The sequence below is a fragment of the Pinus tabuliformis genome, chromosome 1_1, assembly GCF_031772625.1.
Source record: "Pinus tabuliformis cultivar Carrire ecotype Pingquan chromosome 1_1, CPIR1, whole genome shotgun sequence".
Lineage (NCBI taxonomy): Eukaryota > Viridiplantae > Streptophyta > Pinopsida > Pinales > Pinaceae > Pinus > Pinus tabuliformis.
In genome coordinates, this window is record NC_142297.1 from 548,423,351 (window position 1) to 548,711,708 (window position 288,358).

Consider the following 288,358-nt stretch of genomic DNA (forward strand, 5'->3'; position numbering starts at 1 on the left):
CCAACCTTATGTGCCATCATATAGGCTACCCAGCCTAAGGTACACCAATACTATGTACCAACATACAGGCTACCTAGCTTAAGGTACAACCAACTAGTCACCATTATCTTGTATACAGACTAGTATAGGTTTGCCATCACCAAGGTCAAACCTCAAGGAAAACTGTGTTCCAACTACATAGGGTTGGCCAAACCTTATTCAATTCCTCACACCACAGGGTCAAACCCTAAAGGATCCTTTTCATCACCGGATTGCAAAAATATTTGTCAAGCCCCAACATCACAGGCCTCACTCAACAAGTAATCAAGCCTCACAAAGGCACCCACTCTAATAGAGTGACTAGGCCAACACAAAAAATGCACCTACTCTTTTGAGTTACTGGGCCTCAAGGACCATTCTTCCTTGACACTGGGAGAGTGACTGTTCTCTAGCGGCCATTCTCTAGGGTAGAATGATTGTCCCATTCTGGACTACTAGCCCCAAGGTAAAATATCTGTCCATGCTACTATTGAACCATATTCCCTAATCGGTTCAAACATCACACATAGGGAATATGTCTATCCTCTTCCTAAGAAAACCTATCTTAACAAGTCCAAGCTTGCCCATGAAGTGCAAGTACTTCATCTAGGACAGGTTTGACAAAGGCCTATAACAGCTTTGGCTATAAAATATAATTCTTAAAGAATACCTCAAAACTTGAGAATTAAATTCAAGGTTCTTTTTTATCAAAAGCTCCCTCTAAATCCACAGCCCTTTCAAGATTCAAAGCTCCTTTTTAATCCCGAGGCCAGTCTCAAACTTTGTCCTTGTTTTGATATTATGGCTTCTTCTAGCGCACACAGTCGTCAGTATTTACTTGCAATCCTCACCAGAGAGCATAAAAAAATAGTTATAAATTATAATCAAGCAATGAAAATAAACCAAGATACTGATTTACTGAATAATTCAATAATAGTAAAAGAAGAAAGATAGAACACTTATCTTTTATGAACAGCGACAGCTCCCTTTTAAGCCTGAGCTACATGATATTTTTTTTAATATTTTTATTTGCCATTCCCAAGATCTAGGACTTCTTTCAAACAACAATGAAGGTTCCCTGAATCATACTTTGCAAGGGTCAATATCCAAATCCCCAGAACCTGCCAAACTAATTGCGAGTTCTACAAGAACGCATTTGTTGTTATAAGTTCCAGAATTGCTAACCATATGCTTTCTATGGAGCTTCACTAATGATTTAGCTCACAAGAGAGGATACTCTATCTATTCAATATATCCTTTTAGACCCTCATGTTTCAACAGCTCTTCAGCGATATAATCAAGAGCATTTCAACTTAGGAAGGAAACCTTAACAAATATTCATGCCTTGATCTTGAACAACAAAAAACAAGATACATACCTTGTCAATTTTCCCTGCTCATACCTTCAACAGATGAATGTTATCTTCCTGTAACAGAGATGCCTCAGACTTCTAGTTATTGGGCCACAGAAAATTCTTTCAAGCTGCTAGCAATGTTCATCTTGGTTCACATGGATTGCATGTTCACAGTCATGGCAAGGTGATTCTCCATTAGCCCACAGGGTGGTCCTCCACTGTAAAGGAGTCAACTTCAGGGCATTAAGCTGTCTACAGGTCCTCAAAAAAAGAGTCTCAGAATTACACAAAACCTTTCCCAAGTGGAATCTAGAACTTTTTCACGGAGGCATGCTTCAGGAAGACATAATTCTCCGGGATTTTGTCCCTAAAAATACGGAATTTTCTTTTAGGGATCTCAACCTTATACACCCAACAAGAGGTTGCTTAGCAAGTCACTAGGTATTGGCCTAATGTGCAAGATCATCAATTCAGACCTCTGTCTTCAGGTAAAGTTCGAATCTCAGTCTTCAAACTTTTGTCAATAGTATGCTTACAACAGAGTTTATACACAAGGTTTCTGCCTGAAGATGATTCGGTCTCTTTACCAGACTATATACCACGTGGTGATTCTCCAAAGAGTCAAAGTAAAGTGTCCTGAGGCCATCTTCAGATTACAATAAACTTCTACTCTGTCCTCATATATCACAGAGTAATGTCCTTCGGATCCTCACATGTAACTAGAAGATCCAACTTAACTCAGAAGCATATATTTTTAAACTAGAAGATGACATACATGAATGTCATGCACAACCTTTCATTGGATATGTTGTGATTTGGATCAAGGATCATTAGTACAACTCCAAACTACAACTTCATTCAAACTTCGAACTTGATTCTAATCATGATATAGGAAGATTCAGACCTGTAGATGACTTATGGATAATTCAATGGATATATATTCAAACCACAGGGGAATCCTTTGACAAATTTCATACTGCTCCTTGGATGCACGATATTTCACAGGGACTCTTGTTCTTGAAATTCGGACCCGTGGCTGTGGATTTTCTTTACACAGATATTCTTGAAACTAGAAATATATCTTTGGAGATGATCTACTCACAGTTTCGGATATAATCACAAAATTTTCATTACAGTAATAGATAATCCGGACTGCCTTTTGAGAGTCTACATACTTCGCACTTCCCTCAGATTAGATCTTGAATAGCTAAGGTGAATGGAAAGGCAGATTCAAGATCACATCTTGTTGGCTTATCTGAAGATATATCTCTCTCTAGAAAAGAATACTAAAAAGGAGCAGAGGCATCTAGAGACAATAGTCGAGGATTGAGACAACCAAAAATTCTCTCTATGGTATGCATCCGAGTTCAGTGAAGCCTTAACCAAAGTCTGTAGCATGATTCAAAATCTGAGCACTTGTTCAAGGAGATCCGAAACTTATATTCTATGATCCAAATTACTATCATTGTATTTTTGTTTAAAATCTGAGCTCAGGAAAAGGTGTGTTCAGTCTTATTTCTTATGGTATGATAAGAATATCTGTTTTGTAAGAACCATGTAGAAGAGAACTTATTGAAGCACATCGACAACACATTTTCTCTAAGGCAATACTGGTCTGTAGCAGCATTTCTTCTGTGGCATCTTAGTTATGACAACATGTTTTCTCTACGGACAAGTTTTATGATATTACTCTGTGACCCGTGGTAGCTTTTGGGAACATTCTGATTCTGTTGTGATACTTAAACAAAATTCAAAACTTGTGACGCAATCCAAAAATTCGATGGTAGCTTGATACAAAATCAGTGACATATCTCTGTGAACATTGGTGTATAAAGTGTGAATTATGGTAGAAGTAATACAAAGTGTGCAGTAGGTCCAAGACCAAACATCAATATAAAGTGTGTAACCTCATTGGCAGGTTCGAAACATCGACCATCAAACATCGTCGATGTGATTTATCCGAAAGCAAGATTCAAACGTGATTGGAAGTTGATATAATTTCTTTGAAGAATATAAAAGCAGTGCCTTGTTACAAAAAAATAAGGTGTGAGGGCTTGAGCAATCGACTACGAAGAAGTTTGGCTCCATAAGATGTTTGACGAACTACTTGATGACATGGTAGAGCTATGTGAAGATTGCTAAAGATCCAGGCAGATTGAAGCTCAATATGATGTGATGTAAGCGCTACAAGCTACAACTAGATCTCCACGAAATAACAAGTAGTTGATGAATGAGACAAGCCAAGGCTTGTGGTTATGTCTCCCTAGTTGAGAGGGAGTAAGGATTTCCTCCTTGGTTGGATGGACTTCGTATTCTCCATGTGTCATGCATTAGGCCAAGACTAATAGCCATAATTCTAGTGAAGGCATTGGTAGGGCGAATGGAGGATTGGATAAGCATCTGAGACCAATACTCCTTGAGGAATGATATCCAAGATAAATGTAGTCATAATGACTGATACTCTTTTAGGATAGGGTATGGCATCCAAGATAAGAGTAGTCATGAGGTGGAACAATATTATTTGAGGATCGAGAATCCAAAAGAAGAATAGTCTTGTAAGGACATACCCGATGAACATTCAAATGGGTATGTGCCTAGAGAGGTGATCGTGGTGCCCCAATGTATGCCTCCCAACATTGTGCTCTAATCTAGTGGAGAGTTAGAGCTTGTCAATTCAAGGCCTTGTATTTTGTAATTGACAACGCTGGTTATGATGATGATGTTTGGTGATGCTTATCAATTTGAACTCTTCTTGTGAGAATATTTCAATTTGAGAGTATCTATGTATCTTGTTGTGTAATTATGAATACCTCCCTAGTTAAGGAGTGCTAACAATTTAACTAGGTTCGGTCTTCATAATTGTCTTGGTACTTGTATCAATATGTATTTCATGTAAAAGCAAAAAAAAGGTAAAAAATGAATTTATTATTATTATTATTTTCTAGTCAAAGCATGTTCCTCTTCATACTTTTAGGGTTTATTGAGTAAAAAAGAAAATGTCACATGTCAAAGTCCCATTTGTAAGAAAAAGTTTTTTTTTTTAATAAGTCAAAAAGAGTTATTTTGTCACCATAAGACCAAGTCGGCCCTCTAGATGGACAAGTTGGCAAGCCCATAATGTGTGTCTCTTCATATGGTCTAACAACTATATATTTTCCACTATGCTCCACATTTTGGCAACCGATTACTCGATTTCTATGCAAGATAAAGAAGAAAAATCAGCGTAGTATAAGGAGAAAGAAGGAAAAAAGAGACAAAAACAAGTTTATTTCCACCTTAATTATTGTTCACACAAGAAAGCTTCTTCTGCAATTTTCTGAGGATGTTAAAGGGTCGAAATTTCAGGGAGGCCTAAATTTCAAGGATGGACTAGAGTTCAAAGATTTGACCAACATTGACTTTGTTTTTATGAGAAACTTGGACGAGAGTTGACTTGGGTTCTTTGTGAATGTCTTGGTTTTGGTCTTAGGTCCTGGATATCTCACGTTGATCTGATTCTATAAGAAGTGGATTTTTCTGGGTTTTTCCCCTTGTGGGATTTTTGCCCTGGCTTGGAGCTTATATCTTTGTGATCTTCACGTTTTTGTACTTTTTGGTAATTGCTTTATGAAAGAAGAGAACATAAAAATTTAATAAAGAAAACAACACACAAGTAATTATCAAGTAAGAGAAATCAACCGAAATCTACAAGCCTATTGATTTCTCAACATTTATTTCTTCATAGGTCTATCCATAGGTTTGTCCATAGATTCCTTCACATAACATCACAAAGATATATCATAGGAGCTGAGATACTAATCACAAAAAGGCTCCACAATGGCTCACATACTATTACAAAAAAGTCTCCACAATAGCTCACATATTGTCATAGACTCTACAACATTTCATATGCTATCACAGAAATGGCTCACTATTAGGGTTGATTTCTCTTGATAATTGCTTGTGAATATATGTTGGCTTCTTATTACTTTTATTATGTTCTCTTCATCAAACTATTACCAAAACATAAACATGAAGATTACAAAAAGAAAATGACACAAGATACAGGTTTTAAGCCAAGGCAAAACCCCACAAGGGAGAAAACCCAACCAACTTCTCTTCTTATAGAATCAGATCAAAGTTAAACACACATGGACATCAAGAGAGATATGAAAGATAAACATGCAATACATTTTTTATTAACAGGAGATATACATTTATAGTACAATATGTGATTCTTGGGTTTCAGATCCCAAGGTCTCTTGGACTGCTTTGGTCTATTCGGCTTCCACACTAACCCATTTAGGATTAGGTGTCCAACATTCCCCCCCTTAATCCGAAGGGTTATGTATGAGTCCAAGAAGAGAGCTGTAATGCAAAATGTGCAAAAAATGCATGGCAGCACTAGGCTGAATGTGCTCTATGAAATGTTGGTATAAAGGGCAGTGGTTTAAGGATGACCATCAACACTGGAACGCTTAGTGCAGTTCTCGGAACTCTTCCAAAACTGGCAAGAAACTGAAGTTTTCTGCTAGAGGAAGTGATCCTATTGTTTTAAAGAGGGAAACCTTCAACCATAAAAGGGAAGTCTCACCCCGCATAAAAGGTAAAACTTCAACCTGAAAAGGGAAGTCTCAACCTGTGATGGTTTAAGGATAACCAACAACTCTGGAATGCTTAATGCAATTCTTGGAACTCTTCCAAAACTGGTAAGAAGATGGAGTCTTCTGCTAGAGGAAGTGTTTTCAATTTTGTTACTGGAATTCTTCCAAAGCTGGCTAGAAGCTGAAGTCTTCTGCTAGAGGAAGTGTCCCAGATTGCCAACTGAAGGCATGTTCACGGGCATCTTTGTCTGTGGCTACAACTCTGAAACTGGTGTGGCAGGTTGTGGCTCAGGCTCGCTTGATGTGGCTTTGAAGCTTGTAGATGACCATCATTTCCCCCCCTGTCAGATACAAGGTGAGATGATGGAGAAAACTCAACTGCAAGATTGTTCAATATTTTGGAACAAGTTCTAACATGAGTTTGGAATATCTTCTTGGCTGTTGATGCCCATTGCCAAGAAGCGATCCATCCAAGATGAATCTTTGTTCTTGCAGGACGTTTGTTTCTAAAGCATCTGTGTGAAGAATGGTTGGTTTTATGACAGTGCTCACATGGATAAAGATCAAAACAGTGATCTTTCAGATGGCTAACTCGGTCACAGTGTTGCCATTTTACAATCTGTGGTTGTTGTTGTTGCGGTGGAAGAGGAGTAGAATCTGGAACAGCTGAAGCTGAACTGTCATGAGGAGTAGGTTCATTGTCATGAGGAGCAGGTGAACTGTCATGAATGAATCCAACACTCTGAAACTGAATGGGCTTGGCATAGTCTGGAATATGAAAGGACAAGTCCTTGTCATATCCAAGACCAGTTCTGTGCTTGTTGTGGGCAAGCTGTTCCCAAGGTCTGATGATGGGCTTAGGAAGTGCAGACTGAGTTTCTGCATCTGCATATACAACTGCTGCTTTATTTGAATGAGCAGTAACATTATTGACTTGCTGTTTATGGGAGTCTATTTCAATCTTTTGAACAGAAACAGGTTCAGAATGATGACTCCACTTGTGTAATTCTTCCTGCTGTGGCTTTGTCTCAAGCTGCAAAAACTCTATCTTTTCTTGTGAATTTTGTATACATTTTTGAATGTCAGCAATAATGTCTTTATTGATTATGATTGCGCTGTCAACAGTGGATACGATTAGAGTTCTCAATAACTCTAATATTCTTTCAATTTTAGCCATTTTTCTACACCTTAAAAAACCTCCAAAATCCCACAGAAAAAATGTCAGCTGCTAAATATCTTCAAGTTACACAAGAAAGCCCTGTAGCTTAACGGGAAAAAAAAACCAACCAGAGATATCTTGAAACTATGAAAATTATACAAATATCACCGAGTCCTTCTATATTTAGCCAACAGTTACCCAAATCCTCTAATATTTTGAAGAAATCCCTAGACTGCTGCAAACTATCAGCTGCTAAATATCTTCAAGCTACACAAAGAAAATCCTGCAGATTAAAGAAAAACGCAGGGCAAGCGCTGGTGGCTTAATGAGCAGACTATTGCAACTGTGACACTTTTCATTGCATCCACAACAAATATTTTAGTTCCAAAATATGGCAACAAGATTATTGATATTGTCAGCAGAGATTTGAGAACGGAAGAAGAGAAAGCAGATGCTTTTAATACCATCAAAAACACTCTTGTGGAAATTCTTCTTATAATCTTAATTGGTTCATTTGCTACTGCACTACGTGGATGGTGGTTTGCATCATCAAGTGAGTGTGTTGTTGCTCGACTGAGAAAAGATTTATTTCGACATCTTATTAACCAATAGATCGCATTCTTTGATGTCACACGAACATGGGAACTTCTTAGTCATCTTTCAGAAGATACAAATTATTAAAAATGCAGCAACGACGAATCTCTCAAAGGCTCTCCGCAATCTTAGAACTCCATTAAACTGCTGCAACAACGATATACTATGATTGTGCCATATCATAGAGCAAGTAACTTGTCAAAAAACAAGTGTCGTAAAACTGACTATCAAACCAAGAGTAATGAGGGCTATCATGAAGCAATATTCTCCTGGCTTGACCAGATTCAAGGCTTTCGGAATAATTAAAGCAAATTTTAAGCTCCAGCCCCGGGATTATTGAACATGATTAACCAAATATTAAAAGCCTTGTAAATGCCCGCATCAACATTTGAGGATAGCCAACAGTGATGATGCACATTGATCGCGGATTGGAGGCCTCTCTAGGTACCGAAATCGCATTTGAAGACCAATCACAATTACAGTCTAAATTCTTAACAATTTCATGGACCTTTACAGTACCAAAATCAGACCCTAAGGGCTTGAATCACAACTACAGCAAGAAGATCATTATGACCTGCAATATATTTAGTTATGGAATGCAATACAATATCTGCGCCGAGTGCTAACGCTTTCTGGTTAACAGGCGTTGCAAAAGTACAATCTATACAAACCAATACACCCTTTTTATGACAAATCTTGGAGACCAGCTCAATATCAATACATCGAAGATAAGGGGTTGCCAACTATTACTATCTAAAGCCGCTACCAGGGGCAGTGAGGTTACCATGGAGGAAGCAGAACCCATAATTCGATAGTTATCATTGTTGATTTTTCAAGCTAAGGAGCTTCACTATGACAGTGCTACTATGATCATGAAATTGAAGGCTCAGATACAAGCGCTGGAAGATCGTGCAAATGCTGCAACTATACAAAGTACAACATTTGGACAATTGGCTGCAGAAGCTGTGCCCAAGGGTCTTTACTGTTTTGGCACAATGCTATCTAAGGAATGGTCCAAAAATCATAAACTACAAAAATACATGGATCAGCAGAATCATTCACCTAAACTCGCAGATAATAAATTATATCACTTTTGTGTGTTTTCCGATAATGTGCTTGCTACATTTGTAGTTGTGAACTCCATAGTTCAGAATGCCGCTTATCTGTGAGGAGTGGGGGGAATTTTCAGCAGAATTTCTCTCCCCCTGGTAAGAAGAAGATCATGATGATTCCACAGCAATGGACGTCGCCCTGCGGGAACAGCTCCACGCATAAATACGCCGCTCTTACTCAAATTCCATGTGTAGAAGATTGGAATGAAATCTGCTACAAGGATCCTGTTATAAAGGACCATCCATGGAGTGCTTATATTGATCGTTCTCCAGGGCAGGATGATAACTCTGCGGAATGTTACAATGCATGCATCACAGGCTGTGCTTATAAGTTAAATATTCCCATGGAAGAATTGAATGCTCTCCACCGAAACAGATCACCAAAGCCTGAGAATGTGAAGAAGACGCTTCATCAAACAACGAACACGAGAAGCAGATTTATCAAATAGCTTCAGCATTGCAGATAACACCTTCCTTTAAAATGTAGCTGCTCATCTTCAGTGCATTTTTCGATTTGAAAATGCTGGCTGGAAAAGTGGAGACCCATAATTTCCCATAGGAAAATATCCTCCCATAGGCGGACCATATGACCACATATTTGCTTGCACAGGTCTAGAGGGAGTTACATTAAACAGAGGTCCATTATTGTTATTGTTCCTGCGCGGGGCGGCCTTGCAAGTAAGCGTGGCCCCATCAAACGTCTTTGTGGGTTCCTCGAGCGTATTCTTGGCGGATTTCTCCGACTTCTAAATAAAAAAAAAGGAAAAACCCTTGGATTTTCTCGTCACCTTGTCGAACCCTAACGGCCCTTCTTCAATCTCCCCGTTTGGCAGGTTCCTCGGTGTTTGTCAGAATTAAGATTCTTGGCGTTACACAAGAACTGCGTGTTAATCGAATTGAATTGTAACCTAACACCAACACCAACACAAAATCCTTGGTCGATGGCTCGGAGAAGCTATCATTCCTCATTATATCCGCTCTGCATTAATGACATTGTGTGGGTGATCTTTTGACAGAATTCACTGTTGTGTTTAACCGCGGTAAACGAGAATAATTCGAGCACCATACATGGTGCAAGAAGGATTTCAAAGCATCTGCAACGACGTTAGATGCTCCACCTCTTCAATAGGTGGTGGTTTTCACAGAGACAGTCGAACACACACCGAAAAATTGTGCGTGGAGTTACAGTGAGCCTTGGGAGGCGAAGGAATCAACAGAGGCGTTATAGCACAGTAGCGCAACAGCATTGAAACGCTTCTGACACAGATCGGAAATTTCAGAACTAATTATTTATGACATAATGCATGCCGGCCCAAACAAAGGAATACAATCCTTCAAGTTTCAGTCTTTAATGCACAGGAAACATGCACTGTATACGGTTCCACTCTCAACACAATGCGTGACTTAATGATTTTTATATACCATAAAAATTTCCAAACATATATGAGTTCAACGACTTCCAACTAATTTGCAGAGATGGACCATAAAAAAACCCATTAAGACATAGAAGCGTTGGTTTACACAGGCCACAAAAACAAGTGGCTTACACAATATTGAGAAGGTTACGAACTTACCAGCTCCGATACCATGTTAAACACACATGGACAACAAGAGAGATATGAAAGATAAAACATGCAATACATTTTTTATTAACATGAGATATACATTTATAGTACAATATGTGACTCTTGGGTTTTAGATCCCAAGGTCTCTTGGACTGCTTTGGTCTATTCGGCTTCCACACTAACCCATTTAGGATTAGGTGTCCAACAAAAGTAAAAAATTCAAGACCAAGACCTCCCACAAGGTCCAAGTCATCCCTCCTTCAAACCCTCCTCAACCAAGTCAATCATAGTCAAACCTCTTCAATTCTGGTCAAACTATTTTTTTCGACCCATGTATAGATTTTCGCCCCCTTGCAATAGGTCTACACATTTTTGCCCTTGCAATTCCCTAAAATTTCATATGTGTGACAAAAAATAGGGCACAAAACTTCACACATGTGGCATATTTCTCTCTCTTTTTACCTTTTCTCTCTCTTTTTACCTTTTCTCTCTCTCCTTTGACTTTAGCTCTTCTTCCTTAGGATTTTCGCTTGTCTTCTTGCTTTTACTTGCACAAAAATTGAAATTACCAAGTGGTGACCAAATGAGGTTGAACTTCTCTCCATTTATACACATCCATGAGGTTGAATGGGTCCCTTCTAGGGCTAACTTATCCAGATAGGGATGACTTGGACTTGTCGGGAAAATTGACTATTTTGACTCAAATAAAATTATTTTTCCACTTTCTTTCAAAAGTCCAAATGGGACTTGACTCTTGTACAATAGATTGACTCAATAAATCTTAGAAGCATGAAGAACATGCTTGACTAATTAAATAATAATAATAATAATAAATTCTTTTTCTTCTTTTGCTTTTACATGGAAAATACAATGATACACGTACAATGATAATTATGAAGACCAAACCTAGTTACAATTTCCAACACTCCCTCTTAACTAGGGAGGTATTCATAATTACACAACAAGATACAAAGATACTCTCAAATTGAAATATTCTCATAAGAAGAGTTCGGATTGATAAGCCATCATTAAGCATCAACATCATAACCAACATTGTCAAATTGCAATATAGCAAGGCCTTGACTAACAAGCTCTAACTCTCCACTAGATTAGAGCACAATGCTAGGAGGAATACATTTGGAAACCACCACCATTGCCTCTCAAGGCACATACTCCATCCAAATATTCACTAGGCATGTCCTTACAAGACTATTCTTATCTTGGATTCCCAATCCTTAAAGAATATTGGTGCTCTTCGACTACTCTTATCTTGGATACCCTATCCTATCCTTAAAGAGTATCAGTGCACGAGACTACTTCCTATCTTGGATTCCAAATCCTGAAGGATTATCAGTCCCTGATGCTTATCCAACTCTCCATTCTCCCTACTAGTGCCTTCACTAGAATTATGATTGTTAGTCATGGCCTAGTGCATGACACATGGAGAATACGGTGTCCCTCATCACTCCCTCACAACCAAGGAGGTAATTCTCACTCCCTCTCAAACAAAGAGGAGATCCTTACTCCTTCTTAACTAGGGAGACATAACCACAAGCCATGGCTTGTCTCAATCATCAGCTACTTGTTCTATTGTGGAGATCTAATTGTAGTTGTAGTTGCAGGGATCCTATTTCGCATCACCACGAGCTCATCCAGTATCAAAGGAAACCATGAGGGCCCATAGGAGAGTTGGTCTGGAGCCATAGATCCCATGGAGAGGCGTATTGAAGCTATTATCAATGAATGAACCAGAGTTTAGATGAATTAAATTTAGATTTTTTCATTGATGGGTTTCAAGAACTAGAGAAATATTGTGACATGGAAGTAATTCAAGAAGTTGATCCATGAAGGTTAATTGAGGAAATTGATCCATGAAGGGTTAAAATTGCAGCTTCAAAAATGAAGTTTTATGTTGCTCTATAATGGGAAGGAACCTTGAAAAATACAAGGGAAAGAGTAAGATTATGTGACCAAAGATGCTAAGCATTTGGAGATTAAATTTTTTCCCTCAATTTATCAGCGAAAACGTTTTAGGGAAATGCCATGTAAATTTAGATGCTAATATCTTCTCCAAGATTGGTCTTATGAGTGGGTACCATTAGATTCAAATTTGTGAAGGTAATGAGTAGAAAAATGCTTTCAAAACAAAGGATGGCTTATTTGAGTGGATAGTGATGCCATTTGGCTTGTCCAATGTTTTAACAACCATCATGCAAACAATAAATAAATTAGGCATTTAGATCACACATTGGAAAATTTATCATATTCCCTTTTGATGATATCCTTATTTTAACTAAAAATAAGGAAAACAAGTAGAACATATGAAAAAGGTACTTGACTAACTTCAATTGGAAGAGTCGATTATCAACTTTGAAAATAGTTAGTCTTACATTCGTATTCTTGGGTAATGTCATTTTAGTAGGTGGATTGAACATGGATCCATAAATAATGAAGACAATTCTTGAGCAACCTACTCATCGAACTATCATCAAGGTGAAGAACTATTGTTATGCTGTTAAAAGGTTCGTTAGGTTAAAGTTTTGAACTCAAAAGGTGTTATGGAAGCACCTATTTCTTTTTTAAAACGGTTAGATGAGACTACACACAGGGTTTTAATTGGTGAGCTTAACACTAAGGACTTGCTTAATAGTACCACCAATCATAATCTATTTAAAGCCCCGTGAACATGTAAGCACCCATTTTTACTATATCAAACTTTGTAAACTTTTATATGGTTTAATGTGTTGCTTTAAAAGTTGCAATGGGAAGAGTATTAAGCCAAGAAGGTAAACATGTTGCTTTTTTGGTAAGAAACTAAATATATTTAAATAGAAATTAATACTACCTAAAATAAAGAATTCTATACAACGGTACAAGCATTTAAATATTGGAGGTGTTATCCTTTGCATAAAGAATTCATTTTGATGATTGATAATCAAGTGTTGAAATACATAAATTCCCAATGTAAACCATCCCACAAACATGCGAAACATGATTCATTTTTGTAGGCTTATTCATTGTAGTGCAACATAGGAGTGGTAAAACCAATGTAGTGGACGATTCCTTAAGTAGAAGACGTCATATGTTGGTGGTAATGAGTAACGGACTGGCCAACTTTGAAGATATGATAAATAAGTATGCTAGTGATCTGTGCTTTGGCAGCGTTATTGCAAATTAAGTGTATAAGACCCTATTGGATGGAATTTTGTTTAAGGGTTTTTAATATTTCATTCCTCTTGGATCAAGGCGAAAAACACTAGTGGGAGAGATGCCCTTCAATGGGTTGGGAGGAAGGACATTGGAAGTGATGACCTTTGATTTTTTTATTTTTTATTTTAATAGAGAAGAGATGTGGTCAGGGTTGTTTATGTTTGTAAGGTACCCAAATGGGTCATCTTTATGTTCTTGTAGTAGAGTACCGCTTTTTCAAAATGGCCCATTCCATACATTGTAGATAGAAAAATGATGTGAGCCATGTGGTGTTTTTGTTCTTCAGGGAAATTGTATATTTACATGGTATTTCCAAAACTATAACCAATGAAAAGAACATCAAATTCTTTGGGTACTTTCAGAGACTTTGTGGAAAAGATTGGATATTGGGCTGAAATTCAGTTCAATCAAACATAGATGGTGAATAGGAGTTTGGGAAATTTATTAAGGTGTCCATTGAGTGACAATCCTTGACAATGGGATTTAGTAATAGCCCAAGATGAATTTACTCTTAATTTATACAATGCCAATCTTAAACAACTTGTGGAGGATATCTGTAGCATACATCAAGTGGAGCACAAATTGCGTTAATGACTAACCAATATAAGATGCATCCTAATCTACAAGTGAGATAAAAGGTCTTTTAGGAGGGATAAATGGTTGTTATACATTTGTGCAAGGAAAGGTACCCCAAAGATGCTTATGACAAGAAATTCACCCCTTGTTAAGTCATGAAAAGGATAAATGAAAATGTTAGGACAAATGATGACCAGAGGGTTGAAAATCAGAATGAGAAGGAGAACAAATAGACCAAACAATGGCCAAAGAAGAAAAGAGGTAGACAACAACATGCTCCAAATCATATATGCTATATTTTGTTAAGTGGGAAGGTTTTCCAACTTCCTACAACACTTGGATCATAGAAGTTGACCTACTTAAATATGATTGAGTAGCTACATCAAGTAATCTTGAACCAAAACATTTAGAATTCCTAAAAGGAGGGGAGCACCCTACTAATGGATTTCTCCCATGTCCAGTAATCAGTACTTCCATGTTTCTCAGTTCCTGTAAGTCTACTTGTCTCCTTAATAAGAAGTCTTGCCGCTCTTTTAGTATGGAATGAGAAGTAGCCTTTGAATTTTCTTGTTCTTTGGGGGATATAGAATGATAGTGGCTTTGTGGATAGAGGACTGCTGGAAAACCATTGTTGGGCTTGGTGTTGATATAGTTAATTTGGTAATCTGGAGCAACAATGTATTTTGTGTGAGAAATAATAAGATCCATTGGAGTTTGTCCACCCTATGATGAGTAACTTATCCTCTGTTTTGGTGATCTATTTCCTCTGTGTATATTGATTATGTCTACGGTTTCATTGGTGCCTTAGGAACATAGTACCTATGCAACTTCCATTAAATCCTTTTCTATTGCACTAATAAGTGCTTGTAGGTTTTCAAAGCTAAAGGTTTGCTTCAAATTTGTCTTGTAGCGATTTTGTGAATGCCTAGTAGGTTTTGGGTGCCAAAAGTCACAAAAACTTGAAATGATAAGTGTGAGGCAAATAGGAGCTCAAGGCTACTTTTATAAGTTTAGGAGGCCAAAAATTGGAGGGAAATTGTTCATGGTTTTCTTAGAAACCATCTAAAACCACAATTGGTGGCTCCGATCCTCACCATGTGTGCACAGAATAACTCGGGCTAGTTTATAGTGTAACTAACTGGTGTGGACCAGTTGGTAGTGGTTTGGTACTTGATTGGTACCAAATGGTCCCCAAACTTGGTTTATTGGCTGGTTTTATGTGCCAACTTTGCTGACTAGTTGCTTTGATTGGTTACTGATTTAGAACAACTTGGTTTTAAAACTATGCATCAAATTTTCCATGTACTAGTATTGTCTAACAAATTTTGGGTGCTAAAGGGTCTGCTTCAAATTTATTGATGAAACTACACCCATCTTATTAGTGAGTTGGACGTACTATTTTTAATGGTTTATCTTATGATCTATCCTTATATGCATCTCTAATGTATATTATCTTTATTTTTTAAAAGTGTTGAGTTAAAAGTAAGAAAAATTATTTGCGCTATCAAACATTACAAATTGTATGATTTGGGATTATATGTGATATTCACGTTGGTTTTTATTAAATCCTGATCACTACTCGACAATATGTTGTTGTGTGGTAGATTGTTCCTTATCATTGTGCCATAATGTGGTGTTGTGTCGCTGTTTGTTCCATATGACCATGGGACATTGTGGTCTTTTGTCGTAGTTCATTGGGTATATTGCTATCGAACATTGTAAATTGTATGATTTGAGATTATATTGGATATCCATGTTAGTTTTTATTGAATCATTATCATTGTTCAACAATGTGGTGGTGTTGTATGGTTGTTTGTCTTTTATCATTGGGGGATAAACGGTGGTGTTGTGCGACAGTTTGTTCCTTATCAAGATGGGACGTGTAATAGTTTGTTATGCATGTTTGTAATTTATTTGGAGTGGCTAATCCTCTAATTTTTATGAATATGAATTGTATTTATATTGAAAAATTTTGATGTCTATAAATCTACTAGGTAAGTATAATGATTTTTTTTGTTTAGTTTAATTAATAGATGAAATGGTTTTTTTATGAGCATTTTTTTGTCAATTTTGTTCAAAATTTGCTGCAAATTTTGAAAAATCACAATATATATGTTAGGAGTATAGCAGGTTAATGATGACATCATTATGAAATATTGGATTCTTGCAAGATTAGTTGGGTGAAGATTTCTAATGAATAAGATTTAAAATATTATTAAAATGAAAAACATAGGCATAGAAAAAGAAGGAACACACTTGTAATACTAAATTTGATCCAAATCTCAAATTAGAGTCTACACCCTTGATGAAGAACCTCTTCTCCTACATCCATTAAGGGAGTCATTTAGAACATTTGAATGAACTTTTTCAATTATGCTTTCAATTGAATTTATGGTTAAGGAATTTTGGTAGATATGTCACCTAAACCTTCTATGAAAATGACTAACACCATATACTCTATGTATTTATGAGATAATATTCATCTAACTTTTCTACTTATCCTTTAATATTGGTGCCACTATCTATTGATAATTTATGGAATAAGTGTAGTAGACCCTTCTCCCTATATCAATACCATCATTTATGTAATGTGTTTTTTGATTGAGGAAGAAGAGGAGATTGAACATTCTCATATAATAAATAGGTATGGCATGCAAAGTAATAATGAGAAATGGTATCCCTGCGTGGAAGACCTTAAAATTTCAAGTGAGAGGTAATCTCTTCATTTTAAAACCAAATAAAAACTAAGAAACCAATTTAAGTGTGGTTAGCACCCTACAATTAAAAGCTCAATGGGTTAGCTTGAGTGGTTGAGAGATGTGCAAATAGTAAGTAGGATGTCTTGGGGTTAGGTCCTTGGGCTAAGTGCCTTTGTTTGTGTGGGCTTCGGTTGATGTCCCTATTGGGATAGTGTAAAATATTCTACAAGACCCTATTTATATTGTATACCATCTTCAATATGAGGGGAAGTGCTTGAGGGTTTTCTAAGGATGCATTTTTCAAGGGAAAAAAATCTCACAATTGAAACTCATCCATTGACCTGATGATTGAATTCTACACTCTCTCCTTAGTAGACATGCTAAGAAGGATGTGTTTTAAGTTTATGACACAAAAAAACAAGAAAAAATTTAAGACTTAAAATGTATATTATGTTAGTCCCAGGGGGGGAGGAGCAGCTCAATTGGTGATTGAAGTAATGTAAAATTTGTGTAAACTGAGAGATCCAAGGTTCAAATCCCCCTATATGCGACCTGATTTACAGAGAGGAGGGCATGTCATAGACCCCCAAAGGTTTACCAGTAGTTACATGTCAAGTGGACTGCTAGGTTCTTATGGGTTAGAAAAAAATAAAAATAAAAATAAAAATGAATAAATAAATAAAATATATGTATATGATGCTCTGTGTTAGTCCTGTATCTATGTAACCTTCTTGAACCTCTTGAAATACAAACATACTCCCTATAATATGTACTTGGAATTTTCCTCCTATAGCATGGATACATTGTTATGTACTGTGCTAAATCCTTTACTAACATTGTTGGAAATTATTTAAACTACAATCAAGAGCTCTATGTGGGAATTCATTTTGCCAAGGAGTGGGAATTTGTTTTGCCAAGGAGTGATAACACTATACTCTTAGTAAGGTAACTGTCATACAAATTTACCATAAGCCTTTATAGTTTGTGTAGACACATAGCAAGTTGTACAACACATGCTCATTAAAATAGATTATCAAGACATAGTAATTGAATAAGCATAACCATTATGAAGCTAACTATGTAAACGATTGTTTGATTTAGCCACCAATGCACACATCATTAACTACTATGAACACCTACAAATATGAAACTAAATGATGTTTACAAACAATCCCTAAGGATAATACTGAGAAACTTTGTATATGCATGACAAATTGATATTCCACTTTGAAAAATTGTGCTTTTCTTGGACATGAACACAACAAGCTTATCAATGAGGCACAATAATCCAATTAAGTGGGTTGTTTAACATCCATAAGACATTGGAAGTACTACAAAAGTATTTATGCAAATCACACATCCTTGTCATTGTAGATAAATATATCAAACAATATATTGTTTGTGCAATTTTCAAATCAATAATTAGGAAGCGAGAATTATCACACCTTTTCCTAATATTCTTTCATGATAATGGGAATTTATCTCATTAGATTCTATGATAGGTCTTTGAACCACATGCCATGACCACGATGTGATTTCTTCATGGTTAATAGGTTTTTGAAGATAACAATATTCATCGACCTTGTATGAAGAGTCCTTATGAAAGAATCACAATTTTAACAGAATTAGTTCATCATATATGAGTAGCTAAAAATATATCTTGCCCAAAATTATATCATCTGTCTTTTTAAAACATTATCATTGATATGAAAGACATTTTTTTCTCATAAAAAACATGTTAGATAATTTGTAAATAGTCCACAAGTTAAACAAATTTAGATCTTTTAATTTTATATGATGAACTATTTATTTGGAAGGTGTACGAAGATATTCAATGGCATGGCCTTCTACTTTCTCCCCTATGAGCAAAGATCTTGCTTCCAATTTTATTCCATCTTTTGAGAGTCCATCAATGTCCTAGTTCCTCTCTCTATACACATGATGGAAGAATAAAGAATTAAAATTTGTGCAAGAAAGTTGTCTCTCCTCCAAAATAGGTTGAACATTATATTTTTTGAATGAATTTGTTCCATTCAACTAGTTTTACTAAATTTTGTGAGTTGCTAAATATTTAATATTTTATGCACCATTTTCCACTGCCAAATTTGGTAGTAGTTTTGAAATCATTAGCTTCACCATGTTGTTAGCCCCCTTACCTAATGATGCCTTGTAGGTGATTACATGACAATCATTAATATGAATCACACTTCCAACAACAAATAATGGTGGTTCTCCTTGACAGGCTCCATTGAAGTAGGCTCATGCGATGATTTTCTCTATTTGTTCCTTAACTAGTCTAAATATTTTGGTTTTTGACTCCCATGTGCAACCATCAAGTTGAGTACACTCTCAACATTATTTTTATCGGAAGAAACATTTTACCTTCAAAAATTTGTAAGTTGCGAGCTATTTATATGTCCCGAGTTGTAATAAAAGTAAAATCTTTGAATCTTTTATAGTAGACTTTGTACACCACTTCTATAACCCTTCAATTTTCCTCCTCCCCATACTTCCTTTAACAAAGGACAAACTTTAAATCTTTTAGAATAAAATTTTGTACACCACTTGTGTAGCCCTTTTCAATTTTCCTCCTCCCCGTACTTCCCTGAACTGTGAAAATGTATCAAAATATTTTTAGACCAACTCTATATATGGGCATTTCATTATTAAATAACCAATATCTTCATTGCATTCTTTACATAAAATACACCAACCTGGGCCTTGCATAACTCTATTCTAAAGCTTCTTCCAAATACGAACTTTCTTATTCAATGCTAACCACATAAAATTCCACGCTTTTAAAGGGCATTTGAGTTTCCATCAGATCTTATCCACTCTTTATTTCGTTGTATAAATGATCTAGTAACCTATTTTAGAATTGTAAACCCCATTTGTATTGTTTACCCCTGTTAAGCTCATCTTCATCTTCTTTGATTCTTAGATGATTATATCTAAAGGCATGTATATATATTCCCCATCTTGAATAATAATTGTTTATTTATTATTATATTGCCCATTCTTCAACATCTTTCCTTGCCAAACTTAAACGCTCAACTTGTTTCCAATTTTGTCTCCAAATTGGTGGTTAATTATGTATGAGCCACCTAATGTAGAAATAATAATTCATGTATATGTAGAGCCTTAATTAATGCCTTATATAATTTATAGCTTTCTCCACATCCAATCCATTATTCATGCCAATCCTCAATCTCACTCCATTTCTTATACTTCATAAAAATCATTTACCTACTAATGAAGTTGTAATATTCATTGCCTTCTATATTATTTATGAGTTATGTCATCTCTTATTTGGTGACCCAATCTACTCTTCTTCTTCTTCTTTTTACAATGGTGACTCAATAACTCGTTGGAGTTACATAGACGAGGTTCGAGATCAAACTTAGCAACTACTACTATAACACCATGAGTATATCCAACAACCCATAAGCCAGATATACCAGGAATTTATGACTTAGCAAGTCTGGGATTCCACGAGGGTGGGGGAGCCTACTCTTTGACCCTTATCACAATAGGCCAAAGACGTCCACTGTGGGATTTGAAACCAAGTGGAGGGGACAACATCCCATTGTGTCAACCACTCGATTGTCCCATGAGGAGACCACCCAATCTACTATTCTAGTGAGTCTAGAGAAATATACTTTTGATTTAAAACTGGATACCATAGGCCTTTTCCTCCAATCAATTGTCATAGATTTCACTGCAAATGTTTTACTAAAATATAAAATATTCTTCAATCCCTACCCTCCTATATCCTTTGGTAGTGTGAAACAACTTTCCATTTTACTAAAGCAAATAATTTTTTCTCTCTTGAACCAAAACATAATAATCTGCAACTTAATTATTTGACCTTTGTTAGAATCCCTTTAGGGATATGCACAAGTGACGCACAATGGACATGTGTGGCCTCTAGCATAGACTTGACTAGTATGAGTTTACCTACTTGTGATAGCCATTGATTGTACTAGAGATGTCATATCTTCTCAACCTTAGCAATAAACCATTGCTAGTGATCTTTACCATAGTCATTTGGCTTGAGGTAAAAGTCTAAAATTTTCACTGCGTCTTGAAAAGCCATTTTCTAATACAAGAATAGCTAAAAATAAACCTCAATCCCTCTTCATTTATTCTAGAAAAAGAAATAATTGACGACTTTAGCATACCTGGTGCAATATAGAGATTAAATCTATTTAAGCTTCACAACATCTCTCATGAATCCATCATCAAATAATAAAACGTCATTGATAAACAGAAAGTAAATCTATTTAACCTTCACAACATCTCTCATGAATCCATCATCAAATAATAAAACGTCATTGATAAACAAAAAGTGTGATAGGTAAATTTCATACTGAATGTTAATGCATTTGAGACTCCATATTGTTTTTCGTCTTTGAAATACTTAAACTAATATTTTCTTATTAAAAGAATTTTGCAAAATTCTATAAAAAAAAATCACTAAAAAATACAATTCCATCTATTTTATAGAAATTTCAACCACAAAACTTTATCTACAATAATTTTTATCCATTTTAAAATAATTTAAAATTTTATAAAAAAATATAATTATAATAATAAAAATATACCCAACTCCTATATACCGCTTTAGATTTTACCAAAAATCAACCCAATGAATGACTAATGTTGAAAAAATAATGGTAATAAAAAACAAAACTTGTTGTTTCCCCAAATTCCAATAAAAAAATAAAAAACATCATCATAAATTTCTCACTTGTTTTAATGAAGTGACTATGTTTATTAACGACTCTTTCACTAAAGAACATTTTGTAGGGTTATTTGGGTTGTCTAATTATCAGATTTTTTTTGGAGTTTTTAATTGGAATGTGGTGAAAAAAAAATTAGTTAGATTTTGAGTGATTGGAGATTTCCATAGTTTGTCATATTGTTAGGGATTTCTGGAATAATACTGTGTAACATGTGTGATTTGTCCAACATTTCAGATGGTGACTCCATCCATCATTAGGGACAAGAGAGAGCCTTATGGATAAACGAGTACATCTTAGCCCATCCCTCATCCCGTCTTACTCCTCTTTATCCCTCCCTTCATGTTAAAGTTTTTTGCTGGTCATCTGTTAGAATCTTTATCTATAATAACACTCTTCATCTTATTTTATATCAACCCTTACCTTTCTTTCTTCTCTCTTTATTTCTTAACCTTTAACCCTTTTTATCCGCTTTAATCATTTTCTCCTTAACCTTCTTTTATTATTTTATTTTATATTCTATATTCCTCCTTTAATCCTTAGCCTCTCTCCTAGTCATTAGGAATGTTTCTCGTTGATCACCCTTTTACCATTTCATTTTAACCTATGATCTAATAATAGATTTAGATGGACCCGTTTCTCTTTAATTGCTCATGTATTGAATTTCATATATATATATATATATTTTAATTCTTAATTTGCTATTAAAATATAAAAATAAAAATATTATGTCAAAATTTTTACTATTTTAAATTTCCAAAAATCACCAAATCATAATTATTATTGGCCAAATATGGTCATTTATTTAATTCAAAAAAACTTGGTCTCAAAATTTGGTCAAATATTAATTATGTATTTTTTGGACAATTATTGTTTCTTATAAAAAGGCTATCCAACACGCCTTTATCCATAAGGCTTTCTTGATCCTTGCTGATGGATAGAGTCACAATAGGAATATTGGACACAGATCACACATATTATGCCATATTATTCCGAAAATCACTAACAAAAATTAGTGATTTTTTTATTATTTATTTTTATAAATTAAAATTTTGAATATATATATATATGACATTGAAACACTTTAAATTTTAAAATTATTTAGATCGGCTAACTATCATAATTTTTTTTTGGAGTTTTTAATTGAAATTTGGTGAAAAGAAATTGAGACATTTAAATTTGAGATAATTTACCACTTAAACTTATAATTTCAACCCATTCCTACTAAATTTTGACCCATTTTAATTAGAAAAATTACCATAAAGAAAATCATTATACAGCCTACCACCACTCGTATTACCCCCATATGAGAAAGGTAGTTTTCTTGTTAAATCAAAGTTGCATTTTTTTCGGGGAAATCCAATTTCACCATGAGGGTGTCACAATCTTCCACCTTTTTCGTGGAACTCCAACGTCAACTTTAGACATAGTTCTCTTTTGTGGGGGTGTCACGAATACACTTTCTGGCACGTCATGCCCAAGTTTTCAATTTGCCAAACTCGTGGTTCATGGCGAGCGGTTGCCTTTGACTTGGCAACCTCGTCTTCTAGAGATATCTCACATTAGCCGAATGACACGTGTTGTGTTGCAATTAGTTGGTTATGGAATGGGAGTAGGTTGGGTGCATATAAATACTCATGTCTCCACCTCTTCTCTTCATAGTGATTTCAATCGAACGTTGGGAAATTTTCCGTAAGAGCCCGGGGATTCGTTTTCGCAACAAGTTTATTTCAGGTATCTTGTCGTTCACAGCTGCGAAATCCTAATCGATTGGCCTGTTTTTGTTGTATGATTTTAGTTTGTTGCATTTGTTCTCGAAATTCATTGTTCGAGGGTTTGAGATCTGAGCATTTCTTACATGTAATTTTTGTACTAACTGCGTAAAACGTGTAATCCAATCGACTTTTGGTTATTCGATGATATCTTTGTGCAGTTTTGAGGCGGTTCCCTTGATCTATTATTTATTTCAGGATTTCGTGTTGTTTCTCTGTTTTATCCCGTGTTTATGTGTTATGAGTAACTTTAAGGCTTCATTATATATTATGTGAGGGTTTGGGGTTATGCGGAGACTCTAATTGTGCGCTTCCTCTGTGCAGGTGTTTTGTTTGCAAATTTTAGATTTCAAAATGCAGATATTTGTGAAGACATTGACCGGGAAAACCATAACTCTCGAGGTCGAGAGCTCAGACACTATTGACAATGTAAAGGCGAAGATCCAGGACAAGGAGGGAATTCCTCCTGATCAGCAGAGGCTCATTTTTGCTGGAAAACAGCTTGAGGATGGCCGAACACTCGCAGATTATAACATTCAGAAGGAATCCACTCTTCACCTCGTCCTCCGTCTCAGAGGAGGAATGCAGATCTTTGTCAAAACCCTCACTGGCAAGACCATCACCTTGGAAGTCGAAAGCTCTGACACAATTGACAATGTGAAGTCTAAAATTCAAGACAAGGAAGGGATTCCACCCGATCAGCAGAGGCTGATCTTTGCTGGAAAACAGCTCGAGGATGGACGCACTCTTGCCGATTACAACATCCAGAAGGAATCGACTCTTCACCTTGTTCTCCGTCTCAGAGGAGGGATGCAGATCTTTGTCAAAACTCTGACCGGAAAAACAATCACGCTTGAAGTTGAGAGCTCAGACACTATTGATAACGTTAAGGCTAAAATTCAAGACAAGGAAGGGATTCCACCCGACCAGCAGAGGCTGATCTTTGCTGGAAAACAGCTGGAGGACGGACGTACTCTCGCAGATTACAACATCCAGAAGGAATCGACTCTTCACCTTGTTCTCCGTCTAAGAGGGGGAATGCAGATCTTTGTCAAGACACTCACTGGGAAGACTATCACTCTGGAAGTTGAAAGCTCTGATACAATTGACAATGTCAAGGCCAAAATTCAAGACAAGGAAGGGATTCCACCCGATCAGCAGAGGCTGATTTTTGCTGGAAAACAGCTCGAGGACGGACGCACTCTCGCCGATTACAACATCCAGAAGGAATCGACTCTTCACCTTGTTCTCCGTCTCAGAGGAGGGATGCAGATCTTTGTCAAAACCCTGACCGGAAAAACAATCACGCTTGAAGTTGAGAGCTCAGACACTATTGACAACGTCAAGGCCAAAATTCAAGATAAGGAGGGGATTCCTCCGGATCAGCAGAGATTGATCTTTGCAGGGAAGCAACTTGAAGATGGGAGGACTCTAGCCGATTACAACATTCAGAAGGAATCTACGCTGCATCTTGTCCTTCGCCTCCGTGGTGGTATGCAGATATTTGTGAAGACGTTAACAGGCAAGACCATCACACTGGAGGTTGAGAGCTCTGATACGATTGACAACGTGAAGGCTAAGATTCAAGACAAGGAAGGTATTCCTCCTGATCAGCAGAGGCTCATTTTTGCCGGGAAGCAGCTGGAGGATGGCCGAACACTCGCCGATTACAACATTCAAAAGGAATCCACCCTCCACCTTGTCTTGCGTCTGCGCGGTGGCCTTTGAGATTGTGGGGAATGAATTTCACTCGACGATAAGCCTTCCTGTGTAAAGGCTTCGTGTTTTTATCAGTTTTAGATGTTGGCTTCGTATTCTCTGTTGTTAGACATTCCATTACAAAGATTAGGGGCTGTATCGGTTGGCAATGTTATGCGAATTATGCACTTTTACTTTTGTTATTGAAATAAAACCGTATGTTCAAATTATTCGATGCTTTTATATATGTTGGAATTTAATTAATATTGTTTGGTGTTTGTACATGAGCTAACTTCTATATCTCGGCTACCTGTCTTGATGGATGTTTGAGTTTCAATGGCATGTCCAATTTGAGAAGTTTTATCATTTGTATGTGTAAAGCATGTTCAATGCCTACTGCTTTAGTACTTTCGTGCACTAGCTGTGGACTCAATGTTATGTGAATTATGCACTTGTACTTTTGTGATTGGAATAAAACTGCATGTTCAAATTATTCGATGATTTAATATATGTTGGAATTTAATTGATGTTGTTTGGTGTTTGTACATGGGCTAACTTCTATTTCTATTCTACCTGTCTTGATGGGTGTATAAGTTTCAATGGCATGCCCAATTTGAGAAGTTTTATCATTTGTATGTGTAAAGCATCCATCTTCGATGTCTACTGCTTTCTTGCTTTCGTGCACTAGCTGTCGACTCAATGATTATGGAGCTAATTATTTTAACTCCTTTGCTCTTCATCGAAGCTATAATATCGTGTCATATGGGCACATAATTCCCATGCATCGCTGTTGTTTATTGCTTTGCATAATGTGAATATAAGGACAATCCAAACGTGTGTAGGACCCAAGCAAGTTTGCATCTAGGTTTGATTTGTCCCCATTACAAAGTGGATTTGTTAGGAAATATTTGTTGTTTATCTTCCCTTCTACAAGATGATAGAGGATTTCGACGGTAGTAAATGAATTTTTCATGCTTAAAGTGGAGTTGTAGTGTTTCAGGAATTGCAAAAGATTGCAAAGCATATATCATAGTTTAAGTGTTCCATGTATTGCAAAAAAATGGTTAACATATTAAGGTAATACGATGATCTTAGTTGTCAAGGGATGTGTGTATTTTCATCCCCTGTATTATTTTACAGTTTTTCTTTCCTGCGAATTTGAATGCTTTTTGCAAAATTTAAACCCAACAAACTTCTTGGTCTCTTCCTTTAAAAGCTCAACGATGACGACTTTCCACACTGACCTCAAGGAAAGGAATTGCAAGTACATTGTTTTTTTAGCTTGAATGAATCGGGCAACCAGGTGTATTTTAAATTTTACTCTATAGTCATTGACATCTTAAATTCCTCTAAAATTGCAGATTTTTCACTGTATTGTTCAGTCCTATTATTTCCCAAATAATGCTCTCGTACAGTATGCCCCAATGGTGAAATGCAGAAAAGCAGCATTGATTGGTAAGTACGTAAGAGGCACTTTGTGAAAAACCATATGGTGCAAAACAATCTTTACATGATAGATTTGGAGTTAGATCAATCAAGGTCGCAATGATAAGAGCTCTTTTTCCAAAGCCAAGGTACCAACCCCATAGACATGCTTCTTCAGGACTCTAGGTTGTTGCCAAGATACCAATCCAAAAGACATGTTGATTTAGGGATCTAGGTACCATCTTGGCTGTTGCCAAGGCATTAAATTAACATATACTGTTCCTAGGATCTGGATACCATCTGGGCTACTGCCAATGTATCTGCCCTATGTAGCATCATATAGGCTACCCAACCTAAGGTACACCAATACTATGTACCATCATACAGGCTACCTAGCCTGAGGTACAACAACTAGTCACCATTATCTCGTTGGGGCGCCTTAACCTCATGGTATACATACTAGTAGCCTCACTCTAGGCTTCAATCAACAAGTAATCAAGCCTCACAAAGGCACCCACTCTAATAAAGTGACTAGGCCAACACAAAAAAGACACCTACTAAATGACCATTCTTCCTTGACACGGGAAGAATGACTGTCATCTACCGGATCATTCTCTAGGGTAGAATGATTGTCCCATACTGGACCACTATCCCTAGGTAAAATGTCTGTCCATGATGCTATTGAATCATATTCCCTAATTTGGTCAAACATGACACAGGGAATATGTCTATCCTCTTACTGAGAAAACCTATCTTAACAAGTCTAAGCTTGTCCTTGAAGTGCAAGTACTTCATCTAGGACAGAGGCTTGTCAAAGGCCTATCACAACTTTGGCTTTAAAATATAATTCTTAAAGACATGCCTCAAAACTTGAGAATTAAACTGCTCCCTTCGAGTCCAAAGCTTATTTTAAATTCAAGGTTCTTTTTGGATTCAAAGCTCCCTCTGAATCCACAGCCCTATCAAGGGCCGATATCCAAATCCCCAGAACCTGCCAATCTAATTGCAATTTCTACAAGAATGCATATGTTAGTTACAAATTCTAGAATTGCTAACCATGTGTCTTCTATGGAGCTTCACTAATGATTTAGTTCACAAGAGAGAATATTCCTACCTATTCAATATATGATATATCCTTTTAGACCCTCATGTTTCAACAGCTCTTCAGCAATATGATCAAGAGCATTTCAACTTAGGAAGGAAACCTCAACAAATATTCAGGCCTAGATCTTGAAGAATGAAAAACAAGATACATACCTTGTCAATTTTCCCTGTTCATACCTTCAACAGATGAATGTCATCCCCCAGTAACAGAGATGCCTCAGACTTCTAGTTGTTGGACCACAGAGAATTCTTTCAAGCTGCTAGCAATGTTCCTCTCGGTTCAAATGGATTGCATGTGCACAGTCATAGCAAGGTGATTCTCCATTAGCTGACAGGGTGGTCCTCCACTGTAAAGGAGTCAACTTCAGGGGATCAAACTGTCTACAGGTCTTCACACATAAAGAGTCTCAGAATTACATAAAACCTTGCCCAAGTGGAATCTAGAACTTTTTCATGGAGGTATGCTTGAGGAAGACATAACCCTCAGGGATCTTGTCCCTAAAAACACAGAATTTTCCTTCAGGGATCTCGACCTTATACACCCAACAAAAGAGGTTGCTTAGCAAGTCACTAGGTATTGGCCTAGTATACAAGATCATCAATTCGGACCTGTCTTAACTTGGACAAGAACAACTTCAGGTAAAGTTCGAATATCAGTGTTCTTCGAACGTTTGTCAATAGTATGCTTACAACAGAGTTTATACACAAGGTTTCTGCTTGAAGATGATTCAGTCTCTTTATCAAACTATATACCACATGGTGATTCTCCAAAGAGAAGTGTCCCGAGGCCATCTTCAGATTATAATAAATTTCTACTCTGTCCTTCTCATATATCACAGAGTAATGTCCTACGGATCCTCAGAGTTTCAGATATTATCACGAAATTTTCATTAATTCAGAAAGTTGTCACAGTAAGAGAATTCGGACTGCCTTTTGAGAGTGTACATACTTCGTGCTTCCTTCAGATTGGATCTTGAATAGCTCTTGAATAGCTAAGGTGAAGGGAAAGGCAGATTGAAGATCACATCTTGTTGGCTTATCTGAAGATATATATCTCTCTAGAAAAGAATACTAAAAAGGAGCAGAGGCATCTAAAGGCAATAGTCAAGGACTGAGACATCCAAAAATTCTTTCTATGGTATACATCCCGAGTTCACTGAAGCCTTAACCAAAATCTGTAGCATGATTCAAAATCTGAGCACTTGTTCAAGGAGGTCCAAAACTTATATTCTGTCATCCAAATTACTATCATTATACTTTTGTTTAAAATCTGAGCTCAGCAAAAGGTGTGTTCAGTCTTATTTCTTATGGTATGATAAGAATATCTGTTTTGTAAGAAACATGGAGAAGAGAACTTATTGAACCACATAAACAACACATTTTCTCCAAGGCAATACAGGTCTGTAGCCGCATTTCTTCTGTGGCATCTGAGTTATGCCCACATGTTTTCTCTATGGACAAGTTTTATGATATTACTCTGTGACCCGTGGTAGCTTTTGGGAACTATTCTGATTCTGTTGTGATACTTAAACAAATTTCAAAACTTGTGAAGCATTCCAAAAATTCGATGGTAGCTTGATTCAAAGTCAGTGACATATCTCTGTGAACATTGGTGTATAAAGTGTGAATTATGGTAGAAGTAATCCAAGGCGTGCAGTAGGTACTAGGTCCAAGACCAACGTGATACGTGGTAGCTTTTGGGAACATTCTGATTCTGTTGTGATACTTCAACAAAATTCAAAACTTGTGAAGCAATCCAAAAATTCGATGGTAGCTTGATTCAAAGTCAGTGACATATTTCTGTGAACATTGGTGTGTAAAGTGTGAATTATGGTAGAAGTAATCCAATGCGTGCAGTAGGTCCAAGACCAACCATTATTATAAAGTGTGTAACTACAACGAAAGGAATTATTACAACCACTGATCAAATTTTTGACTAGAAGAAGCTCATTCCTGTGGAAGAGACCGAAGCTATGTAAATCATCTTTGGGAGCTCAGTGGAAGAATTATATGTAAATTATCTATGACAAATTCTGAGGCACAATTCTCTGTAAGTAATACGAAATCTGAAGCATAAGAAAAATGTGAATGTTATGAAGCTCTATTTCAGTGAAGTAAGCGTGAAGTTCTGAAGTGAAATAATGCAAAGTTTTGAAGCTTTGAGACATGAAATTATGTGACCTATGCGAAGTTCTAGGGCTGAGGTAGAGGCCAAAAACTCTTCATATCGTCAAACATAGTTTGACCATATGAAGAGACACACCTTATGGGCTTGCCAACTTGTCCATGGTCACTTAAGCCCAAGAACCTATGCAAAGAATCTGAAGCATCGTTGTGACTATACCATCTAGATGTTTGCTTGAAAGGAGGATGACTTACACCATGAAGCCGACTTATATCCTAAAAGAAAAACCGTATGAGACCCGGTTGCAGAAGTGTCTGGACAGAATTGAATGAGAAGTCCAAATATAACATAAGCATGTCTTTTTTAAGCAGTCTCTACTAGTTACAATATAGTACCATACTGAAGGCAGTGGAAAACAGGTAAAGTTAAAAGAGGTGCATATAGTCCTTGTTCATTTGTGATTAATAGCCTATGTCAATTATAGGCATGCTAAGATGATAATCTAATGCTCTTGAAGGATATAGTGGATATGTGTAGATATGTTGCAAAGAGCATTGACTTGTTAACATTTGAAGCCTTTTTGTGCATAGAAGACTAGGTTTCTAAAAACAAGAATTGAAATGAACTACATCTCTCGCATAGAAAGATTGCATTTCCGGGGTTTGCTTTGCATAATTTGCAATTTCTAACATGACAGTTCTTGAAGACCTTGAATAATATAGGGCTTTGTAACTAACTCTCTAGTGTGGATGTAGAATTTTGCAATATTTTAAGTGACAGGTCTTGGAGACTATGGCATCTAGGGTTTGTAAACCCTAGCAAAGTTTGCAATAAGAAGAAAAACCTTAGGAATAGAAACCCTAACTAATTGTTTCCGCTGTAGAAAGAACAACTTAGTTTGACAGGAATGATGTCATGGTGATATGGAGGCAAGGTTGGTGAACAAGTCTAAGATTAAAAGGGAGCTAGCCCTCTTCATAAAGATAAGTACCCTACATTTCCTTGATTACTACTATTACTATTTTATCTTTGTACTTTGCCTTTTTGTTCTTTTGTAATTTTCTAATAAAAGGTGTAGGTCAAGTCAAGATCTATCTATAAGCTTGATCAGCGGAAGGAAGAATTGAGAGAACATGGCAAAGCATGAAGACTAGAAGAAAGAAGGAAAAGTCGATTATGACCTACCTCGGTTGAAAAGAGGGACATCTGATTGGTTTGATTAACAAGTACTAATGCTGCTAAAGATACTACTTATGTTTGGGAGCTAACATGATGAGAAGCTAACAATAAGAAGGAAGTAATATCAAATTAAAAAGGATCTAGAGGTAGAAATTGGCTTGAAGAATCTTTGATGGATATAATATTTGACATGACTGATAAGGGCAATATCCTTTAGCAAGTAGTTAAAGGGTTCTCATATCGTTGTATCTACAACTGGTTGGTTTGATCCAGGAGCACGTTGATTGGCAACACTGATGTTGATGATGATTGGAAGTTGATATAATTTATTTAAAGAGCATAAAAGAATTTTCTTGTTACAAAGAAAGGTGTGAAGGCTTGAGCAATCGGTTATGAAGAAGTTTGGTTCCATAAGATGTTTAACGAACTACTTGATGACATGGTAAAGCTATGTGAAGATTGATAAAGATCAATGAAGATCAAAGCTCGGTATGATTTGATGTAAGCCCTACAAGCTACAACTAGATCTCCATGAAAGAACAAGTAGTTGATGAATGAGACAAGCCAAGGCTTGTGGTTATGTTCCCTGGTTGAGAGGAAATAAGGATTTCCCCCCTGGTTGAGAGGAAGTGAGGATGGACACCATATTCTCCATGTGTCATGCACTAGCCCAAGACTCACAACCATAAGTCTAGTGAAGGCATTGGTAGGGAGAATGGAGTATTGGATAAGCTCCTTGAGGAATGGTATTCAAGATAGGAGTAGTCCTGAGGACCGATACTTTTTGAGGATGGGGTAGGGCATCCAAGATAAGAGTAGTCTTGAAGAGGATAGATATTCTTTGAAGGTTGGGAATCCAAGATAAGAATAGTCCTGTAAGGACATACTTGATGACCTTGAGAGGCAATGTGGTGCCCAAATATATGCCTCCCAACATTTTGCTCTAATATAGTGAAAAGTTAGAGAAATCAAGGCCTCGCTATTTTGTAATTGACAATGCTGCTTACAGTGATGATGCTTGGTGATGATTATCAATTCAAATTCGTCTTATGAGAATATTTCAATTTGAGAGTATCCTTGTATCTTGTGTAATTATGAATACCTCCCTAGTTAAGAGGGAGTGTCGCAAATTTAACTAGGTTCGATCTTCATAATTATCTTTGTACTTGTATCAATATGTATTTCATGCAAAAGCAAAAAGAAGAAAAAAAAGAAATTTATTATTATTATTATTTTCTAGTCAAAACATGTTCTTCTTCATGCTTTTAGGGTTTATTGAATCAAAAAGAAGAATTGTCATATGTCAAAGTACCATTTGGACTATTTGTTAGAAAAAGAAAAAAACTTTTTTGAGTCGAAAAGAGTTATTTTTTCACCACAAGATCAAGTCGGCCCTCCAAATGGACAAGTTGGCAAAGCCCATAAGGTGTGTCTCTTGATATGGTCAAACAATTATATTTTGGAAACTGTGCTCCACATGTTCGATTACTCGATTTTTGTGCAAGATAAAGAAGAAAAATTGGCGAAGTATAAGAAAGAAGAAAAAAGGAGAGAAACAAATTTATTTCTGCCCTAATTTCTGTTCACACATGCAAGCTTCTTTTGTGATTTTTTGAGGATGTTATAGGGCCAAAATTTTAGGGTCCGAGATTTTAGGGAGGTCGAATTTTCAGGGATGGACCAAAATTCAGAGATTTGACCAACATTGACTTTGGTGACTTTGTTTTGATGAAAGAGACTTGGACGAGGGATGACTTAGGTTCTTTGTGACTGTCTTGGTCTTGGTCTTGGGTCTTGGATATCTAACTTTGATATGATTCTATAAGAAGTGGGTTTTTCTGGGTTTTCCCCCTTGTGGGATTTTTGCCCTCGCTTGGAGCCTATATCTTTGTGTTCTTGTCTCTTGTGATCTTCATGTTTTTGTACTTTTGGCAATTTCTTGATGAAAGAAGAGAACATAAAAATTTAATAAAGAAGCCAACATATATTCACAAGTAATTATCAAGTAGGAGAAATCATCCCTAATCTACAAGCCTATTGATTTCTCAACATTGATTTCCTCATAGGTTTGTACATAGATTCCTTCACAGAGCATCATAGAGATATATCACAGGAGCTCACATACTAGTCATAGAAAGGCTCCACGGTGGTTCACATACTATTATAGAAAAGTCTCCACAGTAGCTCACATACTGTCATAGGACTCTACAACAATTCATGTACTATCACAGAAAGGGCTCACTAGGGCAACAAGGTAGGGTTGATTTCTCTTACTTGATAATTGCTTGTGAATACATGTTGGCTTCTTATTACTTTTATTGTGTTCTCTCATTAAGCAATTACCAAAACATAAACATGAAGATCACAAAAAGACAATGAACACAAGATATAGGCTCCAAGCCAGGGCAAACCCCACAAGGGGGAAAACCCAACCAACTTCTCTTCTTATAGAATTAAATCAAAGTGAGAAATCCAAAACCAAGACCTCCCACAAAACCCAAGTCATCCCTCCTTCAAACCTTCCTCAACCAAGTCAACGATAGTCAAATCTCTCAAATTTGGTCAAATTCTATTTTTCAGCCCTTGTAACCAAATTTCGCCCCCTGCAACAGGTTTGCAATTTTTGGCCTTTGTGATTCCCTAAAATTTCACATGTGTGACAGAAACTAGGGTAGAAAACTTCACATGTGGCAAATTTCTCTCTCCTTTGACTTTAGCTCTTCTTCCTTAGGATTTTCACTTGTCTTCTTGCTTGCTCTTGCATAGAAATTGAAGTTTCCAAGTGATGACAAAATGAGGTTGAACTTCTCTCTATATATACACATCAAGGAGGTCGAATGGGTCCCTTCTAGGGCCGACTTGGACTTGTGGGGACAAAATTTACTATTTTGACTTAAATAAAATTATTTTTCCACTTTCTTTCAAAGGTCCAAATGGGACTTGACTCTTGTACAATAGTTGACTCATGACAAATATTTTTTTGACTCCATAAACCCTAGAAGCATGAAGAACATGCTTGACTAATAATAATAATAAAAAAATATTTTTCTTCTTTTGTTTTTTCATGGAAAATAAAATGATACAAGTACAATGATAATTACGAAGACCAAACCTAGTTATAATTTCCAACACTTTCTCTTAACAAGGGAGGTATTCATAATTACAGACCAGGATACAAGGATACTCTCAAATTGAAATATTCTCATAAGAAGAGTTCGGATTGATAAGCCACCATCAAGCATCAACATCATAACCAACATTGTCAAATTGCAATATAGCAAGGCCTTGACTAGCAAACTCTAACTCTCCACTAGATTAGAGCAAAATGCTGGGAGGCATACATTTGGACAAAACCACCACCTCCTCTCAAGGCACAAACCCCATCCAGATGTTCACCATGTATGTCCTTATAGGATTATTCTTATCTAGGATTCCCAATCCTCAAAGAATATTGGTCATCTTTGACTACTATTAGATTGGATACATTGACCTATTCTCAAAGAGTATCGGTCCACAGGACTACTTCCTATCTTGGATTCCAAATCCTAAAGGAGTATCAGTCCCGGATGCCTATCCAATCCTCCATTCTCCCTACCAATGCCTTCACTAGACTTATAAATGTTAGTCTTGGCCTAGTGCATGATACATGGAGAATACGGTGTCCCTCATCACTCCCTCACAACCAGGGAGGTAATTCTCACTCCATCTCAAACAGGGAGGAGATCCTTACTCCTTCTCAACTAAGGAGACATAAACACAAGCCTTAGCTTGTCTTAATCAACAACTACCTGTTCTATTGTGGAGATATAGTTGTAGTTGCAGGGATCCTATCTCACATCACCACAAGCTCATCCAATATCAGAGGAAACCACGAAGGCCCAAAGGAGAGTTGGGTTGGAGCCATAGATCCCATGGGGAAGCCTATTCAAGAAGTTGATCCATGAAGGGTTAAAATTGACGCTGCAAAAATGAAGTTTTATGTTGCTCTATTGTGGGAAGTAACTTTAAGAAATACAAGGGAAAGAGTAAGATTATGTGACCAAAGATGCTAAGCATTTGGAGATTAAATTTTTGCCCTCAGTTTATCAGTGAAAACTTTTTAGGGGAATGCCATGTAAATTTTGGTGCCAAGATATTTTCCTAGATTGATCTTATGAGTACCATTAGATTTGAATTTTTGAAGGCAACGGTAGAAAATTGCTTTCAAAACCAAGGATGGCTTATTTGAGTGGATTGTGATGCCATTTGGCTTGTCGAATGTTTTAACAACCGTCATGCAAATAATAAATAAAGTAGGTATTAGGATCAATCATTGGAAAATGTATCTTATTCTCTTTTGATGATATCCTTATTTTATTAAAAATATGGAAAACATGTAGAACATATAAGAAGGTACTTGACTAACTTCAAGTGGAAGAGTCGTTTATCAACTTTGAAAAATAGTTAGTCTTGTGTTGGTATTCTTGGGTAATGTCATTTCAGTAGGTGGACTAAGCATGGATCCAAAAATAATGAAGACAATTCTTGAGAGGCCTACTCGCTGAACTATCATCAAGGTGAAGAACTATTGGTATGATGTTAAAAGGTTCATTAGGTTATAAGTTTTGAACTCAAAAGGTATCATGGAAGCACCTATTTCTTTAAAAAAAAGGCTAGATGGGACTACCCACAGGGTTTTAATTGGTGAGATTAACATTAACGAGTTGTTTAACAATACCACCAATCACAATCTATTTAAAGCTTCGTGAACACGTAAGCTTGAAATTGGAAGAGCATTAAGCCAAGAAGGTAAACCTGTGGATATTTTGGTAAGAAACTAAATATATTTAAATAGACATATACAACTTAAAATAAAGAATTCTATACAGTTGTACAAGCATTTAAATATTGGAGGTATTATCCTTTGCATAAAGGATTCATTTTGATGATTGATAATCAAGCCTTGAAATACATAAATTCCCAATGTAAATTGTCCTGGAAACATGCTAAACAGGTTTCATTTTTGTAGGCTTATTCATTATAGTGCAACACAGGAGTGGTAAAACCAATGTAGTCGATGATTCCTCAAGTAGAAGGCTTCATATGTGTGGTAATGAGTAACGGGTTGGTCAACTTTGAAGAAATGATAAATAAGTATGCTAGTGATCTGTGCTTTGGCAACGTTATTCCAAATTAAGTGTATAAGACCCTATTGGATGGCTTTTTGTTTAAGGGTTTTCAGTATTTCATTTCCCTTGGATCAAGGCAAGAAACAATGGTGGGAGAGATGCCCTTCAATGGGTTGGGAGGAAGGACATTGGAAGGGATGACCTTTCAAATAGTGAGTGATTTTTTTATTTTATTTTTTATTTTTGTCTAGTAGAGGAGATGTGGACTAGATTGTTTATGTTTGTAAGGTACCCAAATGGTCCATGATTATGTTCTTGTATTAGAGTACCACTTTTTCAAAATGGCCCATTCCATACATTATAGAGAGACAAATGATGTGAGTCATGTTGTGTTTTTGTTCTTCAGGGAAATTGTATATTTACATGGTATTTCCAAAACTATAACCAATGACAAGGACACCAAATTATTTGGGTACTTTTAGAGACTTGTAGAAAAGATTGGATACCGAACTAAAATTCAGTTCAATCAAACATGGATGTTGAATAGGAGTTTGGGAAATTTATTAAGGTGTCTATTGAGTGAGAATCCTTGGCAATGGGATTTAGTAATAGCCCAAGCTGAATTTGCTCTTAATTTGTGCAGTGCCAATCTTAAAGGACTCATGGAGAATATTTGTAGCATACATCAAGTGGAGCGCAAATTGTGTTAATGACTAACCAATATAAGATGCATCCTAATCTACAAATGAGACAAACCGTCTTTTAGGAGGGAGAAATGGTCGTGATACATTTGTGCAAGGAAAGTTACCAAAAAGATGCTTATAACAAGAAATTCAGCCCTTGTTAAGTCATGAAAAGGATAAGTGAAAATGTTAGGACAAATGATGACCAGAAGATTGAAAATTAGCATGAGGAGGAGAATAAATAGACCAAAAATTGGCCAAAGAAGAAAAGAGCTAGACAACAACATGATCCAAGTCATATAAGCTATATTTTGTTAAGTGGGAAGGTTTTCCAAGTTCCTACAACACTTGGATCATAGAAGTTGACCTACTTAACTATGATTTAGTAGCTACATCAAGTAACCTTGAACCAAAACATTTATAATTTCTAAAAGGAGGGGAGCAGGATGCAGAGAATATGACTAGTGGATTTCTCACACGTCCAGTAATCGATACTTCCATGTTTCTCAGTTCCTATCAGTCTACTTGTCTCCTTAATAAGAAACCTTACCGTTTTTTAATAGGGGAGAGAAGTAGTTTGAGACTTTCTTGTTCTTTGGGAATATAGAATGATAGTGGCTTTGTGGATAGAGGATTGCTGGAAAACCATTGTTGAGCTTGGTGTTGATATAGTTAATTTGGTAATTTGGAGCAACTGTGTATTTTGTGTGAGAAATAATGAGATCCATTGGAGTTTGTCCAATCTATGGTTTCATTGGTGATGCAGAGCCGAGAGGAACAAATTGATTAACAAAACAAACATACACTTTATTAATTTAATTTCTCTTCAAACTTGGTTTTACAAATGAATTACATGGCTATTTATTCTAGAGGAGGAAAACTCTCAAATACCTCAAAACCATGCTTAGTGTTGCTTCATGTGATGTGGGCTGCTTCATGTAGTAAGTACCCTTGGTTATATCATGATGGACACACTGATTGAAGGTAGCTTCACTATTACATTTGAAGTAAGGAATGACATCTATACAATGTGATTTCAATGTTTACTTGTTGAAAATAGAGTTTTCAAGAAAATCATCCTACTTTGATTTGCTTTGAATTTGACATCATTTTATACACTTTTTTATATGAGCAAGATGAATTAATCATATTTATTTAGAGTGTTAAATGAGGCATTCCATTATTACAAGTTTTATGATTTATGTAGATCACTTTATAAGTGCAAGGTGAATATCATACTTAGATGTGGGATGTGCTTTAGGTCATTCATTGTGTGTATGTTGTGGTAATAAAAAAATGGCAATTGCAACAAATGAAGAACTTTAAAAGTGATAGCTAAACGAAAGGAAGGATTTATTTATTTATCTACCAAGTTCTTCATATTTTAGGTAATTAGCTTGACCCATAACCTAGTTAGGTCAACTGATAATTTATTGAAAAAAATAATACACCTATAAAGCTTTACAACAAAGATAGACCTTGAAGGAAATAAAGTTTAAGGTAAGCACATGAGGGATAGATCAAATAGTCACATGATTTAAAATATCTCATGGCTTATATATTAGAGATGTGTGTGTATCACATGTGTTTGAAAAAAAAAACCTACACACCAATGTGGGTTTCAAGAAAAGAATAATGCAAAATCATGAAAAAATTATTGTTATTATTATTATTATTATTTTAATTGGGGATCTTTAAGCTAAGTGTTGACATCAATACATTAGACAATAAGAATGACACCGAAACCTAAGTTATGTTCTCATTCAAATACTTGCCATCACAAAAAGTGAGATTTAATTGTATCTAATTTTCCTACCTTCAATGTCACCTGCCAATCACCATGCATAACATAACAACTAGGAAACAAATGATAAGAATCAACCAATCATATTTCTAAAGTTGAGATATTAAAGCTCAAATATTAATTTTCTTTGGTTTTGTTAATGGAATTTGCCCATGAAGAGTTCCCATTTAAGAAATATTCACCATATTCTACTTAATTATGTTGGAAATATTTCATTGTTAGCAATACCAATAGTTTTGTGAGGGCTTAATAAAAAATAATGGTTATCAATTACCAAAGCCATGACCCAAAGGAATTTTATTTTTAATTCCACCAAAATAGAAATTTACATTCCTGCAGAGGGTGGTTGTGCTAAGGTTAACAACATTTACATTTATCACACTTCATGGATTGCACTAAAGCTATACATATTTCTAAATTATCTACTATATACATTAATGCCTTTACCAAACAGTAGTGAATGTTGTCCTATGCTTCCCACCCGTATGTGAGGGGAACTTTGATAATCACTCTCCATTGAGTCTCAATTTTTATGGACATATTCATCCTTGAAAAACCATGGTATACTCGTAGAGAGTTCCGAGTGTCGAGGATGTGAGAAAGGGAATCCATTCATTGAAAGAGAACTAAAGATCAAAGTATGTTGTACTTGGCCTTTAGAAAGATTGTATTCTATTTCTACATAAGAATTTTCATGATGTTATTTTTTTATGAATGGCACTAGCTTGCTTGAGCATTGTGAGTTTCGAGGAAATCATTATTAAGGAACTATTGTTGGCCTATTTTATTTCGGTATGCCTAATGAGAACCTTGTGAACTTCATTTAGATCAAAGTTATACATAGTCACTCTCTTTATACATTCACCCCAAGGTGATCAAGACTAAAACTAAATAGACACTTCAAATTCTTAGACCATACAAATCCCAAACAAAGCAAATTGCTGTCAATTTGAAAATGAAAAACCATAGGGGAATAGTTCGAATTGTTTTGAGCTAATAGACTATAAGCATTAGATAAAATGAAAACTAAAGTGAAAGACCAACAAGCAAAGGATTTCCTAGAAAAAGCAATGAATATTACCCCCATGGAAAACATGGCTTAACTTAGATATGCCTTACTTATTAGTGAGCAAGGTCATGTATAGAAATATGGAGAAGGAAAATAGGTTGACAAACAAATATCTATTCACTCTGAAATTTCATGTACCTAGGCTTCAAACAACTTCTAGTGAGTTATATAGCTTCTCTTAGTCATATGCATCCTTATTTATTTCTAACAAGAGAATGTTAATCAATTAACAAGAGTCCCTTAGTATTCTTTTGTTAACAAGGGAATAGGAATTTTGACTCCATCCTTATTTGTTGTTAACAAGAGAATGCTAATTATGACAACCTACTAACTATCTAGTGGAACTTCTTTAACAAGGCCATATTACATTTATTAAATACTAACCACAACAATAAGCATTATTTATAATTAAAACCATAGTGGACCTAAACTTACATTGAATAACCTCCACTATTATTATTATAATGCACCCTTCAACCTGCCATTACATCCCTAGGGGTGATCCTAACACTCAAACCCATTAAAAGAGCATTTCCCTTAATGATTATCGAGAAAAGGTCCTATATGAAAGTACTAAGAACAATACTAAAGTAATCCAAGGAACTCATCCATAAACTTGCGCCCCATGTCCAAGTGCTCATGTTAACTCCCCATTGAAGATGCCTGAGGTCAATACTTGACAAAGAATAGTGCTCCAAATGCCCAACATGGTCATGTGGATCAAAATATATAGATATAACCATCTCCAAAAAATCATCTACATGACTAGAAAAGGTTAGATGTGGATTTGGACGGCACACTACTACTAGAGATTACGGAAAAAAAAAATATGTTGGTGAAGATAATACCTCGATGGGTTGTTACAATGTCTATGGTATACTTTTAACAATGTCAAACAACTTTGGAAGTAGACCTTCAAGAAAACATTTAGAATTTTAGTGCACCACTTTTTACAAAAGGCCCAAATACATAAAGAACAAATTCAAGGTATTTTAGATTCGTCAAAATTGTCTTAACACCACCAATGATTTTTAAAACAATGTGGAAGCAATTGTGTCCTTTAGAGAACCATTTAGAATATGGTGCAATCAGAAAATTATGAATTATTTTATGTGCTAGCCAATAGCTGCAATAAAAACATATCAAAATATTTCAAAATGGCATATTTGTGTCAAACCATGATTTTGGCAATAATGGAGGATGAGATTATATTTAATGCACTATATTTTTTGAAGTCAAAGTCAAGGAACATGCCTAACAAACATATGGATACATGTTTAAAATTATATGTAACAAAGTAAGACATTAACATTTTTCCATATAAAAGAGCACTAGCTCTTTGGCGATCAAATTGTGATTGAAGGGGAGAAAACAATATAACAAATCTATCTAATTGATTTGATATGGAACATAATGTTTTGGAGGCTCACAATAATAGTCCATAATACATGAAGGGACTCTTAACTTGGTATAGGTGTTCCATTAGTATTGCAAGAATTAGAAAATAGAATAACACCAATATTTTCTAATATATTTTCTTATAGGTATTGGCTAGCACCTAAAATAGTCCATAACCTTGTTACTTCCCCATACTCTAAAGGATTCTCCAAAACAAAAAATTGCATCCACATCATTTTAGCAAAGGATTGGGATTGTTGAAACAATTTTAATGAATCTAAAATACCTTGAATTTTTATATCCATTTATCTAGGCCTTTTGGGAAAAGTGGCTTGAAATTGTTAATCATTCCAAGATTTTGGGCATACAACAGAGGTTGTAACAACCCATCAACTAGTTATCAATATTTCTTACCTAGGATCCTCCATCAAGGTTCTTTCTCACTCCTTTTCACATGTCATGATTTGGACCTCCTATAAAGTAGGCACTTTCTTCTTTGGGCCTTCTTTCAACCAAATCACATAAGTTTTGGAACCACAATCTCAAACAATTTTATAATTACTAGGATATTAAAACTAAATAGCTCATCCATTGTTACTATTTAATATCATAAATTCTTGCCCAAACTAACATATCATTTTCTCAAAAGAGAATATCAATATATCATTCCCATTATCTTCCCTTTCATTCTCAGCCAATATGAAGCCATGCTAAACAATGCATCACAAAAACCAAGCACGTAATTCTTTTCAAGCATTGAGATATGATATCACCACCAATGCATTTTAGAGATAGTGAATGGATCAAATCACGGCTCAAGATTTTCATAACCATTTTAATAGTCAACTTGTAGGTTCTCATTATGATATTTTCAAGGATAACACAATGAAACTACATGCATAATCAAGGCACATGAAATTCAACAAGAATTCAACCATGCATCTACAACGAAAACAAACTATCCAAATACAAGCAGTAAGAATTCAATACTCAACATTGTGAAATATGGTAAGTTGTGCAAAAGCACCAAGGGTTAGACCAAGACATCATGACGTAGAAATGAGATCTCTCCCCTGAAGTTAGGGAGGTGCCCATTTCTACTACCAATAAATCTTCCACTTGAAATCAAAAGTCCAGAGATTGAGTACAAGACTAAAGATAACTCAAGTGGGTTGTCAATGTCACCTTATGGACCCTCATCTCACTTAATATCGGCTCAATTCTCATATGGTGGGAGGAGGAAGGGATTTGTTGTCCTTAGGGTTAATATTACTGAATCTTAGACATAGAAGGTTCAAAGGCGATTAAAGAGTTGCTTTGGTAAAACAAATCCTATTTGGTTTATAAATTGATCTTAAAGGTGGTTGATGGGACAAAACTAGTACCTAATAATTCCATAATACTTCAAAAGACATATGGATTCGTAAAGTGAGAAAGTGGGTTGAATATGGAGGGTAGATAGAAGTATTCATTCATATTGTAAAAGTAGAAAAATTCTAATGATTTCAAATTTAATTAGATGAAAATAAAAGATAACTAGGCCCTTCCAAAGGTGCTCATACATGAACATTAAAAAACAATATGGTGTGATCCCTCTTTAAGTTGAAAATTTCCTAAGATTTTTGTCTATGAAATGACATGCCATTCATTTTTTCAACCATAAAGCAAAAATAACAAAGGCTTCAATAGAGTGTGCATCTTCAAAGCCTCTCCCAAGTGATAAAACTACCAATATAACTTGAAGCATTATTGTAGCAGCTTCAAGTATACTTTCCAACACTTAAACTGGCAAAATAATAGAAAATGAAGCACCCCTCATTAACGAAAAACTTCATTCATTGTATTTTCAATCCATAAAATATTCATTATAAGACAAAACCAAAGAACAGGTGTTTTTTCAAATCATCAACAACTATTATAATAGTAGGTGCTCATATTATATAGTTCTAGAGCTCAAAACTATTTCCAAGAAAATAATACCATCTAATTCTATAGCCTATATCTCTTGTAATGAGAAATATATAAATAATATCCATCAAATACTCATGACAATTTAAAAACCCTAGAGCAATGAAATCCTAAACAAATGGACTAAATAGTAGCGTGCCATTCTTCCACCTCTCATGTAAAATGCACTCAGTCTTGGGCATTCGACCATGTGAAACACTCTATGAAATCATAAAATAATGACCTTTAAGGGTGTTTCCTCCAAGGAAACTCTAAAGTATAGTAAAATAGTCCACCAAATAGGAGCGCTCCAAACGAAAAATGATAAATTTAATGTAATCATATCCAAAAACAAATAAGGTTTTAGGATTAAGTGTTAATGTAACAACCCATGCCTTCATAGAGGCCAAACTAATAAAACAAAGGAGTTAAATGAGGGGCCAGACCTTAAATGCACCAATAAAACCTCGAAATAGTGTGAATGAGCCCAATTGCCATCTCTCCAAAGAATCAATGTGACATACAATTTAATTGTTTAAATGATTGTACATTAAATTATCGATCAGAAGATCATAAACTGATGATGTACTTGCAAAGCATATGAAAAAATATGCTTAATTGGTTAACACTCGATCAAATGTAACAACATTCTATTATTGATCTATCGGTTATAGAATGTGGATTCATTACTCACATGTCATGCAAACATAATTAAGTATTTAAGTTCAAAGTTTATTCTATTAATCAACATCATAAAGATGTCCAATCAACCTAGTAATTGATGCAGCTAGCTCATAAATGTTGAAAACCACACCATGTTGGACATAACAAAAACCAATGAAATGGTGAATACCATTTTGAGTCCTAGAGTCACGTACACAAATTTTGTGGGATCCTTGAGTCATTATTCCTCCACACAGGGCCCTCACTCCATCCAAACAATTAAGTTCACCAAAATATGAACATTATAAGAAATAACGCGAGTCTTAAAACATTACATAAAAGAATTGAATTCAAAAATTTAACATACATTATTGTAAATGGACTTATGTTATTCACACATTAATATAACTATGAAATTGCAAGTGCTTCCCAACTCAGGGGACCTTGACTGACTGGGAGCACTACAATCAGGAGTAAACTGTACACAATAGTGAAAAACAACAACAATGTTTATATATTAAATCATTCAAAAAGTTTATAAATTCTAGAACGGTGAATTGGTTGCAACAGTGTTTCAAAACTAATATCACGACTAACCTTGTTTGGTAGATTACAAATGTATATATAATCTAAAAGAGATCAAGCTTAGATCGAGAAACATGAATACCACATACTACAGAAATACACAAATGTACAACTAACAATACATATATGAAAATGATCTCAAATAAGAAGATCATCTGGTACTCAAAAGATATCTTAAACAACAAAAATCAAGATTGTCTTGGTTGGACTGATCATGGGTGTGAATATCTAAGTTGGATTCTAACTGTTAGGTCGTTATTGTTTCCAGTAACTTCTCTGATGGCCTCTTCTGATAACTCGAGCTTGATGCACTAGGCCATCACGTTCCGGTAACTAGTGAAGGCTTATGTGATTCATAATGTTTATAAAGGAATTCTTCAGGTAAAGCACATTGAAATTCTTAAGGTCGACTTATAAATAGTGATCATACTTTCTGTAACTTGGGCAAAAGAGATGCAATGTCCCAAAGTAATTAGGTAGATGAATGCACCAAAATACAGACTAGATTAGTGAATAAATGCATAACAATAATGCATAATCACCTTAGTCCTCGATATTTTTTAAAAGCGTGATATTGATAGGAAAAATAACAATGTGTAAGGAAAAGAAAGATGAAATGGGGGTAAACAAGTCACTTAAGGTGTTTGGGAGTGTTGTAGGGAAAAGTATCCGACTCGGATGACCCTATCCCACTCTAAGGGTGATAGTACCTCAGCAACAACTGTAAAGAAAACTACTTAAGGTTTACTTCTTTATGAAAGCAAGAGAGAATGAAGAAATGCACTAATCGTTGCCTTGCGCTTAATGTCGAATCCAAACTCTTCTCTTTGCTGCTTGTTCCTAGCTCCTTGCTCTTTTGCTGGCCCAGTTACAATGAGATCCTGCAAAATAACAAAGAAGGAAACTACAAGCAGCATGCAATCATAACTGATTTAAGGATTAGCATAAACCAAATATACAATTATCACAATACATCATTGAAACAAGTGCATATAGAAGAACCTCAATAGCTTTTATTAATGGAAGAAGTAAAGTTCTGAGAATGTTACAACCATTGAAGGCCCCAATCCAGCAACACCTCCCAGCAGAAAGAATTTCTCCTCTTCACTGTTAGGATATTCCGACACATAGGATATAGTTAAGTTCAACTTGGTCTAGTATAGAGTTAGGTTAGAGTTAGGTAAAGTGTGTTTCTTTACCGTTGTACATTTTGTAACTTACAATCCGACGGTCACGATATGTAGTGATCCGACGGTTCACTCTCACCTCGGTATTACCGACACTTGATCCGTGGCTTGACACCCGATTGGTCCATGAGTTCTATTTAAAGCGCATGGAGGGTCATTGTTCGGGTAATCCGTGCATGAGAGAAGCTTATGTAAATTTTCATTCTTTGATTAATAAATTGTCTGTACCCACGTTGGGACAGGCCGTGGACTGTTTCCCTCCTTGCACTCTGAGGGTTTTAACCACGTCAAAAATACTGGTGTATTGATTTGAGATCTGGTTGTGAGCGGTGTCCTTTTGGTATTCTTCTGTGGAACTTACCCTGTAAATTCCTACATGGTATCAGAGCTATTTGAGGGCCGCGTCCGTTGGTGATCCAAATCTGAAGCCGGTAGAACTGCATGCGGCTGTCGTTTCCTAGATCTGCTGTTTCTGACTGCTTTCGGGCCGAGAGGACTGCTCTGTTGCATTCGGAGCATCTGTTTCAGTGAGGAACCCCTTTCGTTTCACGCGAAAAGGTTTCCGGTAGCCCTAGCTGCGTCATTTTTCAGATCGGGAGGTATACAGTGTTTTTTTTTGCAGTTTACTGTCATTTTCTCTCTGCTTATTTCGGTTTCGGTTTATTTAACCTTTTTTTTTTCCCGGATCTATACCTTTCATTTCTGCGTATGCTCTTTGCCCTGCGACTCTGTGCGATCTGGGCAAATCAGAAACAGAAAGAAAGGATTTTTCTCATGCGTATGCTCTTTTCCCTGCACCTTAGTGTGATCTCGGAAAATCAGAAACATTGAGGAAAATATTTAGTTTTTCGGCTAAAAGCTAACTTTGAGATTTTTTTTAAATTTCTAGTTTTTTGGCTAAAGCTAACTTCGAGCCGTAAGGTTCGTTTTTCTTTGGATATTCGTGTTGGGTTTTGTGTTTTGTGTTTTGTAGGGGAAAAGAGTCTTCCCAAGGCAAGCACGCAAATCGAGGCCCCCCCCCCCCTCTCTCTCTCTCTCTCTCTCTCTCTCTCTCTCTCAAATATTTTGTATAGATCAATTGGTTCAAAGACCTTTTAAGAGAGTAGAGGTCTTGGGTTCAAGTCTCCATTTTGTGGGGGCGGATTTTTTCATTCCCGCACATTCGCGCACTTTGCCGGCAACGTCAACAATTTTTTTTTTCAAAAAGCCATAACTTCTTCATCCGGAAGCCTTTTTCAGAGCCGTTTTTTTTAAAACCGCCTATTTTTTCGAGATCTATCCATTGGACCACTTACTTTCAGCATCTTCAGCTTCAGTTGTTTTTCAAAAATGGAAAGTCCATGCCAAGTCATTCTTGACAGCACTAACTACTTCCAATGGGTAGCCTACATGGGAGATTTACTTAGAAGTAAAGGTCTCTTCAGAATAGCCACAGACCAAGAGAAGAAACCCAAAGATGAAGACAAGGCCGAAAAATGGGAAAATCGACAAGATCAAGCACGTGGCTTGATAGGAATGTCTGTTTCTCCTGATCTTAGATTCCACATTGCAGAAATTGAAACTCCTCATGAAGCATTAGAAAAACTTGCTAAAGTTTTTGGGATTAAAAATGAAATTAGATCCCATCAACTTGAAAATGAGCTGCTTACTTTGGATCCTAATAATTTTTCTTGCATAGAAGATTTCTTGTCAAAATTCAAGAACCTTAGATATCTCTTGGAAGGTGTTAAAGTTAAGAAAGATGATGGTAACCTTATTTATTCCATCCTCACTAAGTTAGGACCAGCCTACTCTGTGTTTGTTTCCACTTTCCATTCTACCAGGGAAGCTTTCATTTGTCAAGGCAAAGACTACAAGCCCCCTTCCTTTGACTCCTTTTGTGATTCCTTAATAAGAGAACAAGAAAAACTCTTACACCTTGGTCTTCTTAATCTTGGAAACTCTTCCACAAAAGCGTTAGCCGCCCAGCAGTATCCAAATTCAAAGAATCCTAAGAAGTCTTATCCTCAAAGGAATGGTCCTAAACCAACTCAGCCTCAAGATGAAAGATCATTTCAGCAATATGATAAGCCCAATAAAAACAAATGGAAGAAGACTGATAGACATTGTAACTTTTGTAATCGAGATGGCCACTTAGAATCTAAATGCTTTAAGAAGATGGAAGCCTTGGAAGCCGCAATGAAGAAACATAACATCCATCTGGAGCCTACTTCAACTTCAACTTCCGGAACGGCATTTTCTGCATGTCATCGTCAATCATCTCAGTCTGGTTATGCATTAAATGTATCTTCTTCTTCTTCTCATTCTCATGAGTGGCTCATTGATTCTGGAGCCTCTTGTCACATGGCCAAAAACGAAGCCATGTTTTCTTCTTTAAATGATTGTAACACCAAAAATATATATGTTGGTGATGATAGATCTCTTAATGTTGTAGGGACTGGAACTGTTCATCTAGACAATGGTCAGTTCAATGATGTATTATGTGTTCCAAACTTATCCTGCAACCTTCTATCTGTCTATCAGATAACTCATTCAGGTGAAGGTAAAATCGTTGAATTTTCACCTCATGATGTTGTAATCAAGGATCTAAAAGATCCTAAACAGATTCTAGCTACTGGTCTTGCTGATGATTCCAAAAGGTTGTATAAGTTTCACAACTTTGGGTCATCCCATCTTCCCTCAGTATTTGTTGCTCATAATGATGAAGTGAGCAAACTTTGGCATGAGCGGTATGGTCACTTAAACTATCGCTCCCTTCAGCATCTATGTAAAGAAAACATGGTGACAGGTCTTCCTATGGTATCTTGCAAAGATGGTGTTTGTTCCGGATGTGTACTCGGAAAACATCATCGGGACAGTTTTGACAAACGTGCCTCTTGGCACGCCTCAGCCCCTTTACAGCTTGTGCACAGTGATTTATGTGGTCCTCTTCCTGTTGCTTCATTCTCTGGCTGCAAGTACTTCTTAACTTTCATTGATGATTTCTCTAGACGCACTTGGGTATACTTCTTAAAACTCAAGAGCGAAGTATTTACCACCTTTTTGGCCTTCAAAGCATTCGTTGAAAAACAATCTGGACATCAAATTCTTAAGCTAAGAACTGATAATGGTGGAGAATATGTTAAAAATGCATTCATCACCTTTTGCACCGAAAATGGAATTCAAATGCAACATACTGTTCCATACACTCCACAACAAAATGGTGTAGCTGAAAGGAAAAATCGCACTTTAAAGGAAATGGCTAATTGTATGCTGCAATCTAAAGGACTCAGTCTTAGTTTTTGGGCCGAAGCAATTAATTGTGCAAATTATATAATCAATCGCACTCCTACTAAGGTTCTAGAGAATATCACTCCAGAAGAAGCTTGGAGTTCCATTAAACCAGATGTAAGTCACTTTCGTGTGTTTGGAAGTGAAGCATGGGCCCATATTCCAGATGAAAAGCATAAAGCCTTAGAACCTAAGAGTGAGAAATGTACTTTTGTTGGATATTCTGAAGATGTAAAAGGCTATAGACTTATTCCATTTAAGTCCAAAAATGTTATCATTAGAAGAGATGTAAAATTTGATGAAAATAAATCGGCCTGCGAGCCTAGTCCAGCGGATGTGCCACCTCTTCCCATCTCTTCTATCTTTGAGAACATTTCTTCTTCTGATGATGAAAGCGAGGATGATAATCCTTCCCCACCTTCTCAGGATCCTCAACTTCCAAGATGGGTCCGTGCTACTCGGGATGCAGCAGGTGATCTTGCCGGTGATCCTACAGATCAGCGACGTACACGTTCTCAGTTTGAAAGAGCCTCTTCTTTACTGGCTCAAGCTCCAGTGAATCATGATCCTGACACTTTTGCAGAAGCTTCAGGCCATCCACAGTGGGAAACAGCTATGAATGAAGAATATCATTCATTGATGACAAATGATACATGGGATCTTGTTCCTCTACCAAAGGGACGCAAACTTGTTAGATGCAAATGGGTTTACAGAACCAAGTATGGACCAGATGGGAAAGTTGACAAACATAAAGCTCGTCTAGTTGCTAAGGGCTTTTCACAGGTTGAAGGCATTGACTACACTGAAACCTTCTCTCCAGTTGCCAAAATGAACTCTATCCGCCTTGTTCTTTCCCTTGCTGCCTCTTTAAAATGGGAAGTACATCAAATGGATGTTAAATCTGCCTTCTTGCATGGGGACTTGCAGGAAGAAATCTATATGGAACAACCCATTGGCTTCATACAAACAGACTCCAGCCTAGTTTGTCGCCTTAAGAAATCCCTTTATGGCCTCAAGCAAGCTCCTCGAGCTTGGTATGCCAAAATGGATAGCTTTCTTTTAGAATCTGGCTTTTCTAGGTGTCATTCTGACAATACTGTCTACACCAAGAAAGTGGGCAACTCTCTCATCATCCTTGTTCTTTATGTTGATGATCTTATTCTTACTGGTAGTGATCCCAACCTTATAAACCATGTGAAGTCCAACCTTAAAAAGAAATTTGAAATGACAGACTTAGGACACTTACACTATTTTCTCGGTCTTCAAGTCTTGCAATCCCAAGAGGGTATTTTCCTTTCCCAGTCCAAGTATGCTTGTGATATTCTTCGTCATTTTCACATGGAAGACTGTAAGCCAGCCCCTTCTCCCTTTCAGTCTGGAGTCAAACTTTCAGTCTCTTGTACTTCTCCTGAAGTTGATGCTACCTTATACCGTCAACTTGTCGGAAAACTCTTGTATTTAACCCATACTCGTCCTGATCTTTCCTTTGTTGTTGGCCTTGTTGCTCGTTTTATGCAAAACCCCCGTGAAAGTCATTGGAAAGCAGCTAAAAGAATACTTCGTTATGTTCGAGGTACAATACAGTTTGGGATTCATTACAGTGCCAAAGCAGCTCCTCTGTTAGTTGGTTTCACTGATTCTGATTGGGCTGGTGACCTTGATGATCGGAAGTCTACTGCCGGTTATGTCTTCACTCTTGGTTCAGGACCTATTACATGGGCTTGTAAGAAACAGGCTGCCATTTCTCTTTCGTCAGCAGAAGCAGAGTATCGTGGTGCCGTGGAAGCTAGTAAGGAAGCCTTGTGGCTTCGTCAGATCCTATCAGAGTTTGGCTTTGAGCAGCAGCATCCAACCACACTTTGGTGTGATAATCAAAGTGCCATTCAGCTATGCAAAGATCCAGTCCAGCATCAGCGCAGCAAACACATTGAACTACACATGCACTTCATCAGAAAGCTCATTCTTGACCATGTTCTTGAAGTGCAATATTGTCCAACGGATGATCAGGTTGCAGACATCTTCACAAAGGCTCTCACAGAGGCGAAGTTCACTAAACTTCGATATATGCTTGGAGTTCAGGAAGTTGTCACTAAGGGGGGATAGGCTCTAGTGCCTCCTTCCTTCTCCTATTGTGTCATATTTGTAAATCCTTCAATCCTATCCCAAGTTGTTCTTAAGGGGGGATGTTAGGATATTCCGACACATAGGATATAGTTAAGTTCAACTTGGTCTAGTATAGAGTTAGGTTAGAGTTAGGTAAAGTGTGTTTCTTTACCGTTGTACATTTTGTAACTTACAATCCGACGGTCACGATATGTAGTGATCCGACGGTTCACTCTCACCTCGGTATTACCGACACTTGATCCGTGGCTTGACACCCGATTGGTCCATGAGTTCTATTTAAAGCGCATGGAGGGTCATTGTTCGGGTAATCCGTGCATGAGAGAAGCTTATGTAAATTTTCATTCTTTGATTAATAAATTGTCTGTACCCACGTTGGGACAGGCCGTGGACTGTTTCCCTCCTTGCACTCTGAGGGTTTTAACCACGTCAAAAATACTGGTGTATTGATTTGAGATCTGGTTGTGAGCGGTGTCCTTTTGGTATTCTTCTGTGGAACTTACCCTGTAAATTCCTACATTCACCTCCTTCAAGCAATCACCCAATAGTTCTATAATGAAACCAACAACATATCATTACTTTGAACAAAATTCCAGCCTCCTGAGCTCATAGGAGAGAGCTCAATATATAGATGAATTGAGAAAGGATGAGTCATCTTGCAACTGATGTGTAGCTTCCTTGTTTCCTCTCTCTCTTCAGTTGATCTTCAGTTCTTGAGTCCACTTGGAGAACCTTGCTTCCACATGGAGAAACAGAGCCTCTGACTCATCACAAGGCGAAATCCCTGATCCAAGTGTCATTTTTGGAAGATTCCAGAGCAATGACTCAGTGTGCCACTTGTCCCATCTCGCTCAACGCAGGTGGCCTTTGTTCTACCTGCTTTGCAACGCAGGTACACCATGGAGGAGTTGAGTTTCAGCGCAGAAGCCTAGTGGAGCACCTGCTTTGATTTCATGATTGCTTGTTTTTGAGTGTTTTCAGGTGGAGAACTGATCTGAGAGCTGTTGGTTTGCTGACCTTGTTCCTCTAGGGGTAGGAACATCATGTTTAGGGACTTTGGATCCCTTGGATTATTGACAATTCATGCCTGATGCTGTAAGGCACAAAATTGTCTATAACAGATGCCCCCTAAAGTATGAGGTCGTTTATCGGGTGAAATGCTTTATTAGGAGGATCCGAAGTTCATTCAATCTGCTGAGAAGTGTCCTGTAATAAGATACAATACAATACATTATTTTTCATTCTTTTTCATGATCTAGCTGAGGCGGGCATTCCCATGCTCAGCTTTATAAATTCATTTTGGTACATAGCACAGACGATCGTTTGATGATAGACTGATAATTCTCTGCTGAAATTATCATCCTTTGAGAAGGATGATCATCTGCTGCAATGATGTACATATCAAATGTCTTTATATCCTGAATATATATCGCAGCCCGGATGGATGAAACTAGATCCGGGGTCTTCAATCTCTTCCGATCTTCACTCGCTGTACAAGTCGGTCCATGTGAGAATTTCTTGAAGTCGAACATGGAAAGACATCGCTTGATTACCGGTCAATGATGTAAACCGTTAACAAGCGCGAGAGGAATCACTGATAAGGATGATGACCCTCAAGGTACGGCAGTACAATTCACATGGTGGGAATAAAAGACTTGGCATCGACCACCATGCAAAATCTTCTGGTCGAAGGTCATTGATGTATACCTGTCGCCGGAAGTGAGAAACTTGCCATTGAGGCATGCAAGCTTCAAAGTACTGAAGGGGTTGTTCCTAGATCAACTCCTTGGATAATGAGCTGATGTCGACAAGGAGCGATCCGTTAAAGGAGGGCCTTAATGAATCCCACATCAGTGACACGGAACGGAGCTAGTGATTGTGATGAGGTGAAAACAAATTGTGATGTATGATTCAGGGTGGCGGTCATGAAATGGATGAAGGACAATGTATGGCAGTGGATGGGACACGGTTGACTCTTTGCAAAACAACATCTCTTGAACATATAACGACACTGATATGATGGATTGGTAGCATTACCCTAAATGTGGATGGTGTGGCGAGGACCATGGTGATGAGACCGGTGAATGAAACAACCCAACCCGATGTGATACGGAGGACAAAGTGTCATGTTCAAGAGCGACTTGCTACCATTAAAGCTGTGAGGTTCTCCCAATTTTTCCCCAATCATTGCTGACCAGTACCTCTTTATTTTTATCAAGCTTGAGGAGGATAACATATGCTTGTTCTATAACCTGCCCTTCGGGCAAGCCCATCGCTATGTTTTAACGAGCCTAGCGATAGGGAAACTCTTTCTCGTCTAAAGACAAGTTTGTCGCTATTTAATGATTTTAACGAGTCTAACGACAAGGATAACTCGGTCCTTTTCATTTTTAGAGAGTCTGAAAAGGTACATAAAGTCAACTCCAAAGTTCCTTTTTCGTCATCTAATCCCTTAAGTCCGAAAAAGTATAAAACAATACAGAAGGGATGAATTTTCGATTGCTTTAACGAGCCGAACAAAACAAGCGCTCGATCTTTTTGTGCAATAATCCCTCAGGTCCAAAAAGATTAAAATCTAGAGGAGGGATAGCTCTTCCGGTTGTTTAACGAGCTGGAAGGCCAAAACTCGGCAAACTTTTCATATTTTACGAGTCAGGAGAAAAGAGCTCAAAGAAGACTCGTCTTTTGAGGAACGAGTGATAAACAGGGATAGCAGTAGATTCCAGGTACAGGTTGGAATTTTCCAATCATGGCAGTGTCACAAGGATGGCTAAGTGAAATCACTCTTCACAGCTGTTCCTCAAAATGGGTAAACAAACATATGGAGATGAACGATTGGCCAAATGAACGGATGGAGGTGAGACTGCAAGAACACGACCAAGGGCTTTAATATGGCCGTCAAAGGTTATATTTACCAAGGTTATTTACCGGTTCATTTTTTCTGGGTGAGCTTGAACTCTAGGGGAAGATTTCTCACAACTTATGTTTATTTTTTAACGAGCATGAACTATGTGCTAAAACTGCTCGGTTCTTGCATTTATTTTTTAACGAGCATGAACTGTGTGCTAAAACTGCTCGATGATGGATGCCCCCAGCATAATAATGCCGGCGAGGCATATGTCCCCTAATCCTTAAGGGAACATTTCATTTTTTAATGAGGTTGACATCGTAAAGAACTATCCTCTTGACTCCTTATTTCATTTTTTAACGAGGTTGACATGATATAAGAACTATCCTCGTAGCTTTAGACCCATTAAAAATAGAAGGCTTCATATTCCATTGCGCCCATTTCCACCAGATTACTTGGCGGTGGTGGGGAAACAGTGCCCATTAAAGAAGGGCCTTTTAGGAAAATTACTCCAATAATTTGGAGAGGATGATTGCCTCCATGGATCGTTGGAATGCTTCTTGTATTGGATGGCGGCACAACTTCTGTCGAAGTTGTTGTCGAACTGCCTGATCGACCTTTTCTCTCGTCATTCAACAACTGTGAATTTCCATAGCTTTTGTTTAATGTTGAAATTAAAGCATCATCTTGGTGCTTAAAACTTGACAACATCATAACTTGTGATGGGCAAGCATTTCCACTATCAACCAGATTCTGACTTGGATCGGGAAACGGATCAGTTAATACAGCTGGGGTTTGTGAATTCTTTATGAATCTTTTAAACTCAGCTTTGAACGGACAATCTGTTGTCCAGTGATCCTCTTCACATATTCGACACCCAAAAGATGGTTTCCCTTTTCCAGGAGAAGTTCTTCGAGGAGATGTCTCTCCTTGTTTTTTCTTCTTCCTTTGATTTTTCTTCTTCTTGCTTCCTGGTTGATTGGTTTCTTTGCCTTTATCTGTCGATACGGCATTTACTTCCGAAGCAAGAATTTCCTCATGCGCATTTTGATTCGAATCCTTACGGGCCTTCTTTTGATTGGTCCTTTTCGAATTCGTGTTTTCCGTGCCAATCACGCCATCGCCGGCATGAGAGTCACTATTTGATTTAGGAGGAGGAGGGATTGAAAACTATGGTCTAGGGGCGTCTGGTATTTTGTCATAGAGCGTGCCAGACTGAGTATATACTAAGTCCAAATATTGTGCACGAGCGATAACCTGCTCTTCTGTTACGACTCCCCCCTTTGCCACATCTTCCGTTATGGCCGGAAGTAACGACTTTATAAACCATTAAGCTAAAAGCTGATCAGGAACGTATGTTTTAACCATTCTTCGTCGACGTCGCCACTCATGTATATGATCTGATATATGAGTTGCGGTTGTCTGTTTGAAGTTAGTCAATATTTCTGTTCCCGTTTCATACCTTATTGGTAATTGAAAGTGGGTTAAGAATGTCGTGGCAAGGGAGCTAAAATTGTTGAACGAAGCTCTTGGCAATTCTATATACCATTTCGCCGCTGGACCTGTCAATGTCCTCTGAAAGAGGCGAAGCCTTATCGAATCATCATTTAAAGTGCTCGACGAACACCATAGATGAAATGTCATCACATGATTCGACGGGTCTTCACCTGGATTTCCATTGAACTTGAATTTAGGAATGTCGGATGGAAGTTTGTGCGGGATCACTGGCCACCATGGGGCGTAAGAAATTGGATCATTGGTTAACCGATGTAAATCAGGCAACTCTAAAGTCGCCACGAATGGTAACTGTTGATTCAAGTTAGGGGAAGCGTAACCAGGGTACGATGGAATTGCCTGAACAGTTGGTCTTTGCATACCAGCATAATGGAGTTGATGTTGGTATGATTGATATGGTTGATGGACTTGACCACTATAAAGTGGTTGATTTTGGCCATTTTGGATATATGGTTGTCCAGTATTCGCAAAGATTTGATGTTCAGAACCTTGGTACACTTGTTGGAATTGTGGCTGTTGGTATTGCACTATCCACGGTTGCGATACCATGGGTTGTTGCGCTACACTAACCATTGGACCAAGATGTGGGGTAATTGTACCCGATTGTACTTGTGTCGCCCCACCACTAGGCGATTGTGGTTGGGTCGCAGGGTCAAGGGGCTGTTGCATGAGAATCTAAGGCTGACATACAACAGGCATCGTTTGAACTTGCGACACGGTTACGATAGCCGGTGTAGTCGGGATGTTCGTCACAGGTACACACTGTTGCATAGAATATACAACTCTTGGTGGCTGGGATAGCATAGGCACCCAACTACTCGTTGCAATTCCACCATAACTTGAATAAGGTTGAGAACTCCCGCATGGGTACCCTCCCGGAGGGGGTAATGAAAGGGCGTACTGCCCCCCATACGGTGATAATCCAGAACTCAAGGCAATTGATTGTCCTGGAGGACTGGATGGCCTAAATTGATTCCCAAAAGGGTCAATTTGTTGAGTCTCACCATAAGAGTTACCAGACATTACTCCTGAACAAACAGGAACAGACCATACTGCCGAGATAGTCCCTTGGTGGACTCCTTCTAGCAATTGAGAGATAGTTAAGACAGATGGTATGCCAACAAACATTGTTGGATTTGCAGCAGGTAATTCTGCCGTCGCCGTGTCATTTGACACAGTCCTAGATGTCGACGGTTGTTCAGACATTTTGAGTCTATCCAATTGATTGCCTAGTGATTCTACAGGGACTTCCACTGGTGATGGACAAACTTCTGTTGTAGCAGGAAATAGAGTGACCCCTACTCCAAAATGAGTTGGAGTGGATACTTGCGGTTCCTCTATAATTTCCTCTATCGCAATCAGACTAGGTGGAAGAGGAAGACCGTCAGGTCCGTAAAAGATTTCCGGTGCCGAAGAAGGGGTTGTATCGACAGCGACATATGTTTGAGGAACAAAACTCTCTGGACCGGTTACAGATGGAACTGGTTCAGTTATACAAGTATTTGCCCCCAGAATAGGATCAATATTACTGTCCTTCTGTGGCGGTTGAACTTCTTCTATAGAGGCAGGGTTTCCGGAAATGTTTGGAGTAACCAGAATCTCAGATGTGGTTGGAACACTTGTTCTAACTTTTAAAGGAGATTTTGAACTAGTTCGACGAGCTCGCTTTTTCCGGACTGTTTTCGATTCCGGAGACAAAGACGGTTGACTCGCAAGCCTCCGAGAACGACGGATATTCAATTGACTTTCTTCCACGATTGCGGATTACTCGATCAACTAAAATATAAAGGGGAAAATTTGTGTTTCCGATTTGAATGAATTTTATTAGACGCTTTTAAACATAACTTTTCTTTTTCATGTTTTAAGAGTCGAGAAAAAACTAAAGATGACTCTAGTCTCCTTCGATGTATTAACGAGCCCGAAGTGACAAATTCTCGGTTGGACCTTTTCAGTTATAGAGTTTGAAAAGGGCCAAAAGAAACTGCTCTGGAGATCTAGGCAGAGGGTGTGCCAAACCTTTCGCGAAACCATAGAATACGTTTTACGGTACGGGTGGTCGATCTTCGTGAATGCTGTGTTCACTGCATCGCGATCAGTAGGGCGGCCGACACAGCTTCCTAAGGATAAAGGATAAATGCATATAGGGGTCTCCCAATATATACGCGACGGTGCATGGGAGCACAAGTCCGTATTAGTGCTATCGTCCCTCAGGAGGAATCACCCACCTTCGTAGAGATCGACAGTCACTACGTTTAACGACGTCGGAACACGTCTCTAGCTTAGACCTCTATGTGTTTGCGTTATGTTTCAATGCATTGTTAGGTTCATTCAGTATATTTTAAGTTGATCTTTTTAAAGTTTGCCTTTCAAGGTTCACCACGAGATGTATATGAAAAATTCCTAAATGCAGCCTAAGATGAGAAGCAAGCTTTTTCAAATCTTTTTGACTGATGAAAATCTTAACTACTGAGGGAGAAGAAAGGCATATATTTTCACACAGTTCATACAGCACAAACTAATGCACTTTCTCCTAAATCATCATGCAAAATTTTTCAAATGCAAAATGCACAATGCATGTATTTTCTTTTCCCTTTCTTAATGTTGATGTATTACAAAAAGAAAGTTGTTATTTAACTTTGATTTCGATTTAAAGCGAACACAAACAAGTTTGTCCAAAATCAAAAGACACCTTAAGATTTACTTGTTTAATCACTGGAAATACATGAAATCAAACCATAATGACGAAAGCAAAAAGACTAATCAGCTATGGACAGCAAACAAGCTAACTCTTTAGACCAGCAAAATGCCCAACACAGGTTCAGATCTAAGAGGCCAAGGCAAGACTAGTTTACTCTTCGTTATGGGAAATTGTAAATGAGGTAAGAAATACAAAAGAACAAGTACAATTTCGTTATATAACAGAGGCGGAATGATGGCAAGTAAGGTTGGTTTCAGAACAGGTACAAGACTGGTAACTGGCTGCAAAATCTATAGTGAAAACAGGCAAGAAAAAGGGAGGAAACCCCAAATGCACAAGGCAAAATTGGGCCAACGCAGGTGCTGCACAGCCAGTCTGGCTCTCAGCGCAGGTAGCCCCTTCGGGACCTGCGTTGCAAAGCAAGTAGCCTGTGTACTACCTGCTTTGGAAAACGAAAGTTACGTTTTCTCAGTTTCTGGGTCACAATTTTCTCAAAAATTCACAGTTTTTGCTCAAATCAGAAGCTATCAGTCAAGTAAACACTAAGGGATGACAAGGAAGATGAAAATATATCACTAAGAGCTTACAAGGATCCTTGTAGATCAGCTCTTCAAATCATGAACATGCTCAGAAATGAGCTAGAGTAGCTGCCCTCTACTTCACTTTTGATATAGTCAAAAGCTTTTCGATTTGGTACTCTTTTGTTCAGGAAATGAATAGAAAAATACTACAAACAATCAAACAAATACGATCCCCAGCGGAGTCGCCAGTTTGTTGTAGGGAAAAGTATCCGACTCGGATGACCCTATCCCACTCTAAGGGTGATAGTACCTCAGCAACAACTGTAAAGAAAACTACTTAAGGTTTACTTCTTTATGAAAGCAAGAGAGAATGAAGAAATGCACTAATCGTTGCCTTGCGCTTAATGTCGAATCCAAACTCTTCTCTTTGCTGCTTTTTCCTAGCTCCTTGCTCTTTTGTTGGCCCAGCTACAATGAGATCCTGCAAAATAACAAAGAAGGAAACTACAAGCAGCATGCAATCATAACTGATTTAAGGATTAGCATAAACCAAATATACAATTATCACAATACATCATTGAAACAAGTGCATATAGAAGAACCTCAATAGCTTTTATTAATGGAAGAAGTAAAGTTATGAGAATGTTATAACCGTTGAAGGCCCCAATCCAGCAACACCTCCCAGCAGAAAGAATTTCTCCTCTTCACCTCCTTCAAGCAATCACCCAATAGTTCTATAATGAAACCAACATCATATCATTACTTTGCACAAAATCCCAGCCTCCTGAGCTCATAGGAGAGAGCTCAATATATAGATGAATTGAGAAAGGATGAGTCAGCTTGCAACTGATGTGTAGCTGCCTTGTGTCCTCTCTCTCTTCAGTTGATCTTCAGTTCTTGAGTCCACTTGGAGAACCTTGCTTCCACATGGAGAAACAGAGTCTCTGACTCATCACAAGGCGAAATCCCTGATCCAAGTGTCATTTTTGGAAGATTCCAGAGCAATGACTCAGTGTGCCACTTGTCCCATCTTGCTCAGCGCAGGTGGCCTTTGTTCTACCTTCTTTGCAACGCAGGTACACCATGGAGGAGTTGAGTTTCAGCGCAGAAGCCTAGTGGAGCACCTGCTTTGATTTCAGGATTGCTTGTTTTTGAGTGTTTTCAGGTGGAGAACTGATCTGAGAGCTGTTGGTTTGCTGACCTTGTTCCTCTAGGGGTAGGAACATCATGTTTAGGGACTTTGGATCCCTTGGATTATTGACAATTCATGCCTGATGCTGTAAGGCACAAAATTGTCTATAACAGGGAGGTACTCTGGGTAGGTTGAAGTTGAGACTCATCACCTCCCCCATGCCCATATTGTTGCACATTCTCGTGCTCAACTCCCTTTGCAGCTTGAACCAAGAGGTTAAGATTTTCTCCCTTTCTACTTTTCCTGTGAATACTTAAGTTTCATCTTCTTATATCACTGCACCATATGATCCAACTTAGCATACCATAACTTTCCTTTCCTAACCAAGAGTTGGTTCTAAGTAGCCATCCGGTCTCAAGACTTCCTCAAGCATTCATTGTTCTTTGTTAACATCTCATTTTCCGATTTCAATTGTTTACATTTCCATTTAAATTTCTTGACCCTGCTTTGAAGCTTCTTTGTCTTCGACTATTTACTATAACAAGGTTTATCTATTACTGTTGTTGAAAATTTGAAGCTTAGGGATGAATTTATAAAAATAGAAATTTTCTAGTATGACTTCCCAAAATTAGTAAATCACTTTGAATCAATTGGTAATCAGGTATTGTCGATGGAAAATCCCTTTTGATCATAAATTAATCCTAATAGTTCAATTTCGACTTAATCATCAATGTTATAATTATAATAATAATAATTATTATTATCATTATTGAAAAGAAATTCAGGTCTCTCAATCATGAGACTCAATCATGTCATATGTAACTCCCCTCAATCAATGCATATGTTACTCTCTCTCTTAATGGATTCATTCCTCTCTCACTTTAATGCTCTTACTCACCCCTTATACTCTCTTACACACTTGAATGACTTGTCATGAAAGATTCCTCTTACACCTTTTTAATGCATAAGTTACACTTCTCTCATGAATGCATAAATTGCAGTCCTCTCCTTCATGGCATAAGTTACAATCTTATTTCATCATATGTAACTCCTCCTCAAGGCATGTGTATTGCTCCTCCTTTATGTCAATAATTCACTGTCCCTCCTATATATTTGTGTCTCATATCATCTCACCTCACTTGTGCATTTTGAATTCGAACTTGAGAGAGAATTGGAGAGACTTGAAGGAGATTGCGAGAGAGACTTGGAGAGTAGGAGCAGATCTTGGAGATCCAAAGTGATTCGGTGTTTGCATCAGCTACTGCTATCAGAGGTATTCTTCAGACTTGGGTGAAATTTTTCATTCTCTCATTGTACTTTGTATCTCTATTGAATAGTTGTTTTTTAATAGAGGAAGATTTTGGTTGGGTTTTCCCCTTGTGAGTTTTGCCTTGTTCATTGACCTAACTTCTCTGTGTCTCATTGAGTTCTTGGTTGTCTTTCATTATGCATATGGTTTATATGGTTTATGTTGTATCTACAAGTACTTAACTTATTTTGCAGCGTAAAGAAGTTTTGGATTAAGTGATTGTAACATCATAGAACATCAAAATTTCAACATGGTATCAGAGATTTGGTCAAGATAAGATCCATTTCCAACTCTCCTTTTGTTGGAATATCTCTTGTTGTCTGCTCCATTTCCAACTCTCTTTCTACTGTAATATCTCTTATTGTCCGCTCTAGTTCCAACTCTCTGTCTCTTGAAATATCTCTTATTGTCCGCTCCATTTCCAGCTCTCTTTCTATTAGAATATTTCTTGTTGTCCACTCCATTTCCAGTTTTCTTTTGGTTGAAATATATCTTGTTGTCCGCTCCATTTGCAGCTCTCTTTCTGCTGAAATATCTTCTGCTATCTGCTCCATTGGCAACTATTTTTATGCTGAAATATCTCCTCTTTTATCAATGAAATTTACAGCTGAAATTTTATTGCTGAATTTTATAGTTGAAATTCTACTGCTGAAATTTTATTGCTGAAATTTATTATTGAAATTTTACTGTTGAACTTTTACAGTTGAAATTTTATTGTTGAAATTTTGTTGGTGAAATTTTACTGCTACTGTTCTTCTAAGATTTTAAGGAACCCAAGATATGATATTAATTTTGCAAATAATAATTAAGGTGTTGCATGTGTTTAATAGTTGTGGTTTTTATACTTGTTAGTGCATGCAAAAATAAATAGTAGTTTTATTTTTGTTTGTGCATGTGCAAGAAACTATTGTCTTGAAAAGAAGTATAATTCATAAAAGGTTATGAAAGAATAACGGATAGAAATTAAATGTTGAAGATAGGGGGGGTTTTGACTCTCTCATATTATATGAGAATGGTCATAATCTTATGGGTTTTGGTAATTTTGATATTAAATTTTACTAACAATAGTGGTTGTAGGTAAGAATCATGACTTTTGCAAAATATGGAATGATAGTTTTTTAAATTAACCTCTTTTGCAAAAATCAAAGATGTATTATAACTAATATCATTGCAGACAATGAGTTCAATATGTATAATTATTATTACATGTCTTCACTTTGGGATCAAGATTTGAAGATATGTATAAAATCAATGGAAGACTTGTCCATCCATTGATTCATGATAAGTAATTATCAATATAAACTGTGGCACCAAAAGTTCACTCATGTTCATTATAAAGCACTACCTCATGTGAGAAATATGGTTTCCAAATACATGAAATTAGAGTGGATCATGATGGAGTTTTCCAAGTGGTTGATCTAGGTGGATATTGGTGGCCACCCGCCTATTCCACTTAGACCCCCACCATTGTTTCTTTCAGTTTTTCGGGTCCTGAACTTCCAGAGTCGTTTTGAGGCCCTAAACAATGTTCTTTGGGAAAACAGGGGCCAACATGGATTATTCACTGATTTTGGACACTTGAAAGTTGTTGTCATCATATAGATCTTTCTAACGAGGTATTGTACGCTTCAAAAAAAAATCGTATGCCAAAGTTACAACCCCGGGAAGTTGATGTACCAATTTACCCAAACCGGGCCCGTAGTTTGACGCTTCATCTCCTAGGGTTAGGTTTTTGGATGTTTAGGGTTTTCCATTGTTTCTCAATAATAAATAGGCCTTTGAGCCTCATTGCAACACAATTTAGAGGCATGTAGCCGCCACATCTCTTCTTAGAGATAAGCTACCATTGCCCTAGCTACTCTTATTTCCATTCTGATTGTAAGCATACTTCAGTATTTGATTAATGAAATGAAGTGGTATTTTTGATGCATCTCTGTATTTATGGTTATATCTGTAATTTGTTGTGATCCTGTTTAAATTTGGATTAGTGGTATCTGAGCGGTCTTCTCTTTCTCTTTTTTTCTTTGCATATCCCCAATTAGGTCAAGATATAAGGAGTTAGGGCTTGAACTGGTCGAACCTTTGCAAGACTAGCCTCACAAATCCTGAAGGCCTCACATGGGGGAGGAAAATAAAGACGAGGGAGCAGAAGATCCTATCAAAATATTGCTCGAGGAGGCCCTTGAGAAAAAAAGGAATGTGATGATGGATAACTTTGCCCAGACCCTTCAATGGTTGCCCATCGGTGGCACATCCACATCTAGCAGCCACTCTGGAGGCACCACTCCTCTTAAGGTACAAGTCAACTTTGACATTCCCATATTTGAGGGCCAAATAAATGCAGACGTTGTAGAAAAATGGTTAAATTTGCTAGAAGGATATTTTCCTGTTCATGATTTTTCCAGCTGGGAAAAGATTACTTTTCCTCTTCTCAAAGCCTCCCCCCATGTCAAAGACCAGTGGGAAACCTACTATGAGCAGAAGAATGAAAGTACATCGTCACTATTTTGAGCCACACCCACTTAGGATTCATTCCAGGACGCCATCAAGGAGCAATACTACCTTGTCGAGAGATATGAGGATAAATACATAAAGTGGACCACACTGCGGAAGGGAAGAGAACAAGATGTGCCAAAATTTACCAATGTTTTTCATATCTTTCGCACGAAGTTGAGTATCAAGAATTTTGAGAAACATTTGGTACTCAAGTACTGCAGATGCCTACATAGGTACATCCAAGATGAGATGGATTTCCTGGACATCTCCTCGCTTGGCACGATGTACAGATACGCTGTGAAAATCGAGCAGAAGATTAAACAAAAGAAGCGAGACTTTGGATCTGTGAATCCAAAGCAAGGCAAAGGTTCCCCCAAATCGTAGAAGAAAGGAAAAATCCAAGGGGGGGCCGCCCAGGACAACCCGCCAAATACGCAAGCAAAGAATAACACCGCGAAGCCAAAGAAGGTAACAGGAGAGTGGTGTGAGTTCCATAAGAGCTCCACCCACAACACAAGTGAGTGTCAGGCCAAGAAGTCAATGATGGCCGAGTTGAAGGATTTTGAATCAGATGCATGTTCTAACTTTGAGTCAGAACCTGACAAGGTGAATGACAAAGGGAATCAGATTATGGATTCTGAGCCCACCGCTACTGTTTCCACCACGAAGATCCAAAAGGAGGAACCCGAAGATCCAGAGGAGGAGGAGCGCCTCTTCCACTCCCAAATGTGGGTAAAGGGTTCCCTACTACAATTCGTTGTTGATAATGGGAGCCAAAAGAACTTCATTTCAGCATAGGTCATGAAGTGGCTGGGCTTACCGACCACAATACACCCACAACCGTATACTATCGGGTGGCTTCACCAAGGACGAGATCTTCCCGTCAGCCAACAATGTCACCTTCCATGGATGAGGTATTATGTGACGTTGTTCCCCTTGATGTTTGTGATGTATTATTGGGTCAAACATACTTGTGGAAGCGACATGTTGTATATGAGTCAAGGTCTCGCGTTGTTCTTGTTACCTTGGCAAATAAGTTGTACAGGATACCGGAGGTAGCACCGCCTACCACCATCTCTTTGGTTACTACAAAAAAATGTAGTAAGCTCATTTCCAAAACTAGGAAATTTATTTTCCTGATGATACACCCTTGGGGAAAGAAGAAGACGGTGGCCACGACCTCCAGACAGGCCCCTCTGCATGACAACAACATATGGACAAGGTTGTGGATGAGTATGGGGACATCTTCACCTCTCCCATAGGGGTGCCTCTACAATGTTAGGTCAAGCACCCCATCGATCTGACCCCAGGTGCGTTGTTTCCCAATGGACCAATCTATCAATGCTCTGTTCTGGAGAACGATGAAATCAAGAGGCAGATTCAGGAGCTGCTGCAGAAAGGTCACATCCGGTCGAGTTCATCGCCCTATTGGAGCTCGATCGTGTTGGTACAAAAGAAGGATGGGACTTAGAGACTCTGTATTGACAATCAGGTGTTGAACAAGATTGTTGTCCAGAATAGGTACCTGATCCCACAGATTGATGACCTTCTGGACCAACTCAAGGGGGGAAAATATTTCAGCAAGATCGACTTGAAGTTCGGATATCACCAAGTACCAATCGAACCCTCCGATGTATGGAAGACTGCCTTTAAAGCCAAGTAAGGCCTTTTCAAATGGTTGGTTATGCCTTTTGGGTTGACGAATGCTCCTGCACCCTTCATGAGGCTCATGGACGACATTTTTCACCATTCACCAACTCATTTGTAGTGGTATACTTGGATGACATCTTGATCTTCAGCCAAAGTTGGGAAGAGCACCTCCACCACATCTGACATCTTCTTCAAACACTGCGACAACACAAGCTGTGTGCCAATTTGCAGAAATGCAATTTTGACATGACCCAGGTTCAATATCTGGGAGACATTATTGATGAACGGGGGGTGCATGTGGATCCAGCCAAGATCCAAGTCATTTGAGATTGGCCAACCCAAACCACTCTGACAGAGCTCCGCAACTTTATGGGTCTTGCCAATTTCTACCGCAGGTTCATGTTGGGGTTCTCTCATGTCACTGGGCCCTTAAGTCAAGTCACCAAGGGAGGAGAAAAAGAAGAATTCTTTTTGTATGGATCTCAACAGAAGGAATTTGCAGAGTTGAAACATCGCCTCTACTCTGCACCAATGCTCACATTACCATACTTGCAACAACCATTTGAGATCGAGACATATACCTCTGACTGTGCTATTGGGGCAGTCCTTACTCAACAGGAGAATCTAGTGGCATATCATAGTGAGACTCTTTCAGACACAGTCCGAAAGTATCCCACTTATGACAAAGAGATGTATTTCATTATGTAGGCATGACGATAATGGAAACGTTACATTTTCAGGAAGGAAACGGTCATCCACACAGACCACCATCCCCTGCAGTTCATACAAACATAAGGGAAGTTGCAGAATGATCGCCATCAGAAGTGGTCCACACACCTGCAATAGTTCCATTTGAATATTAAGTACAAGAAGGGTAGCAACAATAATGTTGCACACTACCTCAACCGATCACTGATCAAGGCATTAACCACCGTGCTCAACTCTTGTGGGCACAAGACTTTTGATTGGCCACTTCTCTACAAAAGTGACCCAGAATTCAGCCACACATACCAGACGCTCTTAGAGGGTCAGTAAGTTCCAGATTTTCACCTCAAGGATGCATTGTTATGCCACCTGGGACACCTTTGTGTTCCTTCAAGTGAGCTTGCCAAGATGATTCTGGAAGTGCACTACTTTCGGGTCGCATGGAATTTCGAGGTCGAGAAAACAATGGTTGTACTGTGAAAGTATTTCTATTGGCCGAATCTTCGATAGGATGTCAGGAAGTACATTAGATCCTGCACTACCTACGTCATTTCCAAATCGACCATCAAGAAGTAAGGCATCTATACTCTGCTACCTACCCCTAGTCAACCTTGGGAATCCATCTCCATGGATTAGATGTCAGGCATTCCTTCTCTAAGCATGGCAACGACTGTGTTTTTGTGGTCGTCGACAGATTCTCGAAGATGGAAATTATGGTGGCCTGCAAGAAGAATATCACAAAAGAAGCCACTACTAAACTTTTCTTTGAACGAGTGTGGGTATACTTTGGGATCCCTCGATCTGTTATCTCAGATCGAGACAAAAAGTTTCTCAGTACATTTTTTTCCAGTCTCTGGTTGATGTTGGACACCAAGCTCAGTAAGTTCAAATCTTTCCATCCCCAAACTGATGGGCAGACAGAGGTCGTTAATAGGATGATTGTAAACATTATGCACATGTACAACTCAAAGCATCCACGCACTTGGGATGAGAGCCTCCCCTATGTCAAGCACAGCTATAACTGGGCTCTCCACATCTTGACTGGCCACATCCCTTTTCAAGTGGGCTATGTCCCACTGATGTGGCCATACTATTTGTAGCTACTCAAGTAGATTCATCTCATGTCTAGTCCGAAGCTTACAAGGGAAACAACTTCATTGAGCACATCTAACACATCCTCCAATAGGTCCATGACATTCTGGAGAAATAAAATTCCAAGTACAAGCATCGACATGATCAACATCGGGTCCCACACAAGTTTCAAGTGGGTGACAAAGTTTGGTTGCATTTTCAAAATGAACGCCTTACCAAAAATAAAAAACTCAGACCACTCCTATATGGTACTTACACCATTACCAAGGTCGTGGGAGACAATGCATTTGAGCTCAACATTCCCCCATTCCTTGGCCTGCACCCAATCTTCAATGTGGACCGTTTTTTACCATACTTCCCACCATTGCTGGACACATCAGACATTACAGAACAACTCACACCTACAGAGTTAAATCCAAACCGCATGGACCAAGCCATAATTGAGCAAATCATGGACACGCAGATCAATAACACCCGACATCAAAGGATCCAACTATCTCGAGTTGTCAAAGTAGGCCAACTCCTTCACCAAGCAAGTGGCTCACCAGGGACCAACTTCAGCAGAAGTTTCATCATCTCATGGAGGAACTCAACACAATGGGGACCATTGCTTCCTAAGGGGTGAGGAATGATCCAGATGGATATTGGCGTCCACCCACCTATTCCACTTACACCCCCACCATTATTTGTATCAAATTTTCAGTTTCCTTATTTGTAGAACAATTTACTATCTTTCGCAGTTTTTTGGGTCCTGAACTTCCGGAGTCGTTTTGAGGCCCTAAACAGAGTTTTTTGGGAAAAAGGCGGCCAACATGGGTCAATAACTAATTTTGGCCACTTTAAAGTTGTAGTACTCGGATAGATATTTCTAACGAAGTATTGTATGCGTCAAATGGAGATCGTATTCCAAAGTTACGACCCTAGGAAGTTGATGTACCAATTTAACCAAACGAGGCCCATATTTTGGCTCTTCACCTCCTAGGGTTAGATTTTTGGATGTTTAGGGTTTTCCATTGTTTCTCAATAACAAATAAGCCTTTGAGCCTCATTATAATACAATTTAGAGGCATGTAGTCACCACATCTCTTCTGAGAGATAAGTTACCATCGCACGAGCTAGTCTTATTTCTATTCTATTTGTAAGCATACTTCAGTTTTTGATATTAATGAAATGAAGTGTTATTTTTGCTGCATCTTTGTATTTATGGTTATATTTGTAATTTTTTGCTTTCTTGTTTAAATTCGGATCAATGGTATCAGATCGGTCTGCTCTTTCTCTGTTTTTCTTTGCATGTACCCAACAAGGTTGGGATATAAGGAGTCAAGGCTTGAACTAGTCGAACCTTTGCAAGACCAGACTCGTAAATCTCAACGGCATCCAATGGGGGAAGAAAAGAAAGACGAGGGAGCGTGAGATCCTATCAAAATATTTCTCGAGGAGTCCCTCAAAAAATAAAGCAACACGATGATGGATAACTTTTCCTAGATCCTTCAACGATTTCTCACTGGCGGCACATCCACATCCATCAACAACTCTAGAGGTGCCACTCCTTTTAAGGTACAAGTAAACTTTGAAATTCCCATATTTGAGGCCAAATAGATGCGGACGCCGTAGATAAATGGTTAAATATGCTAGAAGGATATTTTTCTATTCATGATTTTTCCAGCTGGGAAAAGATTACTTTTGCTCTTCTCAAAGCCTCCCCCCACGTTAAGGACTGCTGGGAAACCTACTGTGAGAAAAAGAATGAAAGTACTGCCTCACTGTTTTTATCCGCACCCACTTGGAATTCATTTTGGGATGCCATCAAGGAGTAATACCGCCCTATCAGGAGCTATGAGGATAAATACATAAAGTGGACCAAGATGTGCCAGAGTTTACCAATGTTTTTCATACCCTTCGAACGAAGTTGACTATCAAGGATTCTGAGAAACATTTGGTACTCAAGTACTGCATCTTCCTACACAGGTCCATCCAGGATGAGATGGATTTCCTGGACATCTCCTCGCTTGTCACAGCGTACCGATATGTTGTCAAGATCGAGAAAAAGATTAAACAGAAGAAGCGAGACTTTGGATCTGTGAATCCAAAGCTAGGGAAATGTGCCCACAAATCGCAGAACAAAGGATAAAGCCAAGGCGGGGCAGCCCAAGCCAATCTGCCAAAGCCGCAAGAAAAGCACAACACCACAAGCCAAAGAAGGACACTGGAAAGTGGTGTGAGACCCATAAGAGCTCCACTTACAACAAAGTGAGTGTCGGGCCAAGCAGTCATTGGTGGCTGAGCCGAAGGCTTCTGAATCAGATGCATGTTCTAACTCTGATTTAGAACCCGACAAGGGGAATGATAAAGGGAAGCATATTATCTTTGCAGAGCCCAATTCCACAATTGCCACCATGAATATCTAGAAGGAGGAACCCGAAGATCCAGAGGAGGAGGAGCACCTCTTCCACTCCCAGATGTGGGTAAAGGTTTCCCCGCTACAGTTCATTGTCAACAGCAAGAGCCAAAAGAACCTCAGTTCAGCAAAGGTCATGAAGCGGCTGGGCTTACTGACCACAACACACCCACAACTATACACCATTAGGTGGTTGTTGACACGACAAATTTTCGTGGTGTCGACAAAGGGAACCAACCCGATCGCAGACCCCAATTAGATTCGGTTTCGTTTGGAGTGGCTAGTTCCAACGGGTTTTCAAGGATCCCGTAAACTATTATAGGTGTTGAAATATTGATTCTTGGAGGAAGACTTCAATTAAATCAACAAAAGAAACAGTTAACCTGAATGTATCAAGTCCTATCTACATTGATTCTACCTACTTATGCTAGTTCTAACTATTCTAATCTATCCTGCAGGAGCATAATAAAAGAGATTAAACATCATATATAGATTCCAAGTCCAAGTAAAGCAATTACTAAGTTCACCGATGAACAAGGCTGTATTTAAGATTAATTGCAATCTAATTATTCATACAGGAATACACATTTCTGTTTCTACAAATAAAAATTGCAACTAATGTTTAATATAGCTTCGAATCGGAGGCCGCTCTTGAGTTAACCATGATAACGAATTATATTCAAATAACCAAGACTAGTCATAAGCTATATTTTATCACTGTGCACAAAAAAAAACATATATATCCTCATGCCAGTCACAACATGCTGATTCCAAACATAAAAAAAAGGAAATGAAGCTGAAAAAAGGAGGTTTCTTCTTGACCGAAATTGTCTTCTTTATTAGCACAATAAAATCGACCCCTCTTCTGCCAAAAAAAAGTCCTTCACCCATATCTAGAGGTAATACTTATGCAGCAAGACAACTAACCCTCGGTCTTCCATGACTTTCCACCTTCCTGTTCTTTCCAATATACAAATTAAAATATACAAACATAGAACGGTCAATGAAACCGCTGACACGTCGAGGCCACATTTCTGGAGTGTTTTATTTCCTGGAGGAAATGAATGGATGCCGTTGGAAAGAAGAATGACTGCAAGCCATCTCTTCACACCTGTATCGACTGAACATTATTCCCTATTATTCCCTGACGGCAAATGAAGACACTCTTCTCATCATTGAACATCTGGCATGATTTAAGGTGTATTTGGAGGTAACAACAGCTTGATGGATCTGCACTGTCAGGAGAACCTCCACTTAACATAGAGTGTGCCTCCATTATGCATTGTGGCAGTTCCATATCCCTTTCTTGTGGAGTATGTCTTTGCAATATCGACATTGGTGGTGTAGAAGTGTCATGTGGACTAGGCATGTTGTTCCTACGATGATCATTCAAAGGTTACGTTACTTTATCAAATTACCACCTCACGATCCCTTTGCATCTTTCATTGCAGCCCTTCATGATGCTTATGCATCATCTCACCGACCTTTCTTTTCTTCTTTTGGTCCTTTCTTGCATGAATGATTAGAATTAGCTATGATTATGAGAGATATGACAGAAATGCCTAAAACAAACCTTACCTTCATAAAAACTTTCATAAAGAAGCAGATTCTGCAACTGGGGGTTATATGAGTCCTTCCAGCTCTAAATCTCAAGGGGGCACAATGATCTTTATTTGGTCACGACACAATGATGTCTCTAAACTTGCTAGGTGATGGGGAGTTGATGATTAAAGCAAAACAGATAGCCATGCAATGAAATGGTTAAATTCCTTCATCGTGGTGCGGATGCATCTCTTTCAAATTTTGTTTTCACTTATCCATGCTCAGTACTGTGAACTGAGAGCCCTCAAGGAATTTCCCCGAAATCTAGAGTTCAGGCATCAGGGGAGGCGATCACATGATGATCTCGGACTTCTACTATCTTAGGTGAGGTTTCAACATTGGACATGATTCAACCTTCAGGAACCTTTAGGTTGATTCCACGAATTATAGTATCAAGCATTTCGTGACACTCTTCAGGCATGCACAATCACAGTTTCCATTTTAATCTCAAAACACATTGCAACCATAATTATTAAACCATTGAAGCATTCAGCTTTGAAGACATAATTCCATCTGACAGCTCCAATTATCATTAGGAGAAACGAAAGATTAAACTTCTTAGGGGACCCATTAAAACTTTCCCCCCAGAGCAAGTTTTAATAGGGTGGTGGTTGTGGCCACAACAAACTCTAAAAGTGTTGTTCCCTGGATGGAACAACAACTGTTCCCTTTAGCGAACAACAAAAAAACACTCCAAAAAGGTGATGACAGCTATTCCCTGGAGGGAATAGCAAAAACACACAAAAGTGGTTGTGGCCACAACAGTGGCTTCACCAAGGACGGGACCTTCGCGTTAGCCAGCAGTGTTGACTTCCATACAACATCAAGCCCTTCATGTATGAGGTATTATGTGACATTGCTCCCCTTTATGTTTTTGATGTATTATTAGGCCAACCATACTTGTGGAAGTGATATGTTGTATATGAGTCAAGGCCTCGTGCTGTTATTGTTACCTTGGGAAATAAGTTGTACAAGGTACCAGAAGTAGCACCGCCTACCACCATCTCTTTGGTTATTGCAAAAGAATGTAGTAAGATCATTTCCAAAACCAAGAAATTTTTTTTCCAGATGATACACCCTTAGGGAAAGAATAAGACAATGGCCACGACCTCCATACAGGTCCCCTCCGCACGACAACCACAGATGGACAAGGTCATGGAGGAGTACAAGGATATCTTCACCTCCCCTGCAGGGGTGCCTTTGTAGTGTTAGGTCAAGCACTCCATCGATCTGACCCCAGGTGCGTCGTTTCCCAATGGACCAATCTATCGGTGCTCTGTTCTGGAGAACGACAAAATCAAGAGGCAGATTCATGAGTTGTTATAGAAAGGTCACATCTAGCCAAGTTGTTCGCCCTGTGAGAGCTAGATCATGTTGGTACATAAGAAGGATGGGACTTGGAGACTTTGTATTGACTATTGGGTGCTAAACAAGATCACTGTCCTGAATAGGTACCTGATCCCATGGATTGATGACCTTCTAGACCAACTCAGAGGGGGGTGAATATTTCAACATGATCGACTCGAAGTTTGGATATCAGTAAGTACCAATCAAACCCTCCGATGTGTGGAAGATTGCCTTCAAAGCCAAGGAGGGCCTTTTCAAATGGCTGGTTATGCCTTTCTGGTTGATGAATGCTCATACAACCTTCATGATGCTGATGGATGACATATTGCGACCATTCACCAACTCATTTGTAGTGGTATACTTGGATGGCATCCTGATCTTCAACCATAGTTGGGAAGAGCACCTCCACCACATCCGTCAGGTTCTCTAAACATTGCGGCAACACAAGTTGTGTGCCAATTTGGAGAAATGCACTTTTCGAATGACCCAGGTTCAGTATTTGGGATACATTATTGGGGGGTGCATGTGGATCCATCCAAGATCCAAGTCATTTGGGATTGACCAACCCCAACCACTCTAACAGAGCTCTGCAACTTTCTGGGCCTTGCCAATTTCTACCGCAGGTTCGTGTTGGGGTTCTCTCATATCACTTGGCCCTTGAGTCAAGTCACCAAGGGAGGACCAAAAGTAAAATTATTTTGGTCCGAATCTCAACAAAAGGCATTCACAGAGTTTAAACATTTCCTCTACTCTGCACCAGTGCTCACATTACCAAACTTGCAACAACCATTTGAGATCGAGACAAACGCTTCTAACTATGCTATTGGGGCAATCCTTACTCAACAAGGGCATGTAGTGACATATCATAGTGAGACACTTTCAGACACAGTCTGAAAGTATCCAACTTATGACAAAGGGATGTATTCCATTGTGCAGGCCTGCCGACAATGGAAGCATTACATTTTGGGGAAGGAAACGATCATCCACACAAACCAACAACCCATGTAGTTCATACAGATGTAAGAGAAGTTGAAAAATGATCGCCATCATAAGTGGTCAAAATACTTACAAAAGTTCCATTTGAATATCAAGTACAGGAAGGGAAACACCAATAATGTTGCAGACTGCCTCAGCCAGTCGTTGATCATGGCGTTAACCACCATGCTCAACTCTTGTGGGCACAAGAATTCTGATTGGCCACTTCTCTACAAAAGTGACCCAAACTTCGACCACACATACCAGACGCTCTTGGAGGGTTAGTAAGTTCTATATTTTCACCTCCATGATGCACTGTTATGCCAATTGAGACACCTTTGTGTTCCTTCAAGTGAGCATGACAAGGTGATTTGGGAAGTGCACTACAATTGGGATGTTGGGCATTTTTAGGTTGAGAAAACGGTGGCAGTACTGCAGAAGTATTTCTATTGGCTGAATATTCGACTGGATGTCGAGAAGTACATCAGATCCTACACTTCCTGTGCCATTACCAAACTAACCATCAAGAAGCAAGGCCTCTATACTCTACTTCCTAACCTTATTCGACCTTGGGAATCCATCTCCATTGATTACATGTCCAGCATTCCTTCTACTAAGCATGGCAACGACTGTGTTTTTGTGGTCGTCGATAGATTCTCGAAGATGTCCATTATGGCGGCCTACAAGAAGAATATCACAGTAGAAGCCACTGCTAAACTTTTCTTTGAATGTGTGGGTACACTTTGGGATCCCACAGTCTATCATATTAGATTGGACAATAGTTTCCTCAGTACATTTTGGTCCAATCTCTGGTCGATGTTGGACACCAAGCTCACTAATTCCACATCTTTCCATCCCCAAACTGATGGTCAGACAGAGGTCGTCATCAGGATGATCTTACACATTCTGCACATGTACAACTCAAAGCATCCATGCACATGGGATGAGAGCCTCCCCTATGTCCAACACAACTATAACGGTTCTCTCCATAGCTCGACTGGCCATAACCCTTTTTAGGTGTGCTTGGGATTCCAACCACTATGTCCCATTGATGTGGCTATACCATTTGCAGCTACTCAGGTAGATTCATCTCATGTCCAGTTTGAAGCCGACAAGGCAAACAACTTCATTGATCACATCTAACACATCCACCAACAGGTCCATGACATTCTAGAGAAATCAAATACCAAGTATAAGCACGACATGATCAACATCGAGTGCCACACAAGTTTCATGTGGGCGACAAAGTCTGGTTGCATTTGCAGAAGGAACGCCTTGCCAGAGCCTATCAGCAACTTAGACCAATCTGATATGGTCCTTACACCATTACCAAGGTTGTGGGAGATAATGAATTTTAGATCAACATTCCCCCATTCCTTGTCCTACACTAGTGTTCAATGTCGGTCGCCTTCAACCATACTTCCCACCCTTGTTGGACACATCAGACATTGCAGAACAACTCACACCTACAGAGTTAAATCCAGCCTACATGGAACAAGCCACAATAGATCAGATCATGGAAACACAGATAAAGAAAAATTGACAACAAAGGATCCAACTATATCGAGTTGTCAAAGCAGGCCAACTCCTTCACCAGGGAAAGCGGCTCACTAGGGACCAAGTTCAGCGGAAGCTTCCTCATCTCATGGAGGAACTCAACACAATGGGGACCATTGCTTCCTAAGGGGGGAGGAATGATCTAGGTGGATATCGATGGAAACTAGCCTATTCCACTTGCACCCCCACCATTGTTTCTTTCAGTTTTTCAGTTTCCTTATTTGTAGCACAATTTACTATTTTTGGCAGTTTTTCGCGTCCTGAACTTCCAGAGCTATTTTGTTAAGTTATGGTATGTTCTATGCTTATAACAGTTTACTTCTTTTTCTTATTATATCCCATATATTAGCAATCACATGTACATAAAGTAAAGTGCAGATAGAACATTAAACGATCGACAGAAAACAAGCCAAGACAAGAGACACAAGATGTGGCGGCTAGCCAGGGACAAACCCCACAATGTGTGGGGAAACACTTTGATCAAATATTCTTTTATCTTCAATAATTCAACAGAGATAAATAATACAATAAATCTGATTCATATCAGCAGTAGAAAACCCTAGATCAACAACATCAGTATTAGTGGCTTCATTATCAAACTAGGGCAAACAATATCTCACAAACCGACCGTCGGATTCACTTCCTTCCACCACCAAAAGTTGCGGCTTCTAGAGGAGGTTCAAATGAACCTATAACATAGTTTAGATGAGGATATATTCTAGGCCACATAGGTCGATCTTTACTTCTGTAGTTGCAGCTTAAGGTTTAACAGCTTCCGGCTTCACATGTGTGAGAGAGAGACCCATTTCTGCGCAATAGAGAAGAGACTCATTTCTGCGCAGTAGAGAGAGAGAGAGATGTGATGAGAAGAGTGAGTGAAAATGAGGAAAATTCGTCTTATATTTATACACAACGTTGGTGTTTGAATAGATGCGACTGTTGGGCTTCTGAGCCTACATGAGTTGTAGGTCGGCTTGATAATAATTCCATAATCAAAATAAATTCATATCTCCATGAATACGTATCGGAATCAAATGATATTTATATCAATCCTACACCTCTCGACGAGAGGAATCTAATAAAAATATTATCAGCCATGAATAAGATGACCCACATGAAGTTTTGCCCTGGTTTCCAATTTTAACACTCCCTCTCAACCAGGGAGAACTTCATCTGCAATCTGTCTATCGGTCGTTACTATTCATCCATCAAATGCACTTCCCTGTACAACCTGACCCTTGCCCTGCTTTGCTCTATTCTACCTGTTCTGCTTCGTCTTGTTCTGCCCTGTATTGATCGGTATTGTTTTGCTATGTTCTGCTCTGCTCTTGCATTGTTATGTTCTGCTCTGCTCTTGCATTCTTCTGTTTTGCTCTGCTTTTGTTCGAATTATGAAGAAGAAGAAATGATCGAGGATGTATCATACTGACTCAAATTCAGTCTCAGAGTATGTACCATTGGTCCCAGACTAATCTCAACCAACCCGAAGTCAGCGTCATAGTGAGTACAACTCCACTGGTCCTAGACCAGTATCATCCTCCACTGACTCAAAGTCAGTCTCAGAGTGTGTACCATTGGTCCCAGACCAATCTCAGCCGACCCGAAGTAAACTTCATAGTAAGTTCCACTCCTACCACTAGTCCCAAACCAGTATCGCAGTCTCAGAGAGTGTACCACTGGTCCCAGACCAGTCTCAACGACCCGAAGTCGGCGTCATAGTATGTACCACTCTCACTGGTCCCAGACCAGTACTGCACTGACACGAAGTCAGTCTCGGAGTATGTACCACTGGTCCCAAACCAGTCTCAACTGACATGAAGTCAGTGTCATAGTATGGTACAACTCCTACCACTGGTCCCAGACCAGTATCATTGATCCCAGATCAATGGAGGTCATCCTAGCATAGGGAGTACGGTAGATACAATGATGCGTCCATCGGTACTACTATGGTCCCTAACTTCATTTCCCTGCTCATTGATCAGATGAGAGGTACTTCCCATGAGTCCTAGACTACATGGTTAGGATGCCTCGAGAGGAGAACTAATCAATCCTATCCTCACAGGAGAACACATCAATCCTGCTACAATCGCCATGGAGAACACATAAATCCAGGATGCCATGGAGAACACATCAATCCAGGCCTCACAGGAGAGCACATCAATCTTGCTACAATCGCCATGGAGAACACATCAATCCAGGCCTCACAGGAGAACACATCAATCCTGCTACACAGGAGAGCGAATCATCCTGTTCCACAAGAGAGTGAATCATCTTGTCCCACAAGAGAGCAAGTCATCTTGTTCCAGTGCACATCAGTAGGGGACGGTGAGTCACCCTGTGGTTGTATATTGCTCCAGTAAGAACCGCAAGCCCTTAGAGCCCTCAAAGCTCAATGTATGCAACATGCAGGACCCTTGTACAAGGGTTTCTTGACGACTCCAAGTCGTTTGGGAAAATCACAGATTAGATCTTTCCTCGAGGCTTTGACAAGGTGTATCGACCTGTACATCATCTTAATACAATGGAGCCTCCTTTCTCATCGTCTTACCATGTCCCAGATGATGTCTATCTGCTGGAGCAATCAACGAATATGGGATTCCTCAATAATTGAATCCCACCTCTGGTTGTTATAGAGAATCACAATGGTATGTGTTCAAACAACTCACTGAAGAGCTTCCCCAACCAGGCAGCTTCATACAAGATCATACTCGTAGATATGTATCCGGTCTCGGTGATGCTTATGGTGACTAACTTCTACTTCTTGCTCATCCATTATATCAAAGCAGAATCCAAAGAGAAACAACACTAAAAAGTGCTCTAGTGATCCTCCACACTACCTGCCTAATCAACATTCGAATAATCACGCAGTTTCATATTTCCAGTAGTGTGTCTCAATCCATTAGTAATTGTGCCATGAAGATATCTTAGAAGATTCTTGGCATCAATGTAGTGAGGCTCAACCAAATATGAGCTCACAATGCTAACTGCAAAACATATGTTCGGACGAAGGTTCACCAAGAACATCAACGCGAATGAGTTTTTGAAACTCAGAGGCATTTCCCAAATCTGGTCCGACATCACTACCATGTAACTTCTAAAAGTTAATATCCTCGAGGTAGTCATACGCTTGCAGTCCATCATTCCAAATCTTTCCAATATCTTTACCACATATTTTCCTTGAGATAGGAAAATTTCCCTTGGCTTCTGCCATACTTCAAGTCCGTGGTCCTTCATTTCAAATTCAGAAGCCAACTCCCTCTTACATTTGTGAATGAGAGGGTCTGCACCTGTTAGAAAGAGGTCATCCACATACAACACCAGTATGAGAGGCTTGTCATCTTCAACCTTAAATTAAAGGTTAGGATCAGCTTCATTCCTAGTGAATCCTAGCTTCATCAAGTAGTTGTCGATCCTCTCATACCATGCTCGGGGTGCTTGCTTCAGCCCATAGAGAGCCTTCTTCAACTTGCATACATGAGATTTTCGACCATAAATTTCAAATCCTTCGGATTGCTCCACATAGACCTATTCTTTGATCGAGCCGTGTAAGAACGCAGTCTTGACATTCCTTTGATGTAGGTTCCATCTTTGTGAAGCGACAAGGGCTATGATCGAGCGGATGGTTGTATATCTGGCAACACGTGAAAATATCACATCATAGTCTATACCTTCCTTCTGGGAGAAACCATGAGAAACAAAACGAGCCTTATACTTTTCCGTACTTTCCTCTGCTGCATGATTTATCTTGTAAAGCCATTTGGAAGTAACAACTGTCTTGTCCTGGGGTCTAGGAACTACTTCCCAGACATCATTATTCATGATAGACTCATATTATTCAGTCATAGCATCCTTCCATACTTGATGCTTGACGACGTCTGAGAATGATGAAGGCTTACTTTGTATGATCGTGCTCATGATGGTCATGTATCCCTAATACGTATTAGGTTTCTTACTTTCACGAAAGGTTCCTCGAGGTGCAACATGTCCTTTAGCATCATCAAGTAGCCCCCTAAGCCATGAAGGCCTCTTCCTAGAAGAGGAAGGCTCATGTGGAGGAGGATCAATCGGATCCATGGGTTCTTTTACATCAGGGATTGATTCATCATCCTTTTCTTTCGGTTCCCTGGTGTTGGCTTCTTGAGAGCTCCTCAAAGTCAGAAGATTGTTCACCTTACTGAGAGCCATATCTTCGTCAAAGGTGACATCACGACTAATTACAACTTCCCTTTGACCGACTACATAGATTCTATAGCCTTTAGTATTTTCACCATAGCCCACAAAAATTTCCTTCTTTCCAGATGCACCCAATTTAGTTCTTTTCTCTTTCAACACATGAAAATATACAGAGCTTCCAAAAATTCTAAAATGAGAATCATCAGGTTTCTTACCGGTGAACTTTTCTTCAGGAGTCTTGGAACCCAATGCTTGATGAGGGCATCGATTTTGTACATATACGGTAGTGTTTGTAGTTTCATCCCATAGAAACTTCGGAAGTCTTTGATCATGTAGCATGGCCTGGACAACTTCCACAATCGTGCGGTTCTTCCTTCCTGCCACAACATTCTGCTCGGGAGTACGTGGTGTAGTAGTCTTCCTCCTAATGCCAGCCTTAGATATGCCTGAGTGAACCAACTGTAATATATCAGAGGTCTTGCTTTGGCTTGAGGGGAATGGTCCCCTTTTGATATTTCCTTCGGCACATCCCGGGCATACACCTTCTTTCTCTACTTGGAATTCGGGCATCCCTGTTACCATCTGTCTAACATCAGGTAGAGCTTTTTAATGAAGGTGGGCAAAACTCCGATGCCAAAGTTCGAACTGAAGAGTTGTGTCACAAGACATGACACCTAGAGGACTTCTATCGACCTGATATAATGAATCAACACTAAACCCAAGAGTAAAGGCATATTTAACATTATTTTTCCATATAGATACCTTGCCATTGCTGAGGGTTACCTTGTAGCCTTTGTCTTCCATTGCCGAGATGGACACTAGGTTCTTTTTGAGGTCAAGTGCATTTAATACATCCTGGAATTTCTATCCTTCTTGAATGGTTGTCCTCTTCCTTGATCCCCAGCTCTCCTCTTATCTTTGCTGTTGAATTTTTCATTCCTTTGATTTGCCATCAGAGGGATTTTGATCATCGTCCCAGTGTGAGTCATTTCTATCAAGGCACTCCCTTACTTGGTGACCTGCTTTATCTCAGATGTAACATCGTCCTTTTCTTCCACCATTAGGTCCAACCTTTTCCTTTGATTTAGTTCTGGAATTATTTCTTTTCTTAGCATGAGAAGAAAAGGCAGCAGGAGGACCTTTAGGCATGGGCATTTCTTTCTCTTCTTCCTTCGTTTCTTCTTAAATGCATCTAGCCATTAATTCCTCGAAACCAGGAATTACATTATAGTTCAGAAGAGTAGTCCTGAACACGTACCATTCGGATGGTAATCCTCCAAGAGTCGTGAGTTCCATTTCCCAGTCTATTGTAGATTTCCTTGGAGGTATCCAGTTCAGAGATGTAGGCCACCAAGTGCTTGTCGATAGAGTCCCAGATGATCTTCTATTTTGACTTCTTCGGTTTTCCATTTGTTCCATGCAGCAGCAGATGCATTTGATGGAGGCTCAACAATATTGCCTCTTACATGGTCCAGCACTCCTGGATCTTCTAGGGTTAGATCGATAGACATCTTCCATGCGTGATAGTCATATTTCTCATGGAGCTTGTCTTCGACATGAAAGAGTGTTGAGGACCCCATAGTTCTCTTAGGATAGCCTTGCCAATCTTCTCTTCGGTGATTTCTCTTGCTCTTGCTTGGGCTTTGTCTTCACCTCAGCTCTGATTCCATGTTAAGTTATGGTATGTTCTATGCTTATAACAGTTTACTTCTTTTTCTTATTATATCCCATAGATTAGCAATCACATGTACATAAAGTAAATTGCAGATAGAACATTAAACGATGGACAGAAAACAAGCCAAGACAAGAGACACAAGATGTGGTGGCTAGACAGGGACAAACCCCACAATGTGTGGGGAAACCCTTTGATCAAATCTTCTTTTATCTTCAATAATTCAACAGAGAGAAATAATACAATAAATCTGATTCATATCAGCAGTATCAAACCCTAGATCAGCAGCATCAGTATTAGCGACTTCATTATCAAACTAGGGCAGACAATATCTCAAAAATCAACCCTCGGATTGACTTCATTCCACCACCAAAAGTTGTGGCTTCTAGAGGAGGTTCAGATGAGCCTACAACATAGTTCAGATGAGGAGATATTCTAGGCCACATAGGTCAATATTTACTTCTACAGTTGCAGCTTCAGGTTTAACAGCTTCCGGCTTCACATGTGTGAGAGGGAGACCCATTTCTGCGCAATAGAGAAGAGACTCATTTCTGCACAGTAGAGAGAGAGAGAGATGTGATGAGAAGAGTGAGTGCAAATGAGGAAAAGTCCTCTTATATTTATACACAACGTTGGTGTTTGAATATATGCGACTGTTGGGCTTCTGAGCCTACATGAGTTGTAGGTCAGCTTGATAATAATTCCATAATCAAAATAAATTCATATCTCCACGAATACTTATCGGATTCAGATGATCTTTATATCAATCCTACACCTATCGATGAGAGGAATCTAATAAAAATATTATCAGCCATGAATAAGATGACCCACATGAAGTTTTGCCCTGGTCTCTAATTTTAACATATTTTGAGGCCCTCAACAGTTTTTTTGGGAAAACAGGATCCAACATGGAGAATGGAACTGATGTTGGCCACTTGAAAGCTGTATTCCTCAGATAGATATTTGTAATGAGGTATTGTACACATCAAATGAAGATCGTATTCTAAAGTTACGACCCCGGGAACGTGATGTACCAATTTACCCAAACGGGGCCCATAGTTTGGCGCTTCATCTCCTAGGGTTAGGTTTTTGGTTTTTAGGGTTTTCCACTGTTTCTCAATAATAAATAGGAATTTGAGCCTCATTGTAACACAATTTAGAGGTATGTCGCTACCACATTTCTTCTAAGAGATAAGCTACCATCACCCGAGCTAGTCTTATTTCCATTCTGTTTGTAAGCATACTTCAGTATTTGATATTAATTAAATGAAGTGTAATTTCTACTGAATCTTTGTATTTATGGTTATATCTATAATTTGTTGCATTCCTGTTTAAATTCAGATCAACGATATCAGAGCGGTCTACTCTTTCTTTATTTTTCTTTGCATGTCCCCAATGAGGTCGAGATATAAGGAGTTAGGCCTTGAACTAGTCGAACCTTTGCAAGACCAGCCCCGCAAATCCTGATGGCCTCCAATGGGGGAAGAAAAGAAAGACGAGGGAGCAGGAGATCCTATCAAAATATTTCTCGAGGAGGCCCTCGACAAATAAAGAAACACGATGATGGATACCGTTTCCCAAATACTTCTATGGTTTTCCACCGATAGCACATCCACATTCAGCAGCTGTAGGTTTTAAACCCGTACAGAAATTACCTGCATACCAATTCTAAAACATAGAAAATAAACAATGCGAGAGCATAACACATAAAACACATATACACAGAGATTTTCCCCTGGATCCCAAAACCTGAACTACCAGCGTGATTTTTCATTATGTTCCTTTCAATGCTACAATACATATTTATACATGTGGAAGCATCCAATACCATGGACCGAAAACCATCACATCCAATACCATGGACCGAAAACCATCACATCTAAAACCATGGACAAAAAACCATCGCATCCAAAACCATGTGCGAAAATCATGCACAAAACCATAGGTAGGTTTTCCCAACCTAATATAGGGTCCGAAAAAAAAATTTCCCGGGGTGCTGCCCCGGACCTTGTAGAGGGGGGTTTCCAACCCCCTTGTGACCCCCCTGCTGCGTAATCGGCACAACGAAGGGAAAGAATAACACAGCCAAAAAACAGCCACTCTGGAGGCACCACTCCTTTTAAGCCCTTCACGATTGAGGTATTATGTGACATTGATCCTTTTTATGTTTTTGATGTATTATTAGGTCAACCATACTTGTGGAAGTGACATTGTGTATATGAGTCAAGGCCTCGTGTTGTTATTGTTACCTTGGGAAATAAGTTGTGTAGAATACCAGAGGTAGCACCGCCTACCACCATCTCTTTAGTTACTACAAAAGAATGTAGTAGCTCATTTCCTAAACCAAGAAATTTGTTTGTTGATGATACACCCTCAGGGAAAGAATAAGAAAGTGGCCATGACCTCCAGACAGGGTCCCTCCACATGACAACCACAGATGGACAAGGTCGTGGAGGAGTACGGGGATATCTTTACCTCCCCCACAGGGGTGCCTTTGCACTGTTAGGTCAAGCACTCCATCAATCTGACCCCAGGTGCATCGTTTCCCAATGGACCAATCTATCAGTGCTTTGTTCTGGAGAATGATGAAATCAAGGATCAGATTCAGGAGCTGCTATAGAAAGGTCACATTTGGCCAAGTTATTTGCCTTGCGAGAGCTCGATCGTGTTGGTATAGAAGGATGGGACTTTGAGACTTTGTATTGACTATCGTGCGCTGAACAAGATCACTGTTCGAAATAGGTACCCGATCCCACAGATTGATGACCTTCTAGACCAACTCAAGGGGGGGAATATTTCAGCATGATCGACATGAAGTTTGGATATCACCAGGTATTAATCAAACCCTCCGATGTGTGGAAGACTGCCTTCAAAGCTAAGGAGGGCATTTTCGAATGGCTGGTTATGCCTTTTAGGTTTATGAATGATCATGCAACCTTCATGATACTGATGGATGACATATTGCAGCCATTCACCAACTCATTTGTAGTGGTATACTTGGATGGCATACCGATCTTCAGCCAGAGTTGGGAAGAGCACCTCCACCACATCCGACAAGTTCTCTAAACACTACAGAAACACAAGTTGTGTGCCAATTTGGAGAAATGCACTTTTTGCATGACCTAGGTTTAGTATTTGGGATACGTTATTGATGAACAGATGGTGCATGTGGATCCATCCATGATCCAAGTCATTCAGGATTGACCAACCCCAACCACTCTAACATAGCTCCACAACTTTCTAGGTCTTGCCAATTTCTATCGTGGTTTCATGTTGGAGTTCTCTCATATCACTCGGCGCTTGAGTCAAGTCACCAAGGGAGGAGCGAAAGAAAAATTATTTTGGTTTGAATCTTAACAGAAGGCATTCGTAGAGTTGAAACATCACCTCTTCTCTGCACCAATTCTCACATTACCATACTTGCAACAACCATTTGAGATCGATACATATGCCTTTGACTATGCTATTGGGGTAGTCCTTACTCAACAGGGGCATCTAGTGGCATATCATAGTGAGACACTTCCTGACACAATCTGAAAGTATCCCTCTTATGATAAAGATATGTATTCTATTGTGCAGGCCTACTGAAAATGGAAGCATTACATTTTGGGGAAGGAAACAACCATCCACATAGACCATTGGCCCTTGCAATTCATACAAACACAAGGGAAGTTGCAGAATGATCACCATCAGAAGTGGTCCACATACCTGCAACATTTCCATTTGAACATCAAGTACAAGAAGGGCAGAACCAATAATGTTGCACATTGCCTCAATCGACCACTGATCATGGCATTAACCACCGTGCTCAACTCTTGTGGGCACGAGACTTTTGATTGGCCACTTCTCTACAAAATCGACCTACGATTCACCCACACATACCAGACGCTCTTGGAGGGTCAACAAGTTCTAGATTTTCACCTCTAGGATGCATTGTTATGCCACCTGGGACACCTTTGTGTTCCTTCAAGTGAGCATTCCAAGATGATTTGGGAAGCGCTCTATAGTCAGATTGCTAGGCATGTCAGGGTCGATAAAATATGGAAGTACTGCAAAAGTATTTCTATTGGCTAAATCTTCGACAGGATGTCAGGAAGTACTTCAGATCCTTCACTTCCTGTGCCATTGCCAAATCGACCATCAAGAAGCAAGGCCTCTCTACTATGTTTCCTACCCCTAGTCGACCTTGGGAATCCATCTCCATGGATTACATGTCAGCCATTCCTTCTACTAAGCATGGAAATGACTGTGATTTTGTGGTCATTGATAGATTCTCAAAGATGGCCATTATGGCGGCCTACAAGAAGAATATCACAACATAAGCCACTACTAAAATTTTCTTTGAACAAGTGTGGGTACACTTTGGGATCCCACAGTCTATCATCTCAGATCAGGACAACAGGTTCCTCAGTACATTTTGGTCCAGTCTCTGGTCGATGTTGGATACCAAGCTCACTAAGTCCACATCTAACCATCCCCAAACTGATGGCCTAATAGAGGTCATCAACAGGATGATCGTACACATTTTTCATATGTACAACTCAGAGAATCCATGCACATCGGATGAGAGCCTTCCCTATGTCCAACACAACTATAATCGAGCTCTCCACATCTTGACTGGCCACAACCCTTTTCAGGTGGTCTTGGGATTCCAGCCACTATGTCCCATTGATGTGGCCATACCATTTGCAGCTACTCAAGCAAATTCGGCTCATGTCTAGTTTGAAGCCAACAAGGCAAACAACTTCATTGAGCACATCTAACACATCTGCCAGCAGGTCCACAAAATTCTGTATAAATCAAATGCCAAGTACAAGAAGTGACATGATAAACATTAGGTGCCACACAAGTTTCAGGTGGGCGACAAAGTCTCGTTTCATTTGCAAAAGGAACACCTTACCGAAGCCTATTAGAAACTCAGACCACTCTGATATGGTCCTTACACCATTACCAAGGGTGTGGGAGACAATGAATTTGAGATCATCATTCCCCCATTCCTTGGCCTGCACCCAATGTTCAATGTGGACCACCTTCGACCATACTTCCCACCATTATTAGACACATCAGACATTGCATAATAGCTCACACCTACAGAGTTAAATCTAGAGTGCATGGAACAAGCCACAACTGATCGGATCATGGACATGCATATCAAGAACACCTGAAAACAAATTATCTAACTATATCAAGTTGTCAAAGAAGACCAAATCCTCCAGGGAAAGTGGCTCACCAGGGACCAAGTTCAGCAGAAGTTTCATCATCTCATGGAGGAACTCGATGCAATGGGGACCATTATTTCCTAAGGGGAGAGGAATGGTCCACATGGATATTGTTGGCCACCCACCTATTCCACTTGGACCCCCACCATTGTTTCTTTCAATTTTTTAGTTTCCTTATTTGTAGCACAATTTACTATTTTTGGCAGTTTTTTGGGTCCTAAACTTCCGAAGCCGTTTTGAGGCCCTAAACGACGTTTTTTTTTTGGGAAAATGGGGGCCATCTTGTTTGAAAGGGTGATTTTGTCCACTTGAAAGTTGTATTCCTCGAATAGATCTTTTTAATGAGGTATTGTACACATCAAATAGAGATTGTATGCTAAATTTATGACCTCAGGAAGTTGATGTACCAATTTACCCAAACGGTGACCATTGTTTGGTGCTTCATCCCCTAGGGTTATATTTTTGGATGTTTAGGGTTTTCCATTGTTTCTTAATAATAGATTGGCCTTTTAGCCTCATTATAACATAGTTCAGAGGCATGTAGCTTCCACATCTCTTCTCATAGATAAGCTACCATTGCCCAAGCCATTCTCATTCCCATTATGTTTGTAAGCATACTTTAGTATTTGATATTAGTGAAAAGAAGTGTTATTTCTACTACATCTCTGTATTTATGGTTATATCTATAATTTGTTGCGTTCCTGTTTAAATTTGGATTAGTGGTGATCAAGAATATGCATTTCATTAGTCAAGGACATATGACTTATGGACAGTGGTAACTTATAGAGGTCGGATCAAGAGGGAGCAAAGAAATTCCTTCAATCCCAAAGTATTTTCAAGTCTTATGTTGTTTCTTTGTGTCATTGTTCTTGTTTATATTTATCTTTATAGATCAGTGATTATTTTCCTACATGATTATTTGAATGATTCTTTCACAAACTTGATGAGAATGCGATCAAGAAAAACAGATCTTGAAGATCATTAGGGTGCAGAATAGTGAAGGAAGAGTAAACTCCAAGAGGAAGATGGTGAAATGATAATGAAAGAGTCACTCTCACATCTTGAAATGAAAGAAATAATTGCTTCATCATCATGCATACTTTCATTATGTTTATTTACTTTTCTATTTTTGTTGTTTCTCTTGTTCTAGGATCAACGGGTATATTTTATGAATGTGAGAACCAAGTCCTTTGTATCAAGATTGAGGAAGTTGTTGAGCCATCCCATGAATTGAGTGGACATGAAGTGGAAAAGAGCTGAGTACTTCTGCAAAGAAGTTGGAATCAGGAAAGATGCCACCGTACTATATAACCCAGAACAAAATGGGCACTTAAGGATGTTTTTCCCTGTCTACTTTCATGTGCTAAAGGAAAAGAGTACCAAGCTGGAAGCTTCAGGTAAGAAAGGTATGAATGTTGGTTATTGTGAAAATTATAAAGCTTATAGAATATATGTACCTGGACAAATAAATATAGAGTTTAGAAAAGTTATAGCATTTGATGAAGATACAACTCTTTGAAAAACCATAGACACTCCTCCTCCTGATAATGTTAAAAGACAGGATGATGCCTTGGATGCATAAGAAGCTCCCAAGCCCGAGATTGATCTTGTTGTTGAACGCATGGATCCCATGGACTCATTGGATCCTTTTCCGTGTGCTAGAAAAATATGAATATGGTTTCGAGACACTTTACAAGATGTTGATAGACATTATACTCCTAGGGAAACCTTCAGAGAAAGCAAGAAAAAATGCCGATTCCAGGGATATGTTGTAGCCAGGAGAAACATTATTCAAGTTGAACCATGCACTTTTGAAGAAGTTGTGAAGACTCAAGTGTGGAAATATGCAATGGTTGAAGAATATGAGTCCATCAGTCATAATGATGTATGGGAAGTGGTTCCAAGACCCCAAGGTAAATTTGTTGTGTCTTCTAAAGGGTTGCATAAAATTAAACATGGTGTTGATGGTAGTATTGAAAAATATAAAGCTAGATTTGTGGCTTGAGGGTTCTCTCAGAAAGAGGGAATAGACAATGATGAAATCTTTTCACCCTTCCATTATATAACCATCTGATCTATTGTGGCTCTAGTTGCTAGCCAAGGATGGTCCCTTCAACAAATGAATGAGAACATTGCTTTTCTGCATGGCTTCCTCAAGGAAGAAGTATTTGTGGAGAAACCATAAGGCTTTGAAATACATGACCAAAAAACTCATGTGTTCAAACTGAAGAAATCCCTCTATGGTTTGAAGCAAGCTCCAAGAGCTTGGTATGACCGCATTGGTAGCTTCTTAATGAAGCTTGGTTTTACAAGAAGTAAGGTATGTCTTTCGCTTTTGGTTTCTTTCTGACCAGTGGTGAACCTCTTATCCTCCAGTGCAAGAGGGAGATAGCTTCTTAATTTGAAATGAAATATATTCATTTGATGCACTACTTTCTGGGCCTTGAAGTATGGCAGAGACCTAGTGAGATTTTCCTTTCTCAAGGAAAACATGTTGTCAAGCTACTAGAATGATTTGGTATAACATAATGCAAGTCCATGAATTCTATAATGGAAATGAATTTCAAGAAGTTATGTGGTGAAGTTGTAGGTCCTAATTTGGAAAATCCTTCTGAGTATCGTCAACTGATTGGGGCATTGATGTTCTTAGTGAACACTAGACCAAACATATGTTTTGTGGTCAATACTTTGAGCCAATATACGATTAAGTGATCACATGCACATTGTATTACTACAAAGCTTGTGTTGATATACCTACATGGGACCATCGATATTGGATTGAGATATACTTCTAAAAATGTAACACTTCATTAATATATTGATGTTGATTGGGATGGTGAATGTGTTGATAGGAAGAGAACTTCCAGGTGTTGATTTAGCTTGGGATATTCCAAGATCTGTTGGATGAGAAGAAAGAAAAAGTCTGTTGCAATGAGTATAGCTAAATTTGAGTACATTATTTTTAGCATGGCTAGCTGGATGAGAAAGCTCTTTGGAGAGCTATTTGAGCAAGTCCCAGACAAAAAAATTATATATTGTGACTATAAGAGTGGGATTTGTCTTATGTTCTATGACAAGTCCAAGAACATTGAGATCAAATATCACTATATCTGGGGTATCATGTAGGAGAAATGAGGCTCCATCATATTGTGATTGAATATTAGATAGTTGACATTCTTACCAAGCCTTTACTGAAAGGAAAGTTCTTGGTTTTTAGAAAGAAGCTTGGACTTATGGACGTGACCCTTCCATGAAGCGATCATAGCTGATCGAGAACACTCAGCTGCCTTTCCCCCTTGTCAGAGCTCATAGGATTAGGGAATGATTCCGGAAAGTTCCTGAGGATGAGGTAACTCTTGTGTAGTGTGTGCCACAAGAGTAGGCCTCAGTATGCATTCGACCTATAGTATGGGATGCGGGAAGAGCCACCTATTTGACCAATAGGTGTAGTGAGACTTGTTTGTGTGACTTGTCTAGGCTGCAGGTGCTCCACCACTTGACATTTAATGAGACTTGGATGTGTGAGATCCTTGTCATGTGTTGAAAAGTGGATCCCCCCAAGAAGTTATGAGCCCTAGATGTGTGAGATCCTTGTCATGTGTTGAAAATTGGATCCCCCAAAGCAAATATGACCCTTGGATGTGTGAGATCCTTATCATGTGTTGAAAAGTGGATCGCCACAAGAAATGATGAGGCTTGGATGTGCAAGATCCTTGTCTTGTGTTGAAAACTAGATCCCCCCGACCAATGATGAGCCTTGTATGTGCGAGATCCTTTTCATATGCTGACAAGTGGATCCCCCCAAACAGTTATGGGCCTTGGATGTGCAAGATCCTTGTCATGTGTTGACAAGTGGATCTCCCCAAGAAGAGATGAGTCTTGGATGTGTGAGATCCTTGTCATGTATTTCCAAGTTGTTAAAATTGGAAACCAGGGAAAAAATTCATGTGGGTCATCTTATTCATGGCTGATAATATTTTTATTAGATTCCTCTCGTCGAGAGGTGTAGGATTGATATACAGATCATCCAATTCCGATAAGTATTCATGGAGATATGAATTTATTTTGATTATGGAATTATTATCAAGCCAACCTACAACTCATGTAGGCTCAGAAGCCCAACAGTCGCATCTATTCACCCACCAAAGTTGTGTATAAATATAATAGGAATTTTCCTCATTTGGACTCACTCATCTCATCACATCTCTCTCTCTCTACTGCGCAGATATGAGTCTCTTCTCTACTGCGCTGAAATGGGTCTCTCTCTCTCACACATGTGAAGCCGGAAGCTGTTGAATTTGAAGCTGCAACTGCAAAAGTAAAGATTGACCTGCGTGGCCTAGAAGATATACTCTTTGGAACTGCAATGTAGGTTCATCTGAACCTCCTTTGAAAGCTGCAACTTTTGGTGGTGGAATGAAGTCAATCCGACGAACGGTTTGCATGATATCGTCTGCCCTAGTTTGATAATGAAGACGCTAATGTTGATGTTGTTGACCTAGGGTTTGCTACTGCTGATATGAGTCAGATTTATTGTACTATTTCTCTCTGCTGAATTATTGAAGATAAAAGAAGATTTGATCAAAGGGTTTCCCCACACATTGTGGGGTTTGTCCCTGGCTAGACGCCACATCTTGTGTCTCTTGTCTTGGCTTGTTTTTTATCGATTGTTTAATGTTCTATCTGCACTTTACTTTATGTACATGTGATTGCTAATCAGTGGAATATAATAAGAAAAAGAAGTAAACTGTTATAAGTATAGAACATACCATAACTTAACATGATATCAAAGTTGAGGTGAAGACAAAGCCCGAGCAAGAGCAAGAGCAATCATTGAAGAGAAGATTGGCAAGGCTATCCTAAAAGAACTATGGGGTCCTCAACACTCTTTCCTGCCGAAGACAAGCTCCGTGAGAAAGCTGACTATCACATATGGAAGATGTCTATCGATCTAACCCTTGAAGATCAAGGAGTGATGGACCATGTAAGAGGCAATATTGTTGAGCCTTCATCAAATGCATCTGCTGCTGCCTGGAACAAATGGAAAAATGGAAAAGTCAAAACAAAGAAGATCATCCGAGACTCTATCGACAAGTGCTTGGTGGCCTACATCTCTGATCTAGACACCTCCAAGGAAATCTACGACATACTGGTGAGTTTATTTAAAGTTAATGATGCAAATCAAGTTTTGTTTCTTAGAAATAAGTTGAGGGAAATCAAGAAGGGTAAAGATGAAAGTATGCAAGCATACTTCTTAAGAACCACCGAGATCAAGAACAATCTCCTATCTATTGGGGAAACCATTACTGAAAGAGAAATGGCACTCACAACTCTCGGAGGATTACCATCTGAATGGTATGTGTTCATGACTACTCTTCTGAACAATAATGTAATTCCTAGTTTCGAGGAATTAATGGCTAGATGCATTCAAGAAAAAACAAGGGTAGAAGAGCAGGAAATGCCCTTGCCTAAAGGTCCTCCTGCTGCTTGTTCTTCTCTGACATGCTAAGAAAAGAAATAATTCTGGGTCTAAATCAAAAGGAAAGGCTGGACCTAAGGGTGGAAGAAAAGGATGATGTTACAAAAGCAGGTCACTATGCAAGGGAGTGCCCTGATAGAAAGGACTCACACCGGGACAATGATCAAAATCCCTCTGATGGCAAATCAAAGGAATGACAAATTCAACAGCAAAGGTAAGAGGAGAGTTGGGGATCGAGGAAGAGGACAACCATTCAAGAAGGCTAGAAATTCCAGGTATGAATTTAACATTGTTGACGATAAGCAAGCTGAATATTATCTACCAGCTGCTCTATCTACCTCCGCTCCTTCGGACTCAATGGGAATTTGGCTCATTGATAGTGGTGCCTCAAGACACTTCACTGGTTACAAAGAAGTACTCTATAATCTAGTAGAGAAAGAAACTAACCTGGAAATTGTCCTTGGAGATGACATGAAATACCCAGTGAAAGGTGTAGGCAATGTTTCTCTTAAACTAAATCAAGGTAATACGATTCACTTAAAAGATGTATTATATGTACGTGATCTCAAAAAGAACCTGGTATCCATCTCGGCAATGGAAGAAAAAGGCTATAAGGTAACCTTCAGCGATGGTAAGGTACGCATATGGAAAAATAATGTTAAATATGCTTTCACTCTTGGGTTTCGAGTTGATTCTTTATATCAAGTCGATGGAAGTCCACTAGGTGTCATGTCTTGTGACACAACGCTTCAGTCCGAACCCTGACATCGGAGGTTTGCCCACCTTCATTACAAAGCTCTACCAGATGTAAGACAGATGGTAACAGGGATGCCTGAATTCCAAGTAGAGAAAGAAGGTGTATGTCCGGGATGTGCCGAAGGAAAGCTCAAAAGGGGACCATTCCCCTCAAGCCAAAGCAAGACCTCTTATATATTACAATTGGTTTACTCAGGCATACCTGAGGTTGGCATTAAGAGGGAGACTACTACACCACATACTCCTGAGCAGAATAGTGTGGTGGGAAGGAAGAACCACACGATGATGGAAGTTGTCTGGGCCATGCTACATGATCAAAGACTTCCAAATTTTCTATGGGTTGAAACTACAATCACCGTCGTATATGTACAAAATTGATGCCCTCATCAAGCATTGGGTTCCTAAACTCCTGAAGAAATGTTCACCACCAGTCAAAGGGAAGTCGTGATTAGTCATGATGTCACCTTTGACAAAGATATGGCTCTCAGCAAGGTGGACAATCTGCTGACTTTGAGTAGCTCTTAAGAAGCTGACACCAGGGAACCGAAAGAAAAGGATGATGAATCAATGCCTGATGTAGAAGAACCCATGGATCCGATTGATCCTCATTCACATGAGCCTTCTTCTTCTAGGAAGAGGCCTTCATGTCTTAGGGGGATACTTGATGATGCTGAAGGACATGTTGCACCCTGAGGAACCTTCCATCAAAGTAAGAAACTTAACAGGTATCAGCGATACCTGACCATCATGAGCACGATCATACAAAATGAACCTTCATCATTCTCAAATGTCATCAAGCATTAACTATGGAAGGATGCTATGACCATAGAATATGAGTCTATTATGGAGAATGATGTCTGGGAAGTAGTTCCCAGACCCTGGACAAGATAATTGTTACTTCAAAATGGCTTTACAAGATAAAGCATGCAGCAAATAGAAGTATGGAAAAGTATAAGGTTCATTTTGTTGCTCATGGTTTATCCCAGAAGGGAGGTATAGACTATGATATTTGCACCTGTTTCCAGATATACGACCATGCGCTTGATCTTAGCCCATGTGGCTTCACGAGGATGGAACCTACATCAGATGGATGTTAAGACTGAGTTCTTGCATGGTTCTATTAAAGAAGAGGTCTATGTGGAGAAACCTGAAGGATTTGAGATTTATGATTGAAAATCTCATGTATGCAGGTTGAAGAAGGCTCTCTATGGGCTGAAGCAAGCACCCCGAGCATGGTATGAGAGGATCGATAACTACTTGATGAAGCTGGGATTCACTAGGAGTGAAGCTGATCCTAACCTTTACTTTAAGGTTGAAGATGACAAGCCTCTCATACTAGTGTTGTATGTGGATGACCTATTTCTAACAGGTGCAAACCCTCTCATTCACAAATGTTAGAGGGAGATGGCTTTTGAATTTGAAATGAAGGACCAAGGACTTGAAGTGTGGCAGAAGCCAAGGGAAATTTTCCTATCTCAAGGAAAATATGTGGTAAATATATTGGAAAGATTCGGTATGATGGACTGCAAGCCTGTGACTACCTTGAGGATCTTAACTTTTAGAAGTTATATGGTAGTGATGTCGGACTAGACTTGGGAAATGCCTCTAAGTTTCAAAAACTCATTCGCATTGATGTTCTTGGTGAAACCTCCGTCCGAACATATGTTTTGCAGTTAGCATTGTGAGCTCATATTTGGTTGAGCCTCACTGGATTGATGCCAAGAATCTTCTGAGATGTCTTCAGGACACAATCTCTCATGGATTAAGATACATTGCCGGAGATGTGAGACTACTTGGATATACTGATGTTGATTGGGCAGGCAGTGTGGTGGACCGTAAGAGCACTTCTGGGTACTGTTTCACCTTGGGATATTCTTCGATATCCTAGATGAGCAGGAAGCAGAAGTCGATAGCTTTGAGCACCGCCGAAGCAGGATATATTGTTGCTAGCATAACCTCATGTGAGGCGGTCTGGTTGCGAAAGCTCTTCAGTGAGCCGTTTGGATTTACATTGGATACCACTGTGATTCTCTGTAACAACCAGAGGTGGGATTCGATTATTGAGGAATCCCGTATTCGTCAATTTCTCTAGAAGATAGACATCATCTGGGATATGGTAAGTTGATGAGCAATGAAGCTCCATCAAATTAAGATGATGTACAGGTTTATACACCTTGTCAAATCCCCGAGGAAAGATCTAATCTGTGATTTTCCAAAACGACTTGGAGTCGAAAAGAAACCTTTGTACAAGGGTCCTGCATGTTGCATACATTGAGCTCTGGGAGCTCTAAGGGCTTGCGGTTCCTACTGGAGCAAGATATGACCACAGGGTGACTCACCCTCCCCTGGTGGTGCACACTGGAAAAAGATGATTCGCTCTCTTGTGGGACAGGATGATTCGCCCTCCTGTGTAGCAGGATGATTAGTTCTCTTGTGAGGCCTGGATTGATGTGTTCTCCATGGCATCCTGGATTGATGTGTTCTCCACAGCGATTGTAGCAGGATTGATGTGTTCTCGTGTGAGGCCTGGATTGATGTGTTCTCCTGTGAGGCCTGGATTGATGTGTTCTCCATGGCAATTGTAGCAGGATTGATGTGTTCTCCTGTGAGGATAGGATTGATTAGTTCTCCTGTCGAGGCATCCTACCCATGCAGTCTGGGACTCATGGGAAGTACCTCTCATCTGATCAATGAGCAGGGAAATGAAGTTAGGGACCATAGTAGTACCGATGGATGCATCGTTGTAACTACCGTACTCCCTATGCTAGGATGACCTCCATTGATCTGGGATCAATGATACTGGTCTGGGACCAGTGGTAGGAGTTGTACCATACTATGATGCTGACTTCGGGTCGGTTGAGACTGGTCTGGGATCAGTGGTACATACTCTGAGACTGACTTTGAGTCAGTGGAGGATGATATTGTTATGGGACCATTGAAGTTGTACTCACTATGACGCTGACTTTGGGTTAGTTGAGACTGGTCTGGGACCAGTGGTACATACTCTGAGACTGACTTTGATTCAGTATGATACATCCTCGATCATTTCTTCTTCTTCATAATTCAGACAAAAGTAGAGCAGAACAGAACAATGCAAGAGCAGAGCAGAACAGAGCAAAATAGTACAAATCAATGCAGGCAGAACAAGAAAAAGCAGAACATGCAGAATAGAGCAAAGCAGGGCAAGGGTCAGGCTGTACAGGGCAGTGCATTTGATGGATGAATAGTAACGGCCGATAGACAGATTGCAGATGAAGTTCTCCATGGTTGAGAGGGAGTGTTAAAATTTGCAACCAGGGCAAAAAATTCATGTGGGTTATCTTATTCATGGCTGATAATATTTTTATTAGATTCCTCTCGTCGAGAGGTGTAGGATTGATATAAAGATCATCCAATTCCGATAAGTTTTCATGGAGATATGAATTTATTTTGATTATGGAATTATTATCAAGCCGACCTACAACTCATGTAGGCTCAGAAGCCCAACAATCGCATCTATTCACCCACCAACGTTGTGTATAAATATAATAGGAATTTTCCTCATTTGGACTCACTCATCTCATCACATCTCTCTCTCTCTACTGCGCAGATATGAGTCTCTTCTCTACTGCGCTGAAATGGGTCTCTCTCTCTCTCACACATGTGAAGCCGGAAGCTGTTGAATTTGAAGCTGCAACTGCAAAAGTAAAGATTGACCTGCGTGGCCTAGAATATCTCCTCTTTGGAACTGCAATGTAGGTTCATCTGAACCTCCTCTGAAAGCCGCAACTTTTGGTGGTGGAATGAAGTCAATCCGACGAACGGTTTGCAAGATATCGTCTGCCCTAGTTTGATAATGAAGCCACTAATGTTGATGCTGTTGACCTAGGGTTTGCTACTGCTGATATGAATCAGATTTATTGTACTATTTCTCTCTGCTGAATTATTGAAGATAAAAGAAGATTGATCAAAGGGTTTCCCCACACATTTTGGGGTTTGTCCCTGGCTAGCCACCACATCTTGTGTCTCTTGTCTTGGCTTGTTTATTGTCGATCGTTTAATGTTCTATCTGCACTTTACTTTATGTACATGTGATTGCTAATCGGTGGAATATAATAAGAAAAAGAAGTAAACTGTTATAATCATAGAAAATACCATAACTTAACACAAGTGAATACCCCAAATCAGTGATGAGACTTGGATGTGCGATATCCTTGTCATGTGTTAACAAGTGAACCCCCCCATGCAGTGATGAGCCTTGGATGTGCAAGATCCTTTTCATGTGTTAACAAATGGATCCCCCCAAGCAGAGATGAGCCTTGGATGTGTGAGATCCTTGTCATGTATTGAAAAGTGGATCCCCCCAAGCAAAGATGAGACTTGGTTGTGTGAGATCCCTGTCATATTTTGGCAAGTGGAATTTCCCCCAAGTGAATATAGGGTGACGAATGAATCTTCCCTATGATGATTTCTTCATTAGAGTGAGACATCATTATATAGAGAAGAGATGAACATAGATGAGCAGAGAAAGCAGAGATCTTTATTGCAGAAATAAATTACTCCCTAGCTTAGAGGGAGTGTTGAAAATTGGCAGCTCAAGGATGAATTTATAAAAATAGAAAGTCTAAAAATAGAATTTCTAAAAATAGAGTGTCTAAAAATAGAAAGTCTCAAGTATGACTTTCCAAAATTAGTAAATCACCTTGCATCAATTGGTAATCAAGCATTGTTGATGGAAAATCCCTTTTGATCATCAATTAATCCTAATACTTAATCATCAATATCATCATCATCATCATCATTATTATTATTAAAACAAAATTCAAGTCTATCAATCATGTCATATGTAACTCCCCTCAATCAATGCATATGTTACTCTCACTCTCTTAATGGATTCATTCATCTCTCTCTTTAATGCTCTTACGCACCTTTTACACTCTCTTACACACTTTAATGACTCATCATAAAATATTCCTCTTACACCTCTTTAATGCATAAGCTACACTTCTCTCTTAAATGCATAAGTTACAATCCTCTTCCTTATGACATAAGTTACAATCCTATTTTGGCATATGTAACTCCTCCTCAAGGCATGTGTATTGCTCCTCTTTTATGTCAATAATTCATTTCCAACTCATGTCTATTATGCATTTGATGAAGGCTCAACAATATTTGTCATCGGATCTTGCAGGTGACTCAACTCCTCTTTTAATGTCTTTTATGTCAGTATATCACTTTAAATCTAGTTCTAATGGATAATAGTCAAAACTATAAGAATCTAAATTACACATAAAAGAATTAAGTTTCTTTTCTTCATAACATTCCTAGAAATTCTTTACTTGATCTACCATGCACATTGGCTAGACCATTTCCTCATCGCTCCCCAAATCATCAAACTAGGGGACATCCTCTAATTCCGTGAGAGACTTTGCAGGAGGGTATAACATGATTTGTTTTACAAATCCTCCATGAGTGATAAACATGCTACTAGATCTACATCCTATAAATGCATATGTGGTAACAAGCCATGGCCTCCTTAAATTATAGGATGTCCAATAGATACTCCCACAAATTGAGGGATACAATTACGTCGTCCAAGAATCCTTTTGGCTTGATTCTAGATCTATCTACTAATTCAAGGACAATTGGGGTAGGATGAAGATCATTCAATTCGAGTAGTTTCATGGTATGTGTAGTCATAATTTTAATGGCCACTGCAAGGTCAATTAAGGTATTAGGAATACATACTCCATTAATATGCACGAAAACAATAGGATTTCTAGTATCGGTATATTTCTTTGCTAAACTATTTTCAGTGATTGCGTCAACACACTCCATAACAAGATATATAGTAGGTGGGTCTTTTCACATCCTCCTTGGTTTGTTAAGACACATATCCCTCATTGTTTTTAGCGTAAATAGGTATATCTCGGATAGCTAGTAGTAAGGGAATCCTAATAGAAATATTAAGAAATATTCATCAATTCATCAATCACATCATACTTAGGGGGTTTTACTGGTTCACTTTTGTTCAGCCTCTATGGATCATTGGGTGTGTGTTATATTCTTTCCACGCATTATGGTTTTTACGCATGGTTTTTTGGGCATGATGGTTTTTTCCCATGGTATTTGTAGATCTGGTCAAGGGAACTACAATTATGTTCTAATCTAGGGTTAGTGGGTTGGGGTTTATGAATGCTTCAACATGTATATATTGTATTGTAAAATTGAAAGGAATATAATGAAAAATCAATCTGGTATTTTTTTTTTGGGATCCAGGGGAAAATCTTTGTGTATATTTGTTTTATGATCTCATCATTGTATACTTTTTTGTTTTAAGAATTAGTTTGCAGGTAATTTCTATACATGATTAAAACCTTCGTTTGGTATCAGAGTTATTTTGGCTTCAAGGGGATGCCTTTACTACTGAGGGGTTTTTCTCGAGCCCGTGTTAGACCGGGTTATAGTGGGAGACCTGCAGGATCAATTCTTGTGGTGAAAGAAGATGGTGAACAATGGAAAGAGAGATCGATAAATTCAATAGACGGAGTTTTGAGACATGGAAACTCAAGATAGAGGATTTTTTGGTGGATAGATATCAGTGGATCATTGTAGATCTAGGTACGAAACCAACAGGAATTTTTGTAGAAGACTAGGAAAAGTTAGAGCAGAAGGTGAAGAGCACAATACGATTGTGTCTCTCAGATTCAATATTGTTGAATGTATCAATGGAAGCTACGGTGAAGGCTTTGTGGGACAAGGTAGGGATTTTGTATCAATCTAAGTATTTGGTGAACAAATTGTTCATGTTGAAAAAGTTGTATAACTTGAGGATGAAGGATAGGACTTGGTGATAGATCATCTAAATTCCTTCAATACTATGGTAAGTCAGTTTTTATTTGTAGATATCAAAAATTTCAGACGAAGATAAGTGCATCAACCTATTGTGTTCTATACTAAATTCATGGGATAGCCTGGTTGTTGTTATAGATAGCAATACAACTACCTTGAAGTTTTATGAAATAGTCGCATCCTTGTTGTCAGAGGAGATGAGACAGAAAAATATGAAGAGTCAGAATGGAGATGCCTTGTTTGTATGAGGATGGTACCAGAAAAAAAATAGAAATAAGTCCTCAAGTGGGAGATCTAAATCTCTAGGAAAACCTGTAAATGTATGATGAAAATGTGGAAAAGAAGGGCACTATAAAAACGATTGTAAATCGAAAACTGCTGATAAAGTTAAAGGGATCTGATGATGCTCCTTCTGTAGAGGCGAAAATCACCTCAGATGAAGGTGTGGATGTGTACTTGGATTCTTCTTCAAGTACACATGCAGATCATAAGGCATCGTTGATTGACTCATGATAAATATGATGACAGTGATGTATTCGTAGGGGATTGGAGGAAGGCCAAAATCATGGGAAGCAAAAAATTCAAGTTGAAGTTGCAAGATGGAAGGATTAGAACACTTCCTGGTGTTATTCATATTACCGCATTTGACAAAAAATTGATCACTATAAGCAAGATGCATGATGCAGGTGTAAAAATAATGTTCAAGAAATATACCCACAAGATGGTTCGAGGAGGACTGGTATTGATGCAGGGAGTTCGGATTGGAACTTTGACAAGCTTCTGGCTATAATTGTTATTGATGGGTGCAACAGTTTTGTGGTTCCTGACGGTGGAGCAAAAAATTTAGTGGTCTCTGGAGAAAAGGCTATGTTATGGCATCAAATATTGTGACACATTAGAGATAAGGGTCTTTCAAAACTGCATGGTAATGGTATGGTAGAAGGTATGTTTAATTTCTCTCTGGATTTCAGTTTTTGTGAACATCATGTATATGGGAAGCAGAACCAGGTGAGCTTACACTATGGTGCTAAGAGGGCAAAAGGGATATTAGAGCTTGTGAATAGTGATGTGTTTGGATATGAGTTGGTTCCATCACTGGGTAAGTCCATGTACTATGTATCATTTATAGATGACTTCTCAAGGAATACATGGATATATTTCCTTGGGAAGAAATCTGAAGTCTTTGACAAGTTTAAAGAATTTAAGGCTCTGATGGAAAATCAGACAGAGAAGAAGATCAAGTTGTTGTGGAAAAATAATGGTGGAGAGTTATGCAAGAAGGATTTTGAAGAGTTCTGTAATAAGTGTGGTATAGCACGACAACAGACTACTCTATACACACCTCAAAAAAATGGAGTTGCAAAAAGAATGAACAATACATTAATGGAAAAGGCATGAAGCATGCTCAGTGGCACGTGATTAGTGTAGGAATTATGGGTAGATGCATGCTACCTATTTAATAGATCACCTTCATGAATGTTGGAGGATAAGACCGAACATGAGGTATGGACTGGTAATAAACCCTCTCTTTCACATCTAAGGGTATTTGGTTGTGATGCATATGTACATGTTCCAAAGGAGAAAAGAACCAATTTGGATAGTAAATTTGAAAGGTTATAAGATCTGCAACCCAAAAACAAGGAAGGTTGTGTATAGTCGAGATGTGGTGTTTATAGAGATGAAATATGTTATTAAACATGAAGTCCTACCAAAGGAACCTAAGAAGATAGAGTTTGAAATGAAGGAGGAAGAATCATAATCTCGAGCAGAACAAGAATCAAAAGAGGAAGAGCCACACACTCTGGTTTTTAGAAGATCTATTCGAGAGAGAAGGCAACCAAAGAGGAATAGTCCATCTTCTTTCTGTTTAATTTTTTCTTTATCTATTACTGATGATGATCTCAGAACTTTTAGGGAGGTAGTGGATTCATAGGATGGAAAATTTATATGGAAGGAGGCCATGATTGAAGAAATGACATCCTTGGAAAAAAATGAGGTTGGGATCTGGTGGATTTTTTGGCTAGAAGAAAACCCATTGGCAACAAATGGGTGTTTAATAAAAATATGAATGCAGAAGGAAAGGTGGAGAAATAAAAAATATTGGTTGGGAGTAAAAGTTTATTCCCAGATGTCAGGAATTGACTTTTGTGATATTTTTTCTCTTGTTTCCAAGTTAACTTCTATTAGATTACTTTTAGCCATTTTTGTTGCTTTTGATTTTAAGGTAGAACAAATGGATGTGAAGACAACATTTCTTCATGGGGATTTGGAAGAAGAGATCTACATGAAGCAACCAGAAGGATTTGTAGTGAAGGGTAAGAAAGAAATGGTATGCAGGTTAAAAAAGTCTTTGTATGTGTTAAAGCAGTCACCAAGGATGTTTTTATAAAAAATTTGATACATATATAAAAGGACTTGGATTCACAAGGAGAAAAGTAGATCATTGTGTGTATTTTTAATTAGTTTGTGACCATGTTATTTGGTCTTGGTTGTGGATGACATATTGACGATTGGATTTGATAAAGAAATTATCCAAGATTGGAAGACCCAATTTTCCTCCAAATTTGACATGAAGGATCTTAGTGCTCCGAACTATATTTTGGGCATGGAAATTAAACGAGATGAGGAAAAGAGGAATCTCTAGTTAAACCAGAGAAAGTATGTCGAGACAATATTGCAGAGGTTTAATATGTATGATAGTAAACCATTTAAGGTTCTTATTTCTATAGGTGTAAAGTTATATGCTAAAAAGTGTCCCAAGACATAGGAAGAGGAACAGGACATGTCCCGTGTTCCATATGTGATTGTAGTTGGTAGCCTGATGTATGCAATGGTCTATACTAGACCAAACATTACACATGCAGTGGGATTATTGAGTAGGTTTATGTCAAAACTAGGGAAGGAGCATTGGACAACAATGAAGTGGATTTTCAGGTATTTGTGTGGCACTAGTGATTATAGTCTGTGCTACCAAGGAAGACCAATATTGGATAGATATTTTGACATACATGGCCGCTTTGTTAACGCAGACAAGGATAGAGATTTGGATCAGAGAATATCTACAAGTGGGTATGTGTTTAAACTACTTGGAGGAGCAGCCAATTGGATGAGAAAGAGTCAGTCTGTAGTGGCACTTTCAATTATAGAGGCTAAATACATGGTAGGCAACTAAATGCAAGAAAGGAAGCATTTCAGTTGCAGAGATTGCATTCAAGTATGGGGTTGGTACAATGAGCTATAAGGATATATTATGACATACAAAGTGAAATTTTATCGACAGAGGACCTCACTTATCATTCAAAGACAAAGCACATTGATGTTCAATTTCACTTTGTGAGGGATATGGTTGAAGATAAAAATGTGTTGCTGGTAAACGTGGACACTCTGAAGAATGTTGCAGATGAATTGACAAATTCTGTGAGCATTGAGAAGTTTTCTTGGTGTAGACAGATAATGGGCATTATAGCCTTGGACTAATGACTAATCTTTGTTGTGAACCCTGATGTGGAAAGAAAACAACAAGTGGGAGAATGTTGGGTGTGTGTTATATTCTTTCCATGTGTCATGGGGTCTGGGAAAATGCCCAGGAAAAAAATTATTTTATGTGGACCCAATAATAGTTGGTAGAACCCAAGGATGGAGGTAGACACAAAGATGGTGGGTGGACCTACCCATGGTTTTCCACATGGTTTTTACGCACGGTTATTTGGGCAAAGTGGGTTTTTCCCATGGTATTTGTAGATCCGATCAAGGTAACTACGATTATGTTTCAATCCAGGGTTAGTGGAAATGCTTCAACATGTATATATATGTATTGTAATATTGAAAGGAATATAATGAAAAATAAATCTAGTATTTTTTGGTTTTGGGGTTTGGGGGAAAATCTTTGTGTATATTTGTTTTATGTTCTCGTCGTTGTAAGTTTTTCTACTTTAAGAATTCCTTTGAAGATAATGTCTATATAGGGTTAAAACCTTCATGGATAGGGTGGGTTTACTGAATTTAAAGGTTATTTCAAGGATCTCTTATCTTGTTGAGGTGTTATAGCATTATTGGTTTTCTTTGTCGAAGTAGAGGCTTCTTCCTCTCTTTCTCCTTCCACAATAATGGGGCTAGAATCTGGCAAACCTTCACAGATCATAAATGGATATCCTGCACTTCTACGGGTGTAATAACATAGGTCGGGAAAGGTTGAAAATCAACTTGAAAGACAAGATGAGTTGCTTTATTATTCGGGTTAGTGACAGGTTGAATTAGAAATTGTTTCAACCTAGGAGGCTGAGTAGAGGGTAATTACAGTTGTGTATTCATAGGTTGTTGTTGGGCATATGTTGACAAATGGAATTTTTGCAAATACGGTTGATATTATGGAGGATATTGAGGCTATAATAGATAAGGATATAGATATACAAGTCCATAACCTGATCCCCACAAACCTTACTTCCAAGATTGGCTATGAGGTTATTGTTGCAGCCACATCTGCCATAGTAGTGTGACACCAAGGTGTATATTGTGGATCGTAAAAATCTAAAATTTTTACAGTAGCAGAATTGAAAGGCGTACCTTGAGGTTTGGGTTGCCATGGTTTCTTTGTCGTTAATGAGTAAAGTTGGTTTATTGTTTTCCCATCCCCTTAATGGACATAACCAGTGTCTTAAAGACAGGTTAATGACCAAGAAGTCGTCCATTTCTTGAAACAAAACATTATAAACATTTTTGGCATTCCAACTTCTCTTGTCCTTGATAATGCAAATTATTTCTCTTCACTGAAACTTTATGAATTTGTATTAGAAAATGGTATTGTATTAAAGCATGCATCTAACTATTACCCACAAGGAAATGGTTTAGTTGAATAAATGAACAAAAATCTCATTTGCATAATCAAGAAAATCATTGTATCTGAGCAAAGGAATTGGCACAATGCTTTGAAAAGTGCTTTATGGGCTGACCGTGTAACTCCTAATCCTTTCCTCAAAACCTCACAATACTTTCTGGTTTATGGTAAAGAAGTTATCTTGCCTCTGAACCTGTATCTCCCAGCCTTGCAACTCTCCCAAGAGTCTCGCTTACCTTCTGGTTCAATGTAGGATAGATACTTTGCCTAAACTTGAGGAAGAAATGTTCAAAGCCAAAGAGATGTTTTACATCCATCAAAACCGTATTAAGCATTGGTTCGACAAAATTCTTCATGGACAAAGAGTTTCAATATGGGTGACTTAGTGTTGAAGTGGGACAAATCCCACTAAGAGAAAGGAAAACGCAAAAAGTTCTGACCTCTATGGATTGGCCCCTTTACCATCGAAGAAAACCTTGGTCATAATACTTTTAAGATTAAATCCTTAGATGAGACGACTAATCCTCTTCTTGTAAATGGCTGAGATTTGAAATTTTATTTCCAATAACAACTCTAAGTTGTGTTTCTTGTAGATTCCTTCTTTTCTTTTCTTTATTGTATATGCCAATCTTATTTGTGTCGTGTCAAGTTGTGTCCTATATTGTTTTGTGCTTTGAACATTGATGAGCCCCAATTTTGGTACAATTTGGGCTCATTTTGGCCTATTCTTCTTGCTAAAACCATTCATTCTTTATTGCTTATGCATGCATTTCTTAGTTTATTCATGTTGTTTGTAGGAAGAAGGGTAGGCACTCTCTCTACGTGACTGATGCATTTTGATTCCAGGTTTTGGCATTAAAAGGGAGCAAAAGACAACGAAAAAGGAGTTAAGGAGACAACGAGGTGGCACTGCGGGTTTTGGGAGAGGATGTCCACGGTTCTAGGGACATCCCTCGTGATTCCCATCAAGAACTCCGAGCTCTAATCCATCTCCCCTCCGAGCTTAAAAAACGGCCAGCTGTTCTACAGGAACAGCAGTTATAAACTGCTCTACAGGAACAACAATTATGACCATCCTACAGGATCAACAGTTAGACTCTAGTTGGACAGCCGAGCTCCTAAAATGTAGGACACTTGTTGGATCATCATTTTTGTATAAGTATGAAGGATTTAGCCTTAGATAGGTTGTTGAAACTCTCGTATTGCTATTGTAATTTTGGAGCACAGTTCAGTTTTCGTTCCTTTTTGTAAGCCAATTTGGCATGATATCAGTTATGAATAAAGAAGGCAGTTTGTGATCTAGTTCTGGGTTTTTCTTAAGGAGACTATAGCTCTCAGGTTAGGGCCCAACCTGAGAGCCATAGATCCCCTCTGCTGTAGTGTTGTTTCCATTTCATTTCAGCACTGTGAGCTTTCCATTTACGCATGCAATTTGAATTACAGGTTGTTGAGTTGGTCTTCTTCATGAGTTAGATAGGAGATTGCTTATAGTGAATTTGTTTCCATTTGCTTAGTGTAGCAGAGGATAGATATAATTGATTGGATATCCAACAAAAAGGTTGTTAAGGCTCACTGCCGTCTCATCTGGGATTGGAGTGAAGTCCATGATTAACCACCAAAAATACGCATTTCTTGATTCCATGATTGCTGCCAACACAGACACGTTAAGTTAGATGCTTCTACATGATTCACACCTGCACCACACTTCCTTACCACAGCTTCAAGCACGTTCTCTTTCGCATTTAGATCACTGCTCATCGAATTTACAAGCACAAGTAGTTTAGGTTGATGCATTTTTGGTTAAGTAACAGTCATAATCATTTGTTTCACTTACACTGCACTCTCTCTCTCGTTCCATCACTTTTTCCTCCATCTTCATCACGCATGCAGACATCTCTTTGACCCTTGCTCCGCTCTGTTACCTCACCAAGTCTTTCATTCCTCACGTGTTTCCATTCTCTAGCCTTTCGTTGACATAGCCCTTCACCTTCCATCCTCCTTCCTACACTCACTTCCCATCCTAATCTTTCACTTCTAAAGACATCACCAGCCTCATCCCTACCTTACACATCTCCCTCTACCATTTCATCATCCCTCCATCACTCCAAACACTCACGGTAGGACATCCTGTAGCCATTTATAGACATCCTGTAGAAAACAGAGTATCATGTAGGATTCTCCGCAGCCATCCTGTAGGAGGCCACTCTCTCGGTTTTCTGAGCATCTGAATGTGAGGAACCTCTGTGGATGGGTGCTAAGGATCCCTAGGGACCTCTCCTAGCCTCCCCAACCTATCCCACGCTTTCCTTCCTTCTCCATCCCATCTGCACAACCAAACCCTAGTTAGCTCAAGATCAACATCATCCCACACACACTTAAAAGAAAATACAAAAACATAACTTTCATGATGCAAGCAGTTTAGAATGATGCATTTTCATTTATCAGAGGTAGTGACAGCATTGGTAGAAGTTGCATTCACATTCCATGCATTGTAGAGGTCAGACTAGTTAAATTAGGGTTTCCTAGGTTTACATGCTTCGATTTTCTTTCAGTTCATTTTTGTCAAGTAGAATGGCTTTCCTTTGAGATTAGCTTTTGTCCATCAATTAGCAAGCTTCTTCTGAGAGCCTATAGAAGTTGGCTTGAGCCCTAGCGGACTTGTGCCAGCTGACCAAGTGACAGCTGCGACAAGAGCTAGTACTTGTGCATATAGCACCGTCGCTTCCAAGTTTGTACGAACTACCGGGTTGATAAAATGAGAGACAGGAAGCCCCAGGAGTTGTAGCATTATTGCTACAATACTGGAGCTCACCATCTTTTTGGCGCCGTTGCCGGGGAAGCGTCAGAGTATTAGTAATTGTTGCTTTTCTTCTACTTCCATACTCTTACTTCTGCTCAGTAGTCTACTTCATTTCCTTTTTGCAAAAGTAGCTTAGCATTTCTTGCTTTCCTAGATTAGCATTTCAATTTTGCAATTTCATTTGAGAAATATAGTTAGTTGTAGATTACTTGCTTTCCTAGATTAGCATTTCCTGCTTTCCTAGATTAATATTTCCTGCTTTCCTAGATTAGCTTTCCAATTTTGCAATTTCATTTGAGCAATATAGTTAGTTGTAGATCACTTGTTTCAGTTTTGCAGGTACCAAAGAAAAAGAAAAAGCACTCAAACCAAAAGAAAGAAAAGTCCTTTCCATTTCATGCCTCGTAGGAACCGTGATAGATCAGGCAAATTCCTACCAAACACCCCCACCACATCACTGAGTCACCCTTCACTCTTCTTTGGTGACCGTGACCTAGAGGAACCTATAGGTGAACATCCGAAGATACATCAAGACCCTATAGAAGAAGAAGAGTTAGAGACCACTCCATCTGTAGCCATGGCTGATAATAGGAGAGAAGATGAGAGAATAGAAGGAGCTTTCCCCATCCGAGAGACCAATGGAGAGATGAGAATGAAAAACATTAGCCCCTCTGCTTTGCCTCACTTCCATGGACTGACCACTGAGGATCTTGATACCTTCTTATTTGAGTTTGCTGTCCTTTGTAGAACCTATGACTATACTGAAGATGAGCAAAAGCTGAAGCTTTTCCCTTCCACCCTTAAGGATGCAGCCCTACGCTGGTTCATGGGATTACCTGGGAATAGCATAGCTACTTGGGCTCAGATGCAGCAAGCCTTCAATACCAAGTATAGGGATTATTGTAGGTCCAAGGAAACTAAGGGAGAGATCTTTCGAATGACCATGGGGAATGATGAGTCTTTAGAGGATTATGAGGAGAGGTTCCAACTTAGCTATAAACGGGCCAGGTGCACACTTGACCCTGAATCCCTCAAGTTGGTTCTACTCCGAGGAGTCCCTGAAGATCTCTTAGACACCCTTCACATGTTAGCTGGGGGGGACATTTACCAACTGCCTTATGAGGACATCAAGACTGTGTTCTGAAATCATTCTAGGGCAGCTAGGAAAAGAGGTAGAGGAAATCTCCTCTCCACTGGTGTCCCTTTCTCCAAACATGAGTTTACAAACCAATTAGAAGATCTTAAGAGTGAGGTGAGACAGACCATTGCCATGCAGCTGGACACATTCAGGATCCAACAGAAGAAAGAAGAAGCTAAGAGAGCCTTGGCTATCTTCTGTCCTAGGTGCACCAGAAGACACCCTAAGAACGAATGCCCATTGCATTCGGTTGAAGTGTGTTTTGTTTGTGAGGAGGACCATCCTACCAATCAGTGTCCCACCTTACCTGGGTTTAAAGCCATGTACCAAGGGACTGAAGCCCCCACTGAACCTCTCTACTTCATCAATCAAAGGAGGCCTCAAGGATCTAGACCTTATCAGCAGGGGATGCAAGGGGCATCTCAAGCTTATTAAAACCCCAACCAATTGACTCCTATGCCTTCCTGGGGTCCCCCTGCTCATCCTTCTTGGTCCATGCCTCCTCCATGGTCTTATCCACCTCAGTATCCTACTCAACCTCCCACTCATCCATATCCCTCACATACCCAGTTGCAGCCTCAATGGAGTGCTCCTCAGTCGGGGTGGAGGCCCCAATACAACACCCCTCCTGCCATTTTGCCTCCACCACCAGTCCAACCTCAGCCTTTACCTCCTGCTCCTCCTAGGCAACCTCAGATGCCTGCTCAACCGAACCCGAACCCCAACAATAGACAGGCTCAGCAGGTATATACTGGGGAGACCTCATCCCCTAACTATGCTGTGGAGATCCAGGAGATCAATCTTAGATCTGGAAAGACTCTTCCAGATCGCCAACCTCCTCCCCCAAAGGATGAGGAGAACCATCAGGAGAGTGAACCAAAGCCTATTCCACCCTTTCCTGAGAGACTAACAGCCACCACACAACCTAACCCAGAAGAAGATGAGATTTTGGGTGAGCTCAAGCAGTTGTGTGTAAAAATCCCACTTCTCCAAGCCATCAAGGATGTGCCTATATATAACAAGCTGGTTAAGGAGAAGTGTTTCAAGCACCCAGGCAGACGGAAGAAAGGTGCCTCAACTATCAATGTCATAGGACAACTGTCTGACCTTATGCTAGGACAAGTCATCTGGCCAAAGTACCTAGATCCTGGAAGCCCTGTAGTAGATGTTCACATCAATGGCACCATTATCCCCCACACCTTGATTGATCTGGGGGCAGCCATCAATGTGATGACCAGAGATACCATGCTTAAACTCAATCTTCAGGGTTCCTTGAGGAAGACCTCGACAGTACTGCAATTAGCAGATCGCTCCACCGTGACTCCCGAAGGGATTGTGGAGGATGTCTTGGTCTCTATTGATTCTTGGGAATACCCTGCAGACTTCCTGGTTCTGCAACCAAAGGCCAAGCTTACTGGATATCCTCTCATCTTGGGAAGGCCTTGGTTAGCTACTGCAGATGCTTACATAAGTTGTCGGGCAGGAAACATGACCATCAAGAATGGTCCCATGTCCAAGCAACTTGTCCTATACCCTCCTGCCCAACCTTCTTTAGAGCATGATTTACCACTTTGGTTGGAAGAAGGAGAAGAAGACGAGGTGTATTCAGCACCTCTGTGTACCATAGAAGCCAATAGAAGAGACCCTCCTACCGAGGATGATCTGATTGAGACCCTGATCCAGAATCCTCCTTCCAGTGCACTATCTTTAGAGAAGTTGGTGGAGGATGCCCAAGCTAGCACCTCAGTGGACCTCTGTACAACCGAACCTGTCACTCCCAGAATCAAGAGTGTGGAGTTTGGCCCTAAGAGAGCATTAAAGATCAACTCCTCCCTATCTCCTTCTCAGGAAAAGGAGTTGTATAACCTATTGGCCAGCCACTTAGATGCCTTTGCTTGGAGCTATAAGGAGATGAAAGGAGTCCATCCCTCGGTCTGTACCCATCATATATACATCAAAGAGGATTGTAAACCAGTTAGGCAACCCCAGAGGAGGATGAATCCAACCCTCAAGGACATTGTCAAGGAAGAATTGCAAAAACTGTTGGATGCCGGATTCATCTACCCCATATCAGATAGTGAATGGGTGTCCCCTCTAGTGTTGGTTCCCAAGAAGAATGGGAAGTGGAGGATCTGTGTAGATTACCGTGAGCTGAACAAAGCTACCAAGAAAGACCATTTCCCCCTACCCTTCATAGATCAAATGTTGGATGGACTGGCAGGAAAGAAGTTCTTCTCTTTCCTGGATGGGTTTAGCGGGTACAATCAAATCAAAATCAACCCGGAAGACCAAGATAAGACCACCTTCACCTGTCCTTGGGGTACCTTTGCCTACAGAGTCCTTCCCTTTGGGCTATGCAATGCTCCTGCTACTTTTCAGAGAGCTGTCTTAAGCATCTTCTCGGAGTTGGTCCATGATGCAGTGGAAATATACATGGATGACTTTACCCCTTATGGGGCCAACTTCCAGGAAGCATTGTCCAACTTGGGAAAGGTCCTCACCAAGTGCACTGAGATGAACTTGTCCCTTAGTCCTGAAAAATGTGAATTCCTAATGACTGAGGGGACCGTGCTAGGCCATACTATTTCTTCCCAAGGATTGCAGGTGGATCCCAACAAAATTGCCCTCATCAAGAGGGTTCCACCTCCTCAAAAAGTAAGGGATGTCCGGAGTTTCTTGGGGTTAGCAGGATACTACCGGAGATTCATTAAGGACTTCAGCAAGTTAGCCTCACCATTGTTTGGTCTGTTGGCAAAAGATGTGGAGTTTAAGTGGACTGACGATTGTCAGAAGAGTTTGAATGAGATAAAGGACAAGTTGGTGTCTGCACCAATCTTGAGAGGTCCAAACTGGGCCCTACCTTTCCACATCCACACTGATGCCTCAAACAAAGCCATAGGTGTAGCCTTAGGACAAGTTGAGGAAAAACTTCCATATGCCATTTACTTCGTTAGCAAAAACTTGTGCAAAGCCGAGCTGAACTACACTGTAACCGAGAAGGAATTCTTAGCTGTGGTCCATGCACTGAACAAGTTCCGTCATTATATTACCGGTTACCAGACTTTTGTACACACTGACCATGCTGATATTAGATACTTGATGAATAAACCAGATGTGAATGCTCGTATTATTAGATGGTTACTTTTATTGCAGCAGTTTGATCTAAACATTGTTGATAAACCAGGGAGAGAAAATGTTGTTGCTGACTTCTTGTCTAGATTGGATTTGTCTGCAGATGAAGATGGGACGGTGGATGATCAGATGCCTGATGAGCATCTGTTTGCTATATCAGTACTCTCTCCATGGTTTGCTAATATAGAAAACTACCTTGTTTCAGCTCAGTTCCCTCCGCACCTCTCTTCAAAAGAGAAGAGCAAAATCATCAGAAAGAGTGCCTCATTTACATGGATTGGGGGCAACCTGTTCAAGCTTGGCCCCGATCAGATCTTAAGGCGTTGTGTAAGGGAAGAGGAAGTCTTTGACATCCTCCTCACATGTCATGATGGGCCTTGTGGAGGACACTTTGCAGCAAAGAGAACTGCCTTCAAGATTCTGCAGGCAGGCTACTATTGGCCCACCCTGCATCAAGATGTCAGAAGATATGTCAGCCAGTGCGACCAATACCAAAGAATGGGAAAACCGACCCAAAGGGATGAGATGCCTCTCCAACCTCAAGTGACTCTTGAGCCATTTGAGAAGTGGGGCATGGACTTTGTGGGTCCAATCAATCCCTCTTCGAGGCAAAGATCCTACATCATTGTGTGCACTGACTACCTGACGAAGTGGGCAAAGATCAAAGCCATCAAAGCAGCAACAGAAGAAAAAGTGGCCGAGTTCCTGAGAGAGAACATCTTCTATAAGTTTGGCTATCCAAGAGAGCTGGTCACCGATCAAGGGAGCCAGTTCACCTCCCACTTGGTTGAAGATCTCCTAGCTCATCACAAGATCAAGCATAGAACCTCCACTCCCTATCATCCTCAAGCAAATGGGCAGGTGGAGGTCACCAATAGAGCATTAGAGGGGATCTTGACCAAAGTGGTGAGCAACAACAGAAAGGACTGGGTAGATCGCCTGGTTGAAGCCACCTGGGCTTACAACACCACTTGGAAGACCACCATCGGCTTCACACCTTATGAGCTGGTCTATGGGAAGAAAGCTTTGTTGTCCATTGAGTTTGAGTATAACACTTTGAGGATGGCAGCTCAGCTGGACCTAGATCTCAGCCATGCACAACAAGAAAGGTTGTTGCAGCTGAATGGACTGGATGAGCACCGCATGCAGGCCCTCCTTCACTCAGAAGTGGTTCAACTTCAGAGGAAGGTGTGGCATGACCAACATCTCCATGACAAGCAATTTCAGCCGGGAGATTGGGCTTTGTTGTATAACTCCAGATTCAAAGATTTCAAGGGGAAGTTGAGAACCAGATGGCTAGGGCCATATGTAGTGGAGCAGTGCCATGACAATGGATCTGTCCTCATTCGAACCATTGATGAGGAAGCCATTCCCATGCTTGTCAATGGGCACCGATTGAAGATCTACAGGAAGCCTCCCTCAAGACAAGAGTTTATCAGCACTATGGAGAAATCTGTTTTGGTCATAGAGAAGGGTTTTGCCTCCATTTTGGGCATGCCCTGAAGGAAGAAAAAAGAAAAAAGAAAAAAGAAAAAAAAAAAAAGAAAAAAAGAGAAAAAAGAAAAAAAAGAAAAAAATTAATAAAGATCCTTGGGTGAAAACCTCTCTGAGGCGCCCAAGGCAGGCAGTAGGGGTGAAAACCTCATTGAGGCGCTCCTATTGTCTTTCAAAAAAAAAAAGAGAACGTTTAAGAAAAAAAAGATCCTTGAGTGAAAACCTCCCTGAGGCGCTCAGGGCAGGTAGCAAGGGTGAAAACCTCTCTGGGGCGCCCCTGCTATCTTTTCAAAAAAAAAGAGAAAAAAAAAGGAAAAAACAATAAGCACAATAAAAGTTTTGCATGCAGATGTTCTATGGAGGAGAAGAAGCCTCTCCACTCCAAGCTAGGGGCCTTCATCATGCTATCAAAGGATGTCATCAACACCTCCTCCAAGAAAAACAATGTTTTTCAAGGTATGTGCAATTTTCATCATGATTTGGATCTTCTACAGGAAGATACAGTTTTCTACAGGAACAGACAGTCTTCCTACAGGAAGACGCAGATCTTCTACAGGGAAGTGCAAAATTTCTACAGGAAGCTCTGTGTTCTACAGGAAACTTCCTGTAGAAGGTTGCGACGACCGAAATGTGTTTTAAATGAAGATCTAGCGACTGAGGAATGGATTGAATGCATGCATGCCACTGATGGCACCCCTGAACATTGCTATTATCTTGCTCGACCATCCTCGTCGCCATGCAAACAAGATCCCTGCAGCAGCACAACAAAGCAATGATTTCTCGTGAAAAAAAACATCTGTCAAAGAAAAACCAAGCACCGAGAGCCATACCACATCCACGTTGTGCATCAGAAGCGCTGGGGTCGTGATCGAGAAGCCAGAACCGCCAGCATGCAGCATGCACCCCAGGAGGTGAGACTGTTGCAAGGCTCCCGCGGGAATCCTGTAGCAGTCAAACCTGCAGGAGTGGATGCCATTCATCGCCCAGCCATCTGCAAGAAAAACGCGGGCGCATGCGACCAGAACGTCCACCACAGCGCCAGCATCCCGTGACCTCGAGCCTACGGACTGTGTAAGCTACATGTAGCAGGTAGATCCGTCGTCCAAAAACTTGAAAATCATATGCAGACGCGCACAGGTAAGTGTTCTAATCCTTCTCTCCATCAAATCACATGGATATTGCTTTGATTTGTTTTGCATGGCATAAAGGTGAATGGTTGAGTGGCCGTAAGGCCAGTTGACTGGCCACATCGGCTAGTAAAGGGATAGTAGGATGATGAGGTGGCAGCCACAAAAAAGGACACATGCAGCACACACGAGAAGATCAGTCCCGTCAACCGTGAAACGAGTTTAACCGAAAAGGGCGGCGGCAGATCTGTGGGAATGAAAGCGGCAGCAAGCGAATGTGCAGGCGGATGAGGGGTGACGTCACCCAATGGTCCGGCGAGGACAACTCACCCCCCGCGCCACGAGCTGCCCCGATTCAAAATCTAATCGGCTCAATTAAACGTGTATATCCATCAACCTCACTTCAAGACTCGAGTAGCTCCTCTGATTACCTCTGCATGTTGATACGCCAAGCTCTCAGCTACCTGAACACTGGTAAGGCACCTCTCGACCGCTGTCCAACTATAGCTCCCTCCGAAGTCTGCGCACTGCGTCTACAGGAACAGTTTCTACAGGAAGCAGTATCTACAGGAAAGCAGTATCTACAGGAAGGTGAAGTCTTCACGTAAAAAAGGTGGCGGAAAAGAGGTAACCCTGAAACTCCTTCCGCAATTGGTTTTCAAAGGTGGCAAGGTCATTATTCACAGTCTGGTCATAAAAGATATTGGATTACCGTGCCTATACTATCGCTTCTACAGGATAGCAGTATAATTAGACTGTGGTTTTGTGAATTCATTGCATGCTCTGTCTATAAGACCGAATTTCCTTTGTATCTACCGCCTTTTGTCAAAACCATTGTGTTCGTCATGCCTGGTGGGTTTATCAGGCGAGAACCCACAGATTCCGCCAAATTAAGGAGAAACCCAGCAGTGGTTGAGCTCTTCACTAGGGCACAATGGATGCCTTTTTGTGATAAGCTACGAGGCTATGATGATGAAGTAGCCGAGGAATTCTTGCAGGCCTTGAAGCCTAAATCCCTGACACTGGCCACGGTAAGCTTCCGAGGCCTCAGCCTCCAACTCACCCCAGAGCACATAAGTCGAGTCACGGAACTGCCCATGGGTCTGCTGTGGGATAAAGAAGAGCGGAAGTGGAGCCAACAAGCAAAGAAGGAGTTCTTCCCGCCTGAAGAATCATTCACAGAGGACAAAAATGGGGTGAAAAGGACAAGCCTGTTGCCACCGTGGAACGAAGTCAGTTTGCAAATTATGAAATATATCACCTGTGAGGGTCGTTACAGCATCATATATGCGTATCACTTCAGGCTGCTCAATGAACTAAGACACCAGATTGACCTCCCTGCAGCACAGAGGTTGAGCATTCCTTACTTTTTACTGCAGTCCTTGATAGAATGCTCTACAAAGCTCAAGGACGGAATCCCTGATCAGATAGCCCATCATGGGCTGATAAAATTGCTTGTGGAGGACGCTCTCCACTCATATAAAGTCCCCCTCGCATGGGAATCATTTAGGAACTTAACAAGAGGAGGGGACATAAAAATGTTGCTTGGAGAGATGGGATCCTCTAGCGGCGAAGAAGAAGAGCCTATAGCCAAGAGTAAGAAAGGGAAAAGCAAAAAGGCCCCGACTCCATCACAGAAGAAAGAACGAAAAGAGAAGGAGGAGGGAAAGGATGACAAAGCAAAAGAAGACACCCCCATCCTGTCAGCAAGGGAACAGAGGTTGAAAAGCAGGGCAGTCAAAACTGAGGTGGTCCCTGCCAGCCCGAGCACCTCGTCAGCTCCTGCAGGCAAAGCCAAAAGCAAAATCCATGCAGCCAAGAAAGAAAAGGTGGCGTAAGTTGCATCTACAGGAACGCGAGCACAGGCTTCTACAGGAAGCCCGAAAACACAAAAACAGGCTCCTATAGGAAGCCCGAAAACAAAGACAAAGGCTTCTACAGGAAGCCCAAAGCTCAGTAAGGAGCAGGCTTCTACAGGAAGCCCAAGAGCAACAACCAAGGCTTCTACAAGAAGCCCAAAAATCATTGAAGGACAGGCTTCTACAGGAGGCCCAAAAACGGAGACAGAGGCTTCTACAGGAAGCCCGAAAGTGCAACCACAGGCTTCTACAGGAAGCCCGAAGACAGAGACAGGGGCTTCTACAAGAAGCCCAAGATTGGAAAGAGGGGCTTCTACAAGAGGCCCGAAGGTCATTGAGAAACAGCCTCCTACAGGGAGTCCGAAGACAAAGAAAGAGTCTTCTACAGGAAGCCTGGAAGTGGGCAAAGCAGGGTCTTCCACAGGAAGCCCGAAGTCTAAAAAGGAAAGGCCCCCCACAAGGAGCTCCGAGAGAGAAAATCGCAAGAAAGGGAAGGCTGGCATTCTTGAGAAAGAGGCAGTAGTGGCACTGGCTGCCCTCAGCACACCTCCAAAACCGAAAGAGAAAAGGGAGAGGGAGACCCCTCTACCACTTGAAGTCAGGAGAAGCAAGAGGATGACCACGGGCAAGCCACAGCCTCCACCCAGCAACCAAACCACTTCAGGGGATGTCCCTACTTCACCCAGTCCAAGGACCCCCTCTAAAACATCAGCCACCCCAGAAAAGGGGAGCCCAAAAATAACCTCCTGGACTCGGAAGATAGGCTAGTCGCCTTCCGAAGCCCGACTCAAGGAAATGGAAAAGGGGAAGGAAACATCACCGTCATCACCACCAGGGGCAGAGAAGGCAGGGCCATCAAAAACAGTAAAGAAAGCGCCTGTTCCGATCCCAAGTCCTCAGCCAAGGACGAGAAGCAGGAGCAAGGTTGCTCAAGGATGAGCAAATGGTTCAGCTGGGGGGTGATGATGAGCCCCAATTTTGGTACAATTTGGGCTCATTTTGGCCTATTCTTCTTGCTCAAACCATTCATTCTTTATTGCTTATGCATGCATTTCTTAGTTTATTCATGTTGTTTGTAGGAAGAAGGGTAGGAACTCTCTCTACGTGACTGATGCATTTTGATTCCAGGTTTTGGCATTAAAAGGGAGCAAAAGACAACGAAAAAGGAGTTAAGGAGACAACGAGGTGGCACTGCGGGTTTTGGGAGAGGATGTCCATGGTTCTAGGGACATCCCTCATGATTCCCATCAAGAACTCCGAGCTCTAATCCATCTCCCCTCCGAGCTTAAAAAATGGCCAGCTGTTCTACAGGAACAACAGTTATAAACTGCTCTACAGGAACAACAATTATGACCATCCTATAGGATCAGCAGTTAGACTCTAGTTGGACAAACGAGCTCCTAAAATGTAGGACACTTGTTGGATCATCGTTTTTGTATAAGTATGAAGGCTTTAGCCTTAGATAGGTTGTTGAAACTCTCGTATTGCTATTGTAATTTTGGAGCACAGTTCAGTTTTCGTTCCTTTTTGTAAGCCAATTTGGCATGATATCAGTTATGAATAAAGAAGGCAGTTTGTGATCTAGTTCTGGGTTTTTCTTAAGGAGACTATAGCTCTCAGGTTAGGGCCCAACCTGAGAGCCATAGATCCCCTCTGCTGTAGTGTTGTTTCCATTTCATTTCAGCACTGTGAGCTTTCCATTTACGCATGCAATTCGAATTACAAGTTGTTGAGTTGGTCTTCTTCATGAGTTAGATAGGAGATTGCTTATAGTGAATTTGTTTCCATTTGCTTAGTGTAGCAGAGGATAGATATAATCGATTGGAGCTCCAAAAAAAAGGTTGTTAAGGCTCACTGCCGTCTCATCTGGGATTGGAGTGAAGTCCATGATTAACCACCAAAAATATGCATTTCTTGATTCCATGATTGCTGCCAACACAGACACGTTAAGTTAGATGCTTCTACATGATTCACACCTGCACCACACTTCCTTACCACAGCTTCATGCACGTTCTCTTTCGCATTTAGATCACTGCTCATCGAATTTACAAGCACAAGTAGTTTAGGTTGATGCATTTTTGGTTAAGTAACAGTCATAATCATTTGTTTCACTTACACTGCTCTCTCTCTCTCGTTCCATCACTTTGTCCTCCATCTTGATCACGCATGCAGACATCTCTTTGACCCCTGCTCCGCTCTGTTACCTCACCAAGTCTTTCATTCCTCGCGTGTTTCCATTCTCTAGCCTTTCGTTGACATAGCCCTTCACCTTCCATCCTCCTTCCTACACTCACTTCCCATCCTAAACTTTCACTTCTAAAGCCATCACCAGCCTCATCCCTACCTTACACATCTCCCTCTACCATTTCATCATCCCTCCATCACTCCAAACACTCACGGTAGGACATCCTGTAGCCATTTATAGACATCATGTAGAAAACAGAGTATCCTGTAGGATTCTCCACAACCATCCTGTAGGAGGCCACTCTCTCGGTTGCTGAGCATCTGAATGCGAGGAACCTCTGTGGATGGGTGCTAAGGATCCCTAGGGACCTCTCCTAGCCTCCCCAACCTATCCCATGCTTTCCTTCCTTCTCCATCCCATCTGCACAACCAAACCCTAGTTAGCTCAAGATCACCATCATCCCACACACACTTAAAAGAAAATACAAAAACATAAATTTCATGATGCAAGCAGTTTAGAATGATGCATTCTCATTTATCAGAGGTAGTGACAACATTGGTAGAAGTTGCATTCACATTCCATGCATTGTAGAGGTCAGACTAGTTAAATTAGGGTTTCCTAGGTTTACATGCTTCGATTCGCTTTCAGTTCATTTTTGTCAAGTAGAATAACTTTCCCTTGAGATTAGCTTTCGTCCATCAATTAGCAAGCTTCTTCTGAGAGCCTATATAAGTTGGCTTGAGCCCTAGCGGACTTGTGCCAGCTGACCAAGTGACAGCTGCGACAAGAGCTAGTACTTGTGCATATAGCACCGTCGCTTCCAAGTTTGTACGAACTACCAGGTTGATAAAATGAGAGACAGGAAGCCCCAGGAGTTGTAGCATTATTGCTACAATACTGGAGCTCACCAAACATTGTACATAAATAAGGCCTTGCGTGAAAGTGTTTGACCGAAAGGACTTTGTGGTGGAATAAAAGAGAAAATGTGTCAACCACAATGCTTACTTATCTGTTTATTTTCCTTCTTTGTTTGGGAAAATTCCATAGGTTGAGCTAGGTCTGGATTGAAAATATGATACATCCAAAAGGAAAACCTTAAGGGAACCTATTAGATCTGCACCTATTCTAGTATCCAAACTCCTCAACTTGGTGTATATAGACTTTTTGTGTTACATGCTTATCCAATCTAGTAGAGAAAGGATAAGCGGAAAATCTAAAGCAAGCAAACTAATATAAGAGGTTATATAAATAATTATATGAAGGGGAAACCTCCTCTTCCCTCAATAAGTTAGGATCCCTTTTCCGCCTATTGAAAATAATAAGTACCAAAGCACAATCCTATTAAATAATAAATAAAGGGTGAAAGAAGAGAAAGGATTCATTTGCAAGGAGGTGTAGCAAGTGACTTCGCCAGGGTACTGTCCAATCCTGTTGGCAGCGAAGCAACTTTTATGCTCCTGTAGTAACTCTACCGAGGTATTGTCTAGGCCTGCTAGTAGTGAAGCAACACCATAGATGAAACTCATAATCTGAATATCTAAAAACTCGTTGCGCATATTACCATTTCCTAGTTTAAAATAATTGTGATATGGCATATCTTTTTGTGTTTGAACCAAGTAAATGGAAGTGAGGTACTATGTATATAACCAGGTTGAAAGGGGGAATTCAAGGAAATCTAATTTTTGAATCAATATTACCTATAGGGCTGACCCTATAACTGAAATGTTATTCCTAAACAGAAAATTTGAAGTTTTCACAGTGTGTCGTCAAGTGTTGTTGTTGCTACGACACCCTCCAAAATTTCACTACATTCATATTTTGGAGCCTACCTCGTTGTCACATCAAGTGTCACCTTGGTTGTCAAGTGTCATTTCAAGTCATTCTATGTTTCAAGTGTTCTTGAGAAGTCTTAAGTGTCATCACATTGATTAGAACATCTCTAGTGCATTTCATGGTCATAACACCTTTGTTTATTGTAAAAGACACTTTCTAGTTGCAGTCGCACACACTTTGTTTGTTGTACTTTGAGAGTGTATGTAAATTGGTGTTTTAATATCTATTTATCATTGTTCAAACCTATCTAAGTTTTATTGGTGAGTTGTTATGTGTCGCATATGATTTCATGTCTAAACTCATTGTGATCGCCCCTTGTTCTATCCTTCATACTTAGACAAATTTTAGTTGCGTAAGTGAACCCATTAAGGCAAGGAGAAAAAGTGCACTCTTAAGCCTTGAATGGGAATCCTTTGTTGTTTTGAATTTCACCCTGTTCCCTCCAAGAGCACATAGCACACTCCTAAGCATCATTCTCCTTTCTTGTTCCAAACTGTGCCCTGAAGAATCAAGTCTTCCTTTGAGCACACTCCTTTGACTCGAATAATTGCGCTCTTCATGAGCATATGAGTGCACTATGAAGCCATGAAGTTTGACCCTTTTAGCCTTTAGAAATGCACATTTCATCCTTCTTGTCTCTCTTGAGTGCATGATCACACCCAAAAGCCCTGAAGCCTCATCCTTCGTCCCTCTACATTGCGACATGTGCTCTCCTTGTCTCCCTTGGGTGCACAATGCACTTGGGAAGCCCAAATGTCCTCCCTTCACCCTTCGGACCTACACCCTCCTTTGAGTTTCTCTCTCTCCTCTCAAGTGCATCCCTAAGACCTGAAGCTTCATCTCTTCAGCCTTTTGAAGTGTGACCTTGCACCTAGAATTTCTCCTTTCTCCTCCCAAGTGCATTGTTAAGTCATGATTTTTTTTTTTACATGAAACATGTTAGAATAGGAGATTTTTTCAGGCTAATGTTTGCTTTCCATGAGTGATTTTAGTTACATGTATTCCAAGAAAATCTTGGAAAGAATGCATGAAGCAGATCAGGCCAAGAGGGCAGTCAAAGGAACCATTTGAGAACAAAGAACACATTGAAATATTGATGATCGAAGCATCCCTAAAGACTCTATAAGATCAAAGACCCTTTGGAGGGTTACGAGATAAATGATTGGAAGCTTCATGCAAGAGCAAAGACACAAGTGGCAACCATGTCACCCATTAAATAAATTCCATGTCATTAGCCACTACAAGTCCAAGACGTCAATGATAGTGACTTGCCATGTCCCCACCACATGATGATGGGGAAGTTATGATGTAATCATGTAATTATTGTAAAGACAAAAAGTGGAAGTATAAGATTCATCTATGGACAAAAGAGCCATGTATATTAGTCCAAAAGACATGTAATTCTAAGATTCATATGTAATTCCAAAATTCATTTGGAAGTCTAAGGGTTCTAGAAGTCCAAAGGTCATTAGAAGTTGGAAATTAAGAGTCATGAGGATATGAAAGGTCATGCCTAAAGTTATAAAAGGTTCCTCATTACTCAAGAAAAGAACTTTTAACCTTGACTTCTCCCATGAGGCATTAGAGAGATAGAGATAGTACTTTTGGGGAGAAAGTAGTGGATCTAATGCTCCATTATTGGAGCTAGTGCTATTCATTGCACTTATGTATCTTGGAACTTTTGCCTAATTCTTGAAGCCATTTGGCCAACACATTTTCATGCATGGATTGTGGATGTTTTAAGACTGCTCATCTAATGTTTTTGATTCATGTTGACTTTCACATGACCTGAAGTAATTGAACTATTTTGGTGACTTTGGTGCTAAACTTGTTGGAAATGTGTTGATTTTAATGATCGTTGCATCTATGTGAACTATTTTGCTTGATGCTTAACAAGTCTTTCTTACATATGTTTGTGTGTCTCCATTAGATTAGTAGTATTGCTTTTCTTTTAGAGGCTCACTTTGTCTCCCTTGCAGTGAAAGCACCTTGATACATCTACAAATGAACATTCACAAGGCACGTTCTCTTGCTCATTCAAAATCACATGTGCACTTCTCTCTCATGCTAATTGCTTAAGCCAAGGAAAATCTTTAAGTAAACGACAGTTAAGCCATATTTTCAGATGGGACTCCTACACCAAATGGTGTGAGGTCCAATTGGGACCTCATACTAGGGGCATCCCTTGTATGTTGGTGATATCCAACACCATCAACAGAACCTCAGATCTACTCCTCTTTCTTGCTAGAACAAAATAAAATTTGCTTAAGTGGTAGTAAGAAATGGTCCCTCTCACATCTATTTATAGTGTATTTAGGGTCTAGGGTATTGTCGATTTTTCCACTAATTAGGTAGACTTGTTCACTAGCTAGGTTGGCTTGTGCAATTGGAAAAAAGTTTAATGAATATTCAAGAAATCATTTATGCTCAGCCGTGGGGAGTTAGAAGGTGTGCTACATTAGGGGAATTTTTAGGTATAAAATGGGCCTCCTAAGGATATTATAAACTAATAGTGGAAATAATAAAATAAGATGATAAAATTTTTATTACTATTAATAATTATTATAAATATAAATATAAATAAAAATAAAAATTATTAGCCGACCTTCAATCAAAATGTTTTCTTTAACTATTTATCCTATCACAAAGCTCTTCTTCTATCATCATTTATATTGGTCCTAATGATGGATCCCTGTTGGGATTTGAAACGTTGAAAAATGTGGTTTCTACTGTGGATACTTCGAGACTAAACTCAAAAGAAATGAACCACAGATGCCTAAAATCCATTAGATTACATCATCAAATTTTAGAGGGAAAAAAGGAAAAAGTATTTTTTCAACTTATCTCCCTATGAGTTTACTCAAATTTTGAGCAATAACACTCATTGGAAGAAGAATTTGATTCCTCATCCAAGGATTACCTATGTTGCATACTTTCGATGGACACTGTTACACGAAAAACGTTATTGCAATAATGTTGTTTCATGTATTTCTCATTTTTCATGTAGAGGTGTCCATCAAAAGTATGCAACATGGGTACTCCGTGGATGAGGAATTAAATTTTGCATCCAATGAGTACTCCCACTTGAAATTTTAGTAAAACCTTTGGGAAATAAGTTAAAAATACGAGTTGGAAAAGTGGTTTTATTATTTTATTAATTTTTAATCTTTTTACTATTTACTCCAAAAATGGTGAATCATCCCCCATGGTTGACATCATAATCTAAAACCTATTGGTTCTTATAAAGTTTATTTTGGTTGTACATTTTTCTTAGGAGGCCCATTCTAAACCTCAAAATTCCCGTAATTTATATATCATTGGAAAGGTATCAAAAGAAATTATTTGATTACATAAATTTCTCTTTCATTAAGATAGCCTTTGACATCAATAACAACCATTTACAACAAAATTGTAGCAATATTATTTTGTTTACCATACTAATCCCAGAACCATTTAGGATTTAGCTCTGGATGTTGTTTCTAACATTTATCCTCATCATGTCCTTCCTTATTGCAATAGAGACACAAATGCTTCTCTGCTTCCTTCTTTACTGAGGTTTTCAATCTTCATTTCTCCATTCGTTTATTCTTTTCTTCCTTTGGTTGAATGGATTCTATGGAGAAACCACCATTACCATTCTTTCCTTTGGATTCAATATGTGTAGCTTGAGCACATTTATCTAAATTAGTTGGATATTTAAGCATAAGGAGGGTATGTTGAATAAAACTATGCAAACAACTAATTCACTTAAGAAGAGTTTCTTGCATATAAAAAGGAATACCTAAAATTAAAGCTTTCTTCCTAAACTCTTGAGTGCAACTTTAAACACTTTGTCTTTTGCCTTGTCTTAAGTTTTTCCAATCCATTATGGTTTGTTACATGTATCCCATTGGATATAAATTTTTTATAATAAATTTATGAACTCATAACAAGAAGAAATTATTTTACCATTTGAAGCAGTGATTCTTGAGTTCTACTCTCCCACCAGATCAAGGTTGTGCCACCTAGTTGAAGAGAGGAAAGTTGGATCTTTACATTTCCATCCATAATTTTATAAATCCTGTAATAGACTTGAAGTTTTCTAGCCTAGTTATCCAACTTCTCTACATTAAGTTCACCATCATACATTGGAAAACCAAACTTAACATCCAATTTTAACAAAGGCATATTGGACGTGGTTTTCTTAGAGTGTTTCTTTGAAAATGAATATTCACTCGAACTAGAAGAAGAAGAAGACAGGCATGAAGTACTCTTAAGAGGATCACCAGCGCCTTCACCTTCAAATTTTACAAATTGACCAATTTCCCCAAAATTCTTTCATTCCCAATACAACTCTTCCACCATAGCTTTCATTTCCATGAATGCTTCACGGAAATCCTCCTCGGAAACGAAAGGATTCCCTCCTCTTGGTGACGATATTTCTCATCTTTGAGTTGCATGCCTCGAGCCAATTTCAAGGTTGAGTTCTTTAAGTGATCCTTCTCCATGGTTCAACTTCAATTTGGTAAGGATCCAACACTTGTAAATCCTGTCAAACTTGCTCTGATACCAAAATTGACTTTATTGATTGAATTGCATTAATCATGACTGTGAATTATCTTAATGAATAAAATAAAAGGATAACTAAGGAAATAAATAATAGAAAAAAAAGGAAAACATGAGTTTATAATGGATTTCACCCAACTTGGGTCACATCTCTGGGCCAATTTCCAATGAGTGATCGCTTTATTATGTGATGCAGAAGTGATGTTTCTATTCACTAGATCTTCAACCTACAAAAATACTCGTCCTATGGCCTAATACAAATAATTTGGTATCCCAAAACCATTTTCATGATTTTGGAAAACCTAAAACAGGGATCCAAAACCTCCTTTCTCCAAAATACACAAGGGTATCAACAACATAAAAGCACTTTGGTTAGCTAACCTTCCAAAACTACTCCCTGTGGCACGTTGACAAAGGGGCTTGGATTATAGGGTGGAGGTATCAGGTTTAAACCCACACATTGTTGTGGTATTATAGAGCTCACTTGAAACAATATACAAAATTCAAATAGAATATTGTTTGTTTGGCCATACAAGGCATATTGTTGGCGTAGTGGTTTGTGGAGGTCACAAGGTCAAGCTCGTAGACCATTCATTTTTGGCATTCGGTAACAAATACACTTTAAATACATGTATTTTTGGGTGAATACCAATGGTCTTGTGGTGGCACAATGGTAATTGACTCGAGTGGTTATGCGGATGTCATAAGATCAAGCTCACAAACCTCCCATTTTCATCAATTGTTACAAAAAAAAAAAAAAAAACTTTAAATACAAATTTTCCTTCCTAGCCAATTGGAGGCTACCACATGGTGGATTTTGATTCACCCACGTCACTGCACAATAGATTTTGATTCACCCACGTCACTGCACAATAACCCTTCCAGGTCAACATGCCACATTAATGCTTAGTCATCCTGCCCTGTCAACAACATAGCAACCTCATACCACATTAGCAGTGTCATTTGTCGCGTTTTGGTGTTGCCACCTGTTGGCCATGTTAGCATGCATTTCCATGTGTCACACTCTGATTGGTTGACCTGTCATGCCAAATAAGTATTCACACATTCTAGTCAACATGCCACATTAAGAAAATATCAACCTCCTACCACGTCAGCAATGCCACATGTCACATTCTAGTGTTGCCACTCTTCGGCCTGCATGCTAGTATGCCTTGCCATGTGCCACAATCTAATTGGTCCGCCAATCATGCCATGTTAGCATCCATACAATCTAGTCAGCATGCTACATCAATATCTATATTGCCATGTCATCACTATCAGTATTTCCATGTCATCACTACTCATACTTCCACATTAACATATGTACTTTCATGTCAAAAATTGTGTCAATGTTCGTACATCCAGATGTTATCTCATGGTGATGCTATGTGTCCCACCTGGTCATCCTTTTGCTTGTTTGGCCAAGACTTCAAAACGCCCTAACTTTCTCATACGACGTCCATTTGATTTCATTCCAGCATCATTGGAATTCTCTCGATGAGCTCTACATCATGGATAGTTTTTATCATCATTAGATAACATCATTTTTTATCAATCATGAAGATCCACGTAGATCATTTGCATATATAGTGCAGAGAATCATGAATAAGCTTTACACATTTGAATTGATAATTAATGTGGCTTATGGGATCAATATTGGTCTTGATTGATTTTATAACCCATCACATGGCTCTTAATCTCCTAGAGCTTTTCATCACCTTATAAATACTAAAGAGAAGGATCCCAATCTCCTCCTTCCTAGCCATTCTCATTATGATTGCCCCATCATCAACCATGTGTTTATTAAATGAAACAAACAAACATGATGAAATTAAATATATGTATCATCATAACTAATATATGTAACATCATCATAACTTCATTAAAACTATGTTTGTGAAAGACTATAATTTTAAAATTGAACAAAAAAATGTACTACTAATAGTCCAACTTTTTATTTAGAGTATATTCTAAGGTATTTGATGCATGAATATGGGTTTTTAGGGATAAAGTTCTCTTTTTGAGGTCACAATTATCATCAATTTGATGGTTATTGTTGGACACCCAATCCTCTAAGGGTTGGTGTGGAAGCTGAACATCCAAAAGGATTCTAAGGGACCACTTGGAATATGAAACCAAGGGTCATTCCCATGTATTATAAATATATATCATTGTCAATAATAGACATACTCTCATGTTTATCATTCATATTCTGTGTTTTCCATGTATGTGTTTAACATGGTATCAGAGTCTGTAGCTTCCTAACCTATTCAATCTTGTGTAAGCCACTAGTTTTGTGGCATTAGTGTGCATTTCAGCTCTGCCATCTATTATTTTGCTGCCATTCTCAGCCTGGCATGAAAAATACTCCTCCTCGTTGTGAACCTACTCTTATGCTCTGAATTCTACCTGAAAAACTTGGCACCCCTCAGAACTGTATTTTTTAGTATGTTATTCCTATGCATGCATTGTTGCGTCCTGTCAAATAACAATTCCCGCCTTTGAAACAGTCTATCGTCCAACCCATGATCGACATATACAAATGAAGGATATTGACAAAAAGTTTGTTTAGAGGAGTTCATTGGTTTTGAGATGGATATAATGTCACCCACATGCGTTTTAGTCTGGTTTGTGGTAGCCAATATTCATATTTGATATTCCTTCCCTCTGCTCTGCCATTCTCACAGTAGGTCAATCCCGCACACCTTGGTTTGACATTCCTGTATGGTCATTTTTTGTATGTGTAACAGTAGTTTCTCTTTAGTCTACCATCCATCTTGGCTCACATTGAAAGGATAAAAGACAAGGTCAAATGTTTCTTGCATTGTGGTGGATACTTGGATTTCCCTCCTGTTCAAAGTGAAATGCAATGTTGAGGAGTCCTGCAACAACTCCTCACATGCGGTCCGGTCCATGATGCACTTTCTCTGCTTGGTGTGTTGGATATCAAATTTGTTCATTGGTATATGTGATAAACGTTGAATGTATGTTAGTTTATATGTGTTAATTGGTTCATATGCGTTGGTTGAATGCTATGCATATGCTGGTCAACGTATTCAAGTGGACTGATTAAGCATTTCTTCCTGCGTCGGGTCGACATATGCACATAACTAGTGCAATGAAAGAGGCGTCATAAAAGTCGCATTTGTTGTGGTATTCAACCTAGACAACAATGTTGCAGTTGAGAGGTTTTCAAGTCTCTGATCTTGCAAGTGCCCATGCTGGAATAGTTGAATTTGGAGGCAGATTCCTACCCGAAATCTATGTTGTCTTGCTTTTGTCGTATCCCTACATGAATTATTTCAATGTATTGTGCTGATATATATTAATTCATTGTTGTTTTCTATCTACATTGAAACCAGCTTTACTATTTACATTCAATGCACTTTGAGCATTATTCAAAAGAAAGAATGCTTACCCTTTTGGAGGAAGAGGATTTTCATGTAGGAATTTACAGGGTAAGTTCCTCAGAAAGAATACCAAGAGGACACCGCTCACAACCAGATCTCAAATCAATACACCAGTATTTTTGACGTGGTTAAAACCCTCAGAGTGCAAGGAGGGAAACAGTCCACGGCCTGTCCCAACGTGGGTACAGACAATTTATTAATCAAAGAATGAAAATTTACATAAGCTTCTCTCATGCACGGATTACCCGAACAATGACCCTCCATGCGCTTTAAATAGAACTCATGGACCAATCGGGTGTCAAGCCACGGATCAAGTGTCGGTAATACCGAGGTGAGAGTGAACCGTCGGATCACTACATATCGTGACCGTCGGATTGTAAGTTACAAAATGTACAACGGTAAAGAAACACACTTTACCTAACTCTAACCTAACTCTATACTAGACCAAGTTGAACTTAACTATATCCTATGTGTCGGAATATCCTAACATCCCCCCTTAAGAACAACTTGGGATAGGATTGAAGGATTTACAAATATGACACAATAGGAGAAGGAAGGAGGCACTAGAGCCTATCCCCCCTTAGTGACAACTTCCTGAACTCCAAGCATATATCGAAGTTTAGTGAACTTCGCCTCTGTGAGAGCCTTTGTGAAGATGTCTGCAACCTGATCATCCGTTGGACAATATTGCACTTCAAGAACATGGTCAAGAATGAGCTTTCTGATAAAGTGCATGTGTAGTTCAATGTGTTTGCTGCGCTGATGCTGGACTGGATCTTTGCATAGCTGAATGGCACTTTGATTATCACACCAAAGTGTGGTTGGATGCTGCTGCTCAAAGCCAAACTCTGATAGGATCTGACGAAGCCACAAGGCTTCCTTACTAGCTTCCACGACACCACGATACTCTGCTTCTGCTGACGAAAGAGAAATGGCAGCCTGTTTCTTACAAGCCCATGTAATAGGTCCTGAACCAAGAGTGAAGACATAACCGGCAGTAGACTTCCGATCATCAAGGTCACCAGCCCAATCAGAATCAGTGAAACCAACTAACAGAGGAGCTGCTTTGGCACTGTAATGAATCCCAAACTGTATTGTACCTCGAACATAACGAAGTATTCTTTTAGCTGCTTTCCAATGACTTTCACGGGGGTTTTGCATAAAACGAGCAACAAGGCCAACAACAAAGGAAAGATCAGGACGAGTATGGGTTAAATACAAGAGTTTTCCGACAAGTTGACGGTATAAGGTAGCATCAACTTCAGGAGAAGTACAAGAGACTGAAAGTTTGACTCCAGACTGAAAGGGAGAAGGGGCTGGCTTACAGTCTTCCATGTGAAAATGACGAAGAATATCACAAGCATACTTGGACTGGGAAAGGAAAATACCCTCTTGGGATTGCAAGACTTGAAGACCGAGAAAATAGTGTAAGTGTCCTAAGTCTGTCATTTCAAATTTCTTTTTAAGGCTGGACTTCACATGGTTTATAAGGTTGGGATCACTACCAGTAAGAATAAGATCATCAACATAAAGAACAAGGATGATGAGAGAGTTGCCCACTTTCTTGGTGTAGACAGTATTGTCAGAATGACACCTAGAAAAGCCAGATTCTAAAAGAAAGCCATCCATTTTGGCATACCAAGCTCGAGGAGCTTGCTTGAGGCCATAAAGGGATTTCTTAAGGCGACAAACGAGGCTGGAGTCTGTTTGTATGAAGCCAATGGGTTGTTCCATATAGATTTCTTCCTGCAAGTCCCCATGCAAGAAGGCAGATTTAACATCCATTTGATGTACTTCCCATTTTAAAGAGGCAGCAAGGGAAAGAACAAGGCGGATAGAGTTCATTTTGGCAACTGGAGAGAAGGTTTCAGTGTAGTCAATGCCTTCAACCTGTGAAAAGCCCTTAGCAACTAGACGAGCTTTATGTTTGTCAACTTTCCCATCTGGTCCATACTTGGTTCTGTAAACCCATTTGCATCTAACAAGTTTGTGTCCCTTTGGTAGAGGAACAAGATCCCATGTATCATTTGTCATCAATGAATGATATTCTTCATTCATAGCTGTTTCCCAATGTGGATGGCCTGAAGCTTCTGCAAAAGTGTCAGGATCATGATTCACTGGAGCTTGAGCCAGTAAAGAAGAGGCTCTTTCAAACTGAGAACGTGTACGTCGCTGATCTGTAGGATCACCGGTAAGATCACCTGCTGCATCCCGAGTAGCACGGACCCATCTTGGAAGTTGAGGATCCTGAGAAGGTGGGGAAGGATTATCATCCTCGCTTTCATCATCAGAAGAAGAAATGTTCTCAAAGATAGAAGAGATGGGAAGAGGTGGCACATCCGCCGGACTAGGCTCGCAGGCCGATTTATTTTCATCAAATTTTACATCTCTTCTAATGATAACATTTTTGGACTTAAATGGAATAAGTCTATAGCCTTTTACATCTTCAGAATATCCAACAAAAGTACATTTCTCACTCTTAGGTTCTAAGGCTTTATGCTTTTCATCTGGAATATGGGCCCATGCTTCACTTCCAAACACACGAAAGTGACTTACATCTGGTTTAATGGAACTCCAAGCTTCTTCTGGAGTGATATTCTCTAGAACCTTAGTAGGAGTGCGATTGATTATATAATTTGCACAATTAATTGCTTCGGCCCAAAAACTAAGACTGAGTCCTTTAGATTGCAGCATACAATTAGCCATTTCCTTTAAAGTGCGATTTTTCCTTTCAGCTACACCATTTTGTTGTGGAGTGTATGGAACAGTATGTTGCATTTGAATTCCATTTTCGGTGCAAAAGGTGATGAATGCATTTTTAACATATTCTCCACCATTATCAGTTCTTAGCTTAAGAATTTGATGTCCAGATTGTTTTTCAACGAATGCTTTGAAGGCCAAAAAGGTGGTAAATACTTCGCTCTTGAGTTTTAAGAAGTATACCCAAGTGCGTCTAGAGAAATCATCAATGAAAGTTAAGAAGTACTTGCAGCCAGAGAATGAAGCAACAGGAAGAGGACCACATAAATCACTGTGCACAAGCTGTAAAGGGGCTGAGGCGTGCCAAGAGGCACGTTTGTCAAAACTGTCCCGATGATGTTTTCCGAGTACACATCCAGAACAAACACCATCTTTGCAAGATACCATAGGAAGACCTGTCACCATGTTTTCTTTACATAGATGCTGAAGGGAGCGATAGTTTAAGTGACCATACCGCTCATGCCAAAGTTTGCTCACTTCATCATTATGAGCAACAAATACTGAGGGAAGATGGGATGACCCAAAGTTGTGAAACTTATACAACCTTTTGGAATCATCAGCAAGACCAGTAGCTAGAATCTGTTTAGGATCTTTTAGATCCTTGATTACAACATCATGAGGTGAAAATTCAACGATTTTACCTTCACCTGAATGAGTTATCTGATAGACAGATAGAAGGTTGCAGGATAAGTTTGGAACACATAATACATCATTGAACTGACCATTGTCTAGATGAACAGTTCCAGTCCCTACAACATTAAGAGATCTATCATCACCAACATATATATTTTTGGTGTTACAATCATTTAAAGAAGAAAACATGGCTTGGTTTTTGGCCATGTGACAAGAGGCTCCAGAATCAATGAGCCACTCATGAGAATGAGAAGAAGAAGAAGATACATTTAATGCATAACCAGACTGAGATGATTGACGATGACATGCAGAAAATGCCGTTCCGGAAGTTGAAGTTGAAGTAGGCTCCAGATGGATGTTATGTTTCTTCATTGCGGCTTCCAAGGCTTCCATCTTCTTAAAGCATTTAGATTCTAAGTGGCCATCTCGATTACAAAAGTTACAATGTCTATCAGTCTTCTTCCATTTGTTTTTATTGGGCTTATCATATTGCTGAAATGATCTTTCATCTTGAGGCTGAGTTGGTTTAGGACCATTCCTTTGAGGATAAGACTTCTTAGGATTCTTTGAATTTGGATACTGCTGGGCGGCTAACGCTTTTGTGGAAGAGTTTCCAAGATTAAGAAGACCAAGGTGTAAGAGTTTTTCTTGTTCTCTTATTAAGGAATCACAAAAGGAGTCAAAGGAAGGGGGCTTGTAGTCTTTGCCTTGACAAATGAAAGCTTCCCTGGTAGAATGGAAAGTGGAAACAAATACAGAGTAGGCTGGTCCTAACTTAGTGAGGATGGAATAAATAAGGTTACCATCATCTTTCTTAACTTTAACACCTTCCAAGAGATATCTAAGGGTCTTGAATTTTGACAAGAAATCTTCAATGCAAGAAAAATTATTAGGATCCAAAGTAAGCAGCTCATTTTCAAGTTGATGGGATCTAATTTCATTTTTAATCCCAAAAACTTTAGCAAGTTTTTCTAATGCTTCATGAGGAGTTTCAATTTCTGCAATGTGGAATCTAAGATCAGGAGAAACAGACATTCCTATCAAGCCACGTGCTTGATCTTGTCGATTTTCCCATTTTTCGGCCTTGTCTTCATCTTTGGGTTTCTTCTCTTGGTCTGTGGCTATTCTGAAGAGACCTTTACTTCGAAGTAAATCTCCCATGTAGGCTACCCATTGGAAGTAGTTAGTGCTGTCAAGAATGACTTGGCATGGACTTTCCATTTTTGAAAAACAACTGAAGCTGAAGATGCTGAAAGTAAGTGGTCCGATGGATAGATCTCGAAAAAATAGGCGGTTTTAAAAAAAACGGCTCTGAAAAAGGCTTCCGGATGAAGAAGTTATGGCTTTTTGAAAAAAAATTGTTGACGTTGCCGGCAAAGTGCGCGAATGTGCGGGAATGAAAAAATCCGCCCCCACAAAATGGAGACTTGAACCCAAGACCTCTACTCTCTTAAAAGGTCTTTGAACCAATTGATCTATACAAAATATTTGAGAGAGAGAGAGAGAGAGAGAGAGAGAGAGAGAGAGAGAGGGGGGGGGGGCCTCGATTTGCGTGCTTGCCTTGGGAAGACTCTTTTCCCCTACAAAACACAAAACACAAAACCCAACACGAATATCCAAAGAAAAACGAACCTTACGGCTCGAAGTTAGCTTTAGCCAAAAAACTAGAAATTTTAAAAAAAAATCTCAAAGTTAGCTTTTAGCCGAAAAACTAAATATTTTCCTCAATGTTTCTGATTTTCCGAGATCACACTAAGGTGCAGGGAAAAGAGCATACGCATGAGAAAAATCCTTTCTTTCTGTTTCTGATTTGCCCAGATCGCACAGAGTCGCAGGGCAAAGAGCATACGCAGAAATGAAAGGTATAGATCCGGGAAAAAAAAAGGCTAAATAAACCGAAACCGAAATAAGCAGAGAGAAAATGACAGTAAACTGCAAAAAAAACACTGTATACCTCCCGATCTGAAAAATGACGCAGCTAGGGCTACCGGAAACCTTTTCGCGTGAAACGAAAGGGGTTCCTCACTGAAACAGATGCTCCGAATGCAACAGAGCAGTCCTCTCGGCCCGAAAGCAGTCAAAAACAGCAGATCTAGGAAACGACAGCCGCATGCAGTTCTACCGGCTTCAGATTTGGATCACCAACGGACGCGGCCCTCAAATAGCTCTGATACCATGTAGGAATTTACAGGGTAAGTTCCTCAGAAAGAATACCAAGAGGACACCGCTCACAACCAGATCTCAAATCAATACACCAGTATTTTTGACGTGGTTAAAACCCTCAGAGTGCAAGGAGGGAAACAGTCCACGGCCTGTCCCAACGTGGGTACAGACAATTTATTAATCAAAGAATGAAAATTTACATAAGCTTCTCTCATGCACGGATTACCCGAACAATGACCCTCCATGCGCTTTAAATAGAACTCATGGACCAATCGGGTGTCAAGCCACAGATCAAGTGTCGGTAATACCGAGGTGAGAGTGAACCGTCGGATCACTACATATCGTGACCGTCGGATTGTAAGTTACAAAATGTACAACGGTAAAGAAACACACTTTACCTAACTCTAACCTAACTCTATACTAGACCAAGTTGAACTTAACTATATCCTATGTGTCGGAATATCCTAACATTTCAGGACCACGAAATATAATTCCAAAGTTCATTGTATGATACTTAGAGGTAAAGAAGTCTGTATAGTCCCCTATTACAACAGGAAGCATCAAGTGAACCTGACTCTGTTGACCAAAAGTGTAAACATTTCATCAGATGTATCACACATCCTAAAGAAAATTTCAAATCAACTTTGAAAAAAAAAGGCGTGACTAGATATTGTAAGTGGGTGTTGCTCCTTCCTCTTTGATCCACAGGTGTCATCATTTTTTTAAGGTGCAAGTTTGACATTGGAGAAAATGACTAAAATTACTGATTTATTAGAGGTGTTAAATACTTTAATAAATTGCATTGTTCATGATAGAATCGAAATTGGAAAATGCACCCTATCTCACATTCAAACATGCTTGCAAAATGAACAAGACAAGATTGAATTTTTGCATCTTGAATCTCATCTACAACAAGAAGAATTACAGTAGTGGAGGCATCATTCTAAACTTGTTTCTATTCAGAAAATTGAAACATATTCCCATAAGCAACAAGTTGATAATGTTGCATTTGATCTATTTCCCAATGAAGCATCAGAGTTACATGCAGATGCAGAAGTTTAGTTTGCACTTCCCAATCCAATCATCAGACCTTGGGAAGATATTGTCCATAAAAAACACAAAACTGGTCTTGGATATGAAAAGGACGTGTCCTTTCATATTCCATATTACTCAAAGCCCATCAAATTTTAGAGTGTTGGATTCCTTCATGACAGTTCACCTTCAGTTGTTCTAGATTCTGCTCCTCTTCCACAACAACAACAACAGATTGTGAAATGCCAACACTATGACTGAGTTGGCCATATGAAATATCACTATTTTTATCTTCACCCATGTAAGCATTGTCATAAAACCAATAATTCTTCAAACATATGCTTCAAAAACAAGCCTCTTACAAGAATAAAGATTCATCTTGGATGTATCGCTTCTTAGAAATGGGCATCAACAACTAAGAATATATTTTAGTCATATGTCCGAACTTGTTGTAGAGTATTGAACAGTCTTGCAGTTGAGTTTCTCCATCATCTCACCTTGTATCTGACAGGGGGGGAAGTGATGGTCATCTACAAGCTTCAAGGCCACATCAAGCAAGCATGAGCCACAACCTTCCATACCAGATTCAGAGTTGTAGCCAGAGACAAAGATGCCCCTGAGCATGCCTTCAATTGGTGATGCCTCTTCAAATAATTGGGGACACTTCCTCTAGCAGAAGACTTCAGCTTCTTGCCAGTTTTGGAAGAGTTCCAGGAATTGCATTAAGCATTCCATAGCTGGTGGTAATCCTTAAACCATCACAGGTTGAGACCTCCCTTTTTAGGTTGAGGTTATCCCTTTTATGTAGGGTGAGACCTCCCTTTCATGGTTGAAGGTTTCCCTCTTCAAAACATCAGGAGCACTTCCTCTGGCAGAATACCTGAGCTTCATGCCACACTTGGAAGAGTTTTGGGAACTGCACTAAGCATTCTAGTGTTGGTGGTCATCCTTAAACCACCTCCCTTGATACCAACATTTCAGAGAGAACATTCAGCCTAGTGCTGCCATGCATTTTTTCATGTTTTGTATTACAACTCTCTTCTTGGACTCATACATAACCCTTCGGATTAAGGGGGAGAATGTTGGACACCTAATCCTCTAAGGGTTTGTGTGGAAGCTGAACACAACGTTGGGAAAAACCTTTTACTTAGATCATAATTCTATCTTCAAGCATTTTTTTAATTCCTGTGTATTTTATGTGTATAAATCTATTGGATGAATTAATTTTGAAAAATCACAAATCATGTAACTTAATGTACGAAGTGTTTGCGGAAAACTATTAACCAAGGGCATCTTTGTTATATATTTGTATGAAAAGTGTTTGTATTAATACCCAAAATAGATTTTGGTATAAAATAACAATAGATATAAGGATTGTCCCATTTTATCTCTTGATGAGCATCATCCTTTTCTTGACAAATTTGTTTGTTGGCATCAAATTGTTGGATAGGAAACCATTGGAATGTGGTTGTATATTTTTGTCTTCAAATAAGAGTTGTTTGCAAGAATAGATTATATGAATAGCACTTGTTGTGGAATGTATATTAATTGTCATAGGTGGGATTCATATTGTTAAACAAGAATGTTAATTGGTTCATGGACTCCGAAGATTGGTGACTTCTACATCCACAAAACATTTGTAATAGGAAGGTCTACCTGAAGGGATCACTTCCTATCGGCTCAACCACAAAGCCTGACCTTGAGGGTGTCAAGAGAATTGAACTCGTAACCTCTCAATAGAAAAGTTGCTTTAAAAATAGATATTTGACCAAATGAGCTAACCCTCGGGGCTTATGAATGCTAATTGTTAAGATAAGATTTTATGATGCAATATCCAATGCTCTTGAAATGAGGGAAAAAATGAGTGAAGGAATGCAAATTGTTTAATGAATTTTCATCCATAAATGCACATGTTAGTAGTGAAGTTTGAATACAAGTGTTAAAACTAGTTTGTGTGTGTGTAATGATTTTTATTTTTGAATTACAATGTTTAATGGGTATGATTTAGATGAATTTGTATGCCATAAGTCTATCAATCTAGTGAAGGGTTAGTGAGGATAAATAATTCTTATGAGGGACACTTTGGGTATAATTCATTTTGTGGCATGTTGTTGTCTGGGAGTATAACACTTGGATGTGCATAGATAATTTGGTCTAGTCATGTTGTTGGGAAAAATATTGAGAAGGGGGGGGGGGGGGTGTTGAATCAATATTTTAAAACTCACTAAAACCTTTCTATTTCTTATTCATATTTTTGTACGCGACTTTAATTCAGTGAACTAGCGTATGTACACGACTGCGATGAGGATAAGTAGCATATATCTAGTTAACTAAAATTTTAACTAATTCATCATATGTTTAACTTGAACGAGTGCATCAGTAATTATTTAGATATTAATTAAATATTAACCATATTGTGCAGTAAGAATAGAATAAAACATCACACATAAGCGATACTTAAACACACATGAACACCAAGATTTTTAGGTGGATACCCAATTTGGGAAGAACCACCGTTGTTGTCGTCTTTGTATTTATCTTTTATTATATAAAAAAATTCTTACAATATTGTACTAGTGCATACTCATACCAGCACGAAAGCACCCACCTGCAGAAGGCTACAACCTTCTCTCGTTCTCCAGCACCCATTGGAAGGGAGCTCCAACCCCCTGATCTCATTTATTGGCACCCACCAGAAGGGAGTTCCTACCCACTGGTATGATTTACCAGCTACCATGGGAAGGAAGCTTTGACTCCCTTACTAAAGGCTCCAACCCTCAGCGCCATCGTGGATGACGTTTCATAAATTTTCACACTAGATCCACCTGATACAAAACATCACGACTTGTAGGAAACTTTTCATCAAATTTTCAGACTAGACCCACTCCCATCATTTAAGCCCAATACCAAATATAAAAACTGAAACTGATCACTGTATCAAATCACTCAATCATTGAACCAATTGAATCAACCATTCACTGAACCGATTGAGACCTAGATCAATCAACTTAGTCTCAAACAACCAAAGTAGTTAGATCCTTGTAACCAGAATACCAATACTGAACCCAAGCATTACATCAACTCACTGAACCAACTGACAACCCTGATCAATAAAATGTCAGAATATATACACTACTTTACTTTAGAAAATCTACATGTATACGTGAATTCCTTCAAGCATACATGCATACAAATCTCAAAACATTGAACCCTGAAACTGAATTCCTGTCATTCTGAAACCAACACTGAGTTACACCTTGAATCACTAACTTACTCTAAAATAATCACAGAACCATCACATATCTTCAATCACATATAGCTAGCAACATCATCACTCTTTAATAAATCAATTCAACTTCAATCATCACTATTAGACCTAGATCATCAAGTAAGACTTGATTGACAGATAGCAGAAAATCAACAAGACTTATTAGATTGATCAGATATCTTATTCAGCAAAACCCTAGCTTATATATGCGCTTTCCACAAAACATTTGCATGTGTATACGCACTCTTCAGGAATCAAACTCACGTACATATATGTCCAAAGCGCAGAATCAACACGCAACTTACCAACATTAAACCTGTGTATTATGCGCCTTTCACGTTATCAAACCCTCGTACAGATCTGCAACTATTGACTTATAGCTTCGTTGCCCATTACATCTTCAAAACAAACCCATCCCTTAGCACACATAATAAAACATGTGCCAAGCATAAATATTAAATATCAAATCAATCCATTATAAATATAATCATTTCAAATTGATTGGAGCTTATCCATCATCAAATTCTCGGGTGCATATTTAGTTTCAGATCAAACAATTCATTAATAGCTCATTACATGCACACTTGACTCAAATTTAACTACTCATGAAATATTCATCACTTGCACACCCAAAAACTTTGATCTTAATTTTCTTATATAGCTTAGGCCTTATCCAATACCAGAGGTCAAATCCTTAGTAATGTCGATAGTATTCTTAGACGGGATTAAATATCCATTGTCACGCTCATTACTATGGGTCAATACCATGGTAAAGATCCCTGGTATTTAGAATACCATGGTGTGGAAATTGTATGCGAATTTTCTTCACCAAACCTGTGTATGTATGCGCCTTTGCTTCATATAACCTACGTATGTACACAACTTTGCTTCATAGAACCTGCGTATACGCGACTTTGCTTCATAGAACTTGCATATACTTCTTCAAATTTCATTTTTAGCATTCCTTTGCTTGTGAACTGATATTCCTTTTTCCAATGTCTCTGTCACATATGTACTGGCCTGAATACTCATTCTAATACCATCATGTTGACATGTTTATTAAGTAGGTTTCCATCAAGGAAAACACAATGTATTTAAATGTTATAGCTATACTTTGTTGGGATGAATTTTGGGCATAGAGTTTTCAAATATTATCATAGAGATATAGTTTAATTAATTTAATGGAAATAGAGTTTGAACTTGTAAATCTTATATCTTCATGGGAAAGTATTAAGATTATTTGCATATGTAATGACCTTAAATACATAGTGTAGGAAATAGAAAAGAGTTCAAAGGTAATGGAAATTATTTGATTAAGATAATGAATGAATATGAATTGGAAATCCAATGGATTTATATGATATCAAGCAATAGTTCTCAATTTATTAATAAACAAATACTAAAAAAAACATTGGTCTCTTTGTCGATATTTTCCACATCTCTATCAAGTGGTTATCTTAAATCTCCACACTCCTCCTAAGGTAGGGAAACATCTTATAATTGATACTTTTATGAAAGGAATCCACTCTTGTTCATTTGCCTCTTAAATTTGGGTGAACTTTCAATGCTCTAAGCTCCAAATACAATATTTTCCCCATATTTCATAAGGAGGACTCCATCCTAGCTAACAAGATAACCATAATCATGAAAACCTACCAACTAACTATCAAGTGGACTTTCTTTAACAAGGCCATTTTATGTTTTTATTAAAAACCAACTACCACAATGAGCCTTATAATTAAAATCATAGTGTACATAACCTTACATTGAATGGCATCCATTATTATTATTATTATGGACCCTTAAACACCCCATTACACCCCTAGGGATGATCCTAACACTCCAACCCCATTAAAAACACATTTCCCTCAATGGTTTTAGGAAAAAGGTCCCTTATGAAAGTAATAAATACAACACTAAAGTAATCCAAGAAAATCATCAATAAATTTGTCTTGTGTCAAAGTGCTCGTGTTAACTCCCCCATTGAAGTACTTGAGCTTAATACTTGAACAAAAATGGTGCTCCAAATGCTCAACATGGTATTTTGGATCCAAATATATAGATCTAACAATATCCAAAAAAATCATCTACATGACTACAAAAGGTTGGATGTGGATTTGGAAGGCACACTACTAATATAGACTAGGAAAAAAATTATTTTGGTGAAGATAACACCCCGATGGGTTGTTACAATGTCTATGGTATACTCTCAACAATGTCAAACAACTTTAAAATTAGACTTACAAGAAAAAATAAAAAACTTTAGTGCACCACTTTTAACAAAAGGCCTAAATGCATAGAGAACAAATTCAAGGTATTTTAGATTCATCAAAAATTGTTTTAACAATCCCAATGTTTTTTTAAACAATGTGGAAAGAATTTTGTCTTTTGGAAAATCCTTTAAAATATGGTGCAATAAGAAAAGTATCGACTATTTTATGTGCAAGACCATAGCTACGAGGCATATAAAAATATTTCAAACCATGATTTTGGCATCAGTGGAGGATGAGATAATATTTAATGCAGTATCCTTTTTAAAGTCAAAATTTAGCAAGATTAACAAACATATGGATACATGTTTAAGATCATATGTAAAATATAAGCCATTAAAAACTTTCCATATAAAATACAACTAGCTCTTTGACGATCGTATTGTGATTGAAGGGGAGAAAACAATATAGAAAATTTCTCTAATCAATTTGATACGGAACATAATGTTTTGGAGGCTCACAATAATAGTCCACCTAGAGAAGAGTGTGCTTAGACTGTAGAAAATGAGGACCAAGATTAGAACAAGGAAATTGGAATACCTCAAAATTTTATCTAATACAATATACATGAAGGGACTCTTAATTTGGTATAGGAATTCCATTGGAGGTACAAGAATTAGTAAATAGAATAACACCAATATTTTATGATATGTTTTCTTATATTTTTTGCTAGTGCTTGAAATAATTCAATTTCCCTCTCTCCAAGGAATCGATGACTCACTCCACAAGAAAATAACCTAGAAACAAGTGTACAACCTCCATATAGTTTTTATAACCACGATAAGGGAGTAGGAAAATGCGTGCCCAAGATGGTCGATGCCCATATGCCAAAACCATAGGTGTCAATAATAGATCAAATTTAGGGTGTTATCTCCAAGGTTCAATCAACATGCCATAAATGGTAACCCCATAAAAACATGTGCAATAGTGGTCAATAAAGATGTTACAGACATCTCACACAAATTGAGCAAACCTTGTGAATGTTCTTAAGTAGATTAGCTAGTTTTCATTTCATTATAGACAGTTCTAGCCACACTTGCAATTTAATATTATGATTCAAGTTCCTATTTGTTAATGAAACTTGTTAGATCAAATACAATTTAGAATTACAATTAGGAATTCATTGATACACTTTTAATTATGGACCATTCAAAGGGAGAAAGTTCACAAATACCCATTTTGATGGTTTTCATATTTATTTTAATACGATTGCATTTCCAACATTGTAGTTTCCTTTAATTATTTTCTTTGAAATAATTATACTTTTTTTATTATTGTAATGTTGTTGTAATATTTTCATCTTGTTAAGCTTCATATTCTACCTTGATATCCTCTAGTGTCTACTTCGTCCAAGGAACTTGTATGCAACATTTTGTTGTTGCAATATATTCAACTTTTGTTATGAATAGAGAGATTGAAGTTTGATTCTTTCTCAACCATGATAATAGACAGTTGTCTAGAGAGAATTCTCCTCCATTCGTACTTTTCTTATCATCAATATTTCTTACCCAATCTGCATATATATTGTATATTTTTACTTGTAGATTCAACAACTCATGTGATATGCTAAAACAAAAGACAATAATCTACTCTACTCTTCAACGAAAACCAAAATTTGATCGATGAAAACACTAAGCAGAAAAGGAATAATTTCAATCGCACATAACACAATATTTCTCTGGGAACATTAACTTCTCAAAACCCCTACTATCTATATTGCATTAACCAGAAGATCTGAGCATAAAATACAATGCTTGTTCAACCCCGAACAATTCCTGCACAAGTACAATCTATCTCTCTACTTCACAAACCAGCTCAAGCCAACACTTAGCCCATTGTGTTGTCTACCAATCCCCTACTTCCTTGTGCAATTATTGAGAGAATTAGCCCATATTTAATTGGGAAATTATCCACTCATAACTGTGCAATCCATCGATAGGCCCTCAATTGATTGCATACATTATATGTTTAATTCAGAAAATTATACAATTGATAGTGCAGTATCCCTGAACTTTAATTTCAACTGGGTCTTCATCTGAACTAGCATGCATGAGCTATTTATTAGTGAATCTTCAGTTAACTAGTGGAGTAGTGAAGATTCATCGGTGCCCATCCCCACTACTAGACCTCCTAATATTCCTCCAATTGTTTGAACTATTTTAACTGACTTTAACTCAGTTAGACTGTATTTAATTAATTACAACTCAATAAGAACTCAACCTGGGCCCCTAAAATTTAGGGATCACTCTACATGACTCTAGATATAATTCTGACTCGAATTTACTGAGCCAAATAAGTCAACTTAACTTAGTTAACTATTACAAGTTGCTATGAGAATACAATTTCAATTTAAATTCCTAATTTAATTCAAGGACAACTTAATTTAGAATTTCTAGATGTTATTTTTAACATTTCTTTTTATTATTTTCAACACTCCCTCTCAACAAGAAAGGAATTCAAATCTATCCCCATCCGGTACCTTTGGAATGTTCTACATGCAACACTTCTCTCTAGTGTTGTTTATGCTACAACATTTGAAACTAAAAAAACATCCAAACAAAATAAATTGAATCAACTGTGTCTGCAACTGTCTACAGGGAAAATTGTGTTGTTGTTGACTCTGCTACTAAGCCTCCTACTTTGCTGTCAACACTTCTGTGCACTCCTTAAGATCTGTGATAAGGATTTAAACAGGAACGCAACAAATTATAGATATAACCATAAATACAGAGATGCAATGGAAATAATACTTCATTTCATTAATGTAAAATACTGAAATATGCTTACAAACAAAAATGGAAATAAACTAGCTAGGGTGATGGTAGCTTATCTCTGAGAAGAGATGTGGCAGCTACATGCCTCTGAACTATCTTACAATGAGGCTTGAAGGCCTATTCATTGTTGAGAAACAATGGAAAACCCTAAACATCCAAAAACCTAACCCTAGGAGATGAAGCGCTAAACTATGGGCCCCATTTTAGGTAAATTTGTACATCAACTTCTTGGGGTCATAACTTTGGCATACAATTGATCCAGGTGGATGTTGGTGGCCACCCACCTATCCCATTTGGACCCCCACAATTGTCTCTTTCTGTTTTTCAGTTTCCGTAATTGTAGCACAATTTACTATTTTTAGCATTTTTTTTGGGTCCTAAACTTTTGGAGCCGTTTTGAGGCCCTAAACAATGTTTTTTGGGAAATCTGGGAGCAACATGGGTCTAGGGACCGATGTTGCTCTTTGCAATGTTATAGTGCTCGGATAGATCTTTCTAACGAGCTATTTTATGCGTCAAATGGAGATCGTATGCCAAAGTTACGACCCCGGGGAATTGATGTACCAATTTACCCAAACGGGGCCCACAATTTGGCGTTTCATCTTCTAGGGTTAGGTTTTGTGATGTTAAGGGTTTTCCATTGTTTCTCAATAATAAATGGGCCTTTGACCCTCACTGTCACACAGTTCAGAGGCATGTAGCCACCACATCTCTACTGAGAGATAAGCTACCATCGCCCTAGCTGTTTATTTCCATTTTCTGTTTGTAAGCATATCTGAGTATTTTAAATTAATGAAATGAAGTATTATTTCCACTGTGTCCTTGTGTTTATGGTTATCTCTGTAATTTGTTGCATTCCTGTTTAAGTCCAGATCAACGATCTCTGTTTGACGCGTACAATACCTCGTTAGAAAGATCTATCCGAGGAATACAATTTTGGGATGAGCATCATTGGTCCATCAAACCATGTTGCTCCTAGTTTTCCCAAAAAAACGTTGTTTAGGGCCTCAAAACAGCTTTGGAAGTTCAGGACCCGAAAAACTGCTAAAAATAGTAAACTGTGCTACAATTAAGGAAACTGAAAAAAAATGAAAGAGACAGTTGTGGGGGTCCAAGTGGGATAGGTGGGTGGCCACCAACATCCACCTGGATCATTCCTTCCCCCCTTAGGAAGCAGTGGTCCCCATTGTGTTGAGTTCCTCCATGAGATGAGGAAACTTCTGTTGAACTTGGTCCATGGTGAGTTGTTTTGCAACCTCTGATGTGTCCAGTAATGGTGGGAAGCATGGTCGAGGGCGGTCCACATTGAACACTCGGTGCAAGCGAAGGAATTGGGGAATGTTGTGCTCCAAAGCATTGCTTCCCACAGCCTTGGTAATGGTGTAAGGACCATATCGGATTGGTTTGCGCTTCTGATGGACTCTTGTAAGGCGTTCTTTCTGTAGATGCAACTAGACTTTGTCGCCCACTTGGAACTTGTGTGGTACCTGATGCTAATCATGTCGCTGCTTGTACTTGGCATTTTCCATAATGGAGTGGCAATAGATTGGCCCATTGGGTAGAGGTGCTCCGGAAGTCAGATCAGACGAATGCTTGACCTGATAGTGCAACGGTACCCTTATAGGTGAGGAGAAGATGTCCCTGTCTTCTTTCATGATCATATCCTCATGCTTTTGCTGCGTGGAGGAACCCTTCCCAGGGGCCATGTATGTGGCGACGATCTTCCCCTTACTTTGGGAGCGAACCAGACAAAAAATGAATTTCCTAGTTTGGGAGATGATCTTACTGCATTTCTTAGTAGAGATAAAAGAGGTGGCAGTAGGTGGGGCTACCTTCGTTATCCTGTATAATGAATTTCCCAAAGAAATAATAACAGCACGAGGCCTTGACTTATACACAGCATGTCTCCTCCACAAGTATGGTTGGCCTAATAATACGTCACAAACATCAAGAGGTGCAACATCGCACAAACCTCATCTATGAAGGGCTTGGTGTTGTAGGGAAGGCAGCATTGCTGGTGGACTCGAAGATCTCATACTTAGTGAAGCCACCCGATACTGTACGGATGCGAGTGTGGTGTAGTCGGTAGGCCCAACCGCTTCACAACCTCTGCTGAAATAAGTTTTTTTTGGCTCCCACTGTCAACAATGAATTGCAGTGGTGAACCATTCACCCACATCTGTGAGTGGAAAAGACGCTTCGCCTCCTCTAGATCTTCGGGCTCATTCTTCTAGACCTTGGTTGTGGCAACAGTGGCATTGGGCTCCGCATCAATGATTTGTTTCCCTTTGTCATTCCTCTTGTTGGGTTCTGATGCAGGGCCGGAACATGCATGTGAAGCTGAAGCCTTCAACTCAGCCACCAACGACTGCTTGGTCCAACACTCACTTGTGTTATGAGTGGGGCTCTTATGGAACTCACACCACTTTCCTGTATCCTTCTTTGACTTCGTGGTGTTGTTCTTTTCTTGCATCTTCAACGGGTTGTCTTGGGTCACCCCACCTTGGCTTTGTCCTTTGTTCTTCGGATTCACATATCCAAAGTCTCGCTTCTTTTGTTGAAACTTCTATTCGATATTGACAGCATATCGGTATGTCGTGCCGAGCGAGGAGATGTTCAGGAACTCCATCTCATCTTGAATGTACCTATGTAGGCAGCCATAGTATTTGAGTACCAAATGTAGCTTAGAATCCTTGATACCCAACTTTGTGCGAAGGGTATGAAAAATATTTGTGAACTCTGGCAAATCTTGGTCCCTTCCCTGCTGCAACGTGGTCCACTTTATGTATTTATTCTTATAGCTTTTGACAGGGTAGTACTGCTCCTTGATGGCATCCCAGAATTAATTTCAAGTGTGTGTTGTTGAAAACAATGAGCCTGTACTTTCATCCCTCTGCTCATAGTAGGTTTCCAACCAGTCCTTGATGTGGGGAGCTACTTTGAGAAGTGAAAAAGTGATCTTTTCCCGGCTGGAAAAATCATGAACATAAAAATAACCATCTAGTAGATTTAACCATTTATCTACAACATCTACATCTATCTGACCCTCAAATGGGGATTTCAAATTTAACTTGTACCTTAAAGGGTGTGGCGTTTGCAGCGTAGCTGTTGGATGCAGATGCGTCACCCCTGGGTAGCCGCTAAAGGATCTAGGCAAAATTTTCCATCATTGCATTCCTTTGTAGCTCGAGGGCTTCTTCAAGCAAGATTTTGATAGGATCTCTTGTCCCCTCGTCTTTCTTTTCATCCGCCATGGGAGGCCATTGGGATTTGCAAGGCTGGTCTTTCAAGGGTTCGACGAGTTCAAGCCCTAACTCCTTATATCCTAACCTCGTTGGGGACATGCAAAGAAAAACAGAGAAAGAGAAGACCACTCTGATACCACTGGTCTGGATTTAAACAAGAACGCAACAAATCACAAATATAACCATAAATAAAAAGATACAGTAGAAATAATACTTCATTTCATTTATGTAAAATACTGAAATAGCTTACAAACAGAAATGGAAATAAACCAGCTAGGGCGATGGTAGCTTATCTCTGAGAATAGATGTGGCGGCTACATGCCTCTGAATTGTCTTACAATGAGGCTTGAAGGCCTATTTATTGTTGAGAAACAATGGAAAACCATAAACATCCAAAAACCTAACCCTAGGAGATGAAGCGCCAAACTATGGGCCCCATTTTCGGTAAATCGGTACATCAACTTCCCTGGGTCGTAACTTTGGCATATGATCTTCGTTTGATGTGGACAATACCTCGTTAGAAATATCTATCCGAGGACTACAACTTTGGGATGAGAAACATCGGTCCATGGACCCATGTTTCTCCCAGTTTTCCCAAAAAAACGTTGTTTAGGGCCTTAAAACGGCTCTGGAAGTTTAGGATCTGAAAAATTGCTAAAAATAGTAAACTGTGATACAATTAAGGAAACTGAAAAAACTGAAAGAGACAATTGTGGGGGTCCAAGTGGGATATGTGGGTGGCCACCAATATCCACCTAGATCAATCTGAATAACACTGGTCCTCCTGCTACTGAATATTGTGGTCCCTCCGTAGCAAGGTAATGATCCATGAGACAAGAAACACCTCAATGGATCTTGCCCATATTTCTACACTCTTAGGAATATTGCTTCACATCGCCCCACCTCTCACCTGGAGGTATGGATGCATGTGCTCCCTCTTCCCACCTAGCTATAAATTCCCCTCTACTTGAGGTCTCTACTTAAATGGATGTCTCCACTCGATCTCCTCTCTGCTTCTCCAATTGTGGTTGCTCCACGACTTGCTGAAGCTGCATTTGAGGATGCATGTTGAGAGGTAATTCATGCTCCCTCTCAACCACAAAGTCTCTAACCTTCTCCTTGCTACTAAATGCTTTTCATGCATCTTGTACCTCAAGAGCATAAAGTTTCTTGACTCGCACACCAATCTATTTCACCTGTCCCATTGTGATGCGTCTAAGGAAAACCTTTTCTTTGCTAAAAATCACAGCATAGCCACAGTCTTCCAATACTTTGATGGAAACAATATTCTTTTTTAGCCCTCGAACATACATCACATCTGTGATTTTGAGAGGGGAGCCAAACTCCCTCTGAAAGGTAACTGTACCGATGTCGTTCGCGCTATACCTCCCATCATCTACAAACTCTATGTTATGATTGAGGTCTTTCTCCTCCAACTCACTGAAGATATCTCTATTCCTCATCATATGGAATGAAGCACCGTTGTGGAGATACCACATGCTTCCCATTACAGTGTTGGCCATGCATGCAATGGGAGTGAAATCAAGTTTGAAATGTGAAGCTAGAGCTTCACCTGTTGTTGTTACTACAGGCTCCTTCTTGCTTGTTTTCTTTTGTGGGTAATTCGTGGTATAGTGCTCGTACTCGTGACTGTGAAAACACTTGATGTTCGATAAGTCCTTTTTCTTGTCACCCTCCTTTATTTGGGACTTATTTCCCTTTGATTTATTTTCTTTGTTGACTAATGCAAAGTCCTCTTCCACTTCTTTGGATGAGGTCCCATCTCTGGTGTTCCGTCAAAACTCTTCCTGTACCAAGTCAGACAATAATCTCTCCCATGCTGGTAGCTTCTCCCTCCCATTAAATGAGTCATGGTAACTGTGCCATCTCTTGGGAATTCCTATAAGTGCTAGGCTCACTAGATCATCTTCTACAGCAGTAATCCCCACACTTCCAAGCTCATCTCGACATTGGGTGAACTTCGTCAAGTACTTCGGAATTGAGTTGCCCTTCTCCATCTTGATCTTTCTGAGTTTTTTCTTCAGTGTCAACTTGCTATTGTCACTATTATTTTGAAACAATCACGTCAATGCCTTCCACATTGAAAATGGAGTTTCCTTGTCGTGGAGATTCGAGACAATGTGATCTTGAACTCCTTCTAGGATAATCCTTCACACCTTTGCCACACACTTTCTTTGTTCAGCTAGATCTTGAGCATCAGATGATGTTGTCTTCAGAATATCATGATCTATGAATTCCTTTAGCCCATTGTCTTCCAACAAAGCCTCCATCCTATCCTTCCAAGCTATGTAATTCTAGCTACCCTCTAGGGCATACTCAAGTCTCAAACCATAGAATGACATTCTGTTGACTCTGAAGTATGAACTGCAAATTCAAATTCACCTGCACAAAAAACTCAAATTATCCTCTTCTATAATGTCTTCAGCTCTGATACCATGTATATTTTTACTTGTAGATTCAACATCTTATCTGATATGCTAAAACAAAAGACAAGAATCTACTCTACTCTTCAGCAGAAACCAAAATTTGATCGATGAAAATACTAAGAAGAAAAGTAAGAATTTCAATTGTACATAACACTATATTTCTCTGGGAAAGAAACTTCTCAAAACCCCTACTATCTATATTGCATTAACCAGAAGATCTAAGAAGAAAACACAATGCGTGTTCAACCCCAAACAATTCCTACACAAGTGCAATCTATTTCTCTGCTTCACAAACCCTCTCAAGCCAACACTTAGGCAATTCTATTGCCTGCCAAGCCCCTACTTCCTTGTGAAATTCCTAAGAGAATTATCCCATATTTAATTTGGAAATTCCCCACTCATATCTACACGATCCATCCATAGGCCCTCAATTGATTACATGCACTATTTGTTTAATTTAGAAAATTATACAATTGATAGTACATTGTCCCTGAACTCTAATTTCAACTGGGTCTTCATCTGAATTGACATGCATGAGTTATTTCTGAGTGAATCTTCAGTTAAATCGTGGAGTAGTGAATATGCACTGGTTCCCATCCCCACTACTATACATCCTACTAGTTCCTCCAATTGTTTGAACTAATTTAACTGGCTTTAACTTAGTTAGATTGAATTAATTAATTGCAACTCAATCAAAACTCAACCTGCGCCCCTAAAATTTAGGGATCATTCTACATGACTCTATATATACTTCCAAGTTGAATTTACTAAGCCAACTATCTCAACTTAACTTAGTTAATTGTTACAAGTTGCTATGAGAATAGAATTTCTATTTAAATTCCTAATTTAATTCAAGGACAAATTAAATTAGAATTTCTAGATGTTATTTTTAACATTTCTTCTTGTTATTTTCAACATGTGTGTGTGTGTGTGTGTGTGTATATATATATATGTTGAAAATTATATATATATATATATATATATATATATATATATATATATATATATATATATATATATATATATATATATATTTTCAACATATATGTGTGTGTGTGTGTGTGTGCATGTGTGCATTATTAAAGTGAAGTCCTTGGTTCTTGAATACCATAAGCCAAATTTGAATGTGCCCTTCAAATATCTAACTATTTTTTCTATTGCTTACACATGTGTCTCCTTTGGTATATTGAAATCTTGTAACCAATCTTATTTCTTGCATGACGTATGGCCTTGATGATGTCATATATAGTAGGTTGGTAATGATTTACCTATATATTGTTTGAATTTCTCCTTGGGATTCATCATATTTTCTCTATTTACATCCTATGATCATGTGTGTACTAACAGGTATACAGTCTTCCATTGTAAATTTCTTTAACATCTCCTTGATGTACTTGGTCTGAGAAATGAGTATGCCTTTACTAGATTGAGAAATTTGCAAACCTAGAAAGAATGACAATTCTCCAAGCATGGACATCTCGAATTATTTTTGCATTTATACTATAAAATTTTGGCTCATTATGTCAACCGTACTTCCAAAAATGATATCGTCCACATAAATCACAATGATTAAAATATTTTCATTTTACATTTTAATGTAAACAATATTGTTTGTAGCTCTTTTCTTGAAACATTCTTGTTGTAGGTATTTTTCAAGTCTTGAATACCAAGCTTTGGGCACTTGCTTTAGTCCATAGGTTTTGATATCCTTGGTATATCTCGTACTACTTTTGTCTTGTTGAGTTTTACTAGTTCACCAAAGTTTACATGACCCATCATTCTATGTCATAACCAACTTTTTTATATTTGTCCCATACATCATTTTTCTCCTTTGACTTCATCGAGGACATATACATTGCTCGAGGTTTTGTATACACTTGCTACTAATATTCCCGGATCTTTTTTCCTTATTTCACATCCTTTAAAATGACATGTGAGGTAGTATCTTTGATCACATATTTTGATTGACACGTAGAATATTGTGTTTAACCCTTCAAGATACAAGAATTTTTGTTTTTTAATCTTTCCATCATCAAGACTAACCATACATTTTCCAACTATCCTTGCAAAATATTTATCCCTGAAGGTAACATTGCCTCTTTTTTCTTTCTTTAAGGTGATAAAATTTTTATAATCCCCTATCATGTGTTTTTAATGTCCACTCTCAATGTACCATTAACTTCCTTTGTTTTGAGCATCTATAGCAATTCCACACTCTTCCTTCCTTTGTTCTCCTTGCTTCCTTTTCCACACCTTTGTGCATTCTTCTCTGTGCCTAGAAAAAACATCTTCTCCCTTGTTTTGTTTAGGATACTTTACCATGTTTCTTCTCCAATCACGTGTTTTGTGCCCACAATTATTGTACTTATAACATTCAATATTGTAATCAAGAAGGGGAGCAAATTAATTGTAGTTTCTATCAACAAACCCATGAAAGCTTTTGATTTTGTTGCTAACACAATCATTCTTTGAGGTCTTATGAGATCCTACATTGTTGTATCTTACATGAACACTTCTTGCATAAGATATACAATCTACTGATTTATGACCAAAATTATTGCAAGAAAAAAAATAACTAAGAGATTTTGGTACTGGTTGTGAATGCCTTTTGGTGGAACAACTATTCTAAACTCATTCTTGTTGTTCTTGTAAAAAGAATTAGGTTTCTACTACTTCCCATTTTCCTTTCATGTTGCATCTCCCTTAGAGGTATTTTGTTTTTCATTGTAGCCAAGACCTCTCTTAATGAATGGTGACCTTTGGAAACTAAGAACATTATCTAATATTTTAGCACTCTTTTCAAACTTCAAGCTTATGTTCAGCTGATCAATTATTATTTTTAGTTACTTTCTTAAGGAAAATATTTTACCTTCTATATTCTTGCAATTTTCTTCATTTTCTTTTAGTTGGCTTCTCACCACTTCTTCTATCATTTTTGCCTCTTCTAGTTGATTCTTTAGGCTGATAATTGTTTTTATGTTTCTTCAAGATCATGATTCTTCTTTTCATATTTTTGCAATTTCTCCTTTTGCTTTTTGTTCTTTCCTATGAGCCTGTCTATTTCTTTTAAGGCACTAATGAGTTCTAATTCAAGAGTCACTTCCCAATAAATTTTTTCTTCTTCTTTTGATTTTTACTTATGATTGTCTTCATTTTCTTTATCATTAGATTTTGTATCCATGGTTATGAATATGAATTCTCTTTTGTCAATATTAGAAACATATCCAACACTTTCTTTAGAGAAGATATTGTCCTCTCTAGAGTAAAAGTTATTCTTCTTAGTATATTTTCCTTTTGTGTCTAGAAGGTTTGATTTTATTGTTATGTTATTCTTCATCGGTACTGTCTTCCCTTTTTTCATATTGAGATTTAGCAACAAAATTTCCTACTCTACAACAATTAAAACATTTGAAGGGTAGCTTACGTTTGTATTTGTTAGATACTCTTTTTTTATTTCTCACAAATTGTGCTTCTGCTATCTCTTATTCATGGTTGAAAAATCACATGATTTGTGTCCTTTTTGTCTTATTTGATGCTTTGAAAGATACTTCCTTCTGAATTTTCTTTTTTTTCCCTCATTTCATATACAATGAGAATCCCATGCAACGCATCCATCGTTAATGTCTCCAGATCCTTCATTTCTTCAATGTTAGAGACCTTGGCATCGAATCTTAAGGGGAGTGACCTTAGTACCTTTTGTACAATCATTCATTCTTCAACATTTTCACCAAGTCCTTTAATGATGTTGAAAATTTCATCCACACAGAGGAAATATGTTGCACAAATTTCTTCATTTTTCATTTTCAAACTCTCGATCTATCTTTTATGAGTTTAGAGCTTTGTTTTCTTCACCCTTTCATTGCCTTCATAAATATTTTGAAAAAAAATTGACAAATTTTAATTGCTAATTAACAATGCATCACCTTGACGAATTATGATTCTGATATAGCACACAAGATAACATTTATGGCTTTTGCATCGTGTTCACTAGAATTCTTCCTATTCATATATGTTGGAGGATTTTTTGGGGTTGTATAAATACTCACGATTAATTTCCAAATATCGGACCCAAAATCCACTAGATAAGTTCACATCCTTGTACTAAAAAATGCATAGTTTGTTCCATCAAACAATGGGGCTTTGTTTATGGAGAAACCTTATTGATTAGCCATTTTTGCTCCCAAATTCTACCTTCCAATAGTTAGATTGTTTTTGAAGGAATGAAGAATCAATATAAGAAAATTTTCATTTATTAAAAGATTCATGAACCATACGAAAACAACCACATATGAGATATATCAATTGCAGAACATGGAACACAAATTTACATGGAAATCCTTTCAGGAGAAAACCACAAAACTTCCTTTTGTAATTGTTTGTAAGCACCAACCTACTAGAGACACCAATTCCAACTATTGTAAATATTCATAGGCACCAACCTATTAGAGACACCAATCCCCACAACGACAAATATTAGTAGGCACCAACCCACAAGAGATGTCAATCCCCATTGTTGCAAATATTCGTAAGGCACCAACCTTATTTACTAAGTATGCTTGCTACTTTTGCATTCCCTAGGTTTTCTCACTGCTTTTGTTTTGACTAGGTATACCCATTTTTTCTACCTTCGTTAAGTATGTCTCTCCCAAAACTTGTTGATTTTGGCCTCTTCCCAAGAATGAGCTTGGACAACATGCTATGTATAAAATTTTGTAAATATGATTCTAAAATATTTATATGAGGAACTTTTGTATGTCTCCTTGAATATCTAAAAAATTGATAATGTGAACAGTCCCAAAAGAAAGTTATAGCAAAAATTCCAAACTGACCTATTTGAAATTAATTTTAGGATCATTCAAAAACCCCAACTTCCACAACTCTAAAAATTTAGTGAACCAAAGTCTAATTTTTTTATGATAGGTAGCTAGAGATATTTCCTGTCTCCTCAAGATTTTATAGGTTGAAACATTTCATAAAACAAGTTATAGTGAAAATGTTAAACTGGCCTATTCATAATTGCTTTCAAGATTATTCAAAAACCTTAACTTCCACAAGGTACATCTCTGAAATTATAAGGAACCAAAGCTTGGTTTTCTTACCATGAGTACATAGAGATATTTATTCTTTCAACTCAAAATTTGTTAGGATATTCCAACACATTGGAAATAGTTAAGTATAACTTGGTCTAGTGTAGAGTTGGGTAAACTATGTTTCTTTACTATGTACATTTGTAACTTGCAATCTAACGGTCACAATATGTTCTAGACATGAAGTGATCCGATGGTTCATTCTCTCCACGGTATTACCGACACTTGATCCGTGGCTTAACACCCGATTGGTCCATTATCTCTATTTAAATAGCATGGAGGGTCATTTGTAGGGTGATCGTTCATGAGAGAAGCTTAGGTAAATTTTATTCTTTTATTAATAAATTGCCTGAAGTGGTTGCGTTGGCTCAGACTATGGATTTTTTCCCTCTCTGAGGGTTTTAACTACGTCAATAATACTGGTGTATTGATCTGTTATTTTTTTGTGAGAAAACTTTGGCATGAGCAATTTGGTCACTTAAACTATCAATCCCTTCAAAATCTATGTAAAGAAAATATGGTGACAGGTCTTCCTATGGTATCTTGCAGAGATGGTGTTTGTTCTGGATGTGTACTCAGAAAACATCATCAGGATAGTTTTGAAAAACATACCTCTTGGCACGCCTCAGCCCCTTTACAACTTGTGCATAGTGATTTATGTGGTCCACTTCCAGTTGTTTCATTCTCTGGCTACAAGTATTTCTTAACTTTCATTAATGATTTCTCCAGATGCACTTGGGTATACTTCTTAAAACTCGAGAGTGAAGTATTTAACATGTTCTTGGCCTTTAAGGCCTTTGTTGAGAAACAATATGGACATCAAATTCTTAAGCTAAGATTTGATAATGGCAAAGAATATGTTAACAACAAATTCATCAAATTTGCACTGAGCATGGAATTCAAATGCAACATACTCTTCCATATACTCCACAACAAAATGGTGTAGTTGAAAGGAAGAATCGCACCTTAAAGGAAATGGCTAATTGTATGCTTCAATCTAAAGGACTTAGTCTTAATTTTTGGGCAGAAGCAATTAACTGTAAAAATTACATAGTAAATCGCACTCCTACTAAGGTTTTAAATAATATCACTCCAGAAGAAGCATGGAGCTCAATTAAACCAGATGTAAGTCACTTTTGTTTTTTTAGAAGTGAAGCATGGGCCCATATTCACGACAAGAAACATAAAGCCTTAGAACCTAAGAGTGAAAAATGTATTTTTGTTGGATATTCTGAAGATGTCAAAGGATATAGACTTATTCCACTGAAGTCCAAAAATGTTATCATTAGAAGAGATGTAAAGTTTAATGAAAATATAACCACCTACGAGCCTAGTTCAATGGATGTGCCACCTCTCTCTATCCCTTCTACTTCTAAAAATATTTCTTCTTCAGATGATGACAACGAGGATGACAATCCTCCCCCACCTTCTCAGGATCCTCCTTCAGCTCCTCAGCTTCCAAAATGGGTTCGTGCTACTCGGGATACAGCAGGTGCTCTTGCAGGTGATCCTACATATCAACGACATACACGTTCTCAATTCGATAGAGCCTCTTCTTTACTAGCTCAAACTTCAGTGAATTATGATCCTGACACCTTTGTAGAAGCTTCAGGCCATCCAGATTGGGACACAACTATGAATGAAGAATATCATTTATTATTGGAAAATGATACATGGGATCTTGTTCCTCTTCCAAAGGGACGAAAACTTGTTAGATGCAAATGGGTTTACAGAACCAAGTATGGACCAGATGGAAAATTTGGTAAACATAAAGTTCGTCTTGTTACTAAGGGATTTTCACAAGTTGAAGGCATTGACTATACTGAAACCTTCTCACTTGTTTCCAAAATGAACTATATCCGCCTTGTTCTTTCCCTTGCTGCCTCTTTCAAATTGGAAGTCCATCAGATGGATGTTAAAACTGCCTTCTTGCATGGGGACTTGCATGAAGAAACATATATGGAAAAACCTCCTCGCTTTATACAAATAGACTCTAGCCTTGTATGTCATCTTAAGAAATCCCTTTATGGTCTCAAGCAAGCCTCTCAGACTTGGTATGCCAAATTGGATAGCTTTCTTTTAGATACTATATTTTCTAGGTGTCATTTTGATAATACTGTCTACACCAAGAAAGTGGGTAATTCTCTTACCATTCTTGTTCTTTATGTTGATGATCTTATCCTTACTGGTAGTGATCCAAACCTTATAAACCATGTGAATTCCAGCCTTAAAAAGCAGTTTGAAATGACAGACTTAGGACACTTGCATTATTTTCTTGGTATTCAAGTCTTGCAATCCAAGGAAGGTATTTCCCCTTCCCAGTCCAAGTATGCCTATGATCTTCTACGCCACTTTCACATGGAAGACTGTAAGCCAGCCCCTTCTCCCTTTCAGTCTGGAGCCAAACTTTCAGTCATTTGTACTTCCTCTGAAGTTGATGCTACTTTATATCGTCAGATTGTAGGAAAACTTTTGTATCTCACCGATAATCATCCTGACCTTTCCTTTGTTGTTGGCCTTATTGCTCGGTTTATGCAAAACCCACATGAAAGTCATTGGAAAGCAGCTAAAAGAATAATTCATTATGTTCGAGGTACAATTCAGTTTGGGATTCATTACAGTGCAGAAGCATCTCCTCTATTGGTTGGCTTCACTGATTCTGATTGGGCTGGTGACACTGATGATCGGAAGTCTACTGCAGGCTATGTCTTCACTCTTGGTTCTGGACCTATTACATGGGCTTGCAAGAAACAAAGTGCCATTTCTCTTTCTTCAGCAGAAGCAGAGTATCATGGTGCCATAGAAGCTAGTAAGGAAGCCTTGTGGCTTCGTCAAATCCTGTCAGAGTTTGGCTTTCAGTAGCAACATCCAACTACACTTTGGTGTGATAATCAAAGTGTCATTCAACTATGCAAAGATCCTATCCAACATCAGCGCAGAAACACATTGAACTACACGTTCACTTCATCACAAATCTCACTCATAACCATGTCCTTGAAGTGCAATATTGTTCAATTGATGATCAAGTTGCAGACATCTTTACAAAGGCTCTCACATAGGCAAAGTTTACTAGCCTTTGATTTATGGTTGGATTTCAAGAAGTTGTCACTAAGGGGGGATAGGTTCTAATGCCTCCTTCCTTCTCCTATTGTGTCATATTTGTACATCCTTCAATCCTATCCCAAGTTGTTCATAAGGGGCGATGTTACGATATTCTAACACATAGGAAATATTTAAGTATAACTTGGTCTAGTGTATAGTTAGGTAAAGTGTGTTTCTTTACTATGTACATTTGTAACTTACTATCCGACGGTCACGATATGTTCTAGACATGAAGTGATCTAACAGTTCATTATCTCCTCGGTATTACCGACACTTGATCTGTGGCTTAACACATGATTGGTCCATGATCTCTATTTAAAGATCATGGAGGATCATTTGTAGGGTGACCGTTCATGAGAGAAGCTTATGTAAATTTTTATTCTTTTATTAATAAATTTCCTGAAGTGGCCGCATTGGCTCAGTCTGTTGACTGTTTTCCTCTTTGAGGGTTTTAACCACGTCAAGAATATTGGTGTATTGATCTATGATCTGTTTGTGAGTGGTGTCCTTTGGTGTTCTATCCGAGGAACTTACCCTGTAAATTCCTACAAAATTTCATAGTCTGAAACATTTCAAAAAATAAGTTATAGCGAAAAATCCAAACTAAATTGTTTGAAGTTGATTTCAGGAGCATTCAAGAACCCTAACTTCCTCAAAGCGTATTTTGGAAGTATAGTGAACTCATTCCTAAAGTTTTCATCACATGTACACCAATATATCACCTCTACCTCCTCAAAAATTCACAGTTTGAAACATCTCAAAAAATAAGTTATATAGAAATTTCCAAATTGACATGTTTGAAGTTGATTTTAAGAGCATTTAAGAACCCTAAATTCCTCAAAGAATATTTCTAAAATTATAGCAAACCAATGCCTAAATTTTTTATCACATGTACATAAATATATAGCCTATGTCTCCTCAATATGTCATGGTATGAAATATCCCATAAGAAAATTTATAGCAAAATGTTGAGATAATTTGTTCACTCCACAAATCACATTTTTGCTCCACCTTTAAAACCCAAAATCATTTCCCAACTTCTCTTGTGCACCTCAAATCTCTTCTTAATTGAATTATATTCAAATGGACTCATATATCATTCATTTATAGTGTTTATGTTTCACTTATGGGACCAAATTGTAAAGTTGGCTAGGCCAACTAGTACTTTCCAATTGGGCCAACCTGACAGAATCTTTCATATCTCCTCATTCTTATGGAGTTAGAGGGAGTTCGATATACCATTGGAAAGGTCTTGAAATAATATTTTAAACCAGATATCCTATGCTCCCATTTGAGCTAGGTATCCAAAGTAAAAATTCATTCAAAGGGTATCCAAATTGGGCATCAAAAAAATTAATTACCCAAATAATATTTCCAACAATATTCATCTTGCAATATTTATCTTCGACATCTGTAATATTCCCCTATATTTGACATCAATGACAACAATATTTCCAACATTAATACTTAATCCTTTCCATTATGTGCCCTTTAGGAATTTTTACAAAGATTTCCAAATGAATACTATAAACGCTTTATACAAATGCATGCAAGGAATTTAACCAAATATGGTTTGGAACCACAATCTCAAATAATTTGACAGCTGCTAAGATATTAAAACTTCACATATCGTCCATTGTCACTATACAATATCATATATTCTTGCACAAATTAACATATCCTTTTCTCAAACAAGAATATCAATGTATTATTCCCATTATCTATCTGTTCATTGTCACCCACAATTTCAAGCCATGTTTTAAAGCAATGTAAAACATCCAAGCATGTAATTCATTTCCAACAAGGAGAGAGTGAATCTACTACCAATATAGTTTTAGAGATGGTAAGTGGACTAACCCATGTCTCAAGATTTTCATGCCCATATTAATACTAGAGATGTATGATTGCATTATACTCTGCCCAATAATGACACAATGAAATAACATGCATCACCAAGGTATATGCAACTCAACATAAACTTAACTTTGTCAAAAATGGTAATGAATTATCAAACACAACTAGAGATAATTATGTTTTAACATTGCAAAATAGGGTGATTTGTAGAAAAATCTTGAGGGTTAGATCAAGTGGCCATGAAAATAATATGAGATCTCTCCCCTGAAGTTGGGGAAATCATAGATTCTATTACCAAGAAATCTCACACTTAAGTTCCAAAGTGCAAAGATTAGGTGCAACTCAAGAGGGTTGTGAACACCACCTCACAAACCCACTTCTCAATTAATACCAGCTCTCCTCCAGTACAAGGGAGGTGTCCCTCATCTTGGATTACTAAAATTTAGACATAAAAGCAACGAAGGCCATTGAAAAGTTTCTTTAGTAAAACATATTTTATTTGGTTTTTTAAATATATTTTAAAGGTGGTTGATGGGGGCACTGACTAGCGCCTAATATTCCAAACGACATATAGAGTCGTAAAGTGAAAAAGTGGGCATATTATGGATGGTAGATGGGAGTATTCAATGTTGTCATAACATGCAAAAAATAATAATGACAACAAATTAAACAGGATGGAAATAAAAGATAATAAGTCTGTTTAAATTTTCCCCTACATGAACACGCAATAACAATAAGGTGTGATCCCACTTTAACTGAAATTTCTTAAAATAATTTTCTATAAATTGACATGAAGATGTTCTTTCAATTATGATCAAGCAAAATCAACGCATGCTTGAATAGAATGCACCTCATCAATTCCTTTCCTGAGTGACAAAATTTCCCATATAACTTGAAACATTATGGTGGAAACTTGAAGTAAATTGTCCAACATTTCAACCAGCAAAAAATCAAAATATGGGATAGCACATGTTAACTAAAAAATTCATTCATCATATTATCGATACAAGAAATATTCATCATAAACCAAAACCAAGAGAATAAGTGTTCCTTCAAAACATCAACAACCATTACAATAGGACGGGTTCATCTTATACAGATGTAGAGCTCAAAATATTTTTCAAAAAAATAATATTATCCAATGTTAAATCCTAGATATATCTTAGGGAAAATAAACAGATAATATATATCAGAACCCTAGCGAAATGAAATTCTAAACAAATGGACTAAATGGTAGGAGTTTCATTTTCTCGCCTTTGATCTAAAACGCCCTCCTAAGTATTGGGAATTCAAGCATGTAAAACAATCCATGATATCATAAAATAATGGCCTCTAATGGTTCATCCTCCAATGAACCTCCAAAATATATTAAAACTGTTGAGAAATGGCAACAAGAAATTCCAGTTTAATTTGTCCTTGAATTAAACCGAGAATTAAAATCGAATTTTATTCTCATAGCAACTTGTAAATAGTTAATTGAGTTTAATAAACTTAATCATCTTAGGAATTTCGATTTGGAAGTCTTTCTAAAGTCATGCATATGTTATCGCTATATTATAGGGGTACAAGATGAGTTAAGTATGAGTTGTAATTAGTTAACTCAGTTTAATGAGTTAAGTCCAGTTAAATTAGTTCCAAACTATTTGAGGAACTAATAGTGAGTTAACACTCAGTTGGTGCACTAATTTATTAACTAGTGCTACTCCAGTTAATTGAATATTCCCTATCAGAAACTCATGCATGTTAATTCTAAGAAAGACCCAGTTGAGACTAGAGTGCAGGAACAATGTACTATCAGTTGTATGATTTATTGAGTTGTATAGATCATGCATGCAATTAGGAACTAAACCTTGAAGGGATTGCACAGTTTTGGATGTACTGGCCTCCCATTAATATGGGTTGATCAGCCATAGGAATTGTGCAAGGAAATAGGGACTTGGAGAGCTGCAGAATTGGTTAAGTGTTGGCCAAGAGTTTTCTTGTGAGTTGGAGATTGATTTTACTGAGTATTGGGATTGTTCTTGTGAGAACAAGCATTGTATTATCATCTTGGATTTCTAATATATGCAATATATATAGTGGAGTTTTGAGTTGTGGCTTTCCCAGGATACTTATTTTGTTATGTGTTGTAGGGAAAAGTATCCGACTCGGATGACCCTAACCCACTCTAAGGGTGACAGTTCCTTAGCAACAACTGTAAGACAAACTACTGAAGGTTTACTTCTTTATGAAAGAAAAAGAGAGTGGAGAAGGCACTAACCGTTGCCTTGCGCTTAATGTCGAATCCAAACTCTTCTCTTTGGCCGCTTGCTCCTAGCTCTTTGTCCTTTTGCTTGCCCAGCTACAAGGAGATCCTGCAAAACAACAAAGAAGGAAACTACAAGAGGCATGCAATCATAACTGGTTCATGGATTAGTGTAAACCAAACATGCAATCATCACAATATATAATTGAAACAAGAGCGCATAGAAGAACCTCAATAGCTTTTATTAATGTAGAAGAAAAGGTTCTGAGAGGATTACAACCATTGCAGGCTCCAACCCAGCAACACCTCCCAGTAGAAAGAGTTGCTCTTCTTCACCTCTCTCAAACAATCACCCAATAACTCAAGAATGAAACCAACAGCATATCATTACTTTGCACAAAATTCCAGCCTCTTAAGCTCATAGGAGAGAGCTCAATATATAGATGAATTGAGAAAGGATGAGTCAGCTTGCAACTGATGTGTAGCTGCCTTGTGTCCTCTCTCTCTTCAGTTAATCTTTAGTTGATCTTCAGTTCTTGAGTCCACTTGGTGAACCTTGCTTCCACTTGGAGAAACAAAGCCTCTGACTCATCACAAGGCGAAATACCTGATCCAAGTGTCATTTTTGGAAGATTCCAAAGCAATGACTCACAGTGCCACATGTCCAAACTCGCCCAACGCAGGTGGGCTTTGTTCTACCTGCTTTGCAACGCAGGTACACCATGGAGCAGTTGTGTTTCAGCACAGAAGCCTAGTGGAGCACCTGCTTTGATTTCAGGATTGCTTGTTTTTGAGTGTTTTCAGGTGGAGAACTGATCTGAGAGCTGTTGGTTTGCTGACCTTGTTCCTCTAGGGGTAGGAACATCATGTTTAGGGAACTTTGGATCCCTTGGATTATTGACAATTCATGCTTGTTGCTGAGGCACAAAATTGTCTATAACAGATGCCCCCTAAAGTATGAGGTCATTTATCGGGTGAAATGCTTTATTGAGAGGATCCGAAGTTCACTCAATCTGCTGAGAAGTGTCCTGTAATAAGATACAATACAATACATTATTTTTCATACATTTTTCATGATCTAGCTGAGGCGGGGATTCCCATGCTCAGCTTTATAAATACATTTTGGTACATAGAACAGACGATCGTCTGATTGTAGACTGATAATTCTCTGCCGAATTTATCATCCTTTTCTGATTGTAGACTGATAATTCTCTGCCGAATTTATCATCCTTTGAAAAGGGTGATCATCTGCTGTAATGATGTACATAAATGTCTTTATGTCCTGAATATATATCGCATCCCGGATGGATGAAACTAGATCCGGGGTCTTCAATCTCTTCCGATCTTCACTCGATGTACAAGTCGATCCATGTGAGAATTTCTTGAAGTCGAACATGGAAAGATATCGCTTGATTACCGGTCAATGATGTAAACCGTTAACAAGCGCGAGAGGAATCACCGATAAGGATGATGACCCTCAAGGTATGGCAGTACAATATACATGGCGGGAATAAAGGACTTGGCGTCGACCACCATGCAAAATCTTCTGGTCGAAGGTCATTGATGTATACCTGTCGCCGGAAGTGAGAAACTTGCCATTGAGGCATGCAAGCTTCAAAGTACTGAGGGGGGTGTTCCTAGATCAACTCCTTGGATAATGAGCTGATGTCGACAAGGAGCGATCCGTCAAAGGAGGGCCTTAATGAATCCCACATCAGTGACACGGAACGGGGCTAGAGATTGTGATGAGGTGAAAACGAACTATGATGTATGATTCAGGGTGGCGGTCATGAAGTGGATGAAGGATAATGTATGGTAGTGGGTGGAACACGGTTGACTCTTTACAGAACCACATCTCTTGAACATATAACGACACTGATGTGATGGATTGGTAGCATTAGCCCAATTGTGGATGGTGTGGCGAGGACCATGATTCTGCGACCGGTGAATGAAACAACCCAACCCGATGCGGTAGGGAGGACAAAGTGTCATGTTCAAGAGCGACTTGCTACCATTAATGCTGTGAGGTTCTCCCAATTTTTCCCCAGTCATTGCTGACTAGTACCTCTTTATTTTTGTCAAGCTTGAGGAGGATAACATATGCTTGTTCTATAACCTGCCCTTCAGGCAAGCCCATCGCTATGTTTTAACGAGCCTAGCAATAGGGAAGCTCGTTCTCGTCTAAAGGCAAGTTTGTCGCTATTTAATCATTTTAACGAGTCTAACGACAAGGAAAACTCGGTTCTTTTCACTTTTAGAGAGTCTGAAAAGGTACGAAAAGTTAACTCCACAATTCCTTTTTCGTCTTCTAATCCCATAAGTCCGAAAAAGTATAAAACAATACAGAAGGGATGAATTTTCGATTTGCTTTAACGAGCCGAACAAAACAAGCGCTCGATCTTTTTGTGCAATAATCCCTCAGGTCCAAAAAGATTAAAATCTAGAGGAGGGATAGCTTTCCGGTCGCTTTAACGAGCTGGAAGGCCAAAAACTCGGCAAACTTTTCATATTTTACGAGTCAATGAAAAGAGCTCAAAGAAGACTCGTCTTTTGAGGAACGAGTGATGAACAGGGCTAGCAGCAGATTCCAGGTACAGGTTGGAATTCTCCAATCACGGCAGTGTCACAAGGATGGCTAAGTGAAATCACTCTTCGCAGCTGTTCCTCAAAATGGGTAAACACACGTATGGAGGTGAACGATTGGCCAAATGAACGGATGGAGGTGATGGCATATAAACACGACCAAGGGTTTTTAATATGGCTTTCAAAGGTCACATTTCTCGAGGTTGTTTACCGGTTCATTTTTTCTGGGTGAGCTTGAACTGTTAGGGAAAGATTGCTCACAACTTGTGTTTATTTTTTAACGAGCATGAGCTTCACACAAAAACTGCTCGATTCTTGCGTTTATTTTTTAACGAGCATGAACATAGCTAAAACTGCTCGACGATGCCCCCAGCATGATAATAATGCAGATGAGGCGCATGCCTCCTAAATCATAAAGGGGACATTTCATTTTTTAATGAGGTTGACATTGTAAGAACTATCCTCTTTTACTCCTTATTTCATTTTTTAAACGAGGTTGACTTGAGAAAGGAACTATCCTCGAAACTTTTAGATCCATTAAAAATAGAAGGCCTCATATTCCGTTGCACCCATTTCTGCAAGATTACTTGGCGGTGGTGGGGCAAAAGTGCCCATTAAAGAAGGGCCTTTTAGGAAAATTACTCCGATATATGGGAGATGATGATTGCCTCCATGGATCAATGGAACGCTTCTTGTGTTGGATGGCGGCTCAACTTCTGTCGAAGTTGTTGTCGAACTGCCTGTTCGACTTTTTCTTTCACCATTCAACGGTTGTGGATTCCCACGGCTTTTATTTAATGTTGAAATTAAAGCATCATCATGGCGCTTAAAACTTGACAACATCATAACTTGTGATGGGGAAGCATTTCCACTGTCAACCAGGTTTTGACTTGGGTCGGGAAAAGGATCAGTCAATACGGCTGGAGTATGCGGATTCTTTACGAACCTTTTAAACTCAGCTTTGTACGGGCAATCTGCCGTCCGATGATCGTCGTCACATATTTGACACGGAAACCGTTTCCTATTCCCAGGAGGGTTTGAAGAATTTTTCTTAGGGGATGACCCACCTTGTTTATTCTTCCTCCCTTTGTTTTGATTCTTCTTGCTTCCTGGTTGATTGGTTTCTTTGCACCTATCTGTCGATACGGCATTTACTTCCGAAGCAAGAACTTCTTCATGCGCATTTTGGTTCGAATCCTTACGGGCTTTCTTTTGATTGGTCCTTTTCGGATTCGTGTTTGCCGTGCCAATCACGCCATCGCCGGCATGAGAGTCACTGTTCGATTTAGGAGGAGGAGGGATTGAAAACTCTGGTCTAGGGGCGTCTGGTATTTTGTCATAGAGCGTGCCGGACTGAGTATATACTAAATCCAAGTATTGTGCACGAGCGATAACTTGCTCTTCTGTTACGACTCCTCCCTTTGCTACATCTTCCGTTATAGCTGGAAGTAATGACTTTATAAACCACTCAGCTAAAAGCTGATCAGGAACGTATTTTTTAACCATTCTTCGTCGACGTCGCCACTCATGTATATGATCTGATATATGAGTTGCGGTTGTCTGCTTGAAGTTAGTCAATATCTCTGTTCCCGTTTCGTACCTTATTGGTAATTGAAAGTGGGTCAAGAATGTTGTGGCAAGGGAGCCAAAATTGTCGAACGAAGCTCTAGGCAATTCTATATACCATTTTGCCGCTGGACCTGTCAATGTCCTCTGAAAGAGGCGAAGCCTTATCGAATCGTCATTCAAAGTGTTTGACGAACACCATAGATGAAATGTCATCACATGATTCGACGGGTCTTCACCTGGATTTCCATTGAATTTAGGAATGTCAGATGGAAGTTTGTGCGGAATCACTGGCCACCAAGGGGCGTAAGCAATTGGATCGTTTGTTAACCGATGTAAATCAGGCAACTCTAAAGTCGCCACGAATGGTAACTGCTGGTTCAAGTTAGGTGAAGCGTAACCAGGATACGATGGAATCGCCTGAACAGTCGGTCTTTGCATACCAGCATAATGGAGTTGATGTTGGTATGATGAATACGGTTGATGTACTTGACCACTATAAAGTGGTTGATTTTGACCATTTTGAATATATGGTTGTCCTGTATTCGCAAATATTTGTTGTTCAAAACCTTGGTACACTTGTTGGAATTGCGACTGTTGGTATTGCATTATCCACGGTTGCAACACCATGGGTTGTTGCGCTACACTAACCATTGGACCAAGATGTGGGGTAGTTGTACCCAACTGTACTTGTGTTGTCCCACCAGTAGGTGATTGTGGTTGGGTTGCAGGGTCAAGGGGCTGTTGCATGAGAACCTGAGCAATCTGAGGTTGACATACAACATGCATTGTTTGAACTTGCGGCATGGTCACAATAGCTGGTGTAGTTGGGATGTTTGTCACAGGTACACACTGTTGCATAGAATATACAACTCTCGGTGGCTGGGATAGCATAGGTACCCAACTACTCGTTGCAATTCCACCATAACTTGAATAAGGTTGAGAACTCCCGTATGGGTACTGCCCCCCATACGGTAGCAACCCAGAACTCAAGGCAATTAATTGTCCTGGAGGACTGGATGGCCTAATTAGATTCCCAAAAGGGTCAATTTGATGAGTCTCACCATGAGAGTTGCCAGACATTACTCCGGAACAAACAGGAACAGACCATACTGTCGAGATAGTCTCTTGGTGGACTCCTTCTAGCGACTGCGAGCTAGTTGGGACAGATGGTATGCCGGCGAACATCGTTGGATTGGCAGCAGGTAATTCTGCCGTCGCCGTGTCATTCGACACAGTCCTAGATGTTGACGGTTGTTCAGTCATTTTTAGTCTATCCAATTGATCACCTAGTGATTCTACAGGAACTTCCATTGGTGATGGACAGACTTCTGTTGTAGCAGGAAATAGAGTGACCCCTACTCCAAATTGAATTGGAGTGGATACTTGCGGTTCTTCTATAATTTCCTCTATCGCAATCAGATCAGGTGGAAGAGGAAGACCGTCAGGTCCGTAAAAGATTTCCGGTGCCGAAGAAGGGGTTGTATCGACCGCGACGGATGTTTGAGGAACAAAACCCTCTGGACCGGTTACAAATGGAACTGGTTCAGTCATACAAGTATTTGCCCCCAGACTAGGATCAGTATTATTGTCCCTCTGTGGCGATTGAACTTCTTCTATAGAGGCGGGGTTTCCGGAAATGTTTGGAGTGACCAGAACCTCAGATGTTGTTGGAACACTTGTTCTAACTTTTAAAGGAGATTTTGAACTGGTTCGACGAGTTCGCTTTGTCCGGATTGTTTTCGATTCCGGAGACAAAGACGGTTGACTCGCAAGCCTCCGAGAACGACGGATATTCAATTGACTTTCTTCCACGATTGCGGATTACTCGATCAACTAAAATATAAAGGGGAAAATTTGTGTTTCCGATTTGAATGAATTTTATTAGACGCTTTTAAACATAACTTTGCTTTTTCATGTTTTAAGAGTCGAGAAAAAGCTAAAGATCACTCTAGTCGCCTTCGATGTATTAACGAGCCCGAAGTGACAAATGCTCGGCTGGACCTTTTCAGTTATAGAGTTTGAAAAGGGCCAAAAGAAACTGCTCTGGAGATCTAGGCAGAGGGTGTGCCAAACCTTTCGCAAAACCAAAGAATACGCTTTACGGTACGGGTGGTCGATCTTCGTGAATGCTGTGTTCACTGCATCGCGATCAGTAGGGCGGCCGACACGGCTTCCTATGGATAAAGGATAATTGCCTATAGGGGTCTCCCAATATATACGCGACGGTACATGGGAGCACAAGTCCGTATTAGTTCCACCGACTCTCAGGAGGAATCACCCACCTTCGTAGAGATCGACAGTCACTATGTTTAACGACGCCGGAACACGTCTCTACCTAGACCTCTAGATGTTTGCGTTATGTTTCAAATGCGTTGTTAGGTTCATTCAGTATATTTTAAGTTGATCTTTTTAAAGTTTGCCTTTCAAGGTTCACCACGAGATGTATGTGACAAATTCCTAAATGTAGCCTAAGATGAGAAGCAAGCTTTTTCAAATCTTTTTGACTGATGAAAATCTTAACTACTGAGGGAGAAGAAAGGCAAATTCTTTTCACACAGTTCATACAGCACAAACTAATGCACTTTCTCCTAAATCATCATGCAAACTTTTTCAAATGCAAAATGCACAATGCATGTATTTTCTTTTCCCTTTCTTAATGTGGATGGATTACAGAAAGAAAGTGGTTATATAACTTTGATTTCGATTTAAAGCGAAAGTAAACAAGTTTGTCCAAAATCAAAAGACACCTTAAGGTTCACTTGCTTAATCACTGAAATACATGAAATCAAACCATACTAACGAAAGTAAAATGACTAACCAGATATGGACAGCAAACAAGCTAACTCTTTAGACCAGCAGAATTCCTAACACAGGTTCAGATCTAAGAGGCCAAAAGCATGACTAGTTTACTCTTCGTTATGGGAAATTGTAAATGAGTAAGAAATACAAAGAACAAGTACAATTTCGTTATATAACAGAGGCAGAATGATGGCAAGTAATATTGGTTTCAGAACAAGTACAAGACTGACACTTAGCAGCAAATCTAAGTGAAAACAGGCAAGAGAAAGAAGGAAACCCCAAATGCACTAGGCAAATTTGGGCCAACGCAGGCTCTGCACAGCCAAACTGGCTCTCAGCGTAAGTAGCCCCTTCGGGACTTGCGTTGCAAAGCAGGTAGCCTGTGTACTACCTGCTTTGGAAAACGAGAATTGCGTTTTCACAGTTTCCGGGTCATAATTTTCTCAAAAATGCACGGTTTTTGCTCAAATCAGAGACATTCAGTCAAGCACACTCAAAGGGATGATCAAGAAGGTGGAAAGCTATCACTAAGAGCTTACAAGGATCTTTGTAGGTCAGCTCTTCAAATCATGAACTTGCTCAGAAATGAGCCAGAGCAGCTGCCCTCTACTTCGCTTTTGATATAGTCAAAAGCTTTTCGATTTGGTACTCTTTGGTTCAGGAAATGAATAGAAAAAATACTACAAACACAATCAAATGGATACGATCCCCAGTGGAGTCGCCAGTTTGTTGTAGGGAAAAGTATCCGACTCGGATGACCCTAACCCACTCTAAGGGTGACAGTTCCTTAGCAACAACTGTAAGACAAACTACTGAAGGTTTACTTCTTTATGAAAGCAAAAGAGAGTGGAGAAGGCACTAACCGTTGCCTTGCGCTTAATGTTGAATCCAAACTCTTCTCTTTGGCCGCTTGCTCCTAGCTCTTTGTCCTTTTGCTCGCCCAGCTACAAGGAGATCCTGCAAAACAACAAAGAAGGAAACTACAAGAGGCATGCAATCATAACTGGTTCATGGATTATTGTAAACCAAACATGCAATCATCACAATATATAATTGAAACAAGATCACATAGAAGAACCTCAATAGCTTTTATTAATGTAGAAGAAAAGGTTCTGAGAGGATTACAACCATTGCAGGCTCCAACCCAGCAACACCTCCCAGCAGAAAGAGTTGCTCTTCTTCACCTCTCTCAAACAATCACCCAATAACTCAAGAATGAAACCAACAACATATCATTACTTTGCACAAAATTCCAGCCTCTTGAGCTCATAGGAGAGAGCTCAATATATAGATGAATTGAGAAAGGATGAGTCAGCTTGCAACTTATGTGTAGCTGCCTTGTGTCCTCTCTCTCTTCAGTTAATCTTTAGTTGATCTTCAGTTCTTGAGTCCACTTGGTGAACCTTGCTTCCACTTGGAGAAACAAAGCCTCTGACTCATCACAAGGCGAAATACCTGATCCAAGTGTCATTTTTGGAAGATTCCAAAGCAATGACTCACAGTGCCACATGTCCAAACTCGCCCAACGCAGGTGGGCTTTGTTCTACCTGCTTTGCAACGCAGGTACACCATGAAGCAGTTGTGTTTCAGCGCAGAAGCCTAGTGGAGCACCTGCTTTGATTTCAGGATTGCTTGTTTTTGAGTATTTTCAGGTGGAGAACTGATCTGAGAGCTGTTGGTTTGCTGACCTTGTTCCTCTAGGGGTAGGAACATCATGTTTAGGGAACTTTGGATCCCTTGGATTATTGACAATTCATGCTTGTTGCTGAGGCACAAAATTGTCTATAACATTATGCGTATTTGATTATCTTCCTCTTGTCAAATATTTTTTTCATCGATCTATTGGCTTTCGTTGGTTGATAGTAGAAGTAGCTTCTTGTCTCTTTCTTTAGTACATTGCATGAGCTTATGAATCTACAGGATTTTCCACATGGTATCAGAGCTGAGAAAATTATACTAGAGGATACTTCAAAGTTTTGAGTTCAGGGTTACAGGTGAAATTTGAATTTGCATTTCATACTTCGGGATCGCCAAATGGAATTCTATAGTTTGCGGCTCGAGTATACCTTGGAAGGAATCTCGAATTTTATAGCCTGGAGGGACAGGATGGAGGTTGTGCTAGAAGATAATGGCTTGAAGGAATTCATTGATCAAGAAGTCCCCAAGCCAGCAGCATCGGATGCAAGGAATCTAGTCGAATGGAAGAAGTGTGTGGCGAAGGTAAGGCGGATAATCCTTGAGGGAGTTCGAGACCACATCGTCTCGAGTCTCCATGGCAAGGATACTTTGCATGTTATGTGGAAAACATTGGCGAATTTGTATCGGAACAGTAGTGACCAAAGGAAATTGGCACTGAAGGAAAAACTTCAAAAAATCAAAATGGAGAAAGGTGAGATTATTTCCAAATACTTTACCAAGTTCACTCAATGTCATGATGAACTTGGAAGTGTTGGAATCACGGTCGCCGAGGAAGTTATGGTGAGTCTTGCTCTTCTAGGACTCCCAAAGAGTTGGCATAGTTATCAGGACTCTGTCAATGCTTGGGAGAAGCTGCTAGATTGGGAACAACTGTGGTCGGATTTGATGCAGGAGGAGATCAGGAGGAACACCAAGGATGGCTCTTCATCAAACACTGGTGATGAAGAGAACTGTGCCTTAGCAATTAAGGCGAAGAAGGGAAAATGGAAAGCTTCCCATTCCAAATCAGACTCTTATCATCGAGGTAAGAAGAAAGACATGATGAAAATTAAATGCTTTCATTGTCATGAGTTGGGCCATTTTTCTACAAATTTTCTACTCAAGAAGTCCTTGGGAGGAGTGGCAGGTGAGGCTTTGGCCTCTCAATTCAAATTGGACTTTTCCCTCATTGCATACATGGTCTCATCAATGACGGGAAGTATATGGTACTTATACAGTCAAGCTTTATTCCACATGACTGGAAACAAAGAGTTATTCAGTGACCTGGAGGAGAAAGATGTCCAGATGCATATCGAGATGGGTGATGATGGGAAGTATAATGTTACTGGATTGGGCACAATTACTTTTCAGAGGGAACAACGTTTAAAATTCACGAGGGTCGTATTGAATTTTTGGTCAAGCCTTTTGGCCTTACCAATGCACCTTCTACATTTCAAGGTTTGATGAATTCCATTTTAAAACCCTTCCTAGAAAATTTGTGTTAGTATTTTTTGATGATATACTAATCTACAACAAGTCTTGGAAGGATCATGTTGAACATGTTGACAGGGTGCTACAACTATTGGAGGAGAAACAATTATATGCAAAAATATCCAAATGTTTCTTTGGAGTACAAGAGATGGAATATCTAGGTCATATTGTATCTCATGAAGGTGTTAAGGTAGACCCTAGCAAAATTAAAGCCATTAAGGAATGGAAAATCCCCATATCCATAAATCATCTGCGAGGATTTCTCCGGTTGACAGGGTATTGTCGCAAGTTTGTTAAGAATTATGGGAGACTATCAGCACCTCTAACAACATTATTGAAGAAAGATGCATTTTCATGGACTCCAGAAGCAACAAAGGCCTTCGAACATCTTAAAGAGGCAATGTTCCAAGCATCGGTCTTAGCTACACTATACTTCACAAAAACCTTTATAGTGGAATGTGATGCTCCAGGAAATGGAATTGGTGTTGTTTTAATGCAAGATGAGAGACCCATTGTAATCGAAAGTCGTCCAATCAAGGGAAAGTATTTACACAAAGCTATTTATGAGAAGGAAATGTTGGAAATACTACATGCACTTAAGAAATGGAAACCCTACCTAATGGGGAGACACTTCAAGGTAAAAACGGATCATGATAGCCTTAAATAATTTTTAGAACAAATATTATCCTCTGAAGAGAAACAAAAATGGGTAAAAAAAGATGTTGGGTTATGACTTTGAAATCATCTACAGAAAATGGAAGCAAAATGTTGTGGCAAATGCACTCTAAATAAAGGATGAGGATGTGGAAGCATTGTTGTGCGCCATTTCTATTATCCAATTAAATTGGATAAACGAAGCAAGGGAGGAATGGAAGAATGACGAAGAAGTGTGGGCACTTATTCGAAAGTTACAACAAGATTGCAATACATCTGATACATTTAGCTGGAAAAATGATTCGTTATGGTACAAATATCGTTGATACCTCTGTAAGAATTCCCAACTCAAGCAAAATATTCTTATGGAATTGCACACTTCTCCCTTAGGAGGGCACTCAGGATTTCTAAAAACTTACCACAGGGTTAAGAAGGAAATTTTTTGGGTTGGCCTTAAATAAGATATTCAAAAGTTTGTGGCGGAATGTTTGGTTTGCCAACAAAATAAAGTTGAAACAATTAAGACCCCAGGTCTATTACAACCTTTACCTATTCCAAGCCAACGTTGGGAGGAGGTTTCAATGGATTTTATCACAGGTTTACCCAAGTCTGAAGGAAAGAATGTCACATGGTGGTAGTTGATAGACTTACCAAGTATGCACACTTTTGTGCATTATCACACCCATTTAAAGCCAGTACAGTTGCTACTGCATTTATGGAAACAACTCAAAAGCTACATGGAAACCCAAAGATTATTGTAAGTGACAGAGATCCCATTTTCACTAGAAATTTTTGGACAGAATTATTTTCTTGTCTTGGTACTTAGTTAGCTTATAACTCATCTTATCATCCTTAATCTGATGGGAAAACTGAGACAGCAAACAAATGTTTGGAAGGATATCTTCGTTGCTTTGTATCTGATAAACAGACACAATGGGTCAAATGGTTGCCTCTGGCTGAATGGTCGTATAACACTTCCTTCCATACTGCAGCAAAAATGACCCCATTTATGGCACTTTATGGATATCAGCCACCATCCATCACATCATATTTAAGAGAAAATTCTAAGGTTCAAGCAATGGAACATCACATCGAGCATCAACAACAAGTTCTCCAACTCTTAAAGGATAACCTCGTGTTGGCATAGAATAGAATGAAACAATAGGCAGATCAACATTGCAGTGAAAGAAGTTTTGATGTAGGTGACTGGGTATTCCTAAGGCTACAACCATATAAACAAATGTCCCTCAACCAAGCTAAGAAGGATAATAAATTATCACCAAAGTAAAATGGTCCGTACAAGGTGTTGCAAAAGATTGGAACTATGGCATACAAATTGGATCTTCTTGCAGCTTCTCGAGTACACCCAGTTTTCCATGTTTCATGTTTAAAGAAGGTTATAGGCGACAAACTCTCACTTCAAACAATATTGCCAGAACTTGACAAGGAAGGAAAAATTATATTGGAACCAGAACTAGTTATAGAAACGAGAACTCGACAGCGACGAAATCGATCAATTTTGAGTATCTCATCAAGGGGAAGAACTTATCCGTTGAAGATTCCACGTGGAAGGATGAGAATTTTATACAAAAGTGTCCAAAACTACTCAAGCGTTGAGGACAACACTTTTCTGAAGGAGAGGGGCATGTTGGGTCCCTATAATACTAGTGATTCCCCCATTACTATTGTAGTTGTATCCCTTATTAATATTGTTGTGCCCCTATTGTCCCCATATTGTTATTATTGTGCCCCATAGAATCCCTCTATTGTTATGTTTGTGCCTTTATATTATTATTGTTAGGTTGGCTTGGTTATATTGTGACCCCTTAGACTCCTATATATAAAAAGAAGGTTTTGTCATTTGAATCCAAGAATTATTCATTTTTGTAATGTAAAATAGGTTGCCCCCTCTAAGAGGCTCAATTCTAAGGCGTTGATCTATCTTTTCTATCTTTTTGTGAGCTGGTTTCATAACATTTGGTATCGAAGCTTTGGATTCTAGGGTTTCTTTGCTCCAAACAAGTCATCATGGAATTTGCGCTATAAGTTTTTTTTCTAAGATGTTTCAGATGCTAAAAATAAAACCCATTTGGGATGAAATCGTTCTAAACCTCAGGTCCAAATTTCAGAGCTTTTTGCGCTATATTTGCGGAGATATGATCTGAGGAAGTTTGTCTTTTTGCAGACTCCTGAATTACATTCCAAACAAGTGACCTTGGGAAAATTGTCATAACTTTTGTTTTGAGCATGATATTGCAATTTCGTAAGAAGTTACGGAAAGAGGACGGACTGTAGTTTCCTATATATGTTTTTAGACCCGAAGGTCAAAACAGTGACACATGGCACTTCATACAATTTCGCTCTTCTAAAAAGGAATATACATCTTGGGAGATTGTGCATAACTCTTTCTTGGAGAATCTAAATTCGATCAAACTGGTGGCATTGGAAAGAGGACACAGAGGGATACTGCAGGTCACAATTTTAGAACTGGAATTATCTGAAATTACAGAGATACATCAGATTCAATATCGAGCTCCTACAAAATGAAAAAGGGTGTGTAATTTTTTTTAATTTTGCATAAGATTGGTTTGAAAAATTAGTTTCAAGGAATTCAAAGGGAATAGTGAAGAATTATTAGCATTAATTAATGCCATGAAGAAAGAAAATGGAAACACCTAGTAAGCAACCTGAAATCTCTATCATGACTCGTGAAGAAGAGGAAGAAATGCAACATGATATATCAAAATTACAAGACCAAGTGCAACAAATTTCACTATCACTAAAGGTAAATGAAGCCAAGATGAATGGCGTGGAAGCTAAGATGAATGGCATGTATGCTAAGATGGAAGCTAAGATGAATGACATGGACGATAAGATGGAAGAATTGAATATAAATTTGAATAAGTTGCTACAAGAAATGGTCACTAATGGTGAAAGGGTAGTAAAGGAAACTCATGATGAGAATCAAAGAAATGTTAATCATGATTTCATAGACTCTAATGTTGGACTGAAAACCCACCATATTCCAAAAATCGATATGAGGAAGTTTGATGGCAAAGATCCCGCAACATGGATACTACAAATGGAGCAATTTTTCGATCTCCATAATGTGAAAAACACACAAAAGATACGTATTGCAACTTTATATTTGGAACCAAATCAGTTTGTATGGTATCGATGGTTTTGCTCTCATAAACAAATTGTCACTTGGGCAATTTTTACAAAGGAATTGACAGCACATTATGAGGATACAAAAAGCAACACTTTTTTAAGCCAATTGATAAGTCTCAAACAAAAGGGTTCAATGATGGAGCACATTGAGGACTTCCAAAAATTGAACATAAGGGTAAAAGATATTCCAGAGGAGCATAGGATTGATGTGTTCATAGGGACTTTAAAGGATAATATCCAACATGAGGTTCACCTTTGGGAACCTGATTCATTGGAGAAGGCATTTAGGTTAGAAAGAAAAATGGAAAGAAAAACTATGGCAACCAGGAAGCCTACCACTCACAACTATAAAGATAGAAGTGTTGTTTCCCCTAGCCTTCCACAACCTATAAGGTTGACACCACAACAATTTGAAGAAAAAGGAGCAAAAGGGCTTTGTTATAGTTGTGATAGAAAATACACTAAAGGTCATAAGTGTGCTGAGAAGAAATTATTCTACATAGATTGTGAAGAGGAGGAAGAAAAGGAACAAGAAATGTCAAAAGAAGAGGATATACTCCAGAAACAAACCCTAGATAAAGAAGAAATTAATCCAACCATATCTTGTAATGCATTGGCTGGAATTACCACTCCTCAAACTATCAAGATAGAAGGACATATCAAGAAGAAAAAGGTAATAGTGTTGATTGATTCATGAAATACCCACAATTTTATTCATTGTAAGATAGCAAAAGAATTGAATTGCTTCCTATATCCAGCACCAGCGTGTCAAGTAATGGTTGCAAGTGGAGGAACCATAAATTGCTCTGGAAAGTGCCATAATATCAAGCTATCCATGGGAGAATATGTATTGAATATCCCAATGATTTCCATTCCAATGGGAGGTGCTAATGTTGTACTAGGAGTCCAATGGCTACAATCCTTGGGTACAATAGCTTTTAATTTTCAATAACTTTTCATGAAATTTTCTACAAATGGAAAGGAAGTTGAATTAAGGGGTATTGTTGGGAAACCGAGAAAGATAATCAGTTTTAACTGTATGACAAAGCTTCTAAAAAAGGAACAACGAGGTGTAGTTGCACAATAATGTTCGCTAGATGTTTCCACATCGAAATCACCTATTTCTCTAGATCTCCAAAAAGTCTTGGACAATCATTCCAATGTATTTGAGACTCCCAAAGGTCTCCCACCTATTCGTGATCAAGATCAAGCTATTCATTTGATTCCAAGAAGTGTTCCTCCAAACATCAGGCCGTACAGATATCCTTATGCCCAAAAGAGTGAAATTGAACGTATGGTCACAGAAATGCTAAAGTCTGGTATAATTCAACCTAGTCAAAGTTCTTTCTTTGCTCCAGTAGTATTGGTGCACAAGAAGGATGGATCATGGCACTCGTGTCCGAATTATAGGGAGCTCAACAAGCTCACTATTAAAGATAAATTTCCCATTTCTGTCATTGATGAATTATTGGATTAATTGCATGGATCAATTTACTTCACCAAGTTGGATCTTCATTCATGATATCATCAAATCAAAATGAAGATTGAAGACATTTCGAAAACAGCATGTAGAACTCACAAGGGTCATTATGAATTTTTGGTCATGCCTTTTGGCCTTACCAATGCACCTTCTACATTTCAAGGTTTGATGAATTCCATTTTCAAACCCTTCCTTAGAAAAATTGTGTTAGTATTTTTTGATGATATACTAATCTACAGCAAGTCTTGGGAGGATCATGTTGAACATGTTGACAGGGTGCTACAACTATTGGAGGAGAAACAATATATGCAAAAAGCTCCAAATGTTTCTTTGGAGTACAAGAGGTGGAATATCTCGGTCATATTGTATTTCATGAAGGTGTTAAGGTAGACCCTAGCAAAATTAAAGCCATTAAGGAATGGAAAATCCCCACATTCATAAAGCATCTGCAAGGATTTCTTGGGTTGACAGGGAATTATCGCAAGTTTGTTAAGAATTATGGGAGAATAGTAGCACCTCTAACAACATTATTGAAGAAATATGCATTTTCATGGGCTCCAGAAGCAACAAAGGCCTTCAAACATCTTAAAGAGGCAATGTGCCAAGCACCAGTCTTAGCTACATCGAACTTCACAAAAACCTTTATTGTGGAATTTGATGCTTCAGGAAATGGAATTGGTGTTGTTTTAATGCAAGATGAAAGACCCATTGCTTTCAAAATTCATCCAATCAAGGGAAAGTATTTACACAAATCTATTTATGAGAAGGAAATGTTGGCAATACTACATGCACTTAAGAAATGGAAACCCTACCTAATGGGAAGACACTTCAAGGTAAAAAAGGATCATGATAGCCTTAAATACTTAAAAAAAAAAAGATTATCCTCTGAAGAGGACAAAAATGGGTCACAAAGATGTTGGGTTATGACTTTGAAATCATCTACAAAAAAGGGAAGCAAAATTTTGTGGCAGATGCACTCTCAAGAAAGGATGAGGATGTGGAAGCATTGTTGTGCGTCATTTTTATTATCCAACTAGATTGGATAAATGAAGCAAGGGAGGAATGGAAGAATGACGAAGAAGTGTGGGCACTTATTCGAAATTTATAACAAGATTCCAGTACATCTGATACATTTAGCTAGAAAAATGATTCGTTATGGTACAAAGATCGCTCATACCTCTGTAAGAATTCCCAACTCAAACAAAAGATTCTTATGGAATTACACACTTCTCCCTTAGGAGGGCACTCAAGATTTTTAAAAACTTACCACAGGGTTAAGAAGGATTTTTTTTTGGGTTGGCCTTAAATAAGATATTCAAAAGTTTGTGGCGAAATGATTGGTTTGCCAACAAAATAAAGCTGAAACAATTAAGACACCGGGTCTATTACAACCTTTACCCATTCCAAGCCAACGTTGGGAGGAGGTTTCAATGGATTTTATCACAGGTTTACCCAAGTCTGAAGCAAAGAGTGTTATCATGGTGGTAGTTGAAAGACTTACCAAGTATGCACACTTTTGTGCATTATCACATCCATTTAAAGCTAGTACAGTTGCTACTGTATTTATGGAAACAATTCAAAAGCTACATGGAAACCAAAAGATTATTGTAAGTGACAGAGATCCCATTCTCACTATAAATTTTTGGACATAATTATTTTCTTGTCTTGGTACTCAGTTAGCTTATAGCTCATCTTATCATCCTTAATCTGATGGGAAAACTGAGATAGTAAACAAATGTTTGGAAGATATCTTTGTTTCTTTGTATCCGATAAATAGACACAATGGGTCAAATGGTTGCCTCTGGCTAAATGGTGGTATAACACTTCCTTCCATACTGCAGCAAAAATGACCCCATTTATGTCACTTTATGGATATCAGCCACCATCCATCACATCATATTTAAGAGAAAAATCTAAGGTTCAAGTAGTGGAACATCACATCGAGCATCAACAACAAGTTCTCCAACTCTTAAAGGATAACCTTGTGTTGGCGCAGAATAGAATGAAACAACAGGCAAATCAACATTGCAGCAAAAGAAATTTTGATGTAGGTGACAGGGTATTCCTACAGCTACAACCATATAAACAAATGTCCCTCAACCAAGCTAAGAAGGATAATAAATTATCACCAAAGTATTATGGTCCGTACAAGGTGTTGCAAAAAATTGGTACTATGGCATACAAATTGGATCTTCTTGCAGCTTCTCGAGTACACCCAGTTTTCCATGTTTCATGTTTAAAGAAGGTTATAGGAGACAAGCTCCCAGTTCAAACAATACTGCCAAAACTTGATGAGGAAGGAAAAATTATATTGGAACCGGAAGCAGTTATAGAAACAAAAACTTGACAGCTACGAAATCGATTAATTTCGGAGTATCTCATCAAGTGGAAGAACTTATCCGCTGAAGATTCCACATGGGAGGATGAGAATTTTATACAGAAGTACCCAGAACTACTCAAACGTTGAGGACAACACTTTTTTGAAGGAGAGGGACATGTTGGGTCCCTATAATACTAGTGATTCCCCCATTACTATTGTAGTTGTATTTTTATTAATATTGTTGTGCCCCTATTGTCCCCATATTGTTATTACTGTGCCCCATAGAATCCCTCTATTGTTTTTTTTCCCATGGAAAAATCGCAATTTTATTCATAATTGAGTAAAATTACATGTTGTAGATGTTGAAACAGCATATGCTTTATCAAAACTTGTCCTGCTGGAGACAGGATCTAAAAAGAAACTATTGTCTATCTATGCTTTCCTACCTTTCTTTTTTTCCACTTTTCGCCAACCTTCATTATTGGGCATGGTTGTTACAATAATCATTTGTGCTTCGTTTGTGATAGTCGGGATTCCTTTTTCAGAATCTGAGCTTTCTGTGGAGTGTGATCGCTTGTTGCCTCCAATTTCTTGCCTAAGGGTGTGATTCTCACATTGTTGCTGTGGATTGATTGCCTTTGGATCTATAGCATATTCAATCTGATTTTCTTCATTCTGTAGGTTGTGTGGAATGCTTTTTTCACTGAGTTCTGGATTATTTCCTAGGTATTCTTCCTCTTGAAATATATTGGTGGTTTCTGTGTTTGTTTCCTCTTCTATGTCATCTATCCATGTGGCTGAAAACTGCGAGCCTTTCGGCTTTGGTGGCTGTCTTCTTTTCCTATCTTTTTTGTTTTGTGGGCACGCACTTTGTAGATGACCAGTTTGACGACATACGCAGCATCGAAAGGCAGTGTTTTCATAATCAAGTGGCTGGGCCCATTGCTTTTCGTTGTGGAGTAAGAGGATGTGATCTGGTAATCCTTGACTGAGATCAACCTCCACATAGATCTTGGCAAATGTATAGATATCCTTGGATAGGCGCTCATTGTCTGCTTTTAAGAATTTCCCCAAGGCGTTGTCGATGCCTTCTAATACTTTGAAGTGCCAAAAGTGCAGAGGTAAATTATATAATTTTACCCACACTGGCATTTTGGAAACCACCATGGTGATTGGGTCAAATTCTTGGAACCAAGATGTCATAAAAAGGCCAGCATTACCCCAGAACCATGGTCTCTCGTTCAATGCATATTCCTTGTCCTTTACTATGTCAAATTTGACAATAAAAAAACATTTTGAACAGAGATGGAGATCGCAGTTTTCTGTCCATATGGAGTAAATCCATTGACGAATGGCTTCCGGTTTGGGCCAAAAACCATTAAACCTGCATATCATTGCTTTAGATAAATAATCAGCATGTATTTCATTTACCTCAGGTACAATGATTGTTAATACAGGGTTCTGAGTTGTCTGCTCGATGATGTAGGCCCCAGGGGTTGTAGCTTGTTGTTTTTTTTTCGCTTCAAATTCCATCTTCCCTTTTACTAAATATTTGAAGGAAACAGGTCCTTTTGAGCTTGTGCCAGGATAGCCTCCACAGAGTCTTGTGCTAATAAAAATGGTTGAATCATTGCCTATGTCGTATTCTTTTAGATTGTGCTCCTCCTGCAAAACTTTTCCTACGTAGATCAGGAGTTGATTGCATGGTGGGATTCCAATCCTTTCTTGTATCCTCTGTTTGAGTTTTTTTACCTCCTCCCATCTCCCTATCTTGATGCATATTGTGTTCCCTTCCATGGATCTGATAAAGAGGGTACTTTGTCTACCTTCGAGCATTTCAAGAGTAGATTCTTCAGGCTCCAATGTTGGGGTATTTTCCTGTTCTTGCACAAACATCGCATCTCTCTGTTGTTGACTCTAATCTATGATCTGAGGTTGTGATCCAGGGCAGAGAGGAGACTTTTTGTGAGCAGGCCTCCAGATCTGGGCTTGGTGTAGACTGTTTTGTTTGTTGAGTACCAAATCTACTTGTTTAGTGGCGGATCTGAGTTTTATACACCCATTTTTCTTTCCATTCTGGTCTTCTTTTGAGCATTGGACCTGTAGTTCAAGTTTGAGGGGTATCTTGGTAATTGCATGCCCCCAGATCTGAGTTGCGTGCTGCGATCCAAGACAGAACAAAATCTTTTGGTGAACATGCTTCCTGATCTGGGTTTGATACGGGTTGTTCGATCTGTTGTGTGCCAGATCTATTGGATCCTTGGCAGATTTGTGATTAATATGCCCTTCTCTGGTGAGAGAGATCAATCCAGTACTTGCAGAAGCCTTTCAGGGTCTGCGCTATCAGATTCTGATTTATAGAGCAGGTACGTGTAGGAAAAAATTTCCCAAGCCTCAAATCCAATATTATATTTTCCTGCAGATCTAGCATTGTCATTGTCTCCATTCCTCCTCTCGTCGTATTTGTTGCTCAGAGAAATCAGTTCAGTTGTGAATCGTTGGCGTTGTCGTGCTCTGGCCCACTCTGCAATGGGCTTAACCTCTTCTGCATCATTGTTCCTATGTGTTGCCTCCCGTCCTCCATGACCGATATGCAGTGCATATACAGGCACTCGAGATTCCATGGCGGTCGCTAAGGTTCCTGGGTTCAGCCACAGAGCTCTTCGACCTCCTACTGAATCCCTCTTTGTTATGTTTGTGCCTTTATATTGTTATTGTTAGGTCGGCTTGGTTATATTGTGACCCCTTAAACTCCTATATATAGAAAGGAGGTTTTGTCATTTGAATCATCCAAGAATTGTTTATTTGTGTAATGTAAAGGAGGTTTCCCCCTCGAAGAGGCTGAATTCTAAGGCGTTGATCTATCTTTTCTATCTTTTTGTGAGCTAGTTTCATAACAGAATGGGGCTCCACTCACGTTGAAAATGTTATGTATGTGCCTGGGATGAAGAAGAAATTGGTATCCTTTGCCATGCTTGAGGATAGAGGCTATGATGTGATCTTGAAAGGAAAGGTGTTCCTTTGACACATAGCCTCGAGTCAAGTAAAGAAGATAGGGATTTGGGTGAAGAATCTCTATAAGTTGGAGGTAGAGGAGTGTGCTTCTTTGAGCTCAAAAGCAGAAAGGGTGCAGAGTCGAGACGTTGGCGAGTTGTGGCACAGGCGATTGGGCCACTTGCATCATGGGGCTTTGAAGATATTGCAACAAATCTCTACCGGCCTTCCCAAAGGTATGCTTGAGGAAGTTGATACATGCAAGGGGTGTACTTTGGGAAAATAAACAAAGTCTTCCTTTCACGACAGAGACATTCGAGTAGAGGTTATTCTAGAGAGAGTCCATTCAGATGTGTGTGGACCATTCTTGACAGCATCCATGGCCAAACACAAGTATTATGTTATATTTTTTTATGACTATTCTTGTAAATGATAGATATTTTTCATGCAGAAGAAGGATCAAACTTTCACAAAGTTTTGTGAGTTTGAAGCATTGGTTGAGAAAGAGTCGGGCAAGAAGGTTAAAGCTCTACAGAGTGATAACAGTGGTGATTATGTCTCAAATGAGTTTAAGAAATTTTGTGTAGTGGAAGGGATTAAACACGATTTGATGGCACCCCATAACCCTCAGCAGAATTGGGTGGTCGAGAGGAAGAACATAAGCATAGTAGGGGCATCAAGGGAAATGTTGCATGATTAGGGCCTACCACTACACTTGTGGGTTGAAGCATGCAACACAACAGTTTATGTTCGGAATCGTAGCCCACATCGGATACTTGAGATGAAGACACCAGAGGAGGCTTATTTCGGTAAGAGGCCAAATGTTGGTCACTTTAGGATTTTTGGGTCATCAGTATATTGCCATATGACCAAAGATGCACGGAAGAAGCTTGAGCCGATAGAAAAGTTGGGGATATTTGTGGGGTACATTGATACACTTCACAACTATCGAGTGTACATGCCGACCAGTCGGATGATAGTGGTTTGTAAGGATGTCAAATTCGATGAGGAGAAGGCCATGCGAGTTTCCCTTGAGAGGGAGCTTGAGCTATGTGTGGATGAGGAGCTTTTAGGTCCTAAGGTTGAGGAGCCTCAAATTGATGTGCAGCATCCACAAGCAGAGTATCCAAGAGTGGAGACATCCACTCAGATAGAGTCTTCGAGAGAGGGAATAAAGTGCACCAGAGAGGCTAACAGATTGTTGGATGATGCACGGGAGAATATGGAAGCACCCACTTCTTAGTGCAGGTAGATGAGATCACCTGAGAAGTACAATGGATACATGGCTCTTATGGGCAAATGTGTTGTGACAGAGCCATCTTCCTTTAAGGAAGCAGTGCAACAGCCAGTTTGATTTCATGCCATGGTGGAGGAGTATGACTCCATAGTTTGTAACAGTGTTTGGAAAGTGGTACCAAGATAGGAGGACAAGTCAGTGGTGAGCTCTCATTGGCTTTACAAGGTAAAGCAAGCTGCAGATGGTAGTGTGGAGAAGCACAAGGAAAGATTTGTGCCCGTGGCTTTTCATGGGTAAAAGGGATTAACTATGATGAGACCTTTGCTCTTGTTGCAAGGTACTCGTCAATCCGATCTATATTTGCACTATTAGCATAGATGGGTTGGAAGATCCATCAGATGGATGTGAAGACAACCTTCCTTAATGGCATGATTGAGGAAGAAGTGTACATAGAGTAGCGTAAAGGTTTTGAAACCTTTGATCATGAGAGTGTTGTATGTGTTGAAGCAAGCACCTCATTCTTAGTACACCAGGATAGATAGCTACTTCACTGGGTTTGGCTTCAAGAAGAGTGAAGCAGATGCGAACTTGTACCACATAGCGCTGGAAGGTAAGTTTTTGACCATTGTACTTTATGTTGATGATCTCATACTAAAAGGTGATGATCAGCTGATCAAATCTTGCAAGGAGGGCTCGCAAGAGACTTGAGATGAAGGACATGGGGCTCATGCATTACTTTCTTGGCATGAAGGTATGGCGGGGAGATGGGGATTTATTTGTGTCTCAAGGAAATTATGCCAATGAGATACTTAGGAGATTCCGCATGGAGACCAGCAAACCCATGGAGACTCCTTTACAGGTAACTGGAGGAAGGAGGATGCTACTTCAGGGGAAGTAGTGGAAGCTATTGTTTACAGGCAGCTTGTGGGTTCACTCATGTACTTGGTGAACACATGCCTGGATATGTGCTATGAAGTTAACCATCTTAGTCAAGTGATGGTTAGGCCTACCAAGGTGTATTGGAAGGCGACAAAGTATGTGTTCAAATACCTCAGGGGCACTTCTCAGTATGGATTATGGTGCAGATGGATAGAGGGAGTGAAGTTTCAAGGCTTCACTGATGTAGATTGGTCAGAGAAACCATCTGACAGGAAGAGCACATCAGGAGGGATCTTCAGTATTGGGTCAGCGGCAGTTCCTTGGTACAACAGGAAATAGAGATCGATTGCACTCAATACGACAGAGGCAGAGTACATGGCTATGAGTCAGGCATCATGTGAGGCCTTCTAGATGAGGAAGATCTTCGTTGTTTTGTTGGTCAGCAGATGGATCCAACTGTGATTTATTGTGATAATCAGAGTTGTATCAAACTCTCTGAAACTTCAGTTTTTCATGATCGTTCCAAGCATATTGATATCCAATATCATCATCTCAAAGATTGTGTATTGAGGTAGATTATGTTGTTAGACTACATTCTCACGGAGGAGCAAGATACTGACATTTTGACAAAGGCATTGTCAAGATGTAAATTCAACTTTCACAGAGACAGGATCATGGTAGATGATAATCCCTTTCTTGTTGAGAGGGAGTGTTGAGAAATGGCAACAAGAAATTCTAGTTTAATTTTCCCTTGAATTAAACTGAGAAATAAAATCGAATTATATTCTCATAGAAACTTTTATATATTTAATTAAGTTTAATTAATGTAATTAGCATAGGAATTTTGAGTTGGAAGTCTTTCTGAAGTCATGTATATTTCCTCCATATATTATAGGGGTACATGGTGAGTTAAGTATGAGTTGTAATTAGTTAACTCAGTTTACTGAGTTATGTCCAGTTAAATTAGTTCCAAATTGTTTGAGGAACTAATAGTGAGTTAACAATCAGTTGGTGCACTAATGCATTAACTAGTGCTACTCCAGTTAACTAAAGATTCCCTCATCAGAAACTCATGCATGTCGATTCTGAGAAAGACCCAGTTGAGACTAGAGTGCAGGGACAGTGTACTATCAGTTGTATGATTTACTGAGTTGTATAGATCATGCATGCAATCAGGAACTGAACCTTGAAGGGATTGCGCAGTTTTGGATGCACTGGCCTCCCATTAATATGGGCTAATCAGCCATAGGAATTGCGCAAGGAAATAGGGACTTGGAGAGCTACAGAATTGGCTAAGTGTTGGCCAAGAGTTTGCTTGTGAGTTGGAGATTGATTTTACTGAGTGCTAGGATTGTTCTTGTGAGAACAAGCATTGTATTATCATCTTGGATTTCTGATATATGCAATACAAATAGTGGGGTTTTGAGTTGTGGATTTCCCCGGATACTTATTGTGTTATGTGTATTTGATTATCTTCCTCTTGTCAATTATTGTTTTCATTGATCTATTGGCTTCTGCTGATTGATAGCAGAAGTAACTTCTTGTCTCTTGCTTTATTACATTGCATGAGCTTGTGAATCGATAGGATTTTCGACAAGAACAATACACCAAAGGAAACCACTCTACAAGAAAAAATTATTTATAATGCAATCATAACCAATAACAAGGGTTTTAGGAACAAATGTTAATGTAACAACCCATGCTTCCACAAATGTGTGAAACTAATAAAATAAGGAGCACTCCATATGAATGAGGGATCAAACCCTAAATACACCAACAAATTCTTCAAAATAGTGTGAATGATCCCAAGTGCTCTCTCCAAGGAATCAATGGCTAGCTCCACAAAAAGGTAGCCTAGAAACAAGTGCTCAATGTCCATATAATTACTATGATCATTATGAGGGAGTGAGAATACCTCAATATGTGTGCCCAAGGTTGTTGGATGCACATATGCCAATACAATAGACGCCAAGAGTACAAAAAGTGATTAGGGCATTATCTCCAAGGTTCAATCACATGACATACATAGTAGCCCTATAGAAACATGTCAAATAATGGTCCGTAAAGTTTTTATCTTGCACAAGTGGACCAACATCTATGAATGTGTCATGGTCTAGATCCACGTGTATATATAGATATAAATTATCCGCCATAAATCAAATGGAGAAGTGGTCACAAAAAGGTGTGTATAATAGATCCCCATGCCTCCATGTGTGCCAAAAGTGCCAAATAAGGGGAGTACTCCACTCCATTAAGAAAATTCTTTCAAAGCATGGCACCTCATGACAAATTTTTAATAACCCCTAGTGCAATCCCTCACCATGCAAATATATCTTCGACCATACACAACTATAGTATTTTCCTTCTCTGTCTGGTTTGACCCTCCCCTTCCACCCCATCCCTCCCCTCAGGGCCCACCCCGAACTACCTTTTGATTTAACGAAGGACATCCTAACATCTTCTCCTCTACCCTACGCAAGATGCTCCCATCGGAGACCCAGTTCTCCTTGCTTGATTATGCTTCCACTGAATACACATATCTTTCATCTACCATTTGGGAAGCAACACTCAAATCCTTCCCCCACTCCACTCATTCCACTTCCATCTCCCCTAAAGTTGGATCTTGCCCCATGAATAAATGGTATGATGACGAATGCAAGACTCTACATCGAGAACTTTGATAGGATTTCACCCACTCTCAACCCTTCTACTCCGACCTCAAAGCTTCTTGTCATCGCCTCCTTCGTCACAAGAAACGATTCTGTGTTTCTCATAGAAGACAGGGACTTTCTACTCTCCTTTCCCACTCCCCTAAACAATTCTAGGGTACCATCCTTCCTCGACGCTCCCCTCTTCCACCTAACCTCGACCCCACATACATGTTCTCTCACACTTCCAACCTTTATGATATTCCCGGGCAGGCCCAAATTCATGTTACCTCCCCACCCTCTTCATGTTACCTATTCTCAAACATAGATATTAGAGATGTCATTTGGGTGATGAACAACAACAAAGTAGTTGATGAGGAAGTCTACCATACAGAGTTTTTTAAGCATGGTTTTCGTGCTTTGGTTAGCTACTTGGTTGATCTCTTCAACCATGTAGTCTGTGAATTTTTTCCACTAACATGGTCACACCACATTATCCATCTAATCCACAAATCAGGTCCCAGCTCAAATCCCAATAACTACAAAACGATCATGGTGGGCCACACATTTTCGATGTTGCATGCTACTGCTCTACATAGGAAGCTCTCCAGTGACCTTGAGCAGAGACAACTCAGAGCTAGGGGACAAGCAAGTTTTTGACCGAGTCATCATACCATTGACCACATATTCACCCTTCGCATCGTGGTTGAGGAGGAATGACGCCGCTCTTTGAAAGTATATTGTTGTTTCATAGATTTTCGGAAAGCTTTTGACTATGTTCTAAAGGAGGCCTTGCTCCAAAGACTCAGAGATATTGGCATCGTTGCAACCCTATTGACCATTATTATGCGACTATATGAGTCAGTTCTTGGTCATCTTCACGCGACTCACGGGATGTTTGATTTCATCTGAAGCACTATTGGGGTTAAACAGGGTTTTCCACTATCCCTTATCTTATTTGGGGTATATATTGATGAGTTGGAGGGATTTCTACACGAGCATATCTAGGACACCGATGGTTGCCTTCTTCACCAAGTTGTAATATATATCCTACTATTTTTTGATGACATGGTCCTCCTCTCCTTATCCCTAGAAGGATTACAGAGGCAGTTGGATGTCTTAGCTCTATTTTGTGATTATCGACAGTTGACGGTCAACCTTGGCAAAACCAGGTCATGATCTTCAATGGGGTGAAGAAAACCTCAGACCTTCACTTCCTATTCAGAGGGGAGGAGATTGAGATCACCAACATGTATACTTACTTGGGGTACATGTAGACATCACTCAACAACATAACCTCCAATAACTTAGGACAACCATCAATTCAATTTGTAACCAGTGCTTCAGCCTAGGATCAACAAAGCATATGGATCCTTAGCCCTTCTCGAGAGATAGTGCTTTAGACATCACTTGCAGGACATCTCGTCCAAGATGAGCCTCATGGACACCTTGATTCATCCCATTTTTCTATATGGCTCATAGATTTGGGGATAGTATTTACTTGAGTCAGATTGGGCTTCAGCTGAGAGAGTCCAGAATCTTCTTCTCCGTCACATCATCAGATGCAAACTAACAATACTGCAGCACATCATCCTTGCAGAATTTGGAGCTCAAACCTTTCGACTTGAGATTGTCTTCAGATTGGGTTTCATTCTTGGATCATGTCCAGGGATTTGTGTTGAAAAGTGTGCAGCAAGAAATGCTAAATTTAGAATGTGCTAAACATAGACCTGCTAAAATAGCATGTCTAAAAATAGCAGTTTGGCTAGTGAGGTCATTGGCCACATTGGGTGAGAGGTGAAACTGCGAAAAATAGAAAGTTCTAAAAATAGCATTTATGGGTCCCTTCCTATTTATAGCAGTCCCTAGTCTATCTATAGGAAGTAAAATTAATTTTGGTCTTAACAGCGGTTTAAAATATTAATTAATTAATCTCCATGAGTTAATTAATTATGGAAAATTAAACTTGAAGTCTTTGTGAGATCATGCAATTATTTTCTCCCTTGATTTAGGAATTTATCCCTTGATTAAAGGAGATAAGGTTCAGTTCTATAATGAGAGAATCAGTTGACTTAGTTCTAACTAGTCAAATCCAGTTAGATTATTTTAACAAGTTGTTAAAATAATAAAATATAGTTTGTTAATGCTTGCATGCATGTGACAACTATTATTTTAGATCACTGAGGATTCACTCATGGATAACTATTGCATGTCAGTTCTATCAGAGACCTAGTTGAGATCAGATGTGGGACAGTGTACTATCAGATGCTTAACTATTTCTAGTAAGTAGTTTTTTCATGGTTGAGGAACTAGTGTTCTCAAGGAATACGTAGTTGGACCATTGGTTGTTTTTGGTATGTTGGAATTAATAGCATATGCTTTTGCTATTATTTCCTAAGCAAACTACGTAAGGACCATAGGGAAAGCCTATATAAACAGGGCTTGGGTGGTTCATGAGACATATCTTCATATCTTCATAGTTCATTGAGAACCGAATAGCTTGAGAGCTAATTCTTTTTGTATTGTGAAGAGGATTTCCACTTGATTGATAATACATGGTTGGGGTTTTATGCTATTGCTTTCCCCTGTATATATCTTGTGTTATGTGTGATTAATTCTCTTGATCAATTATGCATGTTTCTACTTGATGTTGCTCATGATTTTGATTATGCTTCCACTTAATGTTTTGTAGAAGTAGAACAAGTATTAAGCTTTAGGACATTGCATATATCGGTTTGTTATATAGGTGAAATTTCTACAATTTGTAGACTCGATAAAGAGTAGGGACTGATATCCTTACTTGGCATATTGCTCTTCTAAGACTATTTCATGTTCTACACCCTCAGGCTTAGCCAGATGTTCGTTTATAGGAGTTTCAGATTTCTTAGAGTCAATGGGAATTCATTTGGATCATCTCCTTCCTTTCTAATATTCCTTAGATGCTCCTAGTCACCTTTTACCTACTAGGCAGGAGCTAAACAATATCATCAAGGAGGACATCTACAGGCAGTTCATCTAGGTCACCTGGGTCAATCCTCTGAGAGGGTTGCACCCAAAGATGGCCTTCTACGATGAGAAATTTTTGGAGTTAAGGGACGGGCTCATTGTTCAACCCCAATATACGTTTCACCACTGGATGCATGCTCTTCACATTCCTCTAGGCCAGTTCAGAGTAGGTTCTCATAGACTTCGAGTAGAGATGGACCACCAGGGGGATGGACTAGATAGAATCTGCTAGGTATGTCATTTACAGGAAGTGGAAACTGTGCACTTCATTCTTGGATGCCCTATCTACTACGATATGAGAGGATGATTTCATTGTTTGTTTAGAGATTCTCAGACCCTCGCTGACTTTTTCAGGTATCCGGATCAAAGATTCTTGGCCCTATATATGCAGGAGGATCTGAGGTTCCGAGTGCATATTCTTCAGCCTCCCGTTAGACTAGACCTCACACAGAGGATCACGACATTTTTCAGGGTACTACCTTCAAACAGGGGCACCAAGAAACTGATTGATACCGATACATATCCAGACTCTAGATCAGTGAGGATCCATGGGACCTCACCCTGCCACACGAGATCTCAGCAGCAGATTTGTCTCAGATCCGTTTCTAGGAGACGGACTAGGTCCTCCAGACCTCAGCAGCGCACGAACCCCCCCAGAAGACGATTTAGTGGACAATTTGCACTTTCCACCGGCTCTTCATCAGGACAACAGACATTGTTGAGTTTCTTCAGTTCATTCAGCCTCGTGTTAGGAGAGATGGGTCTGACCCTCAAACCTATTAGCTCCTAGATCTTCTCTGCTAGGGCCTGATGTTGATTTACTTCATGAATTGTATCTTTTATAAGAGACCGCTTAGTTCTCCTGCTTTGTATGGACATCATTGTACTCAACAAACCCTTTGACCTACTTTGTGGTCATCAGTTGGACATACATATAATTATCTTATCTTTATCTTGATGTTGAGGCAATGTTGTTCACCTAGGTATTACAGTGATAGGAGTAGAAATCAATCCATATCACCTAAATACAAAATCCACCATGTTACACCAATTCCACCTGTTAGGAAAATTTTAAAACCAAAACTTTCCCTTTATATATATATATGATATAAATTTCATATATCTCATTTGGTTTCATTAAGGTACTCTTCATCCTTCACCACCAAATTATAAACAATATTATCAAATTAATAGAATGTTAAACCTACCTTTGACCAGACAATCTCATTTTCTAGACATACCTCGATTTATCTCATAAATGGCCACATAATTATTTGGTTGGATTTGGAACAGTGGGGGTGCTTACTATCAGTTTTCCTTCTCATATGGTGTTTAACTCTTATTTTCTAGATTTTTCACTCTGACATGGTGCCTCTGACCGGGCAACCTCATCTTCCACACATATCTTGATTAGATCCTCATCTTCTACACATATCTTGATTGGATCCCTTGACATGTAATGTGTTCTAATTGGTTGGATGGATATAAATACATATTTGACAACCTCTTCATCCCATAGTTATTATCCCTGCTATGAGACAGAGGACTACGCATTGGGTTTTTAAGTTGACCTGCTATTATTTAGTTAGAAGTATCAAATATTTTTGAATTTTACAATGTATAACTTTAAGAAACTATTTTTATTTTTTTAGAAATAATTTTATTTATATTTATCTATGATTTAATTGGTTGTTGGTTTGCTAATATTATTGCCAAATTCCCAGTACAATCAGCCAAAATTGAGCACGATGGGATTGTTGATCCATACGATTAATACATTTGTAAATTATGGATAATTTATGGAGTTGTCTTTAGTGCTATTTTTTGGAATACGATTAATACATTTGTAAATTATGGATAATTTATGGAGTTGTCTTTAGTGCTATTTTTTGGAAGCTTTTTACAGTGGGTTTTTCTGGTCAAATTTCTCTAAAATCCAGCAAGAATTTATTGAAATCACAAGTTTGATGGGTAATCTTGTGCAATCGACTGCCCTAAGGGTTTTCCACGGTGCTGAATCCATATATACAGTGAAAAAACTAGTTTAAATAACATAAATCAAGATTTCACCTCAAATTTTTCCACCAGATTCCAGCATCGGAAAATCCAAAAAATCGTACTAAAAACAACTCCGACAATTTATTGCCATATCTGTGTCATGCTTTAATGATGATTGTAACGGACTATCAATTGCACACGGTTTCAATGGCTTCTGCTGGCCGCTTGCTGGTTCATGATCACTATTTGGTAGTGAGTGCAACATCACATCGCATCAAGTACATCTCGATTTAATTTAAAAAAAATAGACGAAACGCTTCTCCTACTCAATAAGTTTATCCTTTTCCTAATAGTTAAAAGTTAATGCTTCAACTTATTTTGATCGCAGAATTTGACTTCTTCGAAATTTAATAGGCAAGTACACAATAAAGTTTAGGAAATTATTCGATATTGTCTAATCAAAATTTATAAGGATATCAATGTTTTATTATTATAAAATTTAAATACCCAATCATTGTCTGAATGCCCAAGGGGATATATTTTTCAATCCATAATGTGTTCATGTTTGTTAACGTAAAATTTTATCTTTGCTAGATGTTTTAACTTTAGTTCTCAGACATTTATAACCAAAGTTGATATTCAAATGAGTAAATGTAAATAGTCACTAAAAGCTAGTCATTATTAATTTTTTATAAAAGTCTTTCACATAAATTATATTATGATTTTTCCGGTTCATAATATATATTTTTTTAGTTTAATAATATAGTTTATATCATTTATCAAGGATAATGCTATTTTATATTATTTATATAGAAATGTTTTAATTTTAGTTCAAAATTTAACCAAGGTTGATATTCAAATTAGTAAATATAAATAGTAACTATTAATTTTTTATAAAAAATCTTTCACATAAATTATATTGATGATTTTTGGAGTTCATAATATATTTTTTTGGTTTAATAATATAATTTATATCATTTATCAAGGATAATTTTATTTTAGAGTATTATATGCAATATATTAATTTAACATGGCTTTAGCATTTCCTATGAAGATAACATAGTAGTTAGCCTTTGCACCTTAGTTCAAATATAACTAAATTAAAGTAAAAACATTGAATTCCAGTTATATTAAGGTTTACAATGTGGTCAAGTTAGGTTTTACAGATTTGTAAATTGAGGTATTTGTTAAATTGTAATTATACATTGTTTGCACGTATGAACAACTTTGTTGCTAATTTCAGTTGTTGAAACATGAACTCATCCACCACCATAAGTGGATTATGATCTAAAACTATTTTTCATTGGCTATTCGATTGTCTTCCTTATATGTGAGAAAATATGTGAATAACCCAAAACCCAAAAGCATTTGGCATGAGTGAAAGCTCACCACCCTTAAAAACTACCAATAAAGTATTTTAGATGGTCAATTTTTGTCAACATGCACATGATAATGATGCACATGTTTTCTCATGTATTAAAAATAGTGGTAATGTGTGAAACTCTTTCTATCTATTTTAACTGTATTTAAATTAAGCAGCAAGGACTAACTACTATGTAGCCATTGTAACCCTTGTAACCCTTGTTTCAATAGTGTTTGGGAAATTTTTGTAAACACCGAGCCGAGCATTTTCTCAACAAATTTATTTCAGGTATCTTATCGTTCGTCGTCATAAATTCTATCAGCTTGCCGATCTTTGATGCATGGTTTGGGTTTATATCAGTCACTTTTGAAAATTTTCGTTCTATTTTGAAAATCCAAGTATTTTTCACATGTGGTTTTTCTATAAACTGTGTAAAAGGTGTAATCCCAATTCCTTTGTTGATCGACTTTTGGTTATCCTATGAGAGATTTGAGCAATTTTGAGCCAGTTCTACTACTCCATTATTATTTCAGGATTGCCTTATTGTTTTCCTGTTTGACGCCATGTTAATGTGGTAGCTTAGGGTTTCATTATGTATCATATTGTTAGGGCTTAGGGTTATGTGGAGTCTCTAATGGTGCGCTTTCACTACGCAGGTGTTTTGTTTGTAAAATTTAGATTTTAAAATGCAGATTTTCGTAAAGACCTTGACCGGAAAGACCATAACTCTTGAGCTGGAGAGCTCAGATACCATTGACAATGTGAAGGCAAAGATCCAGGACAAGGAAGGAATTCCTCCTGATCAGCAGATAAAATAATAAGATAACATAACATAATTATATTTATGTCCAACTAATGACCACAAAGTAGGTCAAAGGGACTATTGAGTACAATGATGTCCATAAAATGCAGGAGAACCGAACGTTCCCCTATAAAAAAATACAATGCATGAATATAAAAGGTACAATGCAAGAACATAAAAGATACAATGTATGGAATTCCCTGACGAAGAGGATTAGACCCATCTCTCCTAACATCTAAGACTGACTGAGAGCACTGAAAAAAAAAATCCACAAAGTTTGTTGGTCTGATTAAGGGTCAGTGGGAGGTACGGACTGTCCACTAACCTATTGTCTAGGGGAGTTTGTGCACTGCTAAGCTCTAGAGGACCTAGTTTGTCTCCCAGGGACGGACCTGAGACGGTTTAGCTGTTGGGGTCTTGTGTGGCGGGGTGAGGTCCCACAAATCCTCACTGATCTAGAGTCTAGATATGAAACAATATCAATCATTCTCTTTGTGCCCCTATCTGAAGGTAGTACCCTGAAAAATGTTTTGATCCTCTGTGTGGGGTCTGGTCTGATGGGAGGTTGAAGAATATTCACTCAGAACCTACGAGCCTCCTACATATATAGGGGCCAAACATCTCTAATCAATATACTTGAAATATTTTGTGAGGGTCTAAGAGTCTCTGAACAAGCAATGGAACCTTCCTCTGATCTCGTAGTAGATAGGGCATCCAAAAATGAAGTGCACCTCAGTCTCTACTTCCTGTAAATGACATACCTGACAGATTCTATCAGGCCTATCAATCTGGTGGTCTGTCTCTACTCGAAGTCTATGAGAACCTACTCTGAACTGGCCTAGAGGAATGCGAAGAGCATACATCCAGTGGTGAAACATTACTGGGGTCGAATAATGAACCTATTTCTCAACTCTAAGAAGTTCTCAGCATAGAAGGCCATCTTTGGGCGCAACCCTCCTAGAGGATTGACCTAGGTGACCTAGACGAATTGCATGTAGATGTCCTCCCTAATGATCTTGTTCAACTCTTGTCTAGTACGTAGAAGGTGACTAGGAGCATCCAAGGAATATCGAAAAGGAGGGAGACGATCAAACTGAATGCCCACTTACTCTAAGAGATCTGAAACTCCTATAAACCAACACCTAGCTCAACCCGAGGGATTAGAATGAGCAATATTCTCAGAAGAGTAATATGCCAAGTAAGGGTAACGATCCCTACTCTTTATCGAGTTTGTGAATCCTCGGACAGGATGCAACAATGAGACCAAACTAAAGATTGTCTCAAACTGAAAGGGTTGAGATCCAAACTATACATGGATGATGTGTTGAAGTATTGTCTGTTTTCATCTAATGATGCAGTGGAGAAGAAGAGTATGGACTCTCTCAACTGAAGTCCAATCTGACTCAAGTAAAGACAGTCCTCAAATCTCTGAGCCATATAGAACAGTGGGATGAATAAAGGTGTCCATGAGGCTCGTCTTGGACAAGAAGTCCTGGAAGTGATGTCGAAAGCATTGTCTCTCGACAAGGGCTAAGGATCCATATCCTTTGTTGATCTAAGGCTGAAGAGCTGGTAGAAAACTGAAGCGGGGACTTGAGAATTGCACCCCCAAGTACGTATACATGTTGGTGATCTCAATCTCCTCCCCTCTTAATAGGAAGTGAAGGTCTGAAGTTTTCTTCACCCCATTGAAGATCATAACCTTGGTTTTACCCAGGTTGACCGTCAACTGTCAAAGATCGTAAAACAAAGCTAAGGCATCCAACTGCCTCTTTAATCCTTCTGGAGATGAGGGGAGGAGGATCACGTCGTCAGCAAAGAGTAGAATAGATATCATGACCTAGTGAAGAAGGAAAACAACTTGAGGATGGTCGAACCCTCACAAATTATAACATTCAAAAGGAGTTGACTCTCCACCTGGTCCTCCGTCTCAGAGGAGGAATGCAGATCTTTGTCAAAACCCTCACTAGCAAGACCATCACTCTGGAAGTTGAAATCTTTGACAAAATTGACAACGTCAAGTCTAAAATTCAAGCAAGGAAGTTATTCCACCCAACCAGAAGAGGTTTATCTTTGCTGGAAAACAACTCGAGGATGGATGTACTCTTGCAGATTACAACATCCAGAAGGAATTGACTCTTCACCCCGTTCTCCGTCTAAGAGGGGGAATGCAGATATTTGTCAAAACCCTCACTAGCAACACCATCACTCTGGAAGTTGAAAGCTCTGACACAATTGACAATGTCAAGGCTAAGATTCAAGACAAGGAAGGGATTCCACCCAACCAGCAAAGGCTGATCTTTGCATGAAAATAGCTCGAGGATGGACGCACTCTTGCTGATTACAACATCCAGAAGGAATCGACTCTTCACCTTGTTCTCTGTCTCAGAGGAGGGATGCAAATATTTGTCAAAACCCTGAACGACAAGACAATCACGCTTGAAGTGTTGGTTGTGGAGCCTGATTATCTTCTGTATTCAAAGGTATCGCCACTTTGGACCCCAGTTCGTAATGGGGTGGCAACGCCGCCTATAAAATATTCACTACAGGAGGAGGTCCAGGGGGGGCAACTGCGACCTTTGGGAGCACCCCCCACCCTGGCGGGGGGATCGGGGGCAACGCCCCTGAAGCTAAAAATAGATGTAAAATTGCCTTGTAAAATGTTGTAATTTCATAGTCAATCTGGGTCGTTCATTAGGCGGAGATCTGACGATAGAAGTTATGTTTAATTTAGGCTTTTTTTCCCTAGAAGGCAACCCCTCGCTATATATGAGGGAATTGACTCTTCACCCCATTCTTCGTCTAAGAGGGGGAATGCAGATATTTTTCAAAACCCTCACTTGCAACACCATCACTCTGGAAGTTGAAAGCTTTAACACAATTAACAATGTCAAGGCTAAGATTCAAGACAAGGAAGGGATTCCACCAGACCAGTAGAGGTTGATCTTTGCATGAAAACAGCGCGAGGACGGATGCATTCTTGTTGATTACAACATCCAAAAGGAATCGACTCTTCACCTTATTCTCTGTCTCAGAGGAGGGATGAAAATCTTTGTCAAAACCATGAACGACAAGACAATCACGCTTGAATTTGAGAGCCCAGACACTTTTGATAACATGAAGGCAAGGATTCAGGATAAGGAGGAGATACCTCCTGATCATCAGAGATTGATCTTTGCCGGAAAGCAACTTGAAGATGGAAGGACTCTAGCAAAATACAACATTCAAAAGGAATCTATGCTACATCTTGTCCTTCGCCTCCGTGGTGGTATGCAATTATTTGTGAAGACATTGACATGCAAGACCATCATGTTGGAGGTTGAGAGCTTTGATACGATTGATAACGTGAAGGCTAAGATTCAAGACAAAGAAGGTATTCCTCCTGATCAACAGAGGCTCATTTTTTCCGGAAAGCAGCTGGAAGATGGTCAAACCCTCGCCGATTATAGCATTCAGAAGGAATCCACACTCCACCTTATCTTGCATCTTCGTGCTGGCCTTTGAGATTGTGGGGAATGAATTTCACTTTAACATTGAAGTCTTGCCCTGTAAAGACTTCATGTTTTATCAATATTATATGTTGGCTTCCTATACTCTGTTCTTGGATATTTCATCACAAAGATAGGAGTTATGTTAGTTGTTAATGTTAGGTGAATTTTGCATGTTAACTTTTCAATTAAATAGTCTCTGAATGAATAAAAGCCTCTTGTTCCAGTTATTCCATGTTTTATATTTTGGTTTTTTTCCGAAAGGTGTTTTCATTGAGGACGTTCCATATGAAAATATTGTTTTCCATCTCACAACACATTGTATATTTTCTTCGTTGACATACTTCAAACTGAAAATTAGACAATATTAATAAACAACACCCTATTGGTGCATATAAACTCAAATTGATGTGAAAGGTGTTTTTACACATCAAGTTTTTTTTGGTTATAAGATAAGATAGATAGGATAAGATTATTATATTTATGTCCAACTATTGACCACAAAGTAGGTCAAGGCGATTGTTGAGTACAATGATGTCTATACAATGTGGAGAACCAAATGGTTTTCTCTTATAAAAGATTCAATGCATGAACCTCCTTGGCGAAGAAGATCCAAGAGCTAATGGGTCTGAGGATTAGACCATCTCTCTTAACATTCGAGGTTGAATGAATAACACTGAAGAAAACTCAACAAACTATGTTGGCCCGATGAAGAGCTGGTGGAAAGTATGGTCTGCCCACTAAGTCGTTGCATGGGGGAGTTCGTGCATTGCTGAGGTCTGGAGGACCTTATCTGTCTCCCTAGAATGGATCTGAGATAGATCTGTTGTTGAGGTCTCGTGTGCAGGGTGAGGTCCCACGAATCCTCACTGATCTGGAGTCTAGATATTTTCTAGTATAAACTGATCTCTTGGTGCTCCTATCTGAAGGTAGTACCCTGATAAATGATGTGAGGTCTAATGGGAGTCTAAGAAGGAAATGTATTGTTAAATATATTAAGTTCTATTTCCACACTGCCTGTTTTAATGAATGCATTGTAGTTTTTTCATATAATTGTCTCAAGGATTTGGGATATATGTTGATTGAGTACCAAGATTACCACTCAGGTGTTTCTGCTGCAAAAATATATTGTTAAATAGATTAAATTATATTTCTACACTGCCTATTTTTATGAATGCATTGTAGTTTTCTCCTATAATTTTTTTGAGGATTTGGGATATGTGTTCATTGAGTTCCAGGCTTACCTCTCAGGTGTTTCTGTTGCAAACTATCTTTGGGTACTTAATTGTTACAACATGCTTCTCTCTTTGGCAACCTTTTCAATTGGTGTAATGTGTTCCTCCCTTTTGTAGCAATGATTCATATTCTTCTTCGCATATTTGATGTTTGATCGTGGAAAATTTTGGACATAGACAAAAATGCAATGGCCAGCATATACATTAGCGAGAAAATCTGCAGATTTTCAAAATGGATTGAATATGAAATCTCCCGTTTGACATATTTCTTGTTTTAGTGTTTATCTAGTGTTTTATGGATTCCTCTATTGTTGCAACAACGTTCATTTTCCCGTGGAAACATATGTTATCAATGGCATATGCAATTTGAGTATTTTTATCAGTTGCATATATGTAAAGCAGGCCTCAATCTCTATTGCTTTAATACTTTGGTGCAGTCGCTGAGACTTCAATGATTTTGAAGGTCACTGAGGCCTCAAATATATTTTATTTGGGTTATTGAGTTGCTTTTAAAAGTGGTTGATGGGGAAAGACTTGTGCCTAATATTCCAAAAGGGCATATGGATTCATAAAGTGACAATGTCGGCTCCATATGGTAGGTAGATTGGAGTGTTGCATGTTGTTAATAGTATGCAGAAAAATACTAATGGCAGTAGCTTCAACTAGATGGAAATTAAGGATAAGTAGGTCTTTCCAGAAGCTACCATACATTAACATGCAATGACAATAAGAAGTTACCATAAATTAGCATGAAATCACAATAATAAGTTACCATACATGAACATGCAATAACATTAATTTCTTATTGTAGTGCCCACTCTAGTTGACTGACAGTGATATGACACAAACAGTTATTTTAGCCATAAGGCCCACACTTTATTCTTTGAGGACCTCAGATTGAGGATCCGGGCATTTGACACTATTATTAGTGATTGAGATATTCAGGGTTGTGATGTTTATAGATGCTTTCCATTGATATTATGATAACATGAATGGTTATGTATCTTATCTGCTGATGTTCTGATGATTTCAACAATAAATAGTTAAGTTGGGTCTTTAGTCAAATTTATGATGAAGAGGGCAGTAAAGAATATGTATGCTCTCTACTAAAAGCATGATGATGGAAATTTGATGGTTAGGTATATTTCTAACTGTTGTTACGATGTTGATAGATTAATAAATATGTATTATTCCATTGATGTTTAATGATGATAGCTATGATGAATGTGTACCTACTTCCTTTAGTTCAGACTTACAATGGACAATGATGTGAATGACCAGGAATTGTTAATGATGCTATTATGATAATTGACTAACATTGAGAAACCGTGTTACTGATGATTATTGAGTATGGTAGGGAACCATCAGAGGCACTCGCATATGACGAGTTGATGACACCTGGTTTGACGAAAATTCATATTATTTTATATTTGAAAAGTCTAAGTCGATCTTAGAATCTGTCATACATGTTTTACTATATTTTGATGATATATTAATGGTTGCAGGCACAGATTAGTTTCTTGACCGAATGACTCACATATGGGTGATGGGGTTGTACAAATGGATGGAACTACATGGGAGGGGTGGGACAGAGTCCCTGATCTCACCCACTAGCACTCCCGCCGTGACTTGGGTTGGAAGGGTTGAAACACCTTCGCCTTGAAGATCACGATGCCATGAGGGCAGGTCCCAAAGTTGGGTCGCTCATGAGGACTTTACCGGGGGGCGCGCATCAAGGCGGATTCCTTGATCCCCGACACCATTAGTCTCACTATAGCAGGCAACATAAGAGATGATAGCAGTCTATGACGTTGCAATATACTTTCCCCTCGTAGTCACTGGATGAATGAAGGGCAAGTGGTGTCGCACCCTTGGAACTTCAGAGGAATTTCTTGAAGGGCACGACCAACTTGGCACCCTTGGCATCACAAATAAACTATTAGGTGTGGCACCCTTGGAACTTCTAGGGAAGTTCTTGAAGGGCACAACCAAACTGGCACCCCTGACATCAAATAAACTATTAGGTGTGGCACCCTTGGAACTTCTAGGGAAGTTCTTGAAGGGCACAACCAAATCTTGGCACCCTTGGAATCTTTTTAAATAAAAATAAATAAATAATAATAAATAAAAATAAGCAAGGAATGAAAACTAGGTAAATCTACACCCAGGGTAAATGATGATTAGAAACCAAGGTAATTAAACCAAAAATAAAACTTGGAATAAGGAGGATCATAGGAGGAATTAAAATAGAGTACCTTAAGAGTTCTATCCTTCCCGTGTTGGTAAGTACTAGGAAAATTATGTGGTTAAATTAGGAAAAAGGGGAAAGACAAACATAATGGTAAGAATAAAGATTAATCCTAAAACTAATTTAAACCTAATTAAGAAAAGGGAAAGGTGAATTAAAATGAGAATAATAAATTAAATTAGAGAAATGTAGAGGAGCTCCATGTGTCAACAACCACCATAAGAATATCCATCTAGGAGATAACCTGAGTTAAATTAGGAGTAGATTGGGGATAAAATCTTGACTCATTAATTGAGTGCAAGTGATGAACACAAATTAAGGAATAAAAGTAGGGAATAAAGAGACAACTAGGAGAAGAAATAGGAATCTAGTTGAGGTGAGGAAAATATTAGTTTTAAATAAAAATTTAAGTAAATAATTGTGGGAGACCTTTGATGTGAGAATGACACATGGGTGGGTGAATAATCAAGCTATTAAATTATAAAAAAATAATTAATTATGCATGACATGACAAGTGTCACCTATGAGGACTCTTATAAAAGAAGGGGCAAGCCATGGAAGAAGGGACTTTAGAAAGCCCTATTGTTGGATGGATGAGATGTTGTCAGAACAGTGATTACGAAGCTATAGTGAGTTTGGTGAGGTAGAGGATTAGAGAGGGGACTCTTGAGCCAAGGTGTGCTCTCCTTTACTAGCTAGTACTTGTCTCCATTGTACAACCCCATTGCAGCTCGGGGGTCCGCGGGGAAGAAGAGTACCCAAGGAGTAGGTTGGGAGGTTAAACGGTGGGTCTTCGCCTTCGGATCAGGTGCGTCATCATTCACTCGCGGCGGTGACCAGCTACACGGGAATACCAGCAGCAGCAGAGCAAGTGGAGTCTCGCCTCTGGTGCACGGTACATATGTATTTCATTATTATTGATTGTAGTTGAAAGTATGAATCGTTATGTTATGCTTCCTGAATGAGTAGCAGGAGTGTATGAGTTAAATGAATTTGAGATTCAATGTGTTCTTTCTGATTGTATTTGCTGTAAAAAAAAAAAAAGAAAAAAAAAAATGCTGGAATGAGGTCCCTACACTTATCCTACTTTAGGTTCAAAAAATCTTTAGATATCTTTCTATGAAATGACATGCAATTCATTCTTTCATCTCTCTACCCAAAGAATCAATGTCTTACTCCATAAGAAAATAGACTAGCAATAAGTGCTTGATGGGTACACTAGAACTTTCAACCATGCTCTTAGACCCAAAGTTGGTTCTACCAAGGTTTGATATCCACTTGATTTGGTGCCCAAATACTAGATATGTCACTCATATTAGAACTTGTTGATTGAGTTAAATAATAGACTCTGACTCAATTTCCATAAACTTTTATAGAATAACAATAAAGCAAAAATAAACAATGGCAAATATATAAAGATATGCACAACTTCATTTCTCTTTATATTCTCCAGCGAATATGCAACCAAATTACAATGAATGTCTACCTTGGTCCATGCATAAGACCAATGCACTCTTACTACATAACTCTGATCTATTAATGATCAAGGACTTTCATCATTCTCTCTTGACCTTAGATCATGCTCTATTTATGCTCATATTCTTACATAAGAAGCCCTAATTCATAGCACCCAAATCAATCATAGAAGGCTAAATCTCATTAGCTAAGATCTTGGGAATCTCAGGATTCCTAACTGTTTTTGACACAATTCGATAGTCGATTCCACTTTGACCATTAGTATCAATTGACTACATGTATTATTGACTATGATTGCTTCTTATTGATACATCAATTATTAACTTATGTTGCTTGCTTGAAGGCATTGAGATCCTTCATGTCAACTTGAAGGATAGCTACATCTTCACATCCATGATAGCATCCATGTTGTTTGTGACCAGCAACATGTCATCAACATACAACACGACACATATGAAACACTTGCCTTCCAACTTGGAATATGCATTGTGTTCAACATTGCTACTCACAAATCCCAATCTCTCCATGTATGAGTTATAATTTTGGTACCACATCCTAGGTGATTGCTTCAAACCATAAAGGGGCTTCCTCGACTTGTAGACCACCAACTTCTCCTTACCCTTTAAAATCCCTTTAGTTTAAGTTATCCAGGCTTCTTCTAGGTCCCCATGTAGGAATGTTATCTTCACATCCATTTGTTCTATCTCCAAATCAAATGTTACAACTAGAGACATTAATAATCTAAGGGAGTTATTTTTGCAACAAGAGAGTCTCCTCGAAGTTGACTCCCTCGACTTGGCATTAACATTTTGCTACCATTCAAGCCTTGTACTTCTCAACTTGACTTGTTGCAATCAATTTTTTGTTACACACACTTTCAACCTACATTTTTCCTTTCATTTAGTAGCTCTACCAAACCCCATGTCTCATTCTTATGCAAAGATTCCATTTCTTCTACATTGGCCTTCTTCCAAAGTCTAACCTCTATTGCTTCAATTTCCTCCTTTATTGACCTAGGTTCATCATCAAGCGTAGATAATACAATAAAAATGGAAATTAGGTGCATTATATTTTTCAACTTGTTTCATTAACGATGCCTCCTTAAGACCATAGTTTTTTGTTGTACCTCTTCCTTTCATTTAGTCGACTCATTCGAATAATGTTCCTCATGCTTTAAGTCAAACATCAGATTTTGTCATTCCTCTTTCTTTGGAACATCTTCAGTCCTCGAAATACACCTAACTTCCCTGAAGATCACATCTCAACTATAAATTGTATTCCTTGTCACTAGACCCCACAACTTATGTCCTTTCATTCCATCGTTGTACCAAATGGCAACACACTTGACCGCCTTTTTGTCCAGCATATTCCTCTTCTCTTTGGGAACATGGATAAAACCCTTACAATCAAAGACTGAGATGTGTTAGTGGTGGATTTTTACCAAACCATATTTCATGTGGAGTCTCCCTTACCAGTGTTGATGAAGGAGATCTATTTACCAGATAACACACAATGTTAACTGTCTTTCACAAAATTCTTGTGCTAACCCCGCACCACTAAGTATACTCCTTGCCTTTTCCATCAATGTCTTGTTCATCCTTTCAATGACTCCATTATGCTAAGGTGTGTAGAGAGTAGTCATTTGTCATGATATACCATGATGTTGATAGAACTATCCAAACTCTTTATCATGGAATTCACCTCATTGTTAGTTCTCATGACCTTTATCTTCCTATCTATTTGGTTTTCCACAAGGGATTTGAACCCATTAAATTTCCTAATAGCTCAAATTCTACCTCAAGAAATACAACCACCTCATCCTACAAAAATTCAATGAAGGAAACATAATACATAGATCCTCCTAGTGGTGGAACCAATGCAGGCCCAAACACATCACTTTGTATCAATTCCAAAATCCCTTTTCCCCTTGTAGCATCGAATGTGAACCTCACTTAATGTTATTTCCCATAGACATAATGTTCACAGAAATCAACCTCCAACAAGTAGTCAAGAAAACCTTCAACGATACCTTTGCTTTGCATAGTGCAAAGACCCTTCTCCCCGATATGTCCCATTCTCTAGTGCCACAACATGGTCTCATCAATTCCAAGAATGATTGCGCTATTGCATCCACTTGGGTTGACATGCCCCAACAACATGTACAGGGTTCTAATTTGAACTCCTCTCATCAATACCATCAATCCATGAACCATCTTACGTGAATCCTTCACAAATACAAAATATACACCTACATCACTCACTCTACTGACAGATATCAGGATTTTTGTCAAACCTGGAATATGTAGGACTCGTGGCAATGCCCTACTCCATCTTTGAGCAACAATCAAACTCAACCTCATTCAACAATCATGGTTGTCGAGTCATCCCCTAGTTAGGCATCACCTCATTCATACTCTTCATATTCATAGAACCATTCCCTTTGAGATGTCATATGATAGGATGGTCCTAAGTCAATAAAATATGCTTCATGATCCAAATGTGTACTCGTCAAACCTAAGTAGACATCCTCTCCTTCATCAGAAGAAGTCCTTCCTTTAGTCGATTGTGTCTTGTTGGATCCCTTTTTCAACTCAACAACCTTGAACTTGCAATCTCTTTTGTAATACCCTACTTTATACCATTTCCAGCATCTTCTCATCGACTCAACTGAAGATTTATATCTTGTTTTCGACCTAGATCGCCCTTTGGAGAATTTACCTTTACCTTTGTCTCCCAGTTGACCTCTCACCAACAAGGCATCCTTGGTTGATCCTTCCATGTTCTTTCACCTCATCTCCTTTGATAATAGAGATGCAACCAAATCATCAAGCGTCGGTGTGGTCATTTTACTTACAATAGCCACGACTAAGCTACCCCGTGAGTTTGGCAAAGAACACAATGGACTGATATATTTCTCCTCCTCAGTGACAGCAATATCCACAAATGAAAATTGACTTATCACTTTATTGAATTCATCCAGATGCTCTATCACCAAGTCACCCTCTCTCATCCTTAGAAGATACAACTTCTTCCAAAGAAACAACTTGTTTGCCAATAATTGCAATTGGTACAAGTTCCGCAACTTTTCCATAATTTCCTTGCAATGTCCTCCACTGAGATATTCAGCAATATCGAATCTAGAAGACAATCTTTTTGTCCTCTGAGATAATTCTAGGTTAATTAATCATGCCAGGGCATCTAAAATGTTTTGTTGTTTTAATGTTTTTGGATGACCAATGTTATGAACAGTTAAAGACAGGTGCTTAAACCTTAACAATTTTGAATATAAGGAAAGGGTTGATTCTTTGTCTCTAAATAGTTAATTGATTTATAGTTGCATGAATAGCAAAGATGAAAGAGTTATAACTCACTAAATATTCAAACTGAGTATTTAGATAATTATAAGACAGAATGCAGGTAAACAATGTCTACAACCCAAACAAAATGTATTTAATTCTATGAAGATGGGCGTGACAATTTATAAATGTAGAGGGGTTTATAATAACAGATAGTTTTATAAACTAATCTCTAATTATTGATTATAACTTCACAAGGGAATTTAAGATAGATTCATATTCAGTTTAGTCTTACCCAAGGTTCTCCATTAAAACTTAAATACATGAAGAATAACATAATGAAATGAAAACATGAGAAAAACTCACAAAGAGACAAACTATTTGAGACAAATCCAGAATCCTTTCATTAATTTGAAGCAAATCTCTAGTTTGATTACAATTCTTCTTTGAAAGCTCATCCAGGGGTTCAACCCATAATAACTCGAAGGAAGAGTTATTTATACAAAATATTGATTTTCTAGAAAGATCCTTTAACAAAATATAGAAATAGTACAAAAATATAGGAATCCAAAAACTGCTAAGTTGCAGCACTATCTTCAAGGAAGTTGTTGATGATCTGGCCCACCAAAATGTGATGCCTCATTGTCTGTCAGTTGATGATGAAAGTTACTCAATGATTGCACACAATTGATCCCATCTATCTTCACTTGGTATAGAAATATTAATTAATTTCCGATAGACTTCATCCACCTCAGTATACTTTTCAAAAGTAGGATTATCGACAAAGATATGTTTAATTTCATGCTTGATCATTAAATCAAAGTTCAAAGCCTCTAAGAAATCCTTCCATGTAAGATGACCTTCGATACTTGCAAATTTAGCTTTATCAGTTGCAATTGTATAAAGCTTTTGGCAATATTCCTCCAAACTAATCAATATGTCACTTGGTGCTAATAGTCATGGAAATCCTCTTTGGTTAAGAAATTTGAACTTAAAATGAAATCTCTCGACAACGGTTTTCAAAGTATGACACTTTGTCTCCAACTGAGTCATAAGATTCTTCTTCTGCAAAACTTTCTTAATCTCTAAAGTAGTTTTTGTCATGTCTGCAATCTGAATTTCTTCCAATTCAGCTCTGGTTTTTGAATTCAACAACTTAATCATATCTGTGGCCTCATTTGGTTTTTCTTTAAGGGTTGCTCTGACCTCTTCAATAGCTATCTGGCATCTAGTAATAAGCTCTTCCTGTTCAAAAATAATTTGTATGGAGGGCCAAACTTCAGTTATAGCTTGACTTATATCTGCCCAAATGTTTTCCTTGGCTTGGGCCAAGGTCTGAGCCATTAGTGACTCATTTTCAAACTCTTCAATATTCTTGGTTAGTCTATGGGTTTTCTGCATCTCTTCGACATAAAGAGTGTCATTCTTTATTTTCTGTGTCTCCAAATTTTTGAATTTCTTTTGAAGTTTTTCATTTTCCTGTCTCTGGAGAGACAACTCTTGTATGACTTTGTTTAGATCACCTGTTGTTGATGTAGACTCTATTGTTGTTGATGTTGATTCCTCGGTTGTCCTTGCCACTGTGATGGGTTTAGTTGTGATTGGAGCTACGGCCACTTTTGTAGACTCTTCCTTTTCCTTAAGCAAAGTTTCTATATGTTCTTCCAACTTCTTTATTTGAATATTCTACTCAATGATTAGTTTGAGCATTTCTTCTTTACGTTGCTCGCTTTCTTCTATCTCCTTGGTTTGAGGATCCTCTATAGAAGGTAATTTGAGTTGCCTTCTTAGTGTTGTGATGTCTGCATTCTTCTTCTTGATGATGTCCTCTTCAGCTTTAACATAAGTAGGATCATATCCAATCTTGATCACTAAATCTTCTAATGATTTGACCCTGTTATCCTTTGCCAAGGAGGATATGTTCTTTATCTTCAATTGTGACTGCACATTTGGGAGAGTGTTTCTCAAATTTGACAGTGACATGGCAATGATAGTCATTGTAGAGAAACATCTCTTCAGACTGTCTATGCATGTCCATTTGGTCGATAGGATGTATTTGATTTGCATCAAAAGAAAATATGGTTTTCTTATAGTCTGAAGAAGCCTTTGGAATGGCACTTGAGACTGTAAGAATTCCATTTGCATCCTTCCCTTTTCACTGTCAAATGTTGTCAACAATCTACGTTGTGAAGTAGATGTTTTCTTCCAGAATTGAGCATAGACATTTGCCTTCAAAGATTCATTCTTTTGTTCAATTTCAAAAAAATTAGTGAAAATGTTTGGTTCCTCTTGTTCACTTACTCCTGCTGACTGTGTAATTTCCAATAGATTTTATGCAACTGAAGAGGAAGATGGAGTGTTAAGGACAATGTCCTTTGATCTTGTAGAAACCTATGAATCATCCAAATTGATAATTATGGGCTCTTTTTGACCCTGAACAGTGGTAACTTTAGAGTCAGTCTTATGTTTCTTTTGATAAATAACAAACTCCTTTGCACCCTTTGTTGAAGATTATGATTCTTCTCTCGACCTATTTTCCTGCTTACTTTGAGAAGTGGGAGTCTGGAGGCTAGAAGTAGGTAGAATTTTCTCTTTTGCTTATTTAAGTGTGTTCTCCTCCCACTATTCTTGATTCCTGTATTTCTCAATCTCTGGTCTTGGAGTGTGATTATAAGGTGTGGTTTTAAGTTCCACCCTTATATTAGAGTTTTTTTTGAATGGGCCATAAGACCAGGTAAAACTTGGTTGAAATCTCATCTGCTTGAGAATTGAATCTGCTTCAATTCCTATTGTTCTAGTATTACAAATAAAAGGCCCCACTTGGGACTTGATCTTAAACTGAAACTTCCTCTTACCTATAACAAAATGAAGCTCCTCCATGTTAATCATTTGCCTTATATTCAAGAGAGAAAATTCTCATTGGAACATATTTAAGAAACTTGTATGGAGCTAACTCACAACCATATACCCTAATCTCTGTGTAATTCTGGTAAAGATACCGTCTCCAGTCTTAGCTTGGTCACTCAGGTGCAGGATCCTTTTTATCTCCGAACTGATTCTTGGTTCACTTTGGCTGTTAAGAAGTTGTGCAACTGGATGAATAAAACAATCAATAAAATCTGAAAATTTAAACTTAGTTGAGTTTCTTCTGACCAATGAGGTCCATTGTATAACTGATTGATTGATTTGTTGATCATCCTGCTTGTGTAAAGTTATTGGTAGCATGTCTCCTTGTTGAAAAAGGAACATATGGACTAGTATAGAAGAGTATTTGAATACACCCTCAGTAGTGATCTTAATTAACTATTCATGCATATTTTCAACAAAAAAATGATTGTAATTATACGTGAATGTTGGCTTGTGCTCTTTGGAGAAGATGGATAGATAACCTAGAATAGGTTCATCTACCCATTGGTATGTCTGGTAACCTAACAGGCAAGAAACTAGGGAGATGATTTGTTTAGCTCTCTCTGGGAACATTGAGGCTAGATATGGAGGATTCGTTTTGGGAAGTTCAAAATCTTCTAGAAGAAAGATCTCGAAAATTTGAGCTCTTTGGGGAGATGTAAGTTTACACTATAAATCCATGAGAACAACAGCAAAGAAATGGCTAAGGGAGTCATTCTCAGGAATGAGCAGCATTTTATTTATGGTTTCAGGTGTGAAAGAGATAAGAATGTCTCCATTCTAAGCTACAACAGTTCTTTGAAGGGGATTATACCTAGCCTGACACCACATAACTAAATCAGGGAATGAATGAGTTTGAGGGAACATGAACATGGGCAACATGGATTCCCATAGATTGATTTCATCCTTTGAATCCTAGTAAGTTTGTTTTAACCAATGGTGTAATTTGAACATATCGAATTCACACTTTGTATCAGTGATCTTAAAAAACTGGTCTGCTAAAGGGATATGGTCAAGGTCTAGGGTATCAGAGGTTTTTGGATTTTCCTAAGCAGGGGTCTTGCTACTAGAGGGTTGGTCCTTTCTTTTGGGTTCCATATTCTAAAATAAATGGAGAGAAATAGTAACATAATGTTGACAGTATCGATACCTGAATAGAGAGCAGTCTCTATGAATAGTGGTGTCTGGTATCTGTTTGAAAAAGCAGGCACAATCTATAACAGAAATTAACCGGATCTAAGCTTGAAGACCTGTAATTCAACAATTGTGATGAAATCAAGGAAACTGCGTGAAAGGGATGAAGTCTTTATTCATAACAGCGAAGTGGATTATTGTTAAGATCAAACAGTTACCAACGGGATTGGTCTGCATTACTGGAAAACCAGAGGCGGGTAATGGGTAGGAAGAACGAGTATGAGTGTAACGGACATGTAGGAATGGGTATGGGCACGTGGAAGAGACTGATTAGCTGGAGAAGGGCGCGGAAAGTGGCGATTACTGTTGGAAGGATGATGTATTGATGTGCTCGTATGGGCAAATTTTGGAGCGGGAGGGGGTAGTGGTAAGTGGTATTGAGTGGAGGGGGTGCGAAGTTATTAGGAGACGACACGATGCAAGGGACCCGCCGAAAAGAATACCACTTTTCGGACCCCTCCCTTGTCGTTAACGCGAAACAGTAGAAGGGGGTGTGAAATGACTTCCCCGTCGTTGATCTGGGCAGGGAGGAGGATCGTTGTCGAAACAAAGCCACTCAATAGCGCTTAATGACAAAATATTTTTTGTCGTTTTATGACTTTGACATAAAATATTACATAGATTTATTACATATAATTAATCACCCTTTAAAAGTAATTAACCCTAATTAAAACAAAATTAAACTATGAATTTCTACATTTGATCCAACAGCCATTTCATTTTTCCTAATTCTATTTTAACCCTTCTCTAGTACACATTTTTCATTTGGCCAAGTTTTGAGCATATTATGCCAATTTTCTTCCTATTTTTTCATATCTAATTCATGTTCCCCCAAGATTAAATAGTTTGGTGAGCTTATTCTCTAATCTAGAGACACAAATTTAAATGATTTGATCATGTTTAAATTATATGATTAAAACTAGAATATCAGGTTGTGGCATTTTAAACAAGCTGCACACACAACCCTAGTTTATTTCTAATGCAAATATTATTTTTTCTAGTGGCATTTAAATTTTCTCCCTTATGCAATTGTTTTTCTTTTCAAGGGGTTTCCTTTCATCATTTTTTTTATTGCATTTTCGTTTTTTATTCTATTTTTTTATACCCTCTTTTATAAACAAATACTAACTTATCAAAACCAAATATGTTACAATCAGCTCCAACTGGGGACTACTTCCTCCTCCAGGATGTAGAGAACTTTCAAATCCATGTGCCTTCTCCTCAAGCTAATGGGGTCTCTGTTGAAAAGAATTACACACTACATGTAAAATAAAACACTCTGGTGATGTACAAAAGATGAATAAATGAAGGAATCTCAATATTAGTGTAATGCTTCAAATATTTTCCATTGACAAGCAATGAGGAACACTGTCCTTCCAAGTTCTGCAAGATAAAAGTATTTTTGCCTTTAACCTCTGCAATGCTAAAAGGTATGAACCAGAGATTATCAAACTTTCCATGTTTCCCTTTATCTTCTCTCCTAGCATCCCATCTTAATACTAAATCTCATTCTTTAAAATCTCTTTCTCTAGCCTTTCTATCAAACAAACTTTTCATTTTGTTCTGATATTTCTGAAGCTTATAATGAAATTCATCTCTGTTTTCATTAAGTTCTATAATCTAATTTATTCTTCTGGAAAAATCATCAGGTTCTTCATTTGCTTCTTGTAAAAACCTCATGACAGGAAAAGCTATATGTGTAGGAAAAATAGCTTCCTTACCATAAACAAGTTGATAAGGAGATTTACCTATTGAACTCTTTGGAGAGTTCATATTTTCCCAAACTACATATATGAGATGGTTGTCCCAACTCATTTTGTGGTCCTCCACTGTTTTTTTAATGACTTTAACCAAACTTTTGTTTGAGGACTCTGCTAGTCCATTTCCTTGTGGATAGTAAGAGGTAAAATGATGCAACAAAATTTGATATTTCTGACAAAATTCAATCATCTTGACATTGTTGAATGTTGTTGCATTGTCTGTAACTATCTGTTGGGGGCATCCAAACCTAGATAGTATATTCTCTTCAATAAATTTAATAACTACAGTGTCAGTTGCATTTCTAACTGGAATTGCCTCTACCCATTTGGTAAAGTAATCTGTGGCAATCAATATCCATCTATGATAGCTACTTGATGGTGGATGAATTTCCCCAATGAAATCCAATCCCCACTGTAGGAAAGGTGCTTGAACTAGTACTGGAACTAGAGGAAGTGTTGCTAATCTTTGTTTTCCAGCAAACAATTGACATTGGGTACAACTTCTAACCTTTGCTCCTACTTGTGCAAACAATGTGGGCCAATAAAATCCTGCTCTTAAAATCTTATATGTTGTAGCCCTCCAAGCATACTGTCCTCCACAATTACCTGCATGAAATTTATCAACGATTCCTTCTGTCTCACTTTCTAGCAAGAAAAGTAAAAGGATGTTTAGTGGATCCTTCCAATACAGATTTCCATTGATAATACACTGCTTTATGAACTTCAACTTCAGTGTTTTACATTGATTCTTTGTAAATTCAAATGGACACTCAAAATGTCTAAGAAAATGAAAAATACCAGTGTACCATTCAGATAACAGAAATTTCTCCTCAATGTGAATCGGAGTTGATTGGATTGAAGAAGAACGTTCTTGTGGATTCTTCTCTGATGAAATCTGAGAAGGTTCTTATGGATTCTTCTCTACTAGAATTTCAAAAACAAAATTAATTCCCGAGACTTTACAATTTGACTCAGCTAAGAGTTTAGCCAAGCCTTGACCTTTTACTAACTTTGTACTTTTGATAATAAGATCAAACTCCAATAACTTGGTAATCCATCCCCCTCTCCTTCCATCCGTCTCAGGTTGAATTAACACAGTTTTAGCAACACTATTAGGAATGTAGGCAATAATGGAAAAGTGAAGGACATAGACTCTAAAATCTTTCAAAGCTTGGACTAAGGAATAAGCATGTTTTTCAATGATATCATATTTAAGTTCAGCATCTCTCATGACTTCACTGAAAAAGGCAATAGGTTGGTCATCTCCATCCCCATTATTTTGTAAAAGAACAGCAGCTAAGGTAGTTTCAGAGGCAAAAGGGAAGATACTAAATGGTTCATAGTAGTTTGGATTGGCCAGTATAGGGACTTCTGAAATGGCCTTTTTAATCTGATCAAAAAAATATCTTGCTGAAATAGTCCATTTAACTTCATGATTCTTCCTTAACATGCCAGTGATATCTTTTACTATTTCAGCATAATTAGATAAAAATCTTCTTAAAAATATTATTTTCCCAAGAAAAGCCTGAATTTCCTTCTTATTCCTTGGTAATGAAAGTGCTTGGATAGTTGAAACCCTTTTAGGATCAATGACCACTCCTTCCTTAGAAATAATATGGCCAAGTAATTTTCCTTCTTTAAGTGCAAATAGGGACTTTTTGGGATTAAGAGAAATCCCAAACTTCCTACACCTGTCAAAAACTTTCCTCAAGTGCTTTAAATGTTTTTGATGAGAATTAGTAAAAACAACAGATAAATGACAACAAATTTGTTTTTCTTACCCACAAATGTTAAATCCATAGCTCTTTGAAAGGTAGCTCCATCGTTAGTTAATCCAAAAGGCATCCTTGCATACATAAATGTACCCCAAGGAGTTGTGAACGTTGTATTTTCTCTATCTTCTGAGTTCACCATGATCTAATTGTATCCAGAAAAATCATCTAACATAGAAATTCTATTAGCACCTGAAACTTTCTGAAGCAATTGATCCATCTTGGGTAATGGATAATTGTCTTTCAAAGATTATTTATTCAAGTTCCCGAAATCCACACAGTCTAATTTCACCATTTTTCTTTCTTACTGGAACTAAATTAGCTACCCAAACAGAATATCTCAATGGAACTATGATCTTGGCATCAAGTAGTTTTTCAAGTTATTTTTCAATAGTAGGAAGAAGGACAGGATTAATTCTCCTTAACTTTTGCTTAAAAGGTTTAGCTTATGGTTTTAAAGGGATTTTATGCTCAATAAGAGATGTATCATATGCCTTCAAATCACTATAAGACCAAGAAAAAACATATTTATAAGCTTTAAGGAGAGCTAAATATTTAATTTTCACTTCCATTGACAAGGATGTAGAGATTTTAATATTTTTTTATTTCTTCTAAAGTTCCAACATTACATTCTTCTATATCTTCGTCAATTGGATTTGATAATAAATTTTTAGAAGCATCATTATGGTCAAATAGTTTTTCAAGAGGGACCAAGCCGTTAGGAATGAAATTGTTGGATAACTGAATAATATTATGATCACCAATTTTTGAGTCAAATTGGAAAGTTTGACTTTCCTTATTCGACTCTTTGTTGTCTAGTTATTCTTCTTCAATTTGCAAAGCTGAAAAATCATAAATTACTTGCAAAAAGGATTTCAATTGCTCATCATCATCAAATATTTTCCAATGTTTAAGATTATCAAGAATTGATGGTCTATACTTAACTTGAATTTGATATTGGACAAGCATTTGATCAGGAATTTTAAAAGAACTAGCTGAAACAGCTAAAGAATCTACATGAATATTTTCATCCCTTGGAATAGCAGTGATGTTAAATGCTTGAAAAAAATTATCCATTGAATCTCACACATCATTCCTATAATATCTAAGTCTAGGATGCTTGGTTTGACAAAGATTCCTTACTTATTTGACAATGAGTTCTGAGTCACTGAATACACTTAGATTCTGCACTTTAAGGCTTTTGGCTAATTCCAATCCTAGCAGGAAGGCTTCATACTCTACTACATTATTTGTCACATCAAATTCAAGCTTATAGGATTGAGTAATATTCTCTTTGTCTGGTGAAACTAGTACAATACCAGCTCCAGCTCCTTCCTTTGAGCAAGAACCATCAAAGTATAATCTCCAAATATCAGTCTTAATGGTCTTTGGCTTCTCTACAATGTTTTCAATGCTAAGTTGAGTGTTTTGTAAACTATTTGATGATAATTCAAAACATCCAAAGTCTTGATCTACTACATAAATGGGATGATTCCTTGCTTGATTATATTTGCAAACAATATTCATGAATCTTACTTCTCTGTATAATCTAAGATGCTCACCCCCATATACAGGAATAGTAGCATAAGACATGTCCATTTGAAGACTTCCTCCTAATTTGGCACAATAGGATCTTGATAATAACATGCCAAATTTAGGAGGGATATCAGTGACTACAATGTCTAAAACCACTCTTAACAGGTATTTGAGCTAAAGTGACCGCTAGATCTTTTATAAGTCCAAGACAAGGTACTTTCTTGGAGTCAAAAGTGTATAGATCATGATAAGTTCTAGTAACCTCTAATTGAAGTTGGTTCATGATTACCTTTGGCATCAGATTATGGGAGGCTCTAGAATCTAACATGCAGTTATATAATAATAAATCATGAACCTTTAGAGTCACATAGAACAGTGGTACATTTTCATCAATCATATCTGAGGTGGGACCAAAAACTACTGAAGGTTTTTCATCTTGTAAACTTATTACATCTCCTTTAGCATCAACACTAGATGACTGGATCCATTTAGAAACTTGATTTTTATATCCTAGATTCTTTGAAAGTTCAGATAAAGGAATGGGTATTTTGACTCTTTCTAATTCTTTTTCAACATTGAAAGTGGTTAAAGCAGTTTTATCAATTGAAGTTGTTTCATTTGACTAGTTCAATGGTTGAATTGTTGTTGTTTGAGATTCGGTAGATTTGATTTGTGGTTCATTTACAATGGGATTTTTGAAGGTCTACTAGGCCCTGACCTAGGTCTTAATTCATATCTCCTATTCAGTTCTGCAATCAAAAAATCAAAAAAGGATTGATACTTCGAAACTTGTGAATCTTCTTGATCTTGTTGAGAAGACTGATTTAAAGGAACAGAGATAATAACATTTTGTAGAGATGAATGATCAAGATTATTTATATCCTCAGTAATCAAAGGGCTAATGTCTTCAAGTTTTTGATCATCAATCATCAATGGAGGTTGAATTTGTTGATCAGTATTTGGTCTTTGTAAGATTTGGGTTTGGGGAGCTCTCCTGAATTGAGTTTGAGGTCTAGCAGCGGTTTGTTGAATTGTTCTACGCCGAGTTTCTATTTTTGAAATTATATTTGAAAGGTTTCTAATTAATGAAGTGATTTCATCTATCTTTTGATTTTCATTTTCAATTTTTTAGGAAGAACCTTCTTCCTTGACTTTCATTTTCCTCTCATATTTTTCTGCCTTAGCTTTAATTTTAGTTGATGCTGACCTATTGGCTTCAACTTCTATAGCATTTGTTTGAATGTCTTGTAGGGTATGAGATGTCCTTTCCCTAAGCATAGCTACAAAATTATCTTCAAATGCTTTAGAAAATCTAACTTTGGTTGTTGTTACTAGTGGTTTACAGTCAGGTGGCATCTTATGATAAAATTTATTGAATCTTTTTATGAAATGTGCCACTGGCTCACCATGGTTTCTTTTCAGTTCTTCAAATTTTGTGAGATAGTAAACAAGATCCTTCTTAACCCCCCACCGATTCTTAAATATGGTAGTTAATTCATTCCAAGGTTGAATAGAATCAGCTCTTAGTTGTCTAAACCAAATCCTAACATTCCCTTCCAATGATTGAACAAACAATCTCATATATACGTATTCATGTTCTATGTTAATGTTATCAACAAAATCCAAGAAGATAGTTAAATGAGCTTCAGCAAACAAACCAGTTTCTCCATTAAACTTTGGTAGGTGTTTTAAGTACCCATCAAGAAAATTATTGAGTATATTAGGAAGTTGTAAAGCAGCATACCTAGCTTGAATGATAGGTCGAAAAGCAACCATATTTGAAGATGAAGATGAATCAGTAGAATATGTGGTAGATGATGAGGTAGAGGATAATGAAGTTGTAGGTGAAGATGGAGGTGTAAAAGTAGGAGGAGGAAAAGAGGGTGGAGGATCTCTAAAAGTTTTAAAAGGTGTTTTGATAACTAACTTTTGAACTTTTGTTTCAACTTCTTCTTTATTTTCAAACAAAGGATTTGAATATACAGAAAAAGTTTCCTCAGGTTGAGCAGAAGTGGATGGAAATGTATAATGAGTGGGGGAGATAAAATCAGTAGGTTTTAACTCAGGTAAATGTACATCCAATTCTTCTTCTGACTTGGGTGAATTTGAAAGTATTTCAGGGATTTTATATGATTCCAATGAATGGACTAAAAGAGTTGACTGCATATCAACTCCTTTGGATAGTAGTTCTAAAACCCTAGGTGTTAAGTTAGCCAAATCTAATGGAGATGGTACAAACCTAAAGGGATCAAAAGCTGAAATATCTTCAGGTTGTAAGGGTACAAAAGAAGAGGTAGAAGCCTCAAGTCTCCTTCTTAAAGAGGCTTCTCTTACCAGTCTCTTTAGATCAGATAATGGAGAAACAATTTCAGAGTCAGAATGAGACTTGGTATGTCTTGAAGGAGCCAATTTGGGTTTGTGAAGTTGTCAGGTGAAAGATTTTAACCTACTATTCCTTTATTCACCTTAAAGGAAAAGCTTTATCGTTGTCCCAGGGAAAAATACTTCAATTTTCGTTCCCCGACAACGGCACCAATCTGATGTTGTCCTCTGAGATAATTCTAGGTTAATTAATCATGCCAGAGCATCTAAAATGTTTTGTTGTTTTAAGGTTTTTGGATGACCAATGTTATGAACAGTTAAAGACAAGTGCTTAAACCTTAACCATGATGAATATAATGAAAGGGTTGATTCTTTGTCTCTAAACAGTGAATTGATTTATAGTTGCATGAATAGCATAGATGAAAGAGTTATAACTCACTAAATATTCAAACTGAGTAGTTAGCTAATTATAAGACAGAATGCAGGTAAACAATGTTTACAGCCCAAACTAAATGTATTTAATTCTATGAAGATGGGTGTGACAATTTATAAATGTAGAGAAGTTTATAATAACAGACAGTTTTATAAACTAATCTCTAGTTATTGATTATAACTTCACAGGGGATTTAAGATAGACTGATATTCAGTTTAATCTTACCCAAGGTTCTCCATTAAAACTTAAATACATGAATAATAACATAATGAAATGAAAACATGAGAAAAACTCACAAAGAGATAAACTATTTGAGGCAAACCCAAAATTCTTTCATTAATTTGAAGCAAATCTCCAATTTGATTACAATTTTGCTTTGAAATCTCATCCAAGGGTTCAACCCATAATAACTCGAAGGAAGAGATATTTATACAAAATATTGATTTTCTAGAAAGATCCTTTAACAAAATATAAAAATAGTACAAAAATATAGGAATCCAAAAACTGCTAAGTTGTTGGCACTATCTTCAAGGAAGTTGTTGATGATCTGCCCCCCAAAAATGTGTTGCCTCGTTGTCTGTCAGTTGGTGATGAAAGTTACTCAATGATTTCACACAAGTGATCCCATCTATCTTCACTTATTATAGAAAGATTAATTAATTTCTTGTCGACTTCATCCACCTGGGTATACTTTTCAAAAGTAGGCTTATTGACAAAAATATGTTTAATTGCATGCTTGATCATTAAATCAAAGTTCAAAGCCTCTAAGAAATCCTTCCATGTAAGATGACCTTTGATACCTGCAAATTTAGCTTTATCAGTTGCAATTGTATAAAGCTTTTGGCAATATTCCTCCAAACTGATCAATCTGTCATTTGGTGCTACTAGTCCTGGCAATCCTCTTTGGTAAGCAATTTGAACTTAAAATGAAATCTTTGGACAACAGTTTTCAAAGTCTGGCACTTTGTCTCCAACTGAGTCATAAGATTCTTCTTTTGCAAAACTTTCTTAATCTCTAAAATAGTTTATGTCATGTCTGCAATATGAATTTCTTCTAATTCAGCTCTGGTTTTTTATTTAGCACCTTAATCATATATGTGGCCTCATTCTGTTTTTCTTTAAGTGTTGCTCTGGCCTCTTCAATAGCTATCTGGCATCTAGTAATAAGCTCTTCCTATTCAAAAATAATTTTTTTGGAGGGCCAAACTTCAATTATAGCTTGACTTATATCTACCCAAATGTTTTCCTTGGCTTGGGCCAAGCTCTGAGCCATTAGTGACTCATTTTCCAACTCTTCAATCTTCTCGATCAGCGTGTGGGTTTTCTACATCTCTTCTACATAAAGAGTATCATTCTTTATTTTGTGTCACCAAATTTTTGAATTTCTTCTGAAGTTTTTCATTTTCCTGTCTTTGGAGAGACAGCTCCTGTATGACTTTGTTTAGATCACTTGTTGTTGATGTACACTTTGTTGTTGTTGATGTTGATTCCCCCATTGTCCCTGCCACTGTGATGGGTATAGTTGTGATTGGAGCTATGGCCACTTGTGTAGACTCTTCCTTTTCCTTGAGCAAAGTTTCTATTTGTTCTTCCATCTTCTTTATTTGAATAGTCTTCTTTATGTTGCTCACTTTCTTCTATCTCCTTCGTTTGAGGATCCTCTGTAGAAGGTAATTTGAGTTGCTTCCTTAGTGTTGTGATGTCTGCATTCTTTAACATAGTATGATCATATCCAATCTTGATCACTAAATCTTCTAATGATTTGACCCTGTTATTCTTTGCCAAGGAGGATATCTTCTCTCTTCAACTATGATTGCACATTTGAAAGAGTTGTTCTCAACTTTGACAGTGCCATGGCAGTGTTAATCATGGTAGAGAAAAGCATCTCTCTAGATTGTCTATGTGTGTCCATTTGGTCGATAGGAGGTATTTGATTCGCATCAAAAGAAAATATGGTTTTCTTATAGTCTGAAGAAGCCTTTGGAAAAGGCACTTGAGCCTGTAAGAATGCCATTTGCATCCTTCCATTTTCACTGTCAAATGTTGTCAACAATCTATGTTGTGAAGTAGATGTCTGCTTCCATAATTGAGCATAGACATTGGCCTTCAAAGATTCATTCTTTTGCTTAATTTCAAGAAAATTAGTGAAAATGTTTGGTTCCTCTTGTTCACTTACTCCTGCTGACTGTGTAATTTCCAATAGATTCTGTGAAACTGAAGAGGAAGATGGAGTGTTAAGGACAGTTTCCTCTGATCCTATAGAAACCTATGAATCATCCAGATTGATAATTATGGGCTCTTTCTGACCCTGAATAGTGGTAACTTTAGAGTCAGTCTTTTGTTTCTTCTGATAAATGACAAACTCCTTTGCACCCTTTGTTGAAGATGATGATTCTTCTCTCGACCTCTTTTCCTACTTGCTTTGAGAAGTGGGAATTTGGAGGGAAGAAGCAAGTATAATTTGCTCTTTTGCTTCCTGAACTGTGTTCTCCGCCCACTGTTCTTGATTCCTGTATTTCTCAATCTCTGGTCTTGGAGTGTGATTATAAGGTGTGGTTTTAAGTTCCACCCTTAAATTAGAGATTATGTTGAATGGGTCATAAGACCAAGTAAAACTTGGTTGAAATCTCATTTGCTTGAGAATTGAATCTACTTCAATTCTTGTTGTTCTAGTATTACAAATAAAAGGCCCCACTTGGGACTTTAACTTAAACTGAGACTTCCTCTTACCTGAAACAAAATGAAGCTCCTCCATGTTAATCATTTGCCTTATATTCCAGAGAGAAAATTCTCACTAGAACATATTTAGGCAACTTCTATGGAGCTAACTCACAGCAATATACCCTAATCTCTATGTAATTACGGTAAAGATATCAGTCTTCAGTCTTAGCTTGGTCACTCAGTTGAAGGATCCTTTTTATCTCCGAATTGATTCTTCGTTCACTATGGATGTTAAGAAGCTATGCAACTAGATGAATAAAACAATCAATAAAATCTGAAAATTTTAACTCATTTGAGTTTCTTCTGACCAATGAGGTCCACTGTATAACTGATTGATTGATTTGTTGATCATCCTGCTTGTGTAGAGTTATTGATAGCATGTCTCCTTTTTGAAAAGGGAACATATGGATTAGTATAAAAGAGTATTTGAATACACCCTCAGTAGTGATCTTCATTAACTGTTCATGCATATTTTCAGCAAAAAAATGACTGTAATTATACATGAATGTTGGCTTGTGCTCTTTGGAGAAGATGGATAGATAACTTAGAATAGGTTCATCTACCCATTGGTTTGTCTGGTAACCTAATAGGCAAGAAACTAGGGAGATGATTTGTTTATATCTCTCTGGGAACATTGAGGCTGGATATGGAAGATTATTTTTGGGAATTTTAGCATCCTCTGGAAGAAAGATCTCAAAAATTTGAGCTCTTTGGGAAAATTAAGTTTATGGTATAAATCCATGAGGACAACAACAGAGAAATGGATAAGGGAGTCATTCTCAGGAATGAGCAACATTTTGTTTATGGTTTCAGGTGTGATAGAGATCAGAATGTCTCCATTCTGAGCTACAACAGTTCTTTGAAGGGGATTATACCTAGCCTAACACCACATAACTAAATCAAGGAATGAATGAGTTTGAGGGAACATGAACATGGGCAACAGGGATTCCCATAGATTGATTTCATCTTCTGAATCCTGGTAAGTTTTTTTTAACCAATGGTGTAATTCGAACATATCGAATGCACACTCTATGTTAGTGAGCTTAAAAACTGGTCTGCTAAAGGGAATGGTCAAGGTCTAGGGTATTGAAGGTTTTTAGATTTTCCTGACCAGGGGTCTTGCTACCAAAGCGTTGGTCCTTTCTTTTGGGTGCCATATTCTAAAATAAATGTTGAGAAATAGTAACAGAACATGACAGTATGGATACCTGAACAAAGAGCAATCTCTGTGAATAGTGGTGTCTGGGATCTGCTTGAAAAAGCAAGCACGGTCTATAACAGAAATTAACTGGAGCTGAGATTGAAGACCTATAATTCAAACAATTGTGATGAAATCAACGAAATTGCACGAAAGGGATGGAGGCTTTATTTATAACAGCGAAGTGGATTACCGTTAAGATCAAACCGTTACCAATGGGACTGGTGTGAATTAATGGACAACGGGAGGCGGGTAACGAGTAGGAGGAACAAGTATGTGTAACGGACATGTAGGAACAGGTATGGACACATGGGAGAGACTGATTAGTCGGAGGAGGGCGCGGGAAGTGGCGATAACTGTTGGCAGAGTGCGAAGTTATGAGGGGACAACACGTTGCAAGGGGCCTGCCGAAAAGAATACCACTTTTCAAACCCCCCCCCTTGTCGTTAATGTGAAATGGTAGAAGGGTGTGCGAAATGACTTCCCCACCATTGATTTGGGCGGGGAGGAGGATCGTCGTCGAAACAAAGCCACTCAATAGCGCTTAATGACAATAAATTTTGTCGTTTTATGACTTTGACTTAAAACATTACATAGCTTTATTACACATAATTAATCACCCTTTAAAAGGTAATTAACCCTAATTAAAACAAAATTAATCTATGAATTGGTGCATTTGATCTAGCGGCCATTTTATTTTCCCTAATTCTATTTTAACCCTTCTCTAGTACACATTTTGCATTTGGCCAAGTTTTGAGCATATTAGGCCAATTTTCTTCCTATTTTATCCTATCTAATTCATGTTCCCCCAAGATTAAATAATTTGGTGAACTTATTCACTAATCTAGAGACAAAAATTTAAATGATTTGATCATCGTTAAACTATATGATTCAAACCAGAATATTAGGTCATAGCATTTTAAACAAGATGCACACAAAACCCTAGTTTATTTCTAATGCGAATGTTATTTTTTCTACTGGCATTTAAATTTGATCACTTATGCAATTGTTTTTCTTTTCATGGAGTTTCCTTTCATCATTTTTTTTAATTGCATTTTCATTTTTTATTCTTTTTTTTTATACCCTCTTTTATAAACAAAAACTAACTTATCAAAACCAAATATGTTACAAGTAGTCTAATTATGCTCCTTGCTTTTCTTTAGAGTTTCTACCAATCCTCCATCAACATGCCACTTGGAAGTGTTCCAAGATGCACAACGACCAATTGTTCTTGATCCATAAGGAGATCTATGTTTTAAGCTTCCACAGCTAAAAAATTCTAGCCATTAAACTTATCTCAATTCTTGGACTACTAACCATATTTCTTTATAAGTCTTAAACATTGCTTTAAAGCTCCCACTAAAAGAAGGTTTATTTCACATATGTTACAAAATTTAGATCTAAATCCAAGATCTTTACACCTTTAATGACAGAGGTGTCCTCCTGTAGCCAAAATCACCCTGTGACTAGATGTTGATTATACTAGGACATTTAACCAAGCTCTTTAACCCAAAGTTGGTCATACCAAGATCTGATATCCACTCGATTTGGCACCCAGATATTAAATATAACAGACTCTATGACTCGATTACCATAAGCCTGTACATAATAACAATAAGGTAGAAAATAAACAATGGCAAATCAATATCTTATGCATAGTACATAAAGATTTTACCCTGAAAACCCTTAATCGAAAGAACTAGCAAACCTTTGAGCTTCACTGCTCTTTATACTCTACATTGATATGCAACCAAATTATAATGAAAGCGGACCTTGGTCCACACCTAAGAACAATGCACTCATACTACATCACTCGATCCACTACAAATAGTACTTTCATCATTGTCTCTCAACCTTACACCATGCTTTATTTATGGAGCATATTCTTACATAAAAAGTCCTAAAAAATCCTAATTTGTAGCCCATGAATCAGTGACGGAAGGTTGAATATCATTGGCTAAGATCCCAGGCATCTTGGGATTCTTGAATTTTTCTAACACAATTCAATTGTAATTGATTTCCCATCGAGCATCAATCTCAATCAACTACACACATTCCCGGCTGTGATTACTTTCGACTAATCCAATGATTATTGACTTTTGTCGACTGCTCCATTAACCTCGATTGCACTCTTCTCCTCGACTCAATTGTCGATCTATCTTCAAATTGACTGTCAATTTGGTCTTGAATTGATTGTCAATCCATCACCATCCAATCGATCTTCCCCAACTAGAACATTGAGGTTCATGTTAGTCGATCGACCTCAACTAGCTAGTCGACCAACTATACTCCAATTAATTGAGTTTCCTCTACAAAGAATATAACACCTCAATAGTGCCCAACATCCATTAATGCAAGTGACCATATAATCATGTACACAACCAACTACCTGAACTTGCTCTTTTCCCACAAAGTGCACAGCGACTTGTAGGCTAGCATTAATAGAAATATAAATTAGCAATGTAGTGAGGAATTGAGAGTTTCAAGAACAAGATAAGAAACAACAATAAATTTTATTTCTTATTCATATTAACACCAAATTATTTTTACAATCTTTGTACATTCCTACTATGCACTATGACTCTACATACGTACTATTTGTTTCCCCACCAAATGCAACCAGAGATTCATCTTAGCTTCATTCCTTTGTTCCCTTTTAGCTTCACGATCTCTTATGACTCTTCTTCTCCTTCTCCCTGATCCTTTGTCTGTTCCTTGGCTCTTAAATGAAGATTTGGAATCTAAATAGTCATAGCGATTCAATTCATCATCACTTTCCCAAACAAATTATTATTTCCTCACATAGGTAGCCCATTGACTTGTCACTAAGTCCCATAAGACACGTGGAATCACATCACTGTAACAACAAGGCAGAGTCACAACATTGTAATAACAAGGTGGAGTCGTAGCACTGTGATAGCAAGGCAAAGTAGCAACACACTGTAACAGCAAAGCGAAGTCACTGCACTAATAGCGAGGCAGAGTAGCAACATGCTAATAGCAAAGCAAAGTAGAAGTAATGGTGAACTTGTAGCATGGTTGCAACAAAGCAAAATTGCAACACTAAAGCAACAAAGCGGAGTCACAGCACTGTAGCAACAAAGCGGAGTCGCATCATTGTAGCAACAAGGCAAAGTTGTAGAGCGTTGTAACAACGTGGAGTTGCAACGTTGTCATAGAACTCTTATTTCATCCTATAACTACTAATTGAAATCAATGTGAATATCTTCAGGCCAAAGATGCTCCTACATCATCCATATAGTTGTTATTGTTGATTTCTGTAGCATTAGATGTGCTCTAGCCTTGAGATTTTGTAGAGAGGCTAAGATACATGCATTCTCCAAGACCCAGCAATCGTTTGGGAAAATTCCACCTAGAGATGGTTTAATTAAAATAATTAATCATTTTTAATATATTCATACGTCTAAACTTAGGAAATTTGATTAATTAAAGGGTATTAATTAAATTTGGTGTGAATCTTCTAGATAAAGACAAGGATCAACTCCCAATTAATCTTAGCCCTTGATTATGTTTTAATCTTGGTCGTAGGTGCTTCAACGAGAGATTATAAGGAGCTTGATGGGCACTTGGAGAACACCACTGAGATAGTGAGATCTAGAGATTGAATTCTCAAGAGTAGCAACGCTGAGTTGCCGAAGAGAGATCGAGTGCTCTTCTTGCAGTGAGGGGCAGGGATAGTAGACTGGAGGGGATTTTTCCAATTCCTATGAGTGCAAGGCAGAGAAGGTATTGAAAGGTCCAGAGAGACAATGCAGTGCCACGCAGAGGCAGCGCAGTGCTTCAGAGGGAGTCCACAATTTTGCTAGGGGGCAGTCGAGATCCAGTGCTAGAAGTCGACGTGTGAGTCCGGAAGGCCAGGGAGTCGAATTTCCAGTGGGCAGAAGATTAGAAGGAGAGGGTAACGCAATCCCTTGAGCTGTCACGCAGTGACTGCGTGAGCCCACGCAGAGATAGCGTAGGGCAGTTCATCCAGAGTCTGGATCAGGGTCAGATCGCCAATGATAGTGTGAGATATTTTCTCACTACCTCTTTGCCAATTTATTCTCTGTATCGGAAAACCAATTTGGGCATCCAATGATTTGTACTCAGATTACTTCTGCATAATAATCAAACACTCAAGTTGCTACACCGGTTTTCCCAAGTTGGGTTTTTCCAAGGACGTTTGTCCAAAAACAACGATGTACTTGTGTGTGTGTTTATTTCTCTCATGTGCATAGTTTTGTTTCCACAGTATTTTATGTTGTGAAAGATGCAGTAGATTTTATTTCGATGTTCACTATGTAACATTGTACATAACTTGATTCAGAAATTAACAAGTAGGAGAAATTTAATCAATCTTTGAAGTATGGATTCAGTTAACCGAATTTTCACATTTAAAACCATTACGAGAGAGTGGGGTGCCCTCAATATATGTGCCCAAAGTGGTGGTGGGATGCACATATACCAACACCATAGATGCCGAGAATAGAAAAAGAGGATAGGGCATTGTGTCCAAGGTTCAACCAATATGCATAAATAGTAACACATAGAAACATGGGCAATAGTGGTCCATAAAGCTATTATGGTCATATTGCACTATTTGAGCAACCTCTATGAATGTGCCATGATCTAGATCCATGTGCATATATAAGAAATCATCCACCATCAATCAAATGGAGTAGTCGTCCTAGAAAGATGTAAATGATAGACCCTTATTCCTCCACGTGTACCAAAAGTGCCAAATAAGGGTAGTGCTCTATTCCAAGCACATAAGGTGTTTCCAATAAGGATACAGGGTCTTGATAGGGTTTCAGGGAGGGTGAATGGAGTAACTCATGGCTCAACCTTTGCATACCCGTTGTAACTTTTCATTATGTTTATGCCCAGGGATAATGCAATGAATCTGCATGCATGTTCAAGGTAAGTGCAATTCAACGGGAACTATGTGACCAGAAATTTGATGAACTGTCCAAAAACAACTAGAAACGATTATAAGTTCAGAATTGGAAAATAAAGTAAACCATTCCCAATATGACCACATCATGCCCAAGATTGAAGGCATGGATAAATGGGTAAAATATGGGCATTGTTTGTGCAAGCATGCAAAGGACAGAAGTCAGAGTTACACTGGGATATATTTATGATACAACCAAGCTCCAAAGCTTGATCTAAGAATTCATTGAATTCTCATGGAATGTGTCCTATAAACAATGCAAGTATGGGGAAGTGAAGAGCAAAGCATAAAAATATTGAACAAGACTTCAAAGGCTGCAACAAGTTATTCACCCATTAAACTATGAAACCAAACACAACAAAGTTCAAACAAACAACTTGCAAATTAAACTTCACACAGGGAACGTTCATGCCCACATTGTTCAGGACAAAATCATTCCCCAACTCAGCACCAAAACCAAATTCCAGTTCTAACACCAAGCAAGATAAAATTCCTTCAATCCCCAAGCCAGGTAGGCTTAGATAAACTTGACCCTATGGTGGAGTTGAGGTTATGTCAATAGTTATGGTTAATAGTTGTGGTTTTGGGCACCTAGTATTGGTGACTTATGGTATTGAGCTCATGGTATTACATGTAGTTGAAGCCCTTAAAAGGCTTGTGTATTCTCCATTGTAGGTAGCCATGGTTGAGAGGTGAAAGCTTAGGTTGTTGGCCGACTTGGCTGTGTTTTAGCCAAGGACAATAATAGATCTATTGTTGGTTGGTTTTTCCCCCAATTGGGGTTTTCCAGACAATCATGGTGTACATGGTTTAAATGTGCGTTTCTTGATTGTTATATTTATTTCTCTTAAACCCTAACAAGTGGTATCAGAGCTCTGGTTGGCAAGGGCCTTGGATAGCTGTCTGAAATGTTCCCATCAACCAAGTGGTGGCGATGTTTGAAGAAATAGCTCGTTGCACAAACCAACAATGTCTGTTGAGTGATGGTTCGATGAGGAGAAAGAAGAAAATGAAGTCTGAAGGCTTTGCCAAAAACGTCTGTGTGAATTCTGCCATTTGATTGCGTGAAGCGCTGCCAATACTGTCCATCTCTGCGTGAGAAGAGGAGGACGTGCTGCGTGTTAAGCCGTAAGTTGCAACGTGATGGGGAGGAGGAGCATGTAAGCGTGGAACTGCTGGACGTAAAAACCTCGTGTTGTGTGTTAAGCTGTGAGTTGTTGCGCGCTGGGAGGAGGAGCACGTGTATTCTCTGCGTGCTGGTAAGAGGAAGCCAGAGCCGCAACACTGCATGTCGTTGTTGGTTTGGTCCATTAGTTGATTTACAGTTGAGGAGGAGCCCTACATTGCTAGTCTATTTGTTGGTTTACCCAGTCTGCATGAAGCCCTCTGCCATTTTTTTTCTGAAGAGTCGTGTGAAGAGGGTGTGCGTGATGTCGGCCGTCCATTCTGCGTGAAGCCTCTGTAGAGCTGCATGGGTTGCGCGTGCAGGAGTGACCTGTCTATGTGCATAGCTAGAGTCGCGTGAAGAGGGTGTTGGGGTGTTGGATTTGTTGTTGCCTGAACCCCATCATGCTGTTGTTGCCTATTGAACCCGGGTAACAAAAATTTTAAATAAAAATTCAGTTACAAGAGAAGGGTTAAATAGTGGGATAGGAGTCTTACAGGGTGAAATGCATGGTTAAACTTGCAGCAGTTCAAGTTGTGTGTGGGTCAAGATAACAACAAAATAAAATGAAAATGAAAATTTTCATGTAAATGGGTATATGACTGTAAGACCTAGTAAGGCATGCGTACCCTAGTAAATCACTGATAAAGTCTGAATGTCCACTTGGGTGATATGGGAATGCATGTGGTGGTATAATGAAGCATGATGAACTAGGACAGTGTGTGAGATTATCAAATACCCTAACATTGACTGGGTAGGGCCTGGAGGTGAGTGGTCGCTGGCTCACTTGGCAAATTTGGCTAGATTTGGCCAAGGAAAACCCAAAGTCAAGTTTAAAGGGGGGATTGTTAGATAAACTTAACCCTATGGTGGAGTTGAGGTTATGTCAACAGTTATGGTTAATAGTTGTGGTTTTGGGCACCTAGTATTGGTGACTCATGGTATTAAGCTCATGGTATTACATGTAGTTGAAGCCCTTAAAAGGCTTGTGTATTCTCCATTGTAGGTAGCCATGGTTGAGCGGTGAAAGCTCAGGTTGTTGGCCGGCTTGGTTGTGTTTTAGCCAAGGACAATAATAGATCTATTGTTGGTTGGTTTTTCCCCCAATTGGGGTTTTCCAGACAATCATGGTGTACATGGTTTAAATGTGTGTTTCTTGATAGTTATATTTATTTCTCTTAAACCCTAACATTAAACCTCTGCCAAAATCAATTAGAGCACTGAATATGCAACAATCTAACCATATTTCATTCAACGAGTTGTAGAGAGTTTATTCAAAATGAATGAGCTACGCTAATCAAGATAGGCCTAGCTCAACCTCATGAAGAACCAAAAAGCCACCACAACCATTAGATCACAAGCAACGACCTAAGTCAAATCCCTAGTCCCTTCATGTAAATGCTAAGGGTAGTAGAGTTGAAGGGGTTCGCCTAACTAATTGCTGTCAATGTCGATGGTTATTTGGTTAGTTCTATGATAACAAGCACTTGGTTTAAATACCCTTGAATGAGACACACCAATCTATGCCAACATGTTTACTAAAGATACTATCCAAGAATGTGAGTAATCACACCTTAGATTTTATGACAAAAATTTTATTGGAAAAATAAATACTAAAGACATTCATTTCAAAATGATAACACAAGCATGCCAATAATAAGTTCAGCCATTAAAACTAAATTTCCTGTGACCAAAATCCCAAGAAAAGCCCACAATTGTTATGAACAATAATTGTATATCGTGATGAAATGCATTTTCATAACCAAATTTGAAACGCAATGATTCCAAGCACTCATCGAGGTCAAGCCACAAGTCATTTCGCCTCGTGTCACCAACCAAACATCCGCTATATCACTTCACATCACCAAATCAAGTGTCAATCAAACAGCATGCAGAGAGAACTAGCAAGTATCAGAGATCGGCACAAACATTTCAAAGTAGACCCCAGAGGTTACCATATGATTAACATAACATAACCATTTCCTTATGCCATCCAAAGGATGACTATAATGGAACATAACCAGCACTTGTAGCACCGTTGAAATCATAACCATTTCAAGCGTATTCATATGAGCAGAATAAAGGTCATAACAGTTGTGAACAAAGTACAAGGTATCTCATATAACTCCTAAAATATCATCAAAGATAACCACCATCTGATTTATAGCCAAGAAAAACATCACCTGATCATTATAAAGCATTTATTCATCCATGCATGCTACATGGTGGGCCTTTGGTTACCTTTGTTTTTTAAAGGTGAGAAGATCATCATTGATGCAAAGGTTACTTCGATGTTACTATTCACAAGTTTGGGTAAGATCCCCTAACTTATAAGATAAAAATTTGAAATTTGGAAAATTTGAAATTTGGGATAGATTACAACGTTTTGCAATGTTCTGTCCGTTGATCAAAGTTGGAGATAACACACCACTAATCGGCAGTAATTGCTAGAGTGAGTGGAAATTCTTGATCCTTTCTTCATGGGTAAAAATTTTGTTGTTTCTTCAAATTTTTGTATATGCACTATTGGATTCTGGAGGTCTTCATATTCTGTGATCAGACTGTTTTCTGGTGATGAGACACCAATGCGTGGAACCACTTGTTCAATGGGGCTTGGTTCATCTCCTTTTCACATCATATATAAGTGTTGCAGCATATCAGGGTGTGGACTCATTATTCTTCTCTATTTGTTTCTGCTTCAACTACTCTCTTACTCTTATTTAAATGAACCATTTAGTCTTAATGCGTGTAATTAAGTGAAACAATGACTTACTAAAAGGAATGGCTTGAGTCAATCCATGGATGTTTTGTCATTAAAAAAGGAAAAGTCCACCTGTGATGACTGAATCGGTTCCCTACCTAAATGTACTCGACCTATCACCTTATTAATTACTTATTTCCTGGCGTATTAGATATGCCATAACGAATGCTAGAGTCTAGGTGTTAGGTAACCTCTTGTGGGCTATATACTGCCTATTCTTACCATAATGGGGGGAATCATCAATCATATTTAATTGGAGTCTATACATATTATCATAGAACAATAAAAGGTGCAATACCAGGGCACGCAGCATATAATTTCAAAGTTACTTATTACTAATCCATCATAAATACAATCTACCAAATTTAGAAAGAAACTAGAAAGGAAGAGACTTAATTGTCAAAAGCAATTACATCTGCTATAAGGCATACCGAAAAAAAAATGAGAATTAGGGCATTACCAGAGTGGTGGAATCCAACCAAGTCCTCAAATTTAACAAGAATCAATTAAGTAATGACGATTCGAATTTCGGGCTAAAAAGAAAAGCATTTTATCGACTAGTTTGAACCTGCTTTATACGCACTTACTCAAGGGGTTTTGAACATGGGTCCCAACACCTTGCTCACCTCACAACTTCCCACAAGACCAAGCACCCATGGGCTTTGAAAATAGATACTTAACCAACCTCACCCATATGCAGTGTAACATCCTTAATGATTATATGCACTATCAAAGGCAAGAAGAAAATAAAATTAACTAGGTAATTCCTTTTTATGTTTATGTATGACATTGTTTGCAGTATGTCATTTCTCCCTTGGAGCAGAAAATAACCATAGATTGTCAATATCCATATCCCCTCGAAGAAGAAACAATAACAGGCTTCTACAAATGCTCTGAAATAGTTTCATGTAAAGTGTACCCGGATGATTTAATCATATTCTTATCTTCATAAGGCAGGAACAAGAATCTAAGCGAATTCAATGCTTGAAATTCCTCCTCTATTCATTGGCACCATGACAGCATAGCAATAAATACCAAAACCAAAGGAAGAATAAATACATTTCACCTTTTGAAAGGTCTCGGGATCAGTAACTAGGCTTATGCTAGCAGAACTACTTATCTTCACAATGAATTGAGAAGCTACTTGACAAAGGGAGAAGCCTGCAGCCTTAAAATCATATCTTTTACATGTATGGATTGAACAATCTCTTGCAGTGATCTCAATGAACTCACTTCCCCTGCATGTACAACAATGAATTTAATCATTCATTGATAATACAGGCAACTTATTAATAAGAATCCACGTGACCATATATATCTTGTTCTTATAGGCTTTGGAGAAAGCTGTCTGAGGATGAAAATGAGTGATAGGTTCACCTGAAATGTCGGAACATAAATCCTCCCGCAGTTTTCTCCGAAACTTATATGAACAATATGAACTGCAGATATCTACACTCCCTAATCATATATATCTTTTCAACAGATGGAAATGTTCCTGATTCCAGTTTACATGTAAGAATAAAAATGGGCAGACAAAGGTCAGCTCAGAGCTGGATCTTTCAGACACACCTTACCATAGTTGTCACTTAGATAAACACATCCTCGGGATTGTCAAATGCAAAATTGTCATTTTTTAATTCATTTAGCATCGCTTGTATATCAATGACTGTTTCCCCTTTTCCTTCCTCAGCCTGCAAGAGACGACAAAACATCAGCTTTAGGCTGCAGTGGGAATAAGTGATAGAATGTGATCCATTATTAATAATTCTGTGGGATGTCACCGAAATCTATAAGCAAGAATACAGTGGTCTGAATCATTTGTCACGGCATATAGCAGTTTATCCATTACTAAAATGGACCAGAGTCTCAAGATGATTGGTAAGTGTGTGGGGTTTCTTAGCAACCACACACCTGAGAAACTCATAAAAATGCTACATCTAGAGATCTAAGTATGATGCTATCAACAATTCAAGCAATATGCAGAGCTTACTACAAGTTGAAGTTAGGCTAAGATTAACTTCACCTCATCTACATTCCCAAATTTGCAGCAGGTTCAGTGACCCCTATCGTTAATACGTTCCCTTTCTACGGTGTGAAGACAAAAATGATATACATATTACAGACCTATCAATTCCTAGAAATCTTCTTGATTTCAGATTAAATTGAGTGTTGGGATGGCACTATAGTTCATAATACAATACAAATGTATCCAGCTTATTGAAGCAATCTGTCAGATACTTCGAAGAGAACAGCTCAGCAGAAAAATTGCATATTCAAAAGCTACAAAGCCAACAGTCTGGACTCTGGAATGCTTCTGAAAAAAGCGCAATGCTGTTACTCAGAATCCAATGGTCATGGCAATGAAAAAGTAACAAACAAATTTAAAAGACAGAAGGCATGCTCTGTTTGAGACAGACCACTTCCAAATAACTTGCCTTGCATCACCAGGGCCAACCTACTCCGCTCAGGGAAGGTCCTGATCAACCCTTTCATTAGGTGGGTTGGGATAATCTTACCGTCATTACTAAGGGAGAAGGATATGTTATAACCTTTATCTGGGACATTTACAGCAAAAATATTCAAGTACTTCTATATCAAGCAGTCACTGATCAGGACTGGAATCTACCTCATGTATATATTTGATCAAGATCATCCAGTTGGTTAATCCGATTTTCAACCTTTACTCTCTTTTCATTATGAAGAGGGTTCCCGGTAAAGAAATCCAACAGGGAATCTTGAATGGAAAGCTCAACTTCCCCTGTCTTGAGTTAAAAGCCAGCCACAATTCCTGCCCCAAGAGTATTCCAAGGATGCCTTGTGGATTTGATTTTGATTTTGAGATGGCAAAGTTCAGGGCTGAAATGTAATTCCATGCTTATTAGGCACACAGATTGTCACCATGGCTTGAGAGGTCTGTGCCGGTTCCTTAGGAAAAACCAGGGAATAGTCTATTCAACTTACAACACCAGTTTGCAAATACTAAACAATATACAGATTGCACACACAAACACAGCTACACTATCCTGCAAATGAAATATCAAGGTACACAGTCATCATTCTTCCCTCGACCTCTCGCTGACACAACTATATCTCAATACCCTTAAACATGAGCAATATGCCACAGACTAACACCCAAATGGCAAATACGAGTTGATATTTCTTTGTAGACCATGTCTGTTGTGAATTCCACAAATTTAGGAGTTACAAACAAAATAGGGTTCATTACATATATGTCACGATTCAGAAAAAATCTTACAACACTTACAAATCTTGAAGGCCCAACGTTCATAACTTCTTTAAAGTCATCCCGAGTAATGTTCCCCTTCATCTGGATATTAGAGTAACCAAACAAACGGTCAACTGAAAGGCATAGGCAACCAATGTATGCATATGTATATATGGGCAACCAATCTAATGAACCAATTACAGAAAGTTCTGAAAAGGTAAATTCATTCTGTAATCTCTAAATTGAATGAAAATAAGATAATAGGCATCTAATCCAATGATTCAGTTACAGGGCCATAGATGCAATCACCAGATTGAATGAAAATAAGATAATGGATATCCAGTCCGATGATGAAATTGCATACCCATAGATGTACTGACCAGCTTGAATCAAAATAAGAAAATCAGCATCTAAGTCCAATGATTCAGTCACAGATTCACAGATGCAATCACCAGATTGAATCAAGATAAGGTCATGGCCATCTTATCCAATGATTCAATCGCAGACGGTACACCCACAGATTCAATCACTAGCTGGATTCAAGATAAGACAATAAACATCTACTATAATGTTTCTATTATTGGACCGCAGATCGCCAGTTTGAATCAAGATAAGATAATGGCCATCGACTCCAAAGAATCAAAGCCAGACCCATGGATACAATCACCACTCGACTGGAAAAGAAATGTGCATTTAGTCCAAGGATTCAATTACAGACACCCGAATGCAGTGACCAGTACAATCAAAGTACGACAATGGGCATCTAGTCCAATGATTGATTACAGACCCATAAATGCAATAAGCAACTTGAATTAAAATAAGATAACAAGCAACAGTCCCGAGATTCAATTACAAACTACCAAAACTCACTCTGTGAACCTCTTCAAGCTCTTAGAAACCTACCTCTACGGTATTATATTCCTTCTCGCGTTCACTCAAAGTGGCTCTGGCAACCATGGTTTCAAACTCTTTTCCAATTTTGGAAAGATCGGGAGCTGAAGAATTTCCATGGCTGCTGCAGCTTCCTCCACCGCTGCTGCTGCTACTGCTGCCCCCACAGCAGCCACCTCCACTGCTCGCTGCAGGGACCACCATTTTCAAACCCCGATGCCTCCCTGATATTCTTCCCTTTGCAAAGTTTGTGTAGTTTGGTAGCCATGGATGTGGCCCTTTACTCGTGTTGGAGGATGAAAATGCTATGGGAAGAGTGCAAACAGAAGCCATGACCATTCCTACACTGAGGAAAGATGTATGGGACGGACCGTGAAAACTAGTTTACTAAAAATTCGGAGCAGTGAGATCGCTCACAAGAAGAAACTCATCACATTGGGATTGGTGTGTTAAATCTTATGAAAAACTGGTCCCATCTGACGGCCATAAGGCAAAGTTTGTCCTGTACTGGTCCAATCTAATAACCATAACACAAAGTTGGTTCTGTCCATGAGCTACATATAGGTTCTAAGGAGGATCCGCAGAAACACAGGCTCAAACCTATTTTCTACTTCTTCTGCGTAGATCCATCTTGAGGATCAGTCATTGTTTCTCGGCCAAGTGACTAATATTGAATTATTTTTCCGAATCTTTACAGAGGTTTTTTTTTTTTTTCCAATGGTAGCATATGATATGTTTGGCAGATAGTTTTTGGATAATCTATGTAGTTATGGGTTAAGAAGTTAAGACGTTGAGAGAATTTATGTAGAAGCTTCACAGAAAAAAAACGCTGAATATATTTAATAATGAAGAAGCAATTTGTTTTAGACTATTTTTAAAGGTTAAGATAGTTTTTTCTTTCTTTCTTCTTCCTTATTTATTATAGTTTTATTTAGTTTTGGTTTTGTTTTGAATAATTAATTTTTAATAGTGGGAATTTAGTTTTTGTTGTTTTTATTATTATTTAAATTTAATTATTTATAAAGTGATTTGTTTAATTTTTATTATAGATTATTTAAGAAAAAAGAAGATTATTTTAAAGTTTATAAGGCTAAAAATAGTCTATGGGACAAATTGCTTCTTCATCTAGTTGATGTATTTGGCCCTTTTTTCCGTGTGAAGCCTCACAATAAACAATCTCTTCTTGACAAACCTCTCTAAATAGATTATCCCAAATATCTGCATAACTTTCCGTGTTGTCTTTGAAGGCCTCCCATTCTAAAATGAAATGCTTTTCTGTTTCCACTTTTTAGAAGAACAATAACTTTCATTTCTATTAGTTACTAATTTATTTATTTTTGTTTTATTTCCTTTTTATTTAACTTTTTTCATTTTTCAATACTTATTATTATATTGAAAACATATTTAATTAAATTTAATTATAAAAAATATATATATATTAATAAAAAACAAAAAAACATAAATATATATATATATATATATATATATAAACAATATTAATTAATCATATTTCTTAATTTTTGGTAAAAGCATTCAACTATAATATTTTATTAGTTGTTTTTATTTTTGTGATGAATTTTTTGTCTTTATTATTTTTTAGTTTAATTAAGCTATATCTAAGGTAAGTGGCAGGTACTAACTATTATGTAACCCATGTTAAATTAGCAGTGGGTACAACTAGCAATTGCACCACATGTTACAAAGGAGACTCCGTAAGGTGAGAGCATATGAAAGAATAGCATAGAAGATAGAAACAAAAAAATTATGCAATTTTATTTATTTACCAACATTTCTGTGAGAAAAACTTTGCGGAAAACTTTTAAAAGACCTCTAGTGCTCTTCCATGATCTCTCCATTTAATCTCATCTCTCTCTCCCAAGTACTCTTCATTTGGTGAATGCATTGAAAGAGCATCCATGAGAACCATGGTTTTGGTGGCTTGGAGTTGAGTTGGCATTGATGATAGGAAGAAATTTTGAGGATTTGAAAGAAATATTTTATACTCTGGACCTGTTTCATTGGGGATGAACTTTCTCATAGTATAGGGTTTGTTGGGTACATACCCTCCATATGGGTATTGTCCAAAATTCAAAGAAGCATGTTGCCCTGATGCCACCCAGATTATTGTAGTTAAGATCCCTGCTAGATCTTCCTTTGTCTCCAACTTTGGCCACCTGCCACCCAGATTATTGTAGTTAAGATCCCTGCTAGATCTTCCTTTGTCTCCACCTTTAGCCACTAGGATGCATGTAATAATATCTAGAAAGAGTGTTCCAAGATTGTTGTGGAGAAAGTCAATTATGAGTAAAGAGGGCATGTGGTTGTGTGCATGCTAGAAGAAATTAGGAAGGGGCTAATTTCTAGAAAAGTGGATTGAAGATAAAGCACCATTGCAGAAGGTGCATGTGGAATTTTTTTATTCTTTTAATGTGTTTTGTGTTGAGTTTGCAAATATCAAAGATCGAGTATGTAAATGTTTTTTATTATGATCAAGAAGTCCAAAAGATCAGTGACCAAGAATAAATTGAGTATTTCCTTGAAAGCGATGAGATGAACATTGCATGTAGTTTGTGCACAGATTCCAAGGTTATGAACAATGGGAAAGTTGCAATGTATAAAGGCAGGTAACTTGTGGCTTCACAATAACCAAATATGTTTAAGAAATGATAGTGGTACCTAAAGAGCAAGATGTCATAGGAGAGTACCCCAACTTGAGGCAGCATTGGGTGGTTATTTATGAGGCTTTTGATTCATCAGGTATTGATGGAGAATGGAATATGAAAGTAAAGTCATGTTTTTACTGTCTCAAATTAAACCACATTCCTTGCAAGCAAGTTTGCATCCATGTTAAAGCACCCTTTGTTTTCATATGCAGATGCACTTAAATCCATGAAGTATTTGTATTAACATCTGTATTAATGAAGCCATGTATAAGATGTAATCTCATAATCATTTATCCTAATCATCAATAGTGGGTTTAACTCCTTAGTCCCTTATCACGTTATTCTAGGAGTGTTTAAATTCATCTCATCTATTCACACTTATTAGATTATACTAGGTACTCTAAGGTCCATTTCTATCATTGGTGGGTCCCATTGTGTCCATTAATGGTTTTCCTCATTAAATGGTACTAAAGTAGTTTCTTCTATGCTTGACATTACCTCTCAGATTCATATACTATAGAATTATACCATTAATAGATTTGGAGACTGTTAGGTCCCTATACTACTAATGTAGCCCTTATTGTTATTAGTGCAACCACCTTATTGTATTGTTGTGCCCATGTGGTCCCCATATTGTTTATTATTGTGCCCCATAGAAGCCCACTATTGTTATTGTTGTGCCCTTTCATTATTATTTTTATGTCGGCTCTGATTATATTGTGACCCCTTAGACTCCTATATATAGAAAGGAGGTCTTGTCATTTGTATCATCCAAGAACTGTTCATTTTTGTAATGTAAAGGAGGTTGTCCCCTCGAAGAGGCTAATTTTGAAGTCGTTGATCTATCTCTTATTCTATTTTGTGAGCTGGTTGCATAACATTTGGTATCAGAGCCAAGGAATTTTATTCATTGTAAGATAGCCAAGGAATTGATTTGTTTCCTACATCCAACACTAGAGTGTCAAGTGATGGTTGCAAATGGAGGAACCATAAATTGCTTTGGAAAGTGTCATAATATCAAGATATCCATGGGAGAATGTGTATTGAATAGTCCAATGCTTTCCATTCCAATGGGTGGTGTTGATGTTGTACTAGGAGTCCAATAGTTGCAATCTTTGGGTATGATAGCTTTTAATTTTCAAGAACTTTTTTTTTTTTTTTGCCCCGAAAGGAAAAGAAGTTGAATTAAAGGGTATCGCAGGGAACCCATGAAAGATAATCAACTCTAATGGCATGACAAAGCTTCTAAAGAAAGAACAACGAGGCGTGATTGCACAATTATGTTCACTAGAGGTTCAAACAGTGAAATCATCTATTTCTATAGATCTCCAAAAAGTTATAAGGTTCAAGCAGTGGAAAATCACATTGAGCATCAACAACAAGTTATCCAACTCTTAAAGGATAACCTCACTTTGGCATAGAATCAAATGAAACAACAGGCAGATAAAGATTGCAGCGAAAGAAGTTTTGATGTAGGTGACTAGATATTTTTACAACTACATCCATACAAACAAATGTCCCTCAAGCAAGCTAAGAAGGATAACAAATTATCTCCAAAGTACTACGGTCCTTACAAGGTGTCGCTAAAGATTGGTACTATGTGTTACATAGCATTTTGTCAGTGTCCTTGTACTCCATGTTCCTTGATCTTGGAGGACCTCTACAGTAAACCCTATGTACTTCCCTATCATGAAGAACATCTCTCTAAGTCACTTTCCATCTGCAAAGCATTTTCCCTTTACATCATTTCCAGAGATACTTCCTTTAAACCCAGTTTTAAAGGTCAACGATATCCCTCAGTTTCTTCCCCGCGTCGATTTGTTGAGAATAACGGTGAGCCCCACGCCAATCAGCGTTGTTATCCATTGATTACCCACGTTGATCCTCTTCTGAAAAGATTTTTAAAATGGAATCGAAGCTTCCAGATCTAGAAGCTTAGTGGGTAGAGGCCTGGTAAATGATTAGTCGAGATAGAGCTAAGAGAGATTGTTTGGGCTCCTTTCCCATATTAAAAAGGAACTAACCTAATAGATAAGGATTCTTCCCATCATAAGAGGAACCATATCCCCTCTCTCATACCTATATAATCCCCTGCTATTGCAATCTTTGCTAGCTTTTGGGTTCGGCTAATGGAATGGAAGGGTTGGAATAATATGCAAAAGCTTGTTAATCTTAGCTCTTAGTTTATGCTTGTTAAGAGTTTGTTAAGGGATAATATCTTGTAGGATGTTTTGGTGTGAACAAGGAGAAAGATACCTTAAAATCCCATGATTGAGGTGTTTGAGGAGATGTTAGAGTGATGCTTGGGATCTAGACCCATCAAAGGAAACCTGCAACGCTAAGGCGAAGGTTGTACTTTCCTTTTTGTCATAATAATACAACTGATATTTTGTTTCCTATATCAATTGCAATATTGTATTTGGTAGCTTAAGACTCCTTAGCCTCTTAAGTAGATTGAACTCTATTGTATGATATCATGTGTGCATTGGTTTCTTGTCTATTTTTTTCAGGTGCTTGATTGACATTAAGGAGCTGATTGCTGGAGAAAAAACACAAGGACATCATCGAACAAGGATAAGCGATACAAGAGGTAGGATATTATCCATTCTCAATCTAAGGGAACTTATGTTAGATTGTCTTGTTTGTGGCTAGACCCTCTCCCCTGGGCTAGAGGGATTGTCTTTGTCTGTAGAGAGAATCTTCCTACACCACAAATTGGCGACTCCGTTGGGGACCCATCCCTCTCTTTCGATTGTTCTTCATCTCGTGGTTTGTGGCGACTTTTGTCGTACCACTGTTTCTCCTTTGTTTTTTGAATTTTACACCATTTGCAGTCTTTGATTTTGAATTTAGAGTGGCTAGTCTGTTTGTGGTTTGAGAAAATTTTTATTTTTCTTTGAATCCCTTGATCAGCGCTGTTATTTTACTGACAGTTGCGCCGACCAACACTAGTTCTGCCTAAACAGTCACGCCACAACCCTTTATGGCATTTTCTTCCCGTTAAACAATCGCTCTAATTCCTGTAGGTTGAAATCAGGGTTTTTTTTAAACCATATGTTAGTGTGTCTTGCCCTCCTAGATTTTTTTTATTAGCCTGTCTGTGTCTGTTCTCCCTGTGAACTAAGATGACTAGGATGCTTTGTTTGATAGGTCTGATTAATTGATTGGCTTGAAGTTTCATCGCTTGATTTTTTGAGTTTTTGGATGGTTTCTTTGACCCTAGGACAGCTAGGTCAATTTCTGTTTATTTGTTGATTCAGTCATTGTTTCAAGTTTCTGATTTGTTGTTTTGTTAGCTCGTCTTTCAGTCCTAACATCTTCATTACTTCAGTTTTCAATTAAATGAGTAAAAGAGTCTCATTTGTTCTCTTATTTTGAGTGTCTCTTTTCTCTTTCCGAGCATAGATTACATTGCTTGGTTTGTCGATTGAAGCATTTGTGTGTTTGGTTTGTTTGATTCAGGGAAGAATTTGCTTTTAGTTTCATTTATCATGCTTTGGATTTGATTGATGCTTGTTTGTTCGGAATTGTGAAATTTTCATTAAAAATGCTCTATGTGAAAGATTCATTTTGCATTTTATGAAAAGAAGAACATCATTCTAGTTTACTTAAGTGAAAATATTGCATTAGTAGCATCATTGAGAAACTAGAATTGCATCATCATAAGCATTGGAAATGAAATGAAACTTCTTTTGTTGTTAAGGGAATATTAAGTGCATTTAGGACATGTATTAGTGAAAGATTTCATTCTTTGATTGTTGCATTGATTGTCTGCTCTCTATCCCTCAATTAGTGTTAACTTTCATCGAAGAAAGATTTTTTTCTCATACAACTGCGTAGAGGAGTTTTCAAATGACAGTGGTAGGGCCTTGGAATTGAAACCTAATTCAAGATCAACTGTTAAAATTTATTGAATTAACCTAAGGAAGCATTGAAACTTAATGCTCACATTTAGAGGTCTAGGCTAGAGACGTGTTCCAGCATCTTTAAACCTAGCAGTTGTTGTTCGCTTCAGCATTAGACAACACTAGTATGGACTTGTGCTCCCCGTACCATCACGTATATAAAGGGAGACCCCACTAGGTTTGCAATCCTTTATCCATAGGAAGCCGAGTTTTCCACCTTGTAAACATGATACACCGAACACAACATTCGGGGAGATTGCTTGCTCGTACTTTTTGGTTCACCGGGAGGTATTTTGCAGTTCACGGTTACCTGGTAATCCCTTTTGCCTAGATTATCCTGAGCAGTCATTTTGGTCTTTTTGACTCTTTAAATTTAAAATATCATCGAGCACTTGTCCTTTTGAGCTCGTTAACTCCGAAAGTGACTAGAGTCACCTTTCGCTCTTTTCTTGACTCTTAAAATATGAAAAGGCAAAGTTTTGTTTCAGTGTCTTAAAATTAACTACCCACGAAATATTCCTAGTTAAAGTTATCTTCCTTAGTGATTCTTTAGGGTCGATTCCAATGGCAACATTTCCAGAGTCTACCAGTAAAGGATCCCCCTCAAATGGGAATCCTAGTCCTTTTCCTTCTTTTGGAAACGTTGGTGCTCCTTATATGGCAACGTTGTCCCTCCCTGGGTTAACCATTGGTTTACCTATCTGGTTATTTTCGACCTCGGTGGTCCTAAGTGTCCCAACTCCTGCCCAACCATCTCCTTCATTTGAACCACATCACATTGATTCTAAGGTTGACCTCTCACCTTCTTCCCCTATTTCTTCACCCTCCTCTTCTACTTCGCCTGGTGAAAGTTTGAAATCCAGTAACCAGGAGGCTAAGAAGAAGAAGAAGAAGAAGAAGAAGAAGTCAGATAAGTGAGAGGTTAATCGTGCAGCTATTTCTCCAAATGCACTTCCCATCGACGAACCTTTTGATCCTTCGCGGAAGGTAAAATTCCCTTGAAGGCTATGTAAGGGGCACCATCTCCTTCGAGACTGTCTTGGCATTCCCAGAGTCTTAGAGATATGGTCTCAAGACCTGAATCAACCATCCCCATCAACCTCTGGAGATCATGTCGATGCTACACCTTTAGCTAATGATGGGAGGAAGAAGGGAAATATTAGATTCCGTTGTAGGTTATGTGAAGGGAAGCATCTTCTTCACCTTTGTCCTCTTATGGATAAAGCTTCCAAAATTTTGGAAAACCTTACAACTCCTCAAGCCCAACTCCTTGTTGGTTATCAGAGGCTTTCTTTTAACCCTCTCCTAGTTGGTAAAAATATTTACTTGGATTCATCTCTTACTCATCCTACTCTTCCTAAGCATGACTCTCTTCTGTCTATTCTCGACCAACCATTGGTCAAAAAGAGTATCTATTTGGCTCTGCCTTTAGTTGATCGCTCTGTTCCTGAAGAGCGTGGTGATCATATTACTCATGTTCTTCTTGTCTCCTCAGCTTCTGATGAATCAAAGAGTGACCCTGTCATCCCAGTTGTTCTGGAGAGTCCTTCTCCTATTCCTATAGAACATTTGGGGAATCATATGATACCCCCACCAAGTAGTTTTGTTGTTTCTTTTGATTGGAGTCAATTGACTACTTTCTGCCTTCCATCTTATGTGCCTTTCCAGATCACAATACAAGCCTATAATATGGTAGTACATGGCACTCCATTAGATGAAGGCATGTTTGTTAGCATCATGTCTTCTACTACTTGGCAAGCTTTGGGTTCCCCACAGCTTGTGCCTGTCACCCATAATCTGTTGGCTTTCAACATAGGAACCAGTCAGCCCTTAGGGATCCTTCTGAAGTTCCCTATTACTTTGGGAGGAAAGACCGTCTATATAGACGTGATGGTAGTCCAAGGTCCCTTATATTTCAATCTTCTCCTTGCACGCGACTATGTTTATGTCATGGGAGCTCTTGTTTCTTCGATTTTTTGTGTGGTTTGTTTTCCACATGAGGGGAGAATATTGACCATTTATCAATTGTCATTCATTAGTCACCAGGTGCCTCTTATGCAACCATCGTCCCCTATTAGTTCTTGTTTGCAAGCAGTACCTTTCCCGCCACAGGTCCATTATATGGTTACCCATTCCGTCTCCACATCTGTTGATGATCACACAGATGGTATAGTACATTATGTACTGGGGGCATTGGAACTCGATCTGTCATTGGTACCAGTTGACATGTATTCCTCCCAGAGCGTGTTGTCCTGTCTAGTGAGGAAATATTGGGAGCCATGTTCTTGTATAGTCCATGAACAGGAGCTGGAGTAGAGTTCCTTGTATTGTGTCAAGCTTGTTAAAAAATGAATCAAGGAGTGCGAGGATAGTTTGTTCCTATATCAACCTCGTTAAAAAATGAAGCAGATTTCGAGGATAGTTCTTAGTCTTGTGTCAACCTCGTTAAAAAATGAAACCACGTGTCAGAGCACCGTTCCTTGTCTTGTGTCAAGCTCGTTAAAAAATGAAACAAGGGGTCAGAGTAGATTTCCTTGTCTTGTGTCAAGCTCCTTAAAAAATGAAACAAGGACTTCACAGTAGAGTTTCTTGTCTTATGTCAAGCTCCCTAAAAAAAATGAAACAAGGACCTCAGAGCATGGTTCCTGATCTTATGTCAAGTTGCTTAAAAAATGAAGCAAGGAGTCTTGAGGATAGTTCTTTTACTGTGTCAACCTCGTTAAAAAATGAAACAAATCCCTTTTCCAAATCGAGTCTTTGATTATGATCTTGTAAAATCCCAGTCGAGTCTTTCCTGGATCTCGAAAGTGAACCTTCATTCCATCCACCTAGCTGAATGAAATGAAGCTTAGGGGGCATGTACCTCGAATTTAGTTATTATTCTGGGGGCATGCAAGCTTAACTCAAGCATAGTTTGTCTTTGTTTCAAGCTTGTGTAAAAATGAAACCAAACTCAAGCATAGTTGTTCATTTCAGTCTTGTGTAAACATGAAACTGAATTCAAGCAGAGTTCTCCATGGTTCAAGCTTGTGTAAAAATGAATCCATGCCCAATTTACATCTCATGATTTCCATTTTTATCAACTAATTTCTTCTAGATGAACCTTGGTTGTTTCATTCCATCGCCACCATCTCTTTGGCCGATCAAATGCTTTCACTTGGTTGTTTTTCCTTTCCTGGGAACCATAACAATGAGTGGTTTTGCTAGCTAGTCTATTGACCCTTCAATTAAAAGCAGGTAGTCTGCTTTAAAGTAAATAAAAGCATGTAGTAAAAGCAGGTAGTCTGCTTTAAGCTCTTTTCCGACTCTCAAATCACAAAAATATTACCAAGCTCTTGTCGTTTTGACCTCGTAAACGGTTCCGAAATGTCATTTACCCAGTATACATTTACCCCTTTTTCGGGCTGGGATAAACTATTTATGAAAAAGGTACACCTTAGTCAAACATGGCTAGGAGGTTCTCTCGAGTATTGTTTTCTACCTTTTCGGGCTCGAGAGACAACTTTACGAAAAGGGACCTTTTGGAGTTTTCTTTTCCGTGTCTTTTTCAAACTCTCTAAAAATGAAAAAGATGTTGAGTTTCACCTTTGTCAGACTCATTAAAAGATTAAATGACATAGGACTTGTCATTATGACGAGACCGAGCTACTCCTTCCTAGGGCTCGTAAAACTTACTAGGATGGATCCATCCGAAGGATGGACTTATATTACAAGCATATGTTATCCCCGTCAAGCTTGTGTAAAAATAACTGGGGTACTCGCCAAAAATGGTGGGGGAAAATTGGAAGTATTTCATCAGTTGTATTCTTCACTTGAGGCAGCATGTCGCTCTTGAACATTGACACTCATATGTTGTTCATGTCAGGTTTTGGGACATCCTCACTTTGTCACTTGCCTCCCTGGGTTTTGGGTTATCCATTTTAAACCTCTCATATGATCTCTGCCATGTCACCATGACCTCTGATCCTATGATGTCAAATGCTGCCAAAATCCAGAGTCGTGTCATCCACATGTTCATGAGCAGCCTTCCTACTTGTACATTGTCTGATCATATGTCAACATCTTAAATTACTCTCATTCATTGTGTTTCCCGTTTCGTGTCGATAATGAGGCATTCATTATGACCTTCCTTCGACAGATCACTTCCTGTCGACTTTAGCTCATTATCGAGGAAGTTGGTCTAGAAACTCCTTTCCAGTACCTTAGAGCTTGCATGCCTCAATGGCAAGTTCTTTGCACTCGACGACAGGTTCTCATCATTGGCTTTCGATTGTGTGAATTCACGAGTGTTCAACTTTAGTTCCTTATTCAGACTTCGTGAATTGTACTGATAGTATCTTGAGAGCCATTGACATTATGGGTGGTTCCTCTCGCCCTTGTTAACGGTTCACATCATTGGCTCGTAATCAAGTGATTTTCTAGCATGTTCAACTTCAGCATGTCTATTCACATGTTAGAAATTGTACTTTTATTTGGTTGTGTTGTAGTGCAAGACCCTGGGCTCAGATTACAAAATTCCAGGTTGTGAGGAGTGATGAATTCATGATTGTATACATGATTCTTTAGACGGATGGTTGTGACCATGCCATGGGTCTCATTTTTATCCCCTCAGTTGGATGGTTGTGTCCATGCCAAGGATTCATGCACATGATCATTTTCTTGATGGATAGTTGCGCCTATACCATGGATTCATGTATTGTTATATGCCTATTTGATTTATCAAGCACGCCTATGATTTCAAATATGTATATGTATGTTTGACTTGCAGGTTTTTCGATGATGGTATCCAATTCCTTGCATCTACCCGTAAAGCATTTCACCCCTCACTCTTGTTCGACTTTCATGCTTTATGGGGCATCTGTTACACAACATTTGTCACTATCCTTGTACTTCCTGGTCCTTGATCTTGGAGGACCTCTATAGTAAACCCTATGTACTTCCTATTGACACTGCGAATTTTTGTGTGCCAACAAAGGGGAACCAACCCAATCGCAGACCCCGATTAGATCTACTTGCGTTTGGAATGGCTAGTTCTAACGGGTTTTAAAGGATCCCATAAACTATTATAGGTGTTGAAATATTGCTCCCCAGAGGAAGACTTCCATTAAATCAACAGAGGAAACAACTAACCTATATGTATCAAGTCCTATGTATACTGATTCTACCCACTTTTGCTAGTCCTAACTATTCTAATCTATCCTGCATGAACATAATAAAAGAGATTAAACATCATATATAGATTCCAAGTCCAAATGAATCAATTACTAAGTTCACCAATGAACAAGGTTGTATTTAAGCTTAATTGCAATCTAATTATTCATACAAGAATACACATTCTTGTTTCTACAAATAAAACTTGCAACTGATGTTTAATATAGCTTCGAATCGGAGACTGCTCATGAGTTAACCATGATAACAAATTATATTCAAATAACCAAGACTAGTCATAAGTTGTCTGTTATCACTGTGCACAAAAACAAAACATATATATCCTCATGCCAGTCACAACACCCTGATTCCAAACATAAAAGAAAAAGGAAAATGAATTTGAAAAAAGGCTTCTTCTTGACCGAAACAGTCTTCTTTATTAGCATAATAAAATCGACCCCTCTTCTGCCAAAAAAAAAAGTCCATTACCCATATCCAAAGGTAATACTTATGCAGCAAGACAATTGACCCTCGGTCTTCCATGACTTTCCACCTTCCTGTTCTTTTCAATATACAAATTAAAATATACAAACATAGAACGATCAATGAAACCGTTGACACGTCAAGGCCACATTTCCTAGAGCGTTTTATTTCCTGAAGGAAATGAATGGATGTTGAAGGAAAGAAGAAATATTGCAAGCCATCTCTTTGCACCTGTATCGACTAAGCATTATTTCCTGAAGGCAAATGAAGACACTGCGCTCATCATTGAACATCTAGCATGATTTAAGGTGTATCTAGAGGTAACAACAGCTTGATGGATCTGCGTTGTCAGGAGTACCTCCACTTAACATAGAGTGTGCCTCCATTATGCACTGTGGTGGTTCCATATCCCTTTCTTGCGGAGTATGTCTTTGCAATATCGACATCGGTGGTGTAGAGGTGTCATCTAGAGTCCCTAGAGTGACATAAGAACTCTTATACCAACATATTTTCTGCTTCCTGTCTTCTCAGAATTTTAGGACATCCTACCCCATTCTATCCCAAAGCCACGACACATGGCAACAAAAATCCAGCTAGTAGAGGTATCATGTGGACTAGGCATGTTGTTCTTGTGATGATCATTCAAAGGCTACGTTACTTTCTCGAATTTTATTACCACCTCACAATCCCTTTGCATCTTTCGTTACAGCCCTTCATGATGCTTATGCATCATCTCGCCGACCTCGCTTTTCTTCTCTTGGTCCTCACCTGCAGAAATAATTAACATTAGCTATGATTATGAGAGATATGATAGAAACACCCAAAAACAAACCTTGCCTTCATTAAAACTTTCATAAAGAGACAGACTCTGTAACTGGGAGCTCTGTGAGTCCTTCGGGCTCTAAGTCTCAAGAGGGCGCGGTGATATTTATTTGGTCATGACACAATGATGGCTCTAAACTTGCTAGGCGATGGGGAACTGATGATTAAAGCAAAATGGATAGCCATGTGATGAAATGGTTAAAGTCTTTGGCACGATGGGGATGCATCTCTTTCAAATTTTGTTTTCACTTATTCACGTTTGGTACTGTGAACTGAGAGCCCTCAAGGAATTTCCCCGAAATCTAGAGTTCAGGCATCAGGGGAGGCATCAGGGGAAGCGATCACACAACGATCTCAGACTCCTACTATCTTAGGCAAGGTTTCAACGCCAGACATGATTCAACCTTCAGGAACCTTTAGGTTGATTCCACGAATTATAGTATCAAGCATTTCATGACACTCTTCAGGCATGCACAGTCACAGTTTCCATTTTAATCTCAAAATGCATTGCAACCATAATTATTAAACCATTGAACCATTCAGCTTTGAAGACATAATTCCATCTGACAACTCCAGTTATCATTCAGAGAAACGAAAGATCAAACTTTATGGAACCCATTCAAATTTTCCCCCAGAGCAGGTTTTAATAGGGTGGTGGTTGTGGCCGCAAGAAACTTTAAAAGTGTTGTTCCCTAGAGGGAACAACAGTTGTTCCCTGGTTCCCTGGAGGGAACAACAAAAAACACTACAAAAAGGTGTTTTTCCCTTTAGGGAACAGCAGTTGTTCCCTGGAGGGAACAACAAAAAACACTCCAAAAAGGTGTTGTTCCCTTTAGGGAATAGTTGTGGTCGACCATACTAACTAGCAGTGTTTTAATAACAAATCCTTTGTTTTTGGTCTGATTCAAGTGATTCAAAAGCCAAATGAGAGCTAATTCAAAGTTATATCTCCAATAGAAACAAGTTTTGAAAACAACAAGAATTGATAGGGTGGTGGTTGTGGCCACAACAAAATGGCGAACCGCTGGGCGAACCAATTATCTCTATTACCAAATAAACTTTGATCTGTAGAACATCAGGGTGTTAAGATAAACTCGAAATGAAAACGGTATAGACAAACAGGCATGAGTTCCACTTCAGCATTAATTTCTTTAGGCGGGATAAAGACAAATAACTTCTACTTACTGATAGGGTTTTGACAGGCATTCTCCAATGGTCGTATTATGGGATTTATTGACCCTCCTTTACCTGTTTTCTACTTTCAAAATCCTTCTGGGGCCATCACCGGTTTGTCAATACCTGTTTAGGTGTGTACCTTAGCTCTTTATCACGCATCAAGCTTGACGAATATATGTAGATATGTTTATACGCACTTTATGTAAGAATTTTTAGTGCTATACTTTCGTATGATCGAATGGGGCGCAGTCATGGATCATGCCATATTTTTAAACTGCTTAAGCAAGGTTGGGCTTGCTGTGTCAACCGATACTCTGAGTCCAGCAACAGTCCCTACTCCAACCAGCTTCCCAAACAACCTGTCCTTCCATATTGGCACAAGGACTCGACATTTCATTTTATTTTAAATAAGTCCTTCCAGTTTCGGGCACAAGGACTAGAGCACAAATAAATTTTCCACGGGATATACGACAGCGAGCTTAGCCCATGAAAGGAGGTTTACTTGTAGATGATATATATTGGAATTTTAATGTGGTGGACGGAACCAATGGAGAATGACTGCAATGGAGAATGACTGCAAATCTCATAGGCAAGTGTAGGATAGGTCTAGGTGGGATTTTTTTTTTAAATGCAACGTTCCGCCATGCCAGACCAATTGTGGTTACACATTTTTTCGTTTTATAAAGATGTCCCTACTTGCTTTATCAACAGAGCTTACCTAGTTCCCAATAGATGCTAATGAGTAGCTTCGATTTCAATTTTACCATTGATTTTCCAGTTCTCATGGGCTCATCGAAGGTTCATTCAACTTGCAAGGTAATAATAAATTTAGGATCTACAGACTCATCAATAGGTTAATGAGGGAAGCAAAAGCTGAAGGTAGCGAATGAGGGCGATCGGAAGAGAGTTATGAGAAATAATAATTTCTCATACCGAAGTTGTTGCGAGCTAGTTCTTAATTGAGAAATAATAATTTCTACCCTCCACAGAATGCTAGCTTCAATGTACTATTTTTGTTGGAGATCACAAGTGGGGTTGAATTCTTCAACATAATACTTCTTTCTACTCAACTCTTTTCCCCATATATGTTTAAGGAACTTATTCATAACAAAGTTCTTTAGCTCCTTTCTATTTGTGGGACAGACATTGAGGTAGATATTCCATTTTTGCATCAATTTGTTGTTTTGTCTCATGCATGTTTTCTTTCTTTCACTCATGCCTTCGTTGAATATAACTTTAGGCCATCTACTTACTCCCGTTTACTTAATTATTTTTATATATCTTATAAAATTCACCATAGCAATTTCTTCAATGGGAGCTACTCCTATTTCACTCAACATTATCTCATAAGGAACCAAACTTTTCATTTTGAACTTGCTCATGATCAAGCATTTTTGGATTTTCTCAATTTGTTCCATTTTTGAGACGGGGGTGTTGCTAACCCACAATTCACACCCATATAGCATCATTGGACAAACTAGGAGTCCAAAAAGCACTTTAATACATATGCTTTGAAGAGCATATAATGCTTTCCACTCTTCTAAAATTTTGTTCTTTCTACAGCCCTCCCAATTAAGCTTGTTGTTGAAATCAATCCTATAACCACACCATTCCATATTTACCTGCTTTTACAAGCTCTCCAAGGTAAACATGAGATGAGAGTTCCAACATCCAAGTTCCATTTATGGAATTGGGGTCTACTAAGTTCTAATTCGAAACATATTGCAACCTCCCAAGAGCACCACATCACCCAAATACCATACAACATCAATGGATGACCATGCCCTGGGATGGAACTTTCTTTCTCCCAGACCTAATACATCCCAGCTACATGCGTGTCATGTTGTCCATGTGGCTGGAAGGCTCCAACTGAACGCACCAACCTTCCTCCATGCGGTTGCAGCCGAAATTTTCCAATTCAAAGGGTGCAACTAGCAATCTTGTTCCGAATTTTCAAGGCTAGCTACAGACCAATTAGCCGGAACAACCTATAACTCTCCAAAAATCAATCTAAGATGATAATGATCCAGGTGGATATTGGTGGCCACCCGCTAATTCCACTTGGATCCCCACCAATGCTTCTTTAATTTTTTTAGTTTCCTTAATTATAGCACAGTTTACTATTTTTAGTAGTTTTTCGGGTCCTAAACTTCCGGAGCCGTTTTGAGGACCTAAATGATGTTTTTTGGGAAATCTACCGTGAGCTATTTTGTATTTAAAATCGTCTTTTTTGTCGTAGTCATCGGAGATATCTTTCCAATGGGCTATCATGCGCGTCAAACGGAGATAATATGACCAATTTACGACCCCGGGAAGTTGGTTGTCCAACTCACCCCAACGGGGCCCACAAACTCTTGGTGTTACATCTCCTCGAGTTAGGGTTTTGGTTGTTTAGGGTTTTCTCTTATTGTTCAATAATAAAAAGGCCCTTGAGCCTCATTGTAAGACAGTTCAAAGGCATGTAGCCGCCACATCTCTTCTCAGAGATAAGCTACCATCGCCCTAGCTGGTTTATTTCCATTCCTGTTTGTAAGCATATTTCAATATTTTACATTAATGAAATGAAGTATTATCTCTGTTGCATCTTTGTGTTTATGGTTATCTCTATAATTTGTTGCGTTCCTATTTAAAACCAGATCAGTGGTATCAGAGCGGTCTGCTTTTCTTCTTTGTTTTTCTTTGAATGTCCCCAAAAAGTTCGGGATATAAGGAGTTAGGGCTTGAACTGGTCGAACCTTTGCAAGACCATCCTCGTAAATCCCGATGGCCTCCCGTGGCGGATGAAAAGAAAGACGAGGGGGCAGAAGATCCTATCAAAATATTTCTCAAAGAAGCCCTCGAGCAATAAAGGAACGTGATGATGGACAACTTCGCCCAGATCCTTCAGCGGCTACCCAAGGGCGACGCATCGGCTTCCAACAGCAACTCTGGAAATGCCACACCATTTAAGCTATAAGTTAATTTTGAAATCCCAATATTCGAGGGTCAGATAGACGCAGATTCCGTCGATAAATGGTTAAATTTTCTAGAGGGTTATTTTTCTGTTCATGATTTTTCCAGCCGGGAAAAGATTATTTTCGCTCTTCTCAAAGCAGCCCCCCACGTCAAGGATTGGTGGGAAGCCTACTGCGAGCAGAAGGATGAAAGTACAGGCTCACTATTTTTAGTTGCTCCAACTTGGAATCCATTCCGGGATGCCATCAAGGAGCAGTACTACCCTTGTTAGAAGCTATGAGGATCAATACATAAAGTGGACCACGCTGCGGGAGGGAAGGGACCAAGATGTACCAGAGTTTACCAATATTTTCCATACCCTTCGCACAAAGTTGGGTATCAAGGATACAGAGCAGCATTTGGTACTCAAATATTGTGGCTGCCTGCACAAGTACATCCAGGAAGAAATAGAATTCCTGAACATCTCCTCGCTCGGCACAACATACCGATATGCCGTCAAGTTCGAGCAAAAGTTTAAACAGAAGAAGCGAGACTTTGGGTCTACGAATCTGAAACAAGGGAAAGGTGGCCCCAAACCATAGAACAAAGGACAAATCCAAGGCGGGGTGGCCAAAGACAAACCGCCAAAGCTGCAAGCAAAGAACAGCGCCGCGAAGCCGAAAAAGGACACAAGAAAGTGGTGTGAGTTCCATAAGAGCTCCACTCACAAGACGAGTGTCGAGCCAAGCAGTCACTGGTGGCCAAGCTAAAGGTTTCAGAATCAGATGCATGTTCTGACTCTGAGTCAGAGCCCGATAAGGGGAATCACAAAGGGAAGTAGATTATCGATGCGGAGCCCAACGCCACCGTTGCCACCATGAAGATCCAGAAGGAGGAACCCGAAGATCCAGAGGAGGAGGAGTGTCTCTTCCACTCCCAAATGTGGGTAAAGGGCTCCTCGCTACAGTTCATTGTCGACAACGGGAGCCAAAAGAACCTCATTTCGGCAAAGGTCATGAAGTGGTTGGGCTTACCTACCACAGCACATCCACAACCATACACCATTGGGTGGCTGCACCAAGGACGAGATCTTCGCGTGAGCCAACATTGTCACCTTCCATACAACATCAAGCCCTTCACGTATGAGGTATTGTGTGACATTGCTCCCCTTGAAGTTTGTGATGTGTTATTAGGACAACCATACTTGTGGAAGCGACATGTTGTGTATGAATCAAGGCCCCGTGTTGTTATTGTTACTTTGGGAAATAAGTAGTATAGGATACCAGAGGTAGAACCGCCTACCGCTATCTCTTTGGTTACTGTAAAATAATGCAGTAAGCTCATTTCCAAAATAGGGAAATTTGTTTTCCTAATGATACGCCCTCAAGAAAAGAAGAATATGGTGGCCACGACCTCCAGACAGAGCCCTCCGCACGACAACTACAGGTGGACAAGGTCGTGGAGGAGTACGAGGACATCTTCACCTCCCCCGCAGGGGTTCCTTTGCACTGTCATGTCAAGCACTCCATTGATCTGACCCCAGTTGCGCTACTACCAAATGGACCAATCTATCGACGCTCTGTTCTGGAGAACGATGAAATCAAGAGGCAGATTCAGGAGCTGCTACAAAAATTTCACATCCGTCCGATTTCATCGCCCTGTGGGAGCTCGATCGTGTTGGTACAGAAGAAGGATGGGACTTAGAGAATCTATATTGACTATTGGGCGCTGAACAAGATGACTATCCATAATAGGTACCCAATCCCATGGATTGATGACCTCCTAGACCAACTAAAGGGGGGAAAATATTTCAGAAAGATCGATTTGAAGTCAGGATATCACTAGGTACCAGTCGAAACCTCCAATGTGTGGAAGGTTGCCTTCAAAGCCAAGGAGGGACTTTTTGAATGGTTGGTTATGCCTTTCGGATTGACGAATGCTCCTGCAACCTTCATGAGGCTAATGGATGACATCTTTCAGCCATTCACCAACTCATTTGTAGTGGTATACTTGGATGACATCTTGATCTTTAGCTAGAGTTGGGAAGAGCACCTCCACCACATCCGACAAGTTCTCCAAACACTGCGGCAACACAAGTTATGTGCCAATTTGGAGAAATGCACTTTTGGCATGACCCAGGTTCAGTATCTGGGATACATTATTGATCAACGGGGGGTGCATGTCGATCCAGCCAAGATCCAAGTCATTCAAGATTGGCCATCTCCAACCACTCTGACAGAGCTTCGTAGCTTTCTAGGCCTTGCCAACTTCTACCGCAAGTTCGTGCTGTGATTTTCTCATATCACTTAGCCCTTGAGTCAAGTCACCAAGGGAGGAGCGAAAGCAAAATTATTTTGGTCTGAATCTCAACAAAAGGAATTCACAGAGTTGAAAGATCACCTCTGCTCGGCACCAGTTCTTGCATTACCAAACTTGCAACAACCATTTGAGGTCGAGACAGATGCCTCTGACTATGCTATTGGGGAAGTCCTTACTCAACACGGGCATCTAGTGGCATATCACAGTGAGACACTTTCAAACACAATACAGAAGTATCCCACTTATGATGAAGAGACGTATTCCATTTTGCAGGCCTGCCGACAATGGAAGCATTACATTTTGGGAAGGAAACAGTCATCCACACAGACCACCGACCCCTGCAGTTCATACAGACCCAAGGGAAATTGCAGAATGATCTCCATCATAAGTGGTCCACATACATGCAACAGTTCCATTTGAATATCAAGTATAAGAAGGGCAGCACCAATAATGTTGCAGATTGCCTCATTCGACCACTGATCATGGTGTTAACCACCGTGCTCAACTCTTGTGGGAACAAGAATTCTGATTGGCCACTTCTCTACAAAAGCGACCAAGAATTCAGCCACACATACCATACACTCTTGGAGGGTCAGCATGTTCCAGATTTTCACCTCCAGGATGACCTGTTATGCCACCTAGGTCACCTTTTTGTTCCTTCAAGCGAGTGTGCTAAGATGATTTGGGAAGCACACTACAGTCGTGTTGTTGGGCATTTCGGGGTCGAAAAAGTGGTGCCAGTACTACAGAATTATTTCTATTGGCCAAATCTTTGACAGGATGTCGGGAAGTACATCAGATCATGCACTACATGTGCCATTGCCAAACCGACCATCAAGAAGCAAGGCCTCTATACCCCGCTGCCGACCCCTAGTCGACCTTGGGAATCCATCTCCATGGATTACATGTCAGGCCTTCCTTCCACTAAGCATGGAAATCACTGTGTTTTTGTGGTCATCGACAGGTTCTCGAAGATGGCCATTATGGCGGCCTACAAGAAGAATATCACAGCAGAAGCCACTGCTAAACTCTTCTTTGAATGGGTGTGGGTACACTTAGGGATCCCATAGTCTATCATCTTATATCAGGACAACAGGTTCCTCGGTACATTTTGGTCCAGTATTTGGTCGATGCTGGACACCAAACTCACTAAGTCCACAGCCTTCCATCCTCAAACTAATGGCCAGACAGAGGTCGTCAACAGGATGATCATACACATTCTGCGCATGTACAACTCAAAGCATCCACGCACATGGGACGAGAGACTCCCCTATGTTCAGCACAGCTACAACCAGGCTCTCCATAGCTCAACTGGCCACAACCCTTTTAGGTGGGCTTGGGATTCCAACCACTATGTCCCATCGATGTGGCCATGCCATTTGCAGCTACTCACACAGATTCGGCTCATGTCTAGTCCGAAACAAATAAGGCAAACAACGTCATTGAGCACATCCAACATATTCACCAGCGGGTCCATGACATTTTGGAGAAATCAAATGCCAAATACAATCAGCGACATGATCAACATCAGGTGCCACACAAGTTTCAGGTGGGCAACAAAGTCTAGTTGCATTTGCAAAAGGAACGGCTTCCTGGAGCCTATCGGAAACTCAGACTGCTCTGATATGGTCCTTACACCATTACCAAGGTTACAAGAGACAATGCATTTGAGCTTAGCATTCCTCCATTCCTTGGCCTGCACCTAGTGTTCAATGTGGACCGCCTTCGGCCATACTTTCCACCATTACTAGACACAGCCAACATTGCAGAACAGATCACACCCACAGATTTAAATCCAGATTACATGGAAGAAGCTGAAACTGATCGGATCATGGGCACACAGATCAAGCACACTCGCCAGCAGAATATCCAACTGTATCGAGTTGTCAAAGCAGGCCAACTCCTTCACTAGGGCAAGTGGCTCACCAGGGACCAAGTTCAACAGAAGTTCCCTCATCTCATGGAGGAACTCAACACAATGGGGACCATTTCTTCCTAAGGGGGGAGGAATGATCCAGGCGGATATTGGTGGCCACCCACTAATTCCACTTGGATCCCCACCAGTGCTTCTTTCAGTTTTTTAGTTTCCTTAATTATAGCACAGTTTACTATTTTTAGAAGTTTTTCGGGTCCTAAACTTCCGGAGCCGTTTTGAGGCCCTAAACGACGTTTTTTGGGAAATCTACCGCCAATAATGTTCTGTTTAAAGTCGTCTTTTTTGTCGTAGTCCTTGGAGAGATCTTTCCAATGAGCTATCATGTGCGTCAAACGAAGATAATATGACCAATTCGCGACCCTGGGAAGTTGGCTGTCTAACTCACCCCAACGAGGCCCACAAACGCTTGGTGTTACATCTCCTCGGGTTAAGGTTTTGGTTGTTTATGGTTTTCTCTTATTGTTCAATAATAAAAAGGCCCTTGAGCCTCATTGTAAGACAGTTCAGAGGCATGTAGCCGCCACATCTCTTCTCAGAGATAAGCTGCCATCGCCCTAGTTGGTTTATTTCCATTCCTGTTTGTAAGCATATTTAAGCATTTTACATTAATGAAATGAAGTATTATCTCTGTTGCATCTCTGTGTTTATGGTTATCTCTATAATTTTTTGTGTTCCTGTTTAAATCCAGATCAAATAATAAGTTTGTATGATAAATACTAAGGCCAGACCTTGCTCATAATTTTTCAAACACATGATAAACATTTCGTCAAACACATGGTAAACATAGTAGCTACATGTCATGAATGCATATATTTCCATTGTCCTCTTAGTTTCATAAGAGAATCATCAAGAAGGCTCAATACCCTCTCAAGCTAGCTGCAGAAACACTTGTTAGGTCATGAATCCATATAATCATTCAATAACTTATCAAATCGTGAACAAGATCCATAATAAGAGCATGTCATTTAACCACGCATATAACCAGCATTTAACCATAATAAATCCATGACAAACAAGTCACCGAATCAACACAATAATCAATACATGTGCTCAATGATCACAATAATAAAATAATTCATATTAACATATGCAAATGTCAACCAAGTCAGGGACTTCCACATACTACCCAACCATAGATTGGGTTGAACCAAATCTCTCTTTTAGCCAATCACCCTCATGCCATATTACAAGCATGAATGTGAGATCACATAGGAAAAAACAAAACAAAACTAATTAGGGCTTCCAGAGGTTAAACCACCTCAACCCTTAGCCACAGTGATTTCACCTAAATCAGTTCAAAAATCACTAACACCAAACAAGCTTGGATGCATCTGAATTCCTTCACCATACCCAGAGGAACTTTTCTGTCTCCACCCATCCATTAAGCATTCCAATAGAAACACCATCTCCACCCTCGACCCTTGAATTTTCTCTAAGACCACCTCAACTAAGATCCAAAGTCTACTAACCATCCAAAGCTTAACCAAAACAGGGAACCCACTACATCATAGCTATCTAGGAAATGGTAAGGCAAGGCTGTAAGCATTGTCAATCCAGGTAAATCTCATGACAATTACAACAAGAAAACCAAATAACCAAATGCATGTACCATGCATCCAAATCTTAACAAGGAAATCACACATTCAACCTATTACATGCAATGTACTCATGTTCTAGTTATTATTCCAACTTTTTTTCTTCGTTGCCCATAAATTCCTTTGCTTGTCTTTTGCTTGCTTGTGTCCAAGTGTTTTTTCTCTCTTCTCTTAGAGCTTATTCCTAAAAGTTATCAAAAGTTGTCAATTATTTCTCATATGCCTTTTTATCATTGATCTTTAATGTCTCTTCATTTCCTTTTCCTTTTTTTTCTTTCATTTTCCTTCCTTTTCTCTCTAATGCAACCTGTTACCTACAATGTACTCCTATTCTAGTTGTTTTTCCAACCTTTTTCTTCATTGCCCACAAATTCTTTTGTTTGTCTTTTGCTTGCTTGTGTCCAAATGTTTTTTTCTCTTCTCTTAGTGCTCTATTTCTAAAAGTGATTAAAAGTTGTCAATTGTTTCTTAGATGCCTTTTTATCATTGATGTCTAATGTCTTCTTCTTCTTCTCTAATTTTTCTTCATCTTCTTTTTCTCCTACTTTCTTTTATTTCTTATATTAAATTATCATTTATTGTATTTTTCCTTTGTCAATTTCCATAGCCAATAATAAACCACAAGTGATGTCCACGATAATGTTTTCCCTCCATTCAACTTGGAATATGTGTCTCATGACCTTGGTTTAATTTATTTAGATGGAAAATCAACCTGGGGTTGTTACAAACCCCTTCCCCTTGGGGGAACATCTTCCTTGGTGTTCTATGACACTTATGACTAACAAAACATACTACTTATGGAGCTTTATAAACACAACTTGATGCAGTATTTACAATCAACATGACAAACATACTACTTATTGGAGCTTTATAAACATAACTCGCTACATTATTTACAATGACACACATACATATATATACCAAAAGTTAATTTTCTTCAACCAAGAAATAAAGAAGGATATAATGTCAGTATTTGATCAGTCATCTCCCATGTAGCTTTATCGGGCCCAAATTGCTTCCACTACACTTTATCTTGCTCTATTTCTCGATTTCGGAGCATGAGTTATTTCCGATGCAATATGTACTATGGCTTTGGTTGGAACTCTCCCTCTGATTCCACATGCAATACAGACCAATCAATCACATGATCATCATTGTACACATATCTCTTAAGCAATGAAACATGGAAAAAATCATGGAATTTCATCGATGGAGGCAATGCAAGTATGTAGGTAACAATACTGAGGTGCCAACTTGGCACATGACACAATCCTCAAGGAGCTCCTCTTGGGCTTGATGCTCAAGTACACATGATTCCTAACTTGAAACTCCCGTAATGCTCTATGTTTATCTCCATAACTCTTTTATATATCCTATGTTTCCCTTAAATTCCTTTTAATAACCTACATCTCCTGCTCCATCTCAGCCAACATATCCAGTCCAATCAACACCTTGTTCACTGATCACTCTAGCTGATAGGAGTGTTACAAATCTTCTCTTAGAGAGATTCAAATGGACTCATCTTCAAGGATTATTGATACCCATTATTATAACCAAAATCCACTAGTGGAATATAGTCCTCCCACTTCCTCTGCTGATGCATGACATACATCATCAACATATCCTCAAGAATCTTGTTAACCAATTCTATATGTCCATCTTTTTGTGGATGTTAAATTGTAGTGAATGCTAAATTTGTCCCCAAGCCTACAAATAATTCCTTCCAAAACTTGGAAGCGAACTTTGCATCTCTGTTTAATATTATATTATTGGGAGTTCCATGCAACCTCATTATCTCCCCGCTGAAGATCTAAGCCACTTCACGAGCTGAATTTGTAGACTTCACTACAATGAAGTGAGCTACCTTTCTCAACTTTTCAACCACAACCATGATTGAATCATGTTTCCTCGATGTCCTTGGTAATCTTGTAATGAAGTCCATGGAAACGACCTCCCATTTCCATTCTGGAAGCGAAATATGATGCAACAAATCAGTTGGGTGTTTGCATTTAGCCTTCACTTGCTAACAGTCCAAACAACTTGCAACAAAATCAACCACCTCCTTCTTCAAGTTTGGCCAATAGTAGAACTTCTTTTTGGACACAGATTGTCATTGATGTCAATATGGCAATATTCAAGGAGCAAAAGGAGCCAAGAGGAGCAGAACAGAGGATGCAGACAGCCATCGCAGCAACAGAGGAACAAGCAGAGCTATAAGGAAGCAAACAAAACCATCATAGGAGCAATGGGTGCATTTATATTATTGGGAGCTATCGGGCCACAAAAGAATTATATGCATGAACATACAGGTGGAGGAGCATATATCATACATATGTGTTTTTACACTATCGGAGGCATAGAACCTTATATATATATATATATATATATATATATATATATATATATATATAGATATATATACACATTTATACTATCGGGCCTATAAAAGCCATGTATTCATGCTTTAACACTATCAGCGGACAGAAATCCCATATACATAGGCTTAACACTATCAGAGACGGAAGACTTGGCTCTGGGGAAAATACACTATCAGAGGAAGATTGCAGACTTGAAACTCTATACATGTGAGTGTTGAGTTGTATCGGGTCCAACACATCGCATTGCTATGAGGGGTCTACGTTAACGTCGAGCCCTGACCCTATGCGACTTTCGATTGCCGATAGCGAGTATCACATCGACACTTCGGAAGTGGGAGATACAATATGTCAAGCGGTCCATTGTGATCACTGATAGCGATATCGCATCAGACCTCCACTAGGGGAAACTCCAAACTATGATGCATATCCACACGGACCCGTTTCACATTAAAAATATGACTTAATCTATGATCGCATCCGTCGCATATTGCAAGCCATAAAGCCTTGCCACATTGGAAGCATCGACTGCAATAGGCTATGGACTCAACGGACATATTAACTATGGTTTAATACCATATCGCATCCAATCCATCAGAGCAGTGGAGGATTAGCCGTCGGCCATCGGCGGAGTCGTGGGTCCGATATATAAAGGACCCCCAAGAGTCACGAATCGCCGATTGTGATTTAAGCGTGGACCCGATACAGGAATAGGTGCGATTGTAATATTTCTTGAAGTCTGTCTTTTAGTCTATTTCACTGTATTTTCTCATATCCTCTATGTAATAGAATGTCAGGCTTGTGCGGGGTGTTTTAAGCCGAAAGGCTTACAATGGTTGTTCCAATGGTTCAGAAGGCTGAACGTCAGTGAAAAGGGGTGAATCATGGCAATTATGATTGTGATCGGGACAAGAAATCTCCGTTTAATTGAAATAACTCTGTGTATGCCGCAATCATTGCCAAAAGGAGAACTATTACAGTAAACCGGGAGGATGTGTTCTCTGTGGATCATTTGGACTAGTCTAATGAATCTACGTATCCCTAGAAAGTCAGTGAACTTGCACAGCGCAGAGGAAACCATAACGACCTAGGAGGAAGCCTAAGAGGCAGTGTAAGCAGAAAAGAATGGATAGAGGCATGGGTATGTATAAAACAGTAAAAACAGAGAACTGTTCGTGTTGTTGTTGAGGTGAAGAACCAGAGTGTGAGGTAGTAGAAGCAACAGAAGCAGAAGAGGCAATAGAAGCAGCGGAGGCTGTAGAGGCAACAGAAGCAGCAGAGGTAGGAGAGTAGGAGTGAGAGAACCTCAGCTGAATAGAGTGTAGCAGCATACCAATTTATACCAAGGTTGGGTTGGAGCCCAAGAAGTTGGAGCCTCAAAACTGAACAGGACTGAAGTCATTGGGGGTAGGTGCTCCTAAGTGTAGAACCACTGCAAAATAGAGTTGGTGCTCTGGAGGTTGGAGCCTCACTGAAGTCCAAGTTAGAGCTTGACAACTATTCACAATCAGATATATACTTATATTGTATTTATTTCATTGCACTATCTTGAGTTTTAATAAAAGCATTAATTCCAATTGTTGTTTTCTGTGTTCTATGTATACATATACATATCTATATATGCTTTTGGCAATCACTGGAACAATTTAAAAAAAAGAGGGAAATACTGATTCACCCCCCCCCCTCAGTATTTCGAACAATTGGTATCAATGTCGGCTTCTTCATACTAGCCTAACAGCTTGAAGAAGGATCCACAGTCATGATGAGAAATCACGAAGCATCAGGAAGACCTCCTCTGTTCGATCGCACTAACTTTGGTTTATGGAAAACGAGAATGACCTACTACTTAATGTCCCTTAGACCTGAAGTCTGGCATTTTGTTCAAAATGAGTATCATATGCCTACCACTCTTCCAATAGATCAAGACGAGAGGAAAGCCTACATTGAAAATGCAAAGGCCTTAAACTCCATCACTAGTGGAATCACTAATTCCGAGTTCACAAAAGTCATGAACTATGACTCTGCAAAAGAAATGTGGACAAGCTAGTTGGCTTATATGATGGAGACTCAAAAGTCAAGAAGGAAAAGTTTCAAACTCACAGAAGACAATTTGAAAGCCTGAGGATGGAAGATGAAGAAGATATTGCAGCATACCTCCTCCGAGGCGCTGAAGTGGTCAACTCCCTTAAAGGATTGGATGAAAAAATTGAAGAAAGTACCATTGTTCAAAAAGTATTAAGATCTCTTCTAGACAAATTTGACTCCAAAATAAGCACCATAGAAGAATCAAAGGATCTGGATGCCCTCAATATGGATGAACTCCATGGAATCCTCACTGCCTATGAGATGAGTAAAGGTGGCCCTAGCCCCAAAGATGCAGCATTCAAAGCTTCAAAGTTGAAGAAGGGGAAAGAAAGGAATGACTGTAGTGATGAGCTCGTTGTGGAATCCTAATTGGCTCAATTGGTATGAAAGCTTAAGAAAGGATCTAAGCTTAAAGGCAAGTACCCTCTTATCTGTTTTAAGTGTGGAAAAATAGGTCATTATGCAGCAAAATGTCCTCATAAACATGATAGTGATGATAAAGGAAATTCTAAAAGAATGGCACACAAAAAGAAAGGGTTCAATAAGAAGAACTTCTTCTCTAAGCAAGATGAGCCCGATGAGGATGAGTTTATGGTCACCAAAAAGAAATCAGACGTGGAAAGTGACCATGATGAAAGCCAAGAAACATTATTCATGGCATTCACAAATGATGATGACTCAGGGCTGGAAGGAAATATAGATGAACTGTTAATTAGTGCCATTGAAGAAAATGAAAAACTATGGAATAAAATCATATCTCTCAAGGTGGAAAACGAGAAAACAAAAAGGAGAGAAGATCTCTTGGAAGCAAAGCTAAAAGAAAAAGAAGAGATTTGTGAAGAACGTGAGGCCAAAATAGTGTCTCTGAGAAAGGAGTTGGAGCAAATTAAAAAGGGTTGTAAAAGCTCTCAAATACTTGAGACTATTCTAAAAAGTCAAAAACCCCAACATGACAAGTCTAGAATAGGTTTCAAAGGAGAATCCTCAACCACTAAGAATAGTATGAAAAGCCATGCTGATGCACTTTCCTGCAATCCAAAAGAAGAAAAAGTATGTTATCAAAATCCCATCTCAGATCCGAAGAATAAAGAGAGAATTTCTCCAAAGAAGAATGTGGAGTTGAATCCTGGATACTATAGCAAAGACAAACCTGTACTCCACCAAGGGCCCATCTCAAATCCAAAGAATGAGGCATGAGTAATTCTGAAGAAAATTGACTCAAACCATGGCTACTTCTACAGGTATAAAACCATCTTTCTTGGACACTGTTTTCACTGTAAAAACTTCAGTCATCAAGCCAGACATTGCATGGCCCACAGAAGTGAAACGCCTAAGCTAAAGGACTGAATAATCAATTCACATGCCCCCAATAGGCAGGGACAAATCAAAACCTTCAATTCATTTGATCCCTTGACCAAATTCGATCTGATTTGCTCATTCTGCTACAATAATGGACACTATGAACAAAACTGCTTACTCAAAGGAAGAAAGACGAGTAGTAAGAATTACAACATGGATAAATGTGGCCTAGCTCTATATGCTCAAAATAATGGAAATCATTGGTTTATGGATAGTGGGTGTTCCAGACACATGACAGGAGACAAAAGGAAGTTTGTCTCATTGAGCAAAAAGGAAGGAAATGTGTCCTTTGGAAGTGGATCTTCCAGAATTGCGGGAAAAGGAACTGTTACAGTAATCAATGGAAAATGAAAAGCTCAAGATGCTCTGCTAGTAGATGGGCTCAAACAAAATCTCCTGAGTGTCAGCCAAATCTGTGATCAAGGACATAAGGTTGTCTTCAACACCAAAGACTGTGAAATAAGGAACTCTTCCTGGGGGGAACTTGTGGCAAAAGGGGTTAGAACATCAGACAACATTTACATTCTGAAAAAGATTCAAGAAAATAAATGCTACTTGAGTCAGACAGATGAAAGTTGGTTGTGGCAAAAGCGACTTGGACATACAAGCTTCGAAAATCTGGTCAATATCAGCAAGATTAGAGTTGTATGAGACATCCTAAGGCTGTTCAAACCAAATCAAGGAGTGTGTGGTCCATGTCAACATGGAAAGAAAACCAGAACCAGCCACAAGACAAAGGAGCTCTCTACATCAAAGCCCTTGGAGATCATCCATGCTGATCTATGTGGACCAATTAGAAATCAGGAACTCCAAGGAGAAAGGTACTTTGTGTTATTTGTTGATGACTATACTAGAATGATGTGGATATATTTTATAAAGTATAAATCTGAAACTTTTAAATGTTTTAAGAATCTAAAAGCCCTTGTAGAAAATGAAAAAGATTCAAAAATTAAGTGCCTCAGAACAGACGAAGGGGGAGAATTCACATCAAACGAATTTAGTGAGTTCTGTAATATTCATGGAATTAAAATGGAATTCTCTGTTGCCAAAACACCTCAGCAAAATGGGGTAGTTGAAAGAAGAAATCGAACAATCCAAGAAATGGCAAGAACAATGCTATTAGCAGCAGATTTACAGCCTAGATTCTGGAGAGAAGCAGTAGGGACAACTATCTATATATTGAATCAAACTCAATTAAGACCAAATTGTGAAAAAAATCCTTATGAGCTATGGAAAGGAAGACCTGCTTCGCTGAAGTACTTCAATATCTTTGGAAGCAAGTTCTTCATAAAAATAGATAATGGCTCACCCGAAAAGTTTGATTCTCGTGTTGATGAAGGGATATTTCTTGGATACTCTACACAGAGCAAGGCTTACAAGTGCTACAATTATCGACTGAAGAAAATAGTGGAAAGAATTGATGTAAAGGTTAATGAAGATCTTCTTGAAAAAGAAATTGAAGAACATGAAGATGACTTTCTCGTTGAAGAAAAAGAACCTAAAGAAGAAGAAATAGATGAGGAAGAAGAAGAAGAAGAAGAGGAAAGAGAACCACCTAATACCCCTTCAAAGATGAAGTATGTCCAAAGACATCATCCAGAAGAGTAGATCATTTTCAATAGAGATGAAGGTGTGCAGACTCGAAGAAGGATAACAATCACACCCAAGAGAAAATTCATTGCCCTCCTATCTATGATAGAACCAAAAACATTTGCAGAAGCAAGTAAGTATCCTCATTGGGTAAAAGCCATGGAAGAATAAATGTCCCAAATTGAGAAGAACAAGACATGGGAGCTAGTACCTTGTCCAAAGGACAAAAACATAATAGGAACCAAATGGGTGTTCAAAAATAAAATGAATAAGGAAGGACAGGATATCAGAAACAAGGCAAGACTTGTCTGCAAAGGCTATGCAAAAATTGAGGAATTGACTTTGAAGAGACATTTACACTAGTGGCCCGTATGGAAGCTATTAGGATTCTCTTGGCATTTGCTTGCTCAAAAGGATTCAAAATCTATCAAAAGGACATGAAATCAACATTTCTAAATGGGGAACTCAAGGAGGAAGTCTACTTGGAGCAGCCAGAAGGTTTTGATCTAACAACATGAAACGACTTAGTCTGCAAGTTGGAAAAGGCTTTATATGGGTTGAAACAAGCTCCTAGAGCTTGGTATGCAAGATTGGATCACTACCTACAACAACAAGGCTTCAAAAAGGGAGTGGTTGGAAGTAATCTATACATAAAGACAGATGAAGGTAATTTACTAGTTGCTCTTGCTTATGTCAATGATCTGATTTTTGCTAGTAATAATGATGAAATGAGCCATGAATTTTCTCAAAGCATGTCAAAAGAGTTTGAGATGTCAATGATAGGAGAGCTATCCCACTTCCTTGGAATTCATGTATCTCAAACCAAAGCAGGATTGTGTATATCTCAAACCAAATATCTAAAAGACATGCTCAAAAAATATGGAATGGAGGACTGTGCACCCATGAGCACACCTATGACCACAAACTGCAAACTGAGCAAAGATGATGACTCCCCTCTAGTAGATGCAACTCATTACAGGTCAATGATTGGAGCCCTTCTATACTTAACAGCTACAAGACCAGACATAATGCAGGCAGTAGGAATGGTGCGAAGATTTCAATATGCTCCCAAACAATCCCACTAATTAGCTGTAAAAAGAATTCTCAGATACCTGAAAGGAACTTCTGATTTCAGTCTTTGGTACCCAAAGAGCTCAACACTAACTGTCACTGCATACACCGATGCTGATTGGGCTAGAAGTATAGATGATCGGAAAAGTACTAGTGGAAATGCGTTCTTCCTAGGAGACTGCTTAGTATCCTGGCTCAGCAAAAAACAGTCATCCATATCATTATCCACAGCCAAAGCCGAGTATATTGCTACAGCAGACTGTTGTACTCAAATACTATGGATGAAGGAAGCTCTAAAAGATGTCGACATATCTACAGATCAACCAATTACTGTCTATTGTGACAACACAAGTGCTATCAGTCTCAGCAAAAATCCAATGATGCACTCAAGAACCCAACACATACCAATCAAGTATCATTTCCTCCGTGAGCAAGTAGCTAAACAAAACATCACCCTGGAATATATCAGTACTAAGGAGCAGATAGCTGATATTTTCACAAAACCTCTTCCTCGAGAAGCATTCGAACATCTACATCAAAAGATGGGGGTTATTTCTTTATCATCACTCAAGTTCATTCATAAAGATGTAGCAGGACAGGGGGAGCAGTGAAAGGGGGAGTCCATATGCATTCCTTTGCCATTGATGTCAAAGGGGGAGAGCAGAAGAATATTGCCATCAATAACAAAGGGGGATATTGTTGGACACATGTTGTCATTGATGTCAATATGGCAATATGTTGGGTCCCTATTATACTAGTGATTACCCCATTACTATTGTAATTGTACCCCTTATTAATATTGTTGTGCCCCTATTATCCCCATATTGTTATTATTGTGCCCCATAGAATCCCTCTATTGTTATTTTTGTGGCTTTATATTATTATTGTTAGGTTGGCTGGGTTATATTGTGACTCCTTAGACTCCTATATATAGAAAGGAGGTTTTGTCATTTGTATCATCCAAGAATTGCTCATTTATTTAATGTAAAGGAGGTTGCCCCCTCGAAGAGGCTGAATTTTAAGGCGTTGATCTATCTTTTCTATCTTTTTCTTGAGCTAGTTTCATAACATTTGGTATCAGAGCTTTGGATTCTAGGGTTTCGCTGCTCCAAATAGGTCATCGTGGAATTTTCGCTATAACTTTTTTTCTGCGACGTTTCAGAAGCTAAAAAAAACCCATTTGAGAAGACATTGCGCTGAAGCTCGGGTCCAAATTTCAGAGCTTTTCACACTATATTTGCGGAGATATGATCTGAGGAAGTTGGTCTTTTTGCAGACTCCTGAATTACATTCCAAACAGGTGACCTGGGGAACATCGTCATAACTTTCTATCTGAGCATCGGATTGAAATTTTGTAAGAAGTTATAGAAAGAGGACGAACTCTAGTTTCTTGTATATATTTTGCAGAGCCAAAGGTCAAAACAGTGACTCGTGGCACGTCGTACAAGTTCACTCTACTGAACTAGTCTATAATCAGGTCACTGTGGGAGATTTCGTATAACTCTTCCTTGGAGAATCCAATTTGGATCAGACTGGTGGCATTAGAAAGAGGACAAAGAGGGCTATTGTAGGTCACAATTTCAGAACTGGATGATTTGAATGTACAGAGATACATCAGAGGCAATATCGAGCTCCTACAAAGTGAAAAAAGGTGTGTAGATTCTTTTAAATTTTTGCTTAAGATTGGTTTGAAATTTATTTTGAAGGAATTCAAAGGGCATAGTAGAGCATTATTATCAGTAACTGATGCCCCGAGAAAAGAAAATGCAAACACCTAGTAAGGAACCTGAAAGCTCTAGCATGACTCATGAAGAAGAGGAAGAAATGCAACATGATATATCAAAATTACAAGATCAAGTGCAACAACTGTCCCTTGCACAAAAAGGAACAGAATCTAAGATGGATGGTTTAAAGAAAGATGTAGAAACTAAGATGGATGGTTTAAAGAAAGGTGTAGAAGCTAAGATGGACTGTTTAAAGAAAGGCGTAGAAGCTAAGATGATTGATGTGGAAGCTAAGATGGATGATTTGAAGATAGATTTGAAGACAAACATTGAAGATTTGAAAACAGGCATGGAAGATTTGAAGACAGATTTAACAAAGTTTCTACAAGAAATGCTTACTAATGGTGAAAGGGTAGTAAGGGAAACTCATGATGAGAACAAAAGAAATGTTAATCATGATTTCATAGACTCTAATTTTGGATCGAAGACCCACCATATTCCAAAAATCGAAATGAGGAAGTTTGATGGCAAGGATCCCGCAACATGGATATTACAGATGGAGCAATTTTTTGATCTCAATAATGTGCAAAACACACAAAAGGTACGTATTGCAACTTTATATTTGGAACCAAATCAGTTTGTATGGTATCAATGGCTTTGCTCTCGTAAACAATTTATCACTTGGGCAATTTTTATGGAAGAATTGATAGCACATTATGAGGATACAAAAAGCAACACTTTTTTAGCCAATTGATAAGTCTCAAACAAAAGGGTTCAATAATGGAGCACATTGAGGAGTTCCAAAAATTGAACATAAGGGTAAAAAATATTCCAGAGGAGCATAGGATTGATGTGTTCATAGGGTCTTTAAAGGATAATATCCAACATGATGTTCGCCTTTGGGAACCTGATTCATTAGAGAAGGCATTCAGGTTAGCAAGAAAAATGGAAAGCAAAATTATGGCAACTAAGAAGCATACCACTCACAACTATAAAGACGGAAGTGTTGTTGCCCCTAGTCTTCCAAAACCTATAAGGTTGACACCACAACAATTGGAACAAAAAAGAGCAAAAGGGCTTTGTTACAATTGTGATAGAAAATACACTAAAGGTCATAAGTGTGCTGAGAAGAAATTATTCTACATAGATTGTGAAGAGGAAGAAGAAAAGGAGCAAGAAGAGTCAAAAGAAGAGGATATACTCCAAGAACAAAGCCTAGATAAAGAAGAAATGAATCCGACCATATCTTGTAATGCATTGGTGGGAATTACCACTCCTCAAACCATCAAGATAGAAGGACAAATCAAGAAGAAAAAGGTAATAGTGTTGATTGATTCAGGAAGTACCCACAATTTTATTCATTGTAAGGTAGCAAAAGAATTGAATTGCTTCTTATATCCAGCACCAGAGTGTCAAGTGATGGTTGCAAATGGAGGAACAATAAATTGCTCTAGAAAGTGCCATAATATCAAGCTATCCATGGGAGAATATGTATTGACTAGCCCAATGCTTTCCATTCCAATGGGAGGTGTTGATGTTGTACTAGGAGTCCAATGGCTACAATCCTTGGGTACAATAGCTTTTAATTTTCAAGAACTTTTCATCAAATTTTCTACGAAAGGAAAGGAAGTTGAATTAAGGGGTATTGTAGGGAAACCAGGAAAGATAATCAACTCTAATGGTATGACAAAGCTTCTAAAAAAGGAACAAAGAGGTGTAATTGCACAATTATGTTCGCTAGATGTTTCCACATCGGAATCATCTATTTCTCCAGATCTCAAAAAAGTCATGGACAATCATTCCAAGGTATTTGAGACTCCCAAAGATCTCCCACCTATGTGTGATCATGATCATGCTATTCATCTGATTCCAGGAAGTGTTCCTCCAAACATCAGGCCGTACAGATATCCCTATGCCCAAAAGAGTGAAATTGAACGTATGGTTGCAGAAATGCTAGAGGCTGGTATAATTCAACCGAGTCAAAGTTCTTTCTCTGCTCCAGTAGTATTGGTGCACAAGAAGGATGGATCATGGTGCATGTGTCCGGATTATAGGGAGCTCAACAAGCTCACTATTAAAGATAAGTTTCCCATTCTTGTCATTGATGAATTACTGGATGAATTGCATGGATCAATTTACTTCACCAAGTTGGATCTTCGTTCAGGATATCATCAAATCAGAATGAAGATTGAAGACATTCCGAAAACAACATTTAGAACTCATGAGGGTCATTATGAATTTTTGGTCATGCCTTTTGGCCTTACCAATGCACCTTCAACATTTCAAGGTTTGATGAATTCAATTTTAAAACCATTCCTTAGAAAATTTGTGTTAGTATTTTTTGATGATATACTAATCTACAACAAGTCTTGGAAGGATCATGTTGAACATGTTGACAAGGTGCTACAACTATTGGAGGAAAAACAATTATATGCAAAAAGATCCAAATGTTTCTTTGGAGTCCAAGAGGTGGAATATCTGGGTCATATTGTATCTCATGAAGGAGTTAAGGTAGACCCTAGCAAAATTAAAGCCATTAAGGAATGGAAAATCCCCACATCCATAAAGCATCTGCGAGGATTTCTCGGGTTGACAGGGTATTATCACAAGTTTGTTAAGAATTATGGGAGAATAGAAGCACCTCTAACAACATTATTGAAGAAAGATGCATTTTCATGGACTCCAGAAGCAACAAAGGCCTTCGAACATCTTAAAGAGGCAATGTGCCAAGCACCGGTCTTAGCTACACCGGACTTCACAAAAACCTTTATTGTGGAATGTGATGCTTCAGGAAATGGAATTGGTGCTGTTCTAATGCAAGATGAAAGACCCATTGCTTTTGAAAGTCATCCAATCAAGGGAAAGTTTTTACACAAAGCTATTTATGAGAAGGAAATGTTGGCAATACTCCATGCACTTAAGAAATGGCAACCCTACCTAATGGGAAGACACTTCAAGGTAAAAACGGATCATGATAGCCTTAAATACTTTTTAGAACAAAGATTATCCTCTGAAGAGCAACAAAAGTGGGTCACAAAGATGTTGGGTTATGACTTTGAAATCATCTACAAAAAAGGGAAGCAAAATGTGGTGGCAGATGCACTCTCAAGAAAGGATGAGGATGTGGAAGCATTGTTGTGCACCATTTCTATTATCCAACCAGATTGGATAAACGAAGCAAGGGAGGAATGGAAGAATGATGAAGAAGTGTGGGCACTTATTCGAAAGTTACAACAAGATCCCAGTACGTCTGATACATTTAGCTGGCAAAATGATTCATTATGGTACAAAGATCGCTTATACCTCTGTAAGAATTCCCAGCTAAAACAAAAGATTCTTATGGAATTGCACACTTCTCCCTTAGGAGGGCACTCAGGATTTTTAAAAACTTACCATAGGGTTAAGAAGGAATTTTTTTGGGATGGCCTTAAATCAGATATTCAAAAGTTTGTGGCGGAATGTTTGGTTTTCCAACAAAATAAAGTTGAAACAATTAAGACACCGGGTCTATTACAACCTTTATCTATTCCAAGCCAACATTGGGAGGAGGTTTCAATGGATTTTATCATAGGTTTACCCAAGTCTGAGGGAAAGAGTGTCATCATGGGGGTAGTTGACATACTTACCAAGTATGCACACTTTTGTGCATTATCACATCCATTTAAAGCCAGTACAGTTTCTACTACATTTATGGAAACAATTCAAAAGCTACATGGAAACCCAAAGATTATTGTAAGTGACAGAGATCCCATTTTCACTGGAAATTTTTGGACAGAATTATTTTCTTGTCTTTGTACTCAGTTAGCTCATAGCTCATCTTATCATCCTCAATCTGATGGGAAAACTAAGATAGTAAACAAATGTTTGGAAGGATATCTTCGTTGCTTTGTATCTGATAAACAGACACAATGGGTCAAATGGTTGCCTCTGGCTGAATGGTGGTATAACACTTCCTTCCATATAGCAACAAAAATGACCCCCTTTATGGCACTTTATGGGTATCAGCCACCGTCCATCACATCATATTTAAGAGAAAATTCTAAGGTTTAGGTAGTGGAACATCACATTGAACATCAACAACAAGTCCTCCAACTCTTAAAGGATAACCTCGTGTTGGCATAGAATAGAATGAAACAACAGGCAGATCAACATCGCAGTGAAAGACGTTTTGATGTAGGTGATTGGGTATTCCTATGGCTACAAACATATAAGCAAATGTCCCTCAAGCAAGCTAAGAAGGATAATAAGTTATCACCAAAGTATTATGGTCCATACAAGGTGTTGCAAAATATTGGTACTATGGCATACAAATTGGAGCTTCCTGCAACTTCTCGATTGCACCCAGTTTTCCATGTTTCATGTTTAAAGAAGGTTATAGGCGACAAGCTCCCAGTTCAAACAATATTGCCAGAACTTAACAAGGAAGGAAAAATTATATTGGAACCGGAAGCAGTCACATAAACAAGAACTCGACAACTACGAAATCGATCAATTTCGGGGTATCTTATCAAGTGGAAGAACTTATCCGCTGAAGATTCCACATGGGAGGATGAGAATTTTATACAAAAGTATCCATAACTACTCAAGCGTTGAGGACAACACTTTTTTGAAGGAGAAGGGCATGTTGGGTCCCTATAATACTAGTGATTACCCCATTACTATTGTAATTGTACCCCTTATTAATATTGTTGTGCCCCTATTATCCCCATATTGTTATTATTGTGCCCCATAGAATCCCTCTATTGTTTTTTCTTTCCCCTGGGAAAAAGTCGTAATTTCTATTAGTATTGAGAAATTACATTTTGTAGATGCCGAAGCATATTCATATGGAGGCAACAGTGCATGTCAAGTTCATAGTCTGTAAATCTAGGAAGAAGAAAACAAGTTGTCTCCACGCAGGGAGCATTATCAAAACAGTAAAACTAGCAGTGATCAAAATTGTGTCCATACTCTACGCAGAGAGCTATATATATGCTGATAATATCAAAAAAGTAGAGTTGTACTCATGACTAGACAGTAGAAATATATACAAGCTATAAACAAAAATGGTACTATAAGTGTGTGGGCTTTATAGCCCATCTCCCATATGATCATCAAAAGGTCTGTGGTAGTGCTGGTAATAAGTTCCGTCGATTTCCTCCTGGATCAACCAGTCATCTCCTTGTCTGTGCACTGCCTCTTTGGAGAGCTGGTCGGCGACGGTGTTCTGTTCCCTGTAAATGTGTCGACAGACAAATGATTCAAAGGAAGCAGTCAGTCTTTTAGCTTCATCTAGAATGTGTCTCAATGAAAATGCATGACAATGAGATGCATCATTCAGCCAATTGCAAACAATTTTAGAGTCTCCAAACAGCTGAAGGTGTCTGCATTGTTTATGGATAGCAAAGTGTATGATGTGTTTAGCCATGCACAGTTCAGCAAAGTTATTGGTGCCTCTGCCTAGGTTTATTTGTATCTTATAGCAGTGAATTTCATTGACATAGAGTATTGTTCCTCCCCCACAGCCTGCATCTTGTGCCGAGCCATCAAAGAATGCCCATGGCTTTGATTTGTCGATGTTCACAGGTCTGATGATACGAGGTGGGGCTGTGGATTCCTCTTCAGGTATCATGTTAAAGTCTGCAATCGTATGGTGTAATATAGTGGGCCAGTGTGGGGCTTTGAGATTAAAGATAGCCTGATTGCGCGCGATCCAAACAGCCCAGCAGGCCAGCAGCGGAATGTTGATAGATTTCCCCGTGTGATTCTGGCACCAGTTTTTCCATGCATCCATGAGGTTATTACCTTGCCAATTTTTCAAATGTGGATAGTGTGTGGTGAGGGCATGCCAAAACTGTAGAGTAGTGCTGCAATTCAAGAACAAATGATCTGTGCTTTCTTCCTCCCCTTGGCATAAGTGGCAACGAAATGGTCCATAAAAGGATCTCTTCATGAGATTGGTGCCTGTAGGAATTTTGTCAAATAGAATGTTCCACATTAATAATTGCATGCGAGGAGCCGACTTAAGTTTCCAGAGCGCTTTCCAGGTGGGATGGATATCCGGGGGCCTATAAGGTTCCATGATCCTTAAATATCCTAGCTTCGGGATGTATGCTCCATGCTTGGCAAAGGCCCATATAATTTCATCAGGTCCTTCTGTGAGCCTGATGTGAGCTTGTGTGAGAGCATCCGTATACTCCATCCATTCGTTCTGCCACTGTTCAGGAATTTCTAACACCTGAGCAGTGGTCCATGCTTGCTGGAGGAAAGAGGAGTTTTCATTATCTCCAATGTGCATAATGTGCGTAATCCCTCTGTCATGAAGGTGCCTTATGAGATTAGTTGATAACCTGTGGGCATTTCCACATCCGACCGATGGGTCCAGACCAATGCGCACTACATTACCTTCCTTAATGCGCCATGTGATTCCTTCTCGTAGCAGAGGTAAGGTGCCAATAACCACTCTCCATATATTGGAAATGTTTTCATTAGTTCCTTGTTGTGTACAGATCCAGTCCAGAATGTTCTGAGGTTTAATATATTTTTCATATGCTACTCGAGTCCATAGACCATTTGAGGTGAGAAGCTGCCACCCAAGTTTGGCAGCCAGTGCTCTGGAGAATAGGTCGAGCCTCTTTATACCCCATCCCCCCCAGCGTTTGGGTTTGGCGATGGTATCCTATTTGACCCAGGCGAAGAGCCTTCCCGGCTGGTGACATTTCCAAAGAAATCTGCAGCAAATACTTTGTAGCCTATTCAGTATGCCCTTAGGTATCCAGGCTAGGGCCATCCAATAGACTGGTGTGGCTTCAATCACAACTTTAATAAGGACCAATCTGCCAGCACGAGAGAGACAACTATGATACCATACCTGTAGTCTCTTTTCCACTTTAGCTATGAGCCATAACCAGTCTGCTATTCTGTAACCAATAGGTTTCAGTCTGAAACCGAGGTACTTTATACCATCCGACAGGTTCAAATTGATGAAGGGGAAGCGCTGAGTAGCAAAGGCGGTTTCATGAATAGAGCAGCCAACTGTAGTAATCGTGGATTTATTATCATTGATCTTCATTCCTGTAGCTTGCTGGAAGAGAAGAATGGAGTTATGAAGGGTAGTGGAGTCCCCAATGCTGCCATTCAAGAAGATCAGGATGTCATCAACAAATAATAGATGAGTGAGGTAGAAGTTATCCGCAAGTTTAATGCCAGTCAATAGATGCCTATCACGAGCTGATGAGATAACTCTACTTAATCCTTCCATAATAAGCAAGAACAACAGAGGTGAGAGTGGACATCCCTGTCTGAGTCCTATCTCAGAAGTAAAGAATGAGGTAGCTTCCCCATTGAGTAACACACTATAGGATACATCGGTGATACAGCTCATCGTCCATTTGATGAATTCGTAGGGGAACCCAAGATGTGTTAGCAGCAACCTCAAATACAACCAATTTGTTCTGTCAAAAGCCTTGGACAGATCCACTTTTAGAATCATTCCCTTCTGCTTTTTAATCTGCATGGTGTGCATAAGTTCTTGAGTTGTGGCTATAGCCTCGTGGATCTGTCTGTGGTGCAAGAAGGCGAATTGTTCAGAGGATATGTGTTGCGAGAGTATGGGTTTGAGGCGGTTGGCAATGGTCTTGGCAATAATCTTGTAGAGGCAATTACAGAGAGAGATGGGGCGAAAGTCATCGAAAGAGATCGGGGCATTAGATTTGGGGATTAGGGCGATGAAGGTGGATTTAATAGCAGAGGATATTCTGCCCCTCCTTCTGCTATCCTCTACAATCTTCAGAAGGTCGTTACCCAGGATTTCAAAGAAAGCGATGTAGAATTCAATGGTCCATCCATCTGGGCCGGGGCTTTTATCTTTTTTAAACCATTTCAAAGTAGCCTCCAGTTCTTCCATGGTCACTTCCTTCAGTAGTTCATCAGACTCTTCCTGTTCAACATATCTGGGGAAAAGTTCAGCCACCCTCATGATCTCCAAGATATTAATATCTCCAGGAGCTTTATATATACCCTTAAAGTGCTCTGTGGCCAGTCTGGCCAGGTTCTGTTGTGTTGAAACAGGGTGCCCTCGTTCATTTCTTAACTCCCAAATAGTGTTGATGGCTTTGCGACCATTGGCAAATTTATGATAAAATTTAGTATTATCATCCCCCTCTGTGAGCCAAATAGCCCTGCTTCTAAGCCTCCAACTTTCTTCTCTTTCTTTCAGGATTTGAGAGCGCTTCACTATAAGTGAGGTGTACTTCTCCTTGCTCTCAGGGGTGGGGAAGGTCCCAGATGATGAATCCTCGAACTCAACAATGACTCTTTCCGCCTCTTTCAGTGATTGATTATCATGGATGCATTTTTTATGAGCCCAGATTTTAGTAATCTGCTTGAGTTCAGTAAGTTTTCTAACAAAGCCCGCTAAGAAATCCTCGTCTTCCCTGATGAGGTTGTTCTGCCAATAATTATGAACCAATTGTATATAAGAGGGGTCCTGTAACCAAGAGGCATTAAACTTGAAGGGGCTTTTGATTTTGTGATTAAAGTCCTCTGCTTCTAAGAATATAGGCCGATGATCGGATATGCCTCCCGTTCCGACCCATTGTCGTATTCTAGTGAGACTGTTAATCAGTGTTTCCTTAATAAGGAATCTATCGAGTCTTTTGGCCAAGCTTTGTTCTCCACTTCTGTTATTTGACCAGGTGTACTGTAGTCTAGCAGATGGAATATCCACCCACTGATGTTCCTCTAGTAGGCTGGAAAATATATCAGTAAGGGAATCGACCTGCGCCAAGTGCCCCCAAGACTCGTTGAATCCAAGGGAGAAATTTAAATCACCTCCAAGTATGATGTTGTCTGCTTGAAATAATTCTGATTCCAGTAAGGACCGCCAGTAGTTGGCTCGGTCAGCACAAGGGCCATAGACATTGATGATTCTAATGTCCATCGCTACAGAATGAGTGAAAATGTCTAGACCAATGTATCCCCTACCTCCCCATATGTTCCGGATCTCCAAAGCTCTGTTACAAACCCCAATAGCCAAACCACCAGATCGCCCGGACGCATCCAGTGCATGGAAGGTCCAGTTAGGTAGCCAGGAGGTGAGGGTATGGATAAGAGGTTCGGCCAAACAGAGAGTTTCTTGAAGAAATATAATGTCCAGCTGAGATGAGATGAGCAGTCTCCTGAGCGCTAGTTTTTTGGCTGAACTAGCAAACCCACGGCAATTGAAGGATAGTATCTTCATGTGGGGAGGGATAGCGGGCCATCCTTCGCTCTAAGGGCCCTGAAGATAGTTTGCTGTCGCCCAAGGGCAACTTCTTCATCTGCAGTGTGTCTCGCTTTGGTAATGCGGGAGGGTCGACCACGGGAGTTCTTAAGGGTAATAGGAGCATTCACCGGGTCGAGGCCAACGACATCAAGACCTCTGTCCTTCGAGCGGGATCGAAGAGAATAACGGGGGGATGGCTGGGTCGAAAGAAAGGAGAGGGATGCGAGGGACGAAGTGATCAGCGATGGGGGGGCCACCGGTGAAGGAAGCGGGAGGGAGCATATGAGAGATGCGTGAGCGTGTAAGCCCTGGGGGTAACGATGAGTTACAGGAGATAATAGAGCGGAGATAGGTTCAGAGCTAGTAATATACTGAGATGAAATGCCCAATGATATGCAAGAAATAGGTGATATCGGAGAGGGGTATGAATAAGACTTACCCGTTGTCGCTGTGCCCGCTTGTTCAGTCGCCGGATGCACAGGTGCTGGTGATGCAGGAGGAGGAGCAGTGGAGACTATAGCAGTGTCTGCTGCCTCCGGAGAGCTCCGAGGTTCACCAACTTCCTGTGTATGCACATGTTCCTCTTGATTCTGCACTGGATGCAGCCTGGGGGAGTTGTCCAGAGGTTGATCGACTACTCCTTCCTTGTCATTCCTCATCGCTTTGCGAAGGAGTGGACAGTCCCTGTATAGATGTCCCACTTTGTGGCATCTACGGCAGTGATAGGGAATGCCTTCATAGTCAATGATCTGTTTACGTGCCGTGTCTCTCCATTGAATGGTAATGAACTCTTGCAGCCCTCCCCTAGTATCCAGGTTAATGAGTATCCTGGCATAAGCCATCATGCTAGTCTGCTGGTAGGATTTGTCATAGTCCATGAAGGTTCCAATGGCATTGTCGATTCTCCTGAAGATATCTTCTGACCAGTAATGAAGAGGTAGCCCTGGGAGCCGAATCCATACGGGTCCGATGCCTATCTGTTCTGTCTCGGGGTCAAATAATGGAGTCCATCTCTTAAGGAGCACCGGGGCATGTTCAAAGTGCCAGTAGGAGGACAATACCTAGTTGGTATGATCAGCACGAGTGAACCTCAATGCGAACCATCCCCTCACGAAGGTTTGCACGAAAGGGATGTCCACCAAATGATGACCCCAAACTTCAGCTGCCCAGGTCTTCAAACGTGCTGCCGAGTAGCTTCGACCCCTGATGCGCTCGACCAGTACTCGATCTGCAAAATCCATTGTCTCTCCCCACTAAATGTCCTCTTCCAGTCTGAGGAAGATATCGTCCTCCTTGGATTTGAAACACTTGTATTTCCTTTTAGGGCCCTGAGGGGGGGGAATGTTCTGAGGGCGACCAGGGGGAGGGGCAGTAACATTCAACGGTGCCGGGATCTGATGAGAGGAGGAGGGGTCACTGACTCCTTAAATAATAGGGAGGCCCGAGAGCTGAGGTACGGAGGTTAAACTTCCGGAAGAAAGACCGAGGGAGCCCGAGATTCCGGCTGAGGAGGTGGGCAAGGAAGGGTTATGTAGCGGACGAGAATAGGAGCCAGATGCCGGAGGTTCAAAACCAGGGTTAGGGTTTAGGCAGCCGGAAACGAAACCAAGGGTTGCCGGAGAGTGAGGGGGAGTAGAGAGGGCAGGCCAGGTCGGTGGTACATCCGGGAGGACCACAGGATAAGACCTCGGCTGTTCACCAAGCGAAAACGGAGAGAAATTTTCGGAGAAGCCTGAACTGAACATACCTCCTGATGTGGCAAAGGGTGAGCGCCAGATGGAGACCCCTTCCATCGGGTCGGCTGAATAATCAACAGCTTCTAGATCCTCCATTGCCAGCTGCGTCTCGGAACTGCGGACACCTCGGTGAGTAGAGAAACCCGGAGAAAACGACAGTTCATAGTTAACAGTAACGGACCGTGCAGGGCAGTTCCAAACCGCCACAGAATGTTACCGGTTGTCGCGGCACAGTATCGCCCCTCCGATTAAACTTCAGCACGATAGCGGCAGGGTTCACGGCGGTTAAGGTAAGACGGTAACAGAGGATGGCGGGCAGACGGAGGGCATCGCGGTTCAGCAGCTGCAGAGGGTTCAGTAACCCTAACCTAAACCAACTCGTGACTTCTCCCGTCCCGTCTCCATCGCAGCTCCCCCCACGCGTTTCTCTGAATCCCTCTATTGTTATTTTTGTGGCTTTATATTATTATTTTTAGGTCGGCTAGGTTATATTGTGATTCCTTAGACTCCTATATATAGAAAGGAGGTTTTGTCATTTGTATCATCCAAGAATTTCTCATTTATGTAATGTAAAGGAGGTTTCCCCCTCGAAGAGGCTGAATTTTAAGGCATTGATCTATCTTTTCTATCTTTTTCTTGAGCTAGTTTCATAACACAATATTCGAGGAGAAAAATGAGCCAAGAGGAGCCGAACAGAGGATGCAGAAAGCCATAGCAGCAATAGAGGAACAAGCAGATCTATAAGGAAGCAGACAGAGCCATCAGAGGAGCAATGGGTGCATTTATATTATTGGGAGCTATCGAGCCACAAAAGAATTATATGCATGAAGATATAGGCGGAGGAGCATATATCATACATATGTGTTTTTACACTATTGGAGGCACAGAACCATATATATATATATATATATATATATATATATATATATAGATACACTATTGGGCCCATAAAACCCATGTATGCATGCTTTAACACTATCAGCGGATAGAAAGCCCATATACATAGGCTTAACACTATGGGAGGCAGAAGACTTGGCTCTAGGGAAAATACACTATCGGAGGCAGATTGCGGACTTGAAACTCTATACATGGGAGTGTTGAGTTGCATCAGGTCCGGCACATCGCATCGCTATGAGGGGTCTACGTTAACATCATGCCCTGACCCTGTGTGACTTTCGATTACCGATAGCGAGTATCGCATTGGCACTTCAGAAGTGGGAGCTACAATATGTCAAGAAGTCCATTGCGATTGTCAATAGCGATATCGCATCGGACCTCCGCCAGGGGCAACTCCCAACTGCGATGCATATCCATGAGGACCCACCACACATTACAAATGTTACTTAATCTATGATTGCATCTGTCGCATATCGCAAGCCGTAAAGCCTTGCTACATTGGAAGCACCAACTGTGATAGGCTGTGGACCCAACAAGCATATTAACTATGGTTTAATACCATATCAGAGCAGTGGAGGATCGATCGTCGGCCATCGGTGGAGTCATGGGTCCAATATATAAAGGACCCCCGGGAGTCACGAATAGCTGATTTTGATTTAAGTGCGGACTCGATACAGGAATAGGTGCAATTATAATATTTCCTGAAGTTTGTCTTTTAGTTTGTTTGACTGTTTTTTCTCATATTCTCTATGTAATGGAATGTTTAGCTTGCACGGGGTGTTTTAAGCCGAAAGGATTACGATGGTTGTTCTGATGGTTTAGAAGGTTGAACATCAATGAAAAGGGGTGAATCATGGCAATTATGATTGTGATCGGGACAAGACATCTCCATTTAATTGAAAGAACTATGTGTATGATGCAATCATTGCCAAAAGGAGCACTGTTACGGTAAACCAGGAGGATGTGTTCTCCGTGGATCATTTGGACCAGTCTAATGAATCTACGTATCCCCAGAAAGTCAGTGAACTTGCATAATGTAGAGGAAGCCTAAGAGGCGGTGTAAGCAGAAACGAATGGATAGAGGCATGGGAATGTATAAAATAGTAAATACAGAGAACTGTTTGTGTTATTGTTGAGGTGAAGAACCAGAGTGTGAGGTAGCAGAAGCAGCAGAGGCAAAATAGGCAGCAGAAGCAGCGGAGGCTATAGAGGCAACAGAAGCAACAGAGACAGGAGAGTAGGAGTGAGATAACCTCAGTTGAATAGAGTGTAGCAGCATACCAATTTATACCAAGGTTGGGTTGGAGCCTGTTGTGCCCTACAACAACCCCCCATTTCATATCATTTTTATTTACAAAGATTAACATATGGAATGGGTCCCTTTTTAAAGTTTGATTGGCATCAATACTTCTGTTGTTCAAAAAAGGTCTGATAATCAAATGAGCTTATGTATTTAAGCCTTTCGAACAATAGTTTTTCAACAAATAAAATAATCTTTTATTATTGCGATAAATCGATCGCAAGATCGCATATCGCAATAACATGAGAAACATATTTAAGTGGCACATTGGTCTCCGCCGATGCGATTTCGCTATCAGCGATCGGCGACACTCCATGCACATCTTATGAACGCACATAATATAAGCCCCAATGCGACGCAATATCGGCGATCGGCTATCGGCGATGCCTCGTATGTGGTCAAAGCACTTTAAGTTATAAACTCCGACCCGATGTGATTTCGCAATCGGCGATCGGCAACATCCCATGCACCCTAATAAGGCGCCCAGGACTTACCCCCGATGCGATGCGATATCGGTGATCGGGGATCACTTTAAATGCACCTTGTTATGTTTCTTCACGCTAATCCGATGCGATGTCGCAATCGGCGATCGGCAGGATCTTTCGCTTATGATTGTATAACATCTATTCCCCGAAGCGATGCGATATCAGTTATCGGCGATCCGTGTTCCAAAAAGTCATGACTTGAAGATCTAAAAGTATTATTAATATCCGATTGATAAAGCGCGGATTTCAAAAAAGCCGTTAAATGCAGAGATAAGGTGATGTATTTGTATTTAAAGTTTTGCCCCTTCGATTAACGATCACCTGCGCTCAACCGCCAAAATATCTATTGCACGCTTAAGGGGGTCATTCAGCCAGATAACGGTGTAATAATCATTTAATGAGTAGCAGGCCTTAAACGACCATTTAATGTATCTGCAATATCTTCCCAGTGATTGGATTGGCATCCATTTTTGAGAATTAATCTCAGCACACTTCAATTGATATATCTTTCCCGCTATGGATTGTCATTGTTATGTTTCCTTGTTACGGTTTTTCTTGCCTTTGTGTAGAATTCATCTGTCGAGAGAAGCCTGAGCAAGATGGGAAAGAAATCCAAAAGGACCGCGGGTTCCGCTGCTACGTCAGTTGCAGGACAAACTGCAGCCGATAAGAAAAAAGTTCTAATATCGGATACCACATGCACTGGTCTCACTAGAGCTACATGGCAAGGCACTTATAATCTGTTGGAAGCCGAACAACCAGTGGTAACAGGGACGGAAGCTGGTGTGGACATGCTCAAGAAGTCTGATGCTACTCTCAAAGATTTGGCCGACTCTTTCCTTCATAGGATAGCGGCCAGAGAACAGATTCTCCCTTACACAGACGTCGTGCCATGGGCAATTTAGGAGATTCCAATCCTCGACAGAACGTTTAGCACCAGAGATGGGAGGATTTTCGGGTCGTTCAAGCCGGAGCACCTAAGGCAAATGTATCATTTGCCCGAGCCTGAGAAGGTGTACAACAAGACTTTCCTGGAGAAATTTGCAGCTGATAATGAAGTGGAATCCGAGCCCATCCGGGATTGGAGGCAGAATCCAGCCAAACACAAGCATGAAACTTCTGGTAAGTACTCAGTCGATTCTTTGGCTTCTCCCTATTGCTATGCGAGGATAATGATGTGTAGGCTATGCGGATTACACGACTCTGATAATTTTACCATAGAGATGGTTCCCCTAATGGAAGCAGCTGTAAATAGCATAATCATGGATTGGGCCACTATTCTCTCTGATAAGTTAGCCGTAGATGTTCGTGATTTTAGAGCCAATTCCGTGGTTACCGAAAGGAAAATTCCCCCATTTTATTACAGTGCTTACATTTTAGATACATTATGTTTCAATTCTGAGTTTCTCGTCCTCGGATGGAGGTGGACTGCCCAAGACCCCTCACCCATTCATATTTATCACCAGAAATTGTGGAAGTCCTCTTACAAGGACCATTTGTACCAAATCTGCAATGGTTTTATGGTTCCCATTCATTATTCTATTTTCGATAGGCCCATTCCCAAAATCTCTTATCTAGCTTCCTTTGATTTACCAGCGGTAGCAAGTTGGTTTGGAGAAGAGAGATTTACCTATGTTAGGGTTTTTGGGAGCCAAGCCAATCCGCATGTTCTCCCTTTGTATATTCCAGATAAACTGCTAGCACGAGAAATCTCCTACCAGATTATGGCTGAGAGTGTTACACAGACTCTCAAGAAAGAAAAGAAGAGGGGCTGGCCCTCTTTTCCCTTAAGAATTGGTGTCTTTACTCTGCATGATCTCAAGCATGCAGAAAAGGAAGCCACAAAGATGCAATCTTTAGCCCTGGCCACTATCCCAAATAGACTCTATGATCCAAAGAAAACTGCTTACACTGCATTAGAACAGGCCAAATTGACAAAAGTTGACCATCAAGAGGATATGTTTGATGACCTGTTCGTTGCCTCCGAAACAATAGGTCATGCTAAAGAACTCGCTAGGATGAAATATAATGATGAGGGGTTAACCGAGTTCAATAAGCTTAGAGAGCAGAGGTTGCAAACTCTGCCTCTAGATTTACTGTCGACAACCCCGACGACTTCTTCAAGCGAGCCTGGTCGGCAACAAACAAGCCAACCTCCTGTTACAACAAAAGATCAAAAGAAGCAATAGGAGGAAAGGCAAAAGAAGCTACAGGCAGAAAAGCAAAGAAAATAGCAAGCGGAGAAGCAAAAGAAAGAACAAACAGAAAAGCAGCAGAGAGCACAAATGGAACAAGAACAGAGAAAGAAGAAAGAGGTAGAGGAACAGCGGAAGAGGGAAGAAGAGGAGAAAAAGAAAAAAGAACTGGCAGATAGGCAGAAAAAGGAATTGGCAGATAGGCAGAAAAAGGAACAGGAAGAGAAACAGAGAAAAGAACTAGAGGAGCAGCAGAGGAAAGAACAGGAAAAAGAGCGGAGCGAGTCCCAAGCCGAGTAGCACAAATAGACCACCATTGATCCCGAATTGCTCAAGCAATGGAAGCAATTCGATTCCATTATCAGTGGAAAGGAAGGTTCCAAAGATACGGACACCTCCAAAACTAATGATACACCAGATATCACTTCTTCTCAGGTTCTAAGTGGAACCAGCGGCCCACCCATTTCCAAGAATGTTGAGGTAATTCCTAAAGATCCTTCCGATCAAATCGTTCTCCAGGTGGAAGATATTCCTCCCTTGGATGTTTTCTACGGCCCAAGGCATAGAGCAGTTGTTAAGTGATCAAGGAAGAGACGAAAGCTTGATCAACCTTCTATCTTTCCTGAGCAAACAGTCACGGGTAATGTAGTATGGAAGGAAGAATTGGACCCCTCCGATGACCTAACAAAGCTGTCACAGTATGCAGGAGCTTATTCTGCAGCGACTATTGATAAGGCATCGGAGGTAAGTCTTCTATTGAAGACTAAGGACCAGGAAATTTTTGCACTACAGGCAGAAGTGACCGAGGCAAAGCAAAAGGCAGCGCAAGCAGAAGAACAGTTGCTGGAACAACGGCAAGCTAACAGTTTATTAACCCAGCAATTGCAAACCGAGAAGCAGAGGATCGACCAAAGTGCGATCCAGAAACAAAAAGAATTATCGGAGGCATTGGCACAGTTAAGAACAACGAATGAACTAATGATGAAAACGAAGGACGAGCAAATAGCTCAATTGTTAGCACAGCTCGAAGACATAAAGGGCACCCAAAAAGTGGAGGATTTCAGAGCCGAGGCATCTCAAATAAACAGTGCATTAATATCTCAGATTAGGCTCCTATGCCGACAACTCACTGAGGCGGAACCATTGTGCGAGCTAACTACATCAGTATGTCAGCAGGTAGAGAAGGCCAGAAATGAGCTAGATCAAGCTGAAGAAACCATAGTCGCATATCTTGATTGGCAAGATTCTGATGTGGGGAAAGCAGCGAATTTGCCCAGAATCCATGAAACATACAAGGACATACTTTTCACGGAATGGCACACTCAAGTGATGAAAGTGGAAAGGGCAGCTTCGAGGTGTAAATTAACTACCAGCAATATGGTTGATTTGGTCAACAACACACTCTACTTGGCAAACATGATCTCCCAGTGTACACCTGGAAGCATAACAACAGCAAACATGATTGAGCAATCAAGTTATCCTGACTTGGAGGAGAAGGGAAGGTTAATCGCTGGAGTAAATTCTTTGACTTCCGAGGCATATTGGCTCTTTCTGATCAAGCCACACACACAAAGGTCGGCCCTCAAGTGTTTAACTGATGCTCTCGGGTGCATAATTCCCGATATTCAAGATGCCACATACGCTGCTCAGCTCAGTTCGCGCCTCAATAAACCGCCTGAAGTAGAGCCAATGCTGGCGATATGTCAGCTCAGTTTTAAAGGCAAAGAGCCTACCTGATGAATCATTGTCGCCGATTGCCAGATCGCCAAGAAAGATGGGGAAAAATATTAATTGATGCCAACTTAATAGCATTTCAGTTTCTTAGATATTTAGATTAGTTTAGTATTTATAGACCCTTTCATGTTTTTAGAAAGGGTCGTAAAATTTTGTAACAGACTTAAAGACTGAAGTTTGCACTACTGTGCTTCAGCCTATATTCTTTTATGAAACTCGACCAATTGTTCTTAATTTAACGGGAAAGTTGTTTTATGCAATTGCGCACTATTGTCTGTTGTTTGGGATGCTTTCTGAGTTGAAGGAAGGACTGCGACATAGCGATTAATATATAGGAGTGTTAAGCAGCTTACATGGTACTTTTATCTGCATCTGTATTCATTCCTTTTATATGAATTTCTGTGTTATTATTTCTTGCTATTGTTGAATACATGTATGCGCTGTAACAACAAATTTCTATTTCATTCCACTATTGGATGTTTTGTGATATGCCTTTTCCTTTAATCATGCATGTAACAATGATATAAATGATAAAGTGTGGTAATTTCGTTGTTATCGCTCTGCGTAACTATTTATGCACAGCAGTCTTGAATGATTTAAATGTCTATGTTTTAATGATAGAGTCATCTATATGCTTGTCTTGAAACACAGATTATCAAACGCTACGCTTTAAAAATCGATAAGCCCCCGGGGTAGATTATAGTTATTATATTTTTTGCTGATAGTTTTAGTTATCCGCTTATCACCAGCATATTCTATAAGTCACTCATCCATCCCGTTTACCTATAGTTTTTGGGAAACTGGTCCCATTATCCCCAGTCGGAGCCACTATTCCAAACGGAAAAGGAGCTGTATTAAGGTCCAGACTGGGTGGTTTCCCCAATGTTGTTGCAGCGATTTTCGAGGCCTCAACATTTTTGGTGGTAGAAGGAGGGCCCGACTGTGAATGGCAAACAAACCTAAATCTGCAAGCCATTCTAAGAGTAATTCTCCCTCCAAATCCCCTCAGACTTCCCATTCGCATGTTGGTTCGCCATTATCCGAACAAGAAGAAGAGGAATCAACTACCACTGCTCAAGCTCATCATACTTCAGAACAATTAAGTCTTAAATCACCCGAAGTTCAGTCTCTTATCCATAAACTTCAGAGTTTCTCGATTTTGCCACAGAGATCTGAGGTATCTCATAGCAGTGCGACTTCGCAGTTCAAATTACCCCACCCTCTCACCAGACTTCAGAGCGAAAAACTCGGTATAGAACCTACCGAGTTTCCTTTACCGAAAAGGAAAAAGGCAAAGAAAATTACTGAAGGATCTGATAGTGAGGAGCTTTCATCCATATCCTCCATCTCAACTTCTCATCTGCAAAGTCAACCACCCACTCCTCCATCACATACCAATGTTCACCAGGGACTAGGTGCTGTAACATACCAACCTGCTCACTCCTCAATATTGTTTCCTTCCCAGGCATCTGGAACTTCAGCGGTAGTATCCTCTACTACTGCTGTTATAATGGCAGATCCATGGTCAAGACCTGGTGCAGTCAATATGCCTGCACCATTGCATCCATTACCAGATCTTCCTGAAAAATGGCTACCCAAGTTTAATCCGGATAATGGGACCCAAGCTGAGGAACATATCAACAATTTCATGTTGGCAGTCAACTTGAAAGGAGTAACAGAAGAAGATGTTGTTGTTAGGCTTTTCCCTTATACCTTGCGAGGATCAGCAGGATCCTGGTATTTCTCTACACTCTGGTTCCATTACCAGTTGGAATACTTGCCAAGAGCAGTTTCTGACCAAATATGGAGATGATCGGTCTTTGGCTACTTTAATAAACGATCTCTCCAATCTGAGAATAGAGCATAGGGAACCAATAAAGGAATTTAATGCAAGATTCAATAAGCTCCTCAACAAAATCCCTACAGCTTCTAAACCAAGTGAACAAATTCGAGCGAATGGTATATAACAACTTTGCCTGCCAATATAGCCATTTTTGTAGACAGGGCTGGGAAACCAACCTTAGCCGAAAACATGAAAGAAGCACTTGTTGTGGAAAAGCGAATTAATGCTCTAGAAAACAAAGCTGCTCTGGAAGACAGAAAAGCCAAAAAAGTCTCTTTTAAAGAGGATTCTAAGAAGAAAACCCCAAAAGACCCATATGATATGGAAGGTTTGCAAAAGGTCCTGAAAACCTTGTCTAACGAAATGGTTGACATAAAGAAGCAGGTAGCTGAAACCTCAAACAAAAGACCATTTAGGACCTATAAAAGAACTGAATCAAAGCCGCCGAATGTCATATCTAACGCAGATTCAGAACAAGAAGAAGAGGAGGAGGAAACAACTTCACAAGCTGATGATGAAGAAGAAGTAGTTGAATGCCATGGAATATGGGATTTTATACTCCCCAACTCTGATACCGATAACGAAGAAGAAGCCTCCCCTGTCACTACAAGAAGTAGAAGTACTCCTAACCCTATCCAGGCCGCTTCAAAGAAAAGGAGTGCTGGTGCCGCCACAACAAAGGAAAAAGTACCTCCAAAGAAATCACCTGCAGTAAGTCCCCAAAACCAGCCTTCAACTTCTAATTCTCCTTCAAAAACGTTGGTGGTATCCGATTCAATGGAATACAACATTGTTGATGACATGAAGAAAACTAAAGCAAACATAACCATGTTCGAACTTAGTAAATTAAAGCATCAGCAAAAGTTGCTTCTTAAAGAGTTAAATGTTGTTCCTTCTACACCTCTTCCCAGTGCTAAAGTTGCTAATGATTCAGGCCAACCCCCTCCAAGTATGGTTGAAGCTACCGATTCAGTTCTGATCGGAGATAGATCAAACTCTCATACTCCACCATTCCTTCTAACCTATGAGATCTATAATCGAAACCTGCACAACTGTTTAATTGACTAAGGGGCATCATCTAATATAATGCCTGCTTCAGTTTGCTCTAAACTGAACATTGAACCCCAGAAGTCTGCCATTCATATTGTACAGTTAGACAGAACTAAAGTACAAGTTGTGGGAGAAATTAATTCCGTAACTATCAGATTGTCAGCTGATCCCAGGATAGTACAAAGAATTGATATCTTAATAGCTGATATACCTGAGTTTTATGGTTTAATTTTAAGTAGGGATTGGTCCGAAAAATTACATGGGTATATTTCCACCGATTGGTCACACATGTGGCTTCCCTATAAGGGTAAGCCAAATCAAATAAGGATCGATCGGGAAAAACATATGACCCACACAGTAACTGAATTTGAACAAGAAAATCCGCCTGTAGCATCCAGTAATAACATTTTGGGGAATTATTCATCAGAATCATTCTTTGGCAACTTTGTTGCTCAAGCTTCACCTTTTTCAGTTAATCATTTTTCATCTCAGATTGAGATTTTTTCACAAGCAGATAAATCTAGATGCTTCAATGATGATGAGAAAACTGTAAATATGATTCATAATTTTCCTTTATTTTGGTCTTTGTATTTTGATGGCTCCAAGTCAAGCGAAGGCTCAGGTGCACGATGTGTTTTGGTTAGTCCATATGGGGAGAAAACAATGCTGTCTTGTAGATTAGAATTTGAATGCACTAATAATACGGCCGAATACGAAGCCTTAGTCCAAGGGTTATATAAAGCAATCGGCCTTAAAGTAAAATACCTTAAAGTATTTGGTGATTCTGAAATAATTGTTAAACAGGTGAGAAATGCAATTCATTGTCTTTCAACTCACCTCAAACATTATCAATCGCTAGTGCAGGATCTTACATCACATTTCTCAGCATTCAATATTTCCTCAATTCCTAGGTCTCAAAACTCAGCAGCTGACCTACTAGCCAATGTAGCTTATAAGCTTTTGTCTTCTGAAGACTACAGCCTTGATAGATTTTCTGTAGAATTGATTTTTAGGCCTTTAGTTCCTGATAATGTGACTAATTGGAGAGTGTTCAACCATGATGAGGATATTTTACAATTCTTAACCTCTGAAAAGTCCTATGAAAACCAAATCATTGACGAAAATGAGCATGACTCACAAATGAAAGCATCACCTCAACAAAATGAAATTCCTAAGCCTGTAGTAAAGCTAGAAGATCTTTATGATATTAAAGACAGGTTTAGACCTGTAATTAATGCAAATCTCCAAAGCTCTACCCTAAGGTTTGAATTGATAAATTTAGGTACTGAGCAAGCTCCTCAGAATATCAATTTAGGATTAGGACTTTCTTCAAGTGAAAAGGAGGCATTCATTAGGGTTTTAAAGAAAAACAAACAAATTTTTTCTTGGAAATATGATGATTTGAAGACTTATGACACATCTATTATCCAACACACCATTCCTATGCTTCCCGATCAAAAACCAATCCAGCAG

General features: G+C 38.8%; 1 protein-coding gene and 1 pseudogene across 3 annotated transcripts; one reads left to right on the forward strand and one right to left on the reverse strand.

Moving 5' to 3' along the window:
* Positions 1-23,204: 23,204 nt before the first annotated feature.
* Positions 23,205-196,137, forward strand: LOC149214288 (polyubiquitin-like; annotated as a pseudogene). Its single transcript, XR_016250911.1, has 5 exons — positions 23,205-23,346; positions 23,709-25,116; positions 192,510-192,638; positions 194,695-195,083; positions 195,730-196,137. The product of XR_016250911.1 is annotated as a polyubiquitin-like (transcript).
* A 33,709-nt stretch (positions 196,138-229,846) lies between these two features.
* On the reverse strand, positions 229,847-233,955 carry LOC149214289 (uncharacterized). Of its 2 annotated transcripts, none has more exons than XM_089392256.1 (4): positions 233,229-233,955; positions 232,365-232,427; positions 230,674-230,790; positions 229,847-230,337 (listed from the first exon to the last, which is right to left on the reverse strand). In XM_089392256.1, exons 1-3 carry the CDS (start codon positions 233,553-233,555, stop codon positions 230,686-230,688), a joined length of 495 nt encoding a protein of 164 aa, XP_089248382.1. In that variant the 5' UTR covers positions 233,556-233,955; the 3' UTR covers positions 229,847-230,337; positions 230,674-230,685. The 2 variants fall into 2 exon arrangements, with proteins under 2 accessions (XP_089248382.1, XP_089248381.1); XM_089392255.1 differs by having other exon boundaries at positions 230,669-230,790; positions 233,229-233,952.
* Positions 233,956-288,358: the final 54,403 nt, after the last annotated feature.

Coding starts and splice junctions, on each gene's coding strand:
- LOC149214289 (XM_089392256.1), bottom strand. CDS start 233,555: ATGGTCATGGCTTCTGTTTGCACTCTTCCCATAGCATTTTCATCCTCC. Junction 232,428..233,228: donor AGGAATATAATACCGTAGAG/GTAGGTTTCTAA, acceptor TCTAATATCCAG/ATGAAGGGGAACATTACTCG. Junction 230,791..232,364: donor ACGTTGGGCCTTCAAGATTT/GTAAGTGTTGTA, acceptor CGTCTCTTGCAG/GCTGAGGAAGGAAAAGGGGA.